Raw genomic sequence first — 288,358 nt, 5'->3', positions numbered from 1 at the left:
TAAAAATTCAGATACTTGCAAATGTGATTTAAAAATAAATAAATAAAATGAGGCTAATTTGATTCATCTTGAATCAATTCACTCTGATAATTGTTATCTACACTTGAGTCTCCATAATCTGGAAATGTATTTTAGGTTGGGTGATCGCAGGAGGCGCATCGCAGTGCGCCAGAATTTCGATTTACATACTATACTCTGCGAGAAAAAGTCAGACCTCTATCACTGTGGCTTGGGAACTCCGTGTACATACTAGTTTTTTCTTATTTTTCTCTATACCTTTCTAATTGTCACTTATTTTAAGTAATTTTCCATTTTGCTAGTAATGAAAATTTCCATATCAGTGGCAAATTTTTGGAGATTCGCAGTAAATTTGGTCTAGCCTTGATTTACCATACAATTAATGTAGAAGAACTTAATTTTAATAGAGATCATATTACAATTAGAAGCAGGATTAATTTCACTGAGGATATGAAAGATAATGTGATGACATCACTGATCTGATGAGTCCTGAACAAATGACTTAAGTCAGCACAAGCCCACAAGTAAGTAGATACCACTGAAACAAGATACAGAACCAATGCACTCAATAAGCTAAAGCAAAGGTAAACCTTCTGTACGTCTCTCATACAAGATAAGCATGATCAGTATTTATAACCGTAACTCATATCTGAGGAAGATACTGTATATTTCAGCTCTAAAAAGATGAAGCCTTTAAATGGATAAAGGCTGCAAGTGAAGAAATTAACCCCTTCACTACCAAGGGTGGTTTGCACGTTAACTCCCGGGCCAATATCTACAATTCTGACCACTGTCCCTTTATGAGGTCATAACTCTGAAACGCTTCCATGGATCCAGTGATTCTGACACTGTTTTCTCATGACATATTGTACTTCATGTTAGTGGTAAAATTGCATTCAAATAACTTGCGTTTATTTGTAAAAAAAATGGAAATTTGGCGAAAATTTTTAAAATTTCGCAATTTTCCAACTTTGAATTTTTATGCCCTTAAATCACAGCAATACGGCACACAAAAAACTTAATAAATAACATTTCCCACATGTTTACTTTACATCAGCACAATTTTGGAACCAAAATTTTTTTTTGTTAGGAAGTTATAAGGGTTAAAAATTGACCAGCGATTTCTCATTTTTACAACACCATTTTATTTTTAGGGACCACATCACATTTGAAGCCACTTTGAGGGGTCTATATGATAGAAAATACCCAAAAGTGACACCATTCTAAAAACTGCACCCCTTAAGGTGCTTAAAACCACATTCAAGAAGTTTATTAACCCTTTAGGTGCGTCACAGGAATTTTTTGAATATTTAAAAAAAAAATGAACATTTAACTTTTTTTCACAAAAAAAATACTTCAGGTTCAATTTTCTTTATTTTACCAAGGGTAACAGGAGAAATTGGACTGCAAAAGTTATTGTGCAATTTGTGCTGAGTACGCTGATATCTGATATGTGGGGGGAACCACTGTTTCGGCGCATGGCAGAGCTCAGTAGGGAAGGAGCGCCTTTTGACTTTTTCAATGCAAAATTGGCTGGAATTCAGATCAGACGCCATGTCGCGTTTGGAGAGCCCCTGATGTACCTAAACAGTGGAAACCCCCCCAAGTGACCCCATTTTGGAAACTAGACCCCCCCAAGGAACTTATCTAGATATGTGGTGAGAACTTTGAACCCACAAGGGCTTCACAGAAGTTTATAACGTACAGCGGTACAATTAAAAAATCATTTTTTTTCCACAAAAATGATCTTTTCACCCCCAATTTTTATTTTTCCAAGGGTAACAGGACCCTAAAAGTTATTGTGCAATTTGTCCTGAGTACGCTGATACCCTACATGTGGGGGTAAACCACTATTTGGGCACATGGCAGAGCTCGGAAGGGAAGCAGCGCCATTTGACGTTTTTGGCTAGAATTGAGATCGGACACCATGTCGCGATTGGAAAACCCCTGATGTACCAAAACAGTGGAAACCCCCCACAAATGACACCATTTTGGAATCTAGACCCCCCAAGGAACTTATCTAGATATGTGGTGAGAACTTTGAACCCCCAAGGGCTTCACAGAAGTTTATAACATACAGCCGTACAATTAACAAATCATATTTTTTCCACAAAAATGATCTTTTCACCCTCAATTTTTATTTTTCCAAGAGTATCAGGACCCTAAAAGATATTGTGCAATTTATCCTGAGTGCGCTGATACCCCACATGTGGGGGTAAACCACTATTTGGGCGCATGGCAGAGCTCGGAAGGGAAGCAGCACCATTTGACGTTTTTGGCTGGAATTGAGATCGGACACCATGTCGCGTTTGGAAAGCCCCTGATGTACCAAAACAGTAGAAACCCCCCACAAATGACACCATTTTGGAAACTAGACCCCCCAAGGAACTTATCTAGATGTGTGGTGAGCACTTTGAACCCCCCAGTGCTTCACAGAAGTTTATAATGCCCAGGCATGAAAATAAAAAAATCGTATTTTTTCCACAAACATGATCAATTAGTCTCCAATTTTTTTATTTTTCCAAGGGTAACAGGAGAAATTGGATGCCAAAAGTTGTTGTCCAATTTGTCCTGAGTACGCTGATACCTCATATGTGGGAGAAAACTACTGTATGGACACACGTCGGGGCTCGGAAGGGAAGTAGTGACGTTTTGGAAGGCAGACTTTGATGGCATGGTCTGCGGGTGTCATGTTGCTTTTGGAGAGCCCCTGATGTACCTAAACAGTGGAAACCCCCCACAATTGACACCATTTTGGAAACTAGACCCCCTAATGAACTTATCTAGATGTGTGGTGAGCACTTTGAACCCCCAAAGGCTTCACAGAAGTTTATAACGCCTGGGCGTGAAAATAAAAAAATCATTTTTTTCCGCAAAAATGATATTTTTGCCCCCAATTTTTTATTTTCCTAAGGGTAACAGGAGAAATTGGACCCCAAAAGTTGTTTTGTAATTTGTCCTGAGTAGGCTGATACCTCATATGTGGGGGTAAAACACTGTTTGGGAGCATGGCAGAGCTTGGAAGGGAAGGAGCACCATTTGACTTTTTCAAAGCAGAATTGGCTGGAATTGAGATCAGACGCCATGTTGCCTTTGGAGTGCACCTGATGTGCCCAAACAGTGGAAACCCCCCAATTATAACTCCAACCCTAACCCCAACACACCCCTAACCCTAATCTGAGCCCTAGCCCTAACCCTAGCCCTAACCCTAACCCTAACCCTAGCCCTAACCCTAACCCTAGCCATAGCCCTAACCCTAATGGGAAAATGGAAATAAATACATTTTCTTTTAATTTTATTATTTTTCCCTTGCTAAGGGGATGATAACGGGGGGTTTGATTTACTATTTATGGCGGTTTTTATGTTTGGCGGCTGTCAGACGCTAAAAGACGCTTTTTATTGTAAAAATAGTTTTTGCATCACCACATATTGTGAGCTATAATTTTTCCGTATTTTGACCCACTTTGTCATGTGAGGTCTTATTTTTGCGGGACGAGTTGACGTTTTCATTGGTACTATTTTCGGGCACGTGACATTTTTTGATCGCTTTTTATTCCGATTTTTGGGACGCAGAATGAACAAAAACCAGCATTTCATGAAATTCTTTTGGGGGGTACGTTTACACCGTTCCGCGTGCGATAAAATTGATAAAGCGGTTTTATTCTTCGGGTCAGTACGGTTACAGCGATACCTCATTTAGGTCTTTTTTTATGTTTTGTCGGTTTTTTGCAATGAAAACAATTTTATATAAAAAATAATTATTTTTGTATTGCTTTATTCTGCGAGCTATAACTTTTTTATTTTTTTGCAGATGATGCTGTATTGTGGCTCGTTTTTTGCGAGACAAGATGACGTTTTCAGCGGTACCATGGATATTTATATGCGTCTTTTTGATCGCGCGTTATTGCACTTTTTGTTCGGTGGTATGATAATAAATCATTATTTTTTGCTTCGTTTTTTATTTTTATTTTTTAAGGGGTTCGCTAAAGGGGTTAACTAATGGGACAGTTTTATAGGGCGGGTCGCTACGGACGCGGCGATACCAAATATGTGTACTTTTATTGTTTTTTTATTTTTATTTTGAAAAAATGGATTTATTGGGGAATTTTTTTTTTTTTTTTACTAATTTATTTAGCGTTTTTTTTTTAATTATTTTTAACACTTTTTTTTTTTTTTACTTTATTACCTTGTCCCAGGTGGGACATCACTGTCCTGTGACAGATCGCTGATCTGTCACATCACAGATCACTGTGACAGATCAGCAATCTGTCACAGGCAGTTCTGCAGACTTCCTCATGCCTGCGCTTTGCAGGCAGTGAGGAAGTCAGCTCCCTACAGGCCCCCGAAGGCCCCCGTCGCCATCTTGGATCCGGGGGCCTGTTGGGAAAGAGACCCCCGCAGCAGCGCTGCACATTGCGCTGCTGTGGGGGGCTCAGGGAAGCACGGAGGGAGCCCCCTCCCTGCCGATGCTTCCCTTTAACCCCCGGTACACCGCGATCGCGTTTGATCGCGGTGTACAAGGGGTTAACGTGTCGGGGGCGGTCCGTGACCGCCCCTGACACATTGTGCCGGGTGTCAGCTGTGATAATAAGCTGACACCCGGCCGCGATCAGCGGCGCTCACCACGTGGGCGCCGCTGATCGCTGGGACATAATATTCCGTCCATGGTAATTAGGTCCATGGTCACATGGACGGAATATTACGTCCATCGTAGATAAGGGGTTAAATCCATGCAAGATAACCAATGAGGATGTCTGGCAGTCAAACAGATGGAAAGAGCATATTGATGTAAAGCTCCAATTTCTAATGGATCCTCAATTACAAGTACTTCTGAACTTATAGCTCTGCACAAGTGAGGCCATGACTGCAGATATTTGTGTAAAATCACTGACCACAGGAAGACATGTCACGGTGGTAACTCACATGCGACCTCAGCATTGATCTGCTCATCATTGCCACCGAACAGATTCTCCTCATGTCAGGCCATCTTGTTGAGTTTGCCTTTTGCAGCACTTCTCAGTGCTTCTGCATCTGCATGTTGTTTCTGTTTGACTTTGGGTGGTAAAGCGAGTCTGCAGGAATTAAACCCTTCTGTGGCCTGCAGAAATTAAGCTCCCTGGCTTATCCTGTGCCAGCAGGGCCTACACTGGGCAGCTCTTCCCACCATTCCTTGTCGGAGCGATGGTTCCTAGCCTCCTACCACCTGTTTAAGCATATCTCTGTATTATATCTCCCATTATTGACCTGGCCTTTTTAGTCGCTCTGTTTGACTTCTGCATCCCTGACTCAAACTTTGCATAGTGCAGAGGTTCTGCTTGCCCTGACTTCAGAACATCTGACTTCGCTTCTGTCTCACCTTCTTGTACTTCGTACTTGCACTTGTGACCCTCTGGTCACTGCTGTAGTCCTGGGAACTGCCTTAGAGTGGCATTTAGTGTTTACCAGCAGCCCATCCTATTCTCACCATCAGGGGCCCTATTGAAGACCTGGTAGACACGTAGTTACGCTTGGCTCATGGCATCATGGGTCCACACCCACCAGTATTGCACCATGATAGTAATTAATCAAAGTCTAACAGTCTAAGTCTTAGCTGTTGAGAAAAGGTGATGACGTATTTAAGAGCTTCAAGCTTATGAAGGCAAGGACAGAAAATGGTGCACTTACTAATTACTAGAGATGAGCGAACATGTTCGGAAAGCGTTTGCCAATTTCAAATTCGCCACGATTCGTGTTCGCTTATACAAGCATTTTTACTCAAAGTCAGCAAAATTCAGTCACAGTTCGGTAAATGATTGCGTTTCCACTAATGCTTTTGTTATTAATTTGGCTAGGATAGTGGTGCTGTATGATGAGTGGAGTTGACGGGGGAACATGTTTGATGAGGGGAGGGGGTGTGGAGAGGTTAGAGGAGCGGAACGCTTTTTTTTTCCACTTAACTTTATGTGTGTTGATTCTGGCAGCCAATCAGGGCACAGAAACCATTCACATTGTCATGACACAAGGCCTGATTGGCTGCCAAATTCACATGTCCCTGGCAATATGAAAAGCGGACATTTTGTTTTGCTGGTGCCATTTTCTCAGTCTCACAGTTCAGAGAGGTCACTCATGATAGTACTGCAAGTGAACTTGTCAGTTAACTAAATAGCATCCTGCTTCGAGCTAGATTGTGCAAAAACTATGTGGCAGTGTCCTGATGCCCCATTTGCTAATCAAAATCGTTTGTGATAAAACTGTGATTTAGAGACAAATCAGAAGGCCAGAGTTCCTCATAGCAATCATTAGGCCTAATATTGGGGTGCAGCAATGAGGACAAATTAGCTAATCCAAATCGTTTGTTATAAAACTGTATTTCATTGACAAATCAGAAGGCCAGAGTTCCACTTAAAAATTGTTAGGCCTATTATTGGGTTTTAGCGAGGCCCAATTTGCTAATCCAAATCATTTGGGATAAAACTAGGTTGCAGTTAGGAATCAGAAGGCCACATTTCTTAATCAAAATCGTTTGGACTAATACTCTGCGGCAGGCACCTGGCCTCATTTCATAACCCAAATCATTTGGGATAACAGTCTGTTGCAGGTACCAGACCTCATTTTATAATCAAAGTCTTTTGTGCTAATTCTGTGGTCTAGCCAACTATATCAGCCAATAAATACTGATTAATAATTTAGTCACAGGTGACTAACAGGTCTGGGTCTCGGGTTGGGAAACAGCTTGTTAAAGAGAGGAAGGGTACATACAATATAAGTTGGAAAAAGCGAGGTGGTGTTGGAAGGGGGAATAGTCATATCCAAAGACCACTGACAACATTTGTAACTGGATGGGCTACTCGACGCCATTGATTTAGCAGCCACACAGCAGTCTACCTTGTAGATGAGGCTCAGAAAGAACATATGCTCCAGTGGATGGCAAGTGCTGCATCAAGTGGCCTCTCCTCCTCTTCCTCCACCTGAACATCATACACAGTACAATCCTCAGAGGTGGCACCCAATCACCCTCGTTCTCCCCGCGTTGTTAGCAGGTTGTAGGATGCAGTGACAGACAGAAGGCAGAGCAAGAGTTAACAAATTTAACAGTTTAATTTAACAAGGGATTAACTACTCGCAGGGATGCAAATGGTTAATAGGAAAATGTGCAGAACAATAGGCGTAGAATAAGAAGAGTCTTTTTAGAAAAAACTTATTTGGTCCTTTGTACTCCTCCACAGCAAATGATCCCACAGGGAGTTGCAGTGTCAGTGTCCCGTCTTCAGCTAAATGAACGGGATACATATAGCTTAACAAGCAGCTAAACCGCTATACCGGGGTCCAATAAGGGAGACTGTAGTTGAATCTGTGCTTTATTGAACGTAGGTATATAGATGGTGAAACTACAATACAAGACAGATACATAGAATCAGTGCTGTGTCCATAAGAATACACAATATACATAGGCATACACGATCTGTACTACTAGCTGAATGGGGGGAACTAACTAAGCTAACTAATACGAGAGATAGGGATGTATAGAGGGAAAATGTCACCTACCGGCAATGCTAACGCAGGGGGAGAAGAGGGATGAAGTGCTTCCAGTATGCAGACTTGACAGAAAATGGCAAACTAAAGAGAAAAAGGGGGCTGGGATAGACCATGGTACTTTGCAAACTTACACAGGATACATTGTGGATTGGAGGGAAAATGAATCAGGAAGTACAATGTATAATAACATGCAGTTATGACTTTGGCCACAGGATGGAGCCAAAAACACTAAACATTAAACTATAGAAATCTGAACATTCTATACATACAGCAATCATTGTATGTTATCAAAATAGGCAGTTCAGGAGTCATTAATTATGTCGGAGACAGAACAGTCAGCAATGGCTGAAACAATGTTTAAAGAGAGGTCCTTTATACGATGGTCTATCTTCTGGCGACAGCGGTCAGTGTCTGGTTCCTTCCGATGAGCCCCTAATCCATGAATACATGCGGCCGAAGCAAACAAGGCCACAGCACTCCCAAAGTCAAAAGTGGCAGGGAAGGCTGCAATAGTCTGTCCGGTACTTGGCTCTGCCTGCTCTGCACGTGCGTGGTACTCACAGTCAGTGGGCACATGACACCTCTATCTCTGGCAGTTACTGAGCGCACGACACCTCTCTGCACAGCAGTCCCTCTGCAGATGGCGGGGACCAACCTGTTGCGGCTCCGGTACTCGGGGGACAGAGCGCGCTGCTCTCATGTCTGCGCGCTGCTGCTGATTGGCACCAAAACAGACTGCTTACGTGCGCACTGCTGCTTTGTCACGATCCCTGCTTCTGGGTCACGAGATTTGTCGGGTCACTTATTCTTTCCCCCGGACAACAGAGGAGACAGCCCCGACAGTTCCGGACCCAACACAGGAGAGGTACCCACAGGCCGGTCTTCCTCCTTACAGCGTCACAAATTTCCAAATGCCCAATTGATTGTGGGGGAACCACGGATTGGCCATTCTAAAGAGCTGTTCACACATGACTTGTACTGCCATAATCAGGTCATATGCCTTTTTTCTATTTAATTTATTGTTACGGTGTACTTGTGGTTATTTCTTGGTCAGATCTGACATTATTTGAAGTGACATCTTTAAAGTGATACATCAGAAATATACCAGATTGATAAACCATGGTATATTCTCCTTCATGCTGCCATGTCCTGATCCATCTGCTTTTATCCAAAGGTACGTCTGCTGAACCCGCTTAATCCAGAATACCCACTAAACCCCTGAACCCTCATGCACTCCTCACCCTCTGTTTTTTAATTGGTACGTCTGTACTCTGTTTTTACCCCTGACCTTAATTCCAGGTATCATACTTCAAACTTACTGTATGCATATTGATATGCCCGTGCTCCTCACACCTAGTCTTATCCTTCTGGGTCGCCCTCACACCCAGGGCTGTGGGGTACTCGGTGCCGGGCCCGCGGATCTCCACGAGTGGGGTTGTTGTCACGGCAGCTATGACCCGGTCCGTGGCCCTGGGCGCCCATTGTAAATAGCAGAAATGTTCATGGAATGATTCGTGACGCCACCTGTGGTGTTCGGCAATAAAGATGTTAAGCCGACGCTGCAGACAGACCCTCTGGAACAGATGGTGTAGTGCTGCAATGATGTTGTGGCCCTCCACAGGTATGGCAGTAGTCCCAGGGCAGTGTAGGTGAAGAGATAGGGGAGAGACGTAAATGGTGCAGTGTCAGGCACAGAGATGTAGCAGTGCTCAGTGGGTTGGCGCAGGAATAAGCGGAGGACACCAGGGCATGTAGTTCCAAAGCTTTACTCACAGTCTGTTGTGCATACAGGTGCCCGCATCCGTGCCGTGTCCTCCGGGTCAGGAGCTCAGTCAACTTCCAGGCAAGATGAAGTACTCAGTTCCAACACTCCGCCAACATATGTGCCTTTTCTGAACGTCTCCCTTTTGCGCCTATAGTGAAGTACTCTCAGTACTGAGTTACACTGGAGTTCCTCCTGTCAGATGTTCCTATGAACTCAACTTGTATGACAGACAGCTGTAGCCTGCTTCGGGGACTCCTTGCTACTGAATCCCGGCTCACTCACGTTGCTGTTGTGCCCCCAAGTCTTGTGTGGGAATAAAGTGGTGACAACTTCTATTCCTCCGGTGTCTGCTGCAGGACCATTAGTATCCGTGCAACCTCGGGGACCTGACCCCGGCCATGCGCTGTGAACTTGGGAAGGGTTCTGCTCTAACCCTAATCCTCAGTACTCCTTACGCTCCGTTCAAATCTATCTTTTTTATAGAGTCAAGCTTTCCATCAATGTCTCTTTCCTGTGCCAGCAGACCCAGGTCACTGAGGTCTGCTGCAGCTCTTCCCTCGTCCATCCCACTCAGGGGATCTTCTCTCTCAGACTCCCTGAGTCCGACTCCCTAAAACCTAAACTCTTCCCAATCTTTTGGTGCAGACTAGGCTCCGCCCACCTCCCAGCACTCTTTGTGTTCCAAGCAGGGAGTCACCAAAGGTGCTTTGCTACACTACTATGTTGTGTGGGATGCAGGTGTTGGAGTGTGGTCAGGTGTCTCCACCTTACCTGAATAGTGGGGTACCACACCTCAGGAGGAGGTGCAGTACCTCTGTGGTGACTGAACCCTCAGGGGCGCCACACTTCCATCTTATCCTGCCTGTTTCTTCAGCTTTGATGCTAGTCAAATATTCTATTAACTGCTATTTGTTAATTGCTCCCTGCTGTAAACCAACCCCCCTCCACCTCCCTCTCTCACTCACCTGGCTACATTTCATGGACATTTGAATGGTATAAGTTGACAGAGCAGGTCAGATATGACCTTGGTCAGATTTGACATCATTTGAAGTGACATCTTTAAAGTGATACATCAGAAATATACCAGAAATAGTCCAGAAATTGGTCGGAAGGTAAGAATAATCACTGTTTTCATATTTTACTTGCCTTTCTTTTCATACTCTGCTATTTAACCATGCTTACATTTTCCCTCACCGTTTTTGCTCCACTAATCTTCACTCTCCTCTGCCATCCTCAAACCCCTGCACCCTCGAACCAAATAACTATCTCCCCCTTTCTCTTCCCCCCCACCTCGCTTCATCGGCAGACCTGCTCCTTAACTTCAGATCTCTCCTATTAAAATACTATACAAGTAGTTCACTCTCTTTCACCCACCTGCTTTCCCTTTCTCTGCTTCTTCTCACTGCTGGTGACATATCCCCCAATCCTCCCCCCCCCCACCTCATACATCCCACTAAACCTCACCCCTATCTTTCTCACACTAAGAGAAACTACCGCAATCCCTCCCACTTAAAACCTGTGCCATTGATCCCCACCCTCCCGCACCCTCTCTCTGGAGCACTTTGGAATGCCTGCTCTGTCTGCAACAAGCTCCATGTGATCCACGACCTCTTTACCTCCCTCAACCTTTCCTTCCTGGCCCTCACTGAGACCTGGCTGACACCCCCTGACACGGCCTCTCCGGAGTTATGGCAGCCTCCACTTTACCCATACTGCTCGCCCTGGCAACAGACATGGTGGAGGAGTGGGTTTCCTCCTTTCTAAAAACTGCTCCTTCAACCCTATCCAACCCCCACCCTCCCTTATCCTCCCTTCTTTCGAGGTTCACTCTGTCCGTATCTACTCTCCCTCTAATCTCCAAATGGCTGTCATATACCGACCACTGCCCACTGTTCAGCCATTGCCTTCATCGACCAATTCTCCACCTGGCTCCTCCACTTTCTTTCTGCTGACATCCCCACCATAATCATGGGGGACTTCAACATCCCCATTGACACACACCAGCCAGCAGCCTCCAAACTCCTGTCACTTACCTCATCCTTTGGACTTACTCAGTGGTCCTCCATAGCCACCCACACAGATGGACATACATTAGACCTCATCTTCACCCGCCTCTGTTCCCTACACAATCTCACAACCTCTCCCTTCCCCCTATCTGACCACCACCTACTAACCTTCTCATCCTCATCCTTCTCACCTGCCCCCCCCACGTCCAGCCACTTGCACATCCTCGCAGAAACCTCGCACACCTAGACACTCACAGACTCTTAGACTCTCTTCTACCTCTGTCCTCCATATCTTCACTCCACATCACGGACAGTGCCACCGCTTTCTACAACGCCACCCTCACATCAGCCATAGACTCAGTCGCCCCGCTCATGCATGGCAAAGTGCGACAAATCAATAGGCAACCCTGGCAGAACAACCTCACAAAAAAACTTCGACAAGCATCCAGGGTCTTGGAGCGGCGTTGGAAGAAAACATGCCTGCCAGATGACTTCACTGCTTTCAAACAAGCTACTCTTGCCTTTATATCAGTCCTCACCTCTGCTAAACAGACCTATTTCACAAACCTTGTATCTTCATTATCCCACAACCCAAAACAACTGTTCAGCACATTTAACTCTCTCTTCTGCCTACCACTGCCACCTCCAACTCCACTCATCTCTGCTGAGGACTTTGCCACCTACTTCAAAAACAAGATCGACCAAAAAAAACAAACCTTTACTGTTCCACCACCCAAACCACTTTACATACCAGACCTCTGCCCTTCCCTAATAACCTCCCTCTCCAACATCACTGAAGGAGAGCTTACTCATCTCCTTTCCAAATCACACCTCACCACCTGTGCACTTGACCCCATCCCTTCCCACCTGCTACCCAACCTCACTAACATGATCATTCCAGCCCTAACCCATCTCATCAACCTATCCTTATCTTCTGATACCTTCCCCTCTGCCTTAAAACATGCCAACATAACACCCATCCTCAAAAAATCAAACCTTGACCCAACTGCTATGCCCAGCTATCGCCCCATATCACTGCTCCCTTTTGCTTCCAAACTCCTTGAACAGCATGTCCATGCTCAACTTTCCTCCCACCTCTCATCTAATTTCCTCCTTGACAACCCCCAATCTGGCTTCAGCCCCCACCATTCCACTGAAACTGCCCTGACCAAAATTACTAATGACTTACTCACAGCCAAACCTAACAGACAGTTCTCCATCCTCCTCCTTCTCGACCTGTCCTCTGCCTTCGACACAGTCGACCACTGCCTACTGCTACAAATTCTTTCTTCCCTTGGCATCAAAGACCATGCCCTGTCCTGGATTGCCTCATACCTTTCTGAAAGCACATTCAGCGTTTCCCACTCCCACACTACCTCCTCATCCCGCCTTCTATCTGTTGGAGTCCCCCAAGGCTCTGTCCTGGGGCCCCTACCTTTTTCCATCTATACTCTTGGCCTAGGACAACTCATAAAGTCCCATGGCTTCCAGTACCACCTGTATGCAGATGACACTCAGATCTACCTCTCTGGCCCAGATGTCACCTCTCTGTTGTCCAAAATCCCGGAGTGTCTATCAGTCATATCCTCTTTTTACACCTCTCGCTTCCTAAAACTCAACGTAGACAAAACGGAACTCATTATCTTTCCTCCATCTCAAGTATCTTCCCTACCCGATCTATCTATTATGGTAATCGGCATCACGCTCTCTCCTGCACCTGAAATCCGCTGCCTCGGAGTAACTCTTGACTCTGCCCTGTCCTTCAAACCACAAGTCCAAACTCTTGCCACCTCCTATCGCCTCCAACTCAAAAATATTTCCAGAATCTGTCCCTTCCTCAGTCCTCAATCTACTAAAACTCTTGTACATGCCCTCATCATCTCCCGCCTTGACTACTGCAACACTCTCCTCTGTGGAATCCCTGCCAACTCTCTTGCACCACTCCAGTCTGTCCTCAACTCTGCTGCCCAACTAATCCACCTCTCTCCTTGCTACTCCCCTGTCTCTCCCCTCTGCAAATCTCTCCACTGGCTCCCAATTCAACAATGCATCCAGTTCAAACTACTAACACTGACCTACAATGCCATCCACAACCTATCCCCTCCCTATATCTCTGAACTAATCTCCCAATATCTTCCCTCACGTAATCTTCGATCCCCCAAGACCTCCTACTCTCCTTCACACTTATTCGTTCCTCACACAACCGCCTCCAAGATTTCTCCCGAATATCCCCTATCCTCTGGAATTCCATACCTCAACACGTCCGATTATCCACCACCCTCAGATCCTTCAAAACCCATCTTTTCAGGAAAGCTTGCAGCCTGCAATAACCATTCTGCCGCCTCACCACCGCCCGAGCCGCCGCCTCAAAACCACCAGAGCTGCTGCACCCCAAACCTTCTGTCTCTTCCCCACTATCCCATAGAATGTAAGTCCACAAGGACAGGGTCCTCTCCCCGCTGTTCCAGTCTGTCATTGTAAATTTGTTTACTGTTAACGATATCTATAACTTTGTATGTAACCCCCCTTCTCATGTACAGCACCATGAAATTAATGGCGCTATATAAATAAATAAATAATAATAATAATTTCTCTTTTATCTGTGACTCATGCATCAGCAGTGACTCTATGGGGATTGGTATTATCTTAGAATTGATATATGCACTTTTTGCACTTTACTTACCAAATCTCCTTGTAGCCAACACTGCTGCACCATAACAGGCACTTATTAGGTATTCACTTGCTGATCCTTTCCAGGCCTTTTTTGAGTAGCATGCTTTGATTCACTATTGCACTTTGTATTACTGATTATGTTCCATTTACTTATAGGCACATGGTTATAAGCAATTGCTCCATAAAAGCATGTGAATTTAGGCCACAAACCTTATAATCAGGACTGTGTCCAGATATCAATAGATGGCATATCCTCCCCTGATGTTACCTTTCAAAGTGCTGTGGGCATTGCATTCTAATCCATAACTTCTGACATCTTTCTTTCATTACCTTAGTGCACACTAAGTGCTAATCCTGGCATACAGGCCTGTTAGGCAGTTCTTGGGTGTGTATCTCCTTTTAATGATATTTTAATTACATATGTGTCACAATAAAGTTTACTTATTTTATGGCATATAGCTTCTGGTTTCTCTTCTGATGTTGTTATGGTTAGGAAGTTGCCATTTTTCTAGGCCCAATATATTCTGATTCATTCAAACTTGAGTTGTTGAAAGCTCTGAAGTTTCTTTAGAGACTCTGGCATGTTTAGTCTCACCAAGACGGAGGTATATTTCTCACAAGTGTCCTTGAAAGACTGGTATGCTAAGTACAATCGTTCCAGGGCTCCCTCTGGTGGTAACTCGTGAGCACCAGGCATAGATAAGACAGTCACTTGATTCTGCACTCTTTACCGTAGGGAAGATATACTGGAAAGTAATTCACATTTGGCAGTTTGTAGATTGTCTTTGACCTTCCATGTAGGTTTAGTCAAGCATTTGGATCTTTCACTGAAGGCTGCGTGAGATCCTATGTCTTTTTCTTGCTGTTGTAAATCAGCCAGAGAATTAGAAATTCTTCCAGTCTGTTAAACCGTGATGACTCCGGAGTGGTCCCTCTGGGTCGTGGCACCCACCTTCCCTGGGTGAGCTGGTCTAGTGAGGACCACCCCCTATATAGGGAGTGTCAGGGGCTAGCCCCAGGTGGGTAAGATACCACGACTGCTGGAACCTGGTGGCCGGCTCACAGGAGACAGGAATGAGTGTGTTTGCAGGATGCAACGGAGAGTGAGCTGGAGACAGGAGAGTGCAAAGTGTGGCCTCAGGAGTATGCAGGGTATAGAAACGTACAGAGCATGTACATGGGAGTGCGCTAGATACTGAACCGTGCAAGGCGGGTGCACGAGAGCACATGTGGCGCATACTGACAATCACGCCCGAGAGCGGGCAAAGCAGGATGCATGCAAGGAAATACACCGAAGTAAGGGACAGACAGAGCACAGAGCAGAGTGTAGGTACGGAGCATGTGCCAGCGGGCACGGCAGGGCAAAGCACAGAGACAGGGCAAAAGGCAGAGGACCAGAGTACAGAGGACCAAGGACCAAACTGACCAAGCCAGGAAGCACAACAATAATCAGGCACCTCCCACAGGGGGAGGTAGCCTGATATAGCACATGATCACTTGGACTTCCGGGTCAGGTCCTCCAGGACATAGAGAGGACGAGACCAGAGGCAGAGCAGAGAAGAGCACAGCGCAACCATGGGACTAAGGGCGACAGGTGCGCGTGAGCACCCGACGAGACCCCCGGAGTGGGCGCGGCCCTGGAAGAGGAGATGTTGGACCTGAGGCCCCACCTCCAGGTGAGAGCGGCGTGACACAGTCTTTTCCATTGTATACAGGAATGCAAAGGTGGGGACTATTCTGCTCCTAGCTGCGGAGGAACTCGCATACAATGTTGCTGTTTACAAGTAGCACAGGCAGTATCGGCAGACTCTATGTCAGGGTGGTTTCACACGTCCGTTTTTTCCCAGTCCCGGAAAAATCGTACCGGAGATATCCATGTCCGTATGTCCATGTGTCCTTGTGTCTACTCCGTGTGTCATCCGTGTGCTATCCGTGTGTCCATTTGTAATATATGTGTGTCATTCGTGCGTGTACCAACCGTGTGAACACATACCGGAGACAATTTTTTTAGTCTGCAATTAAAGAGTTGGCCCTGTAATTAAAGGGTTAGATGTGGAAAAGGTGCACTAATTTTCAAGTTAGCATGTTAAATCATAATCAATACTCTGATCTTGGCCATTTCTCCTTTGGCTTCATGTTTTTTATTTGTGGGTGAGGTTAAATGTTTTTTTTCCCAATGAGCCTTTGTGTTTTGTGTTGTAAACAAATACTCACTGAGTATTGGACAAGCTGACCAACAGGTTGCATTTGCCTTTGTGGGCGAGAAAAGTTACTGACATGTTTGCTCAGTTGTGTGCTGTGTTGGTGGCAGAGGGGTCGGATGCACATATCTATTTAGGGCAGGTGTTAGTTGCCTTGGTGGCAGAGTGTACTGCTGTTGTGGTTGAAATGGCCAAGCAACTTCACTCAGTGGCCTATGTTGGATCTGTTGACTGGATGTGTAATGTTTAGGAGAAACTACGTCAGAGAATGGACTCTCTGGATCGCAGATCCGGAGCCCCTGGGCCGAGCACGCCAGGTGAAGACCGACCCCTATACAGGGATCGTTTGGGGCAGGACCACAGAGGACGGAGGCGCGACAGCCGGAACCAAGAGGGACGGCTCCACGGACAAAAGGGGCTGGGGAGGCAGCGGGCCGAGATACGAGCAGGGACCAGTAGCACAGGGAAAGACACAATACGGGGAATGGCAAGAGGAAGGACGAGGGCAAACCGGAGACAGAGGACGGGCACAGAGGATAGGAAGGAAGCAGCGCCTGGGCAGACTGGGGAGGGCGAGGGGGACGAGACTGAGGACGGCAGGGAGGATAAGGCAGAGAAAGGTAAAGCTACAGGAGAACTGTAGAGGCCAGAGGGTGCAGAGTACTACACAATCATCAGGCGTCCTCCTAACAGCGAGGACGCCTGAAATACACCAACCCCCGGAAGTGCATCCCCCAGTCCAGCCCCTCAGCGCCGCCCACCGCTGGAGAGAGAGAGCGGGAGGGGGCGTGCGCGAGACAGGGAGCGGGTGCCAGGAGCCGCCGTGAGGGCGGGTGGACGACGGGCGCGCGCCCGGACGGGGGCGCGCAGGTAAGGGAACGCTGCGGTGCGCGCTGCTGCAGGAGGGGCATTGGCGGGCATAGCCGCCGATGTCACAGTACCCCTCTCCTTACGTCCTCCCCTACTGAGATTGGCCAAAAACTTTTTCAGAATCCGGGGAGCATTGATAATTTCCCGAGGCTCCCAGGACCTTTCCTCGGGGCCAAAACCCACCCAATCGATAAGAAAAAGGGTCTTACCCCTGACTCTTTTCATAGCCAAGATGTCCTTGACCTCGAAGACGTTGTCCGAGATAACAGGTGAAGGAGGGATGATGGAAACTGGTTGGAACCGATTCAGGACTACGAGTTTCAAGAGCGAGACATGGAAAGCGTTGGGAACCCGGAGCGAAGCAGGCAACCTCAGTTTGTAAGCCACTTCATTAATGCGTCCAATCACTTCAAACGGCCCAATGTACCGAGGACTCAGCTTATAAGAGGGAACTCTCAGACGGATATGTCGAGTTGAAAGCCAGACTTTGTCACCTGGATGGTACGGAGGCACGTCCTTCTGTCTTTTGTCTGCATGTTTCTTGATTCGGTTGTTGGCACCCTTGAGCGCGTCCCTGGTCTCTCTCCAAATCTGCGAGAATTCTTTAGCAAGAGAATCGGCTGCGGGTACTCCTGTAGACGTGGAGAAAGGTAACGGAATACCTGGGTTTTGACCGGTTACCACAAAAAATGGTGACTTGGTGGTAGATTCGCTGGGATGGTTATTGTGCGAGAATTCAGCCCAAGGTAAGAGCGCGACCCAATTGTCCTGATGGGCGTTGGAGAAGTGACGTAGGAAGGTGGTTAACACCTGATTAATTCGCTCCACTTGCCCGTTGGTCTGAGGATGGTATGCGGAGGAGAAGTCGAGAGATGTACCCATAAGCCGGCAGAGAGCCCTCCAGAAGCGGGAGGTGAACTGGACCCCCCGATCCGACACAATCCGCTGAGGAAGACCATGCAGCCTGAAGACCTGGTGGATGAAGATCTCGGCCAACTTCGGGGCGGACGGTAGTCCCGGTAAGGGAATGAAGTGGGCCATCTTGGAAAAACGATCTGCTACGACTAAGATGGTGGTACATCCAGCTGAGCGGGGTAAATCAGTCACAAAATCCATGGCGATCTGCTGCCAGGGGACCTCAGGAACTGGCAATGGGTGAAGAAGGCCGGCGGGCAAAGTCCTAGCCACCTTGTTCTGGGCACAGATTGTGCACGAGGCAACATAGTCCATAACATCCTGGCGAAGCGTGGGCCACCAGTAATACCGGGACAGCAGCAAGAGAGTCTTTTTAGTCCCAACGTGACCAGCAATTTTGGAGGAATGCCCCCAGCCCAACACCTCTGTACGTCTGCTTTGAGGGACGAAAGTCTTACCGGGCGGAGGAATAGCAAAATTCACAGGGGCCACGGTGATCATCTTAGTAGGCTCGATAATATAGGATGGGACTTCATCCCTCTCCGATGACTGTAATGACCTGGAAAGGGCATCGGCCTTGATGTTCCTATTACCAGGTCGAAAGTGAAGTTGGAAGTCAAAGCGGGAGAAATACAGGGCCCACCTGGCTTGCCGGGCATTGAGTCTTTGGGCAGACTGCAGGTAAGCCAGGTTCTTGTGGTCCGTGAGGATGGTGAAGGGATGTACAGCCCCCTTGAGTAAATACCGCCATTCAGCCAAGGCCATCTTAATGGCCAGTAATTCTCGGTCTCCAATGGAGTAGTTGCACTCCGCAGGTGAAAAGGCTTTAGAAAAGAAGCCGCAAGGGACCAGCCGTCCGGATGAAGCCTGCTGGGACAGGACCGCCCCCGCTCCAGTGGAGGAGGCATCCACTTCCAGGACGAAGGGCCTGCTGGTCACAGGCCGATGCAAAATGGGTGCTGACGCAAAAGAACGTTTCAGAGCCTGGAAGGCGTTTTCAGCTTCAGGGGACCAGCTGTTGGGCTTCGTTCCCTTACGGGTCAAGGCCATGATGGGTTTGGTAACCGTAGAAAAATGAGGCACGAACTGACGGTAATAATTTGCGAACCCAAGAAACCGCTGGATGGCCTTAATCCCCACTGGACGGGGCCACTTGAGTACCGCACTGAGTTTTTCGGGATCCATCTTTAGACCGGAATCGGTGACGACATATCCCAAGAAGGGCAGTGACGTCTGCTCAAAAAGGCATTTCTCAATCTTGGCGTAGAGTTGGTTCTCTCGAAGGCGGTGCAAGACCAAGCATACGCTTTTGCGATGGGAGGACAGATCGGGCGAGAAAACGAGAATGTCGTCTAGATAGATGACCACACAGGAATAGAGTAGATCCCGGAATACCTCGATAAATTCTTGAAACACAGCGGGGGCATTGCAAAGGCTGAATGGCATGACTAGGTATTCATAATGCCCGTCACGGGTATTGAAGGCCGTTTTCCACTCATCCCCAGCACGGATCCGGACCAAATTGTAGGCTCCCCGCAGATCTAACTTCGTGAAGATCCGAGCTCCTCTCAGCCGGTCAAAGAGCTCCGGAATCAACGGAAGGGGGTAACGATTTTTAACGGTGATATTGTTTAGACCCCGGTAATCAATGCAAGGCCGCAGTGATCCGTCTTTCTTCCGGACGAAGAAGAAACCTGCGCCCGCAGGAGAAGAGGACTTCCGGATAAACCCCTTGGACAGATTTTCATGAATATATTCCGTCATGGCAGAGGTCTCGGCAGGAGAAAGAGGGTATGTTCTACCTCTGGGAGGAACCGCTCCAGGAATCAGGTCGATGGGGCAGTCATAGGACCGGTGCGGGGGCAGGGAGTCCGCCTCCTTCTTGCAGAAAACATCAGCGTAGGCGTGGTATGGAACAGGAAGGCCGGGGAGATCCGTTGGCCTAGGCTGAGAATGGGAACGAACCAGGGTACGTAAACAGCTTGCATGGCAGGTGTGCCCCAGCGCAAGATCTCTCCGGAGCGCCAGTCGACAACTGGCTCATGCCGCCTAAGCCAAGGTAGTCCCAAGAGAATGGAGTGGGATAATTGAGGCAGGACATAAAAGGCAATCTTCTCAGAATGAAGTGCGCCAATTTGTAGTTTTACTTCAGTGGTAACCGTGGTGATGAGCCCAGGAAGAGGTTTGCCATCGACGGAGGTGATTGCTCGAGGGTTACTTAAGACGACCACGGGAATCTGGAGTTTGTCAACCTCCTCCTGGCGGATGAAGTTGCCTGCTGCGCCCGAGTCCACATACGCCTCCACCGAGCCACGCCCCCGACCTGTAATAAGCACAGCTGAAAGAGTAAGTGGGAGAGAGGGGGTCTGATCACCTAGGGGGCCCTCTCCTACCTGGCCTAGGCGGATGCGTTTCCCGGTCTCTCAGGACAAGTGCGAACGAAGTGATTGGCCCCTCCACAATATAGACAGAGTCCCTTAGTCATCCTCTCCTTACGCCATTGTTCGGACAGCTTGATGCGATCCACCTGCATAGGCTCGGGAGCAGTGTTACTAGGGAGAGCAACGGCGCGCGGAATGGGAGCTTGGTATAATCTAAAGGGCCTCTTCTCCCTGGCTGACTCTCTAGCGCGTTCCTGAAAACGCAGGTCAATACGAGTAGCCAGGGAGATGAGATCTTCCAGGGTGGTAGGAAGGTCACGCCCGGCCAACTCGTCTTTGATTTTACTAGAAAGGCCTCTGAAAAGGCACCGACCAGGGCTTCATTATTCCACCCCAGCTCCGAGGACAAGGTCCGGAAACGGATGGCGTATTGCCCTACCGTAAGGGACCCCTGGCAAAGGTTAAAAAGGGCCTCTGTAGAGGAAGCAAGGCGTCCGGGTTCATCAAAAACCACAACGGATTCACCCAAGCCAACGCCTCCCCCTCTAGATGGGAGATTATAAAAGCCACCTTAGCACGGTCCGTGGGGTATTGTTGGGGCAGAAGATCAAAGTGCAGTCTGCACTGGTTTAAAAATCCCCTACACAACTTTGGGTCCCCACAGTACCTAGGCGGCTTACCAAGACGGGGAGGAGGGAAAGAGACAGCGTCCCGGGCTTGGGTAGGAGCGGCCGCAGAGGACTGCAAAGAAAGCAGCCGATCATCCACGGACGCCATATACCCCAAAATGTGAGATTGCACATCGCGCTGCTGTGCGAGCTCCTGCTGGAGACTGACTAAGAGAGGTGCATGCGCTGGGTCAGCGGTTTGCAGGGCGGAGAGCCGGGTGTCCATGGACTTCATGAATGACATGATACGGGTCTGATTCTCTCTTAGGAAAAGCAGTTCCTTTTGAGTGGCAGCCGCGGCACCGGCGGGGTCCATGGCCTGATGATACTGTAATGTTTAGGAGAAACTACATCAGAGAGTGGACCCTCTGGATCGCGGATCCGGAGCCCCTGGGCCGAGCACGCCAGGTGAAGACCGACCCCTATACAGGGATCGTTTGGGGCAGGACCACAGAGGACGGAGGCGCGACAGCCGGAACCAAGAGGGACGGCTCCACGGACAAAAGGGGCTGGGGAGGCAGCGGGCCGAGATACGAGCAGGGACCGGTAGCACAGGGAAAGACACAATACGGGGAATGGCAAGAGGAAGGACCAGGGCAAACCGGAGACAGAGGACGGGCACAGAGGATAGGAAGGAAGCAGCGCCTGGGCAGACTGGGGAGGGCGAGGGGGACGAGACTGAGGACGGCAGGGAGGATAAGGCAGAGAAAGGTAAAGCTACAGGAGAACTGTAGAGGCCAGAGGATGCAGAGTACTACACAATCATCAGGCGTCCTCCTAACAGCGAGGACGCCTGAAATACACCAACCCCCGGAAGTGCGTCCCCCACTCCAGCCCCTCAGCGCCGCCCACCGCTGGAGAGAGAGAGCGGGAGGGGGCGTGCGCGAGACAGGGAGTGGGTGCCAGGAGCCGCCGTGAGGGCGGGTGGACGACGGGCGCGCGTCCGGACGGGGGCGCGCAGGTAAGGGAACGCTGCGGTGCGCGCTGCTGCAGGAGGGGCATCGGCGGGCATAGCCGCCGATGTCACAGGATGCAAGGGGTGGTTCCTGGAAATAATAGGGTGCTGCCATTTGTGTGTATTGTTGGCTGGTTGTTGCTTGTTCCGGACCATAAGAGGTTGCAGGCACCTGTTGCTCCTGGTGTGTTGATTCTATAGTTGACAACTGGATCTGATGTTGGTCAGTTCACCACTGTTGTATGGGTGCAAACACCTGATTGGGCTCAATCTCTCCTTGGCTGGCAGCAAGGAGGGTCAGCATAGCTGCATGGACAGGTTCTTGAAGATGTGTTGGTACATTAGCCAGACAGGGAGACATTGAGCCGCAAAAACATTCAACATCTGTTTCTGGCATCAGTGAGTTCATGATATTCAGCACTCTAGCATGAAAAACTTCTGGCAACATCCTGATCTCCTCATGTCGCCTGTTTCGTCTTCCTTTCACACCAGGTGCTATGCACCGCGATTGAATTGTTGTTGATGCTTGTGAGCCTGGGGTGCTGGGGCGTTTGCTGCCTCTGATGATGGTTGTGTAGTGGTTTGGCTGCTTACATTACCACCCTCAGTGGTTGTTTCATCAGCATCAGATGGCTGTAGTGGTAGTGTTGGAGTGACCTCAGCTGTGTGATCCGTCTCCGATACCTGAAGTACAAGGTGCAGAGGCTGCCGCTGTTGGTGAGTCATCTGAATCGTCCAAGTTGTCCTCAGTCCTAGGATTAAAGAAATTGAGATTGTCACAAAAGGTGGCACATAAACATGTTTACAATATTTTCATTTTAAAAATATTGTTAAAAAAATAAGAGCGACCACTAAGGGATGTGAGGTCAGACATTTCTAGTTCAACTGTGATGTTTGTAAACATTGGGATGTGGTAAAACCACATTTTTGATTTAACCCCTTAGTGACGGGGCCAATATTTTAAATTCTGAGCAATGTCACTTTATGTGGTAGTAACTCTGGAACGCTTCAACAAATCCCAGTGATTTTGAGACTGTTTTTTCGTGACACATTATAATTTATGATAATGGTAAATTTAGGTTGATATGTTTTTTGTTTATTTATAAAAAATATCACATTATCAAATTTGACATCAGCAGCTAAGGGGTTAAATAGATATGGACGGTGACAACACTGAGTGTTTGTGATACAGCAAGTTGTCAGATACAGTGGACAGCTGCTGGATTGTCACCTGTATGGGAAGACTATTCTCTTATATCTCAGGTCAGTTAAAAGACGTATTGGCTGTCATAAAGGGGTTAACCTTGTTGGTTTGTGTAGGTTCAATCTGGAATATGAATTTTCAAACCAACAAAAATATGCGTGTTCCATGGCCTTTTAAATGTGTTTGGACAATGAGGATTGCTTGATTTTTTACAGTCCCACAGACGTACTTAGCCTCAAACAATATTGGTGTGGGAGAACCAACAATGAAAAATGTCCAGGGTCAAGCATCAATCTTGCCCATCCACTATATTGTTTGTTTATAGGCAACAAAACACATAAATTCACTTACTGATTGAGTTCCATGACTGGGCGCAGGAAATCTAAATTCTGGAAATAGACATATTAGCGCTTTCTACTCGCCCCAGATGTCGAGGGAAGGAGATTACATTCCCGACGGTACTGGTCCCTTGCTGAGCGCCAGTGTTGTTTCAGCAAAGCCACTGTTGACAAAGTATCATCAACCAGTCATATTATGAGAACTGGAACCAATGTAATAAATGCAAAATAATATATATGCCTTTAATGCTAACTTGATCTGTATGTTAACACAAGCATCCAGCAGGTATGGCAGTACTATATCTTTGCACTTAGATATCTCCAGTCATGCATAAAGTTTATAATTGTACCCAGCAACATAACGTACACGGTGCTAGGGTTAGTAGCAGAAACCTTTCATTTCCATATTTATGTGTGTATAGCATAGTAAGTATACACAGCTTTTAAAATGCCTGCCAGACACCTGCAAGGGCAGTGTTGGGGGAAGATATTTGCGGGAATTTGTTGAATTTATCACCTACAGCTGAAATAAAAAATTGAAGAGAGAAAAAGTGTCTGCTCCACGAAAACTTTTGTATGACCAACACTGAACAGGGGAGACTATACTTTGGTAGCTTGCAACAGCATGGTTGTCCAGACAAGGCCCAACATGCTGAATTAATGTTTGATAACATTGTGAAACAACAAGATTTTTGTATGTTTTTTAAAACACAATTCCAATGTACATCCTTATGTTTGCCATTCAACAACCACATTCAGAAGTATAGAGACTATGATTCTCATAAGGGCTTACACATTGAATTCTAGTGTGCTGGCCTAATTACTGAATCACTAGCACATCAGACAGCACTGTTATTACTAGTTTATATATGAATTAAGTAAGTACAGTTTGTTATGGCAAAGAAATATCCATGGGTGCACTTGTAAGGAGATAGCAGGTACCTGCATGCCGGGTTCAGAACTAGAAAGGCTGCATCCATTGTTCGTGGGGGGAAGCCTGAGTGGGTCAGACCTTCCCCTGCTGTCTGAGGGAAGCCTGGGCAAGGAGGACCTTCCTGGGGATGGAGAAGGGTAGGGAGAGCTAGGAAAGGGCGCGCAGCAGCAGAGGCATAAAAGGAAAAAGCACGCGAAGCGGAGCACTGCCAGAGGGCAGTGCACATAGCAGTGAGCAGCACGCTCTGCTTCCCCCACCAGAGAGTACCAGTGTGGCAACGGGCCATATAGAAGGAGCCCCCGTCACCTGCAGAGAGAGCTGTGCAGAGCAAAGCCGTCTCAGCAGAGCAGAGCCGTGTCAGCAGAGCAGAGCCATGCAGAGCCTTGCACACAGAGCAGAGCTGAGCCGGGTGTTGCAGCAGCGAGAGAGAGAAGTGCTCCATCCGGGGAGCACCAGCTCCACTCAGAACGCCGCCCCTAGGAGAAATGCTACGGTGAGACCCAGAGCTAGACCGAGCCCCGACGTCCGGTGCCGAGAAGAGATGAAGAAGAGGTCGACTATCTACAGTGAAGTGTCTGCATTGGTCAGGGGCGTGGAGGCGAGCCTGGTGGAACTCCAACTTGGATCTGAAGGTTCTGTCTGTGTGACTCAGCCTGAAGAGGAGAAAGAGCCAGATGTCCCTGAAACTCCAACTCCCACGGTTTTTGTTTGTGAGAAGGAAGAGTCACTTAACTTGTCCTCTGAAGTGGACAGTTTGCTGGCCGTTAGCTCAGGGGACCCTGATCCGATGTAAGACCTGTAAGGTGCCCCTGAGATACTCCCTCCAGAAATAGTAGGCTATAAAGAGGTAGAAGGTCCTAAGACATTACCTTCTGCAGCTCTAGAATATGAAGAGGCGAGTCTGGTGACACTCCAAACTGTATCCAAGGGTGCAATCCATGAAGACCACCCGAAAGGGAAGAAGAGATGTCTATTCGAATGATCCACCGAAGCCTGTCGTGTCCCTGCCTGTTACGGGAACCCATAGAAAAGGAACAAGTGCCAAGTGTTTCCAGTACGTCCACTCCAACGATTCCAGTTTGTGAAGAGGAAGAACCACTAGCTTCGCTCTCTGAAATGGAAAATTCACCGCCCGACAGCCCCGGAGATCTTGACTGGTTGAAAGAGGTTAAGCATCCGGGTGTGGCAGAAGAGCAATAGGAAATGAGGCCCACAGTACCCAGCGAGGATGATGAAACGTGTGGTCTGCATGGTCTTAATCCATCCGATTTCAGTCCTGTCAAAGAGAGAAGAATTGCCAGTACTTAGTTCACAGTCTGAGAAGTCCGAGAAAGAAGTCCCTAAGGTTTCCGAAGAAGACAAGGAAAAGGATGTACTGTCTGCTGGCAACAAAGCTAAGAAAAAGAAGATGAAAGGTGTGAAAGTGACTGATGTTGCAGAGATATTGGATGAGACTGAAGATGTGAGAAAAGTGACTAAAGTCCCTATCACTTCACTCGAAGGTTGGAGTGACCTCTGCAAGCCTTACTGGGAGAACATGGAGCCAGAAAGGCAGGAGGAGTTGCAAAAATTGTGGGCAGTTGTAGGCCCTCAGGTGAGTATCCTGGAGCATGACAAATCCTCGCCCATGGAAGGGCGTGTTAAAAGTGAGGGAGAATGTCAGGAGATAGACCGGACTGCAAATACCTGCATGCCAGGTCCAGAACTAGAAAGGCTGCATCCTTTGTTCCCGGGAGAAGCCTTAGTGGGGCGGACCTTCCCCTGCTCTTTGGGAAAGCCTGAGCAAGGAGGACCTTCCTGGGGATGGAGAAGGGCAGGGAGAGCCAGAAAAGGGCGCACAGCAGCAGAGGCATGAAAGGAAAAAGCGTACGAAGCAGAGCAGTCTGCCGCCGGCGGGGAGCAGTGCACTCTGTTTCCCTCACCACAGAGTACCGATGTGATGGCAGGCCTTATAGAAGGAGCCCACGTCGCGTGCAGACAAAACTGTGCAGAGCAGAGCCGTGTCAGCAGAGTAGAGCCGGACAGAGCCGTGTCAGCAGAGCAGAGCCATGCAGAGCATTGCACACAGAGCAGAGCTGAGCCATGTGTTGCAGCAGCAGACACTTCAGGATCATGAGTACCGGGCATGTGTTGCCTGAAAGAGACCGGTAGCATGACCGTAACCTACACACTGACTGTGCTAGTAAATCTCAGCCCCAGACACTTGTGACTTGACTTGGCCTTTGTATACTTGCAGAGCCACTGTGGGCTCATACAGGACTGTGGCCCTTACCGTTGTTCAGCCACTACAGTATATGGACTAGGGACAGTGGAAGGTACCGAAGACTGACCACTGTCACCAGAAGATGGGGTATTGTCATTTATCTGGCCCCACTGGAAAGGACATCGCGCCAGCCGCTGTCGGTGCAATTGAGTACGCAGCTGGAGCTGTAGATTTAGGAGTTCCTAACACGATTGCTACTGAACTGCTGTTAACTGTACCGTTGTACCTCACCTTGCAAAATCCGTTGTCATTTATATTGTTTAACCTTTCACCTCCCTGCATGGAGTATTCCCCTGTAAATAAACCTGTTAACCATTGCTCTGCCTGTGTCCCATCACTGCATCCCACGTTCCTGCTTGTACTCTTACTCACCATGCTTTGTTTGCTTGGATGGGGAATATGCTGACCAACCACTTTGCGCAAATAATGTTTCAGCTACTGCCCGCCATCCACGCTCTATATTCTGCCAGTCGTGGTATTCCTTCACATGAGTGTATCAAAGTTCTGGGTGTTGTTCCACAAGAGATATTAGGCACTCAGTATCAACACATGGTGCCATGATATCAGGGAAAACCAGCATAATACCTGCACACACACATGCCTCCACACACAACTAGTTCACCTCACCAAAAAAAGGCCAGAGTTTATATAGTATTTTGGTCTCAAATTCCAGACACCTATCTATAATAACGAAACAATGTTTGCAACCTACACACATGTGCCTCCACAAACAACTACTTAACCTCAACAAAATAAGGCGAGATATAGTTTATACAATATTTTCATCTCAAATTCCAGGCACCTGTCTGTAATAAAGAAATAATGTTTTCAAAAACGCACATGGACAGCACATGAATGACACAAATAAGGTGATCCCTATGCACGTGTGCCTTCTGTATTGCGGTTCGTGTTGCCGGAAAAAAACAGACATGTCTACGGACTTGTCACACGGTCTGTGTGAACACACGCACATGTGCACACATAGATTCTGGGTCTACGTGTGTACATGTCACAGGTAAAAACTGTCACCACACTTACCGGAGACACTGATGTTTGAAAGGGGCCTAAGCTGCTGTGTCCCAATTAGCTTGATAGATGTACCTTTCTCTGGACTGTATGCTGTATACCGTTCTTAGTGGCAGGCCACTCTTTCCACTATTCTGACTCTCCAAGGCAGTAAGAGTCTCCAAATCCTTAGCCATCAATCCCTTAGATAACTGTATGATTGTTGTACTCACATGCCAAGCGTCCTCGGATAGTGCCAACTCAGCCAGCACTGACTTGTAATAAGAGTCCAGGAGAAACAGAATTGATATTCTCTGAAATCTTGTATTAAGTACAATGCAGCAGGTGGAAAGAGTAATACCAACAGAGAAGTATACATGTGCATCCAAAGATGGCTACATCAGATTGATAATGAAGAAGAAGGGAGGAGCAAGGGCTAACATCATCAACTACAGAAGGGAAGAAGGGACAAACTTCAAAGAGCTGGGCTTCTTCCAAGCAGCAACAGAATGCAATGCATAACATAGAAATACATAGCAAGTTTTTCTCATTCATGGGACACAACAATTACCGAGTATGCTCGCTCATCACTAATGAGAACTCTAGAAAATGTGCTGGCAATATTAAGAGCATTACTTGCAGGCTACACTTTAAAGTTGATATGTGACAATGTTTGGTGGTCTTCATGATCTTCCTACATGGTGATAATGTGATAGACACAAGCATAAAGTTTTGTATTTCTCTTTGCCAGGATGGAATATAATGGATCTTTTTCCTAGTCAGACTAGAGACAACTACAAAACAAAGTCAGTAATCAGGGACTTGGCTTCAACCCCAAATGTCATATTAAACTCAGTCATATTTCAAAACTAAAATGTCAGAACAGGGGCAATTATCAAACTGGAGTCAATTCTGATTGCATTGGGGGACTGTTTCTTCTATGTAAGGATTTCATTGTATAGGGAAGGATCTGCCAATTAACAGATTTAATTAAGCACAGAAGATAATGGAGGGTGTTGTTCACTTCCATCTGGAACAGTTGTTCATTTTTTAGAGAGTGTTAGTCAACAATGGGATGGTGCACATCCATGATTTTACTATGGGCTTCACCAGTGTCTGGTCTGCAGAATTGGACCGACCTTGAATGAGGTGAGGCCAAAGGCTACATAAGCTAGTGAGGTTGTCATCGTAATTTGTTGATCTGGTACCAAGGTGAAATTAGGAATCACATGGCCACCGATACAGCTAGTACAAGACCGCCATAAGGTAAAGCAAAGCTGATTGTAGTGCCCGCATCTCTGCCTGCAGTCCCTCTCTCCCTCCAGAGACATCAGCATACTCCCTGCTGAGGCTCGCGTCCTGCCTCTTCCGGGTCAGCTGCTGCCCTGGGTGTGTGCACTCCTAGCAGGTTTCCATGCACTGTGCTTAGAGTGCATGTAAACACACTTCCTCTTTCTAAAATGGGCCACGTGCGTTCCTCTAAAGTGTCCCCAGCCAATTGCTGGAGGTCTCTTACTATTTAAAACACTTCCTCCAACATGGAGGTGCCTGTGCAATGTTGTGAGTTTGTTGCTAACACACTTGTCAGTTCTCAGGTCCCAGTACTTGCATCTCAGCCTGCTGCACCCACCAGTGCTTTCCTCAATGGCAGCCAAGCCAGCTGCACACCCCAGTACTTTCCAGACCTGGCTAGTCATTGCTTGTGTTGAGAAACATGTGATGGTGTCTCCGCGGCTTGTGTTTTGCATGTTTTTACATATTTCCCATAAGGGATGGGGGCATTGCTCTAGAATCACTGCGTTGAGAAACATATGATGGTGTCTCCGCAGTGTTGGATGTTGATCTCCATGAGTTCATTCATCCTCATTTTTCACAGTCTTTTACTAGGCATTGCTCCTACTGGCCAGTTTCCTACTCCACACTGATGAGGGGCAATACCCCAAGACAGCTGTCTGTGGATGGATACCATGTTTTGGCATAGGTGGTTTCCTTCATTGGAGACTGCCCTTCCCGTGGTTGTTCCTTCCCGGGGAAAGACCTGGCTAGTCATTGCTTGCGTTGAGAAACGTGATGGTGTCTCCGCGGCTTGTGTTTTGCATGTTTTTACATATTTCCCATAAGGGATGGGGGCATTGCTTTAGTATCACTGCATTGAGAAACATGTGATGGTGTCTCCGCAGTGTTGGATGTTGATCTCCATGAGTTCATTCATCCTCATTTTTCACAGTACTTTCCTCAATGGCAGTCGAGCCAGCTGCATCCCACAGTGCTTTTCTCAATGGCAGCTGAACCAGCTGCATCCGCCAGTGCTTACCCCAATGGCAGCCAAGCCAGATGCGCACGCCAGTGCTCACCTCAAAGGCAGCCAAGCCAATTGCACCTGCCAGTATTCACCTCAACGGCAGCCGAGCCAGCTCCACTCGCCATTGCTCATCTCTATGTCAGACAGTCCTGTCTGCACCTGTGGTTCCTGTCATCTTTGCCTGCCTGCATCTCTTAGACATTCCTCGGGGCCTTCCTAGCTACCTGTTCCTAGGGGTCAGCTGCCATATACCCAAGGTCAGACCTTGAGTAGCACCTGGAGCACCTCCCTTGCCTCTTCACGGACCGCGGTGTCGTTAGCTGCTGCATATCTGTGGTCGGATTGGCTGAGGCTCCTAGTCACGCCCCTCCAGGTCTTCCTTGGGTTTTGGCACAGTGGTTCCACCACCCAGCCTGTTACACTGATTATGTAAAATCTTCAAAATCTAATGACCTAAAGTTAAAATGTTATCTTTATCACATAGCATACAATAAGGCTTTATTTCGCTAATAAGATTTCTCTGGTTCCAAAAGGTTTTCCAATTTGGACAGTTTTGGGTTACCAATAATGTGATAATTTCAAGGGACCAAGAAGTATTATCAGAAACAATCACATTACATGATTTACTTGGTCTTCCATTTATTGCACTTGTGTTTTGTTCAGTCTCCTGACGACTCTCTTGAGACTCTTTGTATTATCTCTTCCCGTTGACTGATAAGATGGAGTAGCTGATATATCAAAGAGGCAGTTACTGCCTCCAAATGTTATGGTACCCACAGAAAGAGAGAAGAGGCAAACCCTGGTTTGTCTCATCTGCGTTCTTGTTGGTTGATGAGAACAGATTAATGTGTCATAAAAATGGTGAAGTTCCATGTGACCTCTCTTCAGACAATGTATTTGATCCTGGGTTTAAAGATGATGAATTGGCAGCTGACTGTCACTTACAGTTTCTTATAGTCAGGATTCTTGACTTGCTGGCCAAATAAAAGTAAATCATAATTAAAGTTAATAGTTTATGAACTGTACATCAAACTTTACTAGAATTGGCACACAATTCTATGAAAGAAAGTAGATAACTCCCAGGGGCCAATACTGACTTCCAGAGAAAACAAAAATAAGTAATTAAAAGTTAATTAGATGTATAATTACAAAGGATATTGTACAGCAGCAAAACAGAAATTCAAAGCCTAAAGAAGCTGCCCACAAATGAGGAGCACTCCAATACATTCTACTACAGATTTGCTAAACACTAAGCGGTCCGATGTTGAGACCCCCAGCAATCAGCTGTGACCTAAGGGGAAATCCTCCAGAAAGTAAAATGTTAGGCTAAGCGCCCACGTTGCAGAAATGCTGCGGAAATGTCCACAGCATTTCCGCAACTCCCTGCCGTGGGTAAAACGCATGCAGAATTCGTATGCGTTTTCCTGCAAAACACAAGCGTTTTGCAAGCGTTTTTAGCTTAGGCTACTTTCACACATCCGTTTTTTTAAATCCGGCATGATGCGGCGAAATTTGTGTAAACCGGATCCGGAATTGGATCCGGTTTTTTCACATAGAATGTAACGATCGCCGCATCATGCCGGATGGACATGCGGCGCCTCCGGGTTTTGCCGGATACGGCAAACATGCGCCGTCCGGCGTCTGCAAAAAACGTTGGCTGCAACGTTTTTTTGCAGCGCCGGACCGGCTTTTTCAACTGCGCATGCCCGGGCACTATGAGTTTTAACCCCACAAGTGCCCGGCGCGCATCTCTCTCTCTCTCTCCCCCTCCCCTTCTCTCTCTCTCTCTCTCTCCATACGCTCCATACCTTTCTTTGGCTGGCTCTCTCGTCCCCCTCTGTCTCTCTGGCTGCTCTCTCGTCCCCCGCTGTCTCTCTGGCTGCTCTCTCGTCCCCCGCTCTCTCTTCGGCTGCTCTCTCGTCCCCCGCTCTCTCTTCGGCTACTCTCTCGTCCCCCGCTCTCTCTTCGGCTGCTCTCTCGTCCCCCCGCTGTCTCTTTGGCTGCTCTCTTGTCCCCCGCTGTCTCTCTGGCTGCTCTCTCACCTCCCGATCTCTCTCCGGCTGGCTCTCTCGACCCCCGGTGCTGCGGCTCCTTTAAATGTCCTCCAAGCCGCATCAGGGGCCGCATGTACATCCGGTGTCACCGCTGCAGGCCGGATCCGGCGGCCCGGCTATTCGCCGCAGGCCACCGGACCCCTGACACCGGATGTCTGAAAGAGGCCTTACAGAATGCTTGCGCTTTTCAAAGAGATTTGAAGCATCGCTTGGAAAAGTGACTGACAGGTTGGTCACACTTGTCAAGCAAAGTGCTTGACAAGTGTGACCAACTTTTTACTATTGATGCTGCCTATGCAGCATCAATAGCAAAAGATGGAATGTTAAAAATAATAAAAAAAATAAAAAATATAGATATACTCACCTTCTGGCGGCCCCGGAGTCGTCCCGCCTCTCAGCGACGCTGCTGGCAACTTCCGTTCCCAGGGATGCATTGTGACAATGGCCTCTGATGACGTAGCATCATGTGAGACCGCTATGTCATCAGAGGTCATTCGCTCAATGCATCCCTGGGAACGGAAGTTGCTGGCAGCGTGGCTGAGAGTCGGAAGGACTCCAAGGGCCAATAGAGGGTAAGTAGAACCCGATTTTTTATTTTAATTCTATTTTTTACGGTAATATGGTACCCAGGGTATGGAGGAGAGTCTCCTTTCCTCCATACCCTGGGTACCATCTGCACATGAAGTGCTCACTTTACGCATGGTGGGCATAGCCACATGCGTAAAGTGAGCGTTTCAATGCAATCCTATGGCTGCGGAATCGCCGCGATTCCACAACAAGAATGGATATGCTGCAGATTTTACCGCTAAGTGATTCCGCAGCGGTAAAATCCGCAGCATGGGCACAGGATTGCATGGGACTGCGTTTTTTAAGTGTTTCCAATATGGCAAAAAAGGCGTTGGAAACGCATAAAAAACGCAGCGTGGGCACACAGCCTTACACATTTTCTAATGAAAACACAGGGGTCTCTCTCTATGCAATGAATTATTTCCTTAAGAATGGCGCAATCAGTCCATTTATTGTTAGTTAATAATTATATAATTAGTACGGTTGAAAAAATACACAAGTCCATCAAGTTTAACCAAGGAATAAATAATTTAAGTGCAACCAGAATGTATGATCCAGTCTGCCCTAAAAGAGAACATTTTTCCCTCCTGATCTTGAATGCCTATCCAAACTATCAATTTTCAGAACAAGAATTTTACACACGTGAAGTATTTTATGTTAGTTTCTTCTTAAATTGCTCTTAAGCCTTTTTTGAAACATTCAACAATTTTCACTGTTTCTTAAACAGATGACTCCGTCCTACGAATAATTCTGAGTCTTCTACCAATTCAGGTCACTCTTACATGCCTTATATACTGCATTTACCTACTAGCCTGTTAATGGCAGGTTTAAAGTAGATGACTGTCCTCTCACGTATGTGTGGATATGACCATCAGGCTGTGGAAAATCTTATGAAGACTCCACCACCAACACTTTTCTGTGTTTTTGTTGGTAGTGTAGCTTTTTATGTTATTATTTATTTTGCTTGCATTCATTCATTATTATCATCATCTCTAACCCCATTGGGTCTCACAATCTAAATTCCTTGAAAATAAGTCTTTGGAGTGTCGAATAAACCCAGGGAACCCAGAGGAAACCCACACAAACATGTGGAGAACATCCAAACTCCTTGAGAATGATATCTCGGCATGGGCCCTGATTTTTCACAGCACATGCCCGCACCCTCTTGAGCTCAGGCTCGGACTGGCCCACAGGAGAACAGGAGAATCTCCCATTGGGCCCCCATGCAGGAATGTGTTCTCCACCTATATGAAAAGTAGTTGGCATAATGCATTTGTTTCACTATGTATAAACAAGGGCATCATCTCAACCCTCATGTAACAACCTACAGCATTTATTATTATATAGAAACATGGGCAAATTTGTGTATGAGGGTAATGTGACATTTGCATGTAGCTGAACAGTGGCCTCCAGAGTCAGTGTGTACTGGTGGTCCTTTGGCACCCCATTCCTGCACTGCGTGGGCTAATCAAGCCAGGAAGTCATGGTCTAGTGTGAGAGGCTTGGGTATTTCAGCATGGCCAATGACGATGTGAAGAGGAATGGAATGGTGGCAGTGAGGAGCGGAGGGCCGGAGCAGTGAGTGGTGAGGGGAGAATAAGAATTTATTTTTATTTTTTAACAATTGGATAGCCCTCTATGAGAAACAGTGTTGTAGTGTAACATAGTTTCAAATTCCTGTGCAGATATACAGGGGTCACAGGGACATTAATTTAATATCAGGAGCACATGTGCCATTTATAATACTTGTTTCTTCTGACATAGCAATGGGCTATGTGAGAAAAGATAAAGGCATGTGTAGTTTCCTTTTCTAACCCTGTGTGACTCTACCGAACATATCCTTGATGTCCTAACCAATAGCTACGCCCCTGAGGACCTGGATATGAATGTTATCCTTGCCCCACCCATGACTTTGCCTCCCTCCCCATGTAGCTACAGTGTAGGAGGAAGGGCCCCCGCCACGTGTCCGGGCCGGAACCAAGGGGACCGTCACCAAGGTTCCTAGGGGGTCTGTTTCCGGGGGACAGAATTAGAGGACGGACAGCAGAGATTTCCAGAGCGGTTGGGGGAGGAGCTAATATAAAAGGGGCGGAGGACGCTAGTGAGGGTGAGTCAGCAGATCGGCAGAGGAGGAGCAGGAGACCTCAAGCGCGCCAGAGAGCAAGAGCCTCCAGCAGCCACCAGAGACAGAAGACAGCGGCAGGAGAGATGGGAGGGAGACTTGCAGTGGACTGCAGGGAGACGGCACCGAGCCGACCGACTAAAGAACACCGCTTCACTCCAGTCCGCTGCTGCGGCCAGTCCGCTGCCGCCCGCGGCCGTTGCCGCTCCTCTCCAGCTCAGGGCTGTGACCTGCCCGCTACCGCCCGCGGTCTCCTTATCCCAGCTCGCGGCTGCAGCCTGCCCGTTGCCACCCCGCTTCAGTCCGCAGCTGAGGCCTGCCCCTCGCCATCTGTGGGACTCCAACCACAGCCCCAGGCTGTGCCAGCGGCCTACCAGCTGCCACTCTGCATCACTGCGGCTCGTCTCTGCCTGGGGGCTGCGGCCTCCATCCTCTCGCTAACAGGCGGTATATCACTGCCTCTGCGGGGGGTTACCCCGCCAAAGGACTTTCCTAGAGCCTGTTGTGCCCCTGCCTCACCTGGGCGTAGGAACGCCCGAAGCCTCCGCCAGATCCTCAGCAGCTGGGCCCAGCGGCTGCGACGCCGAAGCATCATCAGACAGCATGCCGTGGGACGTCAGGATGTCTAAGTGACACATAGTAACTAAGGACCCGTAGTCGGCCATACCGCAGCCCTATACTGACCGGCCTTCGCTAGGTTAGTCTTTAATATTGTTTAGAGCTTGAATCACTTTATTACTATTATTATTAATAATATTAACCCCTTTTCCACTCGAGGTGTATGCATACATCCCTGTGACCTGGGATATGTGGATACATCCCGGCAATCGCCGCCGGCTGTCAGCTGATCCTGACAGCTGATAACCGGCAGTCAGTGCCAGGAGTGGTGCCGCACCACTCCCATCACTTTAACCCCCTAAATGCTGCGATCGAACTTGCATTTCAGAAATAGGTAGAGGGAAGACAGCCCCACTGCCAGAGCATAATGTAGCAAGTTTGTGTGTCATTGCAGCACTGACAGTTTGTATCATAAAGGGATGCTACTGCATCCTCATGCTATACAAGCGATCGGCCTGCAAAAAATGAAAGTCCCATAGTGGGACAAAGTGAAAAAGTGAAAAAAAAGTTTAAAAAAATTGCAAAAATATTAAACAATAAAATACAAAAATAATAATAATAATGATAATAATAAAAATAATACTAATAATAATAATAATAAAATATCTAAATATATTGTATCTATGAATAAATATTTTTATGAAAAAAAATATATAAACAATAAAAATACACATATTTCATATCACCGCGTCCGGAACGACCCGACCTATAAAATTGCCCAACTAGTTAACCCTTTTATTCACTAAAACCATTAAAAAAAATCACATGGCAAAAAAAACAATGTTTTGTCATCATACCTCTGAACAAAAAGTGTAATAAAACGCATTAAAAAATATGAATATAAATAAACATGGTACCACTGAATACATAATATTATCCCACAAAAAAACAAGCCACCATACAGCTTCATCAGCGGAAAAATGATAAAATAAAAATAGCTTTTATTGTGTAAATATGAGCAGGTTGCAGGATGCAGTGACAGACAAGAAGCAGAGCAAGGGTCAACAATTTTATTTAACAATGGGATACTCCATGCTGGGAGGTAAACAGTTAAATGAGGGAATAAACAGTTCAATTTGCAAAGTTAAGGAACAATGAATCAGGTAACGGCAGTTCTTGTGAACCACTTAGGGTACCGTTACACTTAAGGTACGGTCACACTTAGCGATGCACCAGCGATCCCGACCAGCGATATGACGCGGTCAGGATCGCTGGTACATCGCTAAGTGGTCGCTAGTGAGCTGCCACACAGGCAGATCTCACTAGCGACATCGCTGGGGACGGGGGTCGCTACTTACCTGTCACACTAGGCGATCCTGCGTCCTCCCGCCTGGCTCCTCGCTCGTCTCTCATCTCTCCACAGGAAGCCCCGCAGGAAGCTGACGACGAGAAACAGTCCAGCCTGTTCTCGCGCGATCAGCGATAACCAGAGGGGGAGCGGGTTGTAGGTAAGTATCACACACAGCGATATCGCTAGCAATATCGCTATAACGTCACAATTTATAGCGATATTGCTAGCGATATCGCTAAGGCTACTTTCACACATCAGGTTTTCGGCATCAGGCGCGATCCGGCGTCGTGCCGGAATGCCGGATCCGGCAAATGTTTTGTAAAACCTGATGTGCCGGATCCGGTTTTCTGCCGGATCCGTCTTGTTCTTGACAGACAAAACCGGATCCGTCTCATCCGGTTCATTCGTTTTTCTATTCGTTTTTTCGACGGATTACGCCGGATCCGGTTTTTAAAATTGACCCTTGTGGCCCCTCAAGGCAGAGTACACTGGCAGGATGACAGAGTGTGAAAGATTTGTGCCCTAACCAAACTTGTGTACCTTCTGGACCAACAGTATATACCTTTGCCAACCAAAGTTGGCTATCTTGTCATGGTCTTACTATTTTAACTTTAGGCCACAGGTGTGTACCTGGTTGTGTTTTATGCAAAGTATTTCACCTTTTAACAAAAGTTGTGTACATTGTTAGGAAATCACCAACAATAAACACAACTTTTTAGGTGAAATACTTTGCTTCAAACACAACCAGGAACACAACTGTGGCAAAAAGCTAAAATTTACCCACAGTTATATACCTGGTTTTGAATACCTTTTTACCTTTGAAATACCCTGTATTTAACCTTTTTTTTAAACATAGTTCGCCGCAGAAAGAAAAGACAGACAACCATTGTGAAACGATAATTTAACTTTTATTTAAAAATTTTTTTTTTTTTTTTAAATTTTTTAAAGTGCAAAAAACTTTTTTAATAAAGGTTTTAAACCCAATGGGCATTTTTATTAAAAAACACACATTACAATTCTGTGTATTGTGGGGTGGAAATACTGCTGGAGGGGCTGCGGGACACTTCGACACTGGGTGTGTGGAGAGAGGACTGGGATCGTGGTGGGGAAGGAACAGTTAGAGGTGAAGGTGTGGAAAAAACTACAGAATGGGTGGACATGTGGGAAGCAGAAGAGGTGGTGGGTGGTGGAGTGGAGGGTTGGGCAGGGACTGTAGGAGCAGATGATGTTGATGGAAAGTTGTATGGGGAAGGAGTTTGGTACGGGGAAGGAGTTTGGTACGGGGCAGGTTGCTGGAAGTGGGGAGATGACTGGTACTGGGGAGGTTGCTGGTACTGGGGAGGTTGCTGGTACTGGGCAGGTTGCTGGTATGTAGTAGGAGGGGGAGGATGAAAAGTGGCTGGAGGGGGTGCAGATGTAATAGGAGGGGGAGGATGGAAAGTGGCTGGAGGGGGTGCAGGTGGAGGAACTACAGTGGTGGGAGGTGGAGGTTGGGAGGTAACCTGCTGTAGAGCACCGTGGCACGAATGCATTACATGCATCTGCTGGGCAGGAGAGAGCGTTTCCATGCGCTCCACAACAGACCTGAAAAAGGTGTGGTTTGGCGAAGATCTTGCTTCTGAATGCATGGTTTGCAGAAGTGTCTTCACCTCCAGAATGCTGGAGTTGATCTGCTGAAAGCCTGCGGAGATTTGCTCTGACAAGACTTTGAGACAGTTCTGGAAAGATGCATTCAGATGCAATAACTCTTGCGCATAACTCTTTTCCTGACCCCTCTGCCGCTGCCGCCCAGTACCCGCAGGTGTACTAGAGGCGGCAGGGGCAGAAGGGTGGGGTAAAGGGAAAGCGATCTCCTCACCAGCAGCTTCATGTAATGTAGGCGGCCACGATGCTCCTGTGCTGGTGGATGGGACAGATGGGTCGAATGTGTGGGAAAGCAGGTAAGGTGCAGATGTACCGGGGCGGTCGAAGTGTCCCTCGGTGCCGGTCTCCTCAGGGATCGCCTCAGAAGGGTCCAATCGTGCAGGCTCCCGAGTGCTGCTCACCGTGCTGTGGAATAAAGAGAAAAAAAAACAATTAAAATACTGACATGGTATGGCCCTGGCTGAAAAAAAAAAGTTACATCTTTTTCACATGTGGTGTGTAATATTTACCTTCTGGTGAGCATTGTTTCCCGGAGGAACGACAGGGCTTGTGCGTACTTGTACTTGCTCCTGCGTCCTCCAGATCCACTCGGGGCCCGCATCTCTTTATTGAACTCCTTCTTGAAACGATCCCTCACAGACCGCCACCGATTCACAATTCTGTTCCCTGAAACGAGAAAGGAGTGGTTAGTATACAACATCAGTGTTTCACAAACTCCAGTCCTCATGGTCCCCAGGGGTCATGTTTTCAGGATTTCAATAGTAAATAGAAATCCTGAACACATGATCCGTGGGGACCACGAGGACTGGAGTTCGGGAAACACTGGTTTACATCAAGCAACCGTTACTGTATATACTTACGCTCTTTAATCTGGTCCCGAGCTTCGAGGTCCTCCCAGCGGCCCACAAGGAGAGAACAGATTTCCTCCCAGAGTCGTCGGGTAATGATCAGGTCAGCGTGGCGGCGGTCAGCCATATTCCAGAGCGGCTCCCTTTCTCTGACGAGATCGATGAGGCGGTCCACATCAATCCCTCCATCCTCACCGTCAGAGTCGGGAGCACGCTGTGAAGGCTGTTAAAGAAAAAGACAAAAATAACCTAATTAGCCTCCACAAAAGAAATGAAATAAAAAGTGCAAAAAAACAAAGCAAAAATATTTATACTTACACGCTGGTGACCGCCGCGTTGCTGTCGCCGACGACCCTGGGAGGCACTGCGAGGACCTCTTGGCCGAGCACCAGATTGGGAAGACTAGAGAAGAAAACAAAAAATGTTATGAGTTTGGATGTAGGCATTTGTTTGCTGTGTGTGGTCTGCAGAACATTGTTTTCTATGTGTTGTGTGTAGTGTGATGTTGTGTTTCTGCGTTTGATGCAAAAAACTTACGAATTGTGAGCCCACTCCAAGCGTCTGTCCACCCCTTCCTTCTTCTTCTGGGAGCTCCTCTTCATCTTGTGATTCCTGTTTTGAAATAAAAGGCAATGAATAGACATATATTACAGAGATGATGGATTTTGGAAATAAAAACTTACCGTCAAACGCTGACGATGCGAGGGAGGGCTCCCAGAAGAAGATGTGCTGTCCTGTTGATGGCCAGACTCCATGGCTGTGGGTATTTCTGCTGCCAGTGATGCCATTTCTGCTGCTGCTGCTGCTGCTGCTGCTGCATCTCTTTGGCGGCTGTTGAATAAAGAGAAACAAAAGGCCAATGAATATCTTGATATTCCATGGCCCTAGTTTGGAGGAATGGGGGATTTGATAATTACCGTCTCTCATCTGCTTCTGGACTCCCCTCCCGTTCAGCATGCTGCTCCATTTGGGGTGTTGCTGATGGTGCTGCTGCTGCAGATGTCTGCTGCCTTCTCCTGCGCCTGGTTGCTGTCTTGGGTGGCATGTTGGGTGTGGCTGAGGGTCCCATTGTCTTGCTTTTAGATATCTCCTGTGGGCAGAGCTACTGAGCATGCTCAGACCAAAAAAACCGGATCCGGCGCATTGCGGCGCTCATAGGCTTTCATTGTGTGAAAAAGCCGGACGCGCCGGATCCGGCGTGTCCGGCTTTTTCGCCGGAGACAAAAAACGTTACAGTAGACGTTTTTTCCAGACGCCGGATCGCGACACATTGCGACACATTGCCGGATCCGGCGAAAACCGGATGAAACGCATGGCCATCCGGCGAGATCCGGCGCAAATGCAAGTCAATGGGGGGGAAACCGGATCCGGCATTGCATTTCGCCGGATCCGGTTTCTGTCAAAAGCGCCGGATCGCGCCTGACGGCGAAAACCTGATGTGTGAAAGAGGCTTAGTGTGACAGGCCCTTAAGCGATGCACCAGCGATCCCGACAACGATATGGATCACTGGTGCATCGCTAAGTGGTCGCTAGTGAGCTGCCACACAGGCAGATCTCACCAGCGACATAGCAGCGGTCGGGGGTCGCTACTTACCTGTCAGACGCAGCGATCCTGACGTCCTCCCACCCGTGTCCACGCGTCGCTCGTCAGCACCACAGAAAGCCCAGCAGGAAGCGCCCGACGAGAAATGGTCCAGGACGTTCTCGCGCGATCAGCGATAGCCAGCGGGGGAGCCGGTCAGAGGTAAGTATCACGCATAGCGATATCGCTAGCAATATCGCTGCTGCGTCACAAAACTAGTTACAGCGATATTGCTGGCGATATTGCTATGTGTAACGGGCCCTTTAGGGTATGTGCACACATTGTTGATTTGGCCCTGCGGATTCGCAGCAGTTTTCCATGCGGTGCACAGTACCATGTAACCCTATGGAAAACCAAATTCTTTGTGCACATACTGTGGAAAATTCCACGCAGATTTGCTGCGGTTTATTTTTTGCAGCATGTCAATTCTTTGTGCAGATTCCGCAGCTTTTTTACACCTCTTCCATTATAGGAATCCGCATGTGTGTAAAAACGCAGGAAATCTGCACTAAATTCAGCCAAATCTGCATGGAAAAATAAGAGATATAACATATATAATATATATATATTATATATACTGTATATACTGTAAGGTAGCGCCTATTGTTCATGTTGGGGACACTCACTTGGCAGCCGATTAATAGGGTCCGGCACGGGGTTTTTCAACATAACCAGTCCATACTGTTTATTGTTACACAGCGTAAACCATAGAAGCATGAAGAAAAGGTAACAGTCTTACATCAGACCAAACGAATGTTCATAATAGAGCTCCGCTCTCTTAGCCCTGTGGTCACACAGGCCGTTCTTTGTCCAGCAATCAGGCTCTATAGCCTCACAGTTATTTCCCCCTGTCTGGGGTTACTTCTTAGTTGCTTCTCATTCAGAACATCCATTCCCTCCTGGGGACTGTCCCACACACACAGGTCAATTTACACAGGCCTCACCAGGTCCGCGGCCTCAGCATGCGCTCTTCAGTGTGGCAGCACCCCTTCCAGCACCTAGGCCTTCCGGGACCTTCCACATGGCCCAATCAGATCCATGCATTCTCTCATGTGACCTACCCTGGTCACCTTATATGGTCCGTAGCAACACCCACAGGTGAGGTACGGATCACACAGCTATGACCTCATTGAAGGTCCTTTCCAGACACCCAGCCATACACACACATATACAGGTTTTACTATGGGTGTTCAGATACACGCCCCTGGGTGGGTTTGTAGGTGACTGTTCCCACCTATCTCACCAAGCCACCTGGAAGCTTTCCCTAATACAGAGTAACAAACCCTCAGCAGAATATCTGCTGATTAATACCGGTTCCAGCTTCCATCACAAGGCCACCCACCTTGTGATACATATCGGTCATTTACCATCCTGCCGTTCATCCTTTCTCCATTACAATAATGGACATGCCTGTATGCATGTCCTGAGATGCCCACACAGCACCCCTAGCTGTCACAGCGGTCACTGCACCACAGTATGTAATATATTATATATATATATATATATATACACTCACTGGCCACTTTATTAGGTACACCATGCTAGTAAGGGGTTGGACCCCCTTTTGCCTTCAGAACTGCCTCAATTCTTCGTGGCAGAGATTCAACAAGGTGCTGGAAGCATTCCTCAGAGATTTTGGACCATATTGACATGATGGCATCACACAGTTGGCGCAGATTTGTCGGCTGCACATCCCTGATGCGAATCTCCCGTTCCACCACATCCCAAAGATGCTCTGTTGGATTGAGATCTGGTGACTGAGGAGGCCATTTGAGTACAGTGAACTCATTGTCATGTTCAAGAAACCAATCTGAGATGATTCGAGCTTTATGACATGGCGCATTATCCTGCTGAAAGTAGCCATCAGATGTTGGGTACATTGTGGTCATAAAGGGATGGACATGGTCAGCAACAATACTCAGGTAGGCTGTGGCGTTGCAACGATGCTCAATTGGTACCAAGGGGCCCAAAGAGTGCCCAGAAAAAATTCCCCAAACCATGACACCACCACCACCAGCCTGAACCGTTGATACAAGGCAGGATGGATCCATGCTTTCATGTTGTTTACGCCAAATTCTGACCCTACCATCCGAATGTCGCAGCAGAAATCGAGACTCATCAGACCAGGCAACGTTTTTCCAATCTTCTACTGTCCAATTTCGATGAGCTTGTGCAAATTGTAGCCTCAGTTTCCTGTTCTTAGCTGAGAGGAGTGGTACCCAGTGTGGTCTTCTGCTGCTGTAGCCCATCTGCCTCAAAGTTCGACGCACTGTGCGTTCAGAGATGCTCTTCTGCCTACCTTGGTTGTAACGGGTGGCAATTTGAGTCACTGTTGCCTTTCTATCAGCTCGAACCAGTCTGCCCATTCTCCTCTGACCTCTGGCATCAACATGGCATTTCCGGCCACAGAACTGCCGCTCACTGGATTTTTTTTCTTTTTCGGACCATTCTCTGTAAACCCTAGAGATGGTTGTGCGTGAAAATCCCAGTAGATCAGCAGTTTCTGAAATTCTCAGACCAGCCCTTCTGGCACCAACAATCATGCCACGTTCAAAGGCACTCAAATCACCTTTCTTCCCCATACTGATGCTCGGTTTGAACTGCAGGAGATTGTCTTGACCATGTCTACATGCCTAAATGCACTGAGTTGCCGCCATGTGATTGGCTGATTAGAAATTAAGTCTTAACACACAGTTGGACAGGTGTACCTAATAAAGTGGCCAGTGAGTGTATATATATATATATACAGTCATATGTAAAAGTTTGGGCACCCCTATTAATGTTAACCTTTTTTCTTTATAACAATTTTGGTTTTTGCAGCAGGTATTTCAGTTTCATATATCTAATAACTGATGGACTCAGTTATATTTCTGGATTCAAATGAGGTTTATTGTACTAACAGAAAATGTGCAATCTGCATTTAAACAAAATTTCACCAGTGCAAAAGTATGGGCACCCTTATCATTTTCTTGATTTGAACACTCCTAACTACTTTTTACTGACTTCCTGAAGCACTAAATTGGTTTTGTAACCTCATTGAGCTTTGATCTTCATAGCCAGGTGTATCAAATCATGAGAAAAGGTATATAAAGTGGCCACTTGCAAGTAGTTCTCCTATTTGATTCTCCTATGAAGAGTGGCATCATGGGCTCCTCAAAACAACTCTCAAATGATCTGAAAACAAAGATTATTCAACATAGCTTTTCAGGGGAAGGATACAAAAAGTTGTCTCAGAGATTTAACCTGTCAGTTTCCACTGTGGGGAACATAGTAAGGAAATGGAAGAACACAGGTACAGTTCTTGTTAAGCCCAGAAGTGGCAGGCCAAGAAAAATATCAGAAAGGCAGAGAAGAAGAATGGTGAGAACAGTCAAGGACAATCCACAGACCACCTCCAAAGACCTGCAGCATCATCTTGCTGCAGATGGTGTCACTGTGCATCGGTCAACAATACAGCGCACTTTGCACAAGGAGAAGCTGTATGGGAGAGTGATGCGAAAGAAGCCGTTTCTGCAAGCACGCCACAAACAGAGTCGCCTGAGGTCTGCAAAAGCACATTTGGACAAGCCAGTTACATTTTGGAAGAAGGTCCTGTGGACTGATGAAACAAAGATTGAGTTGTTTGGTCATACAAAAAGGCGTTATGCATGCGCTGTATTGTTGACTGATGCACAGTGACACCATCTGCAGCAAGATGATGCTGCAGGTCTTTGGAGGTGGTCTGTGGATTGTCCTTGATTGTTCTCACCATTCTTCTTCTCTGCCTTTCTGATATTTTTCTTGGCCTGCCACTTCTGGGCTTAACAAGAACTGTACCTGTGTTCTTCCATTTCCTTACTATGTTCCTCACAGTGGAAACTGACAGGTTAAATCTCTGAGACAACTTTTTGTATCCTTCCCCTGAAAAGCTATGTTGAATAATCTTTGTTTTCAGATCATTTGAGAGTTGTTTTGAGGAGCCCATGATGCCACTCTTCATAGGAGAATCAAATAGGAGAACTACGTGCAAGTGGCCACTTTAAATACCTTTTCTCATGATTTGATACACCTGGCTATGAAGTTCAAAGCTCAATAAGGTTACAAAACCAATTTAGTGCTTCAGGAAATCAGTAAAAAGTAGTTAGGAGTGTTCAAATCAAGAAAATGATAAGGGTGCCCATACTTTTGCACCGGTCAAATTTTGTTTAAATGCAGATTGCACATTTTCTGTTAGTACAATAAACCTCATTTGAATCCAGAAATATAACTGAGTCCATCAGTTATTAGATATATAAAACTGAAATAGCTGTTGCAAAAACCAAAATTGTTATAAAGAAAAAAGGTTAACATTAATAGGGGTGCCCAAACTTTTACATATAACTGTATATATATATTACATACCTATCTATTATATATATATAATATATACTGTAATATATTGTATATATACTGTACATATATAATACATATAAAATATGTATTATATATAACTATAATATATATATTATAGATATACTATATATAATATATATATATAATATATAGGATGTATATATATATAATATATAACTATATATTTAATATATATCTATAATATATATTTAACCCCTTGAGAAGGATTGCAGCATGGGACTTGACTGTACAGCGGACAGGTATGGGATATTGTTGCTTTTTTATTTTTTATTTTTTTGCAGGAGAGTGATGGCTTCAATTGGATTGGGAGTTTAGTAAAGATTGCAAAAATGTGTGTTTAATTATTTCATTAAAAGTCTTTATTCTTAATGTCTGTGTGTATTGTTAAACCTTTCATACTATTGGATTAATAATGGATAGGTGTCCAGCTACAGGGCAATGGGAAGAGAGAGGCTAAGTGTCGGAATTGGCGCATCTTACAGATGTGCCTTTTCTGGGGTGGTTTGGGGCAGATGTTTTTAGCCAAGGGGGGCCAATAACCATGGTCCCTCTCTGGCGAAGAAGATTGTGCGGGAGCCCATGCAATTTTTTTCTGTGATTTAATTCTTTAACACCTACAGCTACAAATTTTACATACATACACTAATAACATTAGTAGTCAAATAAATCAAAATAATATGCAATGGTTTACTGTATGGAAACCATGTGTCATATCCTGTCGGCTTTGCAATCATTTTACAGAAGCCGGCAATTGAATTATCGACTATTCTACTATCTAGATCTCTATCAAATATAAAGATATATATATATGTGTCACTGACATATATATACTGTAGATATATATATATATATATATATATATACTGTATACACCTATTCTATGTGCGAGTGCTGTGCGTGTGCCGTGCAACTTTTTATCACACCCATTGAATTCTATTGGTGGATGCGATCCGATGCGATCCGTTTTGCGATTACAATCAAAGCATGCTGGGATTTTTTTCCAGCCCGATCTTGATTTAATCCGAGGTGGAAAAAAAACGCAGATGAAGACACCATCATAGATTAACATTGGTACAAATTCAATCCGATTTTTTATCGGATTGAATTCATCCAATTACATTGCAAGTGAGCATGAGCCCTTACTCCGTATTTGGAGTGTGTCAGCAAGGTGATCTAAAAAAATCATAATTTTCTATTGGTTTAAAAAATAGCATATCTTTATCTAGCAGTTGTGCAACTGGCACAAATCCGGTTACAGATAATCTTATGTGACAATTTAGCAGGGGCAATAATCTTCATTACTCCGCATTTGGAGTGTGTCAGCAAGGGAATCGATCAGGAGTACAAGTTTCACTATTCTATTGCACAATGTTCCAAGTTTTAACAAAGTACAAAACATTAGAAACGTGGGGTATACATATGTGACCACTAAGTACTTGTTGCAGAAGCAGGAGGAGGTGATTTCCTGAACAAAATGGATTTGGATGGTAAGGGATGGATGTTACAACTTCCTAAACAAAACATTTGACCTGCATTTACATTACGTTGCTGTCTTCCGTAGGTCTTACAAAGTCACCAGAAATCCAGCCCTTGTTCAATTTTAGAAGAGTTAGCCTGTGTGCATTTTCCATTGACAGCAGTGTGCACCTATCTATTATGATTGCACCAGCCAAACTAAAAACCCGATCGGACAACACACTTGCAGCAGGACATGGCAGCACCTCCAAGGTGTAGAAGGAGAGGTCAGGTCAAATGCGGAGCTTTGACAACCAATAGTTAAATGTTCACTGAAGAATAAGGAAGGATGCTGATATGGTCACTTAAGTAGTCCTTCACCATCTTGGTCAACTTCTCCCTCCTCGTCATAGTTACACCCACAGATGGGCCTTGCTTGATGTTACAGTCTCATGAAAATGTGCCAGTTGGTGGACATTCCACCCCCAAGTTGCACCTGGTGTGCGTGGCCCTCCCCTGTAATCCTTGTGGGTGGAAAGAAGTGGTACCTCTGCCAGCAGCGTTGTCTGAGGGTAATCTTTTTAGTAAGTCTTCCACAACGGCCTTCTGTGTTGTGAACACTTTTGACCTGGCATCTGAGTTTGGGCTCCCTCTGGTGGTTGCTGCTGGTAATGGAGCTGGTCTAGCTGACAGAAGTCAATCACCTGAGCAGGATGATTGGAGATCAGGTGTTACAGAATGGAGAGATTTATGTGAACAACCTTCCCTCAGCTCTTGCCGGTGATTTGGTTTGCTTCCTGAGCATATTTTGAAGTCTGCTTGTCTCCTGCTCCGTCCTGCATCTTTCAGATAAGTTATTTGTCTTCTTGAATCTTTTTGTGCATTGCATCCATTTTTTGCTTGTCTCTGATTTTTGCTTAGCTGGTGTGAGTTCAGCCTGGTTCCCTGCTGGGACCTATGCTGGACTCTGTTCCATATGCCACAGTGTATGCTAGTCTTTTTAGTAACCAGTTCACACCAGAGTTCTGATTTAGTGGAGGAGAGTTTGTGTGGCCTCAGTATTTTTGCATATCAGACGTGTTGGATTTTTCTTAGGGTTTTTTGCGTGATTGCAGACAGTATCCTTTCCTGTCCTGTTTTATCTAGACAGTTTGGGCCCCATCATTTGCTTACTCTATTCTGTGTTTTGTGCTTCATCTTGTCTCACCGGCAATATATCTTCCGGGGCTATCTTTTCCTTTGGGGTTCTACTCCGCGGCAGTTTAGCTTTCCCATTTCTCTCTGTAGGCTTAGTTAATTCTGTGGCTGTGCCGAGGCGTCTAGGGCATCGTAGGTACATCCCACGGCTAATTCTAGTTGTGTTGTCAGTTTAGGGGTCTGCAATCCGCTAAGCTACCATCTTCTCTGGTTATCTGGTTGCCTAGTCTATTTCCCTGTTATCCTCCTCGGTTACCTAATCATAACAGAATCACCAGCCTATCTGTAGATCCTAGGGTACTCTAAAGAAGTAAAGAATTGTAAAAAAAAAAAAAAAAAAAAGGTGTATATTTTTTCCTCTTTTTCTCTGGGGGCCGTAGGAGGATTTTTTCTGTAATGGATACTAAGCAATTGTCTGAGCGTGTTGAGCAGCTCGCTGCTGAAGTTCGGAGAATTTCTGCCTATCTTGCTCAGTTGTCTGCTGTAGAACCTAAAATCCCTACTCCTGATTTATTTTCTGGGGATCGGTCTAAATTTTTGAACATTAAGAATAATCGTAAGCTGTTTTTTGCCTTGAAACCTAATTCCTCGGGGAACTTGGTGGTAGCAGGTTAAAATTGTCATCTCCCTGTTGCGCGGCGACCCTCAAAAATGGGCTTTTTCCCTGACACCTGGGGATCCTATTCTGACTAATGTGGATGCGATTTTTCAGGCTCTAAGGTTATTGTATGATGAACCTAATGTTATTGATCAAGCTGAGAAAACCTTATTGGCATTGAACCAGGGTCAGGAATCGGCAGAGTTATGTTGTCAGAAATTCCGAAAGTGGGCGGACCTTACTAAATGGAATGATGATGCCATAGTGGCTCTTTTTTAGAAGGGTCTGACAGAGACCGTTAAAGATGTTATGGTGGGATTTCCTGTCCCCTCTGGTCTCAACTACTCTATGTCACTTGCCATTCAAATTCACAGATGTTTACGTGAACGTAAAACTATGCGAGAGGCGGTGTTGCCTTTTGAACAAACTTCTGAGCCCATGCAGTGTGATAGGGGTCTTTTCTAGGGCTCAACGTCAAGAATTTAGAAGGCATAATAAGTTGTGCTTCTTTTGTGGGGACGCCTCTTACACTATTTCCGTCTGCCCTAAGCGGGAAAAACGTTTTGCGCAGCCCTGAACCTGATGGATTTTGACTTTGCCAAACGTTGTGGTTTTCCCATGGTACCCCTGCGGACTCCTACTCCTTTGAGGGGTATTGATGCTAACCCTTTGGCAGAGAATGAACCCCAGTTTTGGACCCAGGTGATAATGCGGTGTTAGGCGTCTGGTTCCTGCAGCGGATCAACAGGAATCCAGAGCATCACATTCTGCGATCTCCCATTATCTTTCGACCGCAGAGGAGATTGCTCAGCAATCCCGGCTTCCTAGACGCTCTGCCCAGACCTGCTCTGTGGTGCTGGCTATTGCTGCCACCTTTGGGTCAGCAATGGCAATGCAGGCTGCTCAGCAGCAAATCGCTCCAGAGGCTAAGTCCCTCCATCGCTCCATTAGAGATCGGGAGTCACATGTCCAGGTCCTTCTCGTGATCTGATTGGTCCATCTCAGGGATCTGGAATCTTCCGGAAGGTCCCGGCTATAAAAGGTTCGCATGGCCGCTCGGCCATGCGCTAGTATAGTTTCTAGTTGCTAACTGTGTGAATGATGATGGATGCATGAACCTGCAAATGACTCATCAAGATCCCCTCCCTCTGGTATTATGAGTATGTATAGGGACTTAGCTATAGAGTCAGCGCCAGCCAGTGGCAAGCTACAAGCCACTGCAATGGCAAAGCAGGCTGCTCAGCAGCAAATCGCTCCAGAGGCTAAGTCCCTCCATCACTCTACTGAGCATGCTCACGAGACGATCTCCCATTGGAGATCGGGAGTCACATGTCCAGGTCCTTCTCGTGATCTGATTGGTCCATCTCAGGGATCTGGAAGCTTCAGGAAGGTCCCGGCTATAAAAGGTTTCCATGGCCAATCAGCCATGCGCTAGTATAGTCTCTAGTTGCTAACTGTGTGAATGATGATGGATGCATGAACCTGCGAATGACTCATTAAGATCCCCTCCCTCTGATATTACGAGTGTGTATAGGGACTTAGCTATAGAGTCATCGCCAGCCAGTGGCAAGCTACAAGCCACTACAGCATCCTCCACAGTGCTAGCATCCGACAGTGCGCCTGCTTCCGGGCATTGTCGACTAGCGGCAGTGTCTGTCGCCGTGCTGCAGTCTGCAGGTCCTCTTGGCGTCCGCAGTTGCGACACTGCACGCATGGTAGGTCTAGACGGACGCTGACCCTCTGCCTAAGGCCCAGCTCCTGTGACCATATACCGTGCGTGCACTTCTCTGAGACCTGTGACGCTAACAGGCTCAGCCTTTTTGTGTTTTGCACTTAAGGCATCTCTGTGAGTAATACTCCTGAGGGGCATTTTGAGTACCTAGTGATGCCTTTTGGACTCACTATTGCCCCTTCCATCTTCCAATCTTTCATGAACGATATTTTCCGGGATTTTGTGGACAAGTTTTTGATCGTTTATTTGGACGATATTTGGATTTTTTTCAATGATTGGGATTCTCATGTGGAACATATTCGGATTGTATTCCTGATTTTGAGAGAAAATGCTCTGTATGTTAAGGGATCGAAATGTCTCTTTGGCGTACAAAAAATTTCATTTCTGGGATTCATTTTGTCCCCGTCCGCTATTGAAAAGGACCCAATCAAGGTCCAGGCCATTTATGATTGGGTTCAGCCCACTTCCTTGAAGGCTCTCCAGAAATTTTTGGGTTTTGGTAATTTCTACCGTAAATTCATAAGTAATTTTTCTGGTATTGTTAAACCACTGACGGATTTGACCAAAAAGGGCGCTGATGTGGTGAATTGGTCTCCAGAGGCAGTCTAGGCATTTCAGGAGCTTAAGCGGAGATTCACTTCTGCTGCCATTCTACAGCAACCTGATGTTTCTCTCCCATTTCAGGTGGAGATAGATGCTTCTGAGATTGGTGCAGGAGCCGTTTTGTCTCAAAGAGATCCAGTAACCTCTAAGATGAATCCTTGTGCCTTCTTTTCTCAAAAATTTTCCCCATCTGATTGTAATTATGATGTGGGGAATCGGGAGTTGTTAGCTATGAAGTGGGCGCTTGAAGAGTGGAGACATTGGTTGGAGGGGGCCAGACATCAAGTTGTGGTCCTCACCGACCACAAGAACTTGATCTATCTCGAATCAGCCAAGCGATTGAATCCTAGACAGGCTAGGTGGGCCTTGTTTTTCACGCGTTTTAATTTTTTGGTCTCCTTTCTTCCGGGCTCTAAGAATATCAAGGCGGACGCCCTCTCTAGGAGTTTCTTTGTGGATTCTCTTGATGTGACCGAGCCTACTACCATTCTAAATGAGGGTGTGGTTCTTTCCGCTATTTCACCCGATTTGAGACTTGCCCTGGAGGAATTTCGGGAAGACAAACCTGAACGATGCCCTATGGGGAAATTGTATGTCCCCGACCAGTGGAGGAGAAGAGTAATGTCTGAAATTCATTGCTCCCAGTTAGCTGGTCATCCTGCTATTTTTGGTACCAGAGATTTGGTGAGTCGGTCTTTTTGGTGGCCTGCTTTATCTCGTGATGTCAGGAATTTTGTGCAGTCCTGTGGGACTTTTTCTCGTTCTAGTGGATTGTTAGTGCCACTGCCGGTGACCAGGAGGCCATGGACCCATATATCAATGGATTTTATTTCCGACCTCCCTGTCTCTCAGAGAATGACTGTTATCTGGGTGATCTGTGATAGATTTTCCAAGATGGTCCATCTTGTACCACTGTCGAAGTTGCCATCCTCTTCTGAGTTGGTGCCCTTATTTTTACAGCAGGTGGTTCATTTGCATGGTATTCCGGAGAATATTGTGTCTGACAGAGGAGTCCAGTTTTTTTCCAGATTTTGGAGAGCTTTTTGTTCTAAACTGGGAATTCAGTTGTCCTTCTCCTCTGCGTTTCACCCTCAGACCAATGGGCAGACTGAGAGCGCAAACCAGACCTTGGAAACCTATTTGAGATGTTTTGTGTCTGCTGATCAAGATGACCGGGTCTCTTTTTTGCCCTTGGCTGAATTTATTCTAAATAATAGGGCTAGTTCTGCCACTTTGATGTCGCCTTTTTTCTGCAACTTCGGGTTTCATTCTCAGTTTTCTTCAGGGCAGATGGAGGCTTCAGCCTGTCCAGGTGTTGATTCTGTGGTAGAGAGAATGCAGCAGATTTGGGATCAAGTAGTGGATAAGTTGTCTCACTCTCAGGAGAAGGCCGAACTGTTTGCCAACCGGCGTAGGACTATTGGTCCCTGGTTTAAAGTGGGTGACATGGTTTGGTTGTCCTCAAAAAATATTCCTATGAAAGTTGCGTCTCCAAAAGTTAAGCCAAGGTTCATTGGACCTTATAAGATTTTGGAAATCCTTAAACCCGATCTTTCCGTTTGGCTCTTCCAGGAACGTTTAAGATTCACAACGTCTTTCATAAATCTTGGTTGAAAAGGTCTGTGGAGCCAGTAGTTCCCATGGCTGCTCCCCCTGATCCTGTATTAGTTAAGGGTAATCAGGAGTATGAAGTAGGAAAGGTATTGGATTCTCATCTGGCTAGACGGAGACTCCAATACTTGGTCAAGTGGAAAGGTTATGGTCAAGAGGATAATTCTTGGGTCTTTGTTTTTGACATTCATGCCGAGAGATTGGTTCGCGCCTTTCACCGGGCCCATCCAGATCGGCCTGGTGGCATGGGTGAGGGTTCGGTGACCCCTCCTCAAGGGGGGGTACTGTTGTGAACACTTTTGACCTGGCTTCTGAGTTTGTGCTCCCTCTGGTGGTTGCTGCTGGTAATGGAGCTGGTCTAGCTGACAGAAGTTAATCACCTGAGCAGGATGATTGGAGGTCAGGTGTTACAGACTGGAGTGATTTAAGTGAGCAACCTTCCCTCAGCTCTTGCCGATGATTTGGCTTTCTTCCTGAGCATTTTGGAAATCTGCTTGCCTTCTGCTTTGTCCTGCACCTTTCAGATAAGTTATTTGTCTGCCTGAATCTTTTTGCACTTGATCCATTTTTTGCTTTTCTCTGATTTCTGCCTTGATGGTGTGAGTCCAGCCTGGTTCCCTACTGGGACCTGTGCTGGACTCTGTTTCATTTGCCACAGCTTATGCCAGTCTTGCAATATTTCTAATCCCCTGTTATATCAGTATCTTTTGTTTGCGGCTAGTTAGACCAGAGTTCTGATTTAGTGGGGGAGAGGTCGTGTGGCCTCAGTATTTTTGCATATCAGACTTGTTGGAATTTTTCTTAGGGTTTTTTGCGTGATTGCAGACAGTATCCTTTTCTGTCCTATTCTATCTAGACAGCTTGGGCCCCATCATTTGCTTACTCTATTTTCTGCCTGTGTTTGTGCCTCACCTTGTCTTACCAGCAATATATGTTCGGGGACTATCTATTCCTTTAGGGGTCTACAATCCGCTAAGTTACCAATCTCTCTGGTTATCTGGTTGCCTCGCCTATTCCCCTGTTATCCTCCTCGGTTACCTAATCACAACAGCTCTGCTCCATACATCTCATACACACGCGGCTCCACTCCGTACACCCATGGCTCCATTTCATATGCCCCGTACACACACAGCTCCGCTCCGTACACCCTGTACATACGCGGCTCTGCTCCGTACACACGCAGCTCCGCTCCGTACACCCCATATACATGAGGCTCCGCTCTGTACACCTCGTACACACACGGCTCCGCTCCATACACACGCGGCTCCACTCCGTATACCCCATACACACACGGCTCTGCTCCACTCTGTAAACGCACAGCTCAGCTCCGTACACTTTGTACACATCTCCGCTCCGTACAACTCGTACACACACGGTTCCGCTCCATACACCTCGTACACATCTCCGCTCTGTACAGCTCGTACACATCTTTGCTCCGTACACCTTGTACACATCTCCGCTCCGCACACCCCGTACACATGCGACTTCGCTCCGTACACCTCAAACACACACTGCTCCTCTCCATGCACCTCGTACACACGCGGCTCTGCTCCGTGCACCTCATACACACATGGCTCCGTTCTGTACACCCCGTACACATGTTGCTCCGCTCCGCACACCTTGTACTCACAGGGCTCTGTTTCGTACAACTCGTACATATGCGGCTCCACTCCGTGCACCTCGTACACACCCGGCTCCGCTCCATACACCTTGTATACACCCGGCTCCCCTCCGCACACCTCGTACACACACGGCTCCACCCTGCACACCTCGTACACACACGGCTCTGCTCCGTGCATCTCGTACACACGACTCTGCTCCGTACACCTCGTACACACACAGCTCAGCTACATCCACCCTGTAAACCCCTCCTGACCCCACACATAAACTTCCTGTCATCCAGCACCATGACAACCAGCACAGCAGAGTCCTGCATGCACTGAGGGCCCTGATCATGTGACCCCTGACTCCTCCCCTCCTGTGACCTCATCACTGGTCCTGTGCGCACATAAGAGAACAGCTTAGCAACGTCATTGCAGGCTATGAGGGGCTGTGGTGGGTCTCTCTGGGAGGGCGAGGATGGGATGCATGGGAGGGTGCAGCTTATCTCAGTGCAGTGCGGGAAATATAGACTCCCGATCGGGACAGTGGGTGGGAGGGTCAAAATCGGGACTGTCCAGCTGGATTTGGGATGGTTGGGAGGCTTGACTATAGTATGGTGCTCCTTCCCTTCTGAGCTTTACATTGTGCCTGAAAAATATTTCCTGATTACATGTAGGGTATTGGTGCACTCAGGAAAACATGGACTTCAGTTTGTTGTAAAAAAATGTCCTATAAGCCCTTTGAAATATTAGAAACTTGGGGCTAAAACAACATTTTAGTGGTAAAAATTGAATTTATTCTTTATTCACCTCTCTATGGTATAAAATTCTGTTAGGCACATGTGGTGTCAATATGATAACTGCACCCCTAGATGAATTCATTGGGGAGTGTAGTTTTTAAAATGAGTTCACATATAGGAGGTTTCTGTTGTTCTGTCACCTAAGGGGCTCTGTCAATGTGACATGTCACCCTGAAACCACTCCAGTATAATTTGAACTCCAATATGGCGCCTCTTCCCTTCTGAGTTTTGCACTGTGCCTCAAAAGTAGTATTCTCCCACATATGGGATATTGACATATTTAGAAGAAATTGCACAACAAATTGTATGGTGCAATTTATTCTGTTACCAGTGTGAAAATAAAAAAATTGGGGCTAAAATATTTTTGTGGGAAAAATGTGATTTTTTTTATTTTCACGGCTCAACGTTATAAACTTTTGTGAAGCACCTGAGGGTTCAAGGTGTTCACCATACATCTAAATACATTCCTTGAGGGTTCTAGTTTCCAAAATGGATCACTTGGGGGTTTTCCATTGTTTAGGCACATCAGGGGCTCTCCAAACGGGACATGGCATCCGCAAATGAGTCCGGCAAATTTTACATTCAAAAAGTCAAATGACGCTCCTTCCCTTCTGAGCACTGCCATGTGCCCAAGCAGTGGTTTTCCTCCACATATGGCATATCGACGTGCTCAGGAGAAATAACACAACAAATTATGTTGTCCATTTTTCCTGCTACTCTTGTGAAAATAAAAAAATTGAGTCTTAAGTAAATTTTTTGTGAAAAGAGTAAAAACATTTTTTACACATTCCAAAAATTCCTGTGAAGCACCTGAAGGGTTAATAAACTTCTTGAATGTGGTTTTGAGCACCTTGATGGGTGAAAATTTAGAATGGTGATGGTGACACGTTTTGGTGTTTTCTGTCATATAGACCCCTCAAAGTCACTTCAAATGAGAGGTGGTCCCTAAAAAAGTCGTTTTGTAAATTTTGTTGTAAAAACGAAAAATCACTGGTCAACTTTTAACCCTTAGAGCTTCCTAACAAAAAAACTTTGCTTCAAAAATTGTTCTGATGTAAAGTAGACATGTGAGAAATGTTATTTATTAACTATTTTGTGTGACATATTTCTCTGATTTAAGGGCATAAGTATTCAAATTTTGAAAATTGCTACATTTTCCAAATTTATGCCAAATTTTCATTTTTTCACAAATAAATGCATGTTACGTCGAAGAAATGTTACCACTATCATGAAGTACAATATGTCATGAAAAAACATTCTCAGAATCACTGTGATACGTTGAAGCGTTCCAGAGTTATTACCTCATAAAGGGACAGTGGTCAGAATTGTAAAAATTGACCTGGTCATTAACGTGCAAACCACCTTGAGGGTAAAGGGGTTAATATTATTAAATAAAATCTCAAAACATAATCGCCAGGTATAATGAGAATATTGAATTTATTATTTCCATAGAATCAGTGATTATAGCAGGCTTATAAAGAAAATTAAACGAGTATACATTATTAATTGCAATATTTTAATAAGTAGATTTCAGGAACTGAATGTTTGTGAGATCCCTAAATTCATGCTGTTCATTTCAGGTGGCAATATTCTTTCAGTGTCCTCATTTATATCAGGGATTACAGTGATCTGATGAATAGCCGTTGTAGATAAAGGCACAGAACCTGCGGAACACAGAATGGGTAATGTTACATTTATTAATTTATTTTTTAAAAATATGTGATTGCGCTATAAGACGAGAAAGATGAAAACTTTACTGGATCTGCACATACCTTAATCAAGAATCTTCAAAAACTCTAGTGCATGACCTCATCATCTCCCACCTTGACTACTGCTACCTCCTGCTCTATGGTCTCCTCTCTAACACTCTCGCACCCCTACAATCTATTCTAAATTCTGCTGCCTGACTAATCCACCTGTCCCCCCGCTATTCCCCTGCCTCTCCTCTCTGGCAATTCCTTCACTGGCTCCCCATTACTTCAAAACCCTAACCATGACATACAAAGCCATCCACAACCTGTCTCCTCCATACAGCTTTGACCTCGTATCTCGGTACTTACCAGCACACAACCTCTGATCCTCAAAAGATATCCTTCTTTACTCCCCTCTAATCTCCTCTTCCCACAATCGCAAACAAGATTTCTTCCGTGAACCCCCCCTACTCTGGAACTGTGTACCCCAATATATCAGACTCGCGCTGACCATGGAAACCTTCAAAAGGAACCTGAAGACCTGCCTCTTCCGACAAGCCTATAACCTGCAGTAACCACTGATCAACCAAATCATTGCACAAACAGCTCTACCCCCACCTACTGTATCCTCACCCATCCCTTGTGAGCCCTCGCAGGTAGGATCCTCTCTCCTCCTGTGACTTGTATTGTTCAAGATTATGATTCTTGCTTTTTATTATGTACACCCCGCCTCAAATGTAAAACGCCATGGAATAAATGACGCTATAATAGTAAATAATAATAACTTGCATGATCGGCTGCACTTTAGTGAGATTCAATAGATGATAGGTCATGAATAAAAAGCTACATAGACTCAGAGATGGAAATGATATGCATAAATGCATAGATATTGAATAGATAGATGATAGATAGATAGATAGATAGATAGATAGATAGATAATAGATAGATACATAATAGATAGAGGGATAAATAAAAGATAGATAAAAGATAATAGATAGATAATCTGTTTATATAATTGCCTTGTAATGTTTTAACTTCCTGTTTTGTCTAGATGTCACCGTATCCCAGAATTCCAAGCGGAGGAAGTTCACCGACCGCCATATTGGGACATCCAAGTGATTTGTGTCTCAATATGGAAGCTGTTGCTGGAACCAAACTATTGCGCGGTACCACCAGCGGAACACCAGTCGCACCACACACACAAACACATTCTATACGCCGTACGCACCACACACACTCACTCACATACACACACACTCACAAACACACTCAAGCTCACACACACTCACGCACACACACACTCACACTCACACACTCACACTCACTCACACTCTCACAGACACACTCACACACACACACTCACACACACTCACACACACACACACTCACGTAGCCTCTTGTGCGGTATCAGCGGAACACCATCGCACTGCGCCTGCGTGAATTCCACACAGGCGTAGTGAATCATTTTGTGAGGTTAAATATTTCACTGACTGTTTTTATACAATATTTTATGGGAGAAGTCAGCACATGGGGAATGAGAGACTGGATAGGTGGGTGAGCACATGGGGGGAGAGAATCTCAATGCCTGCCCCCATCGTGACTTTACCACCCTCCCTATGCGATAGCATCGGGCCTCCATCTAGTCTAATATATATTTACCTTGCAATGTCTTCACATCACCCAAGTGATGGGTGTCTCAATATGGAAACTGCTGGTGGTACCAGCCTCTTGTGTGGTACCACCAGCGGAACACCGTCGTACCCCACACACACACACACACACTGAATATGCCATATGCACCACACACACACAAACACACTGTATATGCCGTACACACCACACACACACACTGTATACGCCATACGCACCACACACACACTCTTTATATGCCGCACACACCACACACACAAACACTGTATACGCCATACGCAGCCTCTTGCGTAGTACCACCAGCGGAACACCATCGCGAACACAATGCCGACAGGATCAGCCGAATGATTCACTGACCGCCGCCATCTTTGTACAGGAGGAACGCATGCGCAGTTTTAATGTGACTGCCGCTATCTGTCTGCACAAAGATGGTGGCGGTCTGATTTACTGTGTCTGTGCGAATTCCGCGCAAATCATTCAGCTGATCCCAGCGGCAGATGCACGACGTGTCTACAGGCAGAGGAAGCCGGTCATATTAAAGGGTTTTCCGCATGAATGAAAGTTCATTTTAAAAATTGTCAATGTCTGACCTTATGGAGCATACCACATCTCCTGGGCAGGGGAGGAAGCAAAAGACAATGCTGACATTACAGCAGGGGATCACAGAGGATTCATTTTGTGAGGTAAAATATTTCAATGAATGTTTTTAAACAATATTTTACCTCACAAAATGTTTCCTCTGCGATCTCCTGCTGTAATGTCAGTATTGTCGTTTGCTTCCTCCCCTGCCCAGGAGCTGTGGTATAGACAGGTCAAAGAAGAGAGCACAGACAGGAGAAGTAAGCACATGGGGAAACAGAGCACGGATAGGTGGGTGAGAACAGGGGGGGAGAGATTCTCAATGCTGCAAAGCCTGCCCCCATCGTGACATTAACGCCCTCCCGATGCAATAGCATTGGGCCTCCATCTAGTAGATAGATAAATAGATAATGATAGATGATAGATAATAGATAAATAGCAGATAATAGATTGATAGATATAGAAAAAAGATGGAACAGCACATGCAATCAAGTGGGTGCACAGGCCTCCCAGCATCTAATTCATATACTTGCCAAATATACAGGAATAAAAAATGGGAAGCAGCACTCCAGATTTAGCAAAAATATAAGAGTGGACTTTATTAGGCTCACATGGCGTGGTGCCATGTCTGGTGCAGTGGCTCTGCCGACATTCTGTGAAAGGCCAAAGTTCCTTGGTTTCCTATGCGGTGGACAGCGGTAAAGTTAGATGCCAGGGATGGCGCATGCACAGATGGCAATCTCTGCACCAAGATCTCGGGAGATGAGATCTCGCACTGAAATCTCTTCTCCTGAGATCTTGGTGCCGAGATCTCCATCTACACATGTGCCACCCCCAGCATCCATTTTTCCATAGCCCACCGCATAGGAAACCATGGACCGGCGGGGTATCTGGCCTTTTACAAAATGTCGGTAGAGCGCCCGCAGCACCGGACACCCGCAGCACCGAACACCTGCACATCTGAACACCCCCTCATCCCAGCCTGCGGCCTGCAGCAACGCTCCACTCTTGCCTCCTCCAGCAGCGACCTTCGGACCCTGCTCCACTGCGGCTGGTAAGGCATATCCTCATTATAAGACACACCCCCTTTTTCCCCCCAAATTTGGGGGGAAAAGTGTGTCTTATAATACAAAAAATACTGTACTTTTTTCCCCACTGTATATGGATAGCTAGATAATAGATAGATGATAGATAGATAGATAGATAGATAGATAGATAGATAGATAGATATTACTATACTCACATTTTGTTAATCACCACTAATGCTACATCCTACTAATCTTCTTTAGCTTTTCCTAGGATACAAAAAAGTAAGCTCATCTCATGCAACAATTTTTTCAAACTTTTCCACTACTTTGTATTTGTTGAACTTATGACTTAAGCAGACCATAAATGAATGATATCTGAAACCAAAGTTGCTGCCACTTCTCCCAAATCATTACATGGCACGTTAAAGACACTGTAGGGCATAGCTGCATACCCCTCCTCCTCTGTCCTCTACTCCATTTCTTGTATTTATGGCTCTGGCATGCCAATGTAAGGAGGCTTATTACCTGTGCAATGCTCCACTGGGAAATTTAACATGAACATTGCCTCTTCAGATAGGAAGAGGACTTGAACCCTATAACGCCACCTGTTGAAAGCAGCAATCCTAAAAATCACTATTGACGTTTTAACAAGTCTTCCAATATGATTTAGGATAAAAGCCAAATCAGAATCTCAATTTGCAGACATGGTGTTTCGGATTATTGCTCCTCGTCAGTATAAAGTATGAGAACTGATTTGGCTTGGTGAGAGGCTCTGGACTGAGGTCTAAGGGGTAACATTTCTCCTTGTGGAGAGTGACATGCCGGCTATGGCATGCCAACGTAAGGAGGCTTATTCGCCGTGTAATGCTTTTCTGGGAAATTTAATATGAGGACGTGTGAACATTTACAAAGACACTGGAGGGAGGAAAGAGGAACTTATGGCTATAAGAAGATGAGACCAACCTCTAGTAAGATAAACTATACATTCACCCAGAGGCCCCTTTTGGCCAAATTAGCCCTTTTTTCAATATTGAGATTTTAATATGAAGGAACTCTAAATTAGGTGTCACAATGTATCAAACATTGAAGAATGAGTTGCCCCTCCATGACAGCTATTCAGCTTATATTTTTCTGGTTTATACTTACTTTTTGCCATGTTTGAAAATTACTGAAATGAAAAATAAAAAAAAAATGCAAATAAACCAGAGAAGTTCTCATCTTTATTTAAACAGAGAAGTAACTTTTGTCTGAGCTTACGTACTATGTTTATGTTTGTGTTTTGCTTCAGAGCTGCCGCTACCACCTAAAAATGAAATTGTATATTTTGAGATGAAATTAGAATGATCAAGTTTACTATCTACATAATGTATCTATGACCACATTGATCCGAAGGACAAACCCAGTCCCACTTCATCTAATAAGCTTCAAACGTGAGATCCTTGGCCAAATTAGCCTTTTTCTCATCTCTAGTTTTGACTTCAAAGAACCCTGAGATAGTTGACTGCCGACACAATACTGTAAGTCAGTTCTCCCGCAATCGTACATAGTTTTACTTAATTAATGTTTTCTTGTTTGTTCCTTTATTCTTGTTTTCTGAAATTTTAATTTGACATTTTGAGATAGTTAGAGCAACCAAGTTAATGACATATAGAACATACAGTTGTACTCAAAAGTTTACATACCCTGGCAGAATTTTTTCTTTCTTGGCCTTTTTACAGAGAATATGAATGATAACACCAAAACTTTCTCCACTCATGGTTAGTGGTTGGGTGAAGCCATTTACTGTCAAACTACTGTATTTTCTCTTTTTAAATCATAACTTCTCACACCATTGCCATACTACACATCTTCACTCGGCTTAAGTGGGGACAGAACAGTCAAAAGACTTCCTTAAGCCCAAAACCCTGCTTCAGAATCCCTAAGAACCCAGTACCTCTCTCTGGAATCTGCCCAGCAATAGCGCTCGCCTTGATAAGTCTAAGGGGATTCCCTCTCATCTGCCAGGCCTGAATCCCTCTATCTGCATTGTAAAGGAACAGTCTACACGCTCAGGTTTCCCTCCATCCATACCCCTTCTATAGACTTGCAGTATATTATACCACATCGCTGCAGATTGTCGGATGGCAAAACCCCACAATTCTCTAAAAATACCTTGGGAATCTTATCAGGGCACCTTAACGAAGCTGCACTGTGATTTCCAGCCCCCAGTTCAAAAGTTCAGTTTCTTAACCCCTTCGCGACATGCGCCGTACTAGTACAGCGCATGCTGTGTCTCCCCCTTTGGTGTGGCCTCCGGCGCTGAGCTCACATCAAAGCTGGGACATGTCAGCTGTTTTGTGCCGGCAATAGCAGCGGGTGGAATCACGATCCACCCGCCGCTATTAACTAGTTAAATACCACTGTCAAACTCTGACAGCAGCATTTAACATGTGTTTCCAGCAGTAATGCTGGAAATATGCACAGCTGTGATCATGATCGGTGGTCATCGGTACGTCGGCATGACAACCAGAGTTCTCAAGGAGACCTCTATTGTTGTTGATGCCGGATTTCTATAAGCACTCATAGCAATGCTCTAATTCTGCTACATAGATGTGATCTGAGCATCACCTCTATATAGCAGAGGAGATCGAGCTATGGCAGCTTCTAGCCTCCTGTTTAGGCTATTGAAGCATGCCAAAAGTGAAATAGTTTTAAAAATATTAAAAAAATAAAAAAATATAAAAGTTCAAATCACCCCCTTTTCACCCCATTCAAAATAAAACAATAAAAAAATCAAACATAGACATATTTGGTATTGCTGCATTCAGAATCGCCCGATCTATCAATAAAAAAAGGATTAACCTGATTGCTAAACAGCGTAGCAAGAAAAAAATCAAAACGCCAGAACTACTTTTTTTGGTCGCCATCACATTGCATTAAAATGCAATAATGGGCGATCAAAAGAACGTATCGTCACCAAATTGGTATCATTAAAAACTGTTAGCTTGGCGCCCAAAAAATAAGCTCTCACACAAATCGAGATCACGAAAAATGGAGATGCTACGGGTCTTGGAAAATGGCACAATTTTTTTTTTTTTTACAAAGTTTGGAATTTTTTTTTCACCACTTACATAAAAAAGAACCTAGACATGTTTGGTGTCTATGAACTCGTAATGACCTGGAGAATCAAAATTGTTGGTCAGTTTTAGCATTTAGTGAACCTAGCAAAAAAGACAAACAAAAAACAAGTGTGGGATTGCACTTTTCTTTGCAATTTCACCGAACTTTGAATTTTTTTCCTGTTTTCTAGTACACAACATGGTAAAACCAATGGTGTTGTTCAAAAGTACAACTCGTCCCGCAAAAAACAAATCCTCACATAGACATATTGATGGAATAATATTGATGGAATAATAAAAAAGTTATGGTTCTGGGAAGAAGGGGGGCGAAAACGAAAACACAAAAACAAAAAAGGGCTGAGGCGTGAAGGGGTTAAAGAGACAGCACTACTTAAATCAAAATGTCTGAAAAAGACCTTGCACAGTTCCCCACTGCTGAAACAGAGTAAATACAACCCAATACTGTCCATTATGAAGACCAGGAAGCAGAACCCATGCTTCCAGCAGACCAAGTCGTTCGACAAAGACGCTCTGTCAAACAGACCATAAAGGCTATTGAAAACTATCTCAATACAAAGAATGAGCTATGTGACAAACTGGAAGTGCTATGGAAACGGCTTTCCTGCCACATGTCAAGACTTCAATCCTCTTCAGGTGACTCTGCAAGCTTACAAGCCGCCATTGAACAACTGAACACAGCTCAAGAAAAATACAAGAGGCTGTTCACAAGGTGCACTACCTTTCCAAATAACTCTGACATCAATGAAGCCCTTTCAGATCTGAGCAAGGCAGAATCAGTGTACAGGGAAAGAGATGTCAAGGTTCAATATGCTGAGACCTCCAAGTCAGCTCTACATGCAGTGCCAGAGCCTTCCACAGCACCTGAAAAAGTTAATTACAGTCACCAGGAGGTGCGTTCTCAAACGTAGCCACTACAGCAAACTGGCTGTCAAGTGTTTCCTGACCCACCTCCACAGATCAAACAGCAGTCATCAGAATCCGAGGCTGACCCACAGCTCAGCACAGCAGCAACATCATTCTACCCGGGAACATCTCACCCTTTCACACCAGGCAGCCCATACACCCAAGGGGATCACAAGTTGTTGTGGCAACAAGCAGTGATAAATCCAATATGTCGGAGTTTGCCAGGTTTATGGTGAGCTGGTGAGCAGAGAGCTAATCAATACCAGCCTCTCAAAATTCAATGATCGCGCAGAGAGCTACAAGGCCTGGAAAGCAACATTCAAGGCAGCCATTGCCAATCTCAACCTAACTGCAGAGCAGGAGCTTGACCTCATGATCAAATGGTTGGGCCCAGACTCTGCAAACCAAATTTAGAACCTTAGAACTGTCTAAGTGGGACAAGTAGAAGTTGATCTTGCTGCCTCCTGGCAAAGACTGGAAAGCACCTTTGGCAACGCAGAAGTAATAGAGAAAGCCCTATTCAAGAGACTTCAGAATGTTTCAAAGATCAACTTCAAGGAAGTCCACAAGTTTCGAGACCTAAGTGATTTGCTCATGGAGCTGTAGCTCACCAAAAGAGATCCTCTTCTGTCCAGCCTGTGTTACCTGGATACAACGCACGGAGTGAACCCAATTGTGGTGAAGCTACCATACAGTCTGCAGGAGAAGTGGGCAACATTAGTCACAAAGTATAAAATAATGCATGACATCACCTTCCTCCATTTATTTACTTCTGCAGATTCATCGACGAGCAGTCCCTGCTGAGGAATGACTCCAGCCTCGACTTCCTAGAGTTCAACACTGCAACTTCAATTACAACATAATCAGAGTATGAAGGTGTCATACAGAAATGCAGAGACTTTAAGAACACTGTGAGCATTAGAAAGACCAATCTCCCATCACCTGCAGTACCCACAGGTAAACAGTACACCACCTCATCGGGAGACAAGTCCTTCAATCGGGAATGTCCCATTCATAAGAAACCTCACTCATTGAACAAGTGCAGAGGGTTTAGATTCAAAACCCTGCTGGAGTGCAAGAAAGTCCTCACCGAGCTTGGGGTATGTTTCAGATGCTGCGCTTAACTGGAGCACATGGCCAAGGACTGTAAAGTTGTCTTCAAGTGTGAGGAGTGTCATTGTAAAAAACAAGCCTCAGCTATGCATCCAACACCACTCGCCAGAGATTCATCGCCTGCTGTCGCCACCGCCGCTCCCACTCCAAGTCATGGCGGGTAGCCCCAGAATCAGACTAGCACCGCCACAGTCATCTCATGCTCATGCTCTGATGTGTGTGGTGATGGCCAAAGGGAGAAATGTTGTGCCCGAATATGTCTTATCAAGGTCTATCCAGGGGGACTTCCAGAAAAGCAGTGAAGATGTATGCCATCATAGATGACCAAATCAACCGGTCCTTAGCAGGACCCAAGTTCTTTGAAGCCTTTGGAATTAAAGGTCCATCAGAATTCTACATCTTAAACACCTGCTAAGCCCGCTTAGAGACTAGCAGCAGAAGAGCTCAGGGATTCATTGCTTCTCTTATCAATGGAGATATCGAAATACCTCTACCAACCCTTATTGAATGTGACCAGATACACAATCACAGGGTTGAGATTCCTACTCCTGAAGCCGCATTTCACCAACCACACCTAAGACACCTGACCAGTGTTATTCCTCCTATGGACGTCAATGCCGAGATTCTGCTTCTGCTTGGCAGAGACAATCTAAGGGCACACAAGGTGTGTCAACAGTGTAATGGGCCTGACTATGCACCATACGCCCAGAGACTGGGACTTGGGATGGGTAGTCAGAGGAAATGTATGTGCGGATCGTTCAGGAATTAACTCCTCCAAGACTTACGTACATGGAGATGGTCGCACAACTTTCATCAAGCCATATCCTCATCATTACGGGGTGAAAGAGAAGTGTCCAGACCCCACACAGACACCTGGCATGGCTTATTCTCTACGTATCAACAACTTAGGAAGATCAGTCTTTCAAACAACTAAGGATGACGATATAGTAGCCCTGTCAGTGGAGGACAAAGAATTAATCAAAATAATGGACTGTGAGTTCTCTAAAGACGAAATCAACCACTTGGTTTCTCCATTACCCTTCCGAGCTACTAGGGTAAGACTCCCAAACAATCTGGAACAAGCTCTGTCTAGATTTAATTCTCTTCAGCATACCATGAACAGCAAGCTTGAAATGAGAGATCACAACATTGCCTTTATGGACAAGATATTCTGCAAAAACCACACAGAACCTGCTCCATCCTTAAAGAAGAACGAAGAGTGCTGGTATTTGACTTCATTCTGAGTATACCACCCACGCAAACCCAATCAAATCAGGGTTGTCTTTGCCTCCAGTGCCAAGCATCAAGGTGCATCCCTTAATGATGTTCTCCTCACAGGTCCCAACTGTCACGATTCATGTTGGATTGTGACAGATTTTGCACCATTAACTTTTTTTTTTTTCCTTTAAGCCTTTGGCTTAAGGTTAGTTTTGCCCCCGATGGCCGCTAGGGTAATTATACTGTAGTTCCTTCAGTTCTAGTTTTACCCCCGGTGGCCTCTAGGGTTACAGCACTGTAGTTGCTTTAGTTCTGGTTTTGCACCCGGTGGCCGCTGGGGTTATTACACGTAAATTACCAAGCAGGTGTGATTACCCTGGCTCCTACCTATAAAGGAATGTCAGGTGTTCTCAATCACTGTTGGTGATATTGTTCATTCCCAACCAACCTTGGTGGAGAAAGGAGCTATTGAGAGGAGTTCCTTGCAGCTCAGCCAGAGCTTTGGAGTAACAGCTATTCAACTGGAAGCTGTATCTGGGTGCCGTACTCTGTTGCTTGGAGCAATAGCAAAAGAGCAAAGCTAAGTTGTGTTTTCCCTGTTTTGTTATATTATTCCTTTGTGTGTATTAGTACAGCGGTGGGATTAGTGTCTGCACCATCCAGTTCACTAGTAAGGAATAGGTGCAGGGCAAGCTAGGGATTAAGGTATCCAGCTCGGCGACAGGTGAAGAGCCTGTATAGGGAACATTAGGAGTGTTCAGGGACACTGCCTCAGGGGACTGCAGGAGGTCTCCACGTCCCCATTCCCTATTGCAGGGCTCACCGTAGTAACTATTGTCCCCGGTGTTCCCCTTGTGTGTCCTGGTGTTAGTGCCATCCTGCGGGTCGCGGCACAGAGGACAGGTCACTCCGTGACACCAACCTAACAAACAACATGGTAGGAGTATTGATGAGGCTCAGTGAAGAGCTTGTTACCATCACCATCGATATTGAACAAATGTTCCACTGTTTTCTAGTCAGAGAAGACTAGCGGAACTTTCTCAGATTTCTGCAGTACAAGGACATCAATACCAATGAAGAGATGATGGAATATTGTATGCAGTTGCAACTTATGGCCTTTGGAGAACTGCATTAGATGGAGAGTCCAAGTACAGAACAGATGCCAGAGACTTTGTAGAGAAAGGCTTTTATGTAGATGATGGGCTCAAATCACTTCCCACCGCAGAAGCAGGAATCAATTTGCTTAAAAGAACTCAAGGTATGCTGTTCCAGGCTAAACTCAGGTTACACAAAATTTCTTCAAACCGCCCGGTTGTAATGAGAGCCTTCGAGTGAGGTGATCACGCGCCCGGGTTTAAGGACATCGACTTGGGGCTAGATAGTCCTCACGCGCAGAGGAGCCTAGGTTTCAGGTGGGATCTTGCAGCCGACTCCTTCAGATTTCAAGTAAGTTGCTCAGGCAAGCCATTCACAAAACGTGATGTCCTTTCTGTAGTGAACAGCTTATTCGACCTGCTGGGATTTGTAGCGCCCATCACCATACAAGGCAAATCCCTGCTGAGACAATTCTGGGAAGCCTGGAAAAAGTCTTTATGCAGCTTGAACAACATCCACATCCCAAGACGCTACATCAAAACATCACTCGCCTTTAGTATAAGGAAGGATCTCCACGTCTTCTCAGAAGCTTCCACAGAGGCAATAGCAGTGGTTGCTTACCTGTAAGTGATGGGACCCAACAAGCAAAACTAATCGAACTGTGTGGGACCGTGTTGGCAGTGGAGATAGCCAACTTCATACAACAAGAATTGAAGGACGTCAGGAAAGGTGAGGCAAAGACTTTTACAAGACCCATCCATGAACTTTTTCTGTTGTTGCCTGGCAAGAGCATCCCTGCAGAATGAACAGTACCAGTTTGAACCTCTGAGTCTTCCTCTTGATATGGACTTGAGTTATGTTTTATGTTGCATTTTAACATGCTTTTCCTTTACAGACTGTTTGTTATAGACTTTTGTCGTGAAATCCACAAAGTGAATTTCTGATGGGGAGGGAAGTGTGCGCTTCCCTTCATGTCCTTTTCATATCTTTAATCTTACTGTTGTATTATTAACTTGTTTTCATGCTTGTCTACTGCTGCCACCTACTGACCAGAAGCTTTGTGTCTCTCCCTCGCTTCTCCTTTTAAATTTTTCTAGCACGGGGGATTGTCCTGCAGCCTTGTGTACGATCTCACTTCCTGGCATCCATTTTACTTCCAGCCGCCGAATAAGAAGTAAATAACTCTTTTGGGCTGCAGAAAGCAAAGTATTTTGATCACTCAGTAGTGGCTCCAGGGGTGAACACCCACAAGATAACCACAGTAACGTCTACTTGTACCATCTGCATCGCACCACTTCACGTCTTTGTGTTATAATTAAAATAAACCACCCCTGATTCATCTCTGTGTCCATGTTTGAATCCATCCACCCAGGAGTGACACCTGGTCCTGTCTGCCCTGCTTCAAGGACACAAAGGTAGGACTTCTCACACCATCGCCATACTACACACCTTCAATTGCCTTAAGTGGGGACAGAAAACTTAGTCCATAACAAAGTTTGTTTTTTTTTATGGCAATTGGGGCTCATTCAATGCAAATTGAATTTCTTGACCAAATTTAAACAGATCTAAAACATGTTGGCAGATTTGCCCATCTGTAGTGCCGTTGACTAAAACAAATTGAGTGTCAGATGAACAAGCTATTACTCAACAAGGTATGTAAATGAGGATATCTGATTCTACATGAGTCTTGATTCATTGACTATACAATCTATATTGTGCAAGCGCAACCTACTGCACATCTATATACAATCTATCCAGTCCATGTTCAGGCTTTAGGCTTCTGCTAAGAGTACAAAAGGATTACTGGCAATCTTTCTTGGCACAGGCAATGGTGATGGAACTGAAAGAAAAGAATTCATTCAGGATTGACTAATTTTTTGCGTTATTTACGGTTATCCAATCATTTGTTCTAAGCCTTAAAAGGGTTTTACACTGCTAAAAAAGTGGACCCAATCGATTTTAATAATGTGAGATAGCAAACACAGGCAGTACTCACCATTCCCTGATCAGGTGCTGGCTCTATGCTAATGTTTTGTTTTGGGTCCAGATCACATTACCGCTGCAGCCAATCACAGAGATTAGTAGCTGTAGTTATCCACATTAGCAGAGCAGATGAGCCCAGTGATTGGCTGCAACGATGATGTGATGTCACTGCTGCAGCCAAATACAGAGACTGGAGTGGCGGCGGGGAGCTGATGCTGGAGTAGGGGGGAGTTCTAGCCACCTTTGATAGTTTACTTTACAAGGATCAACTGGGGTCCATTGTTCTAAAAGGGAATTTTCAGTGCAGAAAACCCATTTTTGGAAATTTTGAGTTAACAAATAAAGAGATGGAGTCCTCATTTCTTGCTTTCTACTATCCCCTTATATTATCGCTCAGATTGACCAGAAGGCCACATATTACCCAATATTAATTATAGGATTCTTCTAGTCTTCAGAGTCCTCAGTTGTTATTTCATGGAAAATCTGATGGTGCTGATAATTGTTCTAATTCATCATCGCCATTATTTTTTTTACCTGCTAAGTAGTTGGAGGTTATTTACATTTACTTTTTATTGTGACTTGCTACAAATAGTTTTTATTTCAGGTTATTGAAGTACAGGTGTGATTTAGCCTTTATTTCAGTTAATGGAGCACTAGGAGCTGGAAGGCAAAGTAAAAAATGGTCAAGAGTAAGACTAGTCCGAAAACCAGACACAATAGATGTGAAATACTGAAGAATATGACATATACACATTATATACCCACTGCCATTGATCCATACGCCATTTCCTTTGAGTATCCAATAGTTAGGAGACCGAAAGGTGTTGTGGGATGTTGGACTGTGTTGGAACTGAAGCCTCCACCATAACTATATTCTAACCAGGAATATTCGGATTGAGCGAATGGCTAACACTTTGTATTTTTTAGAGGTTTCCCTCAGATACCCTCGAGTTCTTCGCTATAATAATCGCCAAACCAGTGTCAAAATCCCTCTGTCCAATGAGGCTATAATTAAAGTTGAAGAATTCAATGTCCGGGATACTGGTCAGGAAAGATCCAAAGGGTTTGACTTCAAAATTTCCACCAGTGTTATAAAGCAAGACCTGAATTCTCTCTGTGCTGTGGAAGGATAAGGGCTTGGAAGCAGAGACCTCAAATGTGATAATTTTTCCTGCTTCCAGGTTGGTCTTTATTTTTTTACACCTAATTGGCGCTCAAGATAAGTGGATTTAGAAGGCAAGACATAAGCTAAATCGTAATTAGACTGGAAGGAAAATCCTGGAACAAAGTAGGAAGTTCCCCATTTATTTACAGGCAGGAGCTGCTCATAAACATGGCTTCAACCTCCATTACCAGGAACACATGAATGGCCAGATAGGACGGCCACAGGATATTGAGAGGTCAGCCTGGTTCCAGAGAGGTCATCTTTACTTTGCAACTGTAGGACTTGTAACAGCTCCAGATCTACGATCATGGTGTCACCCTTATTATAGTTCTTCCCATTGTAACTTACACTTCCACTGACAATGATGGTGACTGTTGTTAATATTGCATGAGCAAGAACAGCAAACACTGCATAGGGTTTCGAAGGTTTATCGATCGGTGTGATTACATAGTATTCAGTTCCCCACTGCTCATCTGGGTAAAGCAAAGCAACATCTCTGCTGGTTCCATTAAAGTTACAGGACATCACAGTGATGTCGGCATTGGCTGTAATCATCATGCTACCGGGAGATGTCCCTGATCCTGTAATTTGCTGGGGATTTGGGTAATCAAATATCACTGTTTCTCCTTTCCCAACTTTGATATCTTTCTTGAAATCAGAAATATTAATGAATATAGATACTGAGGTGGAAGGTGAAGAAGTCCCAGTAATCATGATTCTCCATATGGGGACTGCTTTGCCTAATGTGTTCTGTAAAAAGAACACAACAAAGACTCTTCCTTGGGCTGTGGTTCTTCTCCACCCTATAAATGGAACTTGTAGTTAGATTAACATCTTGGGGGCTTTTTTCATCGAATAATATTGTTTTGAATCTAAATTGGTCAATGAAGCACCAATGCCGATATTATAGACTTCACTAAGCCAAAAGGCCACACCTTTGAGGGAATTGTTTTCTCATCTTCTCCCAGACATGTGACATATAGATGACATCTTACTGCAAGTGTCAAGATCAAAAATGACTCTAAACAAGACAGTCTAAAGCCCCCGTCACACACAGCGAGATCGCTAGCGAGATCGCTGCTGAGTCACAAGTTTTGTGATGCAAAAGCGATCTCACCAGCGATATCGCTGTGCGTGACACGTATCAGCGACCGGCCCCTCTGCCGGGTATCGCTGATCATGCTCGAAAGCCCTGGACATTTTTTTAATCGTTGGTCTCACGCTGGCCAGCAAGCATTGCTGCGTGTGGCAGGCGGGAGACCAACAATCAGCGAACTGGAGCTGGTAACCAAGGTAAACAGCAGGTTTCTAAAACCCGCTGTGTACCTTAGATACCAGCGTGCTGGCGCTGGGAGCTGGTAACCAAGGTAAACAGCGGGTTTCTAAGCACCGTGCGGCGCTTAGAAAACTGCTGTTTACCTTGGTTACCAGCTCCCAGCGCCAGCACGCTGGTATCTAAGGTACACAGCAGGTAACTAAGCGATGTGCGCGCTTGCTACCCGCGTCGTCGCTGGTCCTAAATAAATGGCACTGTCAATCACTGACAGCAGAATTTCATTGATGAGTTTATTGGTGCATGAGCTTTGGCACCCATAAGCCCCTATTAAATGATGCTGATTGTCAAGGCAGCCACTGCCTACTGGATGCTTCCCTGATATTTTGTCTATATACTAAAATACATATTGCAAGTTATAGGAAAAGCAATCAAACAACTACAGGCTCAGCAGGTCTTCAAGGCGATGAAAAAGTAGAGTAAAATTAAAAAAAAAAATTTTAAAAGAAAAAATATATATATAAAATTTTGTATCACCCACCTTTTCCCCATTAAAAATAGAGAATAAAAAATATAAGTATATTTGGTATTGCCAAGTCCATAAAAGTCCAATCTATAAAAATCTAAAATTAGTACCCCAAGTAGGTAGCAGTGTAAAGAAAAAAAAATCAAAACATCAATATTAGTTTTTTTTTTGCCCTATTGGGTGTAAAAAGAAAAAAAATGTATCAAAACGTCTTCTACAACTCAATAAAAACGTCAGCACGCCACTCAAAAACCAAGTCTCTTACTGGAGCAATGATCAATAATAAAAATGTTATGGAAAATAGAAAATGGCAACAAAAAACACATTTTGTTTTACAAATTTCAGATTTTTTTCACCACTATATTGTACAAAAATTTTAGTCAAGTGTGAAACAAAAAACGAAAAAAATTTTCAAAAATACAAATGTTAATAGTTTATTTCTATAAATTAACAAAATGCAAAAAAGTTAAATAAATAAATGAAAGATAAATCTAATCAGTATTTGGTGTGATCACCCTTTGCCTTAAAAATAGCATATATTTTTCTAGGTAGACTTGCGCAAAATTTTTGCAGAGAGGTTGTTCCAAACATCTTGGAGAACTGAGCCCACATATGTGCATGAGGTTTGTGCGGATCCTTCTGTCTCTTCATGTGACTACATCATTTTACTGAAATGCAGCCACAAACTTGCAAGTAACCTCAGCCGTGCGTCACTGCTCCTGCAGACCCTCATTATCGTGCTGCTTCCTAGCCCTTAATTTTTTTGATGATCTTCAGTTACTGCCAAATATTTCACAATTTGGATGCATCTTGTAAGCCAAAGCGAGCTCACCGGATGGGTGGGCGGTGACAGAGTGGGGTCACAGGAGGCAGAATCACTGGTTCAGGAGGCCGGCAGCGACAGGAGTGTGCTGATGATGGGGTGACTGGGTGCTCATTAGATCTAGGTGCTCATTCAATTCCCTGCAGTGTGTGTCATGGTATAGGACATGGTTAATGTCCTGCTCTCTCAGGGTTAACTTTTGCTAGCCTCCCTTTGGATCTGGGAGGGGTATTTAAACTCACTCCAGACTAGGAATTCCTGTCAGCTATACTGTTGCTCTGACTGTGTGTCTGACCCCCCGGTGTGCATGTATACTGCGTTGCATGATTGCCTCACGTGTATGACCTGGTGTGTCCTCTTACTCTGTCCTCTGTCTCACGTTTTGGCACTATTGTCTTCTTCGGTTCTGACCTCCTGGCTTGGCTATTGTTACTACGTTACAGTTTGTCCCTATTGTTTCGCACTGCTCATTCTGGCTTTTTGACCTCTGGCTTCCCTTCTGACAATCGCCTGTCTCACCCCATTGGTACTTCGTGATCTCCTGTTTCTGGTCTCAGCTTCTCTGATTATTCTCCTGTGTTTATGGTCTCCTCTGCACCCCTGTGTCTGGCTCCTCCCCAACCACCTCCTTCTCTGTCACATGGATCAGGTCCTGTTTGTCCCTGGTGAGTTCCCCGCCACTCTGCTCTCAGCTCCCCTGCTGCTGTGTGCAGCTCTCTCCGCAGCAGTAATACCCGGGAGTCGAGACAGTGTGCTTCTGGAGAATGGCCACCTCAGGTGGCGCATGTGCAGGTTGAGATCTCGAGACAAGATCTTGTTTCCTGATATCTCAATCTGCAGATCCTGAAGCCCACTGCAGGGAACTGAATGGCAAAGGGGCTCCACTCACCAGCGTCGACATCTAATGTGCGACCATTAATGCCGTTTCTGTACTTCTGAAGCAGCGATCCTGCCTCCTGTGACCCTGCTCCATTGCCACCACTGCCCCCTGGTAATCTACTGTTAAAACTGACCACAAGACACACTACAATTTTATTTAAAGCATGGTTTTTCCTATTATCAACTCAAAAATTTGTGATGAGTCTTAGTCCGATGTGTCTTTTACTTTGAAAAATATGGTATATCCTCAAAATAAAGAAGGCATTTAGTGAGATATGGATGGAGACTGTTGGTGGTGGAAATATCCAACCTATGGCCACATGGAGCTGTAAAAATGAAGTACATTATTTGATTCATTGGTATAGCCTTTTAAAAATAATGCAAATATCATACTTCATTGTTAAAGCTCCATTTGGTTGTGGACTGAAACTTTGCACCATCATCTGTGTTCTTTCATGTAGGGTATCACTATCTAACAATACTTTTTGTCTCTTCTGAGTACATCTTCTCCTAGTATGGTTAAGTACACTTAGACTGAGGTTTGAGGGCACCGGTAGCAACATAATCCAGCCACTTTACACTATTTGCCAGTATTAGAGTTGTCCCCAAGTAGTACAACTCCCAAGTGTGAGCACTTTCTCATGTCTTTTAAGCTTTTCCATACTTACCCTATGTGCACCATTAATCTGGTTTCCCTACATGTTTTTGAGTTCTGAGTTGATGGCACTGTTGGATACCTTCCAATTTCAAAGACAAGCAATCATGTTGAGTCTTTGAACTGCTGCACTAAGTTTCCTTTGATTATCATTGCAATCATAGTCCAACATTGTCCATTTTTGGTGCCCTTAATGTTAAAAAATCCAGGCAGATACTTAACCATCATGTAATACCATCAGGGGGCATCTGACTGGCTTTAAATTTATTCTACAGCTGGACACCAAACCTAACCATCCAGTCAATGTAATTAAGAAGGAGTTCTGGAAATGATGACTTGGCTTCCACAGAGCCCTGATCTCACATAATTCAGTCTGTCTGGGATCACATGAAGAAACAGAAGGATCCACACAAGACTCATTCACAGAAGATCTGAGGCCGTTCTCCAAGATGTTTGGTACAAAATCCTGTCAAATTCCTTCAAAAACTGTGCAAGTGACAAGTGTCTGATTGGTTGCTATATTCTTTATGTACCGATAATTATAACAATTGCTCCTAAGGGATTATCACTCACACATTTCTTTGATTTAGGATCATTATAAAATATATTCTTTAAAATATAACCTAACAAGGTTTGCACTCATAAACATTAATGTAATTGGTATTTTAAAACCCTCACCATTTTGTTTTCCATTTTCTTCATATGTAAATGTCATTTTTCCTATTAACAAGAAAAGAAAGGTGTTACTACTTGCTGGATATTTTTCCTACCCTACAAACAGCACTCCATGTGGTCAGACAAGGTATTACAAGCAAAGCTCAAGAATGATTTACACAAATTTATTTTTATACATCACCTGTCGTTGGTAACCCTCCCTTTATGTCTGAAAGTAAAAAAATTATTGGCTGTTTATTTGAACTTAAAAATTTATTTTTTAAAAGAAATGCAATTTTCACGTTACAATACTATACTTGTGTTGACTTACTCGTTTGTATCTGCTGCTGTCCTGCTGTTCCCTGAATTCCTTCTGGGGCACCATTTACTAAAGAATAAATAGCACAACTTACAGTTTTCATGATAAATTATTATGCTTTAGTGTGTCGCCAGAACCCAGAGTTTAATAATCATTGGGTGAAAAAAAAAATTATAATATTTCCCTGACCCATTACAGGTCATGTGCTAAAGATCTACTCAAGCCTGAGAGCCCCGATGCATAGTAAATATGCAGGAAAGAAGGACTGAATGCACCTTGGTGGTGTGACAGGTGAATAAGTGAGTATTAATATTTTTTTTCAATCTCTTTGAACATCAAATTTGTAGCCATCTGCTGAATTTGGACAAAGTCTATGACAAAAAAAGTTTTGACGATTTAGATTTTGGGGGAAAATTGGAGGGAAATTCAGTTTTCCTCGAATCTATTTGCTCATCTCTACATTTTTGGTGTTTTTGCTTTTTCGCTATAAGGCTCTGTTTACATCACATAATTCTAGAAGTATATCTGTGATTAACAATTTCAACGAGTCAAACATATAAAACAACTTCACGTTTGCCAAGCAGAATATCCTGATTTGACGGAAATCTTGTAGTATGGCAAATTTCCTGGTAGATAAAGAAGGAAATCCAGCAACGAGGATCCTTAAAATTCTTAGCTTATTTTATGTCCAATAAAACCATCACATAGATAATGCAGACGCATTTCAGACTTTGTCTTTACTCATTACATCATTGCATTGAGTAAAGACAGTCTGAAACTCGTCTGTGGTTATCAAGCCGATGGATGGGATATTAAGAATTTTAAGGATCTACCTTGCTGGATTTGCTTGTTTAGCCTAATGTCTATTTGCACTTATGAAGTTGATTATGTTGTTGATTGATTCTCACTTTAACAAGATCTCTTGACTAGAGTTGAGCGAAACGGGTCGAAAAAATTCAAAAGTCGCCGACTTTTGGCAAAGTCAGGTTTCATGAAACGAAACCCGACCCTAGGATGAGGTCGGCCACGAGGTCGGCGACTTACGCGCCAAAGTCGCGTTTCAAAAGTTTGTTTTGCGCTCTTTTTCAGCCAATCAGGATCCACGGACACTGTGGGCAACGTGATGACATAGGCACGGGTCACCACCATCTTTCAGAAGGGCATGCAAGTGATTGGCTTGCTTTGGTGGGCGTCACAGGGGGTATAAAAGGGCATGCACGCTGACCGCCATCTTACTTCTGCCGATCTTAGTATAGGGAGAGGTTGCTGCTGATTCTGTAGGGAGAGCGTTAGGCAGGGAAGAAGACAAAAAAACTGCTTCTGCTGCTAGCGATTTGGCCTGCACAACACACCAGTCACTGTGTGTGCAGTGCAAGGGGAGGCTATATAGTGGTGTATCAGTGGTGTTGGTTGTTGGGCTGCCTTCTAAGGCTTCCTGACATTCCTGCATTGCTGTTTACCCACTGCTCCACAAACTGCTTTTTTAAAAGCAATCCCAATTTTTTTTTTTTTGTCCTGCTGAGAAGAAAAAAAAACTGCTTCTGCTGCTAGCAATTTGGCCTGCACAACACACCAGTCACTGTGTGTGCAGTGCAAGGGGAGGCTATATAGTGGTGTATCAGTGGTGTTGGTTGTTGGGCTGCCTTCTAAGGCTTCCTGACATTCCTGCATTGCTGTTTACCCACTGCTCCGCAAACTGCTTTTTTAAAAGCAATCCAATCTCCCTTATCCTCTAGTCACTTTTGTCACAGCTGTGCCATCGAGCCTGTCACATAGCGCTCAGATATTCATTGGGCCTCACACAATCCAAAAGTGTCCAGTGTCCAAAAGTGTGTGCAGAGATTCAAAATCTCCCTTATCCTCTAGTAACTTTGGTCACAGCTGTGCCATCGAGCCTGTCACATAGCGCTCAGATATCAGTGGGCCTCACACAATCCAAAAGTGTCCAGTGTCCAAAAGTGTGTGCAGAGATTCAAAATCTCCCTTATCCTCTAGTCACTTTGGTCACAGCTGTGCCATCGAGCCTGTCACATAGTGCTCAGATATCAGTGGGCCTCACACAATCCAAAAGTGTCCAGTGTCCAAAAGTGTGTGCAGAGATTCAAAATCTCCTTTATCCTCTAGTCACTTTGGTCACAGCTGTGCCATCGAGCCTGTCACATAGCGCTCAGATATCAGTGGGCCTCACACAATCCAAAAGTGTCCAGTGTCCAAAAGTGTGTGCAGAGATTCAAAATCTCCCTTATCCTCTAGTCACTTTGGTCACAGCTGTGCCATCGAGCCTGTCACATAGCGCTCAGATATCAGTGGGCCTCACACAATCCAAAAGTGTCCAGTGTCCAAAAGTGTGTGCAGAGATTCAAAATCTCCCTTATCCTCTAGTCACTTTGGTCACAGCTGTGCCATCGAGCCTGTCACATAGCGCTCAGATATCAGTGGGCCTCACACAATCCAAAAGTGTCCATCCAGTGTCCAAAAGTGTGTGCAGAGATTCAAAATCTCCCTTATCCTCTAGTCACTTTGGTCACAGCTGTGCCATCGAGCCTGTCACATAGCGCTCAGATATCAGTGGGCCTCACACAATCCAAAAGTGTCCAGTGTCCAAAAGTGTGTGCAGAGATTCAAAATCTCCCTTATCCTCTAGTCACTTTGGTCACAGCTGTGCCATCGAGCCTGTCACATAGCGCTCAGATATCAGTGGGCCTCACACAATCCAAAAGTGTCCAGTGTCCAAAAGTGTGTGCAGAGATTCAAAATCTCCCTTATCCTCTAGTCACTTTGGTCACAGCTGTGCCATCGAGCCTGTCACATAGCGCTCAGATATCAGTGGGCCTCACACAATCCAAAAGTGTCCAGTGTCCAAAAGTATGTGCAGAGATTCAAAATCTCCCTTATCCTCTAGTCACTTTGGTCACAGCTGTGCCATCGAGCCTGTCACATAGCGCTCAGATATCAGTGGGCCTCACACAATCCAAAAGTGTCCAGTGTCCAAAAGTGTGTGCAGAGATTCAAAATCTCCCTTATCCTCTAGTCACTTTGGTCACAGCTGTGCCATCGAGCATGTCACATAGCGCTCAGATATCAGTGGGCCTCACACAATCCAAAAGTGTCCAGTGTCTGCAGAAATTCAAAATCTCCCCTGTCCTATAGACACCTTGTACCTTGTTTTACATTACTATATAGTTTGTTGGATTTTGTCTACATTTCTACCAAAAATGAGGAAGGCTGGTGGAAGAGGCCGTGGAATTGGGCAGGGGTTGGCAGCTGGTAATGATGGTGTTGGTGGTGGATCTGATGGTAGTGGCAAGAGCAAAATAGGACCGAATGCAGGAGGTGCTGACCCTGCGTCATCGTCTGGCTACATAAGGCCTCGAACGCTTAGTTTTCTAGGAGTTGGCAAACCGCTTTTAAAGCCAGAGCATCAGGAAAAAGTTTTGTCTTACGTTGCTGACTCAGCCTCCAGCTCTATCGCCTCCTCTTCTTCAGTTGTAAAAAGTAAAAGCACTGAGTCGTCATTGGAGGCTCATGTTCATGAACCACACCTTTCCTTGTGTCCTTCACCCCAACCAAGATTGAAGGATGACGCAGGCCATACTACTGATTACTCCATGGAGCTGTTTTCACATACCATGCCTGGATTATCAAGTCAAATGGTGAATTACCCAGGCCAAGATGAATCTGACATGGAGTGCACTGATGCACAGCCGCTGATGGATGATTCTGCTGGTACATTCACTCAGAGCACTACATTGTCCTCGCAGTGTACAGAGCCAGATTCTGACCCTGATGAGACTCAGGTGCCCCTTCCCGCACACTATACCACCATACACGGTGACACAGAGGAAGGTGCACATGACATAGAAGAGGAGGTGATGGATGACCCAGTTGTTGACCCAGATTGGCATCCATTGGGGGAAGAGGGTGCTGCTTCCAATAGCTCAGATGAGGAGCATCCACAGCAGACATCGACATCGCAACAGCTGTTATCTGGCAGGCCCGGAGCACTCCAAAGACAGGTTCCAAACATCAAAAGAGTTGCTGGACAGCTTGTCCAGAGGGTCAAAAGATCACAGCGTGCTAGGCCGCAAAATGTCTGCCAAAGTAGGAAGAGTGCAGTGTGGCACTTTTTTGACCAAAATCCTCATGATCAGGCCAAGGTTATCTGTAAGAAGTGCGCAAAGACCTTTAGCCGAGGGAAAAATCTGAAAAATTTGAATACCAGTTGCATGCTTAGACATTTAACCAGCATGCACTTGCAAGCGTGGACACAACACCAAACCTCAAGTGCCACATGTGCAACTGATCACAACGAAGGTAGTCAGCAACGCTACATTGTTTCCCCCACTGTAAGCCCACCAGTTAGCACAGCAGCAAATGTTGAGGTGTCGTTGCAAGACCACAGCAGTCAGGGAATCCCACTGTTATATCAATGAAAGACTGATTCTAGGCCATCAGAAAGAACACCAACTCCATCACCATCATCAACCCTCTCTCAGTCCGCCCTGTCCACCGCTACTTCCACCATATGCAGCTCTCAAGTCCAGCTCACCCTCCCAGACACTATGAGTAGGTCAAGAAAGTACTCAGTCTCTCATCCGCGTACACTGGGTTTGAACGCCCACATTGCCAAACTAATCTCGTTTGAGATGATGCCCTTTCGGTTGGTGGAAAGCACAGCTTTCCGCGAACTCATGGCCTATGCAGTACCACGCTATGACCTACCCAGTCGCCACTTCTTCTCTCGCAAAGCCATCCCAGCCCTCCACCATCATGTGAAAGACCGCATTGTCCATGCACTCAAGCAGTCAGTGAGCGGAAAGGTGCACCTCACAACTGATGCATGTTCCAGTCGACATGGCCAGGGCCGTTACGTGTCCATCACTGCGCACTGGGTTAATGTGGTGGATGCAGGGTCCACAGGGGACAGCGGTGGTGGGACAGTGCTGCCTAGCCCACGGTATAGGAAACAGTTGGCTGTAGGCGTTCGACCCTCCTCCTCCTCCTCCTCCTCCAGAAGCGAAAGCTCGTCCACAGAGCGCAGTCGTACGAGCACTCCATCTGCAGCTGCCACTGTTGCACACGATGTGTCCCCCTATCGAGCAGCTAGTGGAAAGCGTCAGCAGGCTGTGTTGCAGATGATGTGTTTGGGCGACAGACACACCGCCGAGGTGCTGGCCGAGTACTTGAAGCGACAAACTGAGTCATAGCTGGGCAGTGTACATCTTGAGGTAGGCAAGGTAGTTAGTGATAACGGCCGTAATTTTGTGGCAGCCATAGCCCTTTCAAAACTCAGCCACATACCTTGCTTGGCTCACACCTTGAACCTGGTGGTGCAGTGCTTCCTCAAAAATTATCCGGAGTTAAGAGCCCTGCTCCAGAAGGTGCGAAGACTGTGCGCGCACATCCGCCGGTCGCCTGTACACTCCGTTCATATGCAGAAGCTGCAGCGATTGCTCCACCTTCCCAACCACCGCCTCATTATCGACATTGCAACAAGGTGGAACTCCACCCTGCACATGGTGGAGCGGCTGTGCGAGCAGAGGCAGGCCATAATGCATTTGTGGGAGGATACACGGCCAGGCACTTTGAGAGCAGACATGGAGTTGACAGGTGTGCAGTGGTCGAAGCTGAAAGACCTTTGTAAAGTCCTTCAGTGTTTTGAGGAATGCACACGGCTGGTAAGCGCAGACGACGCCATCCTAAGCATGAGCATCCCACTTATGCGTCTGCTCATGCAAACTTTGATGCACCTTAAGGAGCAGGCGTCTGCAGCCAATGTTGATGAGGAGGAAGAGGAGGAGGGAATCCTTGATGACATTCAGCCATTGTCTGCTCAGGGACCTCTCCTGGACGAGGTGGAGGAAGAAGAGGAGGAGGAGGATGATGGGGATGATTACTTAGGGGAGGAGGATGCATCTCGTGGGGCAAGTGAAAATGTTGGCGTGGCAAGGTCTGGTACAGGGTTTGTGCGTGACTGGAGGGATGTGGATTTGCTAGAAAGTGCTCCTCCACCCAGCACTCGCAGTGCATCATTGACACCGGGAACATTGGCCCACATGTCAGATTATGCCTTGCGGATCCTAAAAAGGGACCCCCGCATTGCCAAAATGATGAACGATGACGACTACTGGTTGGCCAGCATCCTGGATCCACGCTATAAAGGCAAATTACAAAACATCATGCCACAGGAGAACCTTGACCTAATATTGGCTAATAAACAAGCAACTCTGGTAAATCGGTTGCTTGAGGCATTCCCAGCACACAGCAGCGGTGATGGTTCTCACACGAGCCGTATGGGCCGGGGGCAGCTTGGCAGAGGTGTTCGTGGTGCACACAGCAGAAGTGGCGTTGGAGACAGGGGTTTCATGACAATGTTGTGGACTGATTTTTCAAATACCGCTCACACAACTGGTAATACTGCATCGATGGAAAGTGACAGGAGACAGCAGTTGTCAACTATGGTTACAAACTACTTTTCCTCCCATATCGATGTTCTCCCACACAGGTCATTCCCCTTTGACTATTGGGCCGCTAAACTGGACACCTGGCCTGAATTGGCCCAATATGCCTTACAGGAGCTCGCTTGCCCAGCTGCAAGTGTGCTATCGGAAAGAGTCTTCAGTGCAGCTGGATCAATCCTGACAGAAAAAAGGACCCGTCTGTCAACCCAAAATGTGGATGATCTAACCTTCATTAAAATGAACCACGCATGGGTTTCCAAGGATTTTGTCCCACCTTCCCCTGATGACACATAGGGTGACAGAAAAATGGCTTGCTTTGGTCCACCTCTTCCTGGTACTTCACCTATTTCGCCTTTTGCATCAGCTGAATGTCCAACATCAACATATGCCACTTTCTAAAACTCCCTAACTGTGCTGCCTCCCCCCCCATGGCCAGGGTCACCACCTAGCGCACGACACCGTGCGAGTGCCGTTGCCCTGGACAGGTGGGTAGGCCGACTCTTGGGCGCGGGCACTGGCACAGGGTCCCTCATAGTGCAATCAAGTGTCTCTGACGGTTGTGGTGCACACCCGCCGTCAGACACACCGCTGTACTATGAGGGGCCCAGTGCCAGTACCGACGCCCACGAGTGGGCCCCCCTTGCTTGGGCAGGGCCCCAGCATTTGCAATCTTTACCTCTCCCTGCTCCTCCGCTGTGTAATCTGGGCCGTCAAATCCATACTGTGCCTGACACCGTCTGAGCCTGCCTCCTGATGTATAGACATATATTTTGAATGTGTACGCTATCCATACATGTTATCCGGGGAAACGGTACCCTTTCTAACCTTTGTGCAATCACGTGCAATCCATACTGGGCCTAACACCGTCTGAGCCTGCCTCCTGAGACATATATTTTGAATGTGTACGCTATCCATACATGTTATCTGGGGTTACGGTACCCTTTCTAACCTTTGTGCAATCACGTGCAATCCATACTGGGCCTAACACCGTCTGAGCCTGCCTCCTGAGACATATATTTTGAATGTGTACGCTATCCATACATGTTATCCAGGGATACGGTACCCTTTCTAACCTTTGTGCAATCACGTGCAATCCATACTGGGCCTAACACCGTCTGAGCCTGCCTCCTGAGACATATATTTTGAATGTGTACGCTATCCATACATGTTATCTGGGGATACGGTACCCTTTCTAACCTTTGTGCAATCACGTGCAATCCATACTGGGCCTAACACCGTCTGAGCCTGCCTCCTGAGACATATATTTTGAATGTGTACGCTATCCATACATGTTATCTGGGGATACGGTACCCTTTCTAACCTTTGTGCAATCACGTGCAATCCATACTGGGCCTAACACCGTTTGAGCCTGCCTCCTGAGACATATATTTTGAATGTGTACGCTATCCATACATGTTATCCGGGGATACGGTACCCTTTCTAACCTTTGTGCAATCACGTGTAATCCATACTGGGCGTGAGAACGGCTGGCGAGCTGTTAAGCAAGCTACAGCACCTGTGGTTTGCACACGTAAGTTTTTCATTTTTTCAGGAATGACGGTTAGGCCTAATTCCGGAACTGCAGTTGACCTGCACTTACTGGGAAATCATTGTTCGCGGGTAATAATTGTAATCAGTGATCCCCATCACTAACGTTGTTCAGCGGGTTATCTGCACCTGTAAGCGACAAACGCTGGCCTTTTCAGTGTAGCGCACATGCAGCCACGGACATGTAAGGGCATGACACACCAGTTATTGGCCAATCTCATGTGCCAGAGCCTCACGTGTCCCTCTAGTAAGCCGGACTCGGACCGCGGGGCATGATGGAGTCTCGTTCGTTAACGGAATTAAGCTTGCAATGTGTGCATCTGTTCTGTAGCTGGCATGGTTGAGGTTTCCCAGGTGGAGTCGAATTTATCCGTAGGCCCCACTCCTGGTGGTGCCCTTCTGGACATTCCTTTAAGGTTCAGCTTTGCAACCATACTGCCCACGTAAAACAAACACTTTGCCTTCATGAACGCTGTTTGGAGGGTCATGACTCGTGGGAATAACGCCGCCCAATCAGTTAACCTGCTAGAGAGATCCTTCGTTGCTCCCAAGCATGACATCACACTCCCTAGGAAGAAGGTATTGCCACTGTGGCGACCGTACTCCTGGGGGCGACACAAGTGCACTGATGCCCAGCCACTGCTCGATGAATCTGCTGGTACATTGACCCAGACCACTACATTCCCCTCGCACGCTACACAACCTGAATCTGACCCTGATGAAACTCAGGTTACCCTTCCCATATACAGTTCCATCTTACACGGTGACATAGAGGAAGCTGCAGATGAAAGTGCAGGTTTGGCCCACCCGCCATCAGACACACCACCGTACTATCAGGGGCCCTGTTCCAGTGCCGTCGCCAACGAGTGGGCCCCCCCTGCTTGCCCAGAATCACAGCACTTGCAAAGTTGAAATACTGTGCAGTGAGATGGAAGATGGGGACGACGAGGAGTCCAGACAAGTACAGGGATTCCCTAGCGAGGAGACTTATTTGATTGTTTTCAATGTTGGGACAGCAATTTTTGGGGAGCACTATACTCTGGAGAATGATAGATGGGGCCCACCATACACTGGAACATTCCAAAGGTGGACATCAGACACTGGAGCAGCATTTACAGGGCCCATTATACACTAGAGCATTAGAAATGGGGCCCATTATGTTTGGAGCATTATTTGGGCCCATAAGACAGTGGAGCTTCATCCATGGGGACCAACATATACTGTAGCATTATGTGGAGCTCATCATATACTGTTTCAAACATTATATGGGACCAATGATTCTGTATGGAGAAATAGATGGGCCTCGTCATGAGATGTAAAAAGTGAGGTATTTTTCATTGTACTATACCGCTATTTCTCTGCCGTATCGGAGCATGATGAGTTGTGGTATGTGTTAAAGGGGCGCTCTTTCGCCCAGGGCACATGAAAACCTGGAGCCAGCCCTCTCCCCCCCACAGTCTGTAGCCAAATAACCCCCATTTTTCAGTGCGTAACTTGTATTATGAAGTTAATTAAGGTTGACAAGCTTAAGTAAGAAGAATTGATGCTTTTGGCATTCAAATGGGCACTGTTGGTGTGTTTCCTGTCCTCCTCTCACTGCCGACTTTTATTCCCCATTGACTTACATTGGGTTTCGTGTTTCGGGACGACCCCGACTTTTCCCTATAATCGGACGATCTTGCTCGACCCGACTTTTGGAAAAGTCGGGTTTCACGAAACGAAACGCGACCCTAAAAAACCAAAAGTCGCTCAACTCTACTCTTGACTCCTTTATATTAACATTACTACGCTTTTTAGTAAAGTTCAGTCAAAGGCTCCACAGCATCTTAAAGAATGTCCGTATTTTTTCATAGAAAATGTTGAACATTACTAGACATTGCTTGGGTGCAATTACCTGTTACTGATACGCTGCCACCACCATCTAAAACAATGGATAAAATATTTTATTATACATAGCTGTCAAAGAAATGATGGGACTTTCTAGGACTTCACTGCGCGTTCAATGTTCTTTCAGAATAATGAGAAGCTTCCACATGACTGTGCCGGTACCGCAGCTTAGCCCCATTCAAGGAAAAGTTGCTGAACTTAGGTTGATTACCAAGACTCATGCAGACTATGGTTTAAATTGGACGAGTGCAATCTGCTAAAAAAAAATTGCACTCGGACAAATGTTATTCAGTGAGGCAGTGAGACCTAATCGGCATTAGAAAATAAGCACAGCATGCTCGATTTTGCTCCTGAAATTGGATAAGACAAACCAATTAAAAAATCTAAAAAAAACTGAAGGCCACAGCATGGCATCCGATTTTTAAGGATACATTACAATTCTGTAAAATAAGAAACTGTAAATGATCCTGTAAATGATTAATAACTGCTGCTGTAAAAAAATGTTTTGCATACAGATGACAAGTGAAAATAAAATTGTTCCACTTTTCTGGTTGAAAATCAGACTGATTTTTTTACACTGTCATGTGACCCCTTAGCTTTATTCTTGTTATGTTTGAAACAAATGCATTATTGACCACTCACTTGATCCTTTAGTCTTCCCTCCTCCTGTTCCAAGAATTCCATGCAGTATATTACCTTCAAACACAATTAAAATACAGAACATGATCCATTGTTCTCTACCATGGTGGAAAAATAACTTTTATGTGTACTTTTAATAGGTCTAAAAAAAATTAACTTCATGAATTTTAAAGAAATTTAAACTTTTTGCAAAAGTTTGTGAACTGTTGGGTAGGCAAACAAAACTGATGAACAAATAAAGGTGTATTATCCTGCAGCTGATTCTTCTACCATGTAACATCATATTCACTGCTGAAGTCAATTTACCTGCATCTGATAAAAGATTTCCTCCTGTATCTGTAAAAAAAAAATTTTTTAGGTTAGTAGCTTTTTAAAATTATTTATAACATAAGCTAAAACATTCAATATTTATACAACTGAGTAAATCTTTATATTTGTTACATTTGGACCCAGATCTGTAAGCTTCGGTTCTTACTTGATGGCATAGTTACTATGTACTGTATATAAGTTGAGCATTACATCCTCTTATCATATAGAAGAGTTTTCCCCATGATTACTCACTGAGAACTCCGGACACTAATGATTTTACCGGCCCGGTAGATTTTGACGTGCCACCTGTTCAGAGAGAAGAATATCATTAGTAAATGGCACTGGTAGATTGTCCGCTCTATTAGTTGCACTTTTAAGAAACATTTGCAAAAAAGACAGTTTTGAGTAACACAGAACTCAATTCTTTTTGATAAAGTTTTTCATATTTTTTACTTGTGTAATAATTCTGATGTCTTCATTTTTCAATCTAAGGGTCTGTTGTTATCATATTGTTATGGAAGTATACTTGTGATTTATATTTGTAGAGTGTCAGACATACAGAATGTCATGTCTACATGTGCTATCTATACTACTAGAGTAAGGAAGGGGTTAATGTGCTCATGCTTGCCATTCTTCACAATTAGACTGAGGTCGCAGGAAAGTGTTTTCTCTCATCCAAGAAATCGATCCAATTACGGTAATCACAATCTGATCAGGGTCTGATCAGATTTTAATCAGAGTGTGATCATAGTGTGGTTTGATTTTCTCAGAATGTTGAGAAGATAGAAAAAAGAAAATGTATTCATGTTTATATGTCATCCGAGTACACATCTACATAACTCACATACGCCAACCTGATACACTCTACACAACTTACATACTGTGTGATACCACATTATAAAATACACATACCAGTAAAACATAGATCAAATCCAAAATAGGGTCACTTTGTGTGGACGCTCTACTGTTTAGCACCTCAGGGGCTCTACAAATGAGACATGGCGCCCTCAATTTCATCAAAGACTGCGCTCTAAAACGTCACTCCTTCTTTTTGGAACTCAGCAGTGTACTCATACAGTAGCTTTCCCACACATATGAGGTATCGGTGTACTCAGGAGAAATTGCACAACAAATATTCGGATCCATTTTCTACTGTTAACCTTGTGAAAATCAAAAATTTTGCTCAAAAACAACATTTTTCTATGAAAAATGTTTTTTTTTTTTCTATTTTCACTGCTTAACATCATAAAATTCTGTGAAGCACCTGGGGGTTTAAGGCACTCATTACACCTCTAGAAAAAATCCTTTAGGGGTCTTGTTTCCAAAATGGGGTCATTTATGGGGGATTTCTACTGTTTAGACACATCAGGGATTATGTAAAAACGTGGCATGGTGTCCACTATCAATTCAAACCAATTTTTCTTTCTAAAAGTCAAATGGTGCTCCCTCCCTTCCAAGCCCTGCTGTGCACCGAAACAGTAGTTTTCCACAACATACTGGGTATCAGTGTACTCAGGAGAAATTGCACAACAAATAGTGTGGTCCATTTTTCTCCTGTTCCACCTGTGAAAATGCATAATTTGGGGCTAAAGCAACACTATTAAGGGAAAAAGTAAAATGTTAATTTTTTCCTTCCACATTGCTTTAAATACTATGAAGCACCTGTAGGGTTAATAAACTTATGGAATGAGGTTTTGAGTATTTTCTGTAATATAGGCCCCATGAAGTCACTTCAAATGTGATGTGCTCCCTAAAAAAATTGCTTTTATAAATTTTGTTGGAAAAATGAGAAATTGCTGATGATAAACTTTTAACGTTTATGCATTTCAAACAAAACAAAATGTGTTTCAAAAATGATGCTGATGTGAAGTAGACAGGTGGTAAATACAACATATTAACTATACTGTCAGATTAGCTGATCGCTGCGCTCTGCAAACGACTTTTGACCAGCCTCTACACTAATCTGCACCTCCCACTCCCGACTCCAAGTCTTCTCCCACGCTGCACCAATCCTCTGGAATGCTCTACTCCAAGAAATTAGGACTATTCGAAACTTATACAGTTTTAGGCGCTCCCTCAAAACACATTTGTTCAGAGCAGCCTATCACGTTCCCTAATGAAAGTCATTTTATGTGTAAGTGTGTGTAGCCCATTCATGATCTCTATCCCCCACTCCCTCAAGATGGCTGGATCATCATTGTAAATACACACCTGTACTTTGTATCTCCCCCACCTCATTGTAGATTGTAAGCACTCATGAGCAGGGTCATTTTATTTGCTTTAATTATTGTATTATTGTTAACGTTGTTACTTATGACTGTTGTGTTTGAAACTGTTAAACTGTAAAGCGCTGCGGAATATGTTGGCGCTATATAAATAAAGATTATTATTCTTTTGTGTGATATAACGATTTAACTCTCTGATTTAAGGACATTAAAATCAAAAGTTGGAAAATTGCAAAATTTTCAAAATTTTCAAAATTTTTGGTACATATCCGATATTTTCTCATATAAATGCAAAAATATCATCCTAAATTTACCATTAAAATAAAGTACAGTGTGTCACGAAAAAAAAATCTTGGAATCACAGAGATTGGTTGAAGTGTTCCAGAGAGAGATGCCGCATCTCTTTTCCTCCGTTCATATTACCATATAAGGTGACACTGGTCAGAATTCTAAAATTTGGTCTGGTCAACAAGGTGAAAACAGACTGGGGGTGAAGGAGTTAAAAAGCACTTAGAAAAACAAAAAAAAATTAAAATGTTCTAACTACTATTAGTTTTATCACTGCTATTATTATTAGCCACAACTTCCACACGTTGTACTATTATTACTAGTTAACATTAATACTTTTCTGAACCCTTTTCCTAGTTATTGCTATAATATCAGCACCACAACTACCAACCAAAACTACAGCAGTCGCTACTCTGCTTTCATTACAACTACTTCTGTGGTGACAATACTTATAATAATAATAATAATAAATTTTATTTTTATAGCGCCGACATATTCCGCAGCACTTTACATTTCAGAGGGGATTTGAACAGACAATAGACATTACAGCATAACAATAATCACATACAGTAGATTATAACAAATACCAAGAGGAGTGAGGGCCCTGCTCGCAAGCTTACAGTCTATGAGGAAAGAGGTAGACACGAAAGGTGGGTGGTAACAGTTGCCCTGATTGTATGGACCAGCCATAATGTTAAGTGTGTAACAGTACAGACACAGAGGGCTAATGGATGCATAAAGCATGTGGGAACATGATGCTGGGAACCTGGTTATGGTAAAACTTTTGGCTCTGCCACACAGGGATAGGTTAGGTTAATGTGTTGAGGCGATAGGCCAGTCTGAATAAATGCGTTTTCAGGACACGCTTAAAATTGTGGGGATTGGGGACTAATCGTATTGACCTGGGAAGTGCATTCCAAAGAATTGGCGCGGCACGTGTAAAGTCTTGGAGACGGGAGTGGGAGGTTCTGACTATTGAGGATACTAACCTCAGGTCATCAGCAGAACGGAGGGCGCGGGTAGGGTGGTATACTGAAACAAGGGAGGAGATGTAGGGTGGTGCTGAGCCATGGAGGGCTTTGTGGGTGAGGGTAATAAGTTTATACTGAATTCTGGAGTGGATGGGTAGCCAGTGTAATGACTGGCACAAGGTAGAGGCATCGGTGTAACGATTGGTGAGGAATATGATCCTGGCTGCAGCATTCAAGACAGATTGGAGAGGGGAGAGTTTGGTAAGAGGGAGACCGATTAGAAGAGAGTTACAATACTTCTACTACTACTGCCACCAAACAGACACTCACCAACCAGCCCTCCTGCCGAGTCTCCGACATCTTTCAGCACATCACCTTTTTTAAAAAAAGATATAGAAATAATAATTTCCTTCATATGTGAATTATTACACTTCAAATGTCTTCAAACTCTCCTGCGTTTAATTCTGTAGAATATCGATACCAGTTATGACTCTACAGCTAGTTTTCAGATTCAAAAGATTTTACTAAACTATCATCACATGGCGCTTGTACGAAACCACACTTAACTTAGCATCATACTGAGAAACAGATATATCTGTAGTCGAGCACGACCAAAGTCTGACATATCGGTGTCGGATAGAGTGTGTAAGGAACAGTGATATGGTTATACACATGAGACTTCATATACCGCTCAAGATACAACTGCCAAGGAAATTTACCTGCATTTGATAATAGATTTCCTCCAGCATCTGAAAAAAATACAATTTTTTAAATAGTAACTTTTTAAAATTATTTATACCCCAACCTAAAAAAATAGACATAACGTATGTTATTTACAACAAAATAAATCCTTTTATATTAAATCCTTTAATCCTTTTATATGAGGAAGCATTGGTTCATTGACATAGTTACTATGTATTTAAAGAAGCCCTCCTCCTCCCATCAAAGTTTTTATCCTCTTAATAAATTTTGCAGCCATCATAGTATATGACAATGTGTACTTTACGATTGCTCATTTTGCCTTTTCACTCAGTTAATTTTGATCTTTTCCATTAGGTCTATGACATCACATGATTAAAAACTGACTAGCTGAATCCTTCTAAGCTTGACTAGCTGAATCCTTCTAAGCTATATGTAGAAACAGGAGGTCTCTTTTCCCTGCATGAGTCATCATTAGGACAACAATTCTATATTAATGCTAAGTCCTTGGCAAGGCTGAGGAGGGAACAGCTGGGAAAGGAGGTGAAGATTGGAGAAGAGAAGAATTAGTTTGGTAGAAAGGTAAAATGAGCAATTGGAAGTACACAGCACTGTATAATATGACAACTGCAATATATTAAGAAAATAAAACCTTTGATGGGAGTTGTTCTTTAACTCATGAATTGCATTCTCCTATCATATGGAAGAGTCTTCCCCATCATTACTCACTGAGTACTCCAGACACTATTCCTTGTACTGGCCCAGTAGCTGATGTGCTGCCACCTGTTCCGAGAGAAGAATATTATTAGTAAATTGTCCCACTTTTCTAGGTGGAAATCAGACCCATTTTTTATGCTATTTTTGGAAATTTTGTGTTAACAATTAAAGAGGTGGAGTCCTCATTTCTTGCTTTCTTTTATACCCTTTATTTTATCACTCATTTTGATCAGAAGGCCACCTATTACCAAATAATAATTATAGGATTCTTTTAACCTTCAGAGTCCTCACTTGTTATTTCATGGAAAACCTGATGGTGCTGATAATTTTTCTAATTCATCATCACCAATATTTTTTTTATACCTACTGAAGTATTTGAAGGTCATTTACATTTTTACTTTTTATTGTCGCTTGCTACAAATAGTTTTTATTTCAAGTTATTGAAGTGAAGATGTGATTAACCATTTAATTCAGTTAATGGAGCCCTAGGAGCTGCAAGGAAAAGTAAAAAATGGTCAAGTAAGAATAGTCTAAAAGCCAGACACAATGGATGTGAAATACTGAAGAATATGACATATACACCTTGTTTACCCATTGCCATTGATCCATACGCCATTTCCTTTGAGTACCCAATAGTTAGGAGACTGAAAGGTGTTGTGGGATGTTGGACTGTGTTGGAACTGAAGCCTCCACCATAACTATATTCTAACCAGGAATTTTCAGATTGAGCGAATGGCTGCCACTTTGTATTTTGTAGAGGTTTCCCATTAAATAAGAATCCAGATACCCTTGAGTTCTTCTCTATAATAATGGCCAAACTAGTGTCAAAATCCTTCTGTCCAATGAGGCTGTAATTAAAGTTGAAGAATTCAATGTCCGAGATACTGGTCAGGAAAGATACAAAGGGTTTGACTTGAAAATTTCCACCAGTGTTATAAAGCAAGACCTGAATTCTCTCTGTGCTGTGGATTGATAAGGGCTTGGAAGCAGAGCTTTCAAATGTGCTAATTTTTCCTGCTTCCAGGTTGGTCTTTAATTTTTTTATGCTTAATTTGTACTCAAGGTAAGTGGATTTAGGAGGCAAGACAAGAGCTAAATCATAATTAGACTGGAAGGAAAATCCTGGGACAAAGTACGAAGTTCCCCAGTTATCTACAGGCAGGAGATGCTCATGAACGTGACAGCAACCTCCATTACCAGGAACACATGAATGGCCAGATAAGACATCTTATTACAGGAGGTAGGGTCAGTGCCCACAAAAAGTGGCTGTCTCAAAAAATGTTTTTTCTCAAAAAATTTATACCTCAAAAAACGTATAAATAGAGAGCCTGAACCAACAATTAAATTAAGCCAATAATAGAACATACCTTAACTAATTCAATATACAGCTTGATTGATCTTAATCAAATATGAATGTATTAATCCACAGTCTATTATATCATTTATCTCAGATGGTTTATACACAAATACTCCAAGAACGAAAACTAACACATAAATACACAAAAGCTTAATCATATACACACAGCGTCATAGATAACACTTAAATATCACTTCCCCAGAGAGCATAAATAGTCATTCAGGTATAATATCCATGCCAATAAACCCACTAGATGTGTTAATTGGTCACAAAAGACTGCTAATGCCATATTCAGAATACATCAGGATATAATGATCCATATTTAAACAGCACAGGAGATGCAACAGTATGAAAAGTACTTGCCAACCATCAATATATACAAAAGAAGCAAATACTTCTCAGCCATAAATAGGAAGACAACCCATATTCAATAGCAAAAGAGTTGCAACAATTTGAAAAAATACTTGTCAGCCATAAATACATAAAAGAGGCAAATACTTTTCAGCCATAGATAGAAGAAAAACCAGATGCAAATCCCCCTCTAGATAGTTGAGGGATCATCAGGGGATCAAAGTGGGGGTCTCATCTCCTCCAGAGGCCAAAAGAGCAATGCAGTGTGCGGCGTCATGCGTCGGATTTTTCTTCTATCTACGGAGGATAAGCATTTGCTAGTTTTTCGGTTTATACCGTATTTTTTAGATTATAAGACAAATTTTTTCTTCCAAATTTGGGAGAAAAATGGGGTGCGTCTTATAATGCAAAGCAAGCTCAACAGGAGGGTTAGGCAGCAACAGAAGTGCGCTGATGAAGCGGTGCCTGGGTGCTCATTAGATGTTGGCGCCCATTCAATTCCCAGCCTTGTGCTTCTGGAGAATGCTGCCGGAGGTGGCGCATGTGCAGGCTGAGATCTCGAGACAAGATCTCGTTTCCCAATATCTCAATCTGCAGGGAACTGAATGGCAAATGAGACTCCGCTCACCAGTGCCGACATCTAATGACCCACCATTCCTGCCGCTGCTGGCTTCCTGGAGCAGGGACCCTGACTCCACCGCCACCACCTCCCCAGGTAGGCTACTGTTAAAACTGATTTTAACACACCCTGCAATTTTATTTAAAACATGGTTTTTCCTATTTTCCACTCAAAAATTTTTTACATGTCTTATAGTCCGATGTGTCTTATAATCCGCAAAATATGGTATATCCTCAAAATAAGGAAGGCATTTAGTGAGATATAGATGGACACTGTTGGTGTTAGCTAGATCCAGCCTATGACCACATGGAGCTGAATAAATGAAGTACATTATTTGATTCATTGGTATAGCCTTATACCAAGAATGCAAATATCATACTTCATTGTTACAGCTCCATTTGGTTGTGGACTGAAACTTTGCACCACCACCAGTGTCCATTCATGTAGGGTATCTAATGATACTTTTTGTCTGCTTCTAGTATGGTTTAGCACACTAAGACTGAGGTTTGAGGGAATCGGTAGCAACATAATCCAGCCACTTTACATTATTTGCCAGTATTAGAGTTGTCCCAATGTAGAAAAACTCTCAAATGTGAGCACTTTCTCATGTCTTTTACGCTTTTCCATACTTACTCTATGTGCGCCATTTATCTGGTTTCCCTACGTGTTTTTGAGTTCTGAGTTGATTGCTCTGCTGGATATCTTCAGTAATCATGATGAGTCTTTGAGCTGCTACACTAAGATATCATTGCAATCATAGTCCAACGTTGCCCATTTTTGGTGTGTTTAATGCAAATACTGCAGATGCTAATGCAAAATAATGCAGATACTTACCCATCATGTAATACCATCAGGAGGCGTCTGACAGGGTCTAAATTTATTCTACAGCTGGACACCAAACCTAACCATCCAGTCAATGTAATTAAGAAGAAGGAGTTCTAGATGTGATGACTTGGCTCCCACAGAGCCCTGATCTTTCATCATCCCATCTGTCAGAAATCACATAAAGAGACAGAAGGATCCGCACAAGACTCATTCACAGAAGATCTGAGGCAGTTCTCCAAGATCTTTGATACAACCTTCTGACAAGTTCCTTCAAAAACTGTGTGCAAGTGACAAGTGACAGAGTAGAAGTGATAAAGGTGAAGAGTGGTCATGCCAACTTTCTTTTGTCTGATTGATTGCAATATGTAGGCTTTGTGTACTGATAAGTAAATTATAACAACACCCCCTAAGGGATTATCATTCACAAATTTCTTTGACTTAGGGTCATTATAAAATATATTCTTTAAAATATAACCTAAAAAGGTTTGCGCTCATAAACATTACTGTAATTGGTATTTTAAAACCCTCACCATTTTGTTTCCCATTTTTATCAAATGTAAATGTCAAGCTTCCTATTAAGAAGAAAAGAAAGGTGTTACTACTTGTTGGATATTTTTCCTACTCTATAAACAGCACTCCATGTGGTCAGACAAGGTATTACAAGTAAAGCTCAACAATGATTTACACACATTTATTTTTATACATCACCTGTCGCTGGTAATCCTCCCTTTATGTCTGAAAGCAAAAAAAGGGTTTTATTGGCTGTTTATTTAAGCTTAAAAATTTATTTTTTAAAAGAAATGCAATTTTCACGTTACAATACTAAACTTGTGTAGACTTACTTGTTTGTATCTGCTGCTGTCCTGCTGTTCCCTGAAATCCTCCTGGGGCACCATTTACTAAAGAATAAATAGTACAACTTACAGTTTTTATGATAAGTTATGCTTTAGTGTGTCACCAGATCCCAGAGCTTAATAATCATTAGGTGAAAAAAAATTATAATATTCCCCTGGCCCATTACCGGTCATGTGCTAAAGATCTACTCAAGCCTGAGAGCCCCGATGCATAGTAAATATGCAGGAAATCATGTGCCAAAGGAAAGAAGGACTGGATGCACCTTGGTGGTGTGACAGGTGAATCAGTGAGTATTAATATTTTTTTTTCAATCTCTTTGAACATCAAATTGGTAGCCATCCGCTGAATTTGGAGAAAGTCTATGACAAAAAAATAGTTTCTAAGGATTTAGATTTTGGGGGAAAACTGGAGGGAAATTCAGTTTTCCTGAAACCCATTTGCTCTTCTATACTTTTTGGTGTTTTTATTTTTCGCAATAAGGTTCTGTTGACATCAGGTCATTATAGAAGTATATTTGTGATTCGCAATTTCAACATGTCAAACATATAAAACAACTTCATGTATGCCAAGCAGAATATCCTGATTGCACAGAAATCTTGTAGTATGGCAAATTTCCTGGTAGATAAAGAAGGAAATCCAGCAGCGAAGATCCTTAAGATTCTTAGCTTATTTCATGTCCAATAAAACCACCACATAGATAACTGCAGACGCTTTTCTGACTTCGTCTTTACTCATTACATCATTGCATTGAGTAAAGAAGGAGTCGGAAATTTGTCTGCGGTTATCATGCCGATGGTTGGGAGTTTAAGAATTTTGAGAATCTACGTTGCTGGATTTGCTTGTTTAGCCTCATATCTATTTGTACTTATGAAGTTTGATTATGTCGTTCATTGATTCTCATTGTAACAAGATCTTTTTAATTTCTTGACTCTTTTACATTAACATTATGGACTACGCTTTTCAGTAAAGTTTAGTCAAAGGTTCCACAACATCTTAAAGAATGTCCATATTTTTTCATAGAAAATGTTGAACATTACTAGACATTGCTTGGATGCAATTACCTGTTACTGATACACTGCCACCACCATCTAAAACAATGGATAAAATATTTTATTATACATAGCAGTCAAAGAAACAACGGTACTTTGTAGGACTTAACCGCTCCTTCAATATTCTATCAGAATTATGAGAAGCTTCCACATGACTGTGCCAGTACCGCAGCTTAGCCCCATTCAAGGAAAAGTTGTGGAACTTGGGTTGATTACCAAGACTCGTGCAGGCCATGGTATAAATTGGATGAGTGCAATCCGATAAAAAAATTGTACTTGGACGAATGTTATTCAGTGAGGCAGTGAGACCTAATCGGCATTAGAAAATAATCACAGCATTCTTGATTTTGCTCCTGAAATTGGATAAGACTCACCCATTAAAAAATCTAAAAGAATTGAAGGCCACAGAATAGCATCCGATTTTTAAGGATACATTACAATTATGTAAAATAGGAAACTGTAAATGATTAATAACTGCTGATGTAAAAAAAAAAAACATGTTGCGTACAGATGACAAGTGAGAATAAAATTGTTCCACTTTTCCGGTTGAAAATCAGACCCATTTTTTATACTGTCATGTGACCCCTTAGCTGTATTCTTGTTTGGTTTGAAACAAATGTATTTGTGACCACTCACTTAATCCACTATCAGAATTATGAGAAGCTTCCACATGACTGTGCCAGTACCGCAGCTTAGCCCCATTCAAGGAAAAGTTGTGGAACTTGGGTTGATTACCAAGACTCGTGCAGGCCATGGTATAAATTGGATGAGTGCAATCCGATAAAAAAATTGTACTTGGACGAATGTTATTCAGTGAGGCAGTGAGACCTAATCGGCATTAGAAAATAATCACAGCATTCTTGATTTTGCTCCTGAAATTGGATAAGACTCACCCATTAAAAAATCTAAAAGAATTGAAGGCCACAGAATAGCATCCGATTTTTAAGGATACATTACAATTATGTAAAATAGGAAACTGTAAATGATTAATAACTGCTGATGTAAAAAAAAAAAACATGTTGCGTACAGATGACAAGTGAGAATAAAATTGTTCCACTTTTCCGGTTGAAAATCAGACCCATTTTTTATACTGTCATGTGACCCCTTAGCTGTATTCTTGTTTGGTTTGAAACAAATGTATTTGTGACCACTCACTTAATCCACTAGTCGTCCCACCTGCTGTTCCACCAATTCCATTCAGTACATCACCTTCAAACACAATTAAAATGCAGAACATGATCCATTGTTCTCTAACATGGTGGAAAGAGAACTTTTATGTGTACTTTTTACAGGTCTACAATTAACTTCATTAACTTACTTAATTCTAAAGAAACTTAAACTATTTGCAAAAGTTTGTGAACTGTTGTGTAGGCAAACAAAACTGATGAAGAAATGAAGGTGTATTATCAAGCAGCTGATTCTTCAACCATGCATCATCATATTCACTGCTGAAGTCAATTTACCTGCATCTGATAAAAGATTTCCTCCTGTATCTGTAAAAAAAAAAATACAATTTTAGGTTAGTAACTTTTTAAAATTATTTCTAATATAAGCTAAAAAATTCAATATTTACAACTGAGTAAATCTTTATATTTGCTACATTTGGACCCAAATCTGGAAGCTTCGGTTCTTACTTGTTGGCATAGTAACTATGTATATAAGTCAAGCATTACATCCTCTTATCATATAGAAGAGCCTTCCCCATGATTACTCACTGAGTACTCCGGACACTAATGTTTTTACCGGCCCGGTAGATGATGACGTGCCACCTGTTCAGATAGAAGAATATCATTAGTAAATGGCACTGGTAAATTGTCCGCTCTATTAGTTGCAGCACTTGTAAGAAACATTTGCAGATAAGACAGTCTGAGTTTTGAGTAACGCATAACTCAATTATTTTTTCACATTTTTTTGTTTTGTAATAATTCTGATGTCTTAATTTTTCAATCTAAGGGTCTGTTGTTATCATATTGTTGTGGAAGTATAATTGTCATTTATGTTTTTGAAACACAGAAAAACACAGTATAACAAATGTATAAAAATGCTCTGTTTTAAAAAAGTAGCAGTAAACAGCAAGTGCTAGTAAAAGGATGATAACAAAACAGGGTATTTGATTGATACTTTTTTTGCAAAAAATGTATACTCAGCCGATCTACCAAACGTCAAGGTATACCCATATCAGAGCAGTCCCTAACTGATGTATTTAAAAACCTGACCATGTGTATAGTACCTATATTAGCAGGCGTCAGAAACGTAATGTCCGATGTGGACACGCTGTGGAAGACGGATTTTATGTGCATGGCCCACAAGGGAGGGGTGAAGACCTCCCTAATGTTGCAAAAACAAGAAACCAATTGAATATAAACACATGGGCCATGCACACAGTGAACACGTTTTTCAAATTTTTTCCTTGTGTAATAATTCTGATGTCTTCATTTTTCAGTCTAAGGGTCTGTTGTTATCATATTGTTGCAGACTTGTGATTTATGTTTGTAGCGTGTTAGACATGCAGAACATCATGTCTACATGTGCTATCTATACTACTAGAGTAAGGAAGGGGTTAATGTGCTCATGGTTGCCAAACTTCACAATTAGACTGAGGTCGCAGTAAAGTGTTTTCTCTCATCCAAGAAATCGATCCAATTACGATAATCACAATCTGATCAGGGTCTGATCAGATTTTAATCGGAGTGTGATCATAGTGTGGTTTGATTTTCTCAGAATATTGAGAAGATAGGAAAAGAAAATGTATCCATGTTTATACATCATTGAAGTACACAACTACACAATTCACATACACCAACCTGATACACTCTAATAAACTTACATACTGTTTGATACCACATTATAAAATACACATACCAGTAAAAAATAGATCAATTCCAAAATAGGGTCACTTTGTGGGGAGGTTATAATATTTTAGCACCTCAGGGACTCTACAAATGAGACATGGTGCCCTCAAACAATTTCATCAAAGACTGCACTCTAAAACGTCACTACTTCCTTTTGGAGCTCGGCAGTGTACTCATGCAGTAGCTTTCCCAAACATATGAGGAATCGGTGAACTCAGGAGAAATTGCACAACAAATATTCGGATCCACTTTCTATTGGCTCAAAAACAAGATTTTTCTGTGAAAAATGTTTTTTTTTTCAATTGACTGCTCAACATCATAAAATTCTGTGAAGCACCTAGGGGTTCAACATGCTCATTACACCTAGAGAAAAATTCCTTTAGGGGTCTTGTTTCCAAAATGGGGTCATTTGTAGGGGCTTTCTACTTTTTAGGCACATCAGGGGCTACATTAAAGCAACATGGTCTCCGCTCTCAATTCAAACCAATTTTCCGTTCTAAAAGTCAAATGGTGCTCCCTCCCTACCAAGCCCTGCTGTGCATCGAAATAGTAATTTTCCACAACATATTGGGTATCAGTGTACTCAGGAGAAATTGCACAACAAATAGCGTGGTCCATTTTTCTTCTGTTCCCCTTGTGAAAATGCATAATTTGGGGATAAACCAACACTACTGTGGGAAAAAGAAAAATGTTTTTTTTTTCCTTCCACATTGCTTTAAATCCTATGAAGCACCTGTAGGGTTAATAAACTTATGGAATGTGGTTTTGATCACTTTGAGGGGTGTAGTTTTTAATTTGGTGTATCTTTTGAGTATTTTCTGTAATATAGGCCCCTCAAAGTCACTTCAAATGTGATGTGTTCCCTAAAAAAAATTTATTTTACTAATTTTGTTGGAAAAATGAGAAATTGCAGATAAACTTTTAACCCTTATACATTTCGTGTGATATACCGTATATACTCGAATATAAGTCGAGATTTTCAGCCCAAAAAATTGGGCTGAAAGTCCCCCTCTCGTCTTATATTCGAGTCATATACAAAGGGGGTCGGAGGGGGCGGATGTGTCAGGTCATACTTACCCGTCCTGATGCTGTGTCTTGAGCCCCCAGCTTCTCCCCGTGCTCTCTCTTCCTGCCTTCAGCGGTCACGTGGTGCCGCTCATTAAAACTCATGAATATGTGCATATTCATGAGTTTTAATGAGCGGTACCACGTGACCGCTGAAGGCAGGAAGAGAGAGTGTGGAGAAGCTGGGGGCTCAAGACACAGCGTCAGGACGGGTAAGTATAGCGATACTCACCTGTCCTGCGTCCATGGCTGCTTGCTGCTGTCTGTCATCGGTCAGTGACTTCAGACAGCAGAGGGTGCAGTGACGTGGTTAGTGCGCGCCGCTCCCCCTGCAGTCTGAACGTCACTGACTGATGACGTGGCAGATAGCGGTGAGCAGCCATGGACGCAGGACAGGTGAGAATCTGACACCCAGCGACGGAGAGGTGAGTATGTCATTTTTTTTAATTTTACATGCAGCAGCAGCATGGGGGCAGCATATGGGGGAACAATCTATGGAGCTTCTTATGGGGGCAGCATATGGGGGAACAATCTATGGAGCTTCTTATGGGGGCAGCATATGGGGGAACAATCTATGGAGCTTCTTATGGGGGCAGCATATGGGGGAACAATCTATGGAGCTTCTTGTGGGGGCCGCATATGAGGGAACAATCTATGGAGCTTCTTATGGGGCAGCATATGGGGGAACAATCTATGGAGCTTCTTATGGGGGCAGCATATGGGGGAACAATCTATGGAGCTTCTTCTGAGGACACCATATGGGGGAATAATCTATGGAGCATTTCCCACCCTAGACTTATACTCGAGTCAATAAGTTCTCCCAGTTTTTTGGGGCAAAATTAGGGGGGTCGACTTATACTCCGGTCGACTTATACTCGAGTATATACGGTAATGATATAACTCTCTGGTTTAAGGGCATAAAAATGAAAAGTTGGAAAATTGTAAAATTTTGAAAATTTTTGCTACATTTCCGAAATTTTCTCATATAAATGCAAAAAATATCAACCTAAATTTACCACTAACATAAAGCACAGTGTGTCACCAAAAAAAAATCTTAAACTCACAGGGATTGGTTGACGTGTTCCAGAGTTATTACCATATAAGGTAACACTGGTCAGAATTCAAAAATTTGGTCTGGTCAATAGGGTGAAAACAGACTGGGGTGAAGGAGTTAAAAAGCATTTAAAAAATGTTGAAAAAAATAAAATGTTCTAAGTACTAATAGTTTTATCACTGCTATTATTATTAGCCACAACTTCCACACATTGTACTATTATTACTAGTTAACAATAATACTTTTCTGAGCCCTTTTCCTAGTTATTGCTATAATATCACCACCACAACTACCAACCAAAACTACAGCAGTCGCTACTCTGCTTTCATTACAACTCCTACTGTGGTGACAATACTTCTACTACTACTACCACCAAACAGACACTCACCAAGCAGTCCTCCTGCCGTGTCTCCGACATCTTTCAGCACGTCACCTTTTTTCAAAAAAGATATAGAAATTATAATTTTCTTCAAAATTGAATTATTACACTTCAAATATGTCTTCAAACTCTCCTGCGCTTAATTATGCAGAATATCTATACCAGTTGTCACTTTGCTGCTAGTTTTCAGATTCAAAAGATTTTTCTAAACTGTCATCACATGGCGATTGTACGAAACCACACTTAACTTAGCATCAAACTCAGAAAGAGAAATATCTGTAGTCGAGCATGACCAAAGTCTGACATATCAGTATCAGATAGAGGGTGTAAGGAGCAGTAATATGGTCATACACACGAGATCTCATATACCACTTAGGATACAACTGCCAAGTAAATTTACCTGCATTTGATAAGAGATTTCCTCCAACGTCTGAAAAAAATACAATTTTTTAGTTAGTAACTGTTTAAAATTATTTATACCCCAACCTAAAAAAATAGACATAACTTATGTTATTTGCAACAAAGTAAATCCTTTTATCAATTGCACTTGATCCTATATGTGAAAGCGTTGGTTCTTAGTCATTCACATAGTTGACATAGCTTCTGTGTAATTAAAGAAGCCCTCCTCCTCCCATCAAAGTTTTTATCCTCTTAATATATTTTGCAATCATCATATTATATAGCACTGTGTACTTACGATTACTCATTTTGCCTTTTTACCCAGGTAATTTTTCTCTTCTCCATTAGGTCTAGGACATCACATGATTAAAAATGACTAGCTGAATCCTTCTCAGCTATATGTAGAAACAGGAGGTCTCTTTTCCCTGCATGAATCATCATTAGAACTACAATTCTATATTAATGCTAAGTCCCTGGCAAGGCCGAGGAGGGAACAGCTGGTGAAGATTGGAGAAGAGAAGAATTAGCTTGGTAGAAGGGTAAAATGATCAATTGTAAGTACACAGTGCTGAATAATATGATAACCGCAATATATTTAGAGAATTAAAACTTTAATAGGAGTTCTTTTTTAACTCACGCATTAAATTCTCCTATCATATGGAAGAGTCTTCCCCATTAATACTCACTGAGTACTCCAGACACTAATCCTTGTACTGGCCCAGTAGCTGATGTGCTGCCACCTGTTCCAAGAAAAGATTATTATTAGTAAATTGTCCCACTTTTCTAGATGGAAAACAGACCCATTTTTATACTATTGTGTAACCCCGGTCTTAGCTTTATTCTTGTTGTCTTTGAAACAAATGTATTAATGACCACTCACTTAATCCATTTGTCGTCCGTCCTACTGTTCCACCAATCCCATTCAGTATATCACCTTCAAACACAAATAAAATGCAGAAAATGATCCATTGTTCTCTACCATGGTGAAAAGGGAACTTGTATGTGTACTTTTTAGCACCCTAGGAAAATTAACTTCATTAATTGTAAGGAAACTTTAACTTTTTGCAAAAGTTTGTAAACTGTTGTGTAGGCAAACAAAACTAGTGAAAAAATAAGTTGTATTATCCTGCAGCTGATTCTTCTACCATGTAACATCATATTCACTGTTGAAGTCAATTTACCTGCATCTGATAAAAGATTTCCTCCTGTATCTGTGAGAAAAATACAATTTCATGTTAGTAACTTATTAAAATTATTTATAACATAAGCTAAAACATTCAATATTTACATCTGAGTAAACCTTTTTATTTGTTACATTTTGACCCAGAATTGGAAGCTTCGGTTCTAATTTGTTGGCATAGTTACTATGTATATTAGTCGAGAATTACATCCTCTTATCATATAGAAGAGTCTTCCCCATGATTACTCACCGAGTACTCCGGACACTAATGTTTTTACCGGCCCGGTAGATGATGACGTGCCACCTGTTCAGAGAGAAGAATATCATTAGTAAGTGGCGCTGGTAGATTCTCCCTTGTTTTAGCTGCACTTGTAATAAACATTTCCAGATAAGATAGTTTAGAGTAGCGCAGAACTCACTTTTTTTTCTTAATTTGTTCTTGTTTAATAATTCTGATGTTTTCATTTTTCAATCTAAGGGTCTGTTATGACCAGCCTCTACTACAGCAGTCTTTACTCTGCTTTCATTACAACTACTACTGTGGTGATGATCCTTTTACTACTACTACCACCAGACACTCACCGAGCAACCCTCCTGCTGATTCTCCGACATCTTTCAGCACTCCACCTTAAGAAATTATAGAAATAATCATATCCTCTATATGTGAATTACTCCACTTAAAAGTATCCTGCACTTGTTACAATGTTATATCAGTACCAGTTGGCAATTTACATGATTGCAAGTTTTGAGACACAAAAGATGTTTCTGAAATAATAAAACACAGAACTCGCACAAAACCATAATATTAATAAAGCACCGTCCTGAGAAACAGACTTATCCGTAGTCGAACACGACCAATGTCTTATAGACCAGTACGGGGGAGCATGGAAGGAGCAGTAATATGGTTCTATACATGAGACCTCATATAAGGCTCAGGATAAAACCGCTAAGTTACCTGTATTTTGTAAGAGATTTCCTCCAGCGTCTAAAAAAAAATACAATTTTAAATTAGCAATTTATTTTTTAAAATATTACTACTACAGGCTGAACATTTAAAAAAAAAAATGATATGTAAGATGTTTACAATTAAGTAAACTGTTGACTTTAGATCTGTTTTATTTGGATCTAGATGCGGATGTTTTGTGGCTTAGTTGTTGGTAGAGTTATTACTATACATTCAAGTCACACATTGTATCCTCTTATACTGAGGTGTCTTCCCCATGATTACTCACTTAGTATTCCCGACAATAATCCTGTTTTTTTCCCATTAGATGATGCTTCACCACCTATTCCAAGAGAATAATGTAGTCATTAGTAAATGGCGCTTGTAGATTCTCTGCTGTTTTACTTGGACTTGCAGTTTAAAGGGCCACTGGTTTTTGTGACGCAGCAGCGATATTGCTAGCGATATCGCTATGTCTGATACTTACCTCTGACCGGCTCCCCCGCTGATCGCTGATCACGCGAGATCGTCCTGGACTGTTTCTCGTCGTCAGCTTCCTGCTGGGCTTCCTGTGGCGCCGAGGAGCGACGCGTGGACACGGGCGGGAGGACGTCAGGATCGCCTCATCTGACAGGTAAGTAGCGACCCCTGACCCCTGTTATGTTGCTGGTGAGATCTGCCTGTGTGGCAGCTCACTAGCGACCACTTAGCGATGCACCAGCGATCCTGACCGCGTCATATCGCTGGTCGGGATCGCTGGTGCATCGCTAAGTGTGACAGTACCTTAAGTCTTTACATATTTGATCCTGGGGTCGGTTTGACCGATTCCAGGAGCGCTGCTGCTGCACCAGCCTCCCGCACCACCAGTCACCTGACTGGCACCTGGATATGCACTGTTCGTGATCCTCACATAGATGATGGTGCATGAGCATTGGGCATCTGCCCAGCAATTTGATTGGATGAATTTCATGTCTATCAGTATGCTAAGTGCGTCTATTACTCCATAATGCTGTAGTGGATTATTACATGGTTTTCCTGCGCTGCTGATATGGTTCCACTTGTAGGATCCAGAACACATGAGAGCTAAAACAATGCACTTTTATAACATGGCCAATATTTACACAGATTTTCATTATACTTTTGGGATGTCACATGATTATGGCTCACTGTTGAGAAACAGAGCTTTTCTTAAGTCAGCTGGTAAGCCCATTAAAGATGCAAAACCGGAGAAGCAATTAATGGAGGCACTTATGTTATCAGTCCAAGTTGTCAAAATCAAGGTGAAAGCACACAGAGAAAGGTAGACTGAAATGGGAATAGTGGGAGCACTGGATTTTGGGGAGGAAGCTGACAATAACCCTGAGAGGGAAAGAATGGTGGGACATCCTGTCACCACAACCACCACATCTGTAACCACAGCAGGACAACACAAGTAACACATGGCTCTGGTAGATTCTCCACTTTTTCATTCAGTCATGGCTAATTTTTCGAGTTATTTACTGTTATACAATCATTTGTTCCAAGCCTTAAAAGGGTTTTACACTGCTAAAAAAGTGTACCCCAATTGATTTTAATAATGTAAAATAACAAACACAAGCAGTACTCACCATTCCCGGCTCTGGTGCTGGCTCTATGCTACTGCTTTTTTTTTGGTCCAGATCACATTACCGCTGCAGCCAATCACAGAGATTAGTAGCTCTAGTTGTCTACATTAGCAGAGCAGATGAGCCCAGTGATTGGCTGCAACGATGATGTGACGTCACACACAGAGACTGGAGTGGCGGAGGGGAGCTGACGCTGGAGTAGGAGGAATTTCTATCCGCCTTTGTTAGTTTACTTTACAGGAATCAATTGGGGTCCATTTTTCTAAAAGGGAATTTTCAGTTCAGAAAACCATTTTTTGGAAATTTTGTGTTAACAATTAAAGAGGTGGAGTCCTCATTTCTTGCTTTCTAATATCCTCTTACATTATCACTCATTTTGATCAGAAGGCCACATATTACCAAATAATAATTATACAAATAGTTTCTATTTCAAGTTATTGAAGCGAAGATGTGATTAACCATTTAATTCAGTTAATGGAGCACTAGGAGATGGAATGAAAAGTAAAAAATGGTCAAGTAAGACTAGTCCAAAAGCCAGACACAATGGATGTGAAATACTGAAGAATATGACATATACACTTTGTTTACCCATTGCCATTGATTCTTACGCCATTTCCTTTGAGTACCCAATAGTTAGGAGACCGAAAGGTGTTGTGGGATGTTGGACTGTGTTGGAACTGAAGCCTCCACCATAACTATATTCTAACCAGGAATGTTCGGATTGAGCGAATGGCTGCCACTTTGTATTTTGTAGAGGTTTCCCATTAAATAAGAATTCAGATATCCTCGAGTTCTTCGCTATAATAATGGACGCGCTAGTGTCAAAATCCTTCTGTCCACTGAGGCTGTAATTAAAGTTGAAGAATTCAATGTCCAGTATACTGGTCAGGAAAGATCCAAAGGGTTTGACTTGAAAATTTCTACCAGTGTTATAAAGCAAGACCTGAATTCTCTCTGTGCTGTGGGTGGATAAGGTCTTGGAAGCAGAGGTCTCAAATGTGATAATTTTTCCTGCTTCCAGGTTGGTCTTTAATTTCTTATGCCTAATTTGTACTCAAGATAAGTGGATTTAGGAGGCAAGACATGAGCTAAATCGTAATTAGACTGGAAGGAAAATCCTGGGACAAAGTAGGAAGTTCCTCAGTTATCTACAGGCAGGAGCTGCTCATAAGCGTGGCTGCAACCTCCATTTCCAGGAACACATGGATGGTCAGACAGAACGTCCACAGGATATTGAGAGGTCAGCCTGGTTCCAGAGAGGTCATCTTTACTTTGCAAGTTGCAACTGCAAGAATTGGAACGGCTCATGGTGTCACCCTTATTATAGAGCTTCCCATTGTAACTTACACTTGCACTGACAATGATGATGACTGCTGTTAATGTTGCATGAGCAAGAACAGCAAACACTGCATAGGGTTTCGAAAGTTCATCAATCGGGGTGATTATGTACTATTCAGTTCCCCCCTGCTCCACTGGGTAAAGCAAAGCAACATCTCCACTGGTTCCATTAAAGTTACGGGACATCACGGTGATGCTGGCATTGGCTGTAATCATTATGCTAACATGTGTTAACATTATGCCTGTGTTAGGGCCTAATAGGGTGAGATTAGTATCCCCCTTTTTTGACTTTTGTATCTATTTAGATTTTTGTGGACAAGTACCTGTATGATCCTAGCACCCTTTTGTTTTTGGATATTCTCATTTGTTAATTAATGAAATAAGAGGTATATTTTAGGGGTTTTCTTTTTTTTCTTGGTTTGTTTTTGTGATTTCCTGACCCCAATTATTTCTCTCGAGGTTTTGCTGTAATCATCATGCTGCCAGAAGATATCCCCGATCCTGTAATTTGCTGGGGTATTGGGAAATTGAATATCATTGCTTCTCCTTTCCCAACTTTGATATTTTTCTTGAAATCATAATTATTAATGAATACAGATACTGTGGTGGAAGGCGAAGAAGTCCCAGTAATCATGATTCTCCACATGGGGACTGCATTGCCTTTTGTGTTCTGTAAAAAAAACACAACAAAGACTCTTCCTTGGGCTGTGGTTCTCATCCACCCAAAAAAGGGAACTTGGAATTATATTTACATCTTGGGGGCTTTTTTCACAGAATAATATTGTTTTGAATCTAAATTGTCAATGAAGCACCAATGCTGACGTAAAGACTTCACTAAGCCAAAAGGCCACACCTTTGAGGGAATTGTTACATAGATGACATGTTACTGCAAGTGTCAAGAAGATCTAAGACTCTGAACAAGGCAGTCTAGCCCTTTAAAAGCCACAATAAAGGCTATCCTTGCTCCTAAGCAGTAGCCTATCTGCATATCCCCTTCAATGTATTGCTATGGTAGCTGATTACCTAATGAGGACCACAGGCAGGACTTACTAGGACAACCCCAATAGGAAAAAAGACTAACAGGAAACGTTGGAAGTGAGATGTTCTTCTCCTGACAACATGATCAAGTCTAATGAGCTCACACTCTGGAAGCCTTTACTAGCTAATATTTCCACAATGGAAATGAAAAATTTAAAAAAAAAAATTTTTTATTCGGCACTGCAGCTGGTATTCCATTATGTGGCCAGATTAAGGTCCTCTATAAATGGCACTGTCAATCACTGACAGTAGTATTTCATTGACGAGTTTGTTGGTGCATTGGCACCCATAAGCCCCATGTCTCATGTGCTGATGTACTCTCATGTCCTCCACGTGCGTCCCTTAGATACCCGATGTGTACGTTAGTTACCAGCTCCCTGCATCAGCGCACTGGTAACTAACGTATACATCGGGTATCCAAGGGACGCCCGTCCCTTGGATACCCGATGTGTACGTTAGTTACCAGCAGATCGCTGGTCTCCCGCCTGTCACACGCAGCGATGCGTGCTGGCCAGCGGGAGACCAGCGACCAAAGAAAAGTCCAGAGGTTTCCCAGAGCGATCAGCGATACCGGCAGGGGGGCCGGTCGCTGATCGCTGTCACACACAGCGATCTCGCTGGTGAGATCCCTGTTGTGTCACAAAACTTGTGACTCAGCAGCGATCTCGCTAGCGAGATCGCTGTGTGTGACGGGGCCCTTACAAGTAACCTACACCTTGCATCACTGCTCTTGCAGACCCTCATTATTGTGCTGTTTTCTAGCACTTCAGCAAAAAAATTGCTTTCAGTTACTGCCAAATACTTCAGAACTTGACTCATCAGTGCAGAGACCTGCTGTAATTTTTCTACACCCTAGTTCCAATGTTTTTGTGCATAGTTGCATTACTTGACCTTGTTTTTATTTGGAACTAGCTGAAGAGCCCGGCGCTGCCCAGGCATAGTAACTAACTGTGGTTAGTTATAGTAAATTATAATTATCCTTCATCCCATAGTCCCGTGCCCATATACCCATCATACATATCCACGATCCCATAGGCCCGTGCCCATATACCCATCATACATATCCTCCATCCCATAGTCGAGTGCCCATATGCCCATCACACATCCTCCATCCCATAGTCCCATGCCCATATACCCATCACACATCCTCCATCCCATAGTCCCATGCCCATATACCCATCATACATATTCGCCATCCCATAGTCGAGTGCCCATATACCCATCACACATCCTTCATCTCATAGTCCCATGCCCAAATACCCATCATACATATCCTCCATCCCATAGTCCAGTGCCCATATACCCATCACACATCCTCCATCCCATAGTCCCGTGCCCATATACCCGTCATACATATCCTCCATCCCATAGTCCAGTGCCCATATACCCAACACACATCCTCCATCCCATAGTCAACCATTATGACATCATAGTGAGCGGCGGGGCTTGCAACCTATGATGACATCAGCGTCGCCATGGCAACCATTATGACATCATAATGACGGGCGGGGATTGATGCACACACACTTTTTCCCCATTATATAGATAGGGGCAAAATTGTTTGGTGAATTGGAACGCGTGGGGTTAAAATTTCGCATCACAACATAGCCTAGGACGCTCTCAGGGTCCAGACGTGTGACTGTGCCAAATTTTGTGGCTATAGCTGCGATGGTGCGGATGCCAATCCCGGACGTGTACATACATACACACACACTTGAGCTTTATATATTAGATGTATGGTTTTTGGCTAATTCTACCCAGACTCCTCAAGACAGTAGGTTGTAACTTGGTCCCACTGCTAGTTTTTCAGTTTATACCGTATTTTTTAAATTATAAGACAAATTTGTTCTTCCAAATTTGAGAGGAAAATGGGGTGCATCTTATGATCCAAAGCAAGCTCAACGAGAGGGTTAGCGGTAGTGCAGTGGGGTCACAGGAGGTAGAGTCACTGGTTCAGGAGGCCGGCAGTGACAGGAGTGCGCTGAAGATGTGGTGCCTGGGTGCTCCTTAGATGTTGGCACCCATTCAATTCCCAGCCGTGTGCTTCTGGAGAATGGCTGCCGGAGGTGGTCATGTGCAGGTTGAGATCTCGAGACAAGATCTCGTTTCCCAATTTGTCTATCTGCACAGCCTGAAGCCCAATGCAGGGAACTGAATGGCAAAGGAGACTCCGCTCAGCAGAGCCAACATCTAATGAGCAACTATTCCTGCCGCTGCTGGCTTCCTGGAGCAGGGACCCTGCCTCCACTGCCACCAACACCCCCAAGTAAGCTACTGTTACAACTGATTATAAGACACACTACAATTTTATTTAAAACATGGTTTTTCCCATTTTCCACTCAAAAAATTGTTACATGTCTTATTGTCCGATGTGTCTTATTATCCGCAAATTACGGAATATACTCAAAATAAAGAAGGCATTTAGTGAGATATAGAGGGACACTTTTGGTGGTGGAAAGATCCAGCCTATCACCACATGGAGCTGTAAAAATGAAGTACATTATTTGATTCATTGGTATAGCCTTTTACCAAGAATGCAAATATCATACTTCATTGTTACAGCTCCATTTGGTTGTGGACTGAAACTTTGCACCACCACCAGTGTCCATTCATGTACTGTATGGTATCTAATGATACTTTTCTCTTGTCCTAGTATCGTTTAGCACACTTAGACTGAGCTTTGAGGGCACCGGTAGCAACATAATCCAGCCACTTTACACTATTTGCCAGTATTAGAGTTGTCCCCATGTAGCACAACTCCCAAATGTGACCACTTTCTCATGTCTTTTAAGCTTTGTCATACTTACCCTATGTGTGCCATTTATCTGGTTTCCCTACGTGTTTTTGAGTCCTGAGTTGATTGCTCTGCTGGATACCTTCAGTAATCATGATTAGTCTTTGAGCTGCTGCACTAAGTTTCCTTTGATTATCATTGCAATCATAGTCCAAAATTGCCCATTTTTGGTGTATTTAATGCAAATACTAATGCAAATAATGCATCATGCATCAATAACCCATCATGTAATACCATCAGGAGGTGTCTGAGAGGGTCTAAATTTATTCTACAGCTTAACACCAAACCTAACCATCCAGTAAATGTAAATAAGAAGGCGTTCTGGATGTGATGACTTGGCTCCCACAGAGCCCTGATCTCTCATCATCCTATCTGTCACAAGAAGAGACAGAAGGATCCACACAAGACTCATTCAGAGAAGATCTGAGGCAGTTCTCCAAGATGTTTGGTACAACCTTTTGTCAAGTTCCTTCAAAAACTATGTGCAAGTCACAAGTGACCGAGCAGAAGTGATAAAGGTGAAGAGTGGTCATGCCAACTTTCTTTTGTCTGATTGGTTGCTATATGTAGGCTTTATGTACCGATAAGTAAATTATAACAGCCCCTAAGAGGATTATCACTCACACATTTCTTTGATTTAGGGTCATTCTAAAATATATTCTTTTAAATATAACCTAACAAGGTTTGCACTCATAAACATTATTGTAATTGGTATTTTAAAACCCTCACCATTTTGTTTCCCATTTTGATCAAATGTAAATGTCAAGCTTCCTATTAACAAGAAAAGAAAGGTTTTACTACTTGTTGGATATTTTTCCTACAAACAGCACTCCATGTGGTCAGACAAGGTATTACAAGTAAAGCTCAATGATTTGCACACATTTATTTTTATTTTTATACATCACCTGTCGTTGGTAATCCTCCCTTTACATCTGAAAGTAAAAAAGGGTTTTATTGGCTGTTTATTTAAGCTTAAAAATTTATTTTTTAAAAGAAATACAATTTTCACATTACAATACTATACTAGTGTTGACTTACTTGTTTGTATCTGCTGCTGTCCTGCTGTTCCCTGAAATCCTCCTGGGGCACCATTTACTAAAGAATAAATAGTACAACTTACAGTTTTTATGATAAATTATTATGCTTTACGGTTTCGTCAGATCCCAGAGCTTAATAATCATTGGGTGAAAAATAATTATAATATTCCCCTGGCCCATTATCGGTCATGTGCTAAAGAACTACTCAAACCTGAAGGCCCTGATGCATAGCAAATATGCAGGAAATCATGTGCCGAAGGAAAGAAGGACTGGATGCACCTTGATGGTGTGACAGGTGAATCAGTGAGTATTAATATTTTTTTTTCAATCTCTTTGAACATCAAATTGGTAGCCATCCGCTGAATTTGGAGAAAGTCTATGACAAAAAAATAATTTCTAAGGATTTAGATTTTGGGGGAAGATTGGAGGAAAATTCTGTTTTCCTGGAACCCATTAGGTCATCTCTAAATTTTTGGTGTTTTTATTTTTCGCTATAAGGCTCTGTTGACATCAGGCCATTCTTGAAGCCGATGGTTGGGAGTTTAAGAATTTTAAGAATCTATATTGCAGGATTTGCTTGTTTAGCCTCATATCTATTTGTACTTATGGAGTTTGATTATGTCGTTCATTGATTCTCATTGTAACAAGATCTTTTGAATTTCTTGACTCCTTTACATTAACATTATGGACTACGCTTTTCAGTAAAGTTTAGTCAAAGGTTCCACAACATCTTAAAGAATGTCCGTAATTTTTCATAGAAAATAATGAACATTACTAGACATTGATTGGATGCAATTACCTGTTACTGATACTCTGCCACCACCATCTAAAACAATGGACAAAATATTTTATTATACACAGCAGCCAAAGAAACAACGGGACTTTGTAGGACATTACCACCCCTTCAATGTTCTTTCAGAATAATGAGAAGCTTCCACATGACTGTGCCGGTACCGCAGCTTAGCCCCATTCAAGGAAAAGTTGCGGAACTTGGGTTTATTACCAAGACTCATGCAGACTATGGCATAAATTGGACGAGTGCAATCTGATAAACAAAAACTGCACTCGGACCAATGTTATTCAGTGAGGCAGTGAGACCTAATCGGCATTAGAAAATAAGCACAGCATGCTCGATTTTGCTCCAGAAATTGGATAAGACTCACCCATTAAAAAAATCTAAAATAATTGAAGGCCACAGAATAGCATCTGATTTTTAAGGATACATTACAATTATGTAAAATAGGAAACTGTAAATGATTAATAACTGCTGATGTAAAAAAAAAAAAAACATGTTGCGTACAGATGACAAGTGAGAATAACATTCTTCCACTTTTCTGGTTGAAAATCACACTGATTTTTTATTCTGTCATGTGACCCCTTAGCTGTATTCTTGTTGTGTTTGAAACAAATGTATTTGTGACCACTCACTTAATCCACTAGTCGTCCCACCTGCTGTTCCACCAATTCCATTCAGTATATCACCTTCAAACACAATTAAAATGCAGAACATGATCCATTGTTCTCTAACATGGTGGAAAGAGAACTTTTATGTGTACTTTTTACAGGTCTAAAAAAATTAACTTCATTAACTTAATTATTTCTAAAGAAACTTAAACTATCTACAAAAGTTTGTGAACTGTTGGGTAGGCAAACAAAACTGATGAAGAAATGAAGGTGTATTATCATGCAGCTGATTCTTCTACCATGCAACATCATATTCACTGCTGAAGTCAATTTACCTGCATCTGATAAAAGATTTCCCCCTGTATCTGTAAAAAAAAATACAATTTTAGGTTAGTAATTTTTTAAAATTATTTATAACATAAGCTAAAAAATTCAATATTTACAACTGAGTAATTCTTTATATTTGTTACATTTGGCCCCAAATCTAGAAGCTTCGGTTCTTACTTGTTGGCATAGTTACTATGTACAGTATATAAGTCGAGCATTACATCCTCTTAACAAATAGAAGAGTCTTCCCCATGATTACTCACCGAGTACTCCGGACACTAATGTTTTTACTGGCCCGATAGATGATGTCGTGCCACCTGTTCAGAGAGAAGAATATCATTAGTAAATGTCGTTGGTAGATTCTCCCTTGTTTTAGCTGCACTTGTAATAAACATTTTCAGATAAGACAGTTTAGAGTAACGCAGAACTCACTTTTTTTTTTCTTAATTTGTTCTTGTTTAATAATTCTGATGTTTTCATTTTTCAATCTAAGGGTCTGTTATGACCAGCCTCTACTACAGCAGTTTTTACTCTTCTTTCAATACAACTACTACTGTGGTGATGATCCTTTTACTACTACTACCACCAGACACTCACCGAGCAACCCTCCTGCTGATTCTCCGACATCTTTCAGCACTCCACCTTAAGAAATTATAGAAATAATCATATCCTCTATATGTGAATTATTCCACTTAAAAGTATCCTGCACTTTTTACAATGTTATATCAGTACCAGTTGGCAATTTACATGACTGCAAGTTTTGAGACACAAAAGATTTTTCTGAAATAATAAAACACAGAACTCGCACAAAACCATAGTACTAATAAAGCATCGTCCTGAGAAACAGACTTATCCGTAGTCGAACACGACCAATGTCTTATAGACCAGTACGGGGGAGCATGGAAGGAGCAGTAATATGGTTCTATACATGAGACCTCATATAAGGCTCAGGATAAAACCGCTAAGTTACCTGTATTTTGTAAGAGATTTCCTCCAGCGTCTGAAAAAAAATACAATTTTAAATTAGCAATTTATTTTTTAAAATATTACTACTACAGGCTGAACATTTTAAAAAAAAAATTATATGTAAGATGTTTACAATTAAGTAAATTGTTGACTTTAGATCTGTTTTATTTGGATCTAGATGCGGATGCTTTGGGGCTTAGTTGTTGGTAGAGTTATTACTCTACATTCAAGTCACACATTGTATCCTCTTATAATGAGTTGTCTTCCCCATGATTACTCACTTAGTATTCCCGACAATAATCCTGTTTTTTTCCCATTGGATGATGCTTCACCACCTATTCCAAGAGAATAATGTAGTCATTAGTAAATGGCGCTTGTAGATTCTCTGCTGTTTTACTTGGACTTGCAGTTTAAAGGGCCTGTCACACTAAGCGATATCGCTAGCAATATCGCTGTAGCGTCACTGGTTTTTTTAATGTAGCAGCTATATTGCTAGCGATATCACTATATCTGATACTTACCAACGACCGGTTCCCGCGCTGATTATCGCTGATCGCGCGAGATCGTCCTGGACCGTTTCTCGTCGTCAGCTTCCTGCTGGGCTTCCTGTGTCGCCGTCGAGCGACGCGTGGACGCGGGCGGGAGGACATCAGGATCGCCTCGTCTGACAGGTAAGTAGCGACCCCCGACCCCTGCTATGTCGCTGGTGAGATCTGCCTGTGTGGCAGCTCACTAGCGATCACTTAGCGATGCACCAGCGATCCTGACCGCGTCATATCGCTGGTCGGGATCGCTGGTGCATCGCTAAGTGTGACAGTACCTTACATCTTTACATATTTGATCCTGGGGTCGGTTTGACCAATTCCAGGAGTGCTGTTGCTGCACCACCCTCCCGCACTACCAGTCACCTGACCGGCACCTGGATATGCACTGTTCGTGATCCTCACATAGATGATGGTGCATGAGCATTGGGCATCTGCCCAGCAATTTGATTGGATGAATTTCATGTCTATCAGTATGCTAAGTGAGTCTATTACTCCATAATGCTGTAGTGAATTATTACATGGTTTTCCTGTGCTGCTAATATGGTTCCACTTGTAGGATCCAGAACACATGAGAGCTAAAACAATGCACTTTTATTTATCGAAGCGTTTTGTATTTATCAAACTTCTTTCTCAGGATACAACCACAATGAAAATACAATGACAAACAGCTTATAGAGGAGTTGGCATTCAAATAAAGGCACCAAAATGGCACATGTTCACCTTTCACCAGTTATGAACGGTATCCAAGAGATGTACAATGAAGGCACTGACCCTGATAACACCGGTTCAGTCTCCATACATAATTTTCACATATTTTTTTTTATTTTTTTAAAGTTGAAGTTTAAATGTAAGTACTTTCTCAAATATGACACTTCATATTTGATGCTTTTATGGATATCTTTTATCTTGTTTTTTTCACCGCTGATCAGAAGCGTTGTTTGCTGCGCTGTCATGCACATGACAGTGCGACAAACACCCTGTGTTCGGGCAGCTGAACCCGAACCGTAACACGGACTTCTTGATGAAGTCCACATTCAGGGTCCGTGCCCGAACAGTAGGTGTTCGGTACAGACACCGAACTTTACTGTTCGGGTTCGCCCATCTCTAGTCTCAATTATTTTTATTTCGTGGATTATTTTTTATGCTTCTGTATTAATTAGTCATTAGTTCACTGCAAGTTGGTAAGTTAACTTGAATGGCATTGAATAATTTCTATGGAAATTCAATAATTTTTAGCATAATTTTTGGTGTCACCAGACCACGAGCCACAATAATCATTGAGGAGGAAAAACATAATATTATTCACCTCGTCCCATATCGGTAATGTGCTAGAGATCTGCATAGTAAATATGCAGGAAAACACACAAGTGATAGAGAAGGGCTAATAGTGTCTTCTATATTCTATATTTTTTTAATAACTAGTCTCATCATCTTATATTTTGTTTAATATTTTACTTAACATTTCATAATTGGTCTAATCTAATAATATATAATATTATATTATTTCATATGCAATATTTCTAAAAAGCTGTGTGCAATGAGAAAAACATAACAGCCAAAAAATCAGGCAGAGCTGTATATAGGCCCTCACTGAGGAGTGTAGACTGGCAATGGGTAACATGGCCAATATTTACACAGATTTTCATTATACTTTTGGGATGTCACATGATTGTGGCACACTGTTGGTAGACTGAAATGGGAATAGTGGGAGCACTGGATTTTGGGGAGGAAGCTGACAATAACCCTGAGAGGGAAGGAAGGGTGGAACATCCTGTCACCACAACCACCACATCTGTAACCACAGCAGGACAACACAAGTAACACATGGCTCTGGTAGATTCTCCACTTTTTCATTCAGTCATGGCTAATTTTTCGAGTTATTTACTGTTATACAATCATTTGTTCCAAGCCTTAAAAGGGTTTTACACTGTTAAAAAAGTGTACCCCAATTGATTTCAATAATGTAAAATAACAAACACAAGCAGTACTCACCATTCCCGCCTCTGGTGCTGGCTCTATGCTACTGCTTTTTTTTTGGTCCAGATCACATTACCGCTGCAGCCAATCACAGAGATTAGTAGCTCTAGTTGTCTACATTAGCAGAGCAGATGAGCCGTGATTGGTTGCAACGATGATGTGACGTCACACACAGAGACTGGAGTGGCGGAGGGGAGCTGATGCTGGAGTAGGAGGAATTTCTATCCGCCTTTGTTGGTTTACTTTACAGTAATCAATTGGGGTCCATTTTTCTAAAAGGGAATTTTCAGTTCAGAAAACCATTTTTGGAAATTTTGTGTTAACAATTAAAGAGGTTGAGTCCTCATTTCTTGCTTTCTATTATCCCCTTATATTATCGCTCATTTTGATCAGAAGACCACATATTACCAAATAATAATTATAGGATTCTTTTAACCTTCAGAGTCCTCAGTTGTTATTTCATGGAAAATCTGTTGGTGCTGATAATTGTTCTAATTCATCATCACCATTATTTTTTTTTACCTAATAAGTAGTTGAAGGTCATTTACATTTACTTTTTATTGTCGCTTACTACAAATAGTTTCTATTTCAAGTTATTGAAGCGAAGATGTGATTAACCATTTAATTCAGTTAATGGAGCACTAGGAGATGGAAGGAAAAGTAAAAAATGGTCAAGTAAGACTAGTCCAAAAGCCAGACACAATGGATGTGAAATACTGAAGAATATGACATATACACTTTGTTTACCCATTGCCATTGATTCTTACGCCATTTCCTTTGAGTACCCAATAGTTAGGAGACCGAAAGGTGTTGTGGGCTGTTGGATTGTGTTGGAACTGAAGCCTCCACCATAACTATATTTTAACCAGGAATGTTCGGATTGAGCGAATGGCTGCCACTTTGTATTTTGTAGAGGTTTCCCATTAAATAAGAATCCAGATACCCTCGAGTTCTTCGCTATAATAATGGACGACTAGTGTCAAAATCCTTCTGTCCAATGAGGCTGTAATTAAAGTTGAAGAATTCAATGTCCGGGATACTGGTCAGGAAAGATCCAAAGGGATTGACTTGAAAATTTCTACCAGTGTTATAAAGCAAGACCTGAATTCTCTCTGTGCTGTGGGTGGATAAGGGCTTGGAAACAGAGGTCTCAAATGTGATAATTTTTCCTGCTTTCAGGTTGGTCTTTAATTTTTTATGCCTAATTTGTACTCAAGATAAGTGGATTTAGGAGGCAAGACATGAGCTAAATCGTAATTAGACTGGAAGGAAAATCCTGGGGCAAAGTCGGAAGTTCCTCAGTTATCTACAGGCAAGAGCTGCTCATAAGCGTGGTTGCAACCTCCATTACCAGGAACACATGAATGGTCAGACAGAACATTCACAGGATATTGAGAGGACAGCCTGGTTCCAGAGAGGTCATCTTTACTTTGCAAGTTGCAACTGCAGGAATTGGAACGGCTCCAGATCTACGATCATGGTGTCACCCTTATTATAGAGCTTCCCATTGTAACTTACACTTGCACTGACAATGATGATGACTGCTGTTAATGTTGCATGAGCAAGAACAGCAAACACTGCATAGGGTTTCGAAGGTTCATCAATCGGGGTGATTATGTACTATTCAGTTCCCCCCTGCTCCACTGGGTAAAGCAAAGCAACATCTCCACTGGTTCCATTAAAGTTACGGGACATCACGGTGATGCTGGCATTGGCTGTAATCATTATGCTAACATGTGTTAACATTATGCCTGTGTTAGGGCCTAATAGGGTGAGATTAGTATCCCCCTTTTTTGACTTTTGTATCTATTTAGATTTTTGTGGACAAGTACCTGTCTGATCCTAGCACCCTTTTGTTTTTGGATATTCTCATTTGTTAATTAATGAAATAAGAGGTATATTTTAGGAGTTTTCTTTTTTTTTTGGTTTGTTTTTGTGATTTCCTGACCCCAATTATTTCTCTCGAGGTTTTGCTGTAATCATCATGCTGCCAGAAGATATCTCTGATCCTGTAATTTGCTGGGGTTTTGGGAAATTGAATATCATTGTTTCTCCTTTCCCAACTTTGATATCTTTCTTGCATACACACACACACACTTGAGCTTTATATATTAGATGTATGGTTTTTGGCTAATTCTACCCAGACTCCTCAAGACAGTAGGTTGTAACTTGGTCCCACTGCTAGTTTTTCAGTTTATACCGTATTTTTTAGATTATAAGACAAATTTGTTCTTCCAAATTTTGGAGGAAAATGGGGCGCATCTTATAATCCAAAGCAAGCTCAACGAGGGGGTTAGCGGTAGCGAAGTGGGGTCACAGGAGGTAGAGTCACTGGTTCAGGAGGCCGGCAGTGACAGGAGTGCGCTGATGATGTGGTGCCTGGGTGCTCCTTAGATGTTGGCACCCATTCAATTCCCAGCCGTGTGCTTCTGGAGAATGGCTGCCAGAGGTGGTCATGCGCAGGTTGAGATCTCGAGACAAGATCTCGTTTCCCAATTTGTCTATCTGCATAGCCTGAAGCCCAATGCAGGGAACTGAATGGCAAAGGAGACTCCGCTCAGCAGCGCCAACATCTAATGAGCAACTATTCCTGCCGCTGCTGGCTTCCTGGAGCAGGGACCCTGCCTCCACTGCCACCACCACCCCCAGGTAAGCTACTGTTAAAACTGATAATAAGACACACTACAATTTTATTTAAAACATGGTTTTTCCCATTTTCCACTCAAAAATTTGTTACATGTCTTATAGTCCGATGTGTCTTATTATCCGCAAATTACGGAATATACTCAAAATAAAGAAGGCATTTAGTGAGATATAGAGGGACACTGTTGGTGGTGGAAAGATCCAGCCTATCACCACATGGAGCTGTAAAAATGAAGTACATTATTTGATTCATTGGTATAGCCTTTTACCAAGAATGCAAATATCATACTTCATTGTTACAGCTCCATTTGGTTGTGGACTGAAACTTTGCACCACCACCAGTGTCCATTCATGTACTGTATGGTATCTAATGATACTTTTCTCTTGTCCTAGTATGGTTTAGCACACTTAGACCGAGGTTTGAGGGCACCGGTAGCAACATAATCCAGCCACTTTACACTATTTGCCAGTATTAGAGTTGTCCCCATGTAACACAACTCCCAAATGTGACCACTTTCTCATGTCTTTTAAGCTTTGCCATACTTACCCTATGTGTGCCATTTATCTGGTTTCCCTACGTGTTTTTGAGTCCTGAGTTGAATGCTCTAGTCTTTGAGCTGCTACAGTAAGTATTTTTCTTTGATTATCATTGCAATCATAGTCCAAAATTGCCCATTTTTGGTGTATTTAATGCAAATACTAATGCAAATAATGCAGATATTTACCCATCATGTAATACCATCAGGAGGTGTCTGACAGGGTCTAAATTTATTCTACAGCTTAACACCAAACCTAACCATCTAGTCAATGTAATTAAGAAGGAGTTCTGGATGTGATGACTTGGCTCCCACAGAGCCCTGATCTCTCATCATCCTATCTGTCACAAGAAGAGACAGAAGGATCAGCACAAGACTCATTCAGAAAAGATCTGAGGCAGTTCTCCAAGATGTTTGGTACAACCTTCTGTCAAGTTCCTTCAAAAACTATGTGCAAGTGACAAGTGACGGAGCAGAAGTGATAAAGGTGAAGAGTGGTCATGCCAACTTTCTTTTGTCTGATTGGTTGCTATATGTAGGCTTTATGTACCGATAAGTAAATTATAACAGCCCATAAGGGATTATCACTCACACATTTCTTTGATTTAGGGTCATTCTAAAATATATTCTTTAAAATATAACCTAACAAGGTTTGCACTCATAAACATTATTGTAATTGGTATTTTAAAACCCTCACCATTTTGTTTCCCATTTTGATCAAATGTAAATGTCAAGCTTCCTATTAACAAGAAAAGAAAGGTTTTACTACTTGTTGGATATTTTTCCTACAAACAGCACTCCATGTGGTCAGACAAGGTATTACAAGTAAAGCTCATTGATTTACACACATTTATTTTTATACATCACCTGTCGTTGGTAATCCTCCCTTTACATCTGAAAGTAAAAAAGGGTTTTATTGGCTGTTTATTTAAGCTTAAAAATTTATTTTTTAAAAGAAATACAATTTTCACATTACAATACTAAACTTGTGTTGACTTACTTGTTTGTATCTGCTGCTGTCCTGCTGTTCCCTGAAATCCTCCTGGGGCACCATTTACTAAAGAATCAATAGTACAACTTACAGTTTTTATGATAAATTATTATGCTTTACGGTGTCGTCAGATCCCAGAGCTTAATAATCATTGGGTGAAAAATAATTATAATATTCCCCTGGCCCATTATCGGTCATGTGCTAAAGAACTACTCAAACCTGAAGGCCCTGATGCATAGCAAATATGCAGGAAATCATGTGCCGAAGGAAAGAAGGACTGGATGCACCTTGATGGTGTGACAGGTGAATCAGTGAGTTTTAATATTTTTTTTTCAATCTCTTTAAACATCAAATTGGTAGCCATCTGCTGAATTTGGAGAAAGTCTATGACAAATAAATAATTTCTAAGGATTTAGATTTTGGGGGAAAATTGGAGGGAAATTCAGTTTTCCTGGAACCCATTAGGTCATCTCTAAATTTTTGGTGTTTTTATTTTTCGCTATAAGGCTCTGTTGACATCAGGCCATTCTTGAAGCCGATGGTTGGGAGTTTAAGAATTTTAAGAATCTACATTGCAGGATTTGCTTGTTTAGCCTCATATCTATTTGTACTTATGGAGTTTGATTATGTCGTTCATTGATTCTCATTGTAACAAGATCTTTTGAATTTCTTGACTCCTTTACATTAACATTATGGACTACGCTTTTCAGTAAAGTTTAGTCAAAGATTCCACAACATCTTAAAGAATGTCCGTAATTTTTCATAGAAAATGTTGAACATTACTAGACATTGCTTGCATGCAATTACCTGTTACTGATACTCTGCCACCACCATCTAAAACAATGGACAAAATATTTTATTATACACAGCAGCCAAAGAAACAACGGGACTTTGTAGGACATTACCACCCCTTCAATGTTCTTTCAGAATAATGAGAAGCTTCCACATGACTGTGCCGGTACCGCAGCTTAGCCCCATTCAAGGAAAAGTTGCGGAACTTGGGTTGATTACCAAGACTCGTGCAGACCATGGCATAAATTGGACGAGTGCAATCTGATAAACAAAAACTGCACTCGGACCAATGTTATTCAGTGAGGCAGTGAGACCTAATCGGCATTAGAAAATAAGCACAGCATGCTCGATTTTGCTCTGGAAATAGGATAAGACTCACCCATTAAAAAAATCTAAAATAGTTGAAGGCCACAGAATAGCATCTGATTTTTAAGGATACATTACAATTATGTAAAATAGGAAACTGTAAATGATTAATAACTGCTGATGTAAAAAAAAAAAAAACATGTTGCGTACAGATGACAAGTGAGAATAAAATTCTTCCACTTTTCTGGTTGAAAATCAGACTGATTTTTTATACTGTCATGTGACCCCTTAGCTGTATTCTTGTTGTGTTTGAAACAAATGTATTTGTGATCACTCACTTAATCCACTAGTCGTCCCACCTGCTGTTCCACCAATTCCATTCAGTATATCACCTTCAAACACAATTAAAATGCAGAACATGATCCATTGTTCTCTAACATGGTGGAAAGAGAACTTTTATGTGTACTTTTTACAGGTCTAAAAAAATTAACTTCATTAACTTAATTAATTCTAAAGAAACTTAAACTATCTGCAAAAGTTTGTGAACTGTTGGGTAGGCAAACAAAACTGATGAAGAAATGAAGGTGTATTATCATGCAGCTGATTCTTCTACCATGCAACATCATATTCACTGCTGAAGTCAATTTACCTGCATCTGATAAAAGATTTCCTCCTGTATCTGTAAAAAAAAATACAATTTTAGGTTAGTAACTTTTTAAAATTATTTATAACATAAGCTAAAAAATTCAATATTTACAACTGAGTAATTCTTTATATTTGTTACATTTGGACCCAAATCTGGAAGCTTCGGTTCTTACTTGTTGGCATAGTTACTATGTACTGTATATAAGTCGAGCATTACATCCTCTTATCATATAGAAGAGTCTTCCCCATGATTACTCACCGAGTACTCCGGACACTAATGTTTTTACTGGCCCGATAGATGATGACGTGCCACCTGTTCATAGAGAAGAATATCATTAGTAAATGGTGCTGCTATGTTGTTTGCTCTATTAATTGCACTTGTAAGAAACATTTGCAGATAAGACAGTCTGAGTTTTGAGTAACACAGAACTCAATTATTTTTCATAAAGTTTTCACATTTTTTTCTTGAGTAATAATTCTGATGTCTTAATTTTTCAGTCTAAGGGTCTGTTGTTATCATATTGTTACGGAAGTATACTTGTGATTTATGTTTGTAGAATGTCAGACATACAGAACATCATGTCTACATGTGCTATCTATACTACTAGAGTAAGGAAGGGGTTAATGTGCTCATGCTTGCCAAACTTCACAATTAGTCTGAGGTCGCAGGAAAGTGTTTTCTCTCATCCAAGAAATTGATCCAGTTACGAAAATCACAATCTTATCAGGGTCTGATCAGATTTTAATCAGAGTGTGATAATATTGTGGTCCGATTTTCTCAGAATGTTGAGAAGATAGGAAAATAAAATGTAAAATGTATCCATGTTTATACGCCATCCGAGTACACAACTACACAACTCACATACACCAACCTGATACACTCTACACATCTTACATACTGTGTGATACCACATTATAAAATACACATACCAGTAAAACATAGATCAATTCCAAAATAGGGTCACTTTGTGGGGAGGTTCTAATGTTTTAGCACCTCAGGGACTCTACAAATGAGACATGGTGGCCTCAAACAATTTCATCAAAGTCTGCGCCCTAAAACGACACTCCTTCGTTTTGGAGCTCGGCAGTGTACTCATACAGTAGCTTTCCCACACATATGAGGTATCGGTGTACTCAGGAGAAATTGCACAATGAATACTGGGATCCATTTTCTAGTGATAACCTTGTAAAAATCAAAAATTTGGCTCAAAACAAAATTTTCTGTGAAAAATATTTTTTTCAATTTTCACTGCTCAACATCATAAATTCTGTGAAGCACCTAGGGGTTCAAGGTGCTCATTACACCTATAGATAAATTCCTTTAGGCATCTTGTTTCCAAAATGGGGTCATTTGTGGGGGTTTCTAGGCACATCAGGGGCTACGTAAACGCAACGTGGTGTCCGCTCTCGATTCACACCAATTTTCCGTTCTAAAAGTCAAATGGCGCTCTCTCCCTACCAAGCCCTGCTGTGCATCGAAATAGTAATTTTCCACAACATATTGGGTATCAGTGTACTCAGGAGAAATTGCACAACAAATAGCGTGGTCCACTTTTCTCCTGTTCCTCTTGTGAAAATGCATAATTTGGGGCTAAAGCAACACTATTGAGAGAAAAAGTAAAATGTTAATTTTTTCCTCCTACATTGCTTTAAATCCTATGAAGTACCTGTAGGGTTAATAAACTTATGGAATGTGGTTTTGATCACTTTGAAGGGTGTAGTTTTACATTTGGTGTAACTTTTAAGTTTTTTTCTGTAAATTAGGCCCCTCAAAGTCACTTAAAATGTGATGTGCTCCCTAAAAAATATTATTCATTTTATTAATTTTGTTGGAAAAATGAGAAATTGCAGATAAACTTTTAACCCTTATACATTTTATAAAAAAAAAATGTGTTTCAAAAATGATGCTGATGTGAAGTAGACAGGTGGTAAACATAACATGTTAACTATTTTGTGTGATATAACAATATGACGCTCTGCTTTAAGGACATTAAAATGAAAAGTTGGAAAATTGCAAAGTTTTCAAAATTTTTGCTAGATTTCCGAAATTTTCTCATATAAATGCAAAAAATATTATCCTAAATTTACCACTAATATAGAGCACAGTGTGTCACGAAAAAAAAAACTTAGAATCACAGGGATTGGTTGAAGTGTTCCAGAGTTATTACCATTTAAGGTGACTCTGGCTAGAATTCTAAAATTTGGTCTGGTCAACAAGGTGAAAACAGACTGGGGGTAAAGGAGTTAAAAAATATTTTAAAAAAGTTAAAAAAAAAATTAATATGTTCTAAGTACTATTAATTTTATCACTGCTATTATTAGCCACAACTTCCACACTTTGTTGTTATGATTGAGTCACCGTAGGAGGCAAAAATAGAAATGCTAGCTAAGTCCAGAAAACCAGAGAGGTTGGCAGCTATCGGATTGCAGACCCCTGAACCTATCAACACAACTAGCAGTAGCCGTTGGGGGCTCCTACGATGCCCTAGGCCCCTCGATCACAGCCGGAGGACTACATAGCCTAAAGACAGAAAGGGAAATCTAAACTGCCCCAGAGCAGACCCCAAAGCAAAAGGCAGCCCCCCACATATAATGACGGTGAAGCAAGAAGAAAGAACAAAACACAGACAGAAAGATAGACTGAGCAAAGATGGGGCCCAAGCTAGCTTAGATAGGAAAGGACAGGAAGGCTGCTGTCTGCAATCCGTGAAAAAACCCTAAGAAAATAAGATCCAACAAACTGACAGTAAAAAAAGGCCCTGAAGATGCTAGGCTTCAAAAAAGGCTATGTCAGTACTCAGGAATGTTCTGAAGACAGAGCAACAGGCAAAAGGAGATTCAGCTCAACCCAGCAGGGAATGGCAGAATCCAGAAAAGCAAGGAAAACAAAACACTAATGCAAAAAGGCAAAGCAGAAATCTTAGCTTTAGAGGAGCAGGAATCAGACTGATTTCCTAGAAGTCCACAGAGAAATCACCCGCAGGCCAGAAGGGTGTCAGCTGCCTTATATCCATTCATCAACTCCACTCAGCCAGTCATCATCATCAGCCCCAGGCGTTTGACAATCAGGCTCACTACCTTTCTTCACCAGAAGTGGGAGTTCCTCGGGCCCCAGCAGTGAAGGGGAAAATGAACTCACAACAGTACCTCCCCCTTGAGGAGGGGTCACCGAACCCTCAACCACGCCACCAGGGTGAGCCCAATGAAAGGCACGCACCAATCTTTTGGCATGAATATCAGAGGCAGAGGAATTATCCTCCTGACCATAACCCTTCCACTTAACCAAATACTGGAGTCTCCGTCTAGCCAGACGGGAATCCAGTACTTTCTCTACCTCATATTCCATGTTACCTTCAATCAATACAAGGTTTGGAGGTGCAACCCCCGGAACAACAGGTTCAACAAACCTCTTCAACAAAGATTTATGGAACACATTATGGATTTTAAATGTGACAGGAAGAGCCAAACGAAAAGAGACCGGATTAATAATCTCCAAAATCTTGTAAGGTCCAATAAATCTAGGCTTAAACTTAGGAGAAGCCACCTTCATAGCAATATTTTTTGATGATAACCACACCATATCACCAACCTTAAACTGGGGACCAATGGTCCTATGTCGGTTGGAAAACCGCTGGGCCTTTTCCTGGGAGAGAGATAACTTATCCACCACTTGGTCCCAGATCTGGTGCATTCTCTCCACCACAGTGTCAACACCTGGGCAGGCAGAGGGCTCCACCTGCCCTGAAGAAAATCGAGGATGAAACCCAAAGTTACAAAAAAAGGTGACATCAAAGTGGCAGAACTAGCTCTATTATTTAAAGCAAATTCGGCCAAGGGCAAAAATGAAACCCAATCATCCTGATCAGCAGAAATAAAACATCTCAAATATGACTCCAAGGTCTGGTTTGTTCTCTCTGTCTGCCCATTGGTCTGAGGGTGAAAAGCAGAGGAGAAGGACAACTGAATTCCCAGCTTGGAACTGAAAGTTCTCCAAAATCTAGACACAAACTGGACTCCTCTGTCAGATACAATGTTCTCAGGAATCCCGTGCAAGCGAACCACCTGTTGTAAAAACAGGGGCACCAATTCAGAGGAAGACGGCAACTTAGGGAGTGGTACAAGATGAACCATCTTAGAGAACCTATCACAAATCACCCAAATAACAGTCATCCTTTGAGAGACAGGCATATCAGAGATGAAATCCATTGAAATATGGGTCCATGGCCTCTTGGGGACAGGCAAAGGCATCAACAACCCACTAGAGCGAGAACACGATTTAGACCGGGAGCACGTCCCACAGGACTGCACAAAATTCCTGACATCACGAGACAAGGAGGGCCACCAAAAAGACCGACTCACCAGATCTCTAGTACCAAAAATACCTGGATGACCAGCCAAAGCAGAGCAATGAACTTCAGACATCACTCTCTTCTTCCACTGGTCAGGAACAACAACTTTCCACTGGGACAACGCTCAGGTTTGTCCTCCTGGAACTCTTCCAGAGCACGTCTCAAATCGGGCGAGATGGCAGAAAGAACTACCCCTTCGCCTAAGATGGTAGCAGGCTTGGTCACCACAGGAGAATCAGCAAAGAAGCTCCTAGGGAGGGCGTCAGCCTTGACATTCTTAGTTCCAGGAAGAAAAGAAACCACAAAATCAAAACGTGTAAAAAACAAGGCCCACCTAGCCTGTCTAGGGTTCAAGCGCTTAGCCGACTCTAGGTAAATCAAATTCTTGTGGTCAGTGAGGACCACGACTTGATGTTTAGCTCCCTCCAACCAATGTCTCCACTCCTCAAATGCCCATTTCATGGCCAACAGTTCCCGATTCCCCACATCATAGTTACGTTCAGATGGAGAGAACTTTCGGGAAAAGAAAGCACAGGGATTCATTTTAGATGTTACAGGATCCTTTTGGGACAAAACAGCTCCTGCACCAATCTCAGAAGCATCCACCTCTACCTGGAACGGAAGTGAGACATCAGGTTGCCGCAAAACCGGGGCGGAGGTGAATCTTCGCTTCAGCTCCTGAAAGGAAGAAACAGCCTCCGGAGACCAATTTAACACATCAGCACCCTTCTTAGTCAAATCAGTCAATGGCTTGGCAATACTAGAAAATTTTGCTATAAATTTCCGATAAAAATTAGCAAAACCCAAAAACTTCTGGAGGGTTTTCAAAGAAATGGGCTGAACCCAATCGTAAATGGCCTGTACCTTGGCCGGGTCCATTTCAATAGTTGATGGGGACAAAATAAATCCCAAAAAAGAAATCCTCTGTACTCCAAAAAGGCATTTAGATCCTTTGACATACAGGGAATTATCCCTCAAGATCCGGAACACAGTCCGAATATGTTCCACATGAGAATCCGAATCCTTGGAGAAGATCAAAATATCATCCAGATAGATAATCAAAAATTTATCGACAAAATCTCGGAAAATATCGTTCATGAAGCACTGGAAGACAGAAGGGGCATTAGTGAGCCCAAAAGGCATCACCAGGTACTCAAAATGTCCCTCCGGAGTATTAAACGCCGTCTTCCATTCATCCCCATGCTTAATGCGAATAAGATTATACGCCCCCCTGAGGTCAAGCTTGGTAAACCAGCAAGCACCTTTAACTCTGGAGAATAGATCAGAAATCAGGGGTAATGGATACTGATATTTAACAGTAATTTTGTTGAGAGCACGATAATCAATACAAGGTCTTAATGATCCATCCTTTTTGGCTACAAAAAAAAACCGGCACCTAAGGGTGACGAGGATGGTCTAATATGACCCTTCTCCAACGCCTCCTTAATATAGGCTCACATAGCCTCGTGCTCGGGTACAGATAAATTGAAGAGCCGACCCTTAGGAAATTTACACCCCGGGCTCAGTTCAATTGCACAGTCATAACTCCTATGAGGAGGCAGAGACGCAGACTCATTCTCACTGAATACATCATAAAAGTCCGCCAAATTTCCAATCCAAAACTGGATTATGAATTTGTAACCAGGAAAACCCCAGAACAATAGTATCATGCAGATTATGTAACACCAAAAACCTGCAATTTTCTTGATGGTCTGGGGCAACCCGCATTACCACCTGGGTCCAAAACTGAGGTTTATTTTTAGCCAAAGGAGTAGCATCAATCCCCCTCAAAGGGATAGGCGTCTGCAGAGTTGTCATCGGAAATCCACAACGCTTAGCAAAATCCAAGTCCATTAGGTTTAGAGCTGCTTCTGAATCCACAAAAGCCTTGGCGGAAAATGTGGACAGGGAGCAGATCAGAGTAATAGCCAGAAGAAACTTAGGTTGAACACCACCAACAGAAAACGTGTGTGCAAAGCGTTTCTCGCGTTTAGGACAGACAGAAATAATATGCGAGGCATCTCCACAGAAAAAACACAACTTATTACGCCTTCTGAACTCCTGTCGCTGCTCTCTGGAAAAAACTCTATCACATTGCATAGGTTCAGACATCTGTTCAACAGGTGGCAACACCTCTCGTGCTGCTCTGCGTTCGCGCAAACGCCGATCAACCTGAATGGCTAAAGACATAGAATCGTCAAGACCAGAGGGAACAGGAAATCCCACCATAGTATCTTTTACAGCTTCTGACAATGCCTTCTGAAAGAGAGCAGCCAAGGCATTATCATTCCAGGTAATAAGTACTGCCCACTTTCGGAATTTTTGACAGTACAATTCTGCAGAATCACGACCCTGGTTCAATGCCAGCAGGGTCTTTTCAGCCTGATCAATGGCATTAGGTTCGTCATACAACAACCCCAAGGCCTGAAAAAATGCGTTCACATTAGTCAGAATTGGATCATCTGGTTTCAAAGAAAACGCCCAATCCTGGGGATCGCCACGCAGCAAAGAGATGACAATTTTAACCTGCTGCGCGGAGCTCCCTGACGAGTTAGGCTCCAAGGCAAAAAATAATTTACAATTATTTTTGAAATTCAAAAATTTAGATCGATCCCCAAAAAATACACCAGGTGTAGGAATCTTTGGTTCAGCAGCATGTGAATGAGCAAGGTAGGCGGAAATTCCCCGCACTTCCGCAGTGAGCTGCTCCACACGATCAGACAATTGCTTTATCTCCATTGAGAGAAAAAAAAAATTCCCCCTACGGCCTCAGAGATAAAGAGGAAAAAATATACACACTTTTTTTTTTTTTTTTTTTATACAATTCTTTCCTGCAATTGAGTACCCTAGGATCTGCGGTATGGCGGGTGATTCTGTTATGATTGAGTCACCGTAGGAGGCAAAAATAGAAATGCTAGCTAAGTCCAGAAAACCAGAGAGGTTGGCAGCTATCAGATTGCAGACCCCTGAACCTATCAACACAATTAGCAGTAGCCGTGGGGGGCTCCTACGATGCCCTAGGCCCCTCGATCACAGCCGCAGGACTACATAGCCTAAAGACAGAAAGGGAAATCTAAACTGCCCCAGAGCAGACCCCAAAGCAAAAGGCAGCCCCCCACATATAATGACGGTGAAGCAAGAAGAAAGAACAAAACACAGACAGAAAGATAGACTGAGCAAAGATGGGGCCCAAGCTAGCTTAGATAGGAAAGGACAGGAAGGCTGCTGTCTGCAATCCGTGAAAAAACCCTAAGAAAATAAGAGCCAACAAACTGACAGTAAAAAAAGGCCCTGAAGACGCTAGGCTTCAAAAAAGGCTATGTCAGTACTCAGGAATGTTCTGAAGACAGAGCAACAGGCAAAAGGAGATTCAGCTCACCCCAGCAGGGAATGGCAGAATCCAGAAAAGCAAGGAAAACAAAACACTAATGCAAAAAGGCAAAGCAGAAATCTTAGCTTTAGAGGAGCAGGAATCAGACTGATTTCCTAGAAGTCCACAGAGAAATCACCCGCAGGCCAGAAGGGCATCAGCCGCCTTATATCCAGTCATCAACTCCACTCAGCCAGTCATCATCATCAGCCCCAGGTGTTTGACAATCAAGCTCACTACCTTTCTTCACCAGAAAAGGGAGTTCCTCGGGCCCCAGCAGTGAAGGGGAAAATGAACTCACAACACGTTGTACTTTTATTACTAGTTAACATTAATACTTTTCTGAACCCTTTTCCTAGTTATTGCTAAAATATCACCACCACAACTACCAACCAAAACTACAGCAGTCGCTACTCTGCTTTCATTACAACTACTTCTGTGGCGATGATATTTCTATTACTACTACCACCAAACAGACACTCACCAAGCAGCCCTCCTGCAGTTTCTCCGACGTCTTTCAGCACATCACCTTTTTTAAAAAATGATATAGAAATAATAATTTTCTTCACATGTGAATTATTACACTTCAAATATATCTTCAAACTCTCCTGCGCTTAATTCTGCAGAATATCGATACCAGTTAAATCTTTACTGCTAGTTTTCAGATTCAAAAGATTTTTCTAAACTATCATCACATGGCGCTTGTACGAAACCACACTTAATTTAGCATCATACTGTAAAGAGAAATATCTGTAGTCGAGCACGACCAAAGTCTGACATATCAGTATCAGATAGAGGGTGTAAGGAGCAGTAATATGGTCATACACATGAGATATCATATACTACTCAGGATACAACTGCCAAGTAAATTTACCTGCATTTGATAAGAGATTTCCTCCAACGTCTGAAAAAAATACAATTTTTTAGTTAGTAACTGTTTAAAATTATTTATACCACAACCTAAAAAAACAGACATAACTTATGTTATTTACAGCAAAGTAAATCCTTATATCAATTGCATTTGATTCTATATGTGGAAGTGTTGGTTCTTAGCCATTGACATAGTTACTGTGTATTTAAAGAAGCCCTCCTCCACCTCCCATCAAAGTTTTTATCCTCTTAATATATTTTGCAATCATCATATTATATAGCACTGTGTACTTATGAATGCTCATTTTGCCTTTTTACCCAGCTAATTTTTCTCTTTTGCATTAGGTCTATGCCATCACATGATTAACAATGACTAGCTGAATCATTCTCAGCTACATGTAGAAACAGGAGGTCTCTTTCCTTTGCATGATTCATCATTCGAACTACAATTCTATATTAATGATAAGTTCCTTGCATGGCTGAGAAGAGAGCAGCTGGGACAGGATATGAAGAGAGGAGAAAAGAGAAAAATTATCTTGGTAGAAGGGTAAAATGAGCAATTGTAAGTACACTGTGCTGTATAATATGACAACTGGAATATATAAAAAGAATAAAAACTTTGATGGGATTTCTTTTTTAACTCACGCTTTATATTCTCCTATCATATGAAAGAGTCTTCACCATGACTACTCACTGAGTACTCCAGACAATAATCCTTGTACTGGCCCAGTAGCTGATTTGCTGCCACCTGTTCCAAGAAAAGAATATTATTAGTAAATTGTCCCACTTTTCTAGATGGAAAACAGACCCATTTTTTATACTATTGTGTAACCCCGGTCTTAGCTTTATTCTTGTTGTCTTTGAAACAAATGTATTAATGACCACTCACTTAATCCATTCGTCGTCCATCCTGCTGTTCCACCAATCCCATTCAGTATATCACCTTCAAACACAAATAAAATGCAGAATATGATCCATGGTTCTCTACCATGGTGAAAAGGGAACTTGTATGTGTACTTTTTAGAGCCCTAGAAAAATTAACTTCATTAATTTTAAGGAAACTTTAACTTTTTGTAAAAGTTTGAAAACTGTTGTGTAGGCAAACAAAACTCATGAAAAAATAAGTTGCATTATCCTGCAGCTGATTCTTCTACCATGTAACATCATATTCACTGCTGAAGTCAATTTACCTGCATCTGATAAAAGATTTCCTCCTGTATCTGAGAGAAAAATACAATTTCATGTTATTAACTTTTTAAAATTATTTATAACATAAGCTAAAACATTCAATATTTACATCTGAGTAAATCTTTTTATTTGTTACATTTTGACCCAGAACTTGAAGCTTTGGTTCTTACTTGTTGGCATAGTTACTATGTACTGTATATAAGTCGAACATTACATCCTCTTATCATATAGTAGAGTCTTCCCCATGATTACTCACCGAGTACTCCGGACACTAATGTTTTTACCGGCCCGGTAGATGATGACGTGCCACCTGTTCAGAGAGAAGAATATCATTAGTAAGTGGCGCTGGTAGATTCTCCCTTGTTTTAGCTGCACTTGTAATAAACATTTCCTGATAAGACAGTTTTGAGTAACGCAGAACTCATTTTTTTCATAATTTGTTCTTGTTTAATAATTCTGATGTTTTCATTTTTCAGTCTAAGGATCTGTTATAACCAGCCTCTACTACAGCAGTCTTTACTCTGCTTTCATTACAACTACTACTGTGGTGACAATACTTCTACTACTACTGCCACTAAACAGACACTCACCAAGCAGCCCTCCTGCCGTGTCGCCGACATCTTTCAGCACTCCACCTTAAGAAATTATAGAAATAATCATATCCTCTATATGTGAATTATTCCACTTAAAAGTATCCTGCACTTGATACAATGTTATATCAGTACCAGTTGGCAATTTGCATAACTGCAAGTTTTCAGACACAAAAGATTTTTCTGAAATATCAAAACACGGAACTCGTACAAAACCATAGTACTAATAATATAGCACCGTCCTGAGAAACAGACTTATCCATAGACAAACATGACCAATGTCTTATAGACCAGTACAGGGTACAGCGTGGAAGGAGCAGTAATATGGCTCTACACATGAGACCTCATATAACGCTCAGGATACAACCGCTAAGTTACCTGTATTTTGCAAGAGATTTCCTCCAACGTCTGAAAAAAATATAATTTTAAATTACCAATTTATTTTTTAAAATATTACTACTACAGACTGAACATTTTTAAAAAATCATTCGTAATATGTTTACAATTAAGTGAATTGCTGAATTTAGATCTGTTGTATTTGGATCTAGATCCAGATGTTTTGGGGCTTAGATGTTGGTAGAGTTATTACTCCACATTCAAGTCACACATTGTATCCTCTTATACTGAGGTGTCTTCCCCATGATTACTCACTGAGTATTCCCGACAATAATCCTGATTGTCTCCCATTGGATGATGCTTCACCACCTATTCCAAGAGAAGAATGTAGTCATTACTAAATGGGGCTTGTAGATTCTCTGCTGTTTTACTTGGACTTGCAGTTTAAGTCTTTGCATATTTGATCCTGGGGTCGGTTTGACAGACTCCAGGATCGCTGTGCACCATCCTCCCGCACCACCAGTAACCTGACCGACACCTGGATATGCACTGTTCGTTATCCTCACATAGATGATGGTGCATGAGCATTGGGCATCTGTCCAGCAATTCGATTGGATGCATTTCCTGTCTATCAACATGCTAGGTTAGTATATTACCCAACAATGCTGTAGTGGATTATTACATGGTTTTCTTGCGCTTCTGATATGGTTCCTCTTGAAGGATCCAGAACACATGAGAGCTAAAGCAATGCACTTTTATTTATCGACGCGTTTTGTATTTATCAAACTTCTTTCTCAGGATACAACCACAATGAAAATACAATGACAAACAGCTTATAAGAGTAGTTGGCAGTCAAATAAAGGCCCCAAAATGGCACATGTTCACCTTTCACCAGTTATGAACGGTATCCAAGAGATGTACAATGAAGGCACTGACCCTGATAACACCGGTTCAGTCTCCATACATAATTTTCATATATTTTTTTTTATTTTTTCAAAGTTGAAGTTTAAATTATATGTAAGTACTTTCTCAAATATGACACTTCATATTTGATGTTTTTATGGATATCTTTTTTCTTGTTTTTTTCACCGCCGATCAGAAGCGTTGGTTGCTGTGCTGTCATGCACATGACAGCACGACAAACATCCTGCGTTCAGGCAGCTGAACCCGAACAGTAACAAAGACTTCTTTATGAAGTCTACATTCGGTGTCCGTGCCCGAACAGTAGGTGTTCGGTACAGACGACGAACTTTCCTGTTCGGGTTCGCCCATCTCTAGTCTCAATTATTTTTTTTCATGGATTATTTTTTATGCTTCTATATTAATTAGTCATTAGTTCACTGCAAGTTGGTAAGTTAACTTGATTAGCATTGAATAATTTCTATGGAAATTCAATAATTTTTAGTGTCACCAGACCACGAGCCTAATAATCATTGAGGAGAAAAAACATTATATCATTCACCTCGTCCCATATCGGTAATGTGCTAGAGATCTGCATAGTAAATGCACAGGAAATCACACAACTGATAGAGAAGGGCTAATAGTGTCTTCTACATTATATATTTTTTAATAACTAGTCTCATCATCCTATATTTTGTTTAATATTTTACTTAACGTTTCATAATTGGTCTAATATAATATAATATAATATTATTTCATATGCAATATTTGTAAAAAGCTGTGTGTTATGAGAAAGACATAACAGTCAAAAAATCAGGCAGAGCTGTAGGCCCTCACTGAAGTGTGTAGACTGGCAACAGGTTAAATGGCCAATATTTACACAGATTTTCATTATACTTTTGGGATATCACATGATTATGGCCCACTGTTGAGAAACAGAGCTTTTCTTACGTCAGCTGATAAGCCCATTAACGATGCAAAACCGGAGAAGCAATTAATGGATGTGTAGGGGAGAGGGTCCCGGAAAAGGGGCCCGCCGTGTGTCCATGCCAGAACTAGGAGGGCTGTCACCCGTGTTCCCGAGGGGTACGCTCCCGGGGGGAACAATTACAGGCCAGGACCGACCGTCGACCAGAAAACGTGGGGACGGGTCAAAGAAGGGGGGCGGAGCGACTATAAAACGAGGGGTGGAGACCAGTGGGGGGACACTCGACGGGGAGAGAGACGAGAGACAGGAGGTAGGAGTCTAAGTGGCGTCCAGGAGCGAGAGTGAGTCAGCCCTTTCGGGACAGCTGTGACGGGGGCTCACCTGACAAGGGAAGTGGATGGTGCCGAGCAGCACGAGGAGGATACTCAGAGAGACCCGCGGCCTCCTCTGCCCCTCTCCATACCACAGCTGCGGCCTGTACAGCGAGACCCGCAGTGGCCTCTGCCCCGCTCCATACTGCGGCTGCGGCCTGTATGCCGAGACCCGCGGCCACTTCTGCCTCGCCTCCCAACAAGACAACCCCGGCGGTGGGGGACTGGCGCGGGGTCTGTATCGCCCACCCTTCACCAGAGCGCAGGAACTTCCGAAGCCTTCGGCAACTCTTCTATGGCTGGACCCGGCGGCTAAGGCACAACCCAGACATTCCCCGGACACCAACTTTGCATGACGCCAGATACCGATAAGTGACACTCCGTAGTTCATATTCCCGTTTAGTCCAAGGGTCTTTAGCCGGCCATACCGTGGCCGTAAAGCCACCACTTCTCGCCGTACCATTTAGTTCTGTGTTATTTGTGTATTTGTGGTTGGCTTCCCTGCGTGGAAAACCATTGTCAGCTTTATCCTTTATTTCTATATAAAAGTTGAATTTAACCCTTGCTCTGCCTCTGGCTTGTCACTGCATCCTGCTTACCTGCGAATACCACAGAGGCACTTATGTTATCAGTCCAAGTTGGCAAAATCAAGGTGAAAGCACACACAGAAAGGTAGGCTGACATGGGAATTATGGGAGCACTGGATTTTGGGGATGAAGCTGACAATAACCCTGAGAGGGGAAGGAAGGAAGGGTGGAACATCCTGTCACCACAACCACCACATCTGTAACCACAGCAAGACAACTCAAGTAACACATGGCTCCACTCGCGATTCAAAAAGTCACATGTGTACCATTGGAAGTGTTTTCTGGATAGCTCCTGATTTCAGTAGCATAGCCGCCAAACATGTGCAAACCTGCTTCATCTGTACACATCACAATCCAGGAAAACCAGTAAAAGACCCTAGGGGTGCACACTTTACTGGAGAAATAATGAAGGATATTTTGCAGGCCCTGGGAAATGAACAGGTATTTCAAACCATCATCATCCACAAATCAGTGGAAAAGTGGAGAGTTTAAAAGAGACACAAGTTAAAAATTCAAAAGGCCATAGTGGACACAGGAAATAATTGGGTAGAGTGGTTTTCCCTTACACTCTTTTTAATTAAACACACTCCAAACACTTGCAACAGTGTGATGCAGCAGCAAAAAAGGCAAATACAATTCTAGGATATATTAACAGAAGCATACAGTCTAGATCATGTGAAATCATTATTGCCCTCTACTCCTCTTTGGTCAGACCTCATCTGGAATACTGTGTCCAGTTTTGGGCACCACATTTTAAAAAAGACATCAACAAACTGGAGCAAGTTCAGAGAAGAGCGACCAGAATGGTGACCGGTCTGCAAACCCTGTCTTATGAGGAAAGGTTGCAGAATTTGGGAATGTTTAGCTTTCAAAAGAGAAAACTGAAAGGAGACTTAATAGCTGTCTACAAATATCTCAAGGGCTGTCACATTGTAGAAGGATCACCTTTATTCTCATTTGCACAGGGAAAGACTAGAAGCAATGGGATGAAACTGAATGGGAGGAGACACAGATTAGATATTAGAAAAAAAAATTTGACAGTTAGGGTGATCAATGAGTGGAACAGGCTGCCACGAGAGGTGGTGAGTTCTCCTTCAATAGAAGTTTTCAAACAGAGGCTGGACAGACATCTGTCTGGGATGATTTAGTGAATCCTGCTTTGAGCAGGGGGTTGGAACAGATGACCCAGGAGGTCCCTTTCAACTCTAGCATTCTATGATTCTATGATTGAAATAGAAAGACAGGCTTGGCCCATTTTGAAGTCCTTTTTGGTAGTGCCCTAAAGACGTGTCTCTACTTCCCGTATGTGTTACAGATGTAACACGGTACTATGACAGCCTATGTTCAGGCCTTGCAGGAAAGACTTAATGTTATGCATAAACATGGGCTTTCATCCTTACCAGATCCTAATGCAAGTGGATGTCCATCAGCTGAATCCAGGTGATTGGGTGGTCATAGACACAAGACAAAGAGTCTGGATCCATATTTTGGTGGCCCAATGGTAATATTTTTGGAGTCTTTTTTTTTTAGTGTAAGGCTCTGTTGACGTCACATCCTTAGGGAAGTATATTAATGATTCACAGTTGTAGGATGTGTAGGGATTCACTCTCTCTGGTAGGCATTAGGCTTTATGTAGCATTCACACAGGCGTTGCAGCTTTGATCCAAACACATGCAGTTTTTATTGCTTTCCACAGGTTGCACAGCACCAAAACAAACTCAAAGGTAAATCCTTAGCCTTGTCCCAGCTGCTGACTGAACAAAACTGACCCTGGCTACACATACTTGGCTGAGCTAGCCCCTGTTATGTCAAACAAAACAGCTACTGTCCTTAGAAACCACTGATACTTGCGGTTCTCTGCATATGGCCTGTGCAGACACGTCTCACAGAGGGATTCTCTCCCTTGAGATCCAAGACACATCCAGTCTGGCCAACTTCCGTGAGCTGACTAAGGGTACTGTTACACATAACGATGTCCCAGCGATCCCACCAACGATCCGACGTGGATGGGATCGCTGGGACACTGTTAGCGGATCGCTGGTGAGCTGTCACATAGACAGCCCCTCCAGAGAGCAGGACCAGCAAGCACGCTGGTTACCAATGTAAACATCGTGTTTCTAAGGACCACGGGGCGAGATAGAAATCTGCCACCTGATAATGAGGATGACGATTGGACCTCAGGAATCTCAGACTGGATTAAAGACAGCCGACGCCCTAGTCTGGTGCTGGTGATTCCTTCTGGCTTGTCAGGTCTTGGTTTTCAGTTCTGTTCCAGTCATCTAAAGCTAAGTTTTTCTGCTAATGTTCACACTTGATTTTGTTGGTCTATTCAGTTTTTTGTGTGGTCAGCCAGCCCTGGCTGGGGCTGCGCTAAATTTCCACTCTTATTTATCTGTGTTGTGAGTTCATTTTCCCCTTCGTCACTGAGGTCTGGTGAACTCCCTATTCTGGTAAAGGAAGGTAATGAGCCTGATTATCAGGCACCTGAGCCTAATGAGGATGACTGGCTGAGTGGAGTCACTGACTGGATATAAAGCTGCCGACGCCCTTCTACCCCTGCGGGTGATTTCTCTGTGGACTTCTAGGACACCAGTCTGATTCCTGCTTACCTAAAGCTAAGTTTTCTGCTTTGCCTGTTTGCATTTATGTTTTGTTTTTGTTTTCCTTGCTTTTCTGGATTCTGCCATTCTCTGCTGGGATGAGCTGAATCTCCTTTTGCCGGTTGCTCTGTCTTCAGAATATTCCTGAGTACTGACATAGCTTTTTTGAAGCCTAGCGTCTTCAGGGCCTTTTTCACTGTCAGTATGTTGGCTCTTATTTTCATAGGGTTTTTCACGGATTGCAGACAGCAGCCTTCCTGTCCTTTCCTATCTAGGTAGTTTGGGCCCCGTCTTTGCTCAGTCTATCTTTCTGTCTGTGTTAGTGTTTTCATCTTGCTTCACCGTCATTATATGTTGGGGGCTGCCTATTGCTTTGGGGTCTGCTCTGGGGCAGTTTAGATTTCCCCTTTCTTTCTTTAGGCCTATTAAATTCTCCGGCTGTGATCGAGGGGTCTAGGGCATCGTAGGAACCCCCCATGGCTACTGTTAGTTGTTGTGATATGATCAGGGGTCTGCAATCCGATAGCTGCCAACCTCTCTGGTTTTCTGGACTTAGCTAGCATTTCTGTTTTTGCCTCCTATGGTGACTCAATCATAACAGAATCACCCGCCATACCGCAGATCCTAGGGTACTCAATAGCAGGAAAGAATTGTGTTTAAAAAAAAAAAAAAATGATGTATTTAGTGAGAATGAGTCTGCGTCCTTGCCTCCTCATAGGAGTTATGACTGTGCTATTGAACTAAGCCCGGGGTGTAAATTTCCCAAGGGTCGGCTCTTCAATTTATCTGTACCCGAGCACGAGGCTATGCGGTCCTATATTAAGGAGGCGTTGGAGAAGGGTCATATTAGACCATCCTCTTCACCCTTAGGTGTCGGTTTGTTTTTTTTGTGGCCAAAAAGGATGGTTCTTTAAGGCTTTGTATTGATTATCGTGCCCTCAATAAAATTACTATTAAATATCAGTCTCCGTTACCCCTGATTTCGGATCTATTCTCTAGAGTTAGAGGCGCTTGCTGGTTTACCAAGCTTGACCTCAGGGGGGCGTATAATCTTATCCGCATTAAGCAGGGGGATGAATGGAAGACGGCGTTTAATACTCCGGAGGGACATTTTGAGTACCTGGTGATGCCTTTTGGGCTCACTAATGCCCCTTCTGTCTTCCAGTGCTTCATGAACGATATTTTCCGAGACTTTGTCGATAAATTTTTGATTATCTATCTGGATGATATTTTGATCTTCTCCAAGGATTGGGATTCTCATGTGGAACATATTCAGACTGTGTTCCGGATCTTGATGGAGAATTCCCTGTATGTCAAAGGATCGAAATGCCTTTTTGGAGTACAGAGGATTTCATTTTTGGGATTTATTTTGTCTCCGTCAACTATTGAAATGGACCCGGCCAAGGTACAGGCCATTTATGATTGGGTTCAGCCCACTTCTTTGAAGGCCCTCCAGAAGTTTTTGGGTTTTGCTAATTTTTATCGGAAATTTATAGCAAAATTTTCTAGTATTGCCAAGCCATTGACTGATCTGGCTAAGAAGGGTGCTGATGTGTTGAATTGGTCTCCGGAGGCTGTTGCTTCCTTTCAGGAGCTGAAGCGAAGATTTACCTCCGCCCCAGTTTTGCGGCAACCTGATGTCTCACTCCCGTTCCAGGTAGAGGTGGATGCTTCTGAGATTGGTGCAGGAGCTGTTTTGTCCCAAAAGGATCCTGTAACATCTAAAATGAATCCCTGTGCTTTCTTTTCCCGAAAGTTCTCTCCATCTGAACGTAACTATGATGTGGGGAATCGGGAACTGTTGGCCATGAAATGGGCATTTGAGGAGTGGAGACATTGGTTGGAGGGAGCTAAACATCAAGTTGTGGTCCTCACTGACCAAAAGAATTTGATTTACCTAGAGTCGGCTAAACGCTTGAACCCTAGACAGGCTAGGTGGGCCTTGTTTTTTACACGTTTTGATTTTGTGGTCTCTTTTCTTCCTGGAACTAAGAATGTCAAGGCAGACGCCCTCTCTAGGAGTTTCTTTGCTGATTCTCCTGTGGTGACCAAGCCTGCTACCATCTTAGGCGAAGGGGTAGTTCTTTCTGCCATCTCGCCCGATTTGAGACTTGCTCTGCAAGAGTTCCAGGAGGACAAACCTGAGCGTTGTCCCAGTGGAAAGTTGTATGTTCCTGACCAGTGGAAGAAGAGAGTGATGTCTGAAGTTCATTGCTCTGCATTGGCTGGTCATCCAGGTATTTTTGGTACTAGAGATCTGGTGAGTCGCTCTTTTTGGTGGCCCACCTTGTCTCATGATGTCAGGAATTTTGTGCAGTCCTGTGGGACGTGCTCCCAGTCTAAATCTTGTTCTCGCTCTAGTGGGTTGTTGATGCCTTTGCCGGTCCCCAGGAGGCCATGGACCCATATTTCAATGGATTTCATCTCTGATATGCCTGTCTCTCAAAGAATGACTGTTATTTGGGTGATTTGTGATAGGTTCTCTAAGATGGTTCATCTTGTACTACTCCCTAAGTTGCCATCTTCCTCTGAGTTGGTGCCCCTGTTTTTGCAACAGGTGGTTCGCTTGCACGGGATTCCTGAGAACATTGTATCTGACAGAGGAGTTCAGTTTGTGTCTAGATTTTGTAGGACTTTCTGTTCCAAGCTGGAAATTCAGTTGTCCTTCTCCTCTGCTTTTCACCCTCAGACCAATGGGCAGACAGAGAGAACAAACCAGACCTTGGAGTCGTATTTGAGATGTTTTATTTCCGCTGATCAGGATGATTGGGTTTCATTTTTGCACTTGGCCGAATTTGCTTTAAATAATAGAGCTAGTTCTGCCACTTTGATGGCACCTTTTTTTGTAACTTTGGGTTTCATCCTCGATTTTCTTCAGGGCAGGTGGAGCCTTCTGCCTGCCCAGGTGTTGACACTGTGGTGGAGAGAATGCACCAGATCTGGGACCAAGTGGTGGATAAGTTATCTCTCTCCCAGGAAAAGGCCCAGCGGTTTTCCAATCGACATAAGACCATTGGTCCCCAGTTTAAGATTGGTGATATGGTGTGGTTATCATCAAAAAATATTGCTATGAAGGTGGCTTCTCCTAAGTTTAAGCCTAGATTTATTGGACCTTACAAGATTTTGGAGATTATTAATCCGGTCTCTTTTCGTTTGGCTCTTCCTGTCACATTTAAAATCCATAATGTGTTCCATAAGTCCTTGTTGAAGAGGTTTGTTGAACCAGTTGTTCCTGGGGTGGCACCTCCAGACCCTGTATTGGTTGAAGGTAACATGGAATATGAGGTAGAGAAAATACTGGATTCCCGTCTGGCTAGACGGAGACTCCAGTATTTGGTTACGTGGAAGGGTTATGGTCAGGAGGATAATTCCTGGGTCTCTGCCTCTGATATTCATGCCAAAAGATTGGTGCGTGCCTTTCATCGGGCTCACCCTGATCGCCCTGGTGGCGTGGTTGAGGGTTCGGTGACCCCTCCTCAAGGGGGAGGTACTGTTGTGAGTTCATTTTCCCCTTCGTCTGGTGAACTCCCTATTCTGGTAAAGGAAGGTAATGAGCCTGATTATCAGGCACCTGAGCCTAATGAGGATGACTAGCTGAGTGGAGTCACTGACTGGATATAAGGCTGCCGACGCCCTTCTACCCCTGCGGGTGATTTCTCTGTGGACTTCTAGGACACCAGTCTGATTCCTGCTTCCCTAAAGCTAAGCTAAGTTTTCTGCTTTGCCTGTTTGCATTTATGTTTTGTTTTTGTTTTCCTTGCTTTTCTGGATTCTGCCATTCCCTGCTGGGATGAGCTGAGTCTCCTTTTGCCGGTTGCTCTGTCTTCAGAATATTCCTGAGTACTGACATAGCTTTTTTGAAGCCTAGCATCTTCAGGGCCTTTTTCACTGTCAGTCTGTTGGCTCTTATTTTCATAGGGTTTTTCACGGATTGCAGACAGCAGCCTTCCTGTCCTTTCCTAGCTAGGTAGTTTGGGCCCCGTCTTTGCTCAGTCTATCTTTCTGTCTGTGCTAGTGTTTTCATCTTGCTTCACCGTCATTATATGTTGGGGGCTGCCTATTGCTTTGGGGTCTGCTCTGGGGCAGTTTAGATTTCCCCTTTCTTTCTTTAGGCCTATTTAATTCTCCGGCTGTGATCGAGGGGTCTAGGGCATCGTAGGAACCCCCCACGGCTACTGTTAGTTGTTGTGATAGGATCAGGGGTCTGCAATCCGATAGCTGCCAACCTCTCTGGTTTTCTGGACTTAGCTAGCATTTCTGTTTTTGCCTCCTACGGTGACTCAATCATAACATATCTGTATTTGCCAATTTGCTTTTTGTCCCTTATTAGATTGGCCTCTTTTTGCTCTGTCTCAGAATATTTCAGAGTGCTGATATAGTGGGAGAAGTCTATTGACTTCAGGGTTAATTTTGCTATCAGAAGTGCTGGACTTTATTTTTGTAGGGTTTTTTGCAGATTGCAGACAGTGTCTTTCCTTTCCTATCCTTTCTAGTTAGTTTGGGCCCCATCGTTTGCTCAGCCTATTTTCCTGCCTGTGTTTGTGCTTTCATCTTATTTCCCCGTCAATACATGTGTTGGGGCTGTCTTTCCTTTGGGGTCTGCTCTGGGGCAGTTAGTTTTCCCCTTTTCTTGCTTCAGGCTTATTTAGTCCTCTGGCTGTGACGAAGCGTCTAGGACCATCGTAGGTACGCTCCACGGCTGCTGCTAGTTGTGTGGTTAGGATCAGGGATCTGCAATCTGCATAGTTCCCAACCTCTCTGGTTTTCTGTGACTTAGCTTGTTTTGTTTTTTCCTCCTCGGTGACCCAGTCATAACACCACGCATGCTCATATTCAGATCTCATCCCGAGATCTCGGGAGCCGAGATCTGAATCTGAGCATACACGGGCTCCGGCGGCCATTTTCAGGGAGGCCACCGCATCGCAGCAATGGAGCTGCCTGGGCCTCCGGGCTTTGGGAAAATGCCGGAGGAGCCCCGACACTGGACAGAGAGCCTCCGCAGCCACCCCCCAGCACAGCGCCCCCACGCTGGACAAAGAGGAGCCGCCAATCCCCAGCACAGAGCCACTACAGTGCAGATGGAGTAGCCGCCGATCCCCAGCACAGAGACCCGCAGACAGCACCGCTGCCACCAATGAGGTAAAAGGGGGATGATAACTCCACGTACACCCTCCCTTTGTCATCAGGACCACTCCCCCGCACCCAGCATATAAGATGACACATGGCATATAAGAAGACCCCCGACTTTTAAGAAAATGTTCTATTTTAGCTGGAAAAGTTGGAGGGTCATCTTATATGCCCGGTCGTCTTATACGCCGGAAAATGCGGTACCAAAAAGGGGCCCAGGGTGTGAGCCGTATATGGCAGAATGGAGGATATATACCAGAAAGGACCCCAGGATGGGATATATACATACCAGGATGGAAGACATATACCAGGATGGGAGACACATATACCAGGATGGGGGACATATATACCAGGATGGGGGACATATAGACCAGGATGGGGGACATGTATAGAAGGATAGAGGACATATATACCAAGAAGGTGGCCATATATACCAGGAATGGGTACAAATATAACAGGATGAAGGATGTATATATCAAGGATTTATATTCTAGGAATGGAGACATATATATCAGAATGGATGACTTTTACAGCAGAATAAAGCCCAGGATGGAGGACATATATGCCAGGATGGGCGCAGAATGGTGGACATATATATACCTGGAAGTGGCACAGGATGGGAGACTGTATATCAGTACAGGAGACATATATACCAGGAAGAACATATATATTAGGATAGGCCCACTTTAGGGGACATGTATACTAGGATGCAGGACATACATACCAAGAAGGTGAACATATATTCCAGGAATGGATACATATATAACAGGACTGGGGACATATATACCAAGAAGGGGGATATATACAGTATATACCAGTATATATACACTAGAATGAAGGCCATATATTCCAGGATGGGGAACAAATATACCAGGAAGGTACCAAGGATGGGGGACATATATCACAGGATGGGGGACATATATACCAAAAAGGGTCCAGGATGGGGGACATATATACCAGGATGGGAGACATTAGCACAGGATGGGGGACATTACTACATAGTGAAAGTGCGAGCGAATAAGTTTGTCTTTATATGATTTGGAATGCTACAAGGGCCTGTACATCTGACCAACATGCACTAGGGGCTAGGTTCAAATTTTGCATCAGGGCCCAATGGACTCTAGCTACGCCACTGTCTAATAATATACCAACCTCCTAACTACCAAGCTCTACTACAGCAGTCATTACTCTGCTTTCATTACAACTACTAGTGTGATGATGACACTTCTACTACTATTGCCACCAAACAGACACTCACCAAGCAGCCCTCCTGCAGTTTCTCCAACATCTTTCAGTATTCCGCCTTGAAAAAAAAGATAAATATAATCATATCCTCTATATGTTAATTATTACAATTTTTAAAAATGTCTTTCAACACTCCTGCACTTGATACTATGGGAGATCAGTACCAGTTAGCTTCCTAAACAACTGCAAGCTTTCAGCTGCAAAATATTTTTCTCAAATTCCACCATATGGAACGCGTACAAAATCACAATAATACTAGAACACCGTACTGAGGAAAAGACTTAGCTGTAGTCGAACATGACCAATATCTGACTTATCAGTATCGGATAGCATTAGTAAGGAGCAGTAATATAGTCATACACATGAGACATCATAAACCACTCAGGATACAGCCATTAAGCTTATGTGCAGGTGTTTTTTTTTTTTTACAATCATCAGCCTCAACTATCATTGGCCAAATAACCATGGACCTTCCCAGCCTGATAATATAAGCCCCAAGCTGTCTGCTTTACAATGGCTGGTTGTCAAAAATAGGGGAGTCCCCATGTCATTTTTTAAAAATAATTTATTTATTTAATTATTATTTATTATTTATTTATTAAATAGGTTATATAAAGTTAAACACCCTGTAGTGCCCTATGAAAGGCAATAAAGAGTGCAAGTTTATTATATGAGGTGGCGTGACATTAAATATCTACAGGATATTTATCACTCTATTCTGAGTGTTCTGGCTGTGAATTTACTCTATTTGGCTGATGAAAATTTGGGTTTCCATTAAGAATTGTGTGTAAAAATTAGGCGGCATATGCATGTTCCTTGTGCCGTCAGATTTTTTTCTCACACCCGTAAGCTTGTATTGGCAAGTTCCATCCAATATATGCGGCCACTCGCAGCACTCTGAAAATTTTTTTCCTCAGTCTGATTAGAGCTGAGGGAAAAAATGCAGATGAGCACGGACTCATTTAATAACATTGGTCAGAGTGCAAGGCAATGTTTTCTCACATTGCACTCCTCCTTGTTATATGCCAGTGTAAGTAAGCCCTTAAGCAAATCTTCAAACTCTCCTGCATTTAATTCGGTAGAACATCGGTAACAGTTGTCACCCTACTGCAAGTTTTCAGCTGCAAAAACTTTTTGAACTATCACATGGAGCTCATACAAAACCACAATATTAATGGTGCACCGTACTGAGGAACAGAAATTTCTGTGGTCGAACACGACCAATGTCTGACAGATCTGTATCGGATGGAGCTAGTAAGGAGCAGCAAAACAGTCATATACTCGAGAAGTCATATATCACTCAGGATACAAACACTAAGTACCTTTACCTGTATTTTCTAAGAGATTTCCTCCAGCGTCTGAAAAATATAATTAAATTTGCTTTAGTAACATTTTAAATATTTTTACTTTCGGCTAAAAAAAGAAGAGAAATTCTAACATAATAATTTATACACAAAACTCAAGATAAAAAGCGGATTGCACCGCTGTTACCGTGTGACTTCAAATGATGTGTGGCATACAGAAGCCCAGCAGCTGGGAATCTCGGGTGCCAGACCTGGAAACAGTCAATCCTGGGAATCCATGCAAAGAGAAAAGGTCGCACTCATCGAGATCGAAGTTTCACTGATTTATTGACATATCACGGGACCCGTTGAAGCGCTCGAGCAGCGCGAAACGGCCGTTGTCAGCCTTTCTTGCACTCCTTATGTCACTCCCCCGACTTGACATGTTCATGATATGTCAATAAATCAGTGAAACTTCGATCTCGATGAGTGCGACCTTTTCTCTTTGCATGGATAATAATTTATACAATTGGGTAAATCATTAACTTTCGATCTGTTGTATCTACTGGTGATTCGAATGTTTTGATTCTTAGTTGTTGGTACAGTTATTACTCTACATTTATGTCACACATTGTATCCTCTTATACTGAAGTGTCTTCCACATGATTACTCACTGAGGATTCCTGAAAATATTCCTGGTCTTTCCTTGGTAGCTGATGGTAAGATGCCTATTCGGAGAGAAGATTAGCATTAGTAAATGGCACTCGTAGGTTCTCAGCCATTGTACCTACACTTGTAGAATACAGATCTCTACCATTTTCTTTGATAGATTTTGTTTTCTGTTAATATCTTTGTCCCTTTATTTTGTAATTTTCCGTTCTGTTGATCACATGGTAAAGTAACGTTCAAACACATCCTACCATCATCCAGAAAAACGGACAACCTTTCTTCCGTATGAAATCCCAATAAATTACATTTACAAGATCAAATACAGTTTCCCTTGTTAAATAAAAATTGCAATTATTCTGTAAAAATCATACAGTATATTATCCAAATGTTTTGTATGGGAGCCAATTTGAATAATCAAAATACCAAGAAGACTTGTGCATGTTGTTATTTTTTTAACACAGATTTTCGGTACATGAAAAAAGTGACGATAGAACAAAACTATTGATTAACATTGACCTATTTTCCTTTTTAACGGACAAAATTCAGACAGAAAATACAGTCATGTGAATGTAGTCTTAGGGTGATATATTCTGTATAGATGTTTAGATCGTGTGGGTTGTACAGTATGAAATGTCATGTTTTTCCCTTCTAGATGAACCTTTACTTCCATTTTAGCAAGTCGTTTTTTTCCAGGACCCCTTTCCTCAATAATCGTTATTTATTACACTTTTTGGTACATTTTAGGGCTTAGCCTATCCAGGCTAAATTTGTTTTAGAGTGTCCTTATCTCCTCTCTTAAAATTTTGAACATTATTCGATATTATTGATAGTCCAAAACCAGTGTGGAACCCAGAAGGTCAGGAAATTTGTGCAGCTCTTGTAAACGAACAGAAAGTACTGACCTGGATCATGGACCAAGGTTAAATGAAACGATATGTTAATCTATAGTGCAGACTTTGTCTATTGTTGGATTCATAATATTTTATACTTACTCCATTTAACTTCTGTGGGCTCAGTGTTGTATTGATATTTCCATGATCCTAAATAAAACATGAATATTACTTGGTTAAAAATAACATTTCTTTAATGACCAAGTTACAGAAATTGTTAAGAATAATCATATTACCTTTTATCCCATTAGTTGTTATTCCTATAAATAAGAAATAAGTAGATTTATTAGGACTGTATGCTTTGAAGGAAGTTTCCTGTGGCACCTAGTGCAGTACCACAAGGAGAGCTGCATAACATGAGCAATCTTTATTTAGTGGCTTTTTAGACATCTTTATTATGCTTTACTTCTCGTGTCCTAAATTAGTCACCTACTTAAGTCTACTAGACTTTCACTACAAAGAATATAATGGGTTAATACAAGATTTACCTCCAAAAAAACATGGAGCCAAAGATCCATAGGCCATATTCACGGTATATCCAATGCTTAAGAGTCCAAAGGGAATTGTAGGATGTTGAACCGTATGAGTGCTAAAGCCACTGCCATAGCTATATTCCACCCAGGAATATTCGGATCCTGGGAAATTTTTCCAAGCAAAATCGTTGGAAGATTTGTTGTCAAACTGAATTTCCAGAGAATTTGAGGTCTTGGCTATGATAATGCCCAAATTTGTGTCAAAATCTTTTTCTCCAATTAGATTATAACCAAGGCCAAAGGAATCAGTGTCTCGAATGCGTGAAAGGAATGAGCCAAATGGTTTGTCATTATATGTTCCTCCAAGGCCAAGAAGCAGAACCTGGATGCCCTGAGTACTTTGGATGGAGAGTGGAGAAGATACATTTAGTTGGACCTGAATGAGATCCCCAGAAGCCACATTTTTGGTTACATTGACTGTTCCAGACTGGTATGCAATATTAGTGCTTTGGGAAGCCGTTATAAGCACCAGATCATATTTACTTTGGAAGGACAAGCCTGGGACTAAATATGAGGCTCCCCAGCTCCCAACGGGTTTGAGTTGTTCATAGACATGGCTACAGCCATTGTTATTCTCAGCACATGTGTGTCCAGCCATGACAGCAATCGGATTGTCGGCAACCACTCTGCTACCAGAGAGGTCCTCCTTACTCTGAATCTGGAAAGCCAAGTAAGGCGTCAGCTTCAAAGTGAGCTTGTCCCCTTTAGTATAATTCATGCCATTTACGGTGACAGATCCCTTTAGGTAGACTTCAACATTTGTTACGGTTTTATAGGCAAGTACAAAAAACTCTTTGTATTGATTTTCAGGTCCATTTGGAGGGGTGATGATGTAATATTCTACCCCTAGTTGCTCTACTGGGTAGATCAGAGCCATGTCGCCACTATTGCCTTTGTAATTTCTGGACATGACAGTGATGTCTGCATCCGCCTCAACAATAACGGAACATGTGCAGTTTATTGTCCCTCTCAATTCATCTTTGATGTCTATTGGAATTACTACAGTTTGTCCTTTCTCAACCGTCACCTCCTTCTGAAAGTCTAATTTGTTTAGAGATACCGAAACTTTAGCAGATCCTGAAGCCGCAGTCACCAGGATCTGTCTGTCAGGGAGCTCTTCAGAGATGTCATTCTGCATAAATGTTGTGATAAAGCTTGTTCCTGAGGATGTCACTTCTGTAATTCCTTTAGATAAATGAGTAGAATATTAAACCTTATGTTAATTATATAGTGACATCAAAAACACTAATAAAGTTGCACTGGGGTGGAGAGAAGGGAATGATAATGTCTGAACTTCCCCCTTTTATTGTACTGAATGCTCAGAGCTAATCAGATGTCTCTCTAACAACACCTTTATCCTTTACCTCTCGTGTCTAACAGAAAAATAGGTATTCACCTGCAGCTGCATCCCCCTCCTCTCCACCGTTTATGTCTTCTTCTTACCAAGAAGATTAATAAACATTTATAGATAAATCACAAAGTTTTTTGTTTCTTTAATTCAGAAAGATATTATGTTATTTGTGACATTCATGAATTCCATTGAGCTGTAAGAATGTTTAAGCGAGTATTTAAAAATACTAAAAAGATCTTTTTTGTCTTCTTCTTTTCTTTTTGATTGTCTTCTTCTTTCCAGTCACCAGTGCTGTCTTTATTGAGCCATATTTGGTGCCTTTTTGCATCTTCGGAACAAGCCACAACATTATTTTGCCACATGACACATGTCATGATGTGGCTTAGTCAGCACAGGAGATGCCAAAAGTCACCGGTGCCATAATGTACCGAAGATGAAGTGATTGGAGAAAAGAAGATAGGTAAGTGCATATCAATTTTAATTTTTTGTAAACCCTTCCTGGCACTTTTGAGCTCAGAAAAAAAGTTATATTTTTAGTATGGACTCATGCAGATGTCCGGTTTTCGTGTACGACAGATTTTCTCAGATAACTCTCATACATATGATAGTTTATGAGGAAAGGATCTCCAGCGTTGGATCAAAATTTAAAATTTAAATATTTATTTGAAAAAAATAAAAAATAAAAAAAAGTACACAAAATTAATGGACATAGGAACAGATGGGGTCTCAGGTGGATTAAACCAATGCGTTTTGAACTAGCCGGTCTTATTCATGGTTAGTTAAAGACCAATACTGCAGTCTACATACAACACAGATACACGTAACGGTCAAAGTCAATGGATCTGTTAAAAAATCTGACCGCATTCGGATAACATCCAAGTGTGGTCCAATTTTCACGGACTATCAGAAAGCAGAAGGTGGAGAAATTTAAAAAAAATTCCACACATGAAGAATCTGAAAGGAGAAGGTGGAGAAATATTTTTAAATTTAGTATCCAGGTAGGAGAAAATTGGATGACTCTTGAACCACACTCTGATCAAACGTTGATCAAAGTCTGATCAGAATAATTGATCTGTTTTTTTGGACGTCTGAATCAGCCGAAAGGAGAAGTGAATCAATTGTAAATAATTCAAATTTGTTTAGAATTTCCCAGAATTTTCTATCTGGCCACAATTTTACTCAATTTATTCAAATTGAATACCAAAATTCAAAGTTTTCTCAATTTGACCAAATTTGGTGGGAAAATGCGAGACAACATAGGTCTTGAAACAATTCGCTCATCTATAGTGCCCAGTCAAAAATTTCAGCAACAGCCTATGGCTAAAACTAGTGCTGTTTCTGAAAAATGCGGATAATCCTAGAAAACCTATTTAAGAAGGAAATAAATTCGAAAAAAAATGAAAAAAAGTTATTTAAAAACAGCATCATTTTTCTTCTAAGAAACACATAGTATCCTTAAATATCATCTTTGTGTGACACTGCAACCATTTTAATTCGATCACAGGTTATATTTCCAGAAAATTGGTTCAAAAACAAAAAGGTTGAAGAAACATTTTTATCCCAGCGAAGTGTGTTTTTTAATATAGAATTGTGATCACGATTGTAAAGTATTAAATCCACAGCATTGTTTGATGGCATGTTCGGAGAGGTTTCATACAAACCTGTCTGCTGTTCATTCTGAACTACCCCCTCAGTTCCTGGCGTTCCAGGTACCAAATCTGTACAAAAGAAAACAAAATATTTATATTATTATTTTTTATTTGCCACTTTTTATTTTCAGTATGCTGCCAGGTTTTGCGTTTCTGCAAGACTTTTCTTTCATTTTCAACCGTTACAAATTATACTATTAAATATTCTCAATGTTAAATTTACCAATTTTTAACTTTTTATCGAAAGTTACTTTTTATACTTTAAACATTCCTCGCCTTGTTTTCCAGGTGAGACGACACATCTCCTCTGATTTCTATGAATGGTTGTTCATTCTATTGTTTTTAGATAATGGGCGCCTCCACATTTTTCTACATTTGTACCCAAGTTTTAGGAAAGAAATCATTTATGAATGAAGGAATGTATCTGCCCATAGAGTTTTTTAGTCTTTTGTTTTGCTTCAAAAAATTGTTTACAAATACTTGAAAGACCCTTTATATTCATTTCTATTGTTAAACCTCTTTGCTGTTCATATCTTCAGTCTTTTGAGTTGTTTTTTTCCACTTCGAAGAACGCCTAGAGCAGGGTTCCCCAACTCCAGTCCTCATGGCCCACCAACAGGTCATGTTTTCAGGATTTCCTTTGTATTGCACAGGTGATGCAATTATCACCTGAGCAATACTAAGGAAATCCTGAAAACATTATCTGTTGGTGGGCTTTGAGGACTGGAGTTGGGGAACCCTGACCTAGAGGAACTAAAGAAAGTGTATGTGACTTCTCTAAGGTGGCTCTGGGTGGAATCTGCTCCAAATATGCAATGTTAAGAGGCGGCAAAAAAACACTTTAGCAAAAAATCTGTTCAAAAACTTTAAACTGCTTCAGAAAATGAGAATCCTCCAAAAACGCTCTTAAAAATGAATGTTTCCTGAAGCTGCTTCTGCTAAAAGAAAATTGTTGTTTTTGATTTTCTGCACACATACCCAAATGTGCAAATATCCTCTTCAGAGAGGAAGTGGACTTGAACTCTAACGCCACCTATAGAATGTAGCAATCCTAAGAGTCAATATCGACCCTTTAACGAGCCTTAGGGTAGAAGCCAAATCAGATGCTCCAGTTGCAGACACATGTTTTGGGCATGTTTGCCTCTCATCAGTGCAAAGCAAGAGATCTGATTTGGCTGATATGAGAGGCCTCTGACGGGGTATCTAACAGTGAACGTTTCTCCTTTTAGAGATTTCCAAGCCGGCGTAGGAACACTTTAAGGCAAATCAAATTTCTCAGATGAATTTCAGGAGGAGGTAAGAAGATATAAGTCACTTTGTTTCTATCGTGGGTGCTCAGTTAGGACATTACTCCTTTCATCAATATAGAAAAGAATAGTGATGAGTAGAGTTGAGCGATACCGTCCGATACTTCAAAGTATCGTATCGGATGGTATCGGCCGATCTTTAAAAAAAGTATCGGTATCGCCGATTCCGATACCGGAAGTCCCATTCAAGTCTATGGGACTTCCGGTATCGGAATAAGAAAAACCCTTTCCTGCCCTTGTACAGCCTCTCTGGGGTCTGTACGGGCCTTTCGGGGGGCTGTGCCGGCCTGCCAGGGGGTCTGTGCAGGCTCCGGTGGTCTGTGCCGGCCTGCCGGTGGTCTGTGCAGGCTCCGGGGGGCTGTGCCGGCCTGCCGGGGGGCTGTGCCGGCCTGCCGGGGGGCTGTGCAGGCTCCGGGGGGCTGTGCCGGCCTGCCGGGGGGCTGTGCCGGCCTGCCGGGGGGCTGTGCCGGCCTGCCGGTGGTCTGTGCAGGCTCCGGGGGTCTGTGCAGGCATCGTCCGATGGGACTACAAGTCCCATCGGGCGATGCCTGCTACCATGACAGTGATTGACACATTAGCCAATGATGGGACAGTAGTAGTCCCATCATCCGGCTAATGTGTTAAATGTAAAAAAAAAAAAAAAATTACATGCTACATACATACAACATGCATACTACATACATGCTACATTCATACTGCATACTACATACATGCTACATTCATACTACATAAATACTACATGCAACATACATACTACATATATACTACATGCATGCTACATACATACTGCATGCTACATACATACCACATATATACTACATACATACTACATGCATGCTACATGCATGCTACATGCTACATACATAACACATATATACTACATGCATGCTACATACATACTACATGCTACATACTACATATATACTACATGCATGCTACATACTACATGCTACATACATACTACATATATACTACATGCATGCTACATACATACTGCATGCTACATGCATGCTACATACATACTACATACATACTACATGCTACATACATACTACATATATACTACATACATACTACATACATACTACATGCATGCTACATGCATGCTACATACATACCACATACATAACACATATATACTACATGCATGCTACATACATACTACATGCTACATACATACCATATACATACTACATGCATGCTACATACATACTACATGCATGCTACATACATACTACATATATACTACATGCATGCTACATACATACTACATGCTACATACATACTACATATATACTACATGCATGCTACATACATACTACATGCTACATACATACTACATATATACTACATGCATGCTACATACTACATGCTACATACATACTACATATATACTACATGCATGCTACATACATACTACATGCATGCTACATACATACTACATGCTACATACATACCACATACATACTACATATATACTACATGCATGCTACATACATACTGCATGCTACATGCATGCTACATACATACTACATACATACTACATGCTACATACATACCACATATATACTACATACATACAATACATTCATACAATACATACATAGACATACAGTACATATAACATAGAGTAACATACTTACCAATACTTGTCACATTGTTCCCCGAAGCCATTGTCTTTTCCGGAATAAATATTAACATAACAAACCACAAAAATACTCACCCACGATCCGAAGCAGTCCACGAGTGTGTCCCACGACGATCTTGGGTAGAGAACTGCAGCATCAGCTGTTGCTGCCGTTCTCTACGGGCTGCAGGAATCCAATGACGGAAGGTAGGTATCCTTCCGCACTGTATTCCTCCGCCACTTAAAAAAAAAAAAGTCCCTAGTCTCACTTTATGCCATTGCTGTGTGGGAAATTCCCACACAGCAATGGCATAAAGTGAGACTAGGGACTTTTTTTTTTTAAGTGGCGGAGGAATACAGTGCGGAAGGATACCTACCTTCCGTCATTGGATTCCTGCAGCCCGTAGAGAACGGCAGCATCATCTGATGCTGCAGTTCTCTACCCAAGATCGTCGTGGGACACACTCGTGGACTGCTTCGGATCGTGGGTGAGTATTTTTGTGGTTTGTTATGTTAATATTTATTCCGGAAAAGACAATGGCTTCGGGGAACAATGTGACAAGTATTGGTAAGTATGTTACTCTATGTTATATGTACTGTATGTCTATGTATGTATTGTATGAATGTATTGTATGTATGTAGTATATATGTGGTATGTATGTAGCATGTAGTATGTATGTAGTATGTATGTAGCATGCATGTAGCATGTAGTATGTATGTAGCATGCATGTAGTATATATGTAGTATGTATGTAGCATGCATGTAGTATATATGTAGCATGTATGTAGTATGTATGTGGTATGTATGTAGCATGTAGTATGTATGTAGCATGCATGTAGTATATATGTAGTATGTATGTAGCATGTAGTATGTATGTAGTATGTATGTAGTATGTATGTGGTATGTATGTAGCATGTAGTATGTATGTAGCATGCATGTAGTATATATGTAGTATGTATGTAGCATGTAGTATGTATGTAGTATGTATGTAGTATGTATGTGGTATGTATGTAGCATGTAGTATGTATGTAGCATGCATGTAGTATATATGTAGTATGTAGTATGTATGTAGTATGTATGTGGTATGTATGTAGCATGTAGTATGTATGTAGCATGCATGTAGCATGCATGTAGTATGTATGTAGCATGCATGTAGTATATATGTAGTATGTATGTAGCATGTAGTATGTATGTAGTATGTATGTAGTATGTATGTGGTATGTATGTAGCATGTAGTATGCATGTAGCATGCATGTAGTATATATGTAGTATGTAGTATGTATGTAGTATGTATGTGGTATGTATGTAGCATGTAGTATGTATGTAGCATGCATGTAGCATGCATGTAGTATGTATGTAGCATGCATGTAGTATGTATGTAGCATGCATGTAGTATGTATGTAGTATGTATGTAGTATGTATGTAGCATGCAGTATGTATGTAGCATGTATGTAGTATGTATGTAGTATATATGTAGTATGTATGTAGCATGTAGTATGTATGTAGCATGCATGTAGTATATATGTAGTATGTATGTAGCATGCATGTAGTATGTATGTAGTATGTATGTAGTATGTATGTAGCATGCAGTATGTATGTAGCATGTATGTAGTATGTATGTAGTATATATGTAGTATGTATGTAGCATGCATGTAGTATGTATGTAGCATGTATGTAGTATGTATGTAGCATGCAGTATGTATGTAGCATGTATGTAGTATGTATGTAGTATATATGTAGTATGTATGTAGCATGCATGTAGTATGTATGTAGCATGTAGTATGTATGTAGCATGCATGTAGTATGTATGTAGCATGTATGTAGTATGTATGTAGTATTTTTTTTTTTTTTTTTTTTAACATTTAACACATTAGCCGGATGATGGGACTACTACTGTCCCATCATTGGCTAATGTGTCAATCACTGTCATGGTAGCAGGCATCGCCCGATGGGACTTGTAGTCCCATCGGACGATGCTTGCACAGACCCCCGGACATCAGCACAGCCCCCCGGCAGGCCGGCACAGCCCCCCGGCAGGCCGGTACAGACCCCCACAGGGTGCACAGACCACCGGCAGGCCGGCACAGCCCCCCGGCAGGCCGGTACAGACCCCGGGCAGTCCACACAGCCCCCCGGCAGGCCGGCACAGCCCCCCGGCAGGCCGGCAGAGACCCCCGGAAGGCCCGAAATGACGGCGCATCATGATGCGCACACACCGCGCATCATGATGACGTCAGGCCGTCAATCAACTGAACTTCCGATTCCGATGCCGAATTCCGATATTGAAAAAATATCGGAAGTCGGTATCGGAATTCCGATACAGCAAGTATCGGCCGATACCCGATACTTGCGGTATCGGAATGCTCAACACTAGTGATGAGCGAATTTGTTCGGAAAATGATCACCAAACATAAATTTGGCACGAATATGGAACATTCAGATTCGTGATCTGAAACTTGAGCAAAGTTTTAAAAGATCGGTAAAAATCGGCAACATTCAGTAAAAGTGTGGGAAAATATTTGTTGCATCATTCTTACAATAAGACCTTCATCAGATGATTGCAAAAAGTGGAAAGTACATTAAACAATTATTTTCTGTATGAATTTCAATAAATTAGCCAAATTAGCATTTTGGTAATTTTGCTTACTTTGTAATATTTAGGGATAACTATTTGTCATATATTTAGGACTGAAGATTTATATTAAGGAAATAAATTAATAAAAAAATTATATTTATATGTATATATATATATTATAAAATATACAAATATATATAATATAAAATAAATATATAAAATATATAAAATAAAACATATACTGCATATAGTGTATAAAGATACAGTGCATACAGTTGTGGCCAAAAGTATTGTCACCCCTGCAATTCTGTCAGATAATACTCAGTTTCTTCCTGAAAATGATTGCAAACACAAATTCTTTGGTATTATTATCTTCATTTAATTTGTCTTAAATGAAAAAACACAAAAAGAATTGTCCTAAAGCCAAATTGGATATAATTCCACACCAAACATAAAAAAGAGGGTGGAAAAAAGGGTGACAGGACAATTGTGTACAAGATAATTGTGTACGGACTATTGTGTACAGACAATTGTGTACAGGCCAATTGTGTACAATGACAATTGTGTACAAGGCAATTGTGTACAAGGCGATTGCCCTGTACACAATTGTCCTTGTACACAATTGTCCTTGGACACAATTGGCCTGTACACAATTTTCTGTACACAATTGTCCGTACACAATTATCTTGTACACAATTGTCATGGAACCGGAAAAAAGTATTGGCACTGTTCAAAAAATCATGTGATGCTTCTCTAATTTGTGTAACTAACAGCACCTGTAACTTACCTGTGGCACCTAACAGGTGTTGGCAATAACTAAATCACACTTGCAGCCAGTTGACATGGATTAAAGTTGACTCAACCTCTGTCCTGTGTCCTTGTGTGTACCACATTGAGCATGGAGAAAAGAAAGAAGACCAAAGAACTGTCTGAGGACTTGAGAAACTAAATTGTGAGGAAGCATGAGCAATCTCAAGGCTGCAAGTCCATCTCCAAAGACCTGAATGTTCCTATGTCTACCGTGCGCAGTGTCATCAAGAAGTTTAAAGCCCATGGCACTGTGGCTAACCTCCCTAGATGTGGACGGAAAAGAAAAATTGACAAGAGATTTCAACGCAAGATTGTGCGGATGTTGGATAAAGACCCTCGACTAACATCCAAACAAGTTCAAGCTGCCCTGCAGTCCGAGGGTACAACTGTGTCAACCCGTACTATCCGTCGGCGTCTGAATGAAAAGGGACTGTATGGTAGGAGACCCAGGAAGACCCCATTTCTTACCCCGAGAAATAAAAAAGCCAGGCTGGAGTTTGCCAAAACTTACCTGAAAAAGCCTAAAATGTTTTGGAAGAATGTTCTCTGGTCAGATGAGACAAAAGTAGAGCTTTTTGGGCAAAGGCATCAACATAGAGTTTACAAGAGAAAAAAGAGACATTCAAAGAAAAGAACAAGGTCCCTACAGTCAAACATGGCGGAGGTTCCCTGATGTTTTGGGGTTGCTTTGCTGCCTCTGGCACTGGACTGCTTGACCGTGTGCATGACATTATGAAGTCAGAAGACTACCAACAAATTTTGCAGCATAATGTAGGGCCCAGTGTGAGAAAGCTGGGTCTCCCTCAGAGGTCATGGGTCTTCCAGCAGGACAATGACCCAAAACACACTTCAAAAAGCACTCGAAAATGGTTTAAAAAAAATATTCAGGATTGAGAGTCCTCAGTAGTTGATACCTTTTAATGGCTAACTGAAAAGATGGTAACACATTGCAAGCTTTCGAGACTACTCAGGTCTCTTCATCAGGCTAGACTAATACAAAATCTGAAGTCACATATTTATGCACAATACAGCCTAGAAAAAATGCAATAGATAAGACAAGTGACGAGAAGCAGAACGATCAATATGGGAGAGGGAGAAACATAAATATAAACATTGGACCAGTTCATAGATAAGGAGTCCGGATGTTTTATGGTCCTCTGATTGGGGTCTAGTTCTGTGTTGCCCCCACAAGGTTTTAAAAGGAAATTCCTTAATTGATGTAAAAAGACATAAATCCATACGACACATTCATTCCAGCACTGATTACTACATCAGACTTTGCTGACTTTATAAAATATGAAAAATAAAACGCACACAGTATAAAGATACAGTGTGTGTATATATATATATATATATATATATATATATATATATATACATACATATATACGTAAATTGTTCTTTTAGTCTACAAATTTCTGACAACATGTCTCCGAATTTCCAAGCAGTAAATTTTGTATCTTTTTTCTTACAAAGAAAAATGGGCAAAATTTTAAAAAAAACAGTGCTTTCAGACCTCAAATAATGCAAAGAAAACAAGTTCATAATCATTTAGAAACAACAATACTAATGTTTTAACTCAGGAAGAGTTCAGAAATCAATATTTTGTGGAATAACCATGATTTTTAATCACAGCTTTCATGCGTCTTGGCAGGCTTTCCACCAGTCTTTCACGCTGCTATACTGCACACGCTACCCCCCATGCTCAGTATATCTGCAAGTTTAGTTGGGCTGACCATGCAAGTGTATGTAGGGGTGTCAGGAAAGTTCCTTTAGGGCCAAACAGATACCATATTTGTCATTTATGGTTGGTTTAAGGTTTTTTTTATATTCAATGGAAATGGATATTATATATAAATAATTTATATGTTCTTTCTATATATGAAAACAATTTTAAGATTATAATAAGTTCCTCCACCATGAACCAACCATTTTTTCATATTAAGAAAATTGTTAACCATTGTTTCAGTCTTTTTTCTTCCTAAGGCACTGTTACTTTCGTTACCGTCCATCGTACACCAGATTTTTCAGGTGATACATCTACATTTAGAAACAAATGATATTAATGTATCATTTTCAAATTGGCGTCCTGGATGATGGTATTAGCAGAGGCAGCTTTTTTCTTTGCTGCAGGGCAGTTGCGCCAAGCCTGGCCGGATCTAGCAATCCTACCAACTTCAGAGCAGCGCTTGCAAGTTCTATAGCAAACAACTTTTAAGCGCTGCACTCCTTGCCTAGGTAACCAGCCACCACTGATAGTCTGCAGTGGTGGTCAGTAACCTAAGCAAAGAGCAGTGAAAAATAAAATAAAATCTTTCCATTTGCAAGAACAGAGATGAAATTTAACAGCAAATTAATTATAAAGATGCTAAATGTTACAAATCCTAAGCACTGCCCTTGATTGTTACCTTATTAAATGCCGTTGTCAATCTCTGACAGCAGCATTTGACACGCGCCGGCATGGGTCATTCCATGCGCCCATTAACGCCCCTGTGATGTGATAGTGGGTCATCAGCGGGTTGGTATGACAGCCATTTCATTTCACCATCACCCGTTGAAGCGCAGTAAGCGTGAAACAGCCGTCATCCACAGAGTCACATTCTGCTGTTTTAACCTTTTCTAATAAAGGAGGATGTTAACCCCTTTCTGACATTGGGCGCACATTTACGCTGATGTCGGACTCCCTCCGTTTGTTGTGGTCTGAGACGGTGAGCCCACATGTTTCCCGGCACATGTCAGCTGTTTTGAACAGCTGACATGTGCCCGGGACAGCCGTGGGTGGAAATGTGATAGGCTATTAACCCATTAAATACCCCTGTCAAACTCTGACAGCAGCATTTAACATGCAATCGCGCTGGAAATCCGCCCACTGGTGACCTCCGTCCCGTAATCATGGGTCACCGATGTGTTGGCATGGCAACCAGAGGTCTCCTGGAGACCTCTATGGTGGTCACTGCCGGCTTGGTGTGAGCACCGCCCAGTGGTCGGTGCTCATAGCAAGTGAGTAATTCTACTACATAGAGGCGATCTGATCATCGCCTGTATGTAGCAGACCTGATCAGGTCGTGGCAGCTTCTAGTCTCCCATGGAGACTGTTGAAGCATGCCAAAAGTAAAAAAAGCTTTCAAAAATATTAAAATAATTAAAAAAATATAAAAGTTCAAATCACACCTCTTTTGCCCCATTCAAAATAACACAATTAAAAAAAAAATCAACATACACATATTCGGTATCGCCGCATTCAGAATTGCCCAATCTATCAATAAAAAAAGTATTAAGCTGATCGCTGAATGGCATAGTGAGAAAAAAGTCAAAACGCCAAAATTACTTTTTTTGGTCGCTGTGACATTGCATTAAAATGCAATAACGGGCGATCAAAGAACGTATCTGCATCATGACGGTATCATTAAAATCATCAGCTCGGCAAGCAAAAAATAAGCCCTCACCCAACCCAAGATCACAAAAAATGGAGACGCTATGGATATCGGAAAATGGCGCAATTTTTTTTTTTAACAAGGTTTGGAATTTTTTTTCACCACTTAGATAAAAATAGAAGCTAGACATGTTTGGTGTCTATGAACTCGTAATGACCTGGAGAATCATAATGGCACGTCAGATGTAGCATTTAGTGAACCTAGCAAAAAAGCCAAGCAAAAAACAAGTGTTGGATTGTACTTTTTTTGCAATTTCACCGCACTTGGAATTTTTTTCCCGTTTTCTAGTACACGATATGGTAAAACCAATGATGTTGTTCAAAAGTACAACACGTCCCACCATATTAACGGAAAAATTAAAAGTTATGGCTCTGGGAAGAAGGGGAGCGAAAAACAAAAACGCAAAAATGAAAATACCTCAGGGAGATAAGGGATTAAAGGGACAGTGAGCGCCATCTTTCTTTTTCGCACATTCCACATTCTTCTTTTTTTGATTGGCACCTAAGATCTCTGTTATATGGGCGTTTAATGTGGGATATGTTACGTGATATATCGGGGGTCCCACACTCTCTACTCTTTATCTGCCTCTGCATCCAAGATTTTTACACTCACTCATTCCTTCTAGGTTCATTTCAGGAACTCCAGGAAATTCAGGAAGTCCACCTAGAATATTCAAAGACAGAGATATTAATATTCTTTTTTAAACAGATTATTTTAAAGTCAAATTGTTACTTAAAGAGTAACTGGCATTTTATTTTACTTGTTCTCATAAATCAATAGTACATGTTAAAATAATAACTTTTGTAATGTATATTATTAAAAAAGTCGGATTCTTTCTCCTCCCGGGCTTATCTTTCATTCTCGTAATTTTCAATTCACAACTGAAATCTGTATACATCGAAGACAGAATTTCCCATTAGGCCGGGATCACACTTGCGAGTGCAATGCGAGAAACTCGTGCGAGTCTCTCGCATCAATATTGCCGCCAGCGATTCAGACCGGAGCACTCAGCTGCACAGAAATACATGCAGCCGCACACTCCAATTCAGAGTGCCGGCTGCAGTGCCGGGTATTGATGAGAGAGACTTGCGTGAGTTTCTCACATTGCACTCGCAAGCTTGACCCCAGCCTAACTGAAAAAGTAGATGAGAGTTGGTGCTTATTAAATTCTACGGAGACAGATTTTCCCATTACTGAGACAGGAGATGACAGTTGGTGCTTATTAAATTCTATGGATACAGATTTTCCCATTATTAAGACAGGAGATGACAGTTCATGCTTATTAAATTCTATGGAGACAGATTTTCCCATTATTGAGACAGGAGATGACGGTTAGTGCTTATTAAATTCTATGAAGACTTAAATTCTATGGAGACAGATTTTCCCATTATTGAGACAGGAGATGACAGTTAGTGCTTATTAAATTCTATGAAGACTTAAATTCTATGGAGACAGATTTTCCCATTATTGAGACAGGAGATGACAGTTAGTGCTTATTAAATTCTATGAAGACAGATTTTTCCCATTACTGAGATAGTAGATGACAGTTGGTGCTTATTAAATTCTATGGAGACATATTTTCTCAATATTGAGACAGGAGATGACAGTTGCAGCTTATTAAATTTTATGGAGAACTGTATCTGTCATTTCAGGGCAATGGTTATGTCAGCCTCTCTCCTCCATAGAATTTTTAAAGCACTAACAGTCATCGATCTCAGTAATGTGAAAGTCTATATTCATATTACTGAATTTCTGGACTTTACCCCTAAATTCAGAGTGAAAGTTCAAATCAGTTGGTGAAGAAGCAAATTTCTCTGATAACATAAATTAGTAAAGTTGCTTTTTTTTCATTTGCTCTATTGATTTAAATTCCTTTTATACTTTAAAATATTTTTTCTTTTTTTACTTGTTTTTGTCAAACAGGATTGTGCCTTTATTCAAAAATCTAACTCTATGGGTTAAAAAATGTACTTTTATTTTGTCAGTTTTTTACTTATTTATTTTTTTGCAGAACAAAATGCAATTCCCACATTGTTTTTGGGGCTTTGTTTTTATGGCATTCATTGGAAGGAAAAAATGACTTCAAATTTGATGCTTCAGATAAGTATTAACAAATTTGCATAGATTTTTTTTTTAAATTTTAAGTGGTGTTATAAAAAATCTGTGGTTTGGAAGGAAAATAAATGAATTTGGTTTGCCATTACTCAATAGCCATAATGTTTTTATTTTTTTATCCATTGCTGGCATCTGTATCGAACTGCAGCGGTCAAAGCTAAGCTCTGATTTCTGCTGTTAACCCTAAGCTCTGATTTCTGCTGCTAACCATAAGCTCTTATTGCTGCTGTTAACCCTAAACTCTGATTTCTGCTGCTAACCATAAGCTCTTATTGCTGCTGTTAACCCTAAGCTCTGATTTCTGCTGCTAACCATAAGCTCTTATTGCTGCTGTTAACCCTAAGCTCTGATTGCTGCTGCTAACCATAAGCTCTTATTGCTGCTGTTAACCCTAAGCTCTGATTTCTGCTGCTAACCATAAGCTCTCATTGCTGCTGTTAACCATAAGCTCTGATTGCTGCTGTTAACCCTAAGCTCTGATTGCTGCTGCTAACCATAAGCTCTTATTGCTGCTTCTAACGATAAGCTCTTATTGCTGCTATTAACCATAAGCTCTTATTGCTGCTGTTAACCATAAGCTCTTATTGCTACTGTTAACCCTAAGCTCTGATTTCTGCTGCTAACCATAAGCTCTCATTGCTGCTGTTAACCATAAGCTCTGATTGCTGCTGTTAACCATAAGCTCTGATTGCTGCTGCTAACCATAAGCTCTTATTGCTGCTAACCATAAGCTCTTATTGCTGCTTCTAACCATAAGCTCTTATTGCTGCTATTAACCATAAGCTCTTATTGCTGCTGTTAACCATAAGCTCTTATTGCTGCTGCTAACCATAAGCTCTTATTGCTCCTTCTAACCATAAGCTACTGTTAACCATAAGCTCTGAATGCTGCTGTTAACCCTAAGCTCTGATTGCTGCTGTTAACCACAAGCTCTGGTTGATGCTGTTAACCCTAATCTCTCATTGCTGCTGTTAACCATAAACTCTGATTGCTGCTGTTAACCCTAAGCTCTGATTGCTGCTGTTAACCATAAGCTCGTTTTGCTTCTGCTAACCATAAGCTCTTATTGCTGCTGTTAACCCTAAGCTCTCATTGCTGCTGTTAACCCTAAGCTCTGATTGCTGTCTGATTGCTGCTGTTAATCATAAACTCTGGTGCTGTTAACCCTAAGCTCTGATTGATGCTGTTAACCTGCTGTAAAACATAAACTCTGATTGCTGCTGTTAACCCTAAGTTCTGATTGCTGCTGTTAACCCTAAGCTCTGATTGCTGCTGTTAACCATAAGCTCTGATTGCTGCTGTTAACCATAAGCTATGATTGCTGCTGTAAACTCTGATTGCTGCTATTAACTATAAGCTCTGAATGATGCTGTTAACCATAAACTCTGATTGCTGCTTTTATCCATATACTCTGATTGCTACTGTTAACCCTAAGCTCTGACTGCTGCTGTTAACCATAAGCTCTGATTGCTTCTTTTATCCATAAGCTCTGATTACTGCTGTTAACCATAAGGGTGTCTGCACGCGCTGCGGATTCTGCTGCGAAATTTTCGGCGAGGATTTGTCTAAATCCGCAGTTAAATCCGCAGGTCAAGAGACCTGCGGTTTATCTGCGGATTTTCTGTGGATTTGCATTCGGTTTTCCCCTATGGTTTGACACCTGTCATGTAGCAGGTACCAAACCGCTGCAGAATCCACACAAAGAAGTGACATGCTGCGGAATTAAAACCGCAGCAAATCCGCGCGAAAAATTACGCACCGTGGGCACTGCGGTTTTCATTTTACATTGCTTTTAATGGTACTGTACACTGCAGCAGACACTGCTGTGGATCCGCAGGACCAAATCCACTGCGGATCTGCAGCAGAATCCACAGCGTGTGCACACACCCTAAGTCTTGATTGCTGCTGTTAACCTTAGAAATCCGAGCATGCTCACTCATCACTACTCTGCTCTTTAGGCCAGGGTCACACTTGCGAGCGCAATGCAACAAACTCGCGCAAGTCTCTCACATCAGTTCCCGGCACTGCCACCGGCACTCGGGGTGGAATGTTCGGCTGCATATAAATACATGCAGCCGCACACTGCGTTCCCGAGTGCCGGGTATTGAGGTATTGACAGACTGGGGCGAGTTTCTCGCATTGCTCTTGAAAGTGTGACCCCAGCCTTAATCTTCTTCACAAACGGGCACTCCTGCAATGACATACAGATACTTGATAATGCATTAAGGAGTTAAATTTAAAAAAATTATTAAAAATAAATAAATAAAAGGCATGATCAAACATTGTTTAAAAAGTGATAAAAGAAAACATAATTTACCTTGAATTCCAGTAGTGATATCTACAACAAAAGGGAAAAAGGTAACAGGTTATATACACAGGATACCAGTAGCTAAATAATTTATTGGTTCTGATCATGTTTTTATTTAAAAGGGAACCATAACTTTAACCTCTAGGCAAAGCAAAAGGAACACAAAGAATTCAGTTCCATCATGACACATAATGCTAAGGAAAATAACAGATAACAGATAATCACACTGATATATTTTGGTAACTCTTGGAAAAGCTGAGTCAACGTTTTCATAAACAGTTTGTATTTGCTATTTTGAAAATATTCCTTTTACAGCCATGATCCATGATCCTGTCCTATTTCCCTATACTTACAATGCCAGGGTGTGGTATGTCCTTAACCCCTTCACGCTGCGGCCATTTTCCATAATTGCATAGTTTTTTGAGTTTTTATTTGCCATGTTCAATATACAGGAAAAGTAACCTGGCAATATAATTGTCCAGGTCATATTGCACAGATACCAAGCATGAATAGATTTTTTTTTTTTTTTATCTAAGTGGTGAGAAATTTTTTTGAAATTTGTAAAAAAAAATATGTGATTGTTCTGTCATTTTCCGAGACCCGTAATGTTTTCAAATCTTAGTCGATGGAGCTGTGTGACGACTTATGATTTGTGCACTGAGCTAATATTTTTATCCATACCATTTTGGGTTAGATATGATGTTTCGACTGTTTCTTGCTGCGATAAATGTAATTCTGGCAGTTCAATTTTTTTCAAATAGCACTTTACTGAGCAAATTAATTTTTACTTTTTTATTTCTTCATTTTCAAAGGGGGTGGTTTGAATTTCTTTTATTATTTTTTTTTTCATAGTTATAAAAATAAGTCACTTTCCACTGTACTTGTTTAGTCCCCTTAGGGACAGTAGTACTGTCATAACAAGCATTAAGGTCTTCAACAGACCCCCGGCTGTCAAGACAACCCATCAGCAAATCACGCTACGAGCACGCCGATGGATGTATAGCATGATGTGCCCCCCCCCCCGCCAGAATACAGTGATTGACAGCAGCATTTAGCAGGTTATCAGTCGCAGGAAGAGCTCAGCTTTTAGAGGCAGATGATGGTTGAATAACTCAGCCATCATCTGCTGGAAAGATGCAGGTTCAACTTGCAAGCCTGCATCAACATCAGGTACCCAGCAAATTATGTAAATGTATGTCATATGTCTGGATAGGATTAAAAAGCAAAAACTTTAACCCCTTAACGACCGGGGTTATTTTAGTTTTTGCGTTTTTGTTTTTCGCTCCCTTTCTTCCCAGAGCCATAACTTTTTTACTTTTCCGTCAATATGGCCATATGAGGGCTTATTTTTTGCGGGACGAGTTGTACTTTTGAACAACACCATTGATTTTACCATGTCGGGTACTACAAAATGGGAAAAAAATTCCAAGTGCGGTGAAATTGCAAAAAAAGTGCTATCCCACACTTGCTTTTTGCTTGGCATTTTTGCTAGGTTCACTAAATGCTAAACTGACCCACCATTATGATTCACCAGGTCATTACGAGTTCATAGACACCAAAAATGTATAGGTTCTTTTGTATCTAAGTGGTGAAAAAAAATTCCAAAGTTTGCTAAAAAAAAAAAAAAAAACAACACCATATTCCAAGACCCGTAGCGTCTCCATTTTTCGTGATCTGGGGTCGGATGAGGGCTTATTTTTTGCGTGCCGAGCTGACATTTTTAATAATAACACTTTTATGCAGACACGTTCTTTTGATCGCCCGTTATTGCATCTTAATGCATTGTCACAGAGATCAAAAAAACATAATTCTGGGGTTTTGACTTTTTTCTCGCTACGCCGTTTAGCGATCGGGTTAATGCTTTTTTTATTGATAGATCAGACAATTCTGAACACGGTGATACCTAATATGTGTATGTGGGGGTTTTTTTACTGTTTTATTTTGATTGGGGCGAAAGGGGGGGGGATTTGAACTTTTAGGGTTTTTTTATTTTTTTTATTTTAAAACATTTTTTTTTAATTTTGTCATGCTTCAATAGCCTCCATAGGAGGCTTGAAGCATGCACAACTCGATCGGCTCTGCTACATATGGGCGATGAGCAGATCGCCCATATGTAGCAAGCAGATTTACTCCTGTGCTTTCAGCGCCGACCAACGGGCGGCGCTGAAAGCCATCAGCCTGGAACAACCATAGAGGTCTCTATGAAACCTCTGGTTGTCCAGGCAACATGTGACGGGGGTCGGCGATGAGCTCACTTCCAGCCCGGCGGCCGGAAGTGCTATTTAAATGCCCGCTGTCAGCTTTGACAGCGGGATTTAACTAGTTAATAGGCGCAGGCGGACAGCGATTCCACTCACGCCTATTGCGGGCACATGTCAGCTGTTCAAAACAGCTGACATGTCCCGGCTTTGATGCGGGCTCAGCGCCGGAGCCATCATCAAAGCAGGGGAGATGTCTGATGACGGACTATGTCCGTCATTGGACATTAAGGGGTTAAAACTTTCAGCACAAGCATTTTCTAAATAAATTTGAAATATTGCTTTTTTATTCAGATTCTTGTAGATCTTAGAAACCCCCTTTAAATCAGTTTTTAGTTTATATATTAGATCAATAAGTATTATCTATATTTCCTCTATGGTTGGGTTTCATAAAATGATATACTTACTCCATTGGACGCTAGTGGGTACAGTTTTAAAATGAAATGTCCAATATCCTAAATGTGACACGGATAAAATATATGCCAATTAATAGGGAAGATATACATTAAAAAAATATAAATATTGTGCCACTGACTTTAAGAGTAAAAGCTACATAAATGCTTTTATGCAAAAAAAAAAGACAACAGCGTTCTAAGACTGATACATTTACTGGCTAAGCAGAAAATTATATTCCCAAACTTTTGGAGCACAGAGTCAAGTTTCCAAAAGAATGGCTGAGACAAAAAGGTAACAGTTGGTCAATGTTCCTACAAAACATTTGTTGAGAAAGGTGACGCACATAAAGATAAACCAAAATAATGCAAAACTGTTGTTACTGATGGAGAGTTAATAGATTACTATAGGGATCTGGAGACAGTCTGGCTCCAAAATCCAAGTGTTAGATTTAGTCCTTTCGTCAAATATTTGAACATTCTCAGATTTTATTCTTTCTGACATTCTTAAGTTGATTTTTCAATATTAAGACTGCTAAATCCATCACTGTTTTCCCAGGTGTGTCCACCTTATGTCTGTTTAGATTCAGCCTCATCTGTAGTTTTTTTTTATAGTTTCGCCAAATCCAGGCTCCTTCAGGGTATCTTGTAGATTGTATCATTTACACCACATTGGAGGTAAACATCAGTGATTTTATAGTCCTGTTGTTGGCACATTCAGACTTTGTTTGTTGGTTTGTTACTGTTTCAGGGGAACATAGTAGAAGAATTCTGAAGCTTTAACAACACAAGTTGATAACATTTCTTCTCCAATTTAGCCATGTAATTTAGTATATTGCGGTGCCGATTTTTACTGCCCACACTGCAGATATAAATCATTCCTAAAGAAAAGTAATTTTGATGGAGTATGAACCTGGCTCTCTGATGGTGACACTACTGTCAAGGAGATTTCTTCCTGTTGCATAAGAGAAGTTGCAGATCTCTGACCATCTCTTCCAGTCTGTGATCTCTGTGAAATATTGGTTTATAATTAACACCAATATTCTTAGGTTGCTCATGTGAGGGTTGTATGTGACCACAAGAAGCGCTCTGTTCTTTGTGATCCAGGAGGCTTTTCCTAGGGATCCATTTGGCTCTGTAGATCTGTTTGCATAACTACTGGGAGGTACAGTATCCTTTTTATAGTAGCAGGTATAGAGGAATAGACGAATAATCTTCTCTTTTTTGGCATAAAAGTATTTATATTAATTAATAAGATCATTATATAAAAGATGATTTAATAAAATGATGCAGTAAAATCTTATTACCTTTTGTCCATTGAGCTATTGCTCCTTAAAAAAGGGAAACAAATAGATTTATTATTAATTTATATTATAAAATACGGATCTACATCTAGTGCATGACACAAAGGTGTTGAATATGACACCGAAATTCCCTGTTTGGTGGTTCTTTGCATCCCTAGGTTACACTTTACCCATTAGATTGGGTCCTACGCATAATACAATGTATCAGTTTTTTATCAGTGGTAACTAGACTTTTCCTACGAAAAATATAATGGGTTCATATGTGATTTACCTTTAAAACATGGAGCCAAAGATCCATAGGCCATATTCACGGTATATCCAATGCTTAAGAGTCCAAAGGGAATTGTAGGATGTTGAACCGTATGAGTGCTAAAGCCACTGCCATAGCTATATTCCACCCAGGAATATTCAGATCCTGGAAATTTTTTCCAAGCAAAATCATTGGAAGACTTGTTGTCAAACTGAATTTCTAGAGAATTTGAGGTCTTGGCTATGATAATGCCCAAATTTGTGTCAAAATCCTTTTCTCCAATTAGATTATAACCAAGGCCGAATGAATCAGTGTCTCGAATGCGTGAAAGGAATGAGCCAAATGGTTTACCATTATATGTTCCTCCAAGGCCAAGAAGCAGAACCTGAATGCCCTGGATACTTTGGATGGAGAGTGGAGAAGATACATTTAGTTGGACCTGAATGAGATCCCCAGCGACCATATTTTTGGTTACATTGACTATTCCTGACTGGTATGCAATATTAGTGCATTGAGAAGCCATTATAAGCACCAGATCATATTTACTTTGGAAGGACAAGCCTGGGACTAAATATGAGTTTCCCCAGCTCCCAACGGGCTTGAGTTGCTCATAGACATGGCTACAGCCATTGTTATTCTCAGCACATGTGTGTCCAGCCATGACAGCAATCGGATTGTCAGCAACCACTCTGCTACCAGAGAGGTCCTCCTTACTCTGAATCTGGAAAGCCTCATAAGGCGTCAGCTTCAAGGTGAGTTTGTCACCATTGGTATAATTCTTGCCATTTACGGTGACAGATCCCTTTAGGTAGACTTCAACATTTGTTACGGTTGTATAGGCAAGTACAAAAAACTCTTTGTATTGATTTTCAGGTCCACTTGGAGGGGTGATGATGTAATATTCTACCCCTAGTTGCACTACTGGGTAGATCAGAGCCATGTCACCACTATTGGCTTTGTAATTTCTGGACATGACAGTGACGTCTGCATCCGCCTCAACAATAACGGAATTTGTGCAGTTTATTGTCCCTCTCAATTCATCTTTGATGTCTATTGGAATTACTACAGTTTGTCCTTTCTCAACCGTCACCTCCTTCTGAAAGTCTAATTTGTTTAGAGATACCGAAACTTTAGCAGATCCTGAAGCCGCAGTCACCAGGATCTGTCTGTCAGGGATTATGTCAGAGATGTCGTTCTGCATAAATGTTGTGATAAAGCTTGTTCCTGAGGATGTCACTTCTGTAATGCCTGTAGATAAATGAGTAGAATATTAACACTTTATGTACATAGAGATTGATTTTTATATCATTCTTATATTTTTTTATGACATTGGGAAAAATGTAAATAAAAATAGAAAATAAGTGTCTATTTTTCACTTTTGTATTTTAAATTCTTTGGCAGGCAGGTCCTATTTAAGTGATTTCTTGATTGAAAACAGACGTGGCAGTAATCAGGCCTAGATGTGGCTTGGGAATGTGAACTCAGCTTCCCAACAATGTGATAAACCACAGTTAATTAAAGTTTTCAGGTGTGGAGCAATCACTTTTTCACACAGGACTCGGAAGGTTTGGATTTCCTTTTCCCTTAATACTAAAGACCTTCATTTATAAACTGCATTATGTGTTTACTTATGTTATCTTTGTCTAATATTTACATTTGTTTGGTGATCGGAAACATTTAAGTGTGACAAACATGGAAAAGAATAGGAAATCAGGAAGGGGGCAAACACTTTTTCACATCACTGAATATATGTATGAAATGAAATTCAGCGTCCTGTCTGCATAGCAGAAGTGACTGAATTCATCTAATATCCAGCAGCTCCTGCTCTCTCTCTACAACCAATGATTAAGTGATCATTGGGTCTATAAGGCCTCTTTCACACTTCAGTTTTTTGCATCAGTTCAAATCCGCCAAAAAGTTAGAAAAGCGGATCCGTTCTTAACTGATGTGAACGGATGGCTCAGGATCCGTTTTCAGACGGATCCTGAAAATGAGGAAGTTTAAAGGAAACGCTGGCTGGGAAGGAGAGAGAGAGAGAGAGAGAGAGAGAGAGAATTTTTTTTTTGTCCGGCACCCAGACAGAATTTCGGGTTAATTCAGTGTTTGGAGGATCCGCTGGGAAAAAAAACATTACAAGCTCCGTTTCAAAATCTTTGAGGATGGAAACGGACAGCAACATCACGGCGGATCCTCACAAAAACGGATGCAACGGACAGCAATCCGTCAGGATCCGCCACTAATGAAATTCAATGGGGAAAAAACGGATCCTCAAAAGAAATTTGCGGATCCGTTTTTTCCAAAACCTGGCGGATTGTGACTGATTGTAAAAAACGGAAGTGTGAAAGAGGCCTAAGCGAAAATGCAGTCAGTTTCCTAATCTTTGTAGTTAAACACTGACTCAGCACTATTTATACAGCAATCAATAAAAAGTAAACAATGCAACAAACCATGTTTATCCTCTCTTAAGGGAGTCTGGCTGTGTCTGAAAGTTGGCTTCCTGTCCCCATAACAACTAATTCAAACTTCTAAAGTCCCCGTTACACTAAACGATGTCCCAGCGATCCCAACAATGATCCGACATGATGGGATCGCTGGGACATCGTTAGGCTGATTGCTGGTGAGCTGTCATATAGACAGCCCCAGCGATCAGGACCAGCGACGCTGGACACTGGTTTCTAATGTAAACGTCGGGTATCCAGGAGCAGGGCGACTCCTGGATGCCCGCTGTTTACCTTGGAAACCGGCGTACACGCTGGTTTCAAAGGTAAACATCGGGTATCTAGGAGCTGCGTGACTCCTGGATACCCGACGTTTACATTAGAAACCAGCGTCCAGCATTGCGGATCGCTGGTCTCTCGCTGCCACACACAGCGATGCGTGCTGGGCAGCGGGGGACCAGCGATCGAAAAACGGCCCAGGCCGCTCAAGCACGATCAGCGATAACCGGCAGGGGTGCCGGTCCCTGATCTCCATCACACACAGCGATCTCGCTGGCGAGATCGCTGATGTGTCACAAAAATCAGCGATCTCGCTAGCGAGATCACTATGTGTGATGGGACCCTTACTCTGCACTGAAGATGGGAGGTGCCGGACCGGACCGGACCGTGACACCCATCTGACCCGGACCGGACCCGGACCGCCCCTGGGTGGGTATAATCTAACTCGTTTTTCCTATCTTTCAGGTTACATTGGGGACTTATCTACAGCATTACAGAATGCTGTAGATAAGCCCCTGATGACGGTGCCAGCAGCTGATAGTCCAAAAATGGGGTGACAGATTCCCTTTAAGCCCCTTGTACTTGGCTTAACTTTTTTTTTACCTATATATAGCCAGAGGCAGTCACTCAGTTCTCCTTTGATCATCCTTGGTATTTCAGGTATTGTCCGAATTAAAACCTGAAAATTGTGTCCTTTACTCATCATGCATGAGATTGCATTACACTAGCATATATATTAATGTATAAGAAACTCAATCAGTTTTTTCTTAATTGTCTCTGGTGTTCTCGGAATAGGAGGAATTCATCCAGTATGAATTATAATAGTAATCATTTTGTCTTTTGCCTATCATACATTGTATTAATTTTTTGTGTAACCTATTTTTTGTTGTGCAAGACTCTCACTTAGTTGTTCCTTAATAATCTCCAGTGTACCTGGTATTCCAGGTAATACAGTTGGAATCCATATTTTGTAAAAAAAAATTGTAAAAGATATTTTTGCTGACAGAACACTCACTCAGTTCTTCCTTAATCGTTCCTGGTATACCTGGTATTCCTGCTGTCCCTGGTATCCCTGGCACTTCTGGTAGTCCTGTGACTCCTCGTATTCCTGGGACTCCTGGTGTTCCTGGTACTCCTGGCACTCCTGGGATTCCTGGTACTCCTGCTGTTCCTGTTATTCCTGGTATTCCTGGTACTCCTGGCATTCCTGGTACTGCTGGTATCCCTTGTACTCCTGGTATTCCTGGAATCCCTGGTATTCCAGGTATCCCTGGTATTCCTGGTATTTCTGCTGTCCCTGGTATTGCTGGTATCGCTGGTATTTCTGGTATTCCTGGTATCCCTGGTGTTTCTGGTATCCCTGGTATTCCTGGTATCTCTGGAATGCCTGGTATTCCTGGTACTCCTGGAATTCCTGGTATTCCTGGTGTCTCTGGTTTTCCTGGAATTCCTGGAATCCCTGGTGTCTCAGGTATTCCTGGTAATCCACCTTATAAGGATTAAAACAAGAAAAATGACAAATGTTTCAATGTCCATCTATTTTAACTTATAGTCATTACTTCAAGTAAATGGGTTTTTATGTAAAATATATTTTGGTTTTTGATTACTCACTCAGTTCTTCCTTAACTGTCCCTGGTATGTCTGGCATTTCTGGTATTCCTGGTGTCTCTGGTATTCCTGGTATTCCTGGTACCCCTGGTATTGCTGGTATCCCTGGTATTCCTGGTATGCCTGGTATTCCTGGTATGCCTGGTATCCCTGGTAGTCCTGGTATTCCTGGGATTCCTGGTATCCCTGGTATCCCTGGTCTTCCTGGTCTTCCTGGTATCCCTGGTATGCCTGGTCTTCCTGGTATCCCTGGAATCCCTGGTATCCCTGGTATTCCTGGTATTCCTGGTATCCCTGGTCTTCCTGGTATCCCTGGTATCCCCGGAATTCCTGGTATCCATGGTACTCCTGGTATTCCTGGTATGCCTGGTATCCCTGGTATCCCTGGTCTTCCTGGTCTTCCTGGTATCCCTGGTATCCCCGGTATTCCTGGTATCCCTGGTATCCCTGGTCTTCCTGGTATCCCCGGAATTCCTGGTATCCCTGGTTTCCCTGGTATTTTTGGTATCCCTGGTATTTCTGCTATCCCTGGTATTCCTGGTACTCCTGGTATTTCTGGTATTCCTGGTGTCTCTGGAATGCCTGGTATTCCTGGTACTCCTGGAATTCCTCGTATTCCTGGTATCCCTGGTGTCTCAGGTATTCCTGATAATCCACCTTATAAGGATTAAAACAAGAAAAATGTCAATCTATTTTAACTTATAGTCATTACTTTTATTATTATTATTATTTATTATTATTATAGCGCCATTTATTACATGGCGCTTTACATGTGAGGAAGGGTATACATAATAAATACAAGTACAGTAATCTTTAACAATACAAGTCATGACTGGTACAGGATGAGAGAGGACCCTGCCCACGAGGGCTCACAATCTACAAGGGATGGATACAGTAGGTGAGGGTAGAGCTGGTCGTGCAGTGGTTTGGTGAATCGGTGGTTACTGCAGGTTGTAGGCTTGTCGGAAGAGGTAGGTCTTCAGGTTCTTTTTGAAGGTTTCCAAGGTAGGCGAGAGTCTGATATGTTGTGGTAGAGAGTTCCAGAGTAGGGAGAATGCGCCGGAGAAATCTTGTATGCGATTGTGGGAAAAGGAGATAAGAGGGGAGTAGAGAAGGAGATCTTGTGTGGATCGGAGGTTGCGTGCAGGTATGCACAGGGAGACGAGGTCACAGATGTATGGAGGACTCAGGTTGTGGATGGCTTTGTATGTCATGGTTAGGGTTTTGAACTGGAGTCTTTGGGAAATGGGGAGCCAGTGCAGGGATTGACAGAGGGGAGAGGCCCGGGAATAGCAGGGGGACAGGTGATTTAGTCAGGCAGCAGAGTTTAGAATAGATTGGAGGGGTGCAAGAGTGTTAGAGGGAGGCCACAGAGCAGGAGGTTGCAGCAGTCAAGGCGGGAGATGATGAGAGCATGGACTAGGGTTTTTGCAGATTCTTGGTTGTGTAATGTACGTATCCGTGAAATGTTTTTGAGTTTAAGTCGGCAGAAAGAGGAAAGGGCTTGGATATGTGGTTTGAAAGGAAGATCGGTGTCAAGGATAACCCCGATGCAGCGAGCTTGTGCGTCGGGAGAGAGTTGGCAGCCGTTTACTTTAATGGATAGGTCTGTTGGGAGGGTCACGTGAGATGGGGGAAAGATGATGAATTCTGTTTTGTCCATATTAAGTTTTAGAAATCTTGCGAAGAAGAAGGATGAAATAGCAGACAGATATTGAGGAATTCTGTTTAGTAGGGAGGTGATATCTGGTCCAGAGATGTAGATCTGTGTGTCATCAGCATAGAGGTGATACTGAAAGCTGTGAGATGCAATGAGCTGTCCAAGGCTGAAGGTGTAAATGAGCAGGGGCCCTAGGACTGAACCTTGCTGGACTCCGACGGATAGGGGGTGCGGTGAGGAGGTGGTGTGAGAGTGGGAGACGCTGAATGTCCGGTCTGTTAGGTATGACGAGATCCAAGATAGGGCCAAGTCTGTGATACCAAGAGATGAGAGGGTCTGTAGTAATAGGGATTGGTCCACTGTGTCAAAGGCAGAGGACGGGTCCAGGAAGAGGAGGACAGAGTAGTGTCGCTTGGCCTTGGCAGTTAATAAGTCATTGGTGACCTTAGCTAGGGCAGTTTCAGTGGAGTGCTGTGGCCAGAAGCCAGATGGTGAGCGATCAAAGAGGGAGCAAGAAGAGAGGTGGGAGGACATTTCAAGATGGACGTGTTGTTCCAGTAGTTTTGAGGCATAGGGGAGAAGTGATATAGGGTGATAGCTAGATACAGAGGATAGGTCAAAAGAGGGCTTTTTGAGGATAGGTGTGATTGAGGCATGTTTAAAGCTTGAGGGTAAAACACCAGTTGTTAGTGATAGGCTGAAGAGATGGGTTAGGGTTGGGATGAACACTGTGGTGAGCTTTGGGATGAAGTGGGAAGGGATCTGGTCAGGTGCACAGGTAGTGAGATGTGATCTTGAGAGTAGAGTGGAGAGTCGATCTTCTGTAATGGTGGAGAAGTTGGTTTTGGAGGAGGAGGGCAAGGCAGTTAGGAGGAAGGGCTCTGGGGCTTGTCGACCAAAACTGTGTCTGATGTTATTTACTTCAAGTAAATGGGGTTTTATGTAAAATATATTTCTTTTTTTTGAGTACTCACTCAGTTCTTCTTTAATTGTCCCTGGTATCTCTGGCATTTCTGGTATTCCTGGTGTCTCAGGTATTCCTGGTACTCCTGGTATTGCTGGTATCCCTGGTATTCCTGGTATTCCTGGTATCCCTGGCATGCCTGGTATCCCTGGTATCCCTGGTCTTCCTGGTCTTCCTGGTCTCCCTGGTCTCCCTGGTCTTCCTGGTCTCCCTGGTCTTCCTGGTCTTCCTGGTATCCCCGGTATTCCTGGTATCCCTGGTATCCCTGGTATTCCTGGTATTCCTGGTATCCCTGGTACTCCTGGCACTCCTGGTATTACTGGTGTCTCTGGTATACCTGGTGTTCCTGGTGTCTCTGGTATTCCTGGTATAACCGGTATCCCTGGTTTTCCTGGTATCTCTGGTATTTCTGCTATCCCTGGTATCGCTGGTATCGCTGGTATTTCTGGTATTCCTGGTATCGCTGGTATTTCTGGTATTCCTGGTATCCCTGGTATGCCTGGTATCCCTGGTATCCCTGGTCTTCCTGGTCTTCCTGGTCTTCCTGGTCTCCCTGGTCTTCCTGGTCTTCCTGGTCTCCCTGGTCTCCCTGGTATTCCTGGTATCCCTGGTATTCCTGGTATTCCTGGTATGCCTGGAATCCCTGGTATCCCCGGTATTCCTGGTATACCTGGTATCTCCGGTATCCCTGGTATCCCTGGTATTCCTGGTATCCCTGGTACTCCTGGTACTCCTGGTATTCCTGGTGTCTCTGGTATTCCTGGTGTTCCTGGTGTCTCTGGTATTCCTGGTATTGCCGGCATCCCTGGTTTTCCTGGTATCTCTGGTATTTCTGCTATCCCTGGTATTCCTGGTATCCCTGGTGTTTCTGGTATCCCTGGTATTCCTGGTGTCTCTGGGATGCCTGGTATTCCTGGTACTCCTGGAATTCCTAGTATTCCTGCTATTCCTGGTGTCTCTGGTTTTTCTGGTATTCCTGGCATCTCTGGTGTCTCAGGTATTTCTGGTAATCCACCTTATAAGGATTAAAACAAGAAAAATGGCAAAAGTTTCAATATCCATCTATTTTAACTTATAGTTATTACTTCAAGTAAATGGGTTATAATGTAAAATATATTTTTGTTCTTGATTACTCACTCAGTTCTTCCTTAATTGTCCCTGGTGTCCCTGGAACTTCTGGTATTCCTGGTGTCTCTGGTATTCCAGGTACTCCTGGTATTCCTGGTATCCCTGGTATTCCTGGTATGCCTGGAATCCCTGGTATTCCTGGTATCCCTGGTATCCCCGGTATTCCTGGTATACCTGGTATCTCTGGTATTCCTGGTATCCCTGGCATCCCTGGTAATTCTGGTATTCCTGGTATCCATGGTATTCCTGGTGTCTCTGGTATTCCTGGTATTCCTGGTACTCCTGGTATTGCTGGTATCCCTGGTATTCCTGGTATTCCTGGTATGCCTGGAATCCCTGGTCTTCCTGGTATCCCCGGTATTCCTGGTATACCTGGTATCTCTGGTATTCCTGGTATCCCTGGTATTCCTGGTACTTCTGGTATTCCTGGTATCCCTGGTATTCCTGGTGTCTGTGGTATTCCTGGTATCCCTGGTGTCTCAGGTATTTCTGGTAATCCACCTTAAAAGGATTAAAGCAAGAAAAATGGAAAATGTTTCAATGGCCATCTATTTTAACTTATAGTCATTACTTCAAGTAAATGGGTTTTTATGTAAAATATATTCTTGTTTTTGATTACTCACTCAGCTCTTCCTTAATTGTCCCTGGTATCCCTGGCATTTCTGGTATCCATGGTGTCTCTGGTATTCCTGGTATTCCTGGTACTCCTGGTATTGCTGGTATCCCTGGTATTCCTGGGATTCCTGGTATCCCTGGTATTCCTGGTATCCCCGGTATTCCTGGTATCCATGGTATTCCTGGTATTGCTGGTATTCCTGGAATTCCTGGTATCGCTGGTATTCCTGGTATCCCTGGTATTCCTGGTATGCCTGGAATTCCTGGTCTTCCTGGTATTCCTGGTATCCCTGGTATCCCCGGTAATCCTGGTATACCTGGTATCTCTGGTATCCCTGGTATTCCTGGTACTTCTGGTATTCCTGGTATCCCTGGTATTCCTGGTGTCTCTGGTATTCCTGGTATCCCTGGTGTCTCTGGTATTTCTGGTAATCCACCTGATAAGGATTAAAACAAGAAAAATGGAAAATGTTTCAATGGCCATCTATTTTAACTTATAGTCATTACTTCAAATAAATGGGTTTTTATGTAAAATATATTCTTGATTTTGATTACTCACTCAGCTCTTCCTTAATTGTCCCTGGTATCCCTGGCATTTCTGGTATCCCTGGTGTCTCTGGAATTCCTGGTATTCCTGGTACTCCTGGTATTGCTGGTATCCCTGGTATTCCTGGTATCCCCGGTATTCCTGGTATCCCCGGGATTCCTGGTATCCCTGGTATTCCTGGTACTCCTGGTATTCCTGGTATTCCCGGTGTCTCTGGAATTCCTGGTGTCTCTGGTATTCCTGGTACCCCCGGTATTCCTGGTATCCCTGGTATTCCTGGTATTGCTGGTATTCCTGGAATTCCTGGTATCGCTGGTATTCCTGGTATCCCTGGTATTCCTGGTATGCCTGGAATTCCTGGTCTTCCTGGTATCCCTGGTATCCCCGGTATTCCTGGTATACCTGGTATCTCTGGTATCCCTGGTATTCCTGGTACTTCTGGTATTCCTGGTATCCCTGGTATTCCTGGTGTCTCTGGTATTCCTGGTATCCCTGGTATTCCTGGTATCGCTGGTATTCCTGGAATTCCTGGTATCGCTGGTATTCCTGGTATCCCTGGTATTCCTGGTATGCCTGGAATTCCTGGTCTTCCTGGTATCCCTGGTATTCCTGGTATCCCTGGTATCTCTGGTATTCCTGGTATCCCTGGTATTCCTGGTACTTCTGTCATCCCTGGTATTCCTGGTGTCTCTGGTATTCCTGGTATCCCTGGTGTCTCAGGTATTTCTGGTATTTCTGGTAATCCACCTTATAAGGATTAAAACAAGAAAAATGGCAAAAGTTTCAATGGCCATCTATTTTAACTTATAGTCATTACTTCAAGTAAATGGGCTTTTATGTAAAATATGTTCTTGTTTTTGATTACTCACTCAGCTCTTCCTTAATTGTCCCTGGTATCCCTGGCATTTGTGGTATTCCTGGTGTCTCCGGAATTCCTGGTATTCCTGGTACTCCTGGTCTTGCTGGTATCCCTGGTATTCCTGGGATTCCTGGTATCCCTGGTATTCCTGGTATCCCCGGGATTCCTGGTATCCCTGGTATTCCTGGTATTCCTGGTATCCCTGGTATCCCCGGTATTCCTGGTATCCCTGGTATTCCTGGAATTCCTGGTATCCCTGGTATGCCTTGAGTTCCTGGTCTTCCTGGTATTCCTGGTATCCCTGGTATCCCCGGTATTCCTGGTATTCCTGGTATACCTGGTATCCCCGGTATTCCTGGTATCCCTGGTATTCCTGGTATCCCCGGGATTCCTGGTATCCCTGGTATTCCTGGTGTCTCTGGTATTCCTGGTATCCCTGGTGTCTCTGGTATTCCTGGAATTGCCGGTATCCCTGGTATTCCTGGTATCGCTGGTATTTCTGGTATTCCTGGTATCCCTGGCATTTCTGGTATCCCTGGTATTCCTGGTGTCTCTGGAATGCCTGGTATTCCTGGTACTCCTGGAATTCCTGGTATTCCTGCTATTCCTGGTGTCTCTGGTTTTCCTGGTATTCCTGGTATCCCTGGTGTCTCAGGTACTCCTGGTAATCCACCTTATAAGGATTAAAACAAGAAAAATTGAAAATGCTTCAATATCCATCTATTTTAACTTATAGTCATTACTTCAAGTAAATGGGTTTTTATGTAAAATATATTTTTGTTCTTGATTACTCACTCAGTTCTTCCTTAATTTTACCTGGTATCCCTGGCACTTCTGGCATTCCTGGTGTCTCTGGTATTCCTGGTGTTCCTGGTAGTCCTGGTATTGCTGGTATCCCTGGTATTCCTGGAATTCCTGGTATCCCTGGTATTCCTGGTATTCCTGGTATGCCTGGAATCCCTGGTCTTCCTGGTATTCCTGGTATCCCTGGTATCCCTGGTATACCTGGTATCTCTGGTATTCCTGGTATTCCTGGTACTTCTGGTATTCCTGGTATCCCTGGTATTCCTGGTGTCTCTGGTATTCCTGGTATCCCTGGTGTCTCAGGAATTTCTGGTATTGCCGGTATCCCTGGTTTTCCTGGTATTTCTGCTATTCCTGGGATTCCTGGTATCCCTGGTATCCCTGGTATTCCTGGTATCCCTGGTATCCCCGGTATTCCTGGTATCCCCGGTATTCCTGGTATCCCTGGTATTCCTGGCTTTCCTGGTATCCCTGGTATCCCTGGGATTCCTGGTATTCCTGGAATTCCTGGTATTCCTGGTATTCCTGGTATGCCTGGAATCCCTGGTCTTCCTGGTATTCCTGGTATCCCTGGTATCCCCGGTATTCCTGGTATACCTGGTATCCCTGGTATTCCTGGTACTTCTGGTATTCCTGGTAGCCCTGGTATTCCAGGTGTCTCTGGTATTCCGGGTATCCCTGGTGTCTCAGGCATTTCTGGTATTTCTGGTAATCCACCTTATAAGGATTAAAACAAGAAAAATGGAAAATGTTTCAATGGCCATCTATTTTAACTTATAGTCATTACTTCAAGGAAATGGGTTTTTATGTAAAACTAGCTGAAGAGCCCGGCGCTGCCCGGGCATAGTAACTAACTGTGGTTATAGAAAATTATAATTATCCTCCATCCCATAGTCCCGTACCCATATACCCATCACACATCCACGATCCCATAGGCCCGTGCCCATATACCCATCATACATATCCTCCATCCCATAGTCGAGTGCCCATATACCCATCCTCCATCCAATAGTCCCATGCCCATATACCCATCATACATATTCTCCATCCCATAGTCCCATACCCATATACCCATCATACATATCCTCCATCCCATAGTCGAGTGCCCATATACCCATCATACATCCTCCATCCCATAGTCGAGTGCCCATATACCCATCACACATCCTCCATCCCATAGTCCCGTGCCCATATACCCGTCATACATAGCCTCCATCCCATAGTCCCGTGCCCATATACTCGTCATACATATCCTCCATCCCATAGTCCCGTGCCCATATACTCGTCATACATATCCTCCATCCCACAGTCCCATGCCCATATACCCATCATACATATCCACCATCCCATAGGCCCGTGCCCATATACCCGTCATACATATCCTCCATACCATAGTCCCGTGCCCATATACCCATCATGCATATCCTCCATACCATAGTCCCGTGCCCATATACCCGTCATACATATCCTCCATCCCATAGTCCCGTGCCCATATACCCGTCATACATATCCTCCATCCCATAGTCCAGTGCCCATATACCCGTCATACACATCCGCCATACCATAGTCCCGAGCCCATATACCCGTCATACATATCCTCCATCCCATAGTCCAGTGCCCATATACCCATCATACATATCCACGATCCCATAGGCCCGTGCCCATATACCCATCACACATATCCTCCATCCCATAGTCGAGTGCCCATATGCCCATCACACATCCTCCATCCCATAGTCCCATGCCCATATACCCATCACACATCCTTCATCTCATAGTCCCATGCCCATATACCCATCATACTTATCCTCCATCCCATAGTCCCGTGCCCATATACCCATCATACATATCCACGATCCCATAGGCCCGTGCCCATATACCCATCATACATATCCTCCATCCCATAGTCGAGTGCCCATATACCCATCACACATCCTTCATCTCATAGTCCCATGCCCATATACCCATAATACTTATCCTCCATCCCATAGTCTCGTGCCCATATACCCATCACACATCCTCCATCCCATAGTCCAGTGCCCATATACCCATCATACATATCCGCCATCTCATAGTCCCGTGCTCATATACCCGTCATACATCCTCCACCCATAGTCCCGTGCCCATATACATATCCTCCATCCCATAGTCCCATGCCCATATACCCGTCAAACATATCCTCTATCCCATAGTCCAGTGCCAATATACCCATCACACATCCTCCATCCCATAGTCCCGTGCCCATATACATATCCGCCATCCCATAGTCCCGTGCCCATATACCCATCACACATCCTCCATCCCATAGTCCCGTTCCCATATACCCATCATACATATCCTCCATCCCGTAGTCCGGTGCCCATATACCCATCACACATCCTCCATCCCATAGTCCCGTTCCCATATACTCATCACACATCCTCCATTCCATAGTCAACCATTATGACATCATAATGAGCGGCGGCAGGGCTTGCAACCTTTGATGACATCAGCGTCGCCATGGCAACCATTGTGACATCATAATGAGGGGCGGGGCTTGATACACACACACTGCTTCCTCAGTATGCAAATAGGGGCATTGTGACATCACAATGAGGGGCGGGGCTTGACGCACACACTTTTTCCCCCAGTATGTAGATAGGGGCAAAATTGTTTGGTGAATTGGAACGCGCGGGGTTAAAATTTCACCTCACAACATAGCTTAGGACGCTCTCAGGGTCCAGACGTGTCATTGTGCCAAATTTTGTGGCTGTAGCTGCGACGGTGCGGAAGCCTATCCCGGACATACACACATACACACACACATACATACATACATACATACATACATACATACACACATACATACACACTTTGAGCTTTATATATTAGATATATTCTTGTTTTTGATTACTCACTCAGCTCTTCCTTAATTGTCCCTGGTATCCCTGGCATTTCTGGTTTTCCTGGTGTCTCTGGTATTCCTGGTACTCCTGGTCTTGCTGGTATCCCTGGTATTCCTGGGATTCCTGGTATCCCTGGTATCCCTGGTATTCCTGGTAACCCTGGTATTCCTGGTATCCCTGGAACTCCTGGTATTCCTGGTGTCTCTGTTATTCCTGGTATCCCTGGTATTCCTGGTATTGCCGGTATCCCTGGTTTTCCTGGTATCCCTGGTATTTCTGCTATCCCTGGTATTCCTGGTATCGCTGGCATTTCTGGTATTCCTGGTATCCCTGGTATTCCTGGTATGCCTGGAATCCCTGGTCTTCCTGGTATTCCTGGTATCCCTGGTATCCCCGGTATTCCTGGTATACCTGGTATACCTGGTATGCCTGGTATTCCTGGTATCCCTGGTATTCCTGGTATCCATGGTATTTCTGGTATTCCTGGTATCCCTGGTATTCCTGGTGTCTCTGGTATTCCTGGTATCCCTGGTGTCTCAGGTATTTCTGGTATCCCTGGTAATCCACCTTATAAGGATTAAAACAAGAAAAATGGCAAATGTTTCAATGGCCATCTATTTTAACTTATAGTCATTACTTCAAGTAAATGGGTTTTTATGTAAAATATATTCTTGTTTTTGATTACTCACTCAGCTCTTCCTTAATTGTCTCTGGTATCCCTGGCAGTTCTGGTATTCCTGGTGTCTCTGGTAGTCCTGGTATTCCTGGTATTGCTGGTATCCCTGGTATTCCTGGAATTCCTGGTATCCCTGGTATTCCTGGTATCCCTGGTATTCCTGGTATGCCTGGAATCCCTGGTCTTCCTGGTATTCCTGGTACTCCTGGTATTGCTGGTATTCCTGGTATCCCCGGTATTCCTGGTATTCCCGGTATTGCTGGTATTCCTGGAATTCCTGGTATCGCTGGTATTCCTGGTATTCCTGGAATTCCTGGTCTTCCTGGTATTCCTGGTATCCCCGGTATTCCTGGTATACCTGGTATACCTGGTATCTCCGGTATTCCTGGTATCCCTGGTATTCCTGGTACTTCTGGTATCCCTGGTATTCCTGGTGTCTCTGGTATTCCTGGTATCCCTGGTGTCCCAGGTATTTCTGGTATCCCTGGTAATCCACCTTATAAGGATTAAAACAAGAAAAATGGCAAATGTTTCAATGGCCATCTATTTTAACTTATAGTCATTACTTCAAGTAAATGGGTTTTTATGTAAAATATATTCTTGTTTTTGATTACTCACTCAGCTCTTCCTTAATTGTCTCTGGTATCCCTGGCAGTTCTGGTATTCCTGGTGTCTCTGGTAGTCCTGGTATTCCTGGTATTGCTGGTATCCCTGGTATTCCTGGAATTCCTGGTATCCCTGGTATTCCTGGTATCCCTGGTATTCCTGGTATGCCTGGAATCCCTGGTCTTCCTGGTATTCCTGGTACTCCTGGTATTGCTGGTATTCCTGGTATCCCCGGTATTCCTGGTATTCCCGGTATTGCTGGTATTCCTGGAATTCCTGGTATCGCTGGTATTCCTGGTATTCCTGGAATTCCTGGTATTCCTGGTATCCCCGGTATTCCTGGTATACCTGGTATACCTGGTATCTCCGGTATTCCTGGTATCCCTGGTATTCCTGGTACTTCTGGTATCCCTGGTATTCCTGGTGTCTCTGGTATTCCTGGTATCCCTGGTGTCTCAGGTATTTCTGGTATCCCTGGTAATCCACCTTATAAGGATTAAAACAAGAAAAATGGCAAATGTTTCAATGGCCATCTATTTTAACTTATAGTCATTACTTCAAGTAAATGGGTTTTTATGTAAAATATATTCTTGTTTTTGATTACTCACTCAGCTCTTCCTTAATTGTCTCTGGTATCCCTGGCAGTTCTGGTATTCCTGGTGTCTCTGGTAGTCCTGGTATTCCTGGTATCCCTGGTATTCCTGGAATTCCTGGTATCCCTGGTATTCCTGGTATCCCTGGTATTCCTGGTATGCCTGGAATCCCTGGTCTTCCTGGTATTCCTGGTACTCCTGGTATTGCTGGTATTCCTGGTATCCCCGGTATTCCTGGTATTCCCGGTATTGCTGGAATTCCTGGTATCGCTGGTATTCCTGGAATTCCTGGTCTTCCTGGTATTCCTGGTATCCCCGGTATTCCTGGTATACCTGGTATACCTGGTATCTCCGGTATTCCTGGTATCCCTGGTATTCCTGGTACTTCTGGTATTCCTGGTATCCCTGGTATTCCTGGTATCCCTGGTGTCTCAGGTATTTCTGGTATCCCTGGTAATCCACCTTATAAGGATTAAAACAAGAAAAATGGCAAATGTTTCAATGGCCATCTATTTTAACTTATAGTTATTACTTCAAGTAAATGGGTTTTTATGTAAAATATATTCTTGTTTTTGATTACTCACTCAGCTCTTCCTTAATTGTCTCTGGTATCCCTGGCAGTTCTGGTATTCCTGGTGTCTCTGGTAGTCCTGGTATTCCTGGTATTGCTGGTATCCCTGGTATTCCTGGAATTCCTGGTATCCCTGGTATTCCTGGTATCCCTGGTATTCCTGGTATGCCTGGAATCCCTGGTCTTCCTGGTATTCCTGGTACTCCTGGTATTGCTGGTATTCCTGGTATCCCCGGTATTCCTGGTATTCCCGGTATTGCTGGTATTCCTGGAATTCCTGGTATCGCTGGTATTCCTGGTATTCCTGGAATTCCTGGTCTTCCTGGTATCCCTGGTATTCCTGGTATACCTGGTATACCTGGTATCTCCGGTATCCCTGGTATTCCTGGTACTTCTGGTATTCCTGGTATCCCTGGTATTCCTGGTGTCTCTGATATTCCTGGTATCCCTGGTGTCTCAGGTATTTCTGGTATCCCTGGTAATCCACCTTATAAGGATTAAAACAAGAAAAATGGCAAATGTTTCAATGGCCATCTATTTTAACTTATAGTCATTACTTCAAGTAAATGGGTTTTTATGTAAAATATATTCTTGTTTTTGATTACTCACTCAGCTCTTCCTTAATTGTCTCTGGTATCCCTGGCAGTTCTGGTATTCCTGGTGTCTCTGGTAGTCCTGGTATTCCTGGTATTGCTGGTATCCCTGGTATTCCTGGAATTCCTGGTATCCCTGGTATTCCTGGTATCCCTGGTATTCCTGGTATGCCTGGAATCCCTGGTCTTCCTGGTATTCCTGGTACTCCTGGTATTGCTGGTATTCCTGGTATCCCCGGTATTCCTGGTATTCCCGGTATTGCTGGTATTCCTGGAATTCCTGGTATCGCTGGTATTCCTGGTATTCCTGGAATTCCTGGTCTTCCTGGTATTCCTGGTATCCCCGGTATTCCTGGTATACCTGGTATCTCCGGTATTCCTGGTATCCCTGGTATTCCTGGTACTTCTGGTATCCCTGGTATTCCTGGTGTCTCTGGTATTCCTGGTATCCCTGGTGTCCCAGGTATTTCTGGTATCCCTGATAATCCACCTTATAAGGATTAAAACAAGAAAAATGGCAAATGTTTCAATGGCCATCTATTTTAACTTATAGTCATTACTTCAAGTAAATGGGTTTTTATGTAAAATATATTCTTGTTTTTGATTACTCACTCAGCTCTTCCTTAATTGTCTCTGGTATCCCTGGCAGTTCTGGTATTCCTGGTGTCTCTGGTAGTCCTGGTATTCCTGGTATTGCTGGTATCCCTGGTATTCCTGGAATTCCTGGTATCCCTGGTATTCCTGGTATCCCTGGTATTCCTGGTATGCCTGGAATCCCTGGTCTTCCTGGTATTCCTGGTACTCCTGGGATTCCTGGTATCCCTGGTATTCCTGGGATTCCTGGTATCCCTGGTATTCCTGGTATGCCTGGTATCCCTGGTATACCCGGTATTCCTGGTATGCCTGGTCTTCCTGGTATCCCTGGTATTCCTGGTATTTCCGGTATCCATGGTTCCCCTGGTATTCCCGGTATCCCTGGTATTTCTGCTATCCCAGGTATTCCTGGTATCCCTGGTATTTCTGGTATTCCTGGTATCCCTGGTGTTTCTGGTATTCCTGGTGTCTCTGGTATTCCTGGTATTCCTGGTATTGCTGGTATTCCTGGTATCCCTGGTATTCCTGGTATCCCTGGTATCCCTGGTGTTCCTGGTATCCCCGGTATTCCTGGTATCCCTGGTATTCCTGGTATCCCTGGTATCCCCGGGATTCCTGGGATCTCTGGTATCCCTGGTACTCCTGGTATTCCTGGTATCCCTGGTACTCCTGGTATTCCTGGTGTCTCTGGTATTCCTGGAATTGCTGGTATCCCTGGATTCCCTGGTATTCCTGGTATCCCTGGTATTTCTGCTATCCCTGATGTCTCAGGTATTCCTGGTATTTCTGGTAATCCACCTTATGAGAATTAAAACAAGAAAAATGGCAAATGTTTCAATACCCGTCTATTTTAACTTGTAGTCATTACTTCAAGTAAATGGGTTTTTATATAAAATATATTTTTGTTTTTTATTACTCACTCAGTTCTTCCTTAATTGACTTGGGTATTCCTGGTAATTCAGGTATTCCTGGTAATTTACCTAGATGGATTAATGCAAGAACATTTTATCAATATCCCTCCATTTTAATTTATAGTCATTACTTCAAGCAAATGTTTTGCTTTTAAAATGTATTAGATATTTTTCCCCACAAAACACTCACTCAGTTCTTCATTAAGTGTTTCTGATATTCCTGATACAGGAAAGATGTATATCTTTGTAACGTGTTAGCCAGTAGATAGAAAAATATTCAGAATTGAGGGTCCTCAGTGGTTGATACCTTTTAATGGCTAAATGAAAAGATGGTAACTGCAAGCTTTCGAGACTACTCAGGTCTCTTCATTAGGCATAGACTAATACAAAATCTGAAGGGTCACATATTTATGCACAATATTACCGTATATGCATTTTTTCTGTGCTGTATTGTGCATAAATATGTGACCCTTCAGATTTTGTATTAGTCTATGCCTGATGAAGAGACCTGAGTAGTCTCGAAAGCTTGCAATGTGTTACCATCTTTTCAGTTAGCCATTAAAAGGTATCAACTACTGAGGACTCTCAATTCTGAATATTTTTCTGATATTCCTGGTGTTCCTGGAATTCTTGGTATTCCTGGTATCCCTGGTATTTCTGGAATTCCTGGTGTTCCAGGTTTTCCAGCTATATGATGAAGAACATAAATATATAAATACTTTTAAACGCCATAGCTAATTTTTCCTTTTTTTAGATGAAAAAAATGTGCATATTCTTTTGTAATATCTAATAGAAAAGATGAAATATATTTTTATTGATTAAAACCCTGGGTCATTTTTGGATCACTAGAGACATACTGGGCAATTCACCCAGTATGCACAAAGACAAAGGCAGGAATCAGATGTATATAGCATTGTAATTACTGTTGCATTATGCCTATACTACTGAGAGGCATTCAAGTTCTAGCAGAGGGAAGCACAAACAGATGCCCTTAGGGAATCGCAACATTTTAATGTCGCTGTCTGTGATTGACAATGGCATTTAAAGGGGAGCTTTCATTGGATTTTTTTCCTATAAACTGAGTACATACTCTAACTGGTGATACTCCAATGGTTCTGGAACAGTTTTTCTTTATCTTCTCTTCCCCCGTCATTCAAAAGGTATGCCCCCCAATATTAAAAATACAAATTTTACCTTTAGTAAAGTGGGCGTATACCACAGGACTTCTCTGGGGGTGTGACCATGCTCTAATTAGCCAGCATCACAGTAGAAAAAATCAACCTCCCACATAGAAGCTCTGCAGAATATGCCCAGGTGAAAGAAGAAAACATTTGATCATTATTGCAGGGGGACATAACTTTGGAACAGAGAGACACAGAAGAAAACCCAAAATTGTTGCAGAATCAGTGGAGTAGCCCCATTCGTCTGAGATTTTCCTCTTGAAGCGGTGGTCCAGCACTGAAAATGTATTTTCTAAATATCTATTCTTACACCCTAACAACATTTGTAATGAGTTTTACAATAGCATCCTACACTTTTACTTATTTAGCTAATATCTCAGGAAAAAAAATTTTTACTGTACTTCCTGTAGCATTTTGTTTCAGAGGAGTCTCAAACGCGACATCACAGGAGGCTGGGGATGTACTCACTCCCAGCAGAATACATCACTCCTCCTAGAATAGGATGTCATCACGGTGCATCATTGCAGTTACTCATTAGTTTTTTGCATCGCTGCCCTCTGAAGTCATCCTGGATCCTGGGTGATGGAAGCTGTGGGAAAAGTGAGTGCAACACTGGCTGATGACTCATTTGAGGGCAGTTCAAGAACCAGTGAATGACCATCTCCCCCACTGATGATGATCAATTTCAATGTGGTGCTAGAAGCTGTGGAACTGTGCTGGTGTCACTTACTGCTTCTATCTCCACCTCATGATGACTTCTTCTTTCACAGAAGCTACGGCAGATATAGAAGCAGAGAGCTGTCACAGCACTCACCTCTACCTCAGTGTTGTTCACACAGGATCCAGTTTGTTTTCAGCAGTTGCAGCTGTAGTACTCGCAGGTACGCAGGATGCAGTGACGAGCCGGAGACAGAGCCAGGGCAAACTCGAGTTTTATATATGGATTATATGGATAAAGAGCAAAGCTGACAATGGTTTTTCACGCAGGGTAAGCCAGACACAAATACACAAATAACACAATGTCAAATAGTACAGCGAGAGACGGTAACTTTATGGCCACGATATGGCCGACTACATGTCCTTGGACTATGATTAACGAAAAACGAAGTGTCACTTATCAATCTCTGACGTCCTGCAGAGTTGTTGTCCGGGAGATGTCTGGTCGGCGCCTCAGTCGCCGGGTCCATCCAAAGAAGAGTTGTCGCAGGCTTCGGGCATTCTTACGCCCAGGTGCTGAGGGAGCGATGCAGGCCCCAGGCCTGTTCTACTCCACCGTTGCTGTCTCTTTGGCAGGCGAGGCAGTGGCGGCTGCGGGTCTTGGCAAACATGCCGCAGCCGCGGTGGGGAGCAGGGCAGTGGCGGCCGTGGATCTCGCTGTACAGGCCGCAACCGCAGTATGGAGCAGGGCAGTGGCGGCCGAGGGTCTCAGCGTACAAGCTGCAGCCGTGGTCTGGAACGAGGCAGTGGCAGCCACGGGTCTCAGCGTACAGGCTGCAGCTGCCGTCTGGAACGGGGCAGTGGCGGTCACAGGTCTCGCTGTATCTCCTCCTTGTGCTGCTCGGCACCGTCCTCTCTCCTGGTCAGGTGAGCCCCATCCTATCTGTCTAAAAGGCACTGACTCCCTCTTGCTCTTCCAACGCCACTTAGACTCCTCCCTCCTGTCTCTCGTCTCTCTCCCCGTCGAGTGTTTGCTGGTCTCTAGTTTTATAGTTGCCCTGCCCCCTTTCTTTGTCCCGCCCCACATTTCCTGAATGACTGTTGGTCCCGGCCTGTAACTATTTCCCCCCGGGAACGTACCCCCTGGGAACCTGGGTGACAGCTTCCCTAGTTCCGGCCTGGATACACAGCGGGCCTTTTTCCGGGACTCTCTCACCTACACAAGAAACTAGTGCGCAAGTGCAGTTTTGTCTCCTGTGAAATCCTGTCCCAGTAGGGGCAATGGACACAATAGGCAGTGAGTGCAGCCCCAGTCTCATGTGATGTCACAATTTGAGACTCTTCTCAAACAAAGCATCAAAGGTGATAAAGTTAAAAAAAGCACATTTAAGGATTAGGTAAATAGGTAAAAATGTAGGGTGTTGTGCAATATAGCAAATTACAGAGAAGGTTAGGGTGTATGGATCAATGTTTAGAAAATACATTTTAGGTGCTGGACCACCCCTTTAAGCTAAAACAAATCCAGTGAAAGGTCCTTTTTAAGTGGCTAGCTATAGTAGATAAGTCTGTTAGAGGCAGGTGCTGGCAGGTGCTGTAATAATACAGCTGACTTCTGCCCTGTGTGGAGTGAGCTCATTTCCTCATAATGCTCCATACACATGTTCCAGCTCCATGATGTAATAGTGCATCTAATGTTGGGAAAAAATTAAACGGGTTGTCCAGTTAAAAAAAAAAACACTCAAATGCTATTGAATTAGTAAGTTATGAAATGTTCTAATGTCCCGGCACTGGAAACCCAACCGATCTTGAGATCAGTGCTCTGCAGCCCCACCCTCCTGAGTTGAGCGGAGGTGCATATGATTGTGTATGGGTGTGATGGAAATAGTGGTAGTCCCAAAGACAATGAACGAAGCAGAGACCAAGTATGTACACCTCTGCTCCATTCAGGATGGAGCTGCCATTCTCAAGGTCTCAGAGCTCCATTCCCAATTAAAACTAAAGTGATCAGCAAGTTATCCCTCATTCTACATATAGGAAAAACTTGATTTATTTTTTTTTAAATAACCTTTTAAATCTCAATTTTATATAAAATGTATTGCTATTTTTTATTCTTAATAATATGTTTTTAATTCTCAATCCAAGTGCAGAAGTGAATGGAGCTGGAATATCCCTTGAATGGTTTGCCCCATCAGCTACAAGGGGTAATACATTATATCATGTCAAGACCTACAGAGATCGAGTCTATAAAGTGATTTTTCATCTTTTATAACAGAATGATTGCCAAAGACTTCCTTTAGTGATGTTTACGTGACCTAAAAACTTTTTATTAAGAGATAAGCCTATTAGTCAACTCTCAGCAAAACCTAAGAAATGAGAAATGTAATTTTCAATGACGTCAGCAAAATATTCAATTATAATTAAGATAACGATTAACAAAAAATGTGTATAATTTAGACACTCACCCTCTTTTTTGCCTATCCATAATGCCCAAGCCAATTTATCTGTAAGAAGAAAAACAAGATCATTGAAGGAATTGTCCTATCAATGGAGCAAGCTGCAGGAGGTCACTTTGTCTTGAAATAAAATGACTTTATTTATCAAAATGTTATTTTATCTTATTATTTTACAACCAAAAAATATAGTTTTTAACAAAGCTTTGTAGATTTGTTAGTTCAAAAAACTCATGCAGTTCTTTATCCATCATTATTCCTGACTCCAATATTTTCCACAATCTCTTTATTGAAATGTAACTAAGCTTTGGAGCATTTTTATATACTTTGTAAAATCCCTTTAAAACTTCTAAACAGTCTTTTCAGTGATGGTTTCAGGACTAAGGTCTCAGACCATGAGCGATATAATTAATCTCATCAAATCCATGAATTTCGAATGAAACTTTCATTTTACTGAATGTTTTTGTTAAAGTAGCAGAAAATAAATATTTTTCTTAAATAAAACACTCACCTATTTTTTCAGGAAACATCGAAGGCTTTTTAGGAAATCCAACTATAAAAGTTAAAGATAATGAATTCATCAGGCTTCGGCTATATCACTGATATATGTAGTAAGGGGAGCTCTCTGGGTCCCTGCACTGCAATACAAGCTGTGGCCAATCAGAGGCAGCAGCAGACGTCAGCATGTAAATAACCGGTAGTCACTCACTAGCAGCGCATGGCAGTGATGTCATGCCCTGCCCGTTGCTTTAAGCTGAAGTCAGATATAGAAGAGAATGCTGTGCTTTGAAGATGAGTTTATTTTCTTATTCATGAAAGAAAAGCAGCAAATTGGAGACATACAGTATATACAAGGATGGGAGAAATATATACAAGGATGGGGAACATGTATACCAGGATGAGAGACATATATACCAGGATGGGGGACATATATACCAGGATGAGAGACATATATACCAGGATGGGGGACATGTATACCAGGATGGGGGACATATATACCAGGATGGGGACATACATATACCAGGATGGGAGACATATATACCAGGATGGGGGACATGTATACCAGGATGGGGACATATATACCAGGATGGGGGACATGTATACCAGGATGAGAGACATATATACCAGGATGGGGGACATACATATACCAGGATGGGAGACATATATACCAGGATGGGGGACATGTATACCAGGATGAGAGACATATATACCAGGATGGGGGACATGTATACCAGGATGGGGGACATGTATACCAGGATGAGAGACATATATACCAGGATGAGAGACATATATACCAGGATGGGGGACATGTATACCAGGATGAGAGACATATATACCAGGATGGGGGACATGTATACCAGGATGGGGGACATATATACCAGGATGGGGACATACATATACCAGGATGGGAGACATATATACCAGGATGGGGGACATGTATACCAGGATGGGGACATATATACCAGGATGGGGGACATGTATACCAGGATGGGGACATATATACCAGGATGAGAGACATATATACCAGGGGAGAGAGATATATACCAGTATGGGTACATATATACCATGATGGGGGACATATATACCAGGATGGGGGACATATATACTAGGATGGGAGAAATATATACCAGGATGGGGGACATATATAGCAGGATGAGAGACATATATACCAGGATGGGAGACATATATATCAGGATGGGTGACATATATACTAAGATGGGGGACATATATATACCAGGATGGGGACATATATACCAGGATGGGGACATATATACCATGATGGGGGACATATATACCAGGATGGGGGACATATATATACTAGGATGGGAGAAATATATACCAGGATGGGGGACATATATATCAGGATGGGTGACATATATACTAAGATGGGGGACATATATACCAGGATGGGGGACATATATACCTGGATGGGGGACATATATACCAGGATGGGGGACATATATACCAGGATAGGATACATATATACCAGGATGGGAGACATATATACCAGGATAGGGGACATCTATATACCTGGATGGGTAACATATATACCAGGATGGGGACTTATATACCAGGATGGGAGACATATATACCAGGATGGGGGACATATATACCAGGATGGGAGACATATATACCAGGATGGGAGATATATACAGTATACCAGGATGGGAGATATATATACCAGGATGGGAGACATATACTGTATACCAGGATGGGAGACATGTATACCAGGATGGGAGATATATACAGTATACCAGGATGGGAGATATATATACCAGGATGGGAGACATATATACCAGGATGGGTGATATATATACTAGAGATAGAACGTTACAAATCAAAATTCTAACCCCCCTACAAAAAATAATAGCAAATAAAAATGTTATTAATATTGCTATTGCAACAGAATCCCATGTTATATACTTTAGCAGATGTTCACTGGTGAATGAGTACACGATCGTGAATCTTTCCTCTTTGTTAACTTTTCCAAACAATTTTTGTTTTTGTTTCTTTTTTTGTGATTATTTTTTTCTTTCATTCTGTTTTTCATGTAAAATAATACGTCTTTTACATTGACATTAGCAGAAATTCCTTCATAGATCAGTAGTATTAAAATGAGATCATTGACATTGAAGAAGTCTCATATTCATAAACTTACTCCATTCTCTCAAGATCCAGGCCGGTTTCTTCCGATGTCCAAAAAAATCTCCTATTTTGGACAAAAAATTAAAATAAAAAATATTAATTTTTTAAGAAAAAAATATGTAACAAACCTAAAAAATAAAAAAGTCAACTTTTTATGTTTTGAAGAAATGAAAATTGTGAATTAAATAACATCTGAAATGGCAGCACACTAACAGTACATGGCAGAATTTCTCGGACTACTTTTAGAGTATTTTGCATTACTAATTTAATGTTAACTTTACAGAATAAGCTTTTTCCCTCTGCAGGTTCTAGTGACTAGAGAGTGCTGAAGATTACTTTTACATTCTTTACCTTTCCTCTTTTAGAACAACTTTCTGTAGACTGCTATAGTCAATTTTTATCTATTACTTGGATTTTTATTCCTCACTGAAGACAGAACTGTAGACAGATTTGAGCAGCTTTTGAGAGTGAATTAATAGAGTACAAAAGAAAAGGTGGAGGAAAGGCATTTTTTTTCCAGAAACAAGTATTTCAAAGTTTGTTATGTTCAGTTCTGCTGTTGATACAGATAAAGCAAATTAAAAGGGTAATTATTACTCTATAAAACTCACCCTTTAGTTCATTAAAATTTATGTCGAACCCTTCGACTGTAACACATTTGCCTGAAACAAATCAAATGAAATAATGTAAAAAATTCTGAACTATGTAAATAACTCATGATCAGTACAGGATCAGTAATGTAATGTATGTACACAGTGACTGCAGTAGCATAACAGTGAGTGCAGCTCTGGAGTATAATACAGGAGGTAACTCAGTATCAGTAATGTACGTACACAGTGACTGCAGTAGCAGAACAGTGAGTGCAGCTCTGGAGTATAATACAGGAGGTAACTCAGTATCAGTAATGTAATGTATGTACACAGTGACTGCACCAGCAGAATAGTGAGTGCAGCTCTGGAGTATAATACAGGATGTAACTTAAATTGTATGAGGACCATGAGGAGTGCATTATATTGTATGGATGACCATGGTGGTGCATTATATTGTTAGGGGCAGCACGGTGGCTCAGTGGTTAGCGTTGCAGCGCTGGGATCCTGGGTTCGAATCCCACCAAGGACAACATCTGCAAGGAGTTTGTATGTTCTCCCCATGTTTGCGTGGGTTTCCTCTGGGTACTCCGGTTTCCTCCCACACTCCAAAGACATACTGATAGGGAATTTAGATTGTGAGCCCCATCGGGGACAGTGATGAAAATGTGTGCAAAAACTGTAAAGCTCTGCGGAATATGTTAGCGCTACATAAAAATAAAGATTATTATGGGGACCATGAGGAGTGCATTATATTGTATGGAGAACCATAGGGGTGCATTATATTGTATGGGGGTGCATTATATTGTATGGAGAACCATGGGGTGCATTGTATGGAGGACTATGGGGGTGCATTATATTGTATGGAGAACCATGGGGAGTGCATTATATTGTACGGATTAACATGGGGGTGCATTGTTTTGCATGAAGACCATGGGGAGTGCATTATATTGTACGGAGAATCATGAGGTGCATTGTATTGTATGGAGAACAATGGAGGGTGCATTATATTGCATGAAGGACCATGTGGGGTACATTATATTGTATGGAGGACCATAGGGGTGCATTATATTGTATGGAGAACCATGGGGTGCATTGTATTGTATGGAGAACTATGGGGTGCATTGTATTGTATGGAGAACCATGGAGGGTGCATTATATTGCATGAAGGACCATGGGGGTGCATTTTATTGTATGGAGGACCATGGGGGTGCATTATATTGTATGGAGAACCATGGTGTGCATTATATTGTATGAAGGACCATGGGGGGGTACATTAAATAGTATAGAGGACCATGGAGGTGCATTATATTGTGTCTATACATTGTATGGAGGACCATTGGGAGTGCATAATATTGTATGGAGGACCATGGGGGTGCACTATATTGTATGGAGGACCATGGGTAGTGCATGATATTGTATGGAGGACCAAGGAGGGGTTCATTATATTGTATGGAGAAACATGGAGGTGCATTGTATTATATGGAGGACCATGGGGAGTGCATTATATCGTATGGAGAACCATGGGGGTGCATTGTATTGTATGGAGAACCATGGAGGGTGCATTATATTGTATGGAGAACCATGGAGGGTGCATTATATTGTATGGAGGACCATGGGGGGTGCATTATATTGTATGGTGGACCATTGAGAGTGCATAATATTGTATGGAGGACCATGGGGGTCCATTATATTGTATGGAGGTCCATTGGGGGTGCATTTTTTGTATGGAGGACCATGGGGAGTGCACCATATTGTATGGGGGACTATGGGGGTGCATTATATTGTATGGAGGACCATGTGGGTGCATTTTATTGTATGGAGGACCATGGGGAGTGCATTATATTGTATGGAGGACTTTATGGGGCCCATTATGTGATATGGAAGGGTATGTGGGGTCATTGTACTATTTGAAGGGCTATGTGGGGGGTCATTATACTGTATACAAGCAATTATACAATGTGACAGTTTGTGTGAGGTCCATCATACTGTGTGGGGACCATAAGGCTATTTGAAGGGCTAATGCTGGCCATTATACAGTGTGGGGCTATTATACTGTATGGAGGATTGTGTAGGGGTCACCATACTTTGCCTTGGGAGTTGAGGTGGGTATAGTAGGATCTTTATACTGTGCATGAAGAGGTTAATGTGGAGGACTTCACCATGGGAGTGGTTGGGAGGCACTTTTGTTGGCATCATACTTCACGGGTGTAATGAAAGAGGATTCAAGTTTTTCAGCAGGCGGAAAATTGCTATGTAAGGGCTGCAAAGTTGTGAGATCTGCTTTTTTGTGAACCTGACAATTATTTATTTTTATTTCATTTTTGGGGGCCGGGGCCAATTAGAACTTCTGCTATGGGGCATCATGATTTCTATGTATGGCACCTACTTAGTGGCCTTTCTCGAATACAGCTTCTCAGCTCCTATTAGATAGAGTAGCTATGACATCTGGAGGTCTGTAGAAGACCCCATGCATGTCATTATGGATCTCCATTGATACCCTACCTGTGGCCGGGCTTTGGAGGACACAGTGATTTTTACTATACTCAGGGATGCTGCGACATTGCTGTATATAGCACTAGCAGTCAGATGTTCGCAGCTTCAAGTCCCCTAAGGGGACTAACATGAACAGTAAAAAGTTTTTAAAAAGTTTTAAAAAATCGGAAAAAATTAAAAAAAACCATAAAAGTGCAAATAACCATTCTTTTTCGATTAAAAATAAAGATAGTTAAACAAAACACATGTGGTATCGCTGCGTTCAGAAAAGTCCGATCTATAAAATTAATTAACCCGATTGGTAAAAACCGTAAAGAAAACCAAAAATGCCAAATTTACGTTTTTCTGATTGCTGTAGTGTCATGAAAAATGTCGTAACAAGCGATCAAAATCTCATATCTGTTCCAAAATGGTATCAGGAAAAACATCGTGTCACCCGCATCCTGGGAAGAAAGGAAGGAAAAAACGAAAGCGGAAATTGGTCATGAAGGGGTTAATTTTAAACTGCTCAGGCCCAACTTTGCACAGGTGTATGCAATGCACGTCACCAACAGAGGGCAGCACTGAGAAATAAAAATAAAATAAATGCATCATTTCATTATATACTTACAGAAAGCCTGTTTCGATCTGCTGGGTACCCTTCCTCTTCCTAAATAAAATAGAAAAAATATTTGCATTACTTTGGGAAATTCAGCGTTCTTGATCTTTCCTAATAGAGCCTTTCGTTGTATAATCATGGTCACGTATTATATATTGATCACATATTGTGCAAACTCTGTAGTAAGGCTCCTCGCCCACCATACACCAGTTATAATATTTTACGCCCCTTCCTGGTATCATTGTATAGATATGATTGTTACATATTACCTACGTACTATACTATGGTAAATGAGTTGCATGCAAATTTAATACATATCAGATTACAAACCCAACATAAAAGAAAAGTTACAAAATAACACAAAACTGTACAAAAGTTATTCTCGCAGTGAGAAAACTTTAAGGGTGTGTGCACACGCTGTGGATTCTGCTGCTGATCCGCAGCGGTTTTGGCCCTGCGGATCCGCAGCAGAATTAGCTGCGTTGCACAGTACCATTATATCCTATGGAAAATGGAAACCGCAGGGCAGACGGTGCGGAATTTTACGCGCGTTTTTTGCTGCGGTTTCTAATCCGCAGAAAGAATTGACAGGTCATTCTTTTCTGCGGATTCCGCAGCGGTTTGCCATCTCCTCCATTGTAGAGATGATAAACCGCAGGGCAAAACCACAGGATAATCCGCAGATAAACCGCAGGTCTTTTGCAAAATCCCCGCAGACCAATCCGCAGCGTGTGCACATACCCTAAAACTCTGTGGCACTGATTTTTTGAGGTGTAATCCCTCTGCTGACCACTAGGTTGTGAATTTTCTTGGATTTCCGGGCTATATTTATAAAAAAATATCTGAATGTCGGGGGGTTCAAAGAAAGAAGAAGTAAAGAAAGAAAGAGTAAAATTAGACATGAACTAAAAAATATGAGAAACAGATGATAATTTAAAACAATAGAATCAGGGAAGAAAATAAATAGTTATTTATTATCTTTAAGCTCCTTTTAGATAGGGTTTACGTTGTATTTTCGCTTGTGGCCATTTTCGACCCTCAGAGTTCGAAGTTAAGAAAAAGTAAAGAAATGGTATCACTTTATTGAGTTTTAGCTCTTACCATAGGCTTCCGAAGTGTAGATCAATAATAGGAGGAACCCCAACCAGTCCATGACTTCTGTAGAGAGAGCAAATAATTTAGAGTGTGCCTGTACATGGGACAAAGAGGAAATCGACCTGTACCCTTAACCCTAAAAGGCATTACAAACAATAAAAAAATGGATACACAAAGGCAAAAGAAAGCAAGAGAAGAATCAGAGGGGTCCAAAACACAAAGGGATTGTCTCATCTTCAATTTCCAAAAGTGCATCGCTCCCCCCTATTCTGGCTTCCACCTTGCTGGGGAGTGGTGCACTCTTAATGATTGACAGCTCGGCCTGGTGGCATGGTTGCTACACAATCAAGCAATCTCCCATGCTGTTAGCAGAGGTAGCTTATCCTCTGCTGCATCAGAGGAGGCACTGAAGAGCAGCGCTTACAAGCTCTATAGCAAACAGTTTGTGAGCCTGTGTTCCTTGCCTAGGAAATTGGCCATCAGTGCAAAGGTGGCAAGTAAGCTAGGCAACAAGCAGTAAGCTATGAATTAAAAAACCCTCCGTACTTGAGAGCGGAGAAGATTTTTAATAAGAGGTAAAATACAAAGTTGCTCATTTTTACAAACACCTTGCATTTACGTTTAGAGAATCCTTTTAATTTCGACATTGTTAGATTTCCTAATTCAGGAAAGGCCAATCTATGAGAAAAGGAAGATTTGTGGAGACTCACCTCATCAGGACTGTGGGTTCCGCGTCCCTTCTACTACTGAATTCCTTAATAGCTGTGTGCTATATCTCTGTTTGGATCTTTGGTCCTACCTCTGGAAGGAGTCCTCCTCCTCCCAATGGCTTTGCTTCTAGGTGTCCTCAGCCAGGGGAGAAGGATCAGCTGAGACCTCAGATGTTTACCAAGATACATAATAGCAAATATAATCATTATTTCATTATAATGTTATGTTTCACATGGAATAATATCACATATGAACAGACATGAGACACTAATGGAGCTGTCAGTATGAAGCCCTCAACATCTGACCTTGGATGCTCTTCAGTAACAAAATCACTATATCAGCCCCTTCATACCAAGGTCATCTTTTCATTTTTATGTTTTAGTTTATTATTCCATTAAAGATCTGTTTTTTTGCAGAATAAATAGTAATTTTGAATGACGCTATCCACTTTACCAGTAAAAGGGAAACAAATGGGATGAAATTTGGGAAAAAATGCAATTCCGGCATTGGTTATGTTACAGTTGTGCTCAAAAGTTTCCTTCTTCCGGCAGAATTTTTGCTTTCTTGGCCTTTTTTCAGAGAATATGATTGATAACGCCAAAACTTTTTCTCCGCTCATGGTTAGTGGTTGGGTGAAGCCATTTATTTGTCAAACTGCTGTGTTTTCTCTTTTTAAATCATAAAGACAACCCAAAACATCCAAATGACCCTGACCAAAAGTTCACATACCCTGGTGGTTTTGGCATGATAACATGCACAGAAGTTATTATTTATTATTATTAATATTATTATTAATTTTTATAGCGCCATTTATTCCATGGCACTTTACATGAGAAAAAGGGGCAAATGTAGGTAAGTACAATAAACATGAGTCATACAAGGCACACACAAGCACAGGAGGAGAGAGGAACATGCCCACGAGGGCTCACAGTCTACAAGGGATGGGTGAGGATACAGTAGGTGAGGATACAGCTGGTCGTGCGGCGGTTCAGTAGACTGAGGATCATTGCAGGTTGTAGGCTTTCCGGAAGAGGTGGGTCTTCAGGTTCCTTTTGAAGGTTTCCGTGGTAGGCGAAAGTCTGATGTGTTTGGGTAAAGGGTTCCAGAGTATGGGTGAAGCACGGGAGAAGTCAGAGAGAGATTGTATGTACTTCACACAGACAGATGCCAGGGAAAGTTGTGTACCTTGAAAGCATACCAGAGAGAGATTGTATGTACTTCACACAGACAGATGCCAGGGAAAGTTGTGTACATTGAAAGCATACCAGAGAGAGATTGTATCTACTTCATACAGACAGTCAGATGCCAAGGGAAGTTGGGTACATTGAAAGAATACCTGTGGGAACAGGAAACAACTCGGTTAGATGATACAGATGGTGATGGTGATGATGATGATGATAATACAACAGTGATGATGGTGATGAATGGCCAAATGCATCATAGAATTCGAGTCTAATTCAAAATATTGTACTTAAAAAGATGAACTTTGAAAGATGTCATTTGAAAGATGCATGGATCAGACTAAAGTCTGGATCAGACTTATGGGTTTGAATATATCTTCACTAAGGGCAATCAGTTGTGAGTAGGGATGTGGTTGGGAAAGTTGACATGAATGGGTTTGAATGGCTTCTAAAGGTAACATCCTCACCTGTGACCTGTTTGCTTGTAATCAGTGTGTGTGCATAAAAGCTGAGTGAGTTTCTGGGATCCAGACAGACTCTTGCATCTTTCATCCAGCCACTGATGTTTCTTGATTGTGAGTCATGGGAAAAACAAAAGAATTGTCACCGAATCTAAGGGAAAAGGTAGTTGAAGAAATTGATAATGTCAGTCAACAACATTCAAACTGTGACTAACAAATGGAAAATCAGGGGCTCTGTAAAAATAAGCGGTGCTGCGGTGCTAGTTAACAACTGCCAGCCAATCGGAGGCTGGCAGCTGACGTCAGCCACAGCGCACACGTCGCCGGCATCTGACATCACTGTCAGTCGTCGAGGAGTGTGCACTTCAGCTGCGTGGAGGGAGCTTTGCCGCTGGAGCGCGGCCAGGTAAGAACTTTTTTTTGTTTTGTTTTTTTTATTTTTTATTGAAAGCAGCAATCCGGGGGTCCCTGGGCAGGATGCAGACATAGGGGCAGAAGACAAACATTGGGGCAGAAGGCAGACATGATGGGGCAGAATGCTGGACATGGGGGCAGACTGTGACATGGGACAGAATGCAGACATGTGGCAGAAGGCAGACATGGGGGCAGATTGCTGGACATGGGGGCAGATTGCTGGACATGGGGGCAGAATGCTGGACATGGGGGCAGAATTCTGGACATGGGGCAGAATGCTGGACATGGAGGCAGACAGTGACACGGGGCAGAATGCAGACATGGGGGCAGAATGCAAGACATGAGTGGGGAAGAATGCAAGACATGAGTGGGGAAGAATGCAAGACATGATGGGGGCAGAATGCAAGACATGATGGAGTAGACTGCAAGACAAGATGGAGCAGATTGCATGACATGGGGGCAGAATGCAGACATGGGGGCAGATTGCAAGACATGGCAGATTGCAAGACATGATGGGGCAGAATGCAAGACATGATGGGGCAGATTGCAAGACAAGATGGGGCAGAATGCAAGACATGATGGGGGGCAGAATGCAAGACATGATGGGGGGCAGAATGCAAGACATGATGGGGTAGAATGCAAGACATGATGGAGCAGTTGCATGACATGAGGCAGAATGCAGACATGGGGCAGATTGCAAGACATGGGGGCAGATTGCAAGACATGATGGGGGCAGATTGCAAGACATGATGGGGCAAAATGCAAGACATGGGGCAGAATGTGACACACGGGGGCAGAATGCGAGACACGAGGGCAGAATGCGAGACATGTGGCAGACAGAATGCGAGACATGGGGTAGAATGTTACAGTGAGACACAGGAGGGGGCAGAATGAACACGGAACAGAATGTGACAGTGAGACACAGGAGGGGGCAGAATGTGACAGTAAGACACAGGAGGGGGCAGAATGTGACAGTGAGTCACAGGAGGGGGCAGTATGTGAGATATAGGAGGGGGCAGGATGGGAGACATACGGTGCAGGATCATGGGGCAGGATGGATTTGATGGAGACAGATGGGGAGATCATATGGGGCACAATGGATACTCATGGGGGCCGGATGGGAGAACATATGGCTGAAGCCAGGAATGAGACACACGGGGGCCAGGATGGGGAATATTATTACCATAGGGGCTAATTAAGGGATATTATTACTGCAGTGATGTATTTATTTTATTTTTTGAGCATACTGTTTTAAATGGGGGAAGGACCTGTTATTGTGTAGAGTAATATTATGTTACCTTTTTTTCTTCATGTGATGTAATGTAGAAGTTGGGAAAAAAATAGGTAATGTGTTCTGCAAGCGGAGGTCTAGATAACTGTGTTATTTCCAGCAGAGACAAGCCCTGGCTGGAAGAAGTGATGGCGATCTGTGCTGGATGAAAGATGAAAAGCAAGGATGAAGGACTTCACCTAGAGTCATCACTGGTGAGTTAGTGTGTTACCTATAAACTGACACTATACAATGTATACTATATACAGAGCTCCTGTGTATAATGTCATTGAGCACTATATTACCTGAACACAGACACTACATCCTAAGTACAGATCTCCTGTGTATAATGGCACTTATGGTGATGATATTATGTTTTTTATTACTGATCAGTATTGTAGTATTCAGTCACTATGTGGTGGCAATATGTGGTCTGGACATGGTGTTGCGGTATTTGTCCCTTGTATGTGCTATTATTTGGTCACTTTGTAGTGGTAATATGTGGTCTGGTCATGGTGCGGTGGTATTTGTTCCTTGTATGTGATATTATTTGGTCACTGTGGTAATAACATGTGGTCTGGTCATGGTGTGGCCGTATTTGTTCCTTGTATGTGGTATTATAGGTCACTATGTGGTGGTAATATGTGGTCTGAACATGGTGCGGTGGTATTTGTCCCTTGTATGTGATATTATTGGTCATTTTAAAAATTGAAAAATAAATAAAAATATACCTAAATTGTATTGCATATTTTAACAAATATTTAATAGGTTAGCGTAGAGTAGAGCTCGGCCAAAAGTGTCTACAGTGTTGTGATGGCGGCTTAAAAAATCTTTTGGCCAAAACAAAATCTTCCGGCTATATGTGTGATCTGGTGATGGGAACTGTTAAGGTGTGATTGGAGAGAAGTGGAATTTTTCCAAGAGAGAGTGGTGAGACTGTGGACAGTTTGAGGGGTGGAGGGGGGCTGGGGTGGAGCCTGGGCGGAGTCTAAAGGGGGCCCCAAAAATGTTGCCAATATGGGGCCCCGAAATTCCTTGTGGAAGCCCTGTTGTCATTATGACTTAAAAAGAGAAAACACAGTAGTTTGACAATAAATGACTTCACCCAACCACTAATCATTGAGTGGAGAAAAAGTTTTGGTGTTATCATTCATACTTTCAGAAAAAAGGCCAAGAAAGCAAAAATTCTGCTGGCGTATGTAAACTTTTGAGCACAACTGTAACATAACCAATGCCAGAATTGCATTTTTTCCACCATTTCATCCCATTTGTTTCCCCTTTATTGGTAAAGTGAAAAGCGCCTTTCAAAACTACAGCTTATTCTGCAAAAAAAACAAGCTCTTCATGAGAGGAGAAAAAGTTTTGGTGTTATCATTCATTTTCTCTGAAAAAAAGGCCAAGAAAGCAAAAATTCTGCCGGGGTATGTAAACTTTTGAGCACAACTGGACATTTTGTTCTTACAGCATTAAGTTTTATAGTGAAAATGAACTGGTAACATGATTCTTCATGTCAGTAGTACGATTGCAGCCATTGATACTAAACTTGTATTGTTTTTTTTATTATTTAACCCCTTACCACCAAAGTCTGTTTTCACCTTTCTGACCAGGCCAAATTTTTCACTTCTGACCAGTGTCACTTTATCTGGTAATAACTGAGAAATTCTTCCACATATTCCAGTGAGTCTGAGATAGTTTTTTCGTGAGACAATGTACTTCACATAAGTGGTAGGTTTAGGTCGATTTGATTTTCATTTATTTATGAAACAATTGGAAATTTGATGGAAATTTAGAAAAATTTGCAATTTTTGAATCATTGAATTTTTGTGCCCTTAAACAGATGGCCATATTGCTAAATAATGATTAATAAATAATATTTACCACAAGTCTACTTTACATTAGCATAATTTTTTTAACATATTTTTCTTGTTAGAATTGCATAAGGGTTAAAAGGTTAGCAGCAAGTTTTCATTATTCCAACAGGAAATACAACACAAAACCTATTTTATTAGGGAGCACTTCACATTTGAAATGGGATTTAGGGGCCTATATGTCATAAAACAATCAAAAGTGACCACATTTTATAAATGTACCATTCAAGATATTCAAAAAACACATTTAAAAAGTTTTCTAATCCTTCAGGTGTTTCACATGAATTAAAACAAATTGTAAACAAGAAATGTAAAATTTGTTATTTTCAACAAAAATGTTCCTTTAGCCCCAAATATTTCATTTTCACAAGGGTAACAGGAGAAAATGAACCACACAATTTGTTGTGCAATTTCTCCTGAGCCCGATGATACCTCATATGTGGTCAGAAATTACTGTTTGGGTACATAGCAGGGATTGGAAGGGAAGGAGTGCAATTTGAATTTTGGAACAGAATTTTGGCTGGAATAGATAGGGGATGCCATGTCACATTTGCCACACTCCAGATTTACCACAAAAGAAGAAACCCCCACAACTGATAACATTTTAGAAACTACACCACTAAAGGAATTCAACAAGGGGTGTGGTGAGCATATTGAACCCACAGGTAGGCCACAAAATTGAATAACATTGAAGCATAACAATGAAAAATTTTATTTTTTTACACAAAATGTTAGTGTAGTTCCAAATTTTTCATTTTCACAAGAGTAACAGGATAAAATGGATCACACAGTTTTTTGTTCAAATTCTCCTGAGTATGATGATACCCCAAGTGTGGTCAGAAATTACTGTGTGGGCGCATGGTAGGGCAAAAAGCAGATTTTGAATTCTGGAGCGTAATTTTGGTTGGAATAGATTATGGACACCATGTTGCATTTGAAGAGCCCTGACATGTCAAAACAGCAGAAACTTCACACAAGTGACCTCATTTTGCAAACGGTATCATTCAAGAAATTTAGGTATGGGTACTGTGGGCATTTAGGTCCCACAGGTGCTTCACATAACTTTACAACATTTGGACATGACAATGAAAAATAATTTTTTTTTCTACAAATTTTTCATTTTCCCTAGAATATAAGGAGAAAATGAACCATATAATTTTTTGTGCAGTTTCTCCTGAGTGCATTAAACCCTAGATGTGGTGGAAAGTACTGTTTGAGTGCACGACTCGGTAAGGAAGGAGCGCTATTTGAATTTTGTAGCACCATTTTGTCTGGAATAGATTGTGGACGCCGCGTCACATTTGAAGAGCCCCTACAATGCCAAAACAGAAAAAAAAAATGTGACCCCCAATTTGGAATCTACACTTCTCAAGGAGTTCATCTAAAGGAGTAGTGAGCACTTTTAATCCTAAGACGATTCACAGAATTGTATAACATTGGGCTGAGTAAATGAAAAATTATCATTTTTTGCACTAAAATGTTGCTTTGGCCCCAAGTTTTCAATTTTAAAAGGGGCTGATAAGAGAAACCAAGCAGTACAATTTATTAAGTAATTTCTCTTGAGTTCACCAATACCACTTATGTGGTTATCAACTGCTTTTGAGGCACAGTGCAAAGCTCAGAAGGGAAGGAGCGCTATATCAAGGTGCAGATTTTGCTGGAATGGTTTAAGTATGCCATGTCATATTGGCAGAGCTCGTGAGGTGCTAGAAAAGCAGAAACCTCCATAACTGAACACATTTTACAAACTATTCCCCTCAATGAATTGATATAGGGAACACATGTGAAACTCTAGCCCAGGGGCCAAAGCTGGCATGCAGGGTTAGTACATTTGGCCCATGACACCAGGCAAGGCCCACAACACCTGGTGGGTCCCCCCGTCTGGCATCGCACTTTCAACTTTAACAGCATTCTGCATGCAGATACAATTGAAACCAATGATTTAGAAGGGAGTGTCAGCTGAAGCTCCATCTGCCAACATTCTCTTTCTGCATCTGACGTCTCAGTGCAGCGGGCATGATGACGTTATTACAACACGTATACTGTGCCAAGCAGTCAAGAAGATCAGAAGATGCGTTGCAGAGATCGGAGCAGCGGGAAGAGTTTTTTTATGAGGTACCCATTATACTGTATGGAGCACTATATGGGGCCTATTATACTGTATGGAGCATTATATGAGGCTCTTTTACTATATGGAGCACTATGTGGGGCCATTTTACTGTACAATGCACTATTTGGGGCCATTATACTGTACAAAGCACTATGTGGGCCTCATTATACTGTATAGAGCACTATGTGAGGCCATTATATTATATGAAGCATTATGTGGGACTCACTATATTATATGGAGAACTATGTGAAGCCATTATACTGTATTGAAGGCAATGCAGGGCCCATTATTCTGTATGGAGGACTATGTGGGGCCATTATACTGTAAAGGGAGGCAATTGAGGACCCGTTATAATGTACGGGGGCCAATATGAGGCCATTATACTGTATAGAAGACTATGTGGGGTCCATTATACTGTGTGGAAGGCTTTGTGGGGCCATATACTGTATGGAGCATTATGTGGGGCCATTATACTGTATGGAGCACTATGTGGGGCCATTATTCTGTATAGAGCACTATGTGGGGCCATTGTACTCTATGGAGGACTAAATGGGGTCCATTATACAGTGCGGGGTTTACAGTAGGGGAATCATACTGTGATGGTGTCACCATACTTTGTCGGAGGGGAAATAGGTGTTTGAGGGGGGTACAGTAGGGTTGTCATACTGTGCGTCTGGGGGGGTACTGTGGAGAAATTCACTGTGGGGCTATTATTCTGTGTTTGGGGCTCTTTTGTTTGCATCATACTGTATTATCTGTATTCTTCAAGGTTTTCTAGCCTCTGCTATGACTTATTTAAAGTAGTCCATTGGGCCATATTCTTGTTACTGCTCTCACACGGCATATTACAGTATTCCAATATGCTGAGATCTATTTTTTTAAATGTACGTTGTTCGTGGGACGACCCCCATTAAGTTTGTTTCCATGTGAAAAAGTTTATCATTATATGTAATGACAAGGAAAAACCTCCACAATTGTAGACATTTTTATGATCATTGTCAAGGGTTGGCCACGACTTTGTCCAAGCTTTTAATTTTGGTTCTGTGTATTTGAGTTTGACATCCCTGATGTAGGGGGTGCAGTGGACATAATAACAGGAGGGTCACAGCATTGTCCACTCACCGGCCCTCGATCGGCCTCTGCTGCACTAATACATGCGCACTATGAGAACCTTCTGCACTGACTACGTGCGAACATGATGGAGCCGGAGGACAGCGCTGCTCTGGATCCCCTCCGGCTCTTTACTGTTTTCCTAACCCTTCATTTACATATTTTCTCACTTTATTTATCACTGTTGTTTTATTTTCCCACTAATTAACTCTTTAGTTGCAAGCACAAATAAGCAATAAATCTTCTGCATTACATGTTATTATTTATTCTTGCATTCACTTCTTTTACCTTTTTCAATTCTTTTTCACTCGAAATATAAAAAAAATTCTATGTCACAATCTTTTGTATTATTCTTTATCAGAGAAGCAAATAAGTTGTGCCACTCATTGTCCTATTGAAACCTTTATATCTGCGTCATGGAAACCATCAGTAAGCTGCTTTTTGCAGACCTTTGTGTTTGTCTTTGATAGTACGTTCATTGCTGAGTGTTTCATTGATTTGATGATTCTAACACAGGAACTTGAATCTTCTTTTGGTTTAAACCATTAAAAACTTAAAAAAAGCGAGAGAGAGAATTCATTGTCACCCAGGCTGCAAACTGAGAATGTCTCCAGTAGGAAAATGACGCAGATGATGAGAGTCCTCAGCAGGAAACCGCATGATTGTGGCCTCTGATTACTTGTTACTAAATTTAAGGGCATTTTGACAAGTTCAGGAAATGCGCAGAAAGGTAGATATCAGAGGGGGCGAAACATCTGTGGGTGTCATCTCAGAACTGGGCTCCTCTATTATATATCTATTATCAACAATTATCTATCTATCTATTATCTATCTACAGTGGGTTTGGAAAGTATTCAGACCCCTTTAAATTTTTCACTCTTTGTTTCATTACAGCCATTTGGTAAATTCAAAAAAGTTCATTTTTTTTCATATTAATGTACACCCTGCACCCCATCTTGACGGAAAAAAATTGTAGAAATTTTTGCAAATTTATTAAAAAAGAAAAACTGAAATATCACATGGCCATAAGTATTCAGACCCTTTGCTGAGTATTGAGTAGAAGCGCCCTTTTGAGATAGTACAGCCATGAGTCTTCTTGGGAATGATGCAGATCTTCTCCAGTTCCGTCAGGTTGGATGGTGAACGTTGGTGGACAGCCATTTTCAGGTCTCTCCAGAGATTCTCAATTGGGTTTAGGGTGCAGAGTGTACATTAATGAAAAAAATGATCTTTTTTGAATTTACCAAATGACTGCAATGAAATAAAGAGTGAAAAATTTAAAGGGGTCTGAATACTTTCCGTACCCACTGTATATATCTATTACTTATCTTTTTATTATCAATTATCTATCTGTTATCTATCTATTAAATATCTATTATCTATCATTTATCTAGTATCTATCAATTATTTTTCTATTTATTATCATCTATTATCTGTCTATCATCTATCTATCTATCTATCAATCATCTATCATCTATTATCTATCTTTGTATTATCTATCTATTTATTATCTATCTGTCTATCATCTATCTATTATCTATCTTTGTATTATCTATCTATTATCTATTATCTAGCTATGTATATATCATCTATCTATCGTCTATCTATTGTCTATCTATTATCTAACTATCTTTGTATCATCTATCTTTTATCTATCTATGTATTATGTACTATGCCTCCTCCTGCCACCTCAAACTCAAAAATATTTCCCGGATCCGCTCATTCCTCAACCACGAAACGACAAAAACACTAGTGCACGCTCTTATCATCTCCCGCCTTGACTACTGCAACCTCCTACTCTCTGGCCTCCCCTCTACCACTCTGGCACCGCTCCAGTCCATCCTACACTCTGCTGCCCGACTAATCCACCTGTCTCCCTGCTACTCCCCAGCCTCCCCCCTATGCCAGGCCCTTCACTGGCTTCCTATCGCCCAGAGGATCCAATTCAAAACCCTACCCATGACATACAAAGCCATCCACAACCAGTCTCCTCCATACATCTGTGACATGGTCTCTAGGTACCTACCCGCACGCAACCTTCGATCATCTCAAGATCTCCTTCTCTTCTCCCCCCTTATCTCTTCTTCCCACCTCCGCATACAAGACTTCTTCCGTGCTTCCCCCATACTCTGGAACTCCCTGCCGCAACACATCAGACTCTCACCATCAGCGGAAACCTTCAAGAAGAACCTGAAGACCCACTTGTTCCGACAAGCCTACAGCCTGCAATGATCCTCGGTCTACTGAACCACCGCACGACCTGCTCTACCCCCTCCTACTGTATCCTCACCTATCCCTGTAGACTGTGAGCCCTCGCGGGCAGGGTCCCCTCTCCTTATGTACTTGTGCGTCCCTTGTCTTACACTTGTTTATTATTCTTGTATATATTACACTTGTCTATAATTCCCCTTTTGACATGTAAAGTGCCATGGAATAAATAACACTATATAAATGCATAATAATAATAATAATAATAATAATTATATATCTGTCTATTATCTATGTATTATCTATTATGTATATAACTCTGTATCTATTCACTCTGTCTATTGATCACCTATCTACTACTTATCCATTTCATATAGTATCTTTTATATCTATCTAACACCAATCCATCTATGATATCAGTTTGTTTTCCAGTCCGGACTTCTAGTTGATTTTCTATACACTCTAGCTAGACATGTCCATCTCGATTCTGCAGCTGCTGATATAAAATCCTACGTTTAGGTCTCCTTGGCCATGGTCACACATTCAGTATTTGGTCAGCATTTTACATCAGTATGTTAAGCTAAAACCAGGAGAGGAACAATCAGAAGAGAAGTACAGTAGAAACACGTCCCCATTTCTGTATTTATCACCCAATCCTGGTTTTGGGTTACAAATACTGATGTGAAATACTGACCAAATATTGCACGTGTGAACGTGGCCTTTGGACCTTCTCCTTCCTAACAGATGATCACTGGCCGTCGGACCTCCCTCCTCATGTCATTAGGAAGAAGCCGTTCTTACTACGATTGATGTTCTAACTTTGCTTCCAGTGAGTGGAAATACCCAGGTGAAGATTTCAACCCCAAGAGCGACTTATCACTGCGCCACATGAAAAAAAAATCAACTGAGAAACTATTCTGTCATTTTCTCAAAAAAATATTGAAGTTATAAACAAAAGGTAAAAATTTACACAGGTTAAAAAAGTAAAAAATTATTTCTAGAAAATACATCCTGAAAACGTGTGAGAACGGCCTCAGTTTGTGTCACTTTGAAGGTTGCAATTCAGAAGGTGCAGTAGAAGACCACCATGGACAACTGAACCTTGACCAGTTTTGGGGCTTTTCGGTGCTCCCACATCTCTACAAAACATGTGCAGCACTTTAACTTTAAGTTGCATTGTAACAGTTGGTTTTTACCAATAGTTTAAAGGAAAATCCATCTAGTAAAAAGACCCTAGTGGTAAGTAATTGGCAACGGAGACAACTGAGATTGTCATCTGCTGGAAGACCACTACAAGACTCCTTAGTGGGGCAGTGCAGCTTCGTGTTACCTACAAGCTTCTTCTGAATCAATAGTTTTCTCAACCAGTTAGCAGAACCAAGAATGGTCTTTCCGTATCAAGATGAAGATTCTTGAGCGATACTACAAGGCCCCCTTTCCTGGCAAGTGAGAGGTGCCATCATGTTTAGAGTTCATAGGACAGTAATACACATAGCCATAGTTTAATGGGGTTCTCCAGGACCACTTCTGCCCCGAACGTGAACATTTCAAATAATGTAACGACCCTGCACACCTGCGAGGACATGATAAGCAGGCATTGTCCTTTTCTTATAGAATCCATACTGCAAACAGATGGGATTTAAATGTCATGTCATATTTAAATTTTTTTTAATATATGTCTTTTAGGCTCTGTACAATGTGAGATTACATGTACAGTTGTGGCCAAAAGTATTGACACCCCTGCAATTCTGTCAGATAATACTCAGTTTCTTCCTAAAAATGATTGCAATCACAAATTCTTTGGTATTATTATCTTCATTTAATTTGTCTTAAATGAAAAAACACAAAAGAGAATGAAGCAAAAAGCAAAACATTGATCATTTCACACAAAACTCCAAAAATGGGCCAGACAAAAGTATTGGCACCCTCAGCCTAAAACTTGGTTGCACAACCTTTAGCCAAAATAACTGCGACCAACCGCTTCCGGTAGCCATCAATGAGTTTCTTACAATTCTGCTGGAATTTTAGACCATTCTTCTTTGGCAAACTGCTCCAGGTCCCTGATATTTGAAGGGTGCCTTCTCCAAACTGCCATTTTTAGATCTCTCCACAGGTGTTCTATGGGATTCAGGTCTGGACTCATTGCTGGCCACCTTAGAAGTCTCCAGTGCTTTCTCTCAAACCATTTTCTAGAGCTTTTTGAAGTGTGTTTTGGGTCATTGTCCTGCTAGAAGACCCATGACCTCTGAGAGAGACCCAGCTTTCTCACACTGGGCCCTACATTATGCTGCAAAATTTTTTGGTAGTCTTCAGACTTCATAGTGCTATGCACACGGTCAAGCAGTCCAGTGCCAGAGGCAGCAAAGCAACCCCAAAACATCAGGGAACCTCCGCCATGTTTGACTGTAGGGACCGTGTTTTTTCTTTGAATGCCTCTTTTTTTCTCCTGTAAACTCTATGTTGATGCCTTTGCCCAAAAAGCTCTACTTTTGTCTCATCTGACCAGAGAACATTCTTCCAAAACGTTTTAGGCTTTTTCAGGTAAGTTTTGGCAAACTCCAGCCTGGCTTTTTTATGTCTCGGGGTAAGAAGTGGGGTCTTCCTGGGTCTCCTACCATACAGTCCCTTTTCATTCAGATGTCGATGGATAGTACGGGTTGACACTGTTGCACCCTCGGACTGCAGGGCAGCTTGAACTTGTTTGGATGTTAGTCGAGGTTCTTTATCCAACATCCGCACAATCTTGCTTTGAAATCTCTTGTCAATTTTTCTTTTCCGTCCACATCTAGGGAGGTTAGCCACAGTGCCATGGGCTTTAAACTTCTTGATGACACCGCGCACGGTAGACACAGGAACATTCAGGTCTTTGGAGATGGACTTGTAGTTTTGAGATTGCTCATGCTTCCTCACAATTTGGTTTCTCAAGTCCTCAGACAGTTCTTTGGTCTTCTTTCTTTTCTCCATGCTCAATGTGGTACGCACAAGGACACAGGACAGAGGTTGAGTCAACTTTAATCCATGTCAACTGGCTGCAAGTGTGATTTAGCTATTGCTAACACCTGTTAGGTGCCACAGGTAAGTTAGGGGTGCTGTTAATTACACAAATTAGAGACGCATGACATGATTTTTCGAACAGTGCCAATACTTTTGTCCACCCTCTTTTTTATGTTTGGTGTGGAATTATATCCAATTTGGCTTTAGGAAAATTCTTTTTGTGTTTTTTCATTTAAGACAAATTAAATGAAGATAATAATATCAAAGAATTTGTGTTTGCAATCATTTTCAGGAAGAAACTGAGTATTATCTGACAGAATTGCAGGGGTGTCAATACTTTTGGCCACAACTGTATCAACAATGAAAATCCATCAGGAAGAAAAACAGATTCAGACAGAATAGCTAAAAATACATGACAAGAGTTCTGGTCATATGAGCTTACGATCTACGGGAATTAGAGAAGAGAAATGGAAAGGAGAGAAGGAAAGAAGACAGTGAAAAAAAGAATAGAAGAGAGAGGAACGGAACAAAGGAAAGGAGAGAAGAAAAGAAAGGAAAAGGGAAGAAAACAGAGAAAAAGAGAAGAGAGAGGAAGAGAAAAGAGGAAAGGAGAGAAGAAAAGAAAGGAAAAGGGAAGAGAACAGAGAAAAAGAGAAGAGAAAGAAAGGGAAGAGAATAGAAGAGGAGTGTAGGGTTGAAAAGAGGAAGCTACAACAAAAAAGGAAGTAAAAAAGAGACAGAAATTGAAAGAAGGAGAAGAGAAGACAAGAGGAGAGGATATGAGAGGAAAAGAGGAGAGAAGAAGAGGCGAGAGAAAAAAGAAAAGAGAAGAGAGTAGAAGAAAAGGAGTGAAAAGAAGAGAAGAGTATGGTGGAAAAGAGGAAGGTAGAACAAAAACAGGAGGTAAAAAAGAGAAGGGAATTGAAAGAAGGAGAAGGGAAAACAAGGGAAGCAGAGAAGATATAAAAGGAAAGAAGAAAAGATAGGCACATAGAGGAAATAAGAGAAGAAAAGAGAAGACAACAGAGGAAAAGAGAAGAGTCGAAAGGAGGGGAGGGGAGATGCAAGCAGAAGAGAGTAGCAGATAGACTTACATATACTGAAGATTGCACTTTGGTTGGTAAAGTGATATTAATGATTAGATGTATGAGGAGCGGGGGGACTTTGTATTAGTGTAAGGGCTGTAACATTGTATTCTCTTGGTGACAAAACATAGAGAGAAGTTCCCTTGTAGATGTCAGAGATCATCAAGCTGAAAGCAAGAGCTTAGGAGAGCAAGTGGCAGGAGAGACCACAGAGAAGTAGATGTCAGATTCAGGATGATATAGTGCTTCTATACGTACAGGGATATTTCTATAAACTATTCCCTCAATATACATGTTGTATACAATGTATCACTGAATACATCACAGTGTTTCGGTCGAGGTACTGGAAGGTTTAGGTCACATGGGGTATGATGCCACATAACACAGCGCTATAAGTTTCCATGATGGCTGAGGACCTGCACAATGGTCCAGGAGCAGTACGGTGCACCGAGGACTACGACAAGCCCTATCATTTTGGTCTGAATTCTGACCATAAGTCCTCGAGGCCTGCTCACCATAGTACACAATGACATGCCTTGTGTCATCCTGCTTGATTTTTGTAGGAGAGTCTAGAAGGGATGATGCAGAAATGATGATGCAGCAGAGACGTGTGACCTTCTAGTCCTATTTCGTTCTTCTCTGTGCGTGAATAGGTAGATAATAGTGAAGACAGAACATTTAGATGCTGGAGTCACATAAGTATTGTAAGAATAGAATATCTTCTTTAAAAAGTCCAAGAGTCAATTGCGCGTTGCACTTAAGTCATTGTAAATGTCAGTCCTTTGTCCTCGAAGCTCCTGAGAAGAGAGCAAGACACATCATTAAATGGGGTCATTTGGGGCTTTCCTCTAACCATCCCACCCTCCTCTCTTATTGGGGCCATGCAATAAAACATCAACCCCACTAAAATGTTCCTCATTTACTTTTAGGACTGAAACAAATGATTATCAATAACAACATAAGTAAAATTACAGTCACATAGAGACTCACTTCATATGTGGCTTCATTGGCTGGAGAATTGTTCTTCAACCTTTTCAGTTTCTCTAATTATAACAATAAAAGAAGTAATTCAAAGATTAATAAAACAATTATTTATTACATACATAATATAGTTATATCCTTGAACATAGAGTGCAGTGTTACAGTACTTATATTCTTGTACATAGGGGCAGTATTATAGTAGTTATATTCTAGTACACGGGACAGTATTATAGTAGTTATATTCTTGTACATGGGACAGTATTATAGTAGTTATATTCCTGTACATAGGGGCAGTATTATAGTAGTTATATTCTTGTACATAGGGGCAGTATTATAGTAGTTATATTCTTGTACATAAGGGCAGTATTATAGTAGTTATATTCTTGTACATAGGAGCAGTATTATAGTAGCTATATTCTTGTACATAGGGAGCAGTATTATAGTAGTTATATTCTTGTATATAGGGGCAGTATTACAGTAGTTATATTCTTGTACATAGGGGCAGTATTATAGTAGTTATATTCTTGTACATAGGAGCAGTATTATAGTATTTATATTCTTGTACATAGGGGCAGTATTGTAGTAGTTATATTCTTGTACATAGGGAGCAGTATTATAGTAGTTATATTCTTGCACATGGGGCAGTATTATAGTAATCATATTCTTGTACTTAGGGGCAGTATTATAGTAGTTATATTCTTGTACATAGGAGCAGTATTATAGTATTTATATTCTTGTACATAGGGGCAGTATTGTAGTAGTTATATTCTTGTACATAGGGAGCAGTATTATAGTAGTTATATTCTTGTACATAGGGGCAGTATTATAATAATCATATTCTTGTACATAGGGGCAGTATTATAGTAGTTATATTCTTGTACATAGGAGCAGTATTATAGTAGTTATATTCTTGTACATAAGGGCAGTATTATAGTAGTTATATTCTTGTACATAGGAGCAGTATTATAGTAGCTATATTCTTGTACATAGGGAGCAGTATTATAGTAGTTATATTCTTGTATATAGGGGCAGTATTACAGTAGTTATATTCTTGTACATAGGGGCAGTATTATAGTAATTATATTCTTGTACATAGGAGCAGTATTATAGTAGCTATATTCTTGTACACAGGAGCAGTATTATAGTAGTTATATTCTTGTAAATAAGGACAGTATTATAGTAGTTATATTCTTGTACATAGGGGGCAGTATTATAGTAGATATATTCTTGTACATAGGGACAGTATTATAGTAGTTATATTCTTGTACATAGGGAGCAGTATTATAGTAGTTATATTCTTGTACATAGGGGCAGTATTACAGTAGTTATATTCTTGTACATAGGAGCAGTATTATAGTAGTTATATTCTTGCACATAGGGAGCAGTATTATAGTAGTTATATTCTTTTACATAGTGGCAGTGTTATAGTAGTTATATTCTTGTACATAGGGGGAGTATTATAGTAGCTATATTCTTTAATACAATACATTTAATTATTATATTGTTAACGTTGTTACTTATGATTTATGTTTGGAACTGTTAAACTGTAAAGCGCTGCGGAATATGTTGGCGCTATATAAATAAAGATTATTATTATTATTATTATACATAGGAGCAGTATTATAGTAGTTATATTCTTGTACATAAGGAGCAGTATTATAGTAGATATAGCTTCCTTTCCTGCACAATTACTTTCTGAACAACTATCTGAATTTGTTGGCCCTCACTGAAACCTGGATTCAGGATTCTGACACTGTCTCCCCTGCTGCCATTTCCCATGGTGGCTTACAATTCTCCCATTCCCTGAGTCCAGCTCTGTTCAATCTCCCAACTAAATAACTCACCGCTTCCCCACTCTGACACAACATTCTCTCCTTCATGCTCACAAATCCTCGCCCACCCAGCTCACTCCTACCTATCACACATTCAGAAATCTACAAGCCATTAACCCTCATACACTTGCAGACTCCCTACACTCATCACTGGCCCCAATCTCCTCTTTTTCTTGTCCTGATCTGGCTGTACATCGCTAGAATGACACTCTCAGAAGCACCCTTGACCATCACCCTCAGAACTTCCAAACACAGAGTAAAACAGTCCTGGCTCACATCACAAACTCGACTTCTCCAGCGATGCTCTAGGAGCGCTGAACACTTAAGGATGAAAAGCCGCACACCAGAAGACTTCATCCACTTCAAATTTATGTTAAGAACCTATAACTTTGCCCTTCACCTAGCCAAACAGACCTACTTCACCACCCTGATCTCCTCACTAGCCAACAACCCCAAGAAACTTTTTCATACCTTTCACTCACTCCTCAGGCTGAAAACACAAGCCCCTATCACAGACATTTGTGCTGATGACCTGGCCTCCCACTTTATGGAGAAAATAGGTAGCATCCATCAGGAAATCCACTCCCAAGCACTAAGTTTTGTGACTTCCATGCCTCCCTGCATTTACCCTGGCTCACTTTCCACATTTGATCCCATCACAGAAGAAGAAGTCTCCAGACTCCTCTCTTCTTCTGTCTGGCTATATGTACTACCAACCCCATCTCCTCACATCTCCTCCAGTCTCTCTCTCCAGTCGTCATCACAACTCACCTAACTACAATATTTAATCTCTCCCTCTCCTTGGGCATTTTCCCATTTCCCCATCCTCCTTCAAACACTCTATCGTTACCCCATTATTAAAGTAAGACGCTCTCTACCCATCCTGCAAAAACAACTACAGACCAGTCTCCAATCTCTAAACTCTTGAAGCACCTAGTCTCCTCCTGGCTTACCCATTACTTCTCCACTCACTCCCTCCTAGACCCTTCACTGTCTGGCTTCCACCCACTACATTCAAATGAAACTGCACTCATAAAAGTTACTAATGACCTTCTGACAGCAAAACGTAACGGTGAACACTCTCTGCTCATTCTTCTCAACCTTTCTGCAACTTTCGACATTGTTGACCACCGTCTCCTACTCTCTAGGCTCCAGACACTAGGCATTATGGACACTGCCCTCTCCTGGTTCTCTTCCTATCTTTCTGACCGCTCCTTCAGTGTTTTGTTCGCTGGCTCCACTTCATCTCCTCTTCCTCTCACTGTTGGGGTACCTCAGGGCTCAGTCCTTGGCCCCCTTCTCTTCTCTCTCTACATGGCCCCAAATGGAAAGACCATCAGAAGATTTGGCTTTCGGTACCATTTTTATGCTGATGACACACAACTATACACATCATCCCCTGACCTTACCCCTGCTGAACTACAGAATGCCAGTGACTGTCTGTCCGCAGTCTCCAACATCATGTCCGCCCTCTATCTGAAACTCAACCTCTCCAAAACTGAATTTCTTCTGCTCCCGCCATCTACTAACCTCCCTAAACCTGATATTTCTCTCTCCGTGGGTGGCACCATTATAACATCCCAGCAGCAGGCGCGCTGTCTGGGTATTATGTTTGCCCCAATCTCTCCTTCACATCCCATATACAATCTCTTGCCCGTTCTTGCCGCTTACACCTAAAGAACATCTCTAGAATCCGCCCTTTTCTCACCATGGAAACAACAAAAACTCTTACTGTTGCCTTGATCCACTCCCACCTGGACTACTGCAACGCTCTATTAATTGGTCTCCCCGTTACTCAACTTTCCCCTATCCAGTCCATACTTAATGCAGCAGCCAGGGTCATCCATCTGGCTAATCGGTACTCAGACGCGTCAGCTCTTTGCCAATCGTTACACTAGCTGCCCATAGGATCCAATTCAAAGTACTTGTTCTCACCACAAAGTTCTCCACAGTGCGGCACCCCCCTACATCTCCTCCCTCATTTCTATCTATCGGCCTAACCGACCGCTGCGCTCTGCAAATGACTTTTGACTAACCTCCACATTACCTCCCACTCCTGACTGATAGTTTTAGGCGTTCCCTCAAAACACATATGTTCAGAGTGGCCTATCACGTTCACTAATCAAAGTAATTTTATGTGAAAGTGTGCATGTGCAACCCATTCACTATCCCCATCTATTCCCCACTCCCTCAAGATGGCTGGACCATCATTGTAAATACATCACTGTAAATACACACCTGTACTTTGCATCTCCCCCACCTAATTGTAGATTGTAAGCTCTCACAAGCAGGGTTGTCTAATTTTGCTTTAATTATTGTATTGTTAACGTTGCTACTTATGACTTGTGTTTTGAAACTGTTAAACTGTAAAGTGCTGCGGAATATGTTGGCGCTATATAAAGATTATTATTATTATTCTTGTACATAGGAGCAGTACTATAGTAGTTATATTTTTGCACATAGGGGGCAGTATTATAGTAGTTATACTCATGTACATAGGGGCAGTATTATAGTGGTTATATTCTTGTACATAGCGAGCAGTATTATAGTAGTTATATTCTTGTCCATAAGGACAGTATTATAGTAGTTATATTCTTGTACATTGGAGCATTATTATAGTAGTTATATTCTTGTACATTGGAGCAGTATTATAGTAGTTATATTCTTGTACATTGGAGCATTATTATAGTAGTTATATTCTTGTACATTGGAGCAGTATTATAGTAGTTATATTCTTGTACATTGGAGCAGTATTATAGTAGTTATATTCTTGTACATAGAGGCAGTATTATAGTAGTTATATTCTTGTACATAGGAGCAGTATTATAGTAGTTATATTCTTGTACATAGCGAGCAGTATTATAGTAGTTATATTCTTGTCCATAGGGACAGTATTATAGTAGTTATATTCTTGTACATTGGAGCAGTATTATAGTAGTTATATTCTTGTACATTGGAGCATTATTATAGTAGTTATATTCTTGTACATTGGAGCAGTATTATAGTAGTTATATTCTTGTACATAGGAGCAGTATTATAGTAGTTATATTCTTGTACATAGAGGTAGTATTATAGTAGTTATATTCTTGTACATATGAGCAGTATTATAGTAGTTATATTCTTGTACATTGGAGTAGTATTATAGTAGTTATATTCTTGTACATTGGAGCAGTATTATAGTAGTTATATTCTTGTACATAGAGGTAGTATTATAGTAGTTATATTCTTGTACATAGGAGCAGTATTATAGTAGTTATATTCTTGTACATAGGGGGCAGTATTATAGTAGTTATATTCTTGTACATAGGAGCAGTATTATAGTAGTTATATTCTTGTACATAGGGGGCAGTATTATAGTAGTTATATTCTTGTACATAGGAGCAGTATTATAGTAGTTATATTCTTGTACATAGGAGCAGTATCATAGTAGTAGTTATATTCTTCTACATAGGGACAGTTTTATAGTAGAGAATCACTGAAAAAAAGGCAGAGATGCTTACTTGCCTAGGGCTCAAACCAAATGCACTATCAGGGTCCAGTGGACACAAGTAATTATGGTAGCAACACAGGTGCAGCAATACTAAGGGCCCAACTGCACCATGAAAAATAGATAAAGTGCACAAAAACATATCAATATATGTAAGGTATTAGTTGATATTATGGCCAAAATACGTAGGCTGTAAGCCAGATGCTCAGCGTTACCTGTGTGAATAATGCTGCATGCAGATTTATTTTTGTGTGCGCTAGTATAGTAAACAATCACCCCCTCCACGGGTTTTGAGCCCTAGGCAGCATCTCTGCCTTTTTTTCAGTGATTCTATAATATTTTTGGAGGATTTTTTTAGTGATTTTGTGTCAGTGAGCTTTGTTTTGATGTTTAGTGGTAGGACTTGCAAGTGTAAGGACCCGTGACGTGGGTTGCGAGCTTATGTATTGTGACCGTAATATCAACTAATACTTTACATATATTGATATGTTTTTGTGCACTTTATGTTTTTTTCAGGGTGCAGTTGGCCCAGATAGCTCTGTAAGGCTGGTTTCACATTAGCGCATTTTCAGCGCGCGCACGGCCGGGGGTAGCTCCGCCCCCGAGCCGGCTCTCTGCCCGGCGTGCCCGCCCCTTCCTTGTAGCGCCGCCTCCTAGCGGACAGCGGCGCCTGCGATCGGCGCACCCTATCTTTAGCATAGGGTGCGCCGATCGTGCGCAGGCCGTGCGCTAGTTGCGCTTTGACCTGCGCTGCGCACTTTTGACGGTGCGCCGTGCGCGCCAAAATCCGAAAAGTTTGATTTTGGCGCGCACGGCGCACCGTCAAAAGTGCGCAGCGCAGGTCAAAGCGCAACTAGCGCACGGCCTGCGCACGATCGGCGCACCCTATGCTAAAGATAGGGTGCGCCGATCGCAGGCGCCGCTGTCCGCTAGGAGGCGGCGCTACAAGGAAGGGGCGGGCACGCCGGGCAGAGAGCCGGCTCGGGGGCGGAGCTACCCCCGGCCGTGCGCGCGCTGAAAATGCGCTAATGTGAAACCAGCCTAACTGTTGCCTCTGTTTACACAGGATGCATCTGGGAGGCACTGGGCAACCCACCTGATCTAAAAGTATGGACGTTGTTAATAGACTGTAAGCCGGATATTCTGCATTACCTGTGTGAATAATGCCACATACAGATTTTTTTGTTGTCTGCACTAGTATACTAATCACTCCCTCCAAGGGTTGGTAGGTTGAGAATGATTGCTATATTGGTATTGCTGCACCTATGTTGCTGCCATATTTACTTGGGTCCACTGCACACTGACAGTGCATTTGTTTTGAACCCTAGGCAGGTAAGCATCTCTGCCTTTTTTCAGTAATTCTTTATTATTTTTGGAAGATTTTTTTAGTCCTTTTTGTGTCAGTGAGCTTTACGGTATTATAGTAGTTATATTCTTGTACATAGGAGCAGTATTATAGTAGTTATATTATTGTACATAGGGGCAGTATTATAGTAGTTATATTCTTGTACATAGAAGCAGAATTATAGTAGTTATATTCTTGTACATAGAAGCAGTATTATAGTAGTTATATTCTTGTACATAGGGGCAGTATTATAGTAGTTATATTCTTGTACATAGGAGCAGTATTATAGTAGTTATATTCTTGTACATAGGAGCAGTATTATAGTAGTTATATTCTTGTACATAGGGGCAGTATTATAGTAGTTATATTCTTGTACATAGGGGCAGTATTATAGTAGTTATATTCTTGTACATAGGGGCAGTATTATAGTAGTTATATTCTTGTACATAGGGGCATTATTATGGTAGTTATATTCTTGTACATAGAAGTAGTATTATAGTAGTTATATTCTTGTCAAACAAAAAAGTTCCAGCAACAAACATCCAAATCAGATTGTTGAATAGACGTTAAAATGTTCTTGGTCATAGCCATGTCCAACATTTGTGTTCGAAACGCGTAATCCCCTGGATTTACAATTTTAACAGTATGTTTTTAAAGGCATTGCAGTAAAGATGAAGTTTTAACATCTATTCAACAATCTGATTTGGACGTTTGTTGCTGGAACTTTTTTGCTTGATTACCACAGCCGCTTTTTCCGAGCACCATCCTGGAGTCCACACCCAAAGCCACAGGAATTCACCTTTTTTTTCTTCTATATAGTTATATTCTTGTGTATAGGAGCAGTTTTATAGTACAGTAGTTACGGTATATTCTTGTATATAGGGGCCGTAATATAGTTATATTTTTGTACATAGGAGCAATATTATAGTAGTTATATTCTTGCGTACAGGGGCTGTATTATAGTAGTTATATTCTTGTATATAGGAGCAGTATTATTGTAGTTTTGGTATATTCTTGCATATATGGGCAGTATTATAGTAGTTATATTCTTGTACACTGTGTGCAGGATTATTAGGCAAATGAGTATTTTGATCACATCATCCTTTTTATACATGTTGTCCTACTCCAAGCTGTATAGGCTTGAAAACCAACTGCCAATTATACAAATGAGGTGATTTGCATATCTGTAATGAGGAGGGGTGTGGTCTAATGACATCAAAACCCTATATAAGGTGTGCTCAATTATTAGGCAACTTCCTTTCCTTTGGCAAAATGGGTCAAAAGAGAGATTTGACGGACTCTGAAAGGTCAAAAATTGTGAGATGTCTTGCAGTGTTAGGCGTCGGATTCCTGACACTGCACAGCAGGAATCCAGAGCCAGACATCCAGCGGTCTCCCATTCTCCTCCGACCGCTCTGGGTGCTGCTCAGACTTGCTCTGACAGCCTGGATGTTGCTGCCACCTCTGGTGCAGCAATGCTAGCACAACCTGCTCTGCAGGGAACCGCTCCAGAGGCTAAGTCCTAATGCGTGCTACTGGGCATGCCCGCAAGGTGACCTCTCAGTGGAGAGCAGAGGTCACATGTTCAGGTCCTGTGTCGGATCTGATTTGTCCTTCCCAGGGTACTCGGCCATGCGCTAGTGTAGCATATTATGCTGTGTGTGTATGGTGATGGATGCATGGACTGGTGACTGACTTATTAAGAAACCCCTTCCCTCTGATAATACGAATGGTGACAGAGTGTTGGTTAGTCAGCGCCAGATTGTGGCAAGCTACACGACACTGTGCCTCCTGCACTGCACACTAGCGTCCAACGGTGACCGGCCTTCCGGCACCGTCGTGCAGCAGCTACAGTTACTGCCGCGCTGCAGTAGCAGCGTTCATTGGCGGTTGCGGCTGCAATGCCACTCACTGATCATCCTGTGAGGCTACTAGGGCCAGCGTCCTTATATTCTTTATTGTAAGGTGACTCTGTGTCTTAACAGAGCCGCTCTTAGCGTTCGGGTGACGTTAACCCAAGCGCAGTACTATACCTTTTGGTGCATCTGCCATTGTCCAGCAGCGGTCTTACCATCTACCGCACGGTGGACCCCGGGCGGCGAACGCACCTCCTATTATTTATATCTGGTGCGTTCCATCGACCCTAACATTACACTAGTGCCAGGGTCTGGCTGGTAATGGCAGACGTGCAGCAGTTGCAGCGCTATATTCGGCAGCTGGAGAGCAGGTCGGCGGCTATTGAGAGCGCCAACTCAGCTGCGAATACTGCACTAGCTGCTGCTCAGACAGTTGCTGAGGCTGTCACACGTGTGCCCGCACTTTTGCCCACGCCGACAATTGCTCGCCTCCCGCTTCTCGACAAGTTTTCGGGTGATAGCGCCACCTGTAGGGGATTCGTGAGCCAGTGCTCAATTCAGCTCGAGTTACTGGCTGCACGGTTTCCTACAGAGTGGGCTAAGGTGGGCTTTATTGTGTCACTCTTGTCTGGCCGGGCATTACTGTGGGCTACACCATTGTGGGAACGTGATGATCCTGTGGTTCAGGGTGCTGCTCAGTTCCTCGTGGCCCTGAAGCAGGTCTTTTTGGGACCACGGATCACACACCACACCGCTCTTCAACTTCTGTTCCTAACACAGGGGTCACTCTCGGTCAGCCATTATGCCGTCCGGTTCCGGACATTGGCTTCCGAATTAGAGTGGCCGGACAAATCATTAGTCCCAGTGTTTTGGAGAGGGTTGGCTGGGCATGTAAAAGATGCTCTAGCTACTAGAGAAGTTCCCACAAGTCTGGAGGAATTGATTGCAGTTTCCACCCGCATTGACCTCCGGTTTACGGAGCACGGGCTGGAATGTGCACAATCCAGACAAAGGGTTAATTTGGCTCCCACTTTCACCGAGCCACTGACATATCCTGCACAGGAGCTCGTACCCTCTGAACCTATGGAGATGTCTCGCACCGACTCCAAGCCACCACCAGTGCGAAGCTATGTACGTTGCTATCAGGGCCGACAATTTGGTCACTCGGCTAGCACGTGTCCTTTGCGGGCGAAAAACCGCCTACGTCCTGTGGTCATAGGAGGTGGTCAGTCCAACATGAAACCCTTCTCACCCAAACCGGTATTCCGGGGTACCTTAGACAGTGGTCCCTTCACCTGGGAGGCAGAGGTTATCATGGATTCCAGGGCCGAAGGGAATTTTATGTCCTCAACCTTCGCCCAGAAACACACTATCACTCAGGTGTTGCTGCCTCAACCACTGACCATCATGGTGGTTAATGGGGAGCATTTGCCCACTCAGGTAAGCCATCAGACAGTTCCACTCGGGCTTTCTATCTCTCCCTCCCATCGAGAGATCATGTCCCTGCTCATTTTGCCTGATGGTATTGACCAGGTGCTACTTGGTCTTCCCTGGCTCCGTTGCCACTCTCCTCATATCGAGTGGGCATCAGGGAAAATACTGGCTTGGAGCAAGGATTGTGAGGGAAGGTGTCTGAAGGGCAGTCTTCAGGTGGCTTCCACTGAAGTGCCTGCGGATCTCTCCGTGCTTCCTAAATCCTACCATCAGTACGCGGACGTCTTCTCCAAAAAATCTGCGGAGACGCTCCCGCTACACACCGCCCATATGATTGCCCGACAGACCTCATGCCAGGCACAGAACCTCCTAGGGGTTGTGTGTATCCCCTATCACTCCCCGAAACAGAAGCTATGTCACAATATATCCGGGAGAACCTGGCTAGAGGTTTTATCAGGAAGTCGGTGTCGCCGGCTGGTGCAGGGTTCTTTTTCGTTCAGAAGAAGAGCGGAGAGTTATGTCCCTGCATTGATTACAGAGGTCTCAATGCCATAACCGTAAAGAACAAATACCCTCTTCCGCTGATCTCTGAACTGTTTACCAGGTTGCAAGGGGCCCGGATCTTTACGAAACTAGATCTACGGGGGGCATACAACCTGATCCGCATTCGCGAGGGAGACGAGTGGAAGACAGCCTATAATACCAGGGATGGCCACTATGAACATCTGGTCATGCCCTTCGGCCTGTGTAATGCGCCAGCTGTCTTCCAAGATTTCGGCAACGACATCTTCCGCGACATGCTCTCTACTTCGCTGGTGGTCTATCTGGATGACATACTCATCTTCTCGTCAGATTTGACCACTCACCGGAGAGACATATGCAGGGTCTTCGACCGTCTACGGACGAACTCTCTGTACGCCAATTATAGTATATAGTAGTTATATTCTTGTACATAGGGCAGTATTATAGTAGTTATATTCTTGTACATAGGGACAGAATTATAGTAGTTATATTCTTGTACATAGGGGTAGTATTATAGTAGTTATATTCTTGTACATACCCTGTTTCCCCGTAAATAGGGCGCCCCCCGAAAGTAAGGCATGCTAGGGGGAGCACTGTGCCTACTAATATAAGGCACCCCCGAAAATAAGGCATACCTTTTTCTGTGCATGGGGCATGCAGTTGTGTACCCGCTGTCCGGTGCCCTCCGGTGCCCGCCACTGCAGCCGCGCTGTTCGCAGGAGTTAATCACAGCCTCGGAGCTGTGTGCCGATCTCCACCCATGAGCCCTGCGCCAATCACAGCGCAGGAACCGTGGGCCAGCTGACGTCATCCATAGCCTCTGATTGTTCCTGGGCTGTGATTGGCCCAGGGCTCCTGCGCTCTGATTGGCCCAGGGCTCCTGCACCCTGATTGGCCCAGGGCTCCTGCACCACCAAAGCACTGAAAGCAGCACTGCGGAGGAAACCAGTAAGAAAGTGAAAGTGTATGTGTGTGTGTGTGTGTGTGTGTGTCTGTGTGTCTGTGTGTGTGTGTACGGTACACACATGGGAGGCTGCAATGGGATACTGTGATAATGGGAGGCTGTAGTGGGATACCGGTGTAGAGTTGGTGGGCCGGGCTGGGGGATGGTCCCTCTGGATACCGCGCAGTAATACAGACACAAGCTGGAGGCAAGTTTCGGGTGCAACAGGTCCAAGTTTATTCTCTCTCGCCATCCGCCAGACGGCCTCACCGCACACCGCACTTCTCTTCCCAGCTCTCCGGTTACAGAACACATTATAACACCGTACTTTCTCCAGGGACGTATATATACGTACCGTCCCCCCCTTTACACTCTGCGACGCTTCTGACAGCTCCGTCACTGTGGCCGCCGTAGACCTGTGCACCAACAGTAATTTTACTGGTCAAACCTCGTTCCAAATACAGTGTCCTACACCCGGAGCCTCGTCTATACTGCGGTACTTTATGTCAGGACCACCCCCCTGACTTTCTTTCTCCTCAGTCCCCCTGGTTGGGTTTTCCTCACAGTGCAGCAACTGTCACAGTCTCCTCGTCACTTGAGCTCCCCTTGGGGACTGGAACTTTCTGGAACCCTCCTGTCAAATTTATAGCTTTCCCGGTTCCCTGTAACTCCTCCCCCATGACCAACGGTTTCTTAGCCCTAAGCTGATGTCAAGTCCTATGATCACACTCCTCCCTGCCCTCTAATGTCAGTTCAAGGTATTGCACATCACCTACACTTTCCTAGCTGTTTTCCATTTTGAAATCTGACCAGTCAGTCCGTCCATCAGGTCACCTTCCCTACACCAGGATGATGGGAGCTGTAATAGAATGATGGGAATATTTGGGGCTGCAAAATGATTATGGGGCTGCTACGGTAAAGGAACTGCTGTGGGTGATTGTTACGGTAGCGGTACAGTGTCCAGAAAGTGTGTGGGAGCCATTTTAGAGCCCTTATGTTTTGTGGCCCTGTGTGGGAGTCAGGCAATTACAGTACCGTGCCGTAGTGTGTTACTTTGATTTGTTGTCTGCTTTTCAGCAGAGAACGGTCTATATGTCTGACTACTGGTTTTACGCTACAGAACGTTCCTTATGTAAGGGTAGGGCGCGCTGAAATGTTTCTCATGAAAATAAGACACCCCCCAAAAAAATAAGACATGGTGCAACTTTCGGAGCAAAAATTAATATAAGACGGTGTCTTATTTTCGAGGAAACAGGGTAGGAGCAGTATTATAGTAGTTATATTCTTGTACATAGGAGCAGTATTATAGTAGTTATATTCTTGTACATTGGAGCAGTATTATAGTAGTTATATTCTTGTACATAGGGGCCAGTATTATAGTAGTTATATTCTTGTACATAGGGACAGTATTATAGTAGTTATATTCTTGTACATAGGGGGCAGTATTATAGTAGTTATATTCTTGTACATTGGGACAGTATTATAGTAGTTATATTCTTGTACATGGGAGCAGTATTATAGTAGTTATATTCTTGTACATAGGGCAGTATTATAGTAGTTATATTCTTGTACATAGGGACAGAATTATAGTAGTTATAGTCTTGTACATAGGGGTAGTATTATAGTAGTTATATTCTTGTACATACCCTGTTTCCTCGTAAATAGGGCGCCCCCCGAAAGTAAGGCATGCTAGGGGGAGCACTGTGCCTACTAATATAAGGCACCCCCCCCCCCCCGAAAATAAGGCATACCTTTTTCTGTGCATGGGGCATGCAGTTGTGTCTCGCTCCCGCTGTACCCGCTGTCCGGTGCCCTCCGGTGCCCGCCACTGCAGCCGCGCTGTTCGCAGGAGTTAATCACAGCCTCGGAGCTGTGTGCCGATCTCCACCCATGAGCCCTGCGCCAATCACAGCGCAGGAACCGTGGGCCAGCTGACGTCATCCATAGCCTCTGATTGTTCCTGGGCTGTGATTGGCCCAGGGCTCCTGCGCTCTGATTGGCCCAGGGCTCCTGCACCCTGATTGGCCCAGGGCTCCTGCACCACCAAAGCACTGAAAGCTGCACTGCGGAGGAAACCAGTAAGAAAGTGAAAGTGTGTGTGTGTCTGTGTATGGGTGTGTGTGTGTGTGTGTGTGTGTCTGTGTGTGTGTACGGTACACACATGGGAGGCTGCAATGGGATACTGTGATAATGGGAGGCTGTAGTGGGATACCGATGTAGAGTCGGTGGGCCGGGCTGGGGGATGGTCCCTCTGGATACCGCGCAGTAATACAGACACAAGCTGGAGGCAAGTTTCGGGTGCAACAGGTCCAAGTTTATTCTCTCTCGCCATCCGCCAGACGGCCTCACCGCACACCGCACTTCTCTTCCCAGCTCTCCGGTTACAGAACACATTATAACACCGTACTTTCTCCGGGGACGTATATATACGTACCGTCCCCCCCTTTACACTCTGCGACGCTTCTGACAGCTCCGTCACTGTGGCTGCCGTAGACCTGTGCACCAACAGTAATTTTACTGGTCAAACCTCGTTCCAAATACTGTGTCCTACACCCGGAGCCTTGTCTATACTGCGGTACTTTATGTCAGGACCACCCCCCTGACTTTCTCTCTCCTCAGTCCCCCTGGTTGGGTTTTCCTCACAGTGCAGCAACTGTCACAGTCTCCTCGTCACTTGAGCTCCCTTTGGGGACTGGAACTTTCTGGAACCCTCCTGTCAAATTTATAGCTTTCCCGGTTCCCTGTAACTCCTCCCCCATGACCAACGGTTTCTTAGCCCTAAGCTGATGTCAAGTCCTATGCTCACACTCCTCCCTGCCCTCTAATGTCAGTTCAAGGTACTGCATGTCACCTACACTTTCCTAGCTGTTTTCCATTTTGAAATCTGACCAGTCAGTCCGTCCGTCCGTCAGGTCACCTTCCCTACACCGGGATGATGGGAGCTGTAATAGAATGATGGGAATATTTGGGGCTGCAAAATGATTATGGGGCTGCTACGGTAAAGGAACTGCTGTGGGTGATTGTTACGGTAGCGGTACACTGTCCAGAAAGTGTGTGGGAGCCATTTTAGAGCCCTTATGTTTTGTGGCCCTGTGTGGGAGTCAGGCAATTACAGTACCGTACCGTAGTGTGTTACTTTGATTTGTTGTCTGCTTTTCTGCTGAACGGTCTATATGTCTGACTACTGGTTTTACGCTACAGAACGTTCCTTATGTAAGGGTAGGGCGCGCTGAAATGTTTCTCATGAAAATAAGACACCCCCAAAAAAAATAAGACATGGTGCAACTTTCGGAGCAAAAATTAATATAAGACGGTGTCTTATTTTCGAGGAAACAGGGTAGGAGCAGTATTATAGTAGTTATATTCTTGTACATAGGAGCAGTATTATAGTAGTTATATTCTTGTACATAGGGGGCAGTATTATAGTAGTTATATTCTTGTACATAGGGGCCAGTATTATAGTAGTTATATTCTTGTACATAGGGACAGTATTATAGTAGTTATATTCTTGTACATAGGGGGCAGTATTATAGTAGTTATATTCTTGTACATAGGGACAGTATTATAGTAGTTATATTCTTGTACATAGGGGTAGTATTATAGTAGTTATATTCTTGTACATAGGAGCAGCATTATAGTAATTATATTCTTGTACATAGGAGCAGTATTATAGTAGTTATATTCTTGTACATAGGAGCAGCATTATAGTAGTCATATTCTTGTACATAGGGGGCAGTATTATAGTAGTTATATTCTTGTACACAGAGGACAGTATTATAGTAGTTATATTCTTGTACATACAGTAGGAGCAGTATTATAGTAGTTATATTCTTGTACATAGGGGCAGTATTATAGTAGTTATACTGATGTTTGTTAGGATAATATATAAATGTCATTTGTAGAAATAGAAAAATATCCAGAGTGTACATTGGCACATTTTTTCTTCCCATGTATACTGGTGAGACTTTCTAATTCTTCAATAAAGACTTCTGAATTTTATTTAACACGCTGGATATTTTTCAATTTCTACAAAACAAATGGTTTCCTAACTGCGGCACTGCAGGCTTCCTTGCGTGGTATCCATTGAGAAGGTGAGCTGATATTTTTCTCTATTTTTAGCATATAATTGTCATGTCACAGAATATTCTGGCTCTTTTTTCTCACCCTGATATTTCTTCTTTTGTATCTTATTAGATATCCAGAATGCCATGCCTGCAATTATTAAGGTGATGAAGGCGTCACAGACCACAATTCCAATAATGGTTCCAGTATTGATCTGAAAACAATTTCCACATCCTGCAAGTAATAAGAATTTTTATATTCTCTTCAATCCACAATTATCTCATCTCTCTGCAGTGGTTATCAATTATTTTGGTAGCATTCCTTGGAGAGTGAATCTTTTTGTTTCTTTTTTTATACTTTAAAGAGTATTTTTCTTTTATTTATGTTTTATGAACCATTGCAAAGCTAACCTTGTCAGTAATACACTCTATTACCTTATATTCTTCCTCCTCTCTTAAACATCATTCTGAAAGTGTTATTTAAGCTACCTACTTTATGCTCCTTTAGACGCTGTTCTAACAAGAATTCATACTAAGCACTATTTACAAACATTCTCCTTGTGTTAGGGTTGGCGGATTTCACTAAATAAAAATAACAATAAAGTCCAATTGCAACCCGGGGTCCACCGTGCAGTGATGCAAACCTGCTGCTAGTGAGCAATGGTGAAGCAAACCAGCGAGCGATCGCCTTAACACACTGTGTTAAAAGTCACACAATGTGAACAGAACTCAGAGTACTTGGCTCAGTTAGTGCACCAAGAGGTACTACAAAAAGAAAGTAAAGTACAAAACCCTGTTAACATCACAAGGGAAATTAGCACGCAGCTTGAACTTGCTCTGAAACTAAATGGTGCTAGCCGCACCAGTGAATGAAGCAGATGCTGAGTCATGAAAAGAACTCATGTGAGGTTACATACTATACCCTGTCGCTTTCCCAGAGAAGTGTGGCCTAAGGGTTGGACTTGCTCTGTACCTCAACTGTGCTATCCGCACACATGAAGGTAACCGATGCTAAGCCAAGAGTGAGTTACCTAGTCCTAACCCTACCTGCCTACATAATACACTCTGAGTATAGGGCGACACGTGTGAACAGAGTGGTAGAGTATCCACTCACAAACACCACACAAAAATGAGTGCACCGCTGAGAGCCTTTTATGCGATAGGCTCCACCCCAAACACTCATGCCCAGTCGGCTGAGACATCGCCCACGGGCCAAACCGAAGCTACCACATCACCAGAGCAGGTGATGTCCGTCCACCATTGATAAGATGCCACGTCACGGACATGCTCAGTAGGGTGATTTCTGGACTTAGAGTCCAGAGCGCAAGGTTGCCCCAGTATATCACTGGTTACCATAGACTTAGCTGGAGAGCCAGCAGCAACCAAGCGAACACCACGAGACTGAGCAAGACACTGGGACTGACGTCTGTGCTGAGCAGCAATCGCAGCGGCCAAACCTGAATGAGAGGCCACTGCACCAGTCAAGACTTGGGATCCATCCCGCGCAGTGGGAGAATCCTGACGCCTAACACCTTGTCTGAGGATCTCTGATGTGCTCTCCCTCTGCTCAGACTGTTTGTAAATAGTGTTTCAGTGCAGATTCTTGCTAGAGCAGCAGTACAAAGCAGCTTCTACAAGAGCAGTGAAAACAGCAATATTGGAAATAAGGAAGGAAAATGACAAAATGTAATATATTTTCAAATACTGATCAGTAATTAGGCAATAGATACAATGCAATTGCTTTTTAATAGCTCAATATGTATCCAGAACTAATTTGGAAGTATAACTTACCTTCTTGAGCTAAAGCAGAACCTGTAAAAAAAAAAAAAAAAAAAAAAAAAGAGAAAATAGGTTGTGTCAGAAAACTAATATATAAATTGAGGGAAAAATAAAAAAGTTATAGCTCTTGGAAGAAGAGGAGGAAAACACAAAAATTAAGAAAAGAAAAAAAAAGGAAAATCGCCTGAGTGTGAAGGGGTTAGCATCTGTCTGATGTATTATTTTTATGGGAAAAAAAAAAAGACCAGAAAACAATGTTCATGAGAGTCTCTCCCGGTCACTGGTTTGCCGTTTTTCATGGCGGCCAATTCCTGATTGTCACAGCCCCGGCTCCATTATAGTGATGTGGTCTCATTTGTAACAATGTTACAAAATATCATCACCCACAGTGTCTCTATAATTGCTTCTCCAAACACATCGGAAGGGGATCCGTACAATATAGGAAATGTAACTGCCAAAAATGTATCTTTCTCCTTTTTATTTCTTGGTGCAGAAATTCTAGAAGTTTCTGATATCTCCAAACCTCCCACTCCTGCAGCATTTATAATAGTTATTATTTCTGCATTTTTCATAAATGAAGATGAATAAGAAGTTGTCACAGCTGTAAAAATCTTAAAATAAAAACAAACGCTTACAGAAGACTTGCTTGTTGGTGCGGTTTTATCGCCACTTTGATTTGGGTTTTCAATGATTTTAAGGTCTTTTTTATGCATTTGTAATTACAATAGATGATATTTTTAATACAGTTGCATCTGACAAAATTAGAATATCATCAAAAAGTTAATTTCAATTCTTCAATACCATATTATATCGAGTATTACACACAGAGTGCTCTATTTCACGTGTTTATTTTTGTTAATGTTGGTGATTATGGCTTACAGCCAATGAAAACCCAAAAGTCATTATCTCAGTAAATTAGAATACTTTATAACAACAGCTTGAAAAAATGATTTTAAAATCCAAAGTGTTGGCCAACTGAAATGTATGTTCAGTAAATGCCCTCAATACTTGGTCGGGGCTCCTTTTGCATCAATTACTGCATCAATGCGGCGTGGCATGGAGGCGATCAGCCTGTGGCACTGCTGAGGTGTTATGGAAGCCCAGGTTGCTTTGGGGTATTGTCAAGAGGAAGATGAGAGACACCAGACTCAACAATGCAGATGAGCTGAAGGCTGCTATCAAAGCAACCTGGGCTTCCATAACACCTCAGCAGTGCCACAGGCTGATCGTCTCCACGCCACGCTGCATTGATGCAGTAATTGATGAAAAAAGGAGCCCGGACCAAGTAGTGAGTGCATTTACTGAATATACATTTCAGATTTTAAAATCATTTCTCAAGCTGGTGTTATTCTAATTTACTGAGATAATGACCTTTGGGTTGTCATTGGCTGTAAGCCATAATCATCAACATTAACAGAAATAAACAGGTGAAATAGATCACTCTGCTTGTAATGACTATATAATATATGAGGTTCACTTATTGTATTGATGAACTGAAATAAATTAACTTTTTGGTGATATTCTAATTTGTGAGATGCACTTGTATGTTTCTGCTGCAAAAATGTATCAAAAGCCACAATTAAAATAAATTTCAAAAACACGACTTTTGTTGCGATTTGCAAGCAGAAAACACAAAAAGAGTTGAGATGATGCAGGAAAAAAATGATGCATCATTGTGAATGGTTGCTTGCTGCAATCAGATTTGAAGCATTTTTTATGTGGATTTTGGAGCAGAATCCGCTGTTAAAAACAATATGCTGTTTAGTCCCGAATACAAAGTAACATAATAAATATGATAAAAATTGTCGTCTTCATTGTTTTATGTATTTAGAATGATATTTCCAGAGCTAATTTAGGCCTTCAGGACACGGCAAATGTTTTATCCTTGTCGTTGGCCAGCCATAACTTTTTGTATTTTACTGTGGAAATAAGGGTATGTGCTCACAAAGAGGGAGGAGGGTTACATTTTTTTTTTAGCAGATCCACATAAAAAAAAGAAAAAGTTTCTAAACCGCTTGACTGTTCCTTTATGTTGTAAAACCGTTTCGCTGTTCTTACGTTCCCTTTTATGAGCGTCATTTTTTTTTTCGGTTTCAGATGTTCATGTTTATGTGTTTATTCAAGTTCAAGTCACTTCTTTGAAGCGTCTCCTGCTCCAAACTCAGCACTGTTCAATCAAAAACACTTAAAAAAATTATTATCCATGCATACAAAGTTTTTTTTAAGAGTTTTTGGAGCAGAAACTGAGCAGAAACTCCTCCAAATATCAAAACTCTTCAAAACCTTTCTGCTCAGTTTCTGCTTCAAAAACTCAGCAAAAAATATGAATACCCTAAACCAGGGTTCCCCAACTCCAGTCCTCAAGGCCCACCAACAGATCATGTTTTCAGGATTTCCTTTGTACTGCACAAGTGATGCAATTATCACCTGGGCAATACTAGGGAAATCCTGAAAACATGATCTGTTGGTGGGCCTTGAGGACTGGAGTTGGGGAATCCAGCCCTAAAGCAGCTTAAGGTAATGCATTGCTAAACAAAAGCCTCCAACAAAAACATGTGCATACTACATCTTTAAGAAGATGCCGGACTAGCAGAGGTTTTCCTTGGCACCTCTGCCATCATTTTCCAGTGTAATTTTTCTATGGTTTAAACTATAGTGAGCTGTTCCTGAAGAATAAAAATGCTGCTTTATCTGCTTATGAGCCCTGAAATGGTTAAAAAAAAGTAATACAATACTTAACAAGTGCAGACAACTCTGATTGAAAGCTCATCTGCACTGGCGCTTAGGCTAAGTTTGGAAGTTGCATATTTGGTACAGATTAGGATTAGAAAATCCGCACTGATTCAAGAACCAATTATCAAATCTCTTCTACACATTGGGGATAATTTTTGGACGTGAATTCACTTGGATATCAAAGTCAGCAGGACATTAAATCTGCTTCAAATCTGCCACAAAATAAGATAAGCACAGATTTTGTTGCAGATAAACTGCGAAAAACCTACTGTTAATGTTTCATTGGTATATTTTTAGGGTACAAATAACTTTTTGATCACCTTGTCTCAATGGGGGTTTTTTTTTAGGAGGTTGGGATGAACTTGTTTATGACGCAGGACATTTCTGAGATAGGAAACATTGAGGTTTTTTATTTCCTTTTTTCTAAATTTTTCATCAATTTTTTTACAACATATGGCTGCCGTTGGATAACGTTTTCAAAAAGTTTCAAAGTTTCAAAAAGTTTTCATAACTATCTTGCAGGTCAGATTTCAGTTTTGTAACAAGACCTTCATGTCTAGTGTAGACCGGTAAACATCGAAAAGACTGACAATACTCAGGGCAAGTTGACATTAGAAAAAAACCCTTTAAATGTAGTCAGTTTGTCTTAGATCTGTAGCATCTCTCCTTTATCGGCTGTTGTCACCGATCATGCATTAACAACAGCCCCCATTCCTATTCTATGCCCTAATGTAGGTCAGCTATATTCCTTTATGGGGCTTCTAGAAGGGTTGACCACCCGAGAGCAAGAATCGAGGGCGGAAAATGATTTCTGTCCCATCATCGGAAACTATGTAAACATTATTTTATTTAGTTGATTTCACAGAATTTTAGTTGCACATTATGTTGAGTAATTTCCAAACTTTTTTGGAGTCTTATAAATTAGGGGAAGTGAATAATTTGTTGGGTTTTTTTTGCAGACAAGATTTCAACATTATAAAACAACTGATAAAATAAACTTGTAAAGAAAAGTTTTAAAAAATCTACATTCACTGAAAGTATCTAATTATTTGCTAAACATTTAACATATATAAGAAAGTTTAATTGTTTTGTTCTTGTGGCCAAAGATTCTGCATTCTCACAAGGTGGGTGACACGATCTATCCACTTCCTCAAGGCCACATCTCGTCTCCACAGGCCTCAATCCTGCTCGTTAGAAATACATTGTAACGTTTTTCCAGTGGGGTTTTAAGAAAGCTTGTCCATGGCCACCAATCTGTCTCAGATGTCTTCATCTGAAAGGTGTGTTCACGCTAAGTCTAATTTCTGTGTTTTTGGAGAAGTTTTTGAGAAGTTTTGAGGAGAATTTCCACAAAAAGCTCAACCCAACCTCAGTGGTGGTATTGTAGTTTGTTCCTACTTACCTTGGTGGACATGAGCTGCAGTACCAGAAATGACCTGCAGATAAGTGTGGTGCTGTTTTGGAAAGAAGGCAGCCATGTGTTTCTAATCTTAGGCTCGCTCTTGTTATCTGCATCTCAAAAACATTTCTAGAATTCAACCCTTTCTTACTTTCGACTATGCAAAAACTCTTACTGTTTCTCTTATCCGTTCTCATCTGGACTATTGTAACTCTCTACTAATTGGCCTCCCTCTTACCAAACTCTCCCCTCTCGAATCTGTCCTGAATGCTTCAGCTAGGATCATATTCCTCACCAATCGTTACACCGATGTCTCTACCTTCTGCCAGTCCTTACACTGGTTACCCATCCACTCCAGAATTCAGTATAAACTTATTACCCTCACCCACAAAGCACTCCATGGCTCAGCACCACTCTACATCTCCTCCCTTGTCTCAGCCTACCACCCTACCCGTGCCCTCCGTTCTGCTAATAACCTGAGGTTAACATCCTCAATAATAAGAACCTCCCACTCCCATCTCCAAGACTTTTCACGTGCTTCGTCAATTCTTTGGAATGCACTACCCAGGTTAATACAATTTATCCCCAATCCGCACAGTTTTAAGCGTGCCCTAAAAACGCATTTGTTCAGACTGGCCTATTTCCTCAACGCATTAACCTTAATTTCCCTGTGTGGCTCATTCAAAAATTTTTACCATAACCAGGTTACTCGTATCATGTTCTCACATGCTTTATGCATTTAATAGCCCTGTGTGTCTATACTGTTACATATTTAGACAGCTGGTTCATGCAGCATCACAGGAACACCCGATTCTTACACTAGGGATGGTCCAAACAATAAGAGCAATTGTTACCATCCACCTTTCGTGTCTCCCCTTTTTCCTTATAGATTGTAAGTTTGCAAGCAGAGCCCTCATTCCTCTTGGTATCTGTTCTGATCTATGTGTTTATTGTATGCTGTAATGTCTATTGTCTGTACAAGTCCCCTCTATAATGTAAAGTGCTGCGGAATATGTTGGCGCTATAGAATTATTATTAATATTATTAGACCTTCTAAATACCAGGAGAGCTGAACCCCAAGTCTTTGTCTATTTCTTACTGTCCCATTAACCATCTTTTTACATGCCAACAGTACTGTTTTTAGGGACACAAACCAAATCTTGAGTCCTCAGTAGTGCTGTAAGACCACATCCTAATCCCCCTCTTTTTTTGTGCGAGACACAAAATTTGAACATTGAGATTGGATTTAGGATGTATATTAGAAAGTTGCAAATTCACAACATAAGCAATTTCTCTCCCAGCCTTGATTGATTTATCACTTTTATCCAGATTTCTATTACCCAACTTTAATAGCTATGATCATGATACATTCTGTCATATCATGTGACGATTGTCCTTCTATTCCAGAGCGAAGACTTTGATGCAAATCTGCTCCCACCAAGATATTGAGATTAGTAACTGTTCCATCCAAAACTGGTGAAAATTTTACCCAAATTTTCTTTACTAAAGCCCTTTGCTCCACAAGACACGGTTAAACAGGATTGAGCAAAGTATTGATGAACGATTCCATTTATATCCACATCAGTAAGTAGAGAAACAAATCTTCAAACATTTCTAGGAGATTGTACGTAAGCATGTGGACAATTGGAGATATCATTAACACATTTCTGTGTTCCTAATTTTTAGAGACCTTTATGCTTCAAGTATCGCCAAATCGTATGTATCATATCATTCTTCTATGAGCTTTTGTATGAATTGGATTAATGCCTCATGAGTAATCCCTTCCTGAGCACAAATAAGTGGTCAGGATATATTATATCTACTCGTAGAGGAGATACCAGATTAGTTCGAGGTACTCAATACTAAGGATAAATATTAGATAGATGATAGATAGAGAGATAGATAGATAAATAATAGATAGATAGATGGATAGATAGATAGATAATAGAGAGATAATAGATAGACAGATAGATAATAGATAGATAATAGATAAATAATAGATAGATAGATCGATAGAAAGATAATAGATAGATATTGGAGCGATGGACAGATAATATCCAGAAAGTTCTCCTCCAAAAAGTGATAACAGGTGCCAGGTATCAGAGGAGGGCTACCGTTTTTGGGATATTATCTATTGTAGACCTGGTTGAGGTTAGACTTGGATTTCGTAGCCTCCGACTGTTCTTCTACTTGTCGATATAGATAGATAATAAGGTATATGATAGATATAAGGAATCACTTACCCAGTATTGTTGTAAGGGACAAGAAGACGAGGACTGGCGCAGGCATTTTTCCTCGGCTGGGACCTTATACTAATAGTTCCAGTCTATTTGAGGGTATCTTTACCCCGACATTGACCACTCCCAGGTGGCTGCAGTCGGTGTCCCTTCTACATCTGCTCTAATGCTGACTTTTCATTGTGAAACCAATATGTGTATTACTGAACGTCCTTCTTACAAGAGGAAGTGTGTGTGCTCATTACAAAATGCGGTCCTGGTAGAGGACCCTAATCTCTGGCCAGAAGAGGAAAGGCTGAGTTGCAAAACCACATTTCGAGCTTTGCTCAATAACTGCTAGTAGTAAAGATCGGATTCCTGTAACCCCAGGGGTAATTCACTGCATGAAGATGCTCTAACTATGAGGGTACAAGCCATACTCCCTGGGCCCTTTCATGCTGTCACCCCAGGAGGACAACTCAGGATGGGTCACCATGTGGCACAAGGACAATCCCCACTGGCTGGACATTCACAACCCACCTAATGTTGTGTGGTTATTGTTAGAGATTCCTCTTGATGTATTGTGTCCCAGATTGTGCTTTTCACTTCCCCATCAGGTCAAGTTTTGCTTCATTTTACCTTTATTATAAAAGGAACCCTGATAAATCTTTGTTGACCGTCTTCGGCCACATCCTCGACTATGGGAACTTAAAGGAAAAAAAATCACCCAAAGGGGAAAATCAGCCCTTTATTAGTAAATGAGAGAGAAAGGCAAAGTTTGATCATTCTGTGTTATTATCTCTCAGATATATTCAGATTAATCTCATCTCCTGTTTCAGTAGTGGGAAAAACTGTCTTCACTGAAGACACATATTACCCATTAACTGAGAAAAGATCCGTCTAGGAGGAGACAGGAGCACTTTTCTCTAATAACATACATTACAAAGTTTCTTAATTTCATATGTATCATTGATTTATGGAAGAAAAAAGTTACACCGACAGCTACTCGTTAACCCCTTCCCATCATGATATACAGTTACATCATATGCTATATCAGGTTCCCTGACTTTGATGCTGAGTTCATATCATTCCCGGTATATGATAGCTGAGTCTGATTTAATTATATGTCATAGGTCACCTTCTTCTCTTTGATGTGGGCTCAGGTGCTGAGCTCGCGTTTTTTTCAATAGCAGGCAATCAAAAGATCGTATCTACCCCAAAATGGAATGTTTAAAAATGTCAGAAAAATAAGCCCTCACCCAGCTCCAGATCACGAAAAATGGAGATGGTACAGGTCTCGGAAAATGACGCCTTTTTTTTATTTATTTATTTTTTACAAACTTTGGGGGTTTGTTTCCCCACTTAAATAAAAAAGAACCTAGACATGTTTGGTATCCGCAAACTCATAATGAATGACCAGGAGAATCATAATTGTTAAAAAAAAATATTGTGGAATCGCTTTTTCTGCAATTTCACCCCATTTGGGATTTTTTCCCTGTGTTCCAGTACACTACATAGTAAAATCAATGGTGTCGTTCAAAAGTACAACTCGTCCTGCAAAACATAAGCCCTGACATGGAGATATGGATGGAAAACTAAAAAGTTATGTCTTTGGTTAGAAGGTGGGGAAGAAAAAAAAACAAAAATGCAAAAAACATAAGATGGTGAAGGGGTTAAAAATAAAATAATAAATATATATAATATATATATAGTATATTCAACAGATGTTGAATTCTTTGCTCTGGGTGGAAGTCCCCTTTAAATAACATTGAATAGCACACAGCAGTGCTGCACTGTAGTAACGTCTGCCGAGCGCCCACCCAGCTCCACTAGGTGCGAAAACCACACGACATCCTGCAGCCATTGTGTCACACATCTAGTGATGCCTCTGCTGAGCAAATAAGGTGGCGAAACGTGGTTAGAGTAATCAGACCTGCGGAGAGCAGCGCGTCTCATGACCAGAGACTGAGCCAAGCACAATGTCTGCAGCTTTAAATACACAGAGATGTACACGGCGCAGAGTCTTGTGATGAGTGACTCATTATAAACACGTCTCATCTTACACAATAACTGCACAAGGAAAGGAGCAAAATGTCTGACAGCAATATCCCAACATGACCTGACACATGAAGGACACCAGCACTATACATGTAGCACACAGGAGGCGAGGAGACGCACAACAGGACGCTGACACATGGAGGACACCAGCACTATACATATAGCACACAGGAGGCGAGGAGGCGCACAACAGGACGCTGACACATGAAGGACACCAGCACTATACATGTAGCACACAGGAGGCGAGGAGACACACAACAGGACGCTGACACATGGAGGACACCAGCACTATACATGTAGCACACAGGAGGCGAGGAGACACACAACAGGACGCTGACACATGGAGGACACCAGCACTATACATGTAGCACACAGGAGGCGAGGAGGCGCACAACAGGACGCTGACACATGAAGGACACCAGCACTATACATGTAGCACACAGGAGGCGAGGAGGCGCACAACAGGACGCTGACACATGGAGGACACCAGCACTATACATATAGCACACAGGAGGCGAGGAGGCGCACAACAGGACGCTGACACATGAAGGACACCAGCACTATACATGTAGCACACAGGAGGCGAGGAGACACACAACAGGACGCTGACACATGGAGGACACCAGCACTATACATGTAGCACACAGGAGGCGAGGAGACACAACAGGACGCTGACACATGGAGGACACCAGCACTATACATATAGCACACAGGAGGCGAGGAGGCGCACAACAGGACGCTGACACATGGAGGACACCAGCACTATACATGTAGCACATCCCTAATGGTACATGGAGACGAGTGGAGGAAAGGGTTCATCACTACCCATCATTAAACCAAATATGTTACTGACCCTGAGATACATCTTGTATTATACCCCAGAGCTGTACTCACTATTCTGCTGGTTCAGTCACTGTTTACGTACATTACTGATCCTGAGTTACATCCTGTATTATACCCCAGAGCTGCACTCCCCAGGGCCGCCATCAGGGAATTACTGCCCTGACTGGCGTATGAGGCCCGGTGGGCAGAGGGGGCCCGCATCGGGCCCCGTCTCTTCTGCTCACCAGGCCCCTACTGGCAGGCTAAACCGGGCCCTTAGCGGCCCGCACGTCAATAGTTAACAGTTGCCAGCCAATCGGAGGCTGGCAGCTGATGTCAGCCGCAGCACGCACGTTGCCGGCGTCTAACGTCACTGTCAGTCGCCAGTGAGTGCGCGCTTAAACTGCGTGGAGGGAGCGTCGCCGCTGGAGCATGGCCAGGTAAGAAGAACTTGGGGTTTTTTTTGTTTTTTTATAATTGAAAGCGGCAATCCGGGGGGCCCGGGGCAGCCTGTGACACGGGGGCAGAATGCAGACTTGGGGGCAGAATGCTGGACACGATGGGGGCAGAAGGCAGATGACAGATATGGGGGCAGTATGCAGATATAGGGGCAGAATGCAGATATGGGGGCAGAATGCAGATATTGGGGCAGAATGCAGACACGGGGCAGAATGCTGGACATGGGGGCAGAATGCAGACATGATGGAGGAAGAATGCTGGACATGGGGGCAGAATGCAGACATGGGGCAGAATGCTGGACATGATGGGAGCAGAATGCTGGACATGATGGGGGAGAATGCAGACATAATGGTGGCAGAATGCAGACATGGGGGCAGAATGCAGACATGGGGGCAGAATGCAGATATGGGGGCAGAATGCAGACGCGGGGGCAGAATGTTGGACATGGGGGCAGAATGCAGACATGATGGAGGAAGAATGCTGGACATAGGGGCAGAATGCAGATATAGGGGCAAAATGCAGACATGGGGGCAGAATGCAGATATGGGGCAGAATGCAGATATGGGGGCAGAATGCAGACACGGGGGCAGAATGCTGGACATGGGGGCAGAATGCAGACATGATGGAGGAAGAATCCTGGACATGGGGGCAGAATGCAGACATGGGGGCAGAATGCTGGACATGATGGGGGCAGAATGCTGGACATGATGGGGCAGAATGCAGACATAATGGTGGCAGAATGCAGACATGGGGCAGAATGCAGACATGGGGGCAGAATGCAGACATGATGGGGCAGAATGCAGACATGATGGGGGCAGAATGCAGACATGATGGGGGCAGAATGCAGACATGATGGGACAGAATGTTGGACATGATGGAGGCAGATTGCAAGACATGGGGGCAGAATGCAGACATGGGGCAGAATGCAGACATGGGGCAGAATGCAGACATGGGGGCAGAATGTGACAGTGAGACACAGGGGGCAGAATGGACACAGAGCAGAATGTGACAGTGAGACACAGGAGGGGGCAGAATGTGAGATACAGGAGGGGACAGGATGGGAGACACAGGAAGGGGGCAGGATGGGAGACACATGGAGCAGGATCATGGGGCAGGATGGATACGATGGAGACAGATGGGGAGATCATATGGGGCAGAATGGATACTCATGAGGGCGGGATGGGAGAACATATGGCTGAAGCCAGGAATGAGACACACGGGGGCCAGGATGGGGAATGTTATTACCATAGGGGCTATTTAAGGGATAATATTACTGCAGTGATGTATTTATTTTATTTTTTGAGCACACTGTTTTAAATGGGGGGGGTGGTCCCGTTACTGTGTAGACTGATACTATGTTGCCTTTTTTCTTCATGTGATGTAATGTAGAAGTTGGGAAAAAATAAGTAATGTGTTCTGCAAGCGGAGGTCTAGATAACTGTGTTATTTCCTGCAGAGACGAGCCCTGGCTGGAAGACGTGATGGCGATCTGTGCTGGATGAAAGATCAAAAGCAAGGATAAAGGACTTCACCTAGAGACGTCACTGGTGAGTTAGCGTGTTACCTGTACACTGACACTATACACTGTATACTATATACAGAGGTCCTGTGTATGATGTCACCAGTGATCACTGTATTACCTGTACATTATATACAGAGCTCCTGTGTATAATGTCAATGATCACTATATTACCTGTACACAGACACTGCATACTAAGTACAGATCTCCTGTTTATAATGGCACTTATGGTGATAGTATTGTGTTTTTTTTATTACTGATCAGTATTGTAGTATTCAATCACTATGTGGTGGTAATATGTGGTCTGGACATGGTGTTGTGGTATTTGTCCCTTGTATGTGCTATTATTTGGTCACTTTGTGGTAGTAATATGTGGTCTGGACACGGTGTGGTGGTATTTGTTCCTTGTATGTGGTATTATAGGTCACTATGTGGTGGTAATATGTGGTCTGGACATGGTGCGGTGGTATTTGTCCCTTGTATGTGATATTATTGGTCATTTTAAAAATTGAAAAATAAATAAAAATATACCTAAATTGTATTGAACATTTTAACAAATACTTACTAGGTAAGGCTAGTTTCACACTAGCGTTTATTTCCTGCAGCACATGGCGCCACTAAGCCCCGCCCCCTCCCGGCTCCCTGCCCGCCCCATCCGGTCATCGGCGCCTACTAGCGCACATGGACGCTTGCGATCTGCGCACCCTATCTTTAGTATAGGGTGCGCATATCGTGCGCTGGCCGTGCGCTAGCAGGATTTTGCAGTGCGCTGCGCACTTTTGAAGGTGCACCCGTGTGCGCCGAACGCAGCATGTTGCATTTCGGCGCGCACGGCGCACCTTCAAAAGTGCGCAGCACACGGCAAAATCCTGCTAGCGCATGGCCAGCGCACGATCTGCACACCCTATGATAAAGATAGGGTGCGCAGATCGCAAGCGTCCATGTGCGCTAGTAGGCGCCGATGACCGGATGGGGCGGGCAGGGAGCCGGGAGGGGGCGGGGCTTAGCAGCACCGTGCACTGCAGGAAATAAACGCTAGTGTGAAACTAGCCTTAGCGCAGAGTAGAGCTCGGCCAAAAGTCTCTACAGTGTTGTGATGGCAGCTTAAAAAATCTTTTGGCCAAAACAAAATCTGCCGGCTATATGTGTGATCTGGTTATGGGAACGGCTAATATGTGATTGGTGAGAAGTGGAGTTTTTCCAAGAGAGGGCAGTGGGACTGTGGACAGTTTGAGTGGTGGAGGCGGGGCTGGGGTGGAGCCTGGGTGGAGTCTAAATTCCCAATGGCAGCCATGGCGCTCCCTATTCTGCTGGTGCAGTCACTGTGTACATACATTACATTACTGATCCTGAGTTACATCCTGTATTATACCCCAGAGCTGCACTCACTATTCTGCTGGTGCAGTCACAGTGTACATACATTACATTACTGATCCTGTACTAATCCTGAGTTACATCCTGTATTACACTCCAGAGTTGCACTCACTATTCTGCTGTTGCAGTCACTGTGTACATACATTACAATACTGATCCCGAGTTACAGCCTGTATTATACCAGAGAGCTGTACTCACTAGTCTGCTGGTGCAGTCACTGTGTACATACATTACACTACTGGTCCTGTACTGATCCTATGCTACATCCTGTATTACACCCCAGAGCTGCACTCACAATTCTGCTGGTGCAGTCACTCATTACATTACTTATCCTGAGTTACCTCTTGTATTATACTCCATAGCTGTACTCACTATTCTGCTGGTGCAGTCACTGTGTACATACATTACATTACTGATCCTGAGACACATCCTGTATTATACCCCAGAGCTGCAATCCGTATTCTGTTAGTGCAGTCACTGTGTACATACAGTACATTACTAATCCTGTACTGATCCTGAGTTACATCCTGTATTATACTCCAGAGCTGCACTCACTATTCTGCTGGTGCAGTCACTGTGTACATACATTACATTACTGATGCTGAGTCACATCCTGTATTATACTCCAGAGCTCCACTCACTATTCTGTGGGTACAGTCACTGTGTACATACATTACATTACTGATCCTGTACTGATCCTGAGTTAACTCCTATATTATACCCCAGAGCTGCACTCACTATTCTGCTGGTGCAGTCACTGTGTACATACATTACATTACTGATCCTGAGTTACCTCCTGCATTATACTCCAGAGCTGCACTCACTATTCTGCTGGTGCAGTCACAGTGTACATACATTACATTACTGATCCTGTACTAATCCTGAGTTACATCCTGTATTACACTCCAGAGTTGCACTCACTATTCTGCTGTTGCAGTCACTGTGTACATACATTACAATACTGATCCCGAGTTACAGCCTGTATTATACCAGAGAGCTGTACTCACTAGTCTGCTGGTGCAGTCACTGTGTATATACATTACACTACTGGTCCTGTACTGATCCTATGCTACATCCTGTATTACACCCCAGAGCTGCACTCACAATTCTGCTGGTGCAGTCACTCATTACATTACTTATCCTGAGTTACCTCTTGTATTATAATCCATAGCTGTACTCACTATTCTGCTGGTGCAGTCACTGTGTACATACATTACATTACTGATCCTGAGACACATCCTGTATTATACCCCAGAGCTGCAATCCGTATTCTGTTAGTGCAGTCACTGTGTACATACAGTACATTACTAATCCTGTACTGATCCTGAGTTACATCCTGTATTATACTCCAGAGCTGCACTCACTATTCTGCTGGTGCAGTCACTGTGTACATACATTACATTACTGATGCTGAGTCACATCCTGTATTATACTCCAGAGCTCCACTCACTATTCTGTGGGTACAGTCACTGTGTACATACATTACATTACTGATCCTGTACTGATCCTGAGTTAACTCCTATATTATACCCCAGAGCTGCACTCACTATTCTGCTGGTGCAGTCACTGTGTACATACATTACATTACTGATCCCGAGTTACAGCCTATATTATACCTGAGAGCTGTACTTACTAGTCTGCTAGTGCAGTCACTATGTACATACATTACAATACTGATCCTGTATTGATCCTGAGCTACATCCTGTATTACACCCCAGAGCTGCACTCACTATTCTGCTGGTGCAGACACTCATTACATTACTTATCCTGAGTTACCTCTTGTATTATACCCCAGAGCTGCACTCACTATTCTACTGGTGCAGTCACTGTGTACATACTTTACATTACTGATCCTGAGTTACATCCTGTATTATACCCCAGAGCTGCAATCACTATTCTGTTGGTGCAGTCACTGTGTACATACAGTACATTACTAATCCTGTACTGATGCTGAGTTACAGCCTGCATTATACTCCAGAGCTGCACTCACTATTCTGCTGGTGCAGTCACTGTGTACATACATTACATTACTGATCGTGAGTTACATCCTGTATTATACCCCAGAGCTACACTCATAATTCTGAAATCTTTCACCAGCTGTGTTTCCTTCAGCATCTTAAATATCTAATGATGGAAGCCTAAAATACACATCAATATATATATGTATCTTCCTTTAACCATGATAAGTCTGGTGAAAGAATGACAATGTCCACTTACAAACAAATTGCCATAGTAATGAAATCATCATCTCATATGTAAGGTTTTGTCTTTATTTTTGTACACAATGAATGGCAAAAACAATTAATTTGTTTATACATATAAAGAATACAACATAGTAACATCTACGAAAAAGAAAAAGTTATATAATAGGATTTTTTTCTACCACTAGAGGGGGATAAGGAGCTGACTGCATACTATTTATACACTGAGCTCCATAATAGCATACAAGTTCCCTCTAGTGGTGACTGAAAACAACCACAATATTTTTTTTTGTGTTTAACTCTTTGTCTTGAAGATCTTTTTCACAAAAAATAGATTGCTGACCGCTTTAAAGACATGATAAGAAATTTGAGGCACAGAACTTTGGACTTAAAATGATAAAAGGTAGAGACATTCATCAATTATTATTTACTTATTTAATAGTCCAGAGGGGAGGTCCTAATCAGTTATTGATCGCCATGTCTCATAGAAATTGCTGTTGGTCAGTGAAGGTGACCTCCCACTGGACTCTTCAGAAACAAACTTTAAGCTCAATTTTTTTTATAAGATCCGATCACTAAACCTAGCGTTAGCCAAGCATTATTGATTGTTACAGACAATGTGTCTCATCCGTCTTTTTGAGGTTTTATCTCTATGACACATACTCTGATTTTGATACTTAGTCCTTACAGTTACAAACCTTAATTATTCCTTCTCTAAAATAAAAAATAATGGCTTTGCCTGGTCGGAATAATGAGATTTTTTCTTCTCATCCTTGTTCAATTTCGAAAGTCTTGTTCCAATTTTCTGGAGAAGTTATCAAAAATATAGAACTACTTGAGATATCTTCAAGAATGGTGGGCTCAGGAGGAATCTTGGGGGTGAATTACTTTTTATCTGCTCATCGGCATGTTCATATAGACTTTCCCGTCATCTAGAAAATAGAAGAATAGTCACATTAGAACCGAAGGGAGCTCAGCTTGTCGAGAACATGGAAATCTATGTAGGGTTCATCAAATGCATTAGATACCCAAAGGCAACTTAATCTGGGTCCTCCTAGTATTGACCTTGGTAGGAACTTCAGGGATTCTGAGGAATGTGGCCAAACTTATCTTCTTCCATACTGAAAGTAACAGAACTAGTCCAAAGGGAAAGAGTATTGGATACAAAAAAATTCAAAAATTATCCCCCTTACCATTGACTGGACGTCTTTGGAAGCTTTTTTTAGTGCAATAGTAAACAACCAGCATTATAATAATTGTAAGGGCAATGTCTCCAAGGACCACCCCAACCAGAATTGGGGTATCAATCCGGTAACAGTCTCCACAAGCCAGCTCTGTAAGAGAAAAAGAGTTGTTCAGCAAAATGAGCAGACCCTCAGGTGGATTTCATTATCAGAAGACCTGTCGAATACAACAAATCGGAAACTAAAGGATTACCGCACTTCCAAACAACTTTGTCATTGAATGTCAGAGTTGGATGGGACCTCCAGGGTCATCATGTCCAACCCCCTGCTCGATGCAGGAGTCACTAACCTATACCCATGTCTGACAGATGTCTGTCCAGCCTCTGTTTGAAGACTTCCATTGAAAGAGAACTCACCACCTATCGTGGCAGCCTGTTCCACTCATTGATCATCCTCACTGTCAAAAAGTTTTTTCTGATATCTAGTCTGTATCTTCTCCCTTTCAGTTTCATTCCATTGCTTCTTATGTTTGTGATCTCATTTGATAGGCGGTTAATTCATTGTCTTGTCACTTCCAGCCACTAGGTGGCCTTATTCTCCCTATCTCGCTGTCCACTGCCTGTTGTAAAGTATAATCCACTCAAAAAAATGTTTATGGCAAGTTCCAGATGATCAGGACAGCATATATATATATATATATATATATGACTGGCATTTGCACCAAAAGTAGTTTTACCTTGTACCTTGGGATGAGTGATTATTCTCCTATTAATCTCTTAGCGCTTAATGATTATTATCTACTGTTTAAGCAAATCGTTGATCCAATCCAAAGCTGCTCAGGTATATGAGATGACGTTCAGGAAGATTAGATGATAAAGATGGAACTGTTCTACTAAGCAACCACTAGATGGCGATAGCAACTTTTATCATTCTGGAAAGCAAAGGCAGATTTGATAGTTTACCTGGTTTTGATGGGGAAGCAAATGCTGAAAAAAGAAGACAAGAGATTACATGATTGCAAAGAAAACTGTACTTTTCAATCTCCTAATACTTTTTGTTAATTAAATTTGGAAAAAGTAAGATGCACCAGTTCTCTAAAAATCAGCCTGCAGTGTAAAGAATGGTGGTTTTCATGAAGGATACAATGAATTTTATATTATAGTTTTAAAGCATGTATGTATGATGTTGTAATTATGTTAATTGTGTATATAGTAGAGATCCCTGCACAATGATTCTTCTTCAAAAGCTACTTTTTATGAGGATCGATGGACTTCGGGTCCTTAAAAGTTTGAACCCAGTTACAATTGTCACATCAGCCTCCTCTTCATATTTGAGAGCAGGAGAAACTGATATTTAGGTCTATGGGAATGTATTCAGTATATCTTGTGATTAGTTGATTCAATACCCTGAGGAGGAACTCATCCTACATTCTTCTACAGAGCAGGCTGTCAATCACTGAGTGATCCGCCCACTGGACTGCCCCTTGTACCTCCCACCGGACTCAAGATAAGAGGGAGCTGGTGAATAATTAAAAGTTATACTAGATAGTTTCCCATAATGTTATATATCATTCTTCTCGTCTCCTTGTGCCCTATGACACCATGCCCACAGATGAGGGGTAACCACAATGTAGCAGATCTTATACCCCAATTACTAGGATCAGGTCTCTGTACAGCAGTAACCTGCTCACCTCGTCTTGTACTGTCGGCCAGGGTTCTGTTTGTACACTCTCAGTATTAGTCACAGGCTTGTGACTGCAACCTACACAGCAGTACTCAGCGCACGGCCCTGAATGTCACTGCTTGGGAAATTTTTTGTCACTGGCAACAATGAAACCTGTGCAGAGCGAACGGTTACATCACAATCTATGAATAGTAAAGCTGCAGAATTGTGCAACATGCCGATCCCGCACCCATGTGCTGAACCCGGATCCATGTACTGAACATGCCGTCCAGCAGGAAGCCGAAAAGAGGAAAACACTCCTTTACTCTGCAAACAGTTTCCTTTTTTTTAAGAAAACTTCTTTGTTTTAATGGAGCATGGGCAGAAAACTGTACAATGCAGTCACATCTCACTAGTAACAAGGGCGGCAACCACAGGGGAAACATCCTCACAGCGGACCCCCGAGATACGGGAAATGTGTGGTCTTACCCCTCAGAGGAAGTGTGAAGAAGTAAGAACCCCACAGATACAGGAGATACAGTATCATCACAAGATAAGAGACACAACCACTGATTCACACCAGCGTCTACGTATCACACATGGGATTAGGTACAGCAGCTCAGAAGGCAGTATCACACAGGAGATTAGGTACAGCAGCTCAGCAGACAGTATCACACAGGATAGGATTAGATACACGGCTCAGCAGTCAGTATCACACAGGATAGGATTAGACACACGGCTCAGCAGTCAGTATCACACAGGATATGATTTGATACACGGCTCAGCAGACAGTATCACACAGGAGAGGATTAGATACAAAGCTCAGCAGACAGTATCACACAGGAGAGGATTAGATACAAGGCTCAGCAGACAATATCACACAGGAGAGGATTAGATACACGGCTCAGCAGTCAGTATCACACAGGAGAGGAAGTGCATTGAGCAGCAAGGTGGTGTGCTGGTAAAAGGGGAAAAAAAAAAACTCTTTTAAATCTTCTGCCTGAGCGAGTGTGAACGAGCTGAGTGTGACCTGAGCGTAAGTGCGAACTGTGGTGTGTGACTTGAGATTCAGTGACTTTGGATTCAGGGAGTTTCCAAGGGAGGTCTTACTGAATTGCTGTTATATTATATTAATACTTTTTTTTTTTTTTTTTATTTATTTTTGCTTATCTTATTGTCTGGTGCAATCCCCATTAGGATGTGCTCCACTATTGCCAATGCCATCCAGTGCACGTCTTGCCGCATGTATGAAATCCTTGAACAGCCGGTCGAGGGTGCATACTGCTGTGCGAGATGTGAGCACGTTGTGCATTTGGAAGCCCAGATACTGGATCTAAATGTGCAGCTGGCAACACTGAGATCCATAGACAATATGGAAAGGAGTCTTCTGCTCACTGAGCAGACGCTCAATGGGATAGATGAGGGGGGATGCTAGGTTTGAGCTGCAGGACAATGAAGCAGCTAGCTAGGTGACAGTTAGAAGGCGGGGTAGAGGGAAGAGCACCAGGGAGGCTAGTCCTGATCTGGCACACCCCAATAAGTTTGCTAAGTTGGCAGATGAGGGGAGTGTTAGTGCAGGAGTAGCCCTGCTGCAGAAAGGCATGTCCTCTGAAAGCCGGAGGAGTGTCTGCTCCAGTAAGGGGGTAAATAGGAGAGCAGGGCAGGCCAGACAGGTTCTGGTAGTGGGGGACTCAATTATTAGGGGAACAGATAGGGCAATCTGTCACAAAGACAGGGATCGTCGAACGGTGTGCTGCCTACCTGGCGCTCGAGTCCGACACATCGCTGATCGGGTTGACAGATTACTGGGAGGGGTTGGTGAGGATCCAGCGGTCATGGTGCACATTGGCACAAATGACAAAGTTAGAGGTAGGTGGAAGGTCCTTAAAGATGATTTCAGGGAATTAGGCTGTAAGCTTAAAGCAAGGACCTCCAAGGTGGTATTTTCGGAAATACTTCCTGTAGCACGTGCCACGCCAGAGAGGCAACGGGAGATTAGGGAGGTTAATAAGTGGCTCAGGAATTGGTGTAGGAAGGAGGGGTTTGGGTTCCTGCAGAACTGGGCCGACTTCTCAGTTGGCTACAGGTTCTACGCTAGGGACGGGCTGCACCTCAATGGGGAGGGTGCAGCTGTGCTGGGGGAGAAAATGGCTAGAAGGTTGGAGGAGTGTTTAAACTAGGGACGGGGGGAGGGTATTCCTTTTATAGGAGGGGAAGAGAGTGCAGATAGAGACCTGGGCACAAATAATGAAATTAGGGGTGGGGTGGCATGGGGTTGGGGTTAGAACAGTTAATAATTTAAGAAAGAATAGAGGTACAGAGAGATACATAAAGTACATGTATACTAATGCCAGAAGTCTCGCCAACAAGATGGAGGAATTGGAGTTAATGTTGTTGGAACATAATTATGACATGGTGGGGATATCTGAGACATGGCTGGATGAGAGCCATGACTGGGCGGTTAATTTACAGGGCTATAGTCTGTTCAGAAATGACCGTTCTAATAAACGAGGGGGAGGTGTGTGTTTATATATAAAATCATCCTTAAAACCAATCCTTCGTGATAATATATATGAATCTAATGAAAATGTAGAGTCCCTGTGGGTAGAGATAAGGGGAGGGGGGAAAAATAATAAATTACTGATAGGGGTTTGTTATAAGTCTCCAAAAATAATGGAAGCAACAGAGAATATCCTCATAAAGCAAATAGATGAAGCTGCGACTCAAGGAGAAGTCATTATTATGGGGGACTTCAACTACCCTGAAATACATTGGGGAACCGAAACCTGCAGTTCCAGCAAAGGTAATAGGTTTTTGACAACTATGAGAGACAATTACCTTTCACAACTGGTTCAGGACCCAACAAGAGGGGGGGCACTGCTAGACCTAATATTAACCAACAGGCCAGACCGCATATCAAATGTAAGGGTTGGGGGTCACTTAGGTAATAGTGATCACAAATTAATAAGTTTTCATGTATCCTTTAATAAGATGTGTAGTAGAGGGGTTACAAGGACACTAAACTTCAGGAAGGCAAATTTCCAACGGATGAGAGATGATCTTGGTGCAATTAACTGGGACGATATCCTGAGACATAAAAATACACAAAGAAAATGGGAGACGTTTATTAGCATCCTGAATAGGAGCTGTGCACAATATATACCGTATGGGAATAAACATGCTAGAAATAGGAGGAAACCACTATGGCTAAATAGAGCTGTAAGGGGCGCAATAAGAGATAAAAATAAAGCATTTAGAGAATTAAAGCAAGTAGGTAGTGATGAGGCATTAAATAAATACAGAAAATTAAATAAATTCTGTAAAAAGCAAATCAAGACAGCAAAGATTGAGACAGAGAGACTCATTGCCAGAGAAAGTAAAAATAATCCCAAAATATTCTTTAACTACATAAATAGTAAGAAACTAAAAAATGATAGTGTTGGCCCCCTTAAAAATAGTCTGGGTGAAATGGTGGATGAGGATGAGGAAAAAGCCAATATGCTAAATGACTATTTTTCAACAGTATTTACACAAGAAAATCCCATGACAGATAACATGATCAGGGATAAAAATTCTCCGTTAAATGTCACCTGCTTAACCCAGCAGGAAGTACGGCGGCATCTAAAAATCACTAAAATTGACAAATCCCCGGGCCCGGATGGGATACACCCCCAAGTACTGCAGGAATTAAGCACAGTCATAGATAGACCATTATTTTTAATCTTTAAAGATTCCATAATAACAGGGTCTGTACCACAGGACTAGTGTATAGCAAATGTGGTGCCAATATTCAAAAAGGGGACAAAAACTGAACTTGGAAATTATAGGCCAGTAAGTTTAACCTCAACTGTGGGTAAAATCCTGGAGGGTTTTCTAAGAGATACTATACTGGAGTATCTGGAGAAGAATAACCTTATGACCCAATATCAACATGGGTTTACAAGGGACCGTTCCTGTCAGACTAATCTGATAAGCTTTTATGAAGAGGTAAGTTCCGGACTGGATCAAGGGAATGCAGTGGACGTGGTGTATATGTACTTTTCAAAAGCTTTTGATACGGTGCCACACAAAAGGTTGATACATAAAATGAGAACAATGGGGATAGGGGAAAATATGTGTAGCTGGGTTAAGAGCTGGCTCAGGGATAGGAAACAAAGGGTGGTTATTAATGGAGCACACTCGGACTGGGTCACGGTTAGTAGTGGGGTACCACAGGGGTCAGTTTTGGGCCCGCTTCTTTTTAACATATTTATTAATGACCTTGTAGGGGCCATAGAGAGTAGAATTTCAATATTTGCAGATGACACTAAACTCTGCAGGGTAATCAATAGAGAGGAGGACAGTTTTATATTACAGGAGGATTTATGTAAACTAGAAGCTTGGGCTGATAAATGGCAAATGAGCTTTAATGGGGATAAATGTAAGGTCATGCACTTGGGTAGAACGAACAAGATGTATAATTATGTGCTTAATTGTAAAACACTGGGCAAAACAGTCACTGAAAAAGACCTGGGTGTATGGGTGGACGACAAACTTAGCAGCCAGTGTCAGGCAGCTGCTGCAAAGGCAAATAAAATAATGGGATGCATTAAAAGAGGCATAGATGCTCATGAGGAGAACATAATTTTACCTCTATATAAGTCACTAGTGCGACCACACTTAGAATACTGTGTACAGTTCTGGTCTCCGGTGTATAAGAAAGACATAGCTGAACTGGAGCGGGTGCAGAGAAGAGCGACCAAGGTTATTAGGGAACTAGGGGGTCTGCAATACCAAGACAGGTTATTACACTTGGGGTTATTTAGTTTGGAGAATCGAAGGCTTAGGGGTGATCTTATTACAATGTATAAATATATGCGGGGACAGCAGCGTCGGACTGGAACACCTTGGGCCCACCAGAGAAAATCATTCTTGGGGTCCACTATGTAGCTACACAGAGATAAATACAAGACCACCAATTGTGCGGTAAAACACTCGAATATCAGGGTATAATATAAGGTAGTACACGTCTTAATTATGTAGCAGGGGTTGGGGTAGCCTCCCTCATAGAATATAAAGCAGCCCCCTCATAGAATATAATGTAGACCCCTCATAGAATATAATGCAGCCCCCTCATATAGTATAATGTAGCCCCTCACAGAATATAATGCTTCCCCCTCATAGAAAATTATGCAGCCATCTCATAGAATATAATGTAGCCCTCCATACAATATAATGCTGCCCCCTCATAGGGTATAACGCTGCCCCCCTCATAGGGTATAATGCTGTCTCCCCTCATAGGGTATAATGCTGCCTCCTCATAGGGCATAATGCACCCCCTCATAAGGTATAATGCACCCTCTCATAGGGTATAATGCTGCCCCCCTCAAAAGGTATAATGCACCCCTTCATAAGGTATAATGCACCTCCTCATAGGGTATAATGCTGCCTCCCTCGTAGGGTATAATGCACCCCCTCATAAGGTATAATGCACCCTCTCATAGGGTATAATTCTGCCCCCCTCAAAAGGTATAGTGCACCCCTTCATAAGGTATAATGCACCTCCTCATAGGGTATAATGCTGCCTCCCTTGTAGGGTATAATGCAACCCTTCATAGTGTATAATGCACACCCTCATAGGGTACAATGCACCCCCTCATAGGGTATAACACTGCCCCCTCATAGGGTATAATGCTATATATATATATATATATATATATATATATATATATATATATAGATATATATATATAGATAGACAGATAGATATACAGAAAGATAGAGATATAGAGAGAGATATAGAGATAGATAGATAGATAGATGATATAGAGATAGATAGATAGAGACATAGATTATAGATAGAGATAGATAGATAGATAGATAGATAGATAGATAGATAGATATAGAGAAAGATAGATAGATAGATAGATAGATAGAAAGAGAATGATAGATAGATATAGAGATAGAGACAGATATAGAGAGATAGATATAGAGATAGATAGATAGAGATAGATAGATAGATATAGAGATAAATAGACAGAGACATAGACAGATAGAGAGATATATATAGAGAGATAGATATAGAGATAATATATAGATAGATAGATAGATAGATAGATAGATAGATAGATATGGAATAGATATGGGATAGATAGATAGAGAAATAGATAGATAGATATAGAGATAGAGAGATAGATATAGAGATAAATAGATATATAGATATAGAGATAGATAGATATAGAGATAGATAAACAGATATAGAGGTAGATATGGGATAGATAGAGAGATAAATAGATAGATGGAGGTAGATAAAGAGATGGATAGATATAGAGATAGATAGATAAGGGATAGATAGATAGATATAGAGATAGAGATAGATAGATATGGGATAGATAGATATAGAGATAGATAGATATAGAGATAGATATGGGATAGATAGATAGATAGATAGATAGATAGATAGATAGATAGATACTGTAGATAGATAGAGAGATAGATAGATGGTGATGATGATTTGTACATTTTAGTGCCAATCTATTACATTCTCAGGGTAACACCAAAAAGTAGCTTAAAATGGTGCCTAAATGTGGCCCCTGGGTCCCATATTTGACTTATGGCTGGATCATATGCACTTGCTAACAATGGTGGGGATCAGTCTGGGCCGTAAGTGACTCACGCGTCAGCATGGGGTGGTGAGTCACATAGGGACCCCACATCCCGACCACCTCTGCAATAAGGGAACGCGGCCGCCGTCACCTAGCAATGGCCCAAGTCTGCATTCGGGCTCCGGACCCTCCCACGTGACGCCAGCGGCGGGTGAGCAGCACTCCGGGCAGCAGGCACTGAGCGGTGAGCAGGCAGGTCCGGTGCACAAGACCATGGCACACACTGTCACTCTCAATGGCCCCTCTCCCCGAGGGTTCAGGCTGGTGGGAGGCAAGGACTTCAGCACTCCGAGCTCACCATCTCCTGGGTAAGTGCGCAGCTGTAGGAGCTGGAAACTTACAAGTAGAGGCTGTGGATGCCCAGCTGGCAGGGATCATTGTGCCGTCATGCCGTGCTCATCATCCTCCCTGGCATGGGCTCTGGGTCAGTTGAGGGCGGCGCCCTGATTTACGGCCGCATAGCAGCTTCCTGTGCTGGGGGGGCCGGGCCTCTGGGGGAGTGGAGACCATGAAATGATATTCACTGCTTCCCACGCCCATGTGGGTGTGGGAAGCAGTGAATATTCATTTCTCTTTAGCAGCGGGGACAGGGGCTCCTGCATCCTGTCACTCGCTGCTGCTCTGCTGGCACAGGGCCCCCACATCACTGGCTGGGGGCCCCTGGAACAGTGGGGGGCCCTAGGCAGCTGCTGGCCCTTTATGCCAGCAGGTGCCAGGGCCCACCAAATGCCAGGGCCCACCGGAGAATTCTCCGGTTCTCCGGTGGGCCAGTCCGACGCTGGGGGACAGTACCAAGACCTTTCTAATGATCTTTTTACTCTTAGACCTGTGACGGGGACAGGGGGGCATCCTCTACGACTGGAGGAAAGAAGGTTTAAGCATACTCACAGACGTGGATTCTTTACTGTAAGAGCAGTGAGACTATGGAACTCTCTGCCATATGATGTTGTAATGAGTGATTCCCTACTAAAATTTAAGAAGGGACTGGATGCCTTTCTTGAAAAGTATAATATTACGGGGTATATACACTAGTTTCCTTAGTGTTGCGTTGATCCAGGGAGCTAGTCTGATTGCCGTATGTGGAGTCAGGAAGGAATTTTTTTCCCCAATGTGAAGCTTACTGTTGCCACATGGGGTTTTTTAGCCTTCCTCTGGATCAACATGTTAGGGCAAGTTAGGATAGGATATGGGTTGAAGTAGATGGACTTAAAGTCTTCCTTCAACCTTAATAACTATGTTACTATGTTACTATGTTACTAGATACACGGCTCAGCAGTCAGTATCACACAGGATAGGATTAGATACAAAGCTCAGCAGACAGTATCGCACAGGAGAGGATTAGATACATGGCTCAGCAGACAGTATCACACAGGATAGGATTAGATACACGGCTCAGCAGTCAGTATCACACAGGATAGGATTAGATACAAAGCTCAGCAGACAGTATCGCACAGGATAAGATTAGATACATGGCTCAACAGGCTGTATCACACAGGATAGGATTAGATACACGGCTCAGCAGACAGTATCACACAGGATAGGATTAGATACAAGGCTCTGCAGACAGTATCACACAGGAGAGGATTAGATACCTGCTCAGCAGACAGTATCACACAGGAGAGGATTAGATATACAGCTTAGCAGACAGTCAGGGCCAACGTTAGGGGCATGCAGCCCAGGCAGCTGCCAAGGACCCCCGATCCCCCCGGGGGCCCACAGCTAGCGGCACATCATGCGGTCACTATGGGGCCCGTGAGGCGGGGGGCCCACTTGCCCTCAGTGCCGACTCTCTCCGCCACCGCATTGAACTATACCAGCGTCAAAGCAATGATGGAGAGAGAGAGGGTCAGCTGACACTCCCTCTCCCATCATTCCCCGCTCTGCCTCTGACACGGCGGGTGCGTGATGACATCATCGCACACTCACTGTGTGCCAGGCAGAGCAGGAGACAGGTGCAGCGTGGGCACGAGGAGGAGAATTGAGGAGTCTTTTTTTTTATGCAACAGTGACTGTGGGGCCATTCTCAGGAAGGGGGGCTAAGATGTGGGCTGTGCTATATACCATGTGGGGCTGTGCTGTATACCATGGTGCTGTGCTGCAAACCATACCATGTGGTGCTGTGCTGTATACCATGGTGCTGTGCTGTATACAATGTGGGGCTGTGCTCTATACCATGGTGCTGTGCTGCGCTGCATACCATACCATGTGGGGCTGTGCTGTATACCTTGGTGCTGTGCTGTATTCCATCTGGGGCTGTGCTGTATACCATGTGGGGCTGTGCTGTATACCATGTGGGGCTGTGCTGTATACCATGTGGGCTGTGCCGTATACCATGTGGGGCTGTGTTATATACTATGTGGGTTGTGCTATATACTATGTGGATGTGTTATACACTGTGTTATATACATTATATTCTATGTGGGAGGCTGTGTTATATAATATGGGGGGCTACATTATATTCTATGGAGAGGTGGGCTGTATTATATTCTATTCGGGGCTACATTATATTCTATGGGGGCTGTATTATAGTTATTATATTCTATGGGGGTGATTGCATCATACTCTATGAGGGGGATACATTATACTATATGAGGAGGCTACACTGTATTCTATGGGGGGCTGCATTATATTCTATGGGAGGCTAGATTATATTGTATAGGGACTTCATTATACTTTATGAGGGGGCTACATTATATTCCATTAGGGCTGCATTATACTATATGAGGAGGGCTACATTGTATTCTATGGAGGGGCTACATTATTCTATATAAGGGGCTGCATTATATTCTATGGGGGGCTGCATTATACTCTGAGGGGGATGACATATACAGTGGGGCAAAAAAAGTATTTAGTCAGTCAGCAATAGTGCAAGTTCCACCACTTAAAAAGATGAGAGGCGTCTGTAATTTACATCATAGGTAGACCTCAACTATGGGAGACAAACTGAGAAAAAAAATCCAGAAAATCACATTGTCTGTTTTTTTTTCATTTTATTTGCATATTATGGTGGAAAATAAGTATTTGGTCAGAAACAAAATTTCATCTCAATACTTTGTGATATATCCTTTGTTGGCAATGACAGAGGTCAAACGTTTTCTGTAAGTCTTCACAAGGTTTCCACACACTGTTGTTGGTATGTTGGCCCATTCCTCCATGCAGATCTCCTCTAGAGCAGTGATGTTTTTGGCTTTTCGCTTGGCAACACGGACTTTCAACTCCCTCCAAAGGTTTTCTATAGGGTTGAGATCTGGAGACTGGCTAGGCCACTCCAGGACCTTGAAATGCTTCTTACGAAGCCACTCCTTCGTTGCCCTGGCAGTGTGCTTTGGATCATTGTCATGTTGAAAGACCCAGCCACGTTTCATCTTCAATGCCCTTGCTGATGGAAGGAGGTTTGCACTCAAAATCTCACGATACATGGCCCCATTCATTCTTTCATGTACCCGGATCAGTCGTCCTGGCCCCTTTGCAGAGAAACAGCCCCAAAGCATGATGTTTCCACCACCATGCTTTACAGTAGGTATGGTGTTTGATGGATGCAACTCAGTATTCTTTTTCCTCCAAACACGACAAGTTGTGTTTCTACCAAACAGTTCCAGTTTGGTTTCATCAGACCATAGGACATTCTCCCAAAACTCCTCTGGATCATCCAAATGCTCTCTAGCAAACTTCAGATGGGCCCGGACATGTACAGGCTTAAGCAGTGGGACACGTCTGGCACTGCAGGATCTGAGTCCATGGTGGCGTAGTGTGTTACTTATGGTAGGCCTTGTTACATTGGTCCCAGCTCTCTGCAGTTCATTCACTAGGTCCCCCAGCGTGGTTCTGGGATTTTTGCTCACCGTTCTTGTGATCATTCTGACCCCACGGGGTGGGATTTTGCGTGGAGCACCAGATCGAGGGAGATTATCAGTGGTCTTGTATGTCTTCCATTTTCTAATTATTGCTCCCACAGTTGATTTCTTCACTCCAAGCTGGTTGGCTATTGCAGATTCAGTCTTCCCAGCCTGGTGCAGGGCTACAATTTTGTTTCTGGTGTCCTTTGACAGCTCTTTGGTCTTCACCATAGTGGAGTTTGGAGACTGTTTGAGGGTGTGCACAGGTGTCTTTTTATACTGATAACAAGTTTAAACAGGTGCCATTACTACAGGTAATGAGTGGAGGAAAGAGGAGACTCTTAAAGAAGAAGTTACAGGTCTGTGAGAGCCAGAAATCTTGATTGCTTGTTTCTGACCAAATACTTATTTTCCACCATAATATGCAAATAAAATGAAAAAAAACAGACAATGTGATTTTCTGGATTTTTTTTTCTCAGTTTGTCTCCCATAGTTGAGGTCTACCTATGATGTAAATTACAGACGCCTCTCATCTTTTTAAGTGGTGGAACTTTCACTATTGCTGACTGACTAAATACTTTTTTGCCCCACTGTATTCTATGGAGGGGCTGCATTATATTCTATGGGGGGTTACATTGTATTCTGTGGGGTGGCTGCATTATGCTCTAAGGGGTGGCTGCACTATACTATAAGAGGGGGGCTGCATTATGTTCTATGGGGGGTTACATTATATTGTATGGCGGGGCTGCATTATACTCTGTGGGGTGGCTGCATTATGCTCTATGGAGTGGCTGCATTATACTATATGTGGGCTGCATTTTACTGTATCAAGGACTATGGGGAATACATTATACTATATGAAAAACTATGGGGTGCATTATACTATGGGAAGTGAATTGTACTACATGGATGGCTGGCGGTGTATTATACTATATGGAGCACTATGAGGAGTGTATTATACTATATGGAGGACTGAACAGTGTATTTTAATATATGGCAGACTATGAAGAGTGTATAATATTGTATGGAGGACTGAGAGTATTTTAATATATGGAGGGCTATTAGGAGTATATTATACTATATGGAGGACTATGAGGAGTGTATTATACTATATGGAGGACTGAGGAGTGTATTATACATGCAGGTACGGACTGGGGTTGAAATTCAGCCCTGGCATTTGAAATCACACAGGCCCATGGTGTCCCAGTCCCCAAGCACCAGATGGGATATATGACTAGTTTTACCTTGGATGGAGGAAAGCAAGATTTACTACAAGACTAATATTTCTAATGACTCCCGTGGCCTGCTGGGGTAAGTGTCATGTCGGACGCTGTTCACACCACAGCATCCGGCAGGCAGAGGTAGTTCCACCTCCAGCCACTATAGCCTCAGTGGCGCCGGCCTGATCTTCAGGCTCTCGGGGGTTAATCCTGCTGGAGACCAGGTTGGATGGTTAGTCACGCCCACGGTCTTTAAATAGTCATGCTGGCCTATGGGCGTCGCCGATTATAGCTTGTGTTTCATACCAAGTGGTTCCGGTCTGGAGTGGAGGTGTTCAAGAGAGAGAGATTCGTATCTGGTGTCGTATGATCCGTCGTTATCCTTTCTCCTTCCCATATTTGTGTTTAGTTGTGCCCTGTTCACATTACTGTTTATTCCAGTGTGTGTGCGGCGCAGTGCAGTTTAAGTTCTCCCTGTCTGTCATTATTTGTGTGGGAGCTTTGGTGGTGACTTCTCACTGGGTGGAGGGTGGAGGGTTAAGTGCAGGGCTGAGCAGGAGATAAGGAAAGGTCGGAGGCTCAGGCATTTGCACCTTCAGCAAAAACCCTGGGTTGAGGGTCAGACAGGGTTTCCCCTAGTAAAGGGACACCACAGGGGCCCCGGGTCTTTCAGCCTTAGTTGAACTTAGCCCCCGTGACATTATAATCGGCCCACATTTTTCAGGAGTCCATGGATCCATTAGATTCCATAACCCGCCAGTTGGCGGCGCTGTCCATACAGGTCTCCGAGTTGAATGGGGCAGTTCAGCAGCATGGCCTGGTAGTAGCAAAGGTGCAAACGGCATCTGCAGGTATCGGTGCAGAGCCGAAGTTTCCGCTGCCAGAACGATTTTCAGGCGATCGCAGCAAATTTGTCGTATTTCGGGAGGCCTGCAAATTATACTTCCGCATGCGGCCAATATCCTCAGGTAATGAGGCCCAGCGAGTAGGGCTGGTGTTGTCATTACTGAGTGGTGACCCCCAAGCATGGGCATTTTCCTTACCACCTGACTCTGCTACATTTCATTCGGTCGATAATGTTTTTTCTGCCCTCGGGCTCATTTACGATGACCCTGACCGACTGGCTCTAGCGGAATCTAAAATCCGCGCCCTCCGCCAGGGGGAGCGCTTGGCAGAAGACTATTGTTCGGAATTTCGCCGCTGGGCTGTAGACACACAGTGGAATGACCCAGCACTGCGGAGCCAGTTTATTCATGGGGTATCAGGGAGGGTGAAACAAGCCCTCCTGATGTATGAGACTCCGGCATCATTGGAGTCTGCCATGAGTTTGGTGATACGTATTGATCGCCGTTTTCGTCAGGGGGCACAGGAGACGCTACCTCTGGGGGAAAACAGAGGTGCAGGTGTGGTTGAAGTAGATGAGTCCCCTGAACCTATGCAGATTGCTGGCGTGGCACAGGTTCGGCCTCGCGCTCCGGGAGTCCGGAAGTCCGGAGCATGTTTCTACTGTGGTAAAGGTGGTCATTATGTTAACGTTTGCCCGGTACTACCTAAGAGGGTCACACCGGCGGAAAACTGTTAAGCTCAGAGGGTATGGAGGAGACCCAACTGAGCGTATGCATATCCTCCATGATGGTATCTCAATGTATGCTCCCTGCCAAGGTTATTGTCGCCGGCAGAGAGCTACCTATATCAGTGTTTGTGGATAGCGGTTCCGCCACCAATCTCATAGATGAGGAGTTTGCACACACCGCCGGGTTTAAGATTGAAAAACTTCCTCACCCCATACAGGTGGTGACCATTAATGCTGTTCCCCTCCCTCAAGGGGAGATTACTGAGTTTGTGGCAGAGGTGAAACTCCACATTGGGGTCCTACATTCTGAGTCGGTTACATGTAGGGTCCTCCGTAATCTCCCAGCTCAAATGGTCCTGGGTTTTCCATGGCTGTCCAGGCACAACCCGGTAATTGATTGGAAAACTCAGGACATAGTACAATGGAGTGGTTTCTGCCAAGACAATTGCTTGGCCACATGTGTGTCCGCCGTGACGCCCAGCCTGCCGGAGGCTTTGCAGGATTTCGCGGATGTTTTCTCTGAGAAGGGTTGCTCAGAACTGCCTCCACATAGAGCCTATGACTGTGCTATTAGGCTAAAACCCGGGGCCAAATTACCTAAGGCCAGGATGTTTAATATTTCTGGTCCTGAGAGACAAGCTCTGAAAGACTACATCGCGGAGAGTCTGAGCAAAGGTCACATCCGGCCTTCGTCCTCGCCTGTAGCCGCGGGGTTTTTCTTCATTAAGAAGAAAGATGGGGGGTTACGCCCGTGTCTGGATTTCCGAGAGTTAAACCAGATTACTATCCGTGATCCCTACCCAATGCCGTTGATCCCGGATTTGTTCAACCAGGTAGCGGGGGCAAAATGGTTTTCCAAGCTGGACCTCAGGGGGGCGTATAACCTCATAAGGGTCCGTCAGGGGGATGAGTGGAAGACGGCGTTTAACACTCCTGAGGGTCATTTTGAGAGTCTGGTTATGCCGTTTGGGTTGACCACCGCGCCTGCCGTTTTCCAACATTTTATTAATGATGTCTTTGCTCATGTCCTGGGGAGATTTGTGATTGTATACCTGGATGATATCCTCATTTATTCTAGCGATCGGGACACTCATTTGCAGCATGTTAGGCAGGTGTTACAGTTGCTCCGGGAGAACCAGCTCTATGCTAAGCTGGAAAAATGTTTATTTTTTGTCCAGGAGTTGCCCTTTTTGGGATATATTGTGTCCGCAGCTGGTTTTAAAATGGACACCGCTAAGGTGCAAGCGGTGTTGCAATGGGAGAGGCCGGAGAGTCTGAAAGCACTCCAGCGGTTCCTGGGGTTTGCGAATTATTATAGGAAATTTATAAAACACTTTTCGACTGTCGCCAAACCGCTCACGGACATGACAAAAAAGGGTGCCGATCTGGCGAACTGGCCTGAGGTGGCTATACGTGCATTTGAGCGTCTGAAGAATAGTTTTGCTTCAGCCCCCATTCTGGTGCAACCAGACGTGTCTAAACCTTTTGTGGTAGAGGTTGATGCGTCGGAGGTGGGAGTGGGGGCAGTACTGTCTCAAGGCTCGTCCTTGAGCGAGATGCATCCATGCGCCTACTTCTCCAAGAAGTTGTCGCCGGCCGAACGGAATTATGATATCGGCAACAGGGAGTTGTTGGCCATCAAACTGGCTTTTGAGGAATGGCGACACTTCTTGGAGGGGGCGGCTCACCAGGTCACAGTTATCACCGACCATAAGAATCTGCTCTACCTGGAGTCGGCCAAGCGTCTGTCTCCTAGGCAGGCTCGCTGGGCATTGTTTTTTACTCGTTTCAATTTTCTTGTGACGTACCGTCCCGGGGCTAAAAACACCAAGGCGGATGCTTTGTCTAGGTGTTTTCCGGGGGGAGAACCTCGGGAAGAGCCGGTACCCATCCTCCAGAAAGGGGTAGTGGTCTCGGCTCTCACGACTGAGGTAGAGGCGGAGATTGCCGAGGCCCAAGAGGAGGTACCACCAGGACTTCCCGCCAACAAATCATTTGTACCCCTGCATCTTCGGCCTAAGGTGTTGAAGGAACACCACGATTCGGTACTGGCTGGTCACCCAGGGGTGAAGGGCACCTTAGAGCTGGTATCGCGTCGTTTCTGGTGGCCCAAAATCCGGCAGGACGTGGTCTCGTACGTGGCAGCTTGCATCACGTGCGCTAGGGCTAAGTCACCCCGAACCCGTCCTGCTGGCACGCTACAGCCTCTGGGGGTACCCAATAGGCCATGGACAGAAATCTCCATGGATTTTATCACTGACTTGCCAGCCTCGGCAGGGAACACGGTCATCCTGGTGGTGGTTGACCGTTTTTCAAAGATGGCGCATTTTGTGGCGTTGTCCTCTTTGCCCAATGCTAAGACGTTGGCTCAGGTATTTGTGAAGGAGGTGGTCAGACTCCACGGAATACCGTCTGACATAGTATCTGATAGGGGTACGCAATTTGTGGCGAGGTTTTGGAAAGCTTTTTGCTCAAGGTTGGGGATCAAGTTGTCACATTCATCGGCGTTTCATCCACAGTCTAATGGACAAACTGAGCGCATGAACCAAAATCTTGAACAGTATTTACGATGCTTTGTGTCCGACAACCAGGAGGAGTGGTCTACTTTCCTTCCTCTGGCCGAATTCGCATTAAATAATCACCGCCAAGAGTCATCAGGAGAGTCTCCATTCTTTTGTGTGTACGGTCAACATCCTCAGTTTTGTACCTTACGTCAGGGTGACTCCGGGGGTGTCCCGGAGGAGGATCAGCTAGGAGCCCAATTGTCATCAGTCTGGAGGCGGGTGAAACAGCGTTTGTTGAGCATGAGTGCCAGGTACAAACGGGTGGCTGACAGTAGACGCGTGCCAGGTCCGGACCTGTGTGTGGGTGAATGGGTGTGGTTAGCTACGAAGAACATAAAACTCAAAATCCCTTCTTTAAAACTGGGTCCAAGGTTTATTGGGCCTTTTAGGATTTCTGCCATCATTAACCCAGTGGCTTATCGGTTGGAACTTCCCGCAGTGTACAAGATACACAACGTGTTTCACAGGGCTTTATTGAAAAAGGTGGTAGGCTCTGTGGACACAACGCCGATGCCACCTCCAGTCATGGTGGATGGCGAGTTAGAGTTCGAGGTCGCCAAGGTAGTGGACTCTCGAGTAGTACGCCGTACTCTTCAGTATTTGGTGCACTGGCGGGGGTATGGTCCAGAGGAGAGGTCTTGGGTTCCAGCCTCAGACATACATGCGGATCGGCTGGTCAGTTCTTTTCACCGTCGTCATCCGGACAAGCCGGGTCCTATGAGTCTTGAGGGCCCTGGGGTCCCTCGTAGAAGACGGGGTACTGTCATGTCGGACGCTGTTCACACCACAGCATCCGGCAGGCAGAGGTAGTTCCACCTCCAGCCACTATAGCCTCAGTGGCGCCGGCCTGATCTTCAGGCTCTCGGGGGTTAATCCTGCTGGAGACCAGGTTGGATGGTTAGTCACGCCCACGGTCTTTAAATAGTCATGCTGGCCTATGGGCGTCGCCGATTATAGCTTGTGTTTCATACCAAGTGGTTCCGGTCTGGAGTGGAGGTGTTCAAGAGAGAGAGATTCGTATCTGGTGTCGTATGATCCGTCGTTATCCTTTCTCCTTCCCATATTTGTGTTTAGTTGTGCCCTGTTCACATTACTGTTTATTCCTGTGTGTGTGCGGCGCAGTGCAGTTTAAGTTCTCCCTGTCTGTCATTATTTGTGTGGGAGCTTTGGTGGTGACTTCTCACTGGGTGGAGGGTGGAGGGTTAAGTGCAGGGCTGAGCAGGAGATAAGGAAAGGTCGGAGGCTCAGGCATTTGCACCTTCAGCAAAAACCCTGGGTTGAGGGTCAGACAGGGTTTCCCCTAGTAAAGGGACACCACAGGGGCCCCGGGTCTTTCAGCCTTAGTTGAACTTAGCCCCCGTGACAGTAAGTGACGGAGTCAGCGACTTTGTGCTCCATCACAACTCTTAACAGTATGGGTGTCTTGAGATCAATGATTCTGTTAACAATGTAGTAGACACGGCAGCCCGCGACCAGACAGGCCCTTCTGGCATTTGTCAGAATTGCCAGATGGCCAGGTCGGCCCTAGATACATGACTCAGCAGACAGTATCACACATGACAGATATGTACACCCTTGGAGCAAACCTGGTCCTGACTGACAATGTAAATATTTTCTACCTGGTATGTTACATATTAATAGGCACATTCTGCAAACAGAACAGCAGTCTGAACAAGTACAAAATCATCACAGTATTATATGTGGTGTTGCATTATCTACTACATTATCTGTATTCATAGAGTTATCACTGTGTTATCTTTGGTATTACATAGGACTGCAGGTGACATCTACTACATTATCTGTACTCAGAGATATATCACTATGTTATCTGTGGTGTTACATAGGACTGCAGGTGACATCTACTACATTATCTTTACTCAGAGTTATCACTGTGTTATCTGTAGTGTTACATAGGACTGCAGGTGACATCTACTACATTATCTGTACTCAGAGAGTTATCACTGTTTTATCTGTGGTGTTACATAGGACTGCAGGTGACATCTACTTGCACAAGTGGAAGGAAGGCTCAAGCAGGATTACTTCTGAAGGTAAAGACATCGGGGCCACGCACGTTGCCTTAGCTCCAGGACCCAGATTATATAGAAGATGGGAGTGGATAACAGTGCACAGCTGAGAGCCTTAATGCCGGAAAGCATCCAGGAGCTCTCAACTGAACAGATTAACCGCTGCACTGCCAAAGGAAACTTGCACCATTTAATATGAAGATGAAGTGCTCGAATTCAGCGCAGGAGTAGGAGAAATCAGGCGCTGCAGTCTTCTGGATCCTCTCTGTTGTTATATACCTGTGACAGCACCCCCAATTCTACGAGGGACCTCCGGAACCTCAGTACCAGGTTTATCAGGGTGTGCCAGGTGAAAAGAACGGATCAGCCTGGCAGCATGGACGTCAGATGCTGGTACCCACATCCTCTCTTCAGGATCGTACCCACAGGAGTGTACCAGATAATGAAGCAACCGACGAACTAAGCGATAATCAATGATCTTTGCTATTTGAAATTCCAAATTTCCATCCACAATGACTGGAAATGGCGGTAGCGGTGATGGTACAGAGGACGCAATGTATTTCTTGAGTAGAGATCAGTGAAACACATTTCAGATCCTAAAAGTGAGCGTCAGAGCAAAGCAGAATGCTACGGGATTGACGATGGCTATGATCTTATAAGGACCGATAAACCTGGGACCAGTTTCCAAGACTGAACTTTCAGCTTAATGTTCCTAGAGGACAACCACACCAGTCACCAACACACAGGTCCGGACCCACCACACGTCTCCGATCAACCACACTCTTTTATTTGGTTCCCATCTTCTTCAAATTATCAAGAACTGCCTGCCACATGGACGTAATAGATGATGAAAACCGTTCTTCAGGTATTCCAGAAGAACAATTCCTATTAAATGAGCTGAACTGAGGATGAAACCCGTATGCCCCAAAAAACGAGGACTTACCAGTAGACTCATGACAATCATTATTTACCGTAAATTCAGCTAGAGGTAAGTAGGTAACCCAATACTCCTGATTCTCAGACACTGACACTTAAGATAAGTCTCAAGATTCTGGTTAACCGGTTCAGTTTGCCAATTAGACTGCTGGTGAAATGCAGAAGAGAACAACAAATGGGTCCCCAAATTGGTGCAAAATGTCCTCAAAAACTTGGCAATAAACTGCACCCCCGATCAGAAACAATATCGGTAGGGATGCCATGTAATTTTACTATCTCTCTGATGAAAATTTGCGCCAAGGTCTTGGTGTTAGGTAAAGCAGGTAGCGCAATGAAATGTGACATTTTACTGAATCTGTCCACCACCACCAAAATTAGTTTTACCTGCCGACACGGATAGATCAGTCCTGCAGTCCCATGTAACACCACAGATAACACAGTTATAACTCTCTGAGCACAGATAATGTAGTAGATGTCACCTGCAGTCCTATGTAACACCACATATAACATAGTGATAACTCTCTGAGTACAGATAATGTAGTAGATGTCACCTGCAGTCCTATGTAACATTTACTACATTATCTATACTTAGAGACTTATCACTGTGTTATCGTTGGTGTTACATAGGACTGCAGGGGATAAAACATAAAGAACATGTCTCAGCCATGTAGCTTAATGTATCTAGTAGATTATATGACTTGAAGCTTTGGGAGTCACTCTATAAATATTATCAGAGATGATTCTCCTGTAGCTGTTTCTTTACTATAATGTAATTCTCCCATGATAATAGGACATGGGTAATCAATCATATAAAGACCCCCAACGCAGCAGAGGGGGAGTCGTTCTGAGCTGGTGCCACCATCACATAGTACAGTACTTATAATGACCCCATGATGCTACAAGATGACTCTGTACATTACAGGTAGTATGGAAAAGAAAAAGCTAAACCCCAGCCTCCGAACTGGGATGTCCGCTTATACTGAGACATGACCCCAATATGATGAAATTAGGATATAGGTGTCCTTACCCCTTGGAAGCCAGAAGAGGAACGAGCAGAGGACGAGCTGTAGGATCCCCATCATTGTCGTCCTGTCTGTAGTTCTCTCCGCTCTGATCGCTGCCCCCCACCCAAATTTTCTTCTATGTTCTACTCATAAGACAGGATGTCACACTGCTCGCTAATGTCTTACCCTCAAAAACCTATGAGGGGGAACCGAGTAGGAAGACGCATTGTCACAGCCCAGAATGTGTGAACTTCCTCCACCTCGACCGTTGGAGAGCTTCTTATTAGCTTTATTGGTTGTAATTCACCATTATGATGTGGATGACCCCTATGGGGGTCTATATAGGTAATTGGGGGGCTACCAATTAGATATACTTGCCCTAGAGTTAGCTCCACACTTCCCCTTTAAAACAAGATAGAATGTTGAGTAACATGTCTTGTTACTGTACATTGTGTCTTATACTCGAGTCACACCCAGAGCTGCATTCAAAATTCTGCTGTATACTTTTCAGCTCCTGGCCATCAAGAACTCACATCTCTCTGCTGTCCCTTATTGGCTCAGCATGAATATTAGATAAGTGTCTATTTTTCATCCACCCCTGCGGCTGGTGGGCGCCCGATCGCCTTAGTTAAGCTTTTACGAAAGTGTGAAATTTATAAACAAAATTAGGAAACCTCTTTATAAACTTATAGGAACTTTTATAAAATTCCATGATTAGTCCCAAAAATTTCCAGTAGACTTTTACTTTTACTTTTGGCAAAGTCTGTGCTTGCTGTCAGTGAATGGTAATAAACCTAGTAACTAAGTAAAATATCTTGATCTAGTCCTGCTGATGATGATGATGGATTTGTCTCTTGATACTGAACTGAGATCTCATAACAAAACCTGTCAATTGGACACAGGAAGTGGTTCACACGCCACAAAAGAAGCTACAAGATAGAAAGTTCTGTGCTGAAAATTCTACTAAAAGGCATTTCAGTAAATATGAGACCTTGAATCACCCAGCTTTCCCAGAGTCCTGGTGTCATGATCCATTTTTTGATCTGTGGCAGATTTGCATTTTCACATATAAACCTTTTTCCTTTCAGGCTATCGGGGGTTAACATCAGTTATTCCCCCCTGTGGCTGCTGGTGTAATTGCATTGCTAGGTGAGTTTGCTGATGCAGGTGGTGACCACTCCCACATCCCTTTAAAAGGTCACCTGGTTCATCAGCTGACTGTTGGTTATACAGGTCCTTTTGGAAACCAACTGTACTGAAGACAGGAGCTTTCTGGTGCCGTGGTGCTTCAGCTGAATGCTGTGATCGGGTGCCTTACTCTGCTGTGAGGTGCATTGCAGCAGAGAAAGCTAAGTGTTGTTTGTCTTACCTTGTCTGTTATATTTTCCCGTGGTGTTGTATTAGTGCAGCGGTGGGACCAGTGTCCGCACTTGCCAATTCCCTACTGAGGCATAGGTGCAGGGCAAGTGAGGGTTGGTATCCTGCTCGGCGATGGTTCAAAAGAAGCCATATAGGGACGTCAGGATAGACCAGGGCACAGCCTCAGGAGAGTGCAGGAGGTGTCCATTCCCCAATCCCTATCGCAGGTCCCACCGTTGTAATTGTGTCCCCGGTGTTCCCTTGCTTGTTTTGTCGTTTAGTGACCGACCGATTGTTGGGTCGTGTCACACAGGGCCAGTCACTTCGTGACACCTGGCTAATGGAAGAAGGAATCTCTGCACATTATCATTCAGGACTCCTGGTAAGGTAAAGCTGCAATGGTGGTCTGATAAATACCTCACAGATATCCTAGAATCCAAGCCTGGACTGGTCATCTGCCCAACAGGACAAATTACAGGTGGACCAATCAGTGTGTAGGAAATAATTTATAATACCTGTAATGCATTGTCGGTGCAGAGTCAGAAGATGGAGTGAGGACATGGAGGCATCATGGTTACATAGGTCTGAAAGATTGGAAGAAACTAAGAAGCTCTTCCTACATTATCCCACCACCTCCTGCATCAGCTCCAGCATCTACTGGATGTTTAAATGATTACAATAGGGCACTTGCTTTTAAATGATAAATATACTAGGTGGGTGCTACCCCTTTAAAGGATGGTTATACTAGGCGGGTGCTACCTCTTTAAAGGATGGTTATACTGCGTGGGTGCTACCTCTTTAAAGGATGGTTATACTAGGTGGGTGCTATCCCTTTATAATGGTGGTTATATTAGGTGGGCACTACCCCTTTAAATGATGGTTATACTGGATGGACAATACCCCCTTGAAATTATGGTCATACTGAGTGGGTAATACCCTTTTAAATAATAGTTATACTCGGTGGGCATTAACCATTTAAATAATAGTTAAACTAGGTGGGTGCAACCCCTTTAAAGGATGGTTATACTTGGTAGGTGATACCCCTTTAAATGATGGCTATACTGGGTGGGAGCTACCCCTTTAAATGACTGTTATGGTAGGTGGGTGCTACCCCTTTAAGTAATGTTTATACTGGGTGGGTACTACCCCTTTAAATGATAGTTATACTAAGTGAGCACCATTTTCTTTAAGATTTTGTTTGAATGACCACCCCTCAACTGTGTGAACCTTGCGGCCATCTTTATTAATCCCAGAGTATTGAGCGGACTCCATTTTCTTCAAGACCTTAATGCTTTTATGTTTCCCTTAGGCCTCTTTCACACTTCCGTTTTTTACAATCAGTCACAATCCGCCAGGTTTTGAAAAAAAACGGATCCTCAATTTTTTTTGGAGGATCCGTTTTTTTCCCATTGACTTGCATTAATGGCGGATTGTGACGGATTGCTGTCCGTTACATCCGTTTTTTGTGAGGATCCGCCAAAAGTTGCTGTCCGTCACCATCCTCAAAGATTTGAAAACGGAGCTTGTAACGTTTTTTCCTCTGGCGGATCCTGCAAACACTGATTTAACCCGAATTTCTTTCTGGGTGCCGGACCAAAAAAAAAAATCAATCTCTCTCTCTCTCTCTCTCTCTCTCTCTCCTCCCCCGGCCAGCGATTCCTTTAAATTTCTTCATTTTCAGGATCCATCTGAAAACGGATCCTGTGCCATCCGTTCACATCAGTTTAGAACGGATCCGCTTGTCTGCCTTTTTGGCGGATTATAACTGATGCAAAAAACTGAAGTGTGAAAGAGGCCTTACACTGACAATGTGATCACACGGCGACCTGTTCTGTATTAGCCGCAGACAATAGACCGTGCAGATTGGTCATTAAGTACACATACATGTGACATGGATGTAAATCTCTGAGCTCTCGCTGATGGATGCATGTTGGTCTGGTATCATGGATGCTCAGATTGGCTGCAGATTAGAAATGATAATGAAGTGGTCTGATATCAGATGGGAAGGTTATAAATAGTTTTATCAGCCATCTTTCATTGCATTGGCTCATACCCCTGATGAAGCCCGTGAGGGTGAAACATGTTGGGAGGCTTCTTCTCTGTTAATATGGAGCTCCGTCCATATGTAGAATCCAAGGGAATGATTTATAGCTCTTGAAAGAAGGGGAGGAAAAAAACAACCAAAAAAGGATAATGGGCCGAGGCTGAAGGGGTTAATATGGGATTTTATTTTTTTTTGCCTTTGGCTATTGGATATAAAATCTTAGTTGGTCCCTACCGATACTATGGAGCAATTTTGGAGGAGTACAGGTGACATTGTAATGTTTGGGGCTTCAGGGATAAATTTTATTCTTGCCTATTTGCTCCTATAACTGTCCAAGTTGATTGCTTTCAGAATCTTCATGATATGTTGGGGATTTGGTACAATGTAACAGAAAAACTGAACTACAACTGCTGCAAAGATATATATTAAAAAAAATCATGGCACAGAGCTATTGGCCAACTCAGATTCTCCCATTGTCTTACCTTTTTATCAGTCCCGATTGCATATTCTCTTGAACCTGGGGATGTTGTGACACACAGGAAATCTATGGCAGCTCAGATACGACTCAGTGCACACACGTAGTGCAGGAAACCACAGGTCATAACTATTAGGATATTACATTCACAATTGCACTCTGTCCTTCAAATGAATTTTCCTTCCATGAGTGGGCGGCCGCTCAGCATGATATGAAATTTGTGATTATATTGAGATGTTATGTAGCAAACTGTATCCACAATAAATACAAAGTAATCATCTATTTGTAATGTTAGGTCTATGGCTTAGATATGTCTATAGATTCTAGATATGTCCATGGCTTCCAGATATGTCTGCCTAGTACCAGACATAAACCCACCGCTGCCTGGTACCAGACATAAGCCCACCGCTGCTTAGTACCGGACACAATCCCACCACTGCCTAGTACCAAACACAATCCCACCTCTGCCTAGTAGAGGCAATCCCACCACTGCCTAGTACCAAACACAATCCCACCTCTGCCTAGTACCGGACACAATCCCACCACTGCCTAGTACCGGACACAATCCCACCACTGCCTAGTACCAAACACAATCCCACCTCTGCCTAGTAGCGGACACAATCCCACCAATGCCTAGTACCGGACACAATCCCACCACTGCCTAGTACCGGACACAATCCCACCACTACCTAGTACCAGACACAGTCCTACCACTGCCTAGTACCGGACACAATCCCACCACTGCCTAGTACCGGACACTGTCCCACCACTGCCTAGTACCAGACACAATCCCACCACTGCCTAGTACCGGACACAATCCCACCACTACCTAGTACCGGACACAATCCCACCACTGCCTAGTACAGGACACAATCCTACCACTGCCTAGTACCGGACACAATCCCACCACTGCCTAGTACCGGACACAATCCCACCACTGCCTAGTACCAAACACAATGCCACCTCTGCCTAGTACCGGACACAATCCCACCAATGCCTAGTACCGGACACAATCCCACCAATGCCTAGTACCGGACACAATCCCACCAATGCCTAGTACCGGACACAATCCCACCACTGCCTAGTACCGGACACAATCCCACCACTGCCTAGAACCAGACACAATTCCATCACTGCTTAGTACCGGACACAATCCCACCACTGCCTAGTAATAATAATAATCTTTATATAGCGCTAACATATTCCGCAGCGCTTCACAGTTTGCACACATTATCATCACTGTCCCCGATGAGGCTCACAATCTAAATTCCCTATCAGTATGTCTTTAAAGTGTGGGAGGAAACCGGAGTACCCGGAGGAAACCCACGCAAACACGGGGAGAACATACAAACTCCTTGCAGATGTTGTCCTTGGTGGGATTCGAACCCAGGACCCCAGCGCTGCAAGGCTGCAGCGCTAACCACTGAGCCACCGTGCTGAAATCTTGGAGTCAGTTGTGTGAGGAACGAATAAGTGTGGAGGAGAGTAGGAGGTCTTGGGAGGATTGAAGATTATGTGAGGGAAGATATTGGGAGATTAGTTCAGAGATGTAGGGAGGGGAAAGGTTGTGGATGGCTTTGTAGGTCAGTGTTAGTAGTTTGAACTGGATTCATTGGGGAATTGGGAGCCAATGGAGGGATTTTCAGAGGGGAGAGACAGGGGAGTAGCGAGGAGAGAGGTGGATTAGTCGGGCAGCAGAATTGAGGACAGACTGGAGTGGTGCAAGAGAGTTGGCAGGGATTCCACAGAGGAGAGTGTAGTCAAGGCGGGAGATGATGAGGGCATGTACAAGAGTTTTAGTAGATTGAGGACTGAGGAAGGGACAGATTCTGGAAATATTTTTGAGTTGGAGGCGACAGGAGGTGGCAAGAGTTTGGACGTGTGGTTTGAAGAACAGGGCAGAGTCAAGAGTTACTCCGAGGCAGCGGATTTCAGGTGCGGGAGAGAGCGTGATGCCGTTTACCATAATAGATAGATCGGGTAGGGAAGATACGTGAGATGGAGGAAAGATAATGAGTTCAGTTTTGTCTACGTTGAGTTTTAGGAAGCGAGAGGTGATAAAGGAGGATAGGGCTGATAGACACTCCGGGATTCTGCACAGCAGAGAGGTGACATCTGGGCCAGAGAGGTAGATCTGAGTGTCATCTGCATACAGGTGGTACTGGAAGCCATGGGACTTTATGAGTTGTCCTAGGCCAAGAGTATAGATGGAAAAAAGTAGGGGCCCCAGGAGAGAGCCTTGGGGGACTCAAACAGAGAGGGGGCGGGAAGAGGAGGTAGTGTGGGAGTGGGAAACGCTGAATGTGCGGTCAGAAAGGTATGAGGAAATCCAGGACAGGGCAAGGTCTTTTATGTCAAGGGAAGAAAGAATCTGTAGCAGTACTCAGTGGTCAACTGTGTCAAAGGCAGAGGACAGGTCAAGAAGGAGGAGGATGGAGACAGCTTTGGCTGTGGGTAAGTCATTAGTAATTTTGGTCAGGTCAGTTTCAGTGGAGTGGTGGGGGCGGAAGCCAGATTGCAGGATGTCAAGGAGGGAGTTAGATGAGAGGTGCGAGGAAAGTTGAGCATGGACATGCTATTCGAGGAGTTTGGAAGCAAACGGGAGCAGTGATATGGGGCGATAGCTGGGCATAGCAGTTGGGTCAAGGTTTGATTTTTTGAGGATGGGTGTTATGGTGGCATGTTTGAAGGCAGAGGGGAAGGTACCAGAAGTTAGGGATTGGTTGAAGAGATGGGTTAGGGCTGGAATGATCATGTTAGTGAGGTTGGGGAGCAGGTGGGAAGGGATGGGGTCAAGTGCACATGTGGTGAGGCCAGTGGCGTAGCATGGGGGGCAGGGGTGGGCGGTCCACCCCAGGCGGCACGTTGTGGGGGCGGCGCGGCAGCAGCAGCAATTCCTCTCTGTGGGAGAAGCGCAGAGGCACAGTGCAGTGCAGCAGCGGGCAGGGAGCGATCACAGCAGCTCCGCTGCCTGCAAGAGGGAATAGCAGGAGCGGAGCTGCAAGGGTCCGTCCGGCTTCCTGGCCGGAGGCCGTGCTTTCTGTTTGACACAGAGGAGCGCCGCTGAATGACGTCATCATTCAGCAGCCGCTGCTGTGTGAGCGAGGAAGTGCGGGCGATGCTGCGGACAGGTGAGAGGAGATAGGTGGTGTCTGTGTGTATGTATGTCTATGTGTGTGTATGTCTGTGTGTGTGTATGTATGTCTGTGTATGTATGTATGTCTGTGTCTGTGTGTATGTCTGTGTCTGTGTGTATGTCTGTGTCTGTGTGTATGTCTGTGTCTGTGTGTATGTCTGTGTCTGTGTGTATGTCTGTGTCTGTGTGTATCTCTGTGTCTGTGTCTGTGTGTGTGTCTGTGTGTGTGTCTGTGTGTGTGTCTGTAGGTTAGCCTGGCCCTGGAGGAGATGGGGACATGAGAAGACCGTGATGGGGAGAGAAGGCCATGATGCCTGGGGTGACGGCAGAAGGCCATGAGGGGGTAATGGGAGAAGGCCATGAGGGGGTAATGGGAGAAGGCCATGTGGGGGTAATGGGAGAAGGCCATGTGGGGGTAATGGGAGAAGGCCATGATGGGGGTGATGCAGAGAAGGCAATGATGGGAGTGATGGGGTGATGGAGTAGGCAATGATGGGGGTGAGGGAGCAGACAATGATGGGAATGATGGGGTGATGGAGCAGGCAATGATGGGAGTGATGGGGAGAAGGCAGTAATGGGGTGATGGAGAAGGCAATGATGGAAGTGATGGGAAGAAGACAATGATGGGGTGATGGAGCAGGCAATGATGGGAGTGATGGGGAGAAGGCAATGATGGGGGTGATGGAGAGGGCAATGATGGGGTGGTGGGGGGAAAATAAATGATGATGGGGTGGTGGGGGAGAATGCAATGATGGTGGTGGTGGAAAGGGCAATAAATGGGGGTGGTGGAGGAGGAGGAAATGATAGAGGAGGAAATGATGGAGGTGGTGGAATAGGCAATGATGGGAGTGGTGGGATGGGCAATGATGGGAGTGGTGGGGGAGAAAGCAAAGATAGTGGTGGGGGAGAAGAAAATGATGGAGGTGGTGAAGAGGGCAATGATGGGGTGGGGGAGAGGACAATAATGGGATGCGAGGGGAGGAGGACAATGAGGGGTGTGGGGAATTGGGATGGTAGGAAGGGGGACTTATAATGGCCTTAGGAACAGGGGGAGGTGGAGGAAGACATTATTGCTTATGTCTAGCACAGTCCCTTAGTATATAGTGTACTCACTATGTCTAACACAGTCCCTTAGTATATAGTGTACTCACTATGTCTAACACAGTCCCTTAGTATATAGTGTACTCACTAATTCTGTATAACACCATCCTTAGTTACATAGTTTCCTCTTTTATTATGTATAACACCATCCCTTATTACGTATCATCCTCTCTAGTTATATATGTATGATGCCGTCCCTTATTATATAGCTTCCTCTGCTGTTATGTATAGTGCTGTCTCTTACATAGTGTATTTTTGTTAATTTTGTTATTTACAGTGCCCTCTTTTATTACATAGTCCCCTCTCTTTTTAGGTATAAAATGACTGCTGATCGAGGAGCCGGTGACCAAACTACCAGTCCATCAGCTCCTCCATTAGAAAGGAAGCTTTCCCATGCTCCATCAGTCATCATTGCATTATACAGCCAACAAGACAGGACGGTATGTAATAAAAAACAGGGCTCTATATAATCCAATATGTAAGGGACGGTACTGTACATAACAAGAGAGGGCACTGTGTAAGGGACAGCAATATACATAATAAAGGAGACTATGTAATATATATATACCTGTATTTTTGTGGCTATATAATATCAATATCTATCTATATCTTTCTATCAATATGTATATATACATACACACACACACACGTAGCTTTGACGCCATAAAAGGAGGGGGGCCCGGACACATTTCTTGCACAGGGGCCCCAAGCTGTCAGTGTCCGCCCCCTGTCCGCTAAAATAATTTGTACTTTCTGTTTTTTTTGTGTGTCACATTGTCGGGGTCGTAAACGACAATGAATCCTCATTCACCAGTCATTCCAAATCATTGTGCGAGCGCAAAACATCTGGTACCGATTAAGAATGACTCAGACACGCAGCTGATTCAGTCTTAGCTAATGTCCTGCATCCACACCTGTCAGGAGCAGTACAACAACTGGCTTTATTTACAAATACACAATACTATATTGAGTGTTAGGGGAAGGCGTGCATTAGGCGGGGTTTATGCAGTATACATCTAGTGTCCAGTCTCTCTCTGATTCGTCAAAACGTCTCCCGATGGTTACTCCTTCTTCACATTCCTGAGTTATCTTTTTTAGGAGAAATGAAACTTAACTTAACTCTTTAGACACTGAATTTAAGTGAAAGTGAACACTGGCAGCCATCTTTAATACAGTTACATTTGCATTAGCAAGCAATTAGGAAAAACTTATTGTTTCACAGTATAAAAATATAAAAGTTATATAAGAAAATATATTTTCACCTTGACAATCCCCCCTAAACACTAAGTTTTTCCCTTAATGAAAGATCCTTCGAGACTGTCCATGTGATGGGAAAAGGGGAGGTGGATTTCTTCATCCAGACACCTCAGAAGCTCTCCCCTAGCGAGAGGCCTCCAGGCAGCTGAACCCTTCACTAACCTCACATGGAGTTCTCCCGCTGTCCCTAAACTAAGTCTCTTAACATCATCTGAGAATGGGGGGTTTTGTCTACTCTCTTGAGGGGAATATACTTAGGGATCTCCCCTAGATCAGTACCATCGTACTCTGGTGGGTCTACTTCTTGATTGAGGAAGGTGCCAGTCGGAGTTGCTTTGGCAATAACCTTTTTATACAAGGGAATAACACAACAAAGAGTTATTGATCCAATTACAAGGAGGGCAATCAGTACTATACAAGCTTGTTGAAGGAATCCCTTGAGTCCACCCAACCAGCCGGAAAAGAAAGATGTGTCTACTCCAGCATTAGTTTTCAATTCTGCTGCTAACCCAGTTATCTTTTTAAGGGCTATCATGGTTTTTCCATTCACTCCAGAGTTCTGAGGGATATAGGTACAACACTCCTCTCCCACCATCCCACAAACTCCTCCTTTCTCAGCTAATATCATATCAAGGGCTAGTCGATTTTGGAGTGTCATTCTAGTGTTAGGGCCCAATTCTTCAACTATACCTTGGAAGGCATCTTGGCTGAAATTGACAAACCTTTGTTCACTGTAATATATGTAATTGATCCATTCAACATTTTTATTAATCTGCACCTGTGGGATTATAGAAGCAAAGCCAGCATAGATCTGGTTCTGGGCTTTAAATTGGTCAGGCACCCCCCTTGGCACTCCAATAGCATCAATATATACTAGTGGATCTTCTTCATAACTCATATGGAGCTGATCGAGGCTTCTCCTTTTCCTGGTAGGTTCATCAGGTATCTTTGGATCCCAGGGTAGAATCTTGAACTGCATAGCTAGTTTAACAAGGGTGCATTGGCCTGTCCAGGCATTTGGCAACCTAGGACGGAGCTTACCATCTCCACATAACCAATAAATGTCATACATATATTGTGTATGTTTGATTAACAAGTCAGTATCTAGAGAACTATTCTCTTTGCAGAAACCTGTCTCGAAGATCCCTACTGGTGTACCTGTGGTGTCGTGGGAATTATAGCAGGTGTAATTGTCAGCTAATACAGTTACTTCTCCTGGGACCTTTAGTTTGGGTTCCTTATGAATTAGTGGGACGTAATCTGGGCAATCAGTGGGCTTCAAACCTTTCAACAAATTCATGACACAGGCAGTGGTGTTTAGGTATGCTCTGAGTATTCAACTGGTCATTCGGAATAACAAAGGTAGCTGGAGTCAAACGACCCAGAGTACAAGCACCTTTTACCCCTACTGGCAACCATTTATATGCATTGTCTCCACATACCCAGAACATGTCACTAGGTAGGTCCCATAGGGCTGAATGTTGTAATACCAGTCTATGAACTAAATCTATGAACGCAGATACATTCTGAAGCATACACCAATTTGGAAGTTGTCCTAAAGGTCTACAATACCCTACATCGGGATTTCTACAGGTGGGAGTTCCTTTCTCATATCCAGATGACTCGTTGCAAGGTATATTACCTGAAATATTAAAACAAGTTTCATTATTGCCCTGGGGAAATAAATTGGAATACTTCCAGGACGTGTTATGCAACCTTCTTTCTAGCAGAATTGGTTTGAAGGCATCAGTAGAGTGGGAAGTTACATTAAAACTAACTTGTAGGCCATACATTGGAATTTGCCCCAGGTAGGTTAACCGAGTTCTATTCCTGGGTACCCAAGCCCCCCTTTTATATGCCAGATATTGAAGGTATGTGTTACTTCCTGAAAGATTACCCTGCCACCAAGGGTATCCTACCCATCCCACAATAGGTATTCCAACAGTTGTGTTCCATAACTTCACATTATTTGTGGCATTATTAGCAAGTGTATCAGAACAACTGGTCCAGGCAAATAATTCCTCGGGTGGCACAGGAATAACAAGGAACGGAATACTAGTGGCCGATATTGGTGAATGTGTGCAGATCCAGCAATCTGCTGGAGACTGAGTGTCTTTTGACCAATCATTTAGTAATTTTTCATGATGTTGTATAAACTTATTATTCAAGGACATTGGAGAATTTAGATTGTCCCACGCAGCTACCATTATTACAGATAATGCAACAAAACCAAACCAAAACATTATACACTCTTATGCTTTGTTAACTCCTGTGGCTAGTTTGCAATGCGATGCGTGGATCCAGGTTGGTCGTCCTTCCAACTTAACAGAAGTAGGCGTTGTTAGGAGTACTTGGTAAGGTCCTTGATATCAGGGTTCAAGGGTCTTTCTGGAGTGTTTCTTGACATATACGTAATCACCAGGTTGTAGACAGTGATTCCTTCCACACTATCTGGATCTGGAATGGAAGAGAAAACTAGAGAATGCATTTGAGTTAAATGATTTTGCAACTGGATTATATAACTTGTCAAATTATCCACATTGAGTGTTAAGACCTGTGGGTAGTACAACCCTGTGTTCGGTGGTCTTCCAAACAGTATCTCGAAGGGTGACAGTTTAGTTTTCCCCGTGGGTGTGTACCTTACTGAGAATAATGCTAATGGGAGACACTCTGGCCATGGTTTATGGGTCTGCTCCATGGTTTTCTGTATTTTCAATTTCAGTGTCCCGTTCATTCTCTCTACCTTCCCTGAACTCTGTGGGTGGTAGGGTGTATGAAATGCTTGTTCTACACCTATCATTTGCATTACATTTTGCATTACCTCAGCAGTAAAGTGTGTACCTCTGTCTGATTCAATTGTTTCAGGGACACCGAATCGTGGTACTAGTTCCATCACCAGTTTCTTTGCAGTAGCTCGAGCTGTAGCCGTTTTCACCGGGTAGGCCTCTGGCCATCCAGAGAAGAGATCTACACATACTAGGATATTTGCATACACTCCTACCTTGGTAGCTGTATGTCGTCAATCTGCCGTCTCTGAAACGGGTAGAGAGGCCTAGATGTCGCTTTCTTAGGGACTTTTACTGTTTTACCTGGGTTGTGCTGTGCACAGATGAGGCATGATTGTACAAGTTTCGCGGCTGCGCAACTGAAGCCAGGAGCGATCCAGAAGGCATCTACCATGGCACACATGTGACTTTTTGAGGTGTGATTGGGGCCATGTGCTGCTTGCGCCATGATTGGGAACAGGGACTTTGGTGGGCACATTTTATCCTTATTCTCCCATACTCCATTTGAGTTCAGCTCAGCTCCCAGTCTCCCCCGGTGTACCTTCTCTGTTTGGGCAGCCTTTTGCTGGAGGGATTTCAGGACATCTAGACCCAATGTGGCTGGAATACGCTGACTCCCCGCCACCGTCCACTGTTCTCTCTAGGCCGCCTTGTGCTATTTTAGCAGCCTCGTTCGCCCTTCTATTGCCCTCTACCTCCACGGAGTCACCTTTGTGTGTGCTTTTACCTTGACAATGCCAACCTGGACTGGTAACATCAATGCCTCCATCAATTGTTTCACCAGCTCTGCATTTTTAATGGGCTTCGAATCTGTGAAAATATTAGCGACTTTACCTGCAGCGGCTCTACACGCCTCAGTGAGTGCCTTCAACTCTGCCTCCTGCGCCGACATGTGAGGAGAGAGTGGTTCCGCTCGGATTACCTCATGTGAGGATACTACTGCATATCCAGTGTAGAATCGTCCATCCTGGTGGTATCTGGGGCCATCTACAAAAAAGAAACTCAAAGTCTGCATTAGGAACAGGTTTTTCATGAATGTGTGCAAACCCAACTGTCTCCTGACTCATCAGTCCTATGCAGACATGTTCATGCGTCATGTCAAAGTATCCTTCCTCACTTGCCAATACGGTCACCAATTCCCCCTTTTCTGAATCCACAGGCAGGAGGGTGGCTGGATTCAGAACGTTACATCTTTTGAGGAGTGACATACTCAGGAATTAGTAGAGCACACTCAAGTCGGAGCTGTCTGGCCATAGACAGATGTTTTGGTTGAACTTGTAGGAGTATGGCATGGATGTCATGTGGGGAATAGATTGTCAAAAGAAACGTCAGTGTCATCTCACATGCCTTTCCTATTACGTCTCCACTTTTTTCCTTGTGCTCCAGCATACATGACAGGTCGTTTTATTGTCCTTGTTTGCTCAATTTCTTTAGCTACCTTAAGGAGGTCTTTCGGATCTACATGTCTCCATTCAGGTCTGGCTGTCTGTACTGCGTCTCGTAAGTCTTTGTTCATACCGTCAATGAATGCATCCACCAGTATTCTAACATCAAGTGGGTTTATGCAAATGTACCCCATGTCTGCCCATTTCAGCTGTAACCGTCCAAGGTATATCTCTACTCTCTCTCCTCTTTGCTGTGTCACATTAGTCAGGAGTACAGACTGCTCTGATTGTTCCACTGCAGCCCATTGTCTTAGTGACTCACAGTACGTCTCCCCAGATCGTGCAGATTTATCATCCATGCCCCAAGCCTGATTCTTTGTCACATCTGTGTGTCTGTAAAACGGGAATGGTTGGTCTTCAGGGGCAGGCAGCTGCTTCAGCAAAGCTAGCTGGTCAGAGGGGCTCCAGGGATAATACACCTGTATCTTTCTTATTCTAGTCACACTTCTAGGTCCTGATGGGGTTGGCCGTCTGATGTCTACTGTCAGCTTACTCCTCAAGGGCCAATGTCCCCACTACCCACTATCCACACTATTATGTCAGCTTCTTATGATCTTGTCTGGATAGGATTTAGTGCAATTCTCTTAGGTCAGTAGCACAGGTCACACAAGTAGCTATTCAGTCTGGATTTGTCTGAGTCTGACCACAGTGTTTACAAGTCCATCTGTTTTGTCTGGGTCTCTGATTACACTTTGTCAATCAAACATTCATAATACACCTTCCACACTGCTGCACATTCTCAAGCATCATTTATTCACTTGCTATTTTCTTCCCTTGTCTGTGCCTTTTTGTACATCCAAACATTCACACTCTGGTATTTTTGCCTTTTTCAATATTTGTCCCACTTGTTTTACTGCTTCCTTCCTTCTCTGTCTCTTGTAATTTGACACAATTTGCTATACAAATCAATCACACAACTAGAAGCAGGTTCAAACACATTAATGACCAAGCAATCACTTACAATTCCCTTCTAAATTAGGCACCATATCTTACTTTTAACTTCCAATCTTCAATTAAGTACTGTTGCTTTAAAATGCACAAATCTTTCAGCGTGTACCTTACGGATAGAATTACAGAGAATTTTGAGCACAGCTCACACTCAGCAGAGATAAGAGCGAAGGGAGAAGAAAAACTACGCAGCTCCATCCTTCACCCCTCCCGTCAGAATGCAGCGTCGTCCTTCACAGAATTCTGTAGTTCTTTAGACTTATCAAAATCAATTTCTACAAAGAAACTCAAAATCACGGGATTTCACTGTAAGAGCAGATAACTGTATAATGAGATTAACCATGCCTTGCCCTTTTTCTGGCCAAATGCATTCAGGAAACTTTACAATGTAATGCCACATATAACACGAACTATATCATTACTCAATTCATTCAGTCTCAGATGTAGATTTGAAATATCTATAACGCATCTGTCCGGGATTCCACCACAACTAGAAAGGTCACAAATCTCTTGACACAAAAACGATGTGTGATGATTCATTCATACGTGCTCATTCACTGATTTTTTTTTTTTTTTTTAACTCATCTCTCATCTTATTCAGAGGTTCTCATAGACATATATACAAGGATTCACACAGCCTGCCTATCTTGCACTTTGGATTTGATTAATACTTTTTCCAGGTTCTTTGCTGCACTACTTCCATATCTATCCTCAATTATATCACATAACCGATTTCCTTCTTCAGGTATCTTTCCCTGACTGTTCCCCATCAATCTCTTTCCATCCTTCATTCTTCAAGCCTCGCGCAACTCGCAGATGAGCTTGTGCTTGTTCTAACAATCCTTTATCTTTCAACATGCCTCGTTTGTTCTCTATGAGATTATGCCACATAGCCGGCTGTAATCTCCCTGACGAGGGCAATCCTACATGCTTATACAATCTCTCAACATTCTTGACTGCCTTCTTGCCTTCCCGTGACGCTACTATTGCCTTGACCTCCACAGCATCATCATCTAACTTGTGGGGCACAGACTTCTTCTGCTTTAAGATACGCAGCATGACTCTTACAGAATACTATGGTTCTCTGCAGAAAAACCACTGGTAGCGATATCAACACTGATGTTCCACAGTACGGAGCCTCACGTTCGACGTACTAGGAAAAGAGCCTCGCGCTCAATATTTCCTTTCCCTAACCTTGAACAGCAGTGATTAACAGATTATCCTGCCACGATATTCCAACAGTCGGGAGGCGGTCTCCTAGTGAGAGCCCTCCACAGAAATACAGGTGGTCCCTTCTCGGGACGTCTTAATTACCTAGCTGGTACAATATCACAGAGGCTGCGTCTCCTATCCCTTCCTCTAGGTTGCCCCACAATCTGCAACTAGCTCAATTTATCACTCCACATCACTACTAGACAATAGTCACGGGTAGGGTGGTTGAATGGAGTACAATGACCGGTGGAGGAGGTGTGGTGTACACGAGGACGCGCAGAATGCGACGTCTCTGTTGCTGGTTCAGAGCGTGGCACAGGATCGCACTCAGTCTCACCACTCGACCGGTCACCCCTCAGACCCAAGGAGACCACAGACAAACCAATAACGGCTGAGACACTAGCAAGTGTGACACATACAGTGTATATGATCTCACTTACCGTGTTTTGGAGGGTGATCAGTCCTCGAGGTCAGCCACTACAGGTATCATCCACAGACATCCAAGCATGGGTCCAGAGGAGCCTCGGATCACTGTCCACGCCCCCTGTTGGGCTCCAAATTGTCGGGGTCGTAAACGACAATGAATCCTCATTCACCAGTCATTCCAAATCATTGTGCGAGCGCAAAACATCTGGTACCGATTAAGAATGACTCAGACACGCAGCTGATTCAGTCTTAGCTAATGTCCTGCATCCACACCTGTCAGGAGCAGTACAACAACTGGCTTTATTTACAAATACACAATACTATATTGAGTGTTAGGGGAAGGCGTGCATTAGGCGGGGTTTATGCAGTATACATCTAGTGTCCAGTCTCTCTCTGATTCGTCAAAACGTCTCCCGATGGTTACTCCTTCTTCACATTCCTGAGTTATCTTTTTTAGGAGAAATGAAACTTAACTTAACTCTTTAGACACTGAATTTAAGTGAAAGTGAACACTGGCAGCCATCTTTAATACAGTTACATTTGCATTAGCAAGCAATTAGGAAAAACTTATTGTTTCACAGTATAAAAATATAAAAGTTATATAAGAAAATATATTTTCACCTTGACACACACACACACACACACGTAGCTTTGACGCCATAAAAGGAGGGGGGCCCGGACACATTTCTTGCACAGGGGCCCCAAGCTGTCAGTGTCCGCCCCCTGTCCGCTAAAATAATTTGTACTTTCTGTTTTTTTTGTGTGTCACATTATTAAAAATTATTATTAAAAAAGCCATTAGGTCTTCATCCAGC

General features: G+C 43.0%; 4 protein-coding genes across 28 annotated transcripts; all 4 read right to left on the bottom strand.

Annotated features, from left to right (window-relative positions):
- Positions 1-56,146: 56,146 nt before the first annotated feature.
- Positions 56,147-201,086, bottom strand: LOC141085206 (uncharacterized). Of its 24 annotated transcripts, none has more exons than XM_073570439.1 (90): positions 200,985-201,048; positions 200,281-200,337; positions 199,192-199,230; positions 196,110-196,160; positions 195,512-195,562; positions 193,364-193,405; positions 192,865-192,903; positions 188,574-188,633; positions 187,672-188,451; positions 187,076-187,549; positions 186,480-186,953; positions 185,911-186,357; positions 185,315-185,788; positions 184,710-185,192; positions 184,033-184,587; positions 181,148-181,852; positions 180,342-181,004; positions 179,485-180,219; positions 178,934-179,362; positions 178,320-178,811; positions 177,193-178,197; positions 174,562-175,215; positions 173,996-174,439; positions 170,255-171,481; positions 169,987-170,010; positions 168,695-168,742; positions 166,039-166,059; positions 162,219-162,269; positions 151,866-151,922; positions 148,809-150,038; positions 148,557-148,580; positions 148,423-148,470; positions 147,436-147,489; positions 146,807-146,836; positions 145,492-145,536; positions 134,036-134,089; positions 133,763-133,792; positions 133,385-133,429; positions 133,051-133,104; positions 132,797-132,826; positions 132,496-132,549; positions 132,301-132,354; positions 131,611-131,640; positions 131,221-131,265; positions 123,277-123,330; positions 123,022-123,051; positions 122,711-122,764; positions 122,082-122,108; positions 121,284-121,340; positions 121,151-121,177; positions 120,981-121,022; positions 114,864-114,917; positions 114,587-114,616; positions 114,214-114,258; positions 113,880-113,933; positions 113,625-113,654; positions 113,314-113,367; positions 112,685-112,711; positions 111,887-111,943; positions 111,754-111,780; positions 111,578-111,619; positions 104,364-104,417; positions 104,087-104,116; positions 103,714-103,758; positions 103,382-103,435; positions 103,133-103,162; positions 102,832-102,885; positions 102,638-102,691; positions 101,953-101,982; positions 101,562-101,606; positions 97,918-97,971; positions 97,666-97,695; positions 96,215-96,241; positions 95,141-95,197; positions 95,007-95,033; positions 94,829-94,870; positions 91,159-91,212; positions 90,450-90,479; positions 90,061-90,105; positions 86,499-86,552; positions 86,244-86,273; positions 85,941-85,994; positions 85,306-85,332; positions 75,415-75,471; positions 75,286-75,312; positions 75,108-75,149; positions 60,939-60,980; positions 60,824-60,845; positions 59,893-59,944; positions 56,147-56,392 (listed from the first exon to the last, which is right to left on the bottom strand). In XM_073570439.1, exons 2-89 carry the CDS (start codon positions 200,330-200,332, stop codon positions 59,935-59,937), a joined length of 14,241 nt encoding a protein of 4,746 aa, XP_073426540.1. In that variant the 5' UTR covers positions 200,333-200,337; positions 200,985-201,048; the 3' UTR covers positions 56,147-56,392; positions 59,893-59,934. The 24 variants fall into 24 exon arrangements, with proteins under 24 accessions (XP_073426540.1, XP_073426538.1, XP_073426539.1 ...); XM_073570437.1 differs by lacking the exon at positions 113,314-113,367 and adding an exon at positions 97,358-97,411; XM_073570438.1 differs by lacking the exon at positions 122,711-122,764 and adding an exon at positions 97,358-97,411.
- A 13,829-nt stretch (positions 201,087-214,915) lies between these two features.
- On the bottom strand, positions 214,916-240,512 carry TYROBP (transmembrane immune signaling adaptor TYROBP). Its single transcript, XM_073570463.1, has 5 exons — positions 240,302-240,512; positions 233,939-233,959; positions 232,251-232,382; positions 216,677-216,729; positions 214,916-216,483 (listed from the first exon to the last, which is right to left on the bottom strand). The coding sequence occupies exons 1-5, from the start codon at positions 240,345-240,347 to the stop codon at positions 216,427-216,429; spliced, it is 309 nt and encodes a 102-aa protein (XP_073426564.1). The 5' UTR covers positions 240,348-240,512; the 3' UTR covers positions 214,916-216,426.
- An 8,243-nt stretch (positions 240,513-248,755) lies between these two features.
- Positions 248,756-271,546, bottom strand: HCST (hematopoietic cell signal transducer). The gene is made up of 4 exons (XM_073570465.1): positions 271,378-271,546; positions 250,854-250,877; positions 249,901-250,041; positions 248,756-249,639 (listed from the first exon to the last, which is right to left on the bottom strand). The coding sequence occupies exons 1-4, from the start codon at positions 271,430-271,432 to the stop codon at positions 249,599-249,601; spliced, it is 261 nt and encodes an 86-aa protein (XP_073426566.1). The 5' UTR covers positions 271,433-271,546; the 3' UTR covers positions 248,756-249,598.
- An 8,806-nt stretch (positions 271,547-280,352) lies between these two features.
- Positions 280,353-288,123, bottom strand: LOC141085210 (endogenous retrovirus group PABLB member 1 Env polyprotein-like). 2 transcript variants are annotated; one of them, XM_073570462.1, is made up of 2 exons: positions 282,977-288,123; positions 280,353-282,368 (listed from the first exon to the last, which is right to left on the bottom strand). In XM_073570462.1, exon 2 carries the CDS (start codon positions 282,024-282,026, stop codon positions 280,914-280,916), a length of 1,113 nt encoding a protein of 370 aa, XP_073426563.1. In that variant the 5' UTR covers positions 282,027-282,368; positions 282,977-288,123; the 3' UTR covers positions 280,353-280,913. The 2 variants fall into 2 exon arrangements, with proteins under 2 accessions (XP_073426563.1, XP_073426562.1); XM_073570461.1 differs by having other exon boundaries at positions 280,353-283,183; positions 287,558-288,121.
- Between the last annotated feature and the right edge of the window lie 235 nt (positions 288,124-288,358).

Source organism: Dendrobates tinctorius, unplaced genomic scaffold, assembly GCF_039654945.1.
Source record: "Dendrobates tinctorius isolate UK_male_01 unplaced genomic scaffold, ASM3965494v1 ptg000028l, whole genome shotgun sequence".
Lineage (NCBI taxonomy): Eukaryota > Metazoa > Chordata > Amphibia > Anura > Dendrobatidae > Dendrobates > Dendrobates tinctorius.
The sequence above is the reverse complement of the archived record's forward strand: the minus strand, read 5'-3'. Positions and strand labels throughout refer to the sequence as shown.

Excerpts from the sequence above, each read along its gene's own strand:
- LOC141085206 (XM_073570431.1), bottom strand. The coding sequence starts at position 200,332 with ATGGACTGGTTGGGGTTCCTCCTATTATTGATCTACACTTCGGAAGCC. Across the intron at positions 95,198-96,214 it reads TGGCAGTGTATCAGTAACAG|TAAATGGTGCCCCAGGAGGA; the intron begins GTAATTGCATCC and ends TTTATTCTTTAG. Across the intron at positions 86,553-90,060 it reads CTCGGCAGGAGGGCTGGTTG|GTGGCACGTCAAAATCTACC; the intron begins GTGAGTGTCTGT and ends CTCTCTGAACAG.
- TYROBP (XM_073570463.1), bottom strand. The coding sequence starts at position 240,347 with ATGCCTGCGCCAGTCCTCGTCTTCTTGTCCCTTACAACAATACTGG. Across the intron at positions 233,960-240,301 it reads GTCCCTTACAACAATACTGG|GTTCTGCTTTAGCTCAAGAA; the intron begins GTAAGTGATTCC and ends TTTTTTTTACAG. Across the intron at positions 216,484-216,676 it reads CCAATGAAGCCACATATGAA|GAGCTTCGAGGACAAAGGAC; the intron begins GTGAGTCTCTAT and ends CTCTCTTCTCAG.
- HCST (XM_073570465.1), bottom strand. The coding sequence starts at position 271,432 with ATGATGGGGATCCTACAGCTCGTCCTCTGCTCGTTCCTCTTCTGGCTT. Across the intron at positions 250,878-271,377 it reads CCTCTTCTGGCTTCCAAGGG|CATTTGCTTCCCCATCAAAA; the intron begins GTAAGGACACCT and ends TTCTTTTTTCAG. Across the intron at positions 249,640-249,900 it reads CCAAAGACGTCCAGTCAATG|ATGACGGGAAAGTCTATATG; the intron begins GTAAGGGGGATA and ends TCTATTTTCTAG.
- LOC141085210 (XM_073570462.1), bottom strand. The coding sequence starts at position 282,026 with ATGAATTTGTTGAAAGGTTTGAAGCCCACTGATTGCCCAGATTACGTC.